Source organism: Desmodus rotundus, chromosome 3, assembly GCF_022682495.2.
Source record: "Desmodus rotundus isolate HL8 chromosome 3, HLdesRot8A.1, whole genome shotgun sequence".
Taxonomy (NCBI): domain Eukaryota; kingdom Metazoa; phylum Chordata; class Mammalia; order Chiroptera; family Phyllostomidae; genus Desmodus; species Desmodus rotundus.
In genome coordinates this window covers 34,992,573-35,280,930 of record NC_071389.1, presented here as the reverse complement: position 1 = coordinate 35,280,930, position 288,358 = coordinate 34,992,573, and the positions used below count along the sequence as shown (strand labels likewise).

General features: G+C 40.3%; 8 protein-coding genes across 24 annotated transcripts in view; 5 read left to right on the top strand and 3 right to left on the bottom strand.

The window, feature by feature from the left end:
- Positions 1–5,182, top strand: part of COA7 (cytochrome c oxidase assembly factor 7) — a 10,977-nt gene extending 5,795 nt beyond the window's left edge. Inside the window, exon 3 of the mRNA XM_024571218.4 lies at positions 1,852–5,182. Coding sequence (XP_024426986.2) covers positions 1,852–2,300 — 449 coding nt within the window. The 3' untranslated portion in view covers positions 2,301–5,182. The remainder of the gene's footprint in view (positions 1–1,851) is intronic.
- A 26,307-nt stretch (positions 5,183–31,489) lies between these two features.
- SHISAL2A (shisa like 2A) lies at positions 31,490–51,422 on the bottom strand. 2 transcript variants are annotated; one of them, XM_045204363.2, is made up of 4 exons: positions 51,358–51,422; positions 50,816–51,078; positions 43,032–43,171; positions 31,490–31,771 (listed from the first exon to the last, which is right to left on the bottom strand). In XM_045204363.2, exons 2-4 carry the CDS (start codon positions 50,995–50,997, stop codon positions 31,506–31,508), a joined length of 588 nt encoding a protein of 195 aa, XP_045060298.2. In that variant the 5' UTR covers positions 50,998–51,078; positions 51,358–51,422; the 3' UTR covers positions 31,490–31,505. The 2 variants fall into 2 exon arrangements, with proteins under 2 accessions (XP_045060298.2, XP_024427028.2); XM_024571260.4 differs by having other exon boundaries at positions 31,490–31,756.
- On the top strand, positions 38,992–39,321 carry TCEAL7 (transcription elongation factor A like 7). The gene is given in 3 exon segments (XM_024571061.1): positions 38,992–39,062; positions 39,064–39,185; positions 39,188–39,321. Coding segments are annotated over 3 exon segments (327 nt in total).
- A 12,183-nt stretch (positions 51,423–63,605) lies between the features above and the next one.
- GPX7 (glutathione peroxidase 7) lies at positions 63,606–88,199 on the bottom strand. 2 transcript variants are annotated; one of them, XM_045204364.3, is made up of 3 exons: positions 87,808–88,199; positions 70,265–70,526; positions 63,606–68,804 (listed from the first exon to the last, which is right to left on the bottom strand). In XM_045204364.3, exons 1-3 carry the CDS (start codon positions 87,925–87,927, stop codon positions 68,641–68,643), a joined length of 546 nt encoding a protein of 181 aa, XP_045060299.2. In that variant the 5' UTR covers positions 87,928–88,199; the 3' UTR covers positions 63,606–68,640. The 2 variants fall into 2 exon arrangements, with proteins under 2 accessions (XP_045060299.2, XP_024427027.1); XM_024571259.3 differs by lacking the exon at positions 87,808–88,199 and adding an exon at positions 76,606–76,780.
- Positions 88,200–112,879: 24,680 nt separating this feature from the next.
- On the top strand, positions 112,880–215,110 carry TUT4 (terminal uridylyl transferase 4). Of its 10 annotated transcripts, none has more exons than XM_053920096.1 (31): positions 112,880–112,948; positions 113,733–113,901; positions 138,674–139,554; positions 146,643–146,806; positions 151,798–151,914; positions 162,855–163,032; positions 164,593–164,681; positions 167,168–167,219; positions 170,135–170,204; positions 172,345–172,471; positions 175,266–175,385; positions 175,537–175,749; positions 177,983–178,157; positions 180,028–180,716; positions 182,984–183,134; positions 184,409–184,495; positions 187,186–187,289; positions 190,402–190,459; positions 190,549–190,652; positions 190,943–191,032; positions 193,161–193,274; positions 197,602–197,679; positions 197,833–198,010; positions 198,278–198,325; positions 198,420–198,502; positions 202,669–202,784; positions 203,723–203,928; positions 204,923–205,023; positions 207,531–207,978; positions 212,375–212,533; positions 214,380–215,110. In XM_053920096.1, the coding sequence occupies exons 3-31, from the start codon at positions 138,765–138,767 to the stop codon at positions 214,445–214,447; spliced, it is 4,977 nt and encodes a 1,658-aa protein (XP_053776071.1). In that variant the 5' UTR covers positions 112,880–112,948; positions 113,733–113,901; positions 138,674–138,764; the 3' UTR covers positions 214,448–215,110. The 10 variants fall into 10 exon arrangements, with proteins under 10 accessions (XP_053776071.1, XP_053776069.1, XP_053776066.1 ...); XM_053920094.2 differs by having other exon boundaries at positions 203,711–203,928; XM_053920091.2 differs by having other exon boundaries at positions 203,708–203,928; positions 204,926–205,023; positions 214,469–215,110.
- Positions 215,111–220,397: 5,287 nt separating this feature from the next.
- Positions 220,398–238,995, bottom strand: PRPF38A (pre-mRNA processing factor 38A). The gene is made up of 10 exons (XM_024571120.4): positions 238,862–238,995; positions 236,221–236,380; positions 234,452–234,573; positions 232,720–232,805; positions 226,471–226,581; positions 224,132–224,244; positions 223,182–223,208; positions 222,998–223,095; positions 222,474–222,522; positions 220,398–221,928 (listed from the first exon to the last, which is right to left on the bottom strand). The coding sequence occupies exons 1-10, from the start codon at positions 238,989–238,991 to the stop codon at positions 221,886–221,888; spliced, it is 939 nt and encodes a 312-aa protein (XP_024426888.2). The 5' UTR covers positions 238,992–238,995; the 3' UTR covers positions 220,398–221,885.
- A 143-nt stretch (positions 238,996–239,138) lies between these two features.
- Positions 239,139–270,447, top strand: ORC1 (origin recognition complex subunit 1). Of its 5 annotated transcripts, none has more exons than XM_045204315.2 (19): positions 239,139–239,227; positions 243,231–243,323; positions 244,424–244,499; positions 245,435–245,534; positions 246,159–246,286; positions 247,895–248,073; positions 249,230–249,548; positions 253,073–253,439; positions 254,351–254,455; positions 255,025–255,208; positions 256,887–256,984; positions 258,081–258,182; positions 258,615–258,786; positions 260,150–260,257; positions 260,526–260,675; positions 261,869–261,988; positions 266,489–266,658; positions 267,179–267,266; positions 268,707–270,447. In XM_045204315.2, exons 4-19 carry the CDS (start codon positions 245,440–245,442, stop codon positions 268,899–268,901), a joined length of 2,580 nt encoding a protein of 859 aa, XP_045060250.1. In that variant the 5' UTR covers positions 239,139–239,227; positions 243,231–243,323; positions 244,424–244,499; positions 245,435–245,439; the 3' UTR covers positions 268,902–270,447. The 5 variants fall into 5 exon arrangements, with proteins under 5 accessions (XP_045060250.1, XP_045060248.1, XP_045060249.1 ...); XM_045204313.3 differs by lacking the exon at positions 239,139–239,227 and adding an exon at positions 239,259–239,402 and having other exon boundaries at positions 243,228–243,323; XM_024571220.4 differs by lacking the exon at positions 239,139–239,227 and adding an exon at positions 239,275–239,402.
- A 1,801-nt stretch (positions 270,448–272,248) lies between these two features.
- Positions 272,249–287,682, top strand: CC2D1B (coiled-coil and C2 domain containing 1B). Of its 2 annotated transcripts, none has more exons than XM_045204158.3 (25): positions 272,249–272,388; positions 273,910–273,996; positions 275,418–275,568; positions 276,469–276,578; positions 276,959–277,114; positions 277,523–277,648; positions 277,842–278,001; positions 278,180–278,358; positions 278,522–278,597; positions 278,683–278,784; positions 278,867–278,997; positions 279,217–279,289; positions 279,469–279,605; positions 280,030–280,138; positions 280,221–280,393; positions 280,834–280,959; positions 281,531–281,589; positions 281,672–281,788; positions 282,155–282,228; positions 282,374–282,432; positions 282,654–282,705; positions 283,135–283,234; positions 283,404–283,494; positions 284,885–285,014; positions 285,325–287,682. In XM_045204158.3, exons 2-24 carry the CDS (start codon positions 273,931–273,933, stop codon positions 285,011–285,013), a joined length of 2,556 nt encoding a protein of 851 aa, XP_045060093.2. In that variant the 5' UTR covers positions 272,249–272,388; positions 273,910–273,930; the 3' UTR covers position 285,014; positions 285,325–287,682. The 2 variants fall into 2 exon arrangements, with proteins under 2 accessions (XP_045060093.2, XP_024426928.2); XM_024571160.4 differs by having other exon boundaries at positions 285,322–287,682.
- The last annotated feature ends 676 nt before the right edge of the window (positions 287,683–288,358 follow it).

Sequence of the window (288,358 nt, the reverse complement as noted above, 5' to 3'; positions counted from 1 at the left end):
AATGAAGAAGATGTCTTTTTAGCCCTGGCTGGTGTTGGTTGGAACATCATCATGTAACCAAAAGTTGTGGGTTTGATTCCCAGTCAGGGCACATACCTCAGTTGTGGGTTTGATCCCTGGTTGGGCATATGTGACCCTTGGTCCAGACACAGATGATCCCCAGTCCAGGCACGGATCCCTGCTTAAGGGAGGCAACCAATCAATGCTTCTCTCTTGCATTGATGTTTTTCTCTCTCCCTTCCTCTCTCTCTAAAACCAATGGAAAAAAATATATAACCTCCGGTGAGGATAAGAAAAAAAAAGATGTCTTTTTAAGTGTCTGGATTACTTCTGCTTTCACATGGGACTCGGGTCTGTGGTAGTCTCTGTTTTGATGAAAGTTTAGCATCAACAGGAGTATCAGTTTCCCTTCTGGTGCGGAGGGGCATTTCTTTAACCTAGCACGTCTCCTATCTAAAACCTAAGGAAATAACAAAATGCAAATAAAGTTCATGTGCAAAGATAACTCACCCCAGCATTGTTTATCTGGCAAATTTATCATTAATGTATAGTTTATAAGCAGTATATAACTGTATTATGTTAATTATTTTTATTTTTTAAGATTTTATTTATTTATTTGGGAGAGAAGGGAAGGGAGGGAGAAAGAGAGGGAGAGAAACACCGATGTGCAAGAGAAATATCAACCAGTTGCCTTTCACATGCTCCCACCTGGGGACCTGGCCCCCAACCCAGGCATGTCCCCTGACTGGAAATTGAACTGGTGACATTTCAGTTTGCAGGCTGGTGCCCAGCCCACTGAGCTGCACCATCCAGGGCACATTAATTACATTTTTAAAAACCTATGTGCCAAGAGTAGCAGCAAGAGTAGTTAAATAAATATTACTTCCATTGGATGGAATGTTATTTAGCCCATTAAAAAAGTGTTTCTAGCCTTGACTGGGTGGCTCAGTTCATTGAACATTGTCCTGTACTCCAAAAGATTTCAGGTTCGATTCCTGTTCAGAGCACATAACCTAGGCTGCATGTTCAGTCCCTGGTCAGGGCACATACAAGAGGCAACCAATTGATTTCTCTCTCTCTCTCCCCCTTTCCCTCTAAAATCAATAAAAGCATATCCTCAGGTGAGGATTAAAAACAAAAACAAAAAAAACAGACAATGATATTGAGGGGAACCATGGTGAGAAAACAACCACTGACTCCTTATCGGGAGCCGCTGAAGCCAGAAGACTTATGAGAACATAATCCAAAAGAACAATAATGTTAAAATGCTGAAAGAAAAAACTGTCAAATTTGAATTTTACTTTAGCAAATATGTCTTTTAAAATGAAGATGAGCCCTGGCTGGTGTGGCTCAGTGGATTGAGTGCCAGCCTGCGAACCAAAGGGTCACCAGTTCAATTCTCAGTCAGGGCACATGCCTGGGCCAGGTCCCCAGTTGGGGCATGCAAAAGGCAACCACACACTGATGTTTCTCTCCCTCTCTTTCCTCCTCCCTTTCCCTCTCTAGAAATAAATAAATCTTTTAAAAATCTTTTTAAAAATCATATAATAAAGTGCGTATAAGATACCATGTTCTCGCTGTAACTCTATAAGATAGCTATTATCATTTCTATTTTTTGCCTTCTTTACCTGTGTTGTCAGCCTCATAAGGTCTCATTTGAAAAACAGTTTCCATGGCTAAAAAAGCTGGAAGGTCTGTGAACTATATTAGTCCACCTTCCCTTCATGCTGCCTTTAAATCAAGGTATGTGAACTGTATTCAGGAATTGTTCCCTATCTTTGGCCTGAGACATTCCAGGTTCTGCCCTGGCTTTGATTCTTTTTTTTTTGCTTTTCCTTTCCTTCCTCCCAGGCGGACTGATCCAGGACTTGAAAGCTGCTTCCAGATGCTTTCTGATGGCATGTGAGAAGCCTGGAAAGAAGTCTGCGGAGGCATGTCACAATGTTGGTCTCCTGGCACAAGATGGACAGGTCAACGATGGTGGCAAGCCCGATCTGGAGAAGGCCAGAGACTATTATACAAGGGCCTGTGATGGCAGCTACAGCCCTAGCTGCTTCAACCTCAGCACCCTGTTTCTGAAGGGCGCTCCTGGCATTCCCAAGGACATGGGCCTAGCATGCCAATACTCATTGAAAGCCTGTGACCTAGGTCATATCTGGGCCTGTGCCAATGCCAGCCGCATGTACAAGCTAGGGGACGGTGTGAAGAAGGATGAAGCCAAGGCCGAGATGCTTAAAAAGCGGGCCCTGCAGCTGCATAAAGAACAGCAGAAATACGTCCAGCCTTTAACGTTTGGGTAGTGTGGCCCACCCTGCTGTGCAACAGAGGCTGGCACCTCCTATTCCTGATGCAGCCCTGGGGGGTCAACCTGCTGGAGCAGAAAGACTTGGGACTTGGTATTAGTAGCCCAGGTATATGTAACCAGGTATATGTAACCAATGTCACCTACTGGGATATAGCCTGAAGTGTTTATTTCTTTAACTGGTGTGTTCTGGGAAGAGACCAATATTAATGGGGTCTTAGATCTCAAACTCTTAAAGTTCTGTGAAAAACAGCAAACTAGAGAGCTATAGAGATTAGGGGTGGGGGTGAGAAGGAGCGACAGAGAGCAGGATATTGGATAAATTAGCAGCTACAGAGCCTGAAGGAATCAGACATCATCATCATGATTATTATTTTAGTTGGGGTGGGGTGGGGGGACTTGAAAATCGGAAAGTATGTTGATTTACATAATAGAGGGCTTAAGGAACTAAGAATAGTCAGGACTGCCTCCCTCTGGTTTATGTAATCTTGGCGTAGGCTTTTGCCTTCAGAGTCACATTTTTCAATAAATTCAGAGATCTCAAAGGTTAAAGGTTGATGTACTTCAGGGTTGCTAAGGAGGATGAGACAGGCTCTCCTTCAGGGGAGACGTTCACAGCGGGCCAGCATCCCCAGCCCACTTAATGGGTGCTGCTCCTCACGTCAGGTAGGGATTTGTAAGTAAGGGCTTTGTGGCACATTTTGTCCCTCAGAACTGAACCTTTTTAACTGTCCCTGTGAATAAACTATTTTGATTGATTAGTATTTTTGTTATTAGTGTGTTCTCTCCAGATTCTGGATAGGGTAGAGATTATGTTCTTCAGTGGTTGTGCCTTTTCTTTAGAACATTTGCCTTTTCTGTTCTCCTCCTAATTTATCACTAGGGGGCGAGCTTGTCATTTTCTTGGTGATAACAGGACTTCGTTCTGGCACCACCTACAGATTTTTGGGCTTCCAGTTTTGCAGCTGTGTTAGGAGGAAGGCTTGCTATGTGGATGGTTTGTAAGCATAGTCCACCAGTTTCTCCAGTTGATAGAGGAGAGGGACTTTCCCAAGAGCAGACAAGTTCTAAAAATGTGAGTTCATTTAATAAATTCGGCATTTATTGTGTTTCAAAGAAACAGCAGGCCAACAAGCATATGAAAAGATGTTCAACATCACTAGTCATCAGGGAAATGCAAATCAAAACCACAATGAGATAATTATCTTACCCTTTTCAGGATGGCTATTTAAAAAAAAAAGATAATGTGTTTGCAAGGATATATAGAGATCCGAAACCTTATACATGGTTGGTGGGAGTATGCAATGGTGCATTTATTATGGAAAACAATATGATGGTTCCTAAAAAATGAAGTAACTAACATATGATCTGGAAATTCCACATCTGGAATTGAAAAATGTTTGAAAAAATTGGCAGCAGAGTCTCTGAGATATTTATACACCTGTGCTCATGGAGGCCATCAAAATAGCCAAAACATATAACAATGTTATTGGCCTTAAAAGGAAGGAAGTTCTGATATATGCTGTGATGTGGATGAACCTTGAAGACATTACGCTAAGTGAAAGAAGCCAGTCACAAAAAGATAAATGTTGTATGATTCCACTTAGATGAGGTATCTAAACTCATAGAAACAGAGTGGTAGTTGCCATGGTCTCGGGGGAGGGAGAAATGGGGAGTTGTTTAGTGGGAATAGCATGTCAGTTTTGCAAGGCGAAAAACTTCTATAGATTACTTGCACAAAAAGGATGAATATTCTTAACACTACTGAACTGTACACTACAGATGGGTAAGATGGTAAATTTTCTTTGTACTTAACCACAATGTTTTTAAAAACTGACATTTACATTTTTTAAAATGCAAGATCTGAAACTTTCGGCTATAAAAATGCCCTGGCTGGTGTGGCTCAGTGGATTGAGCACCGGCCTGCGAACCTAAGGGTCACCAGTTCAATTCCCAGTCTAGGTCACATGCCTGGGTTGTGGGCCAGGTCCCCAGTGGGAGGCCCGCAAGAGGCAACCACATATTGATGTTTCTCTTCCTCCTTCCCCCTCTCTAAGAATAAATAAATAAAACCTTTAAAAAACTACTACATTCTCTTGAAATGCAGTTTGGAACATAGCAAAAGAAATAACCTCTCACTACCCTTTACCACCTACCCTCATTCTTTGGCTCAATAATGTTGTTTAACCACCTTTTAAGAATCACATCTTTTCAAAGATTGACTTTATCAGATTTATTTTTGGTCTGCCTTGTTAGACATGTAGCAGTAGGCTGAAAACAACAGCAACAAACAATGAATGAAGGAATAGGTTTCTACCCCTAATAAATTACTTGATATTTGACAAATGGAAGCACAACATTTAGTTTAGGCAGTCTGTCAAACAGGACATGTACAAGGTCAGGGAGTGATGATTGACTTGTATAGAGTGAAAAGCCAATAGAAATCTACACCTGTTGGGGAATGAAAAATACAGTAACTCATTTCTTCCAGCATTTCCTGTTAAGAGCAGGGTTAACTTTGCAAATCCACCAAAGATAGAGCATCTGATTTGCTGAATGTTCTCATTTACCAAATTTAACAGCACACTTGAAATTATTATTGGCCTTCCATCTGTTGAGTAGAGAGAGAGGAGTGTAAATTTAAAGATTTCAATGGGAATTTTCCTTTTAATCACCAGGTAAATATTGAATTAAAGTATTTTGTTGCAACCACCATATATACTGGATATAATATCTTTAGAGCCACACTGAGATCCTGTCCTTCCTAAGTGCTTTAAAGGCTATTTATGTTGGACATGTCAAGTCATTTGGCTGAGGAATCCATGCTACAAAAATCTCTCTTGCATTATTGTAACTTTTCACATAATAACTTTTTTTGGTAAAGATTTTTATTTACTCATTTTTAGAGAGGAGAAGGGAGGAAGAAATAGAGGGAGAGAAACATCAATGTGTGGTTGCCTATTTCGTGCCCCACACTGGGGACCTGGCCCACAACCCAGGCATGTTCCCTGACTGGGAATCGAACCAGCGACCCTTTGGTTCACAGGCCAGCACTCAGTCCACTGAGCCACATCTGCCAGGGCCATGATAAATATTCTTACTCATTGGTTTATTTTAGCCTTAGGAACAAAGTTTATTAACATAAAGCCAAGTACTATAGGTTTAGAGTGTGGATTGCATGTGTAGACTAAATGTAAGATGGAAGGGGAAAGCATGGTGTAGCTGTTTTTCAGATGACTTTTAGATCTTTTGAAAGATCTGTTAAAAGGTAATTAATTATTCCATGATGGTTTTATTTGCTGTATCACTAAAAATGAAATAGTACAGTTTGATTTTTTTAAAAATTCACATCTTTTCAATTAAATAATGGGTTTTATAATTTTGAAAAACTAGGTTAACTTGATTTTTTGGGCTATGTTTTTATAGACCTGTGGTGCCTGCCTGCCTGCCTGCCTTGGATCACATACTGAGATAGGGCTGGGAACAATAGAATAAGTATTAACAGTGTCAAAATGTTATATTTTACAAAAGTTATTAAAATGAAAAGAGTAATAACTTACTGCCAGAAAGGTCTAAGGCCATTTCATATCCAGGTTGCTGTGGGTTGATAATGGCCAGCACGGCTGAGTTTCTCACTTCTGTTCAACCTTCGAGGCAAGGTTTAAGAGTGGGTTATCAGATTCTTGTCACAGCAAGCAGTATTACTGCTGTGTCTTCTGACCAGTGAGCCTTGGAATCATCATTACCAGCTATTTCCAATGTGTTCCCTCCCTGCCAGGCTTGGGGTGGGTGGTCTAATGAAAGAAGTTTGGTAATTGACTAGTGGTTTGTGCTCTCATTAGTGTTCTCACTAAAGTCCCACAGTGCAATGCTGTGTGCTGTGAGAAAAGAAAGGAAGGGTCCCAGAGAGGGATGGGAAGGATGGGGGCCTAGAGACTTGGGTTTTATCTTCTGAGTCCTGCAGCAACACTGAAGGGTTTTGAGCAGGAGAATGAAATAATCACATTTGGAAAGAGAGATCCTCCTAGTGGGAGAGCTGTGTCGGGGGAGGGGGAGGGTGGAGTCAAGCATGGGGTTAAAAAATAGGCAGATTCCAAGTGTTGTATTAGAGATCTTGCTCCCCAGCGTATGTTGTCAGTTTGGCGTAAACTCTTATAAAAATTTAATTTTGTTTTTTTTAAAAGAACATTTCTAGCCTGGACACCTGGGTGGACAGGGGGAGCCATTCATATTGATTTGGAGCCTATGAGTTCAAGATGGGGACAAAACAACTTTTGTGAGGTGTTTGGTAATTTTTTTTAAATTTAGAAGTACATTACATTTTAATTTGTTAATGTTTTATGTAATTGCTTGAAAAATTTTGTGAGAGGGCAGAAGGAAAATGCCTAGACTTTAGGTCCTACAGTGCCTGCAACTCTGGATGAGTCAGAGGCATATTAAGCCATATCAAGCGTGAGTGCTTAGGTCACCTAACAAAGAATGAGAGAAATTTTACATTTTTAAAGAGCCCAAGTAATCACTTTGGGGGGAAAAATGCAAACATTTTTGGCTTCCTAATGTTGTTTTGCAGTTTTGGTCTCTTTAATCTGAATTCTACATTAGACTTGGGGGACATTGGATTCTTGGCGGTTCTTAGGTCTAAAGGTCTTAACCGTGTTCTGACCTGGGGTTCGCCCCTTATTGGCTGTGTGACCTTAGGCAAGTTATGCAACCTTCTGGGTCTTGGTTTTGTCACCTTTTAGATGGGGATAACATCTAATTCCTTCCAGGGTTGTTAAGAGAATTAAATAGTAGCTCTTATAGAATGATAAATGTTTGTTTTAAAAGATTTTTATGGGTCCAGATTTTACAATTAGATAATTATTTTCTTCTAAGTGGCAATGTTGGCCTGTGAAGGAGCCTAGCTTTTAAAACAGGCTGCCTATGCTGGCATTCTTTTAAACCCAGGGAGCTGGTTGTGAGGCTCTCTAGGGGTATCCAGGGCATAAAACAGCTGCAGGAGGCAGGCCTGGTGAGGGGGTGGGGATGGGGCCTGCCCTCCTACCTCCTCCCTTCTCTGCTGCCCTAGGAGAGAGAGAGTCACTGAGAAGACTTGCACCTGCTGGGGGCCCAGAGTGGAAACTATTCTCAGCTGATGCCCCTCTCCAGGCTTGAGGAGTGGTGATTGTGTTACAGTTTATAGATCAGCCCTCCCCACTGTCTAAAGGGGAAAGGCCAAAATTTTTTGCCCAACATATAAGTCTCCCCACCCCCATGATGCAGTCCCTGCCTCCATTTTTAGCTCCATCTTGTTCCTAACTTGGGCTTCTACAACAGGGAACATACTACTTATAGTCTTTGTACCACTGCCACAAAAATAACAAAAACAACCAGGCTATTTCTTACTGCCATGTTTTTGTGATGTTGGTTTCTCTGTCTGGAATGTCCTTCTATCTTTTATGTACAATGACTTTCATCTTTTAAGACTCTGGAAGCATTCCCTTCACCCCCAGGCTGTTAGAGGCTGTGCCCACTAGTGCCCAGAGTTTCCATCCATCACAGCACTGATCACACTGTGTGATCACTGTGTGTTGATGGGCTCCACTTCCCACAAGACTGAGTTCCTGGAAAAGAAGGACGTGGTTGGCTTCATGTCCGTTCTCAGTGCCCAGGATGAGGCTGGGCCCAGGCTAGGCCACGAGGGGCTGCTTGCTGAGACGAACAGTACAGAGTGGCGCTTCAGTAGCCTCCCGACCACCCCAAGACAAATCAAGTCCAGGCTCCTCTTCACGTCCAAGAACCAGTGTAAGCCACCAGGCGGAATGGTTTTTGAAACTGCCTGTGAAGAAAACCTCCTGTCTAAGCCAGAGCTGGCACGTGATGAATCAGTACTATTTGGGGGGAGGGGGAGGCGGGGGCAGGGAGGGAGTTGTTTAGGAAGGTGTCTTAAAAAAACATTTTTGAAATAATGAAGGGGAATGACCCAACAGCGACACCTGGCACCCTAAAGTACGTGCTCAATAACTCAATGCCAAGAATCCAATTTTAATATCCTCATGGCTAAGGAATCACAAGTCCAAGTATGGTGCCTTTTTTTTTTCTTGGAATACTAAGAATATCTTTCTTGAAATACTAAGAAGTAATGGTCTTTACATATCATTATAATCACTTGTTTTCATTTTTGTCTCCCTGGTTAGTCTATGAGAGTCCAAAGACAGGAACCAAGAATTCAGTCCTCTTTGAAGTCTTTCAAAGATTTCTTGTCCCCTGCAGCAGTGATAGCCCACTAATACCCACTCTCTTGGGGGCACCTGCTTAAAAATATTTTTGGGTTCACCTAAAGGTACTATATAAATAAGCCAATCCCTGGGGATTTTAAATAAACAAATCCCAGGAGATTCTTAGGCATATCACAGTGTGTGGTGCACTCAAGTGGTACATAGCCCTAGCTCCTGAGCGTGGTACCGCTACCCCTCTGCAATCTGGGCCCCACAGCTTCAGCTTTCTGCATGTCAGTTTCACCAAAACATCTTGCTTTCTTCCCATTGCCTTCCCACCCATGCACAAGCCAGACAAGCTCCTAGTAAATTCTTCAAAACTCAACCTAGATCTCACCTCGTCAAGGAAGCCCTCCTAGACCCCCGAGGTCTATGATGCTTCGACATCATAGTGAGTCTCACTAAATCATCCTCGTGAGTCTCACTTTCAGTTCTTTTCACATGGTTTGGGAGAGGCTGTGGGTGCTTCAGGGGTATAAATTATGTCTGACTCATCTCTATTTCCAGTACCTACCTTAAGACCTGGTATAGATAGGATAAATAAATCTTTATCAAAGAGAAGAGAGTCTGGGAATAAATCCTATCTTCCTGTGGATCCATTGAGCATTGGAAAGGTAGTATTTTGGGGAAAGAGCTGGAATTAAATCATTTCTCTGCCATATAAAAAGTGTTATATTACCTCTGTGAGCCTCACTTTCCCCATCCATGAAGTAGAGGTAATGTTTACTTCTCAGGGCTAATGTGAGGGTTAAAGGGTTAAAGGAGATAGACTAAGAGGTACTTAGCTCAATGCCTGGCACATTTTAATTGTGTGAAAAATCACTGAAGGACTGTCTTCTGGAAGTGGAACTAGTTTTATTCTATGCAGCTCCAGAGAGCAGAACTAGGCCCAATGGATGGAAACTGCAAGGAGACAGACCTCAGTTCATAGAGGTCTGAGTAGAAGGAAGAACTTTCTACCTGACAGAATGGAAAGCCTTGGTAGGAGGGGAACTTCCTATTACAGGAGTGTGCAAGCTGAGGGTAGATGTTCACTGCCCAGGGATGGTGCAGAGGAGACTGAGGTTTGGAGGGTGAGGGTGAGTGTGGTGAAAGATGGGAGCCCTCTGAGGCATTTCTGTCCGGTGCATTCCATAATTCATTATTTATTTAACCAACACTGAGCGTTTCCCCTTAGCTGGGCCCTAGGTTGGTCACTGAAGACACAGAGCTGAATCTGACAGGTTTCCTGTCATTTAAGAGCTCACAGTCTAAATAGTGACCATGTACTGAGCATTTACCATGTGCTAGATGCACTAATCCTCTTAGTAACCTTCTAAGGAAGCTTTCGTTGTCACTATTTCTCAAAGAAACTGAAGCCCCGATAGACAAAGTGACTGCAAAGAGACACAGACCCAGTGAGTAGTGCCACTGGGATTAAAACTTAGTTCTGCCTGCCTCAGAGCCCCTCTTTCCACTACCCAAGGCTGCCTGTCATCCAAATGTTGAAACCTCTTTGCAGTCACAGGGAGATGCCGGTACAGCACTCAGGGCCCTTCAGGCACCATGGAGATGCTGATGAACATAATAAAAGGCTGAGGTCAGCTTCAGGAGGATGTGTCTCTGTAGCACACTCTGTGCCCCAGGGTTCCTTCCAGCCCGGACCATGTGGAGGGTCCAGGAGAACATCCTGAGTTCAGACCTCACTGTTCACATGACCAGCTGAACATGACCAGCCAGGGCTCCCTCAGGGAACCTGAAACTCGGCTGAGTTCCAGGATCTCCAAGAATAGCAACTAACCCTACCCTCCTCCAGCCAGTGACCTCCGATCAGGTTCCAGGAGGCCCCGGAAGACTCCAGACGTCGGTGGCAGCAAGCTTTGATCCTGAAGCTGCTCTGGTGTGAGGTAGTAACAGCTACATTTATTAAGGGCCCACTGTGTGCGGAACACCTAGAGGAAGGGACGTCCTTCAAGGGAGATCTAGGAAGTATGGAACCAAACATTTTACAGATGAGAAAAAAAATTGGGATTTAGAGATATTGAGAACTTGTCCAAGGTCAGTATGTAGCAAAACAGGATTCCAGCTTGGGCTGCCTTTGCCAGTGAGCCTGCTTCTGTGAAGAGAGAAGAGCGCTCTGGAGACAGAAGAGTCCTAGACAGAGGAGACAATTGTATCAGCTTTCAAAGTGATGTTGTTACTCCAGCAGAGTGAAACTGATGTGCTTAGAAATGCGGGCCGGGAGAGCCAGTAGAGACCCCGGAGTGCATCCCGTTTCCTCATCTGTAGAATGGGGATCACACCCACATGGCAGGTGACTAAGCATAAGCACAGACTTTGGAGCCAGTCCAGTCTGCATTTGAATCCTGGCTCTGGGGTTTTCTAACTGTATGATCTTGAACAAATCACATTGCTGCCTCCCTGAGCCTGTTTCTCCAATCATTTATTCCACAAATAGTGTTTGAGCACCTACTATGTGCCAGACAGTGTTCCAGCAGTTGGGGATACATCAGTGAAAAGAGCGAACAAAAATCACTACACCTACCGAATTTAAATTTTAGAGTTCTGGAAAATAGCTCATTGGACTGTCATGAGAATTAAACAGAGAAATATACAGTGGTGTCATATGTTTGGCAAATGATAAGTACTCAGTTGAATGATATGATTATTGTGACGTGGGCATGCCGGTTAGTACTCAATAAAAGAACACTTCATTTGATACTGAATTCAACCGTTTCATGTAGTAGACACGGAAATGGAGACCAAAGAGGCCATGATATGCCTCTGGTTGTCCAGCAAGGCAATGGTAGTTTCCAATTCCTAGTCTGATGTTTGTACCACATTCACTAAACCCAGTGGGCTGTCTCTGGCACAGGGAGCCAAGGAGGGAGGAGGATGGACCTAATCTTATAGCCAGTGAGGCTCGAGGTAGGCTTATAGCTAAGTGATGGACTCCAAGCCCAAACTGGCTTTTACTCTCTAGGTATCAAATGCTTTCTGTGTTTCTCAGGTGTGCCAGGAATTTTCCAGGCTCAGTTTCCATAGAGGCACATGGTAGGATGGGCTATGGGTGGGGTGGGTTGATGGAGAGACAAGGATACGGGTGCTAACTCAGGGCCAGCTTCATGGGTGAGCCGCCTGTGCCTTTGCAGAGTGCCCCATGCTTGGTTTAGTGCTCTGCTGTCACAGGCTTGAAATTCTTGATTTTTTTTTTTTTGCCACATCTGAATTCTTTTCTTTTCTTTTCTTTTCTTTTCTTTTCTTTTCTTTTCTTTTCTTTTCTTTTCTTTCTTTTCTTTTCTTTCTTTCTTTTGATGCTCCAATTGGGGTCTACAACATTATTTTATTTTAGTATTATTTTTGTTTCAAATCTCTTTTTAAATAGTTTAAACATTTCTTGCTCTGTGTGTGTGTGTGTTTGGTATTGTATTTATGTCACTCCCAGAGTTGCTCATATCTTTTTAAGATTTTATTTATTTACTTTTAGAGAGAGTGGAAGGGAGGGAGAAAGAGAGGGAGAGAAACATAAGTGTATGAGAGAGTATAGTGATTGGTTGCCTCTCACACACCCCCACTGGGGACCTGGCCTGCAACCCAGACATGTGCCCTGACTGGGAATCAAACCAGTGACCTTTCCATTCGCAGGCCAGTGGTCAATCCACTGAGCCCCACCAACCAGGGCAAAATTCTTAATTTTGAACAAGGGGCCCTCCATTTTAGTTCACTGAACTCCACACATTATGTAGTTTATTATTATTTTTTGTTTATGTTTTTATTCTTTTTCGGTGTAGTTTATTTCTGTAGGTGCTGTGGTCTGGGGTGGGAGGTGGTGTCCCCTGACTTGCAGTGGTCCTGGGAGTTGTCGGAGGCTTGTCAATCCTGTGGGTCAATGGCTGAGTCACCAACACACAGGAAGGAAGCCAGGTCAAAGCCCACAATATAGGTCTGGCCTGTGACTGCACATCTCTAAGAGACCTTAACCGAGCAAGGGAGAGGAAGGGTTCTATGGAGATTCTGGGGGTAAAATAGGAACCCACAGAGGAGGGACATGATCTGAGGGGCATTTCAGCTCGGTGAGAGAAAGAATTTCCTTAGTCAAAATGTAATTTAATTCAATAAAGCTGTTAAAAATGTAATCATAATGCTGGTAACTAACATCAGTTGGGTGCTTACTATGTATAAGGAGTTCCGCTAAGCACTTCACTGAAACTATGGAGAAGAGCAAAGTGGAGTGGTCAAGAACATGGACTCTGGAGCCATACTGCCCGGGTTCAACCCTGGTTCTACTACTTGTTAGCTGTGTGACCTGGGGCAAGTTACCTGACTTCTCTATGCCTTCTCTGTGTCTTTTTAGCTGGAAAATAGGAATAAGAATAGTATCCATCTCCCAGGCTTATTGTTATTAAATGAGGTTACATATAGAAAACTCTTAGAATTTGATGTATACTATGTTCTGTATATAAGGTTTGTTAGCTATTTTATTTAGTCCTCAGGACAATCCTATGGTGTGGGTATTATTCAGTACTACTCCCATTTAACAGATATGTAAACTGAGCCTTACAAGGCTGACCACAGAGTTGGTAAGTGGTGGAGCTGGGATATGGCTTACACTCAAGGAACTTTCGAGGAGATTCCACCTTAGGAGCTAGGTCAGACTTCAAGACCATTATGCCCAGTCCGTGCTTAGACCAGAGTAGGAATCTGGTGAGTTTTTGTTAAATTAATCAATTAGTTATTGTTTCGTTCATCTCTGAGATTCTAAGCCTCTAGGAAATGTGTGCTCTGGCTGGAGGAGGATCAAGGTACCCAGCTGTCTCGGTATTTCTTACCAATTATTGGCCTCAGTATAATTAAGTATCTAGTATGTCCACTCTAGGCCTTCTGAGTTAATTGCCTCTGTGCTCCCTCCTCTCATCCCTACAGGCACTGCCCAAGCTCCAGTCTCTTCTCTCTGGACTCTGAACTCAGCACCACTGTATACTAATCCTGGTCTCTCACATCTGCGCAGTACTTTACAGTGATTTCACATTCAGTGGTTCACTGGTCTGTGTAGTAGACAGCTCAGTACTCGAGCCAGGCCTCTGAACACATCCCAGCCAGCTAGGGCTACCTGCACCAGACCCAGGGCAGACTGCATGGGAGGGGTGTGCAGTCTGGACATGTTGGGGAGCTCAGTGAGTTTTTGCTCTCCAGGTTGTGTTTGGGGATTTTCTAAGCCAAGGAGTAAATGGAAAGGGGCAAGGCCCTCTCCAGGAAGTGTTCATGGCCACGCATGCTTAAGATCTCAGATTCAAAACCAGTGCCTGGGGAGAATTATCTGAAGGCAGGCAGTCTCTCAGTTCCTGTGAAATTACAGAAAGCATGAGACTACAACCACAGAGCACTGGGGTCCTAGACCTCGTCCCTCCACGGAGTATCTTCTTCCAAATTGCCATAAACTTATATCCAGGATTGCTGTAGGACGTACGGTGACATGTCAATATTTAACAACAATGAGAGCAGCCACCCTGTGTCAGGAATTGTTTTAAGTACTTTGTAAATATTAACTCTTTTAATTCTCACTCAGCCCTATGAGATAGGTATTATATTTATTCAATTTACAGAAAATCAATGTTATTGCTGTGACTAAAAAGAGAGAGACCAATAATAACACATTAAATATTTCCCTCACTCAGCATATGCCCCGGATGGTGTGTCATGGGAGAGGCAAATCTGTCCCTTCCATTTGTGTAAGTTCCTACATGCCTCATAAAAGCCTCAGTGCGTGTGCATTTCGCCACACCGAGTGCGATTCCAGTGCTTGAGGATATGTCTTGCTCCCAGGCAAGCCAATCCCTTCATCAGATTTCCCACCAAAGAAACAGCAATCTATTCCATTGCGAGAGGAAAAATTGGCTGTGCTCTTGAGAGATGGTTCTATACTTTATGGGTGATTAAAAGGATTTCCAAGGATTATTTTGATTTTACACGATTTTTTTAGAATGTTACCCTAGGTCAGCTTTGACTGAACTACGACAACAAATGAGGTGACCAACCATCTCAGTTTGTCTGGGTCTGAAGTGGCTCCTGTGAGGCACAGCTTCCAGTGCTAAGAATGAGAAAGTCCCAGGCAAGACGGAGAAGTGGGTTACATATCATGTAACGCATCTCTGGGTCTATTGTGAGAGCCCTGTGGAGGCCGTGGTCCATTATATCATTCTTCTTATTATTTTGTTTTTAATTGTTCAGTTACAGTTATCCCCAGTTTTCCCCGATTACTCTCCCCTGCCTTACCCACCCCCAGCTCCCACAATTCAATCCTCCCCCTTACCCCTTTGTCCATAGGCCTCTTATACGTGTTCCTGATATCATTCTTCATGAGGATCTCAGGGGAAAGTCTCCTCTGGCCTTCATACCAAGAATAGTTGTATGTGTCCTAAGGAGAAACTAGTTTGTTTTTATCTCATGAACACCGTCAGTTGTGCACGTAAACAAGGTTCTCTTTTTGCTGGAAGTCTTATTGCTAAATATGTGGAACGCAAATTTAGCTTTGTAGATCCCGATATTCTGCATTTTTTGCATCATTCCAGGCTCCGCTTTGTCTCTACCTTGTTTTTTTTCCTCAGTCTTATCTTGCTTATCCTATCTTTAAACTTACTGATCTCGTTTTACTGTAAATGCCTTTCTGGTTTAAGGCAGGGTAAAATTAAACCGTTCTTAATTTAGAATGCATGGACCTGCTGAGAGTCATTGACAGTCCGAAAGGATAGGCAAAGTTGATGTGTATTTATATTTTCCCCTGGCAAAGGAAAAAAAGATTTTAATAACTTCTTAAAGGAGTTATTATTACAAGGATATAGATTTTAGTAACTTCTTAAAGGAGTCTATGTTTTCCAACACATTAAGAGCCATTGGTATATGTGAACCAAGAAACAAATAATGCTTTCAGTAGAAGGAAGTTGGAAGGTTGAAAGTCTGAACTATAGTGCTGATGTTTTAAAAGGTTGGAGGGACACTATGGAGGAATGTTGGTGGGGCAGAACACTGGAGCGGCAGAGAGAGGAATGTTGGTGGGGTGGAGTACCCCCATGACAGAATGGCAAGGTGGCATAATGTGGCATGCTGAAACATTAGTGTGCTAGAATGTTAGCGTGTTTGGAACATTGGTGTCACTGGGTCCCTAGAACACCTCCTGCCAGATGTCCTGGCTTCCTTCTTGCTTAGTTTTACCTCAAGGTTGGACCTGTGTCTGATTCAGCCTCTAAATCTCCCATATTCCTAGCTCAGTGCCCTGTAAGGCCCAGTAAAGACCCAATTGGTTGCAAAAGCTCTTGCTAAGGGGCACTTGGCTCGCTCGTGGGCTTCTGTTGACTTCACATGGAGATGCCCATTCCTTTCTGACTTTGCCCACTCTCCTTTGAGATAGGTCTCAAATATCTTGCAGACTCAGGACCCCAGTAGATTACCTTGTCCACTTCCGATGTTCTTGGTGCCTGCCTCAGGACCTGCCCAGAGAGCATGCCAACATTTTTGCTACTCTAGGATAGCCTGGCTAATCTGCTAGTCAGAGGGCTTCTGCAGAGGGGTTCTGAGGGTTGGAGTTCAGCTTCTCTCTAGAAGACCAAAGGCAACTCAGGATCCTTGGTATTAGTGTGGAGCAGGGGAAGCCAGGTCAGAGTTAACTGGGGGAGAGTTGAAGCTTCATTATCAGAGGAACCTGATCCAAAGACCAAATCCAGAAGTTAGGATGGGATAGAGACTGCTGTTTTTCAGCCTGGAGTTTAGAATGGGGATAAAGGAGGAATCTGGATTCTTGGATGTTCTCTCCTCCTTCCCCTATTCATTTATTCATTTAATTAGCTCACATTTGCTGAGGCCTCTCTGTGGCAGACTGGTCCACATTCCGAAGTTAACCATCTAGAATAGAGGAGGCACATGGACAACAACCCAGTATAGTCAGGGCTGTGGCATAGGGAAGCTGTAGGAGCTGTGGGGGACCGGAGTAAGTCTCAAAACAGTGTAGGAGTAAAAACTATTTTTAGAGGAATACTCTTTGAGCTGACTCCTGAAGGAATTGTGTGTGTGTGTGGGGGGGGTGCATCTATGTGGTGGGAAGTCTCCCTCAAGGGCCAAGGCACATGGCAGTTCCCCAGTGTTCAGGTGTGGGCCTTAGATGAAGGTGCTAATGATTGCAGGGTCCATTTCTTTGGGGTGCACAAACTTGATCTTTCTAGATCTAATCTAATTGCCTGCAGGCCCCTCTCCCCAACTATTCCAGTAACACAGATTTAAGACTGTTGCCATTCTGGTCAGGATGGTGGCATAGGTAAGTATGGTACTTGCATCCTTCCACCACCATATCAAAGTTACAACTAAATTACAGAACAACCATCATTCAGAACCACCTGAAGTCTAGCTAAATGAAGTCCTACAACTAAGAATTTAAAGAAGAAGCCACATCGAGACTAGTAGGAGGCGCAGAGATTTGGAATGGGCTGGCCCCACACCCACCTGTGACAGGTAAAAATCTGAAGGATACCTTGGCTATGGAGGTCCTTCCTGAGGAACAAGGAGTCCCAGTCCTCCACCAGGCCCCCAGCCATGGTTCCAGTGCAAGGAAGAGAAGTCCCCATAACTGTTGGTTGTAAAAACCAGTGGGGAATGTGGCTAAGTGGGACCGAGGGCTTCTGGAGTCCCAGGCATTTCCTCTTAAGGGGCCTGTGAAGGGACTTACTGGGACTCACTCCCTCTGAGCTCCAGTACTTGAAAGATACCTGGGACATATTGGGAGGAATTAAATTGTCTGGTATCAGGGCAAGAGCTGGAGGGGCAGCTTTCCACCAGACAAGAGTGCTGGCATAGGCCATTGTTCCTTTTCTGAGACAACCCCCCCCCCCAACAGATCCAGCAAGTAAGTGCTGTATCTGAGTCTTCATCAACCTGGCTACCACTGTTCACCCACTCTGGTGATTCCCTGAGATCCCCACCCCACCCAATTTGCAGCCCTACCCAAGCTGTTTCCTTGCCTTTTCCATAAGAATGGCCTGTTTTGGTTCATGCTTCAGAGCTTCCTAAAATCTCTCAGACAAGCAGCATCTGCCCTCAGCATGCCCTGTACCTCTTGCTAATTGGCCCCAGACACAGCACTATCGGCAGCCATCATTGGTTCACAAATTGGCCTTACCTGAGCACCTCCAAGCCCAGCACACATGGCAGCCATCTGCAGATCACTTTGTAGCTCATGCCCTGGGCAGAAAATAGGTGGCAACTGACTTTGACCTGCACCTCCCAGGAGTCCCTAGAGCCAGCACACCTCATGGACAGCTTCAAACCACAGTGAAGCACCACCCAATTACCTCAATGAGCGACACACTCAAGGAGTGGACTCAGTGGGTACCTGGGCCCTACTAAAGTAAGTCCTGCCTTATGGGGCGGGCTCCTGCACAACTGATTCCAAGTGGTTCATGGTCAGAGGTCACAGTCACTCCTTGCAGCCAAAATGCCTGGGGATAAATCCCTCCCATTGACATTCCAACAACAATCAAGGCTCAACTACAACAGGAGAGTGTACAGCTCACACGAGGGTGGGGGGCACCATGAGTGCCCATCCTGGGTGATCAGTGAGGCTGTGCCACTGGACCCTACAGGACACTCTACCAAGCCCAGAAGATTTAGCAGTTCTACCTAATACACAGAAACAAACACAGGGGGCCTGCCAAAATGAGGAGACAAAGAAACATGTCCTAAATGAAAGAACAGAATAAAACTCCAGAAAAAGAGCTAAACAAAATGGAGACAAGCAAACTACTATAAGGATGTTTAATGAACTTAGTGAAAACTTCAACAGCATAAAAAAAGTACCTGAAAACCACAACAAAGACCCAGTCAGAAATAAAGGATTCACTAACTGAAATGAAGAATAATTTACATGGAATCAATAGTAGATTAAATGAAGCTGAGACTTAAATCAGCAATTTGGAATATAAGGAAGCAAAAAGCACCCAATCAGAACAAGAAAAATAAAAAAGAATTTAAAAAAATGAGGATAGTGTAAGGAGCCTCTGGGGCAACTTCAAGTGTATCAATATTGGCATCACGGGGGCACTGGAAGGAGATGACAAAGAGCAAGAAATTGAAAACCTATTTGAAAAAATAATGAAAGAAAACTTCCCTAACTTGGTGAAGGAAATAGACATGCAAGTCCAGGAAGCACAAAGAGTCCCAAACAAGATGAACCCAAAGAGGCCCACAGCAAGACACATCATAATTAAAATGCAAAAGATTAAAGACAGAGAGAGAATCTTAAAAGCAGCAAGAGAAAAATAGTTACCGACAAGAGAGCTCTCATAAGACTGTCAACTGATTTCTCAACAGAAATTTTGCAGGTCAGAAGGAATGGGCAAGAAATATTTACAGGGGTGAAAAGCAAGGACCTAGAATCAAGATTACTCTACCCAGCAAAGCTATCATTTAAAATTGAAGGACATACAAAGAGCCTCCCAGAAAGGAAAAAGCTAAAGGAACTCATCACCACCAAACCAGTATTACATGAAATGTAAAAGGGTCTTCTTTAAGAAGAAGAAAAAAAGATAAAAAATATAAACAATAAAATGGCAAAATACATATCTATCAACAACTAAATCTAAAAACTAAATAAACAAACAAGCAGAACAGAAACAGACTCATAGATACAGAGAACATTTTGATGGTTGCCAGATGGATGAAGGAATTAAGAAGTACACATTTGTTGCTACAGAATAGTCATAGGGATATAAAGTACAGCATAGGAAATATAGGCAATAATATTCTAATTACTCTGTATGTTGTCAGATGGGTATGAGATTTATTGGGATGACCACTTAGGAAGTTTATAATGTCTAATCACTGGGGTGTACACCTGAAGCTAATATAATAGTGTATGTCAAATGTAATTAAAAATAAAAAATTATTTAAACAAAAACAAAAAATGGGGTAGGGGGAAGACTGTGGCAATCAGTGCCAACCAGGGGAAGATAATTGGCTCTTAATGTGTGTCAACATTTTGTGGTTATGAGAGAACAGGATCTTCTGGAGGTATACAGTCTCCTACCTCCCAGCCATCCTGCTACTGAAGCAGGGTAGTAAAAAGCTAGGAAAATTCCTGGGCAAGTGGAATGGGGAAACTGAGACATGAAAATCAAACAAGGCCAAACAGTTTGAGCAACTTACAAACCAGCTGGTGAATCCCAAGACCTTATCTCCCCTGACCAAGGACACCTGAGAGTGAATGGCTTGTACTGCTCCTCCCTAACCAAAGAATACATAGCTTAAATCTCCTTGGCCTGGGAAATAAAGAACAAAGGCCCAATTAATGTCATTTGTGCCAGCTAAACTCAAGGACAAATAAAATCAGGGAAACAAATAACAAAAACACCATTAAAAGCTGGACAGATCCAAGATAAAAGTAAAACAGTATAACAGACCAAAGAATATTCCTCAAACTCCCTGTGTGCTCATTTTATTAAAATACAACTGGAAGACTGATGAATGTTCTGCCAAAACCCTCCCTTAAGATTCTCACCCACAGAAAGAAGATAAGCCCTCAGAACAAAGATGCAGTGTGGGCTCACGCTAGAGCGCACCCATGCCCCTTCTTAGGCAAAAACTTTTTATTTCCTCCTAAATTCTAAGGGTCCCAAAGAGACTTGCAGCCAGGGGAGCAGTGGGTAGTGGCTCTACCTGGGCTTACCGCTTGATCCTGTCTCCAGGGCCCCCCCTTTTTTTACTTCCCAGGTGAGCTAACAGCAGATTACCTCCCTGCCATTAACTCCTTTCCTATAACTTTTCTAAGGAGTCAGCAGAATACTGCCCAGGCTCTCTCCTGTTACTTCTTCTACCCTAAGTCCTCTCTGTCTCTGTAACCTTCACTTCCCAGGGGAGCTAACAGCAACCCTGCCTTGGCTTACTCCTTTCCCATAACTTTTCTAGGGAGCCAAAGCAGCCCCGCCTAGTGTCTCTCTTTCTACTTCTTCTACAAGAAGTCTTTCCTTTGTTTCACTGTACCCAGCCTTAATAAACATATTCTCAAAAGTCACCAGGACTCGTGCTGTGAAATAATCTAGAACTCACACTCTATAGGCTGGCCTGAGGCAGACCTGCTCCGGGCTGGCGCCTGTTTGGTAACACACTACCATGTCCTTTCTTTTTGGCACATGTGTTAGCCTGGCCCTCATTCCAATAGTCAGGTGGGCCATGTGGTTTCCTGCTGTCCATCTCAATGATAACAACTTTAAAATGAGCTCCATAAATGGTGTGGGGAATGCTTACTAAATTGGGAGGCAAGAGAACTGTATTCAAACCCTGCCTGTTAGACAGAGTATTTGCAGGTGGCACTGGGTGGGGTTGGGCAGAGCACTCACTTCCTCTTTTTTTTTTTTTTAAGATTTCATTATTTATTTATTTTTAGAGAGAAGGGAAGGGAGGGAGAAAGAGAGGCAGAGACATCAATATGGAGTTGTCTCTCATGTGCCCCCTACCAGAGACCTGGCCCACAACCCAGGCATGTGCCCTGACTAGGAATCGAACCAGTGACCCTTTGGTTTGCAGGCCGGTACTCAATCCACTGAGCCACAGCAGCCAGGGCTCACTTCCTCTTTTTGTACCTCATATTTCCCATCAGTGAAAAGAGAAAGAACATGCAAAGGTTGGTAAGGCCTCTTCCTGCCTTGAAATTCTGTATTAATGTGGAATCCTGGATGTCCTGTTTTTAGCTTGCTCCTTTAAAATAGAGGACATGTCCTGGCTGGTGTGGCTCAGTGGACTGAGCACCAGACTGTGAACCAAGGGTCACCGGTCAGATTCCTGGTCAGGGCACATGACTGGGCTGCAGGCCAGGTCTGCAGTAGGGGGTGCTCTAGAGGCAACCACACATCGATGTTTCTCTCCTTCTCTTTCTCCCTTTCCCTCTCTAAAAATAAATAAATAAAAGCCTTAAAAAATAAAATAAAATAGAGGATGTGTGGCTTGGGAGTCAGGGGCTCTAGATATGATTTGGGGTCTAACTTGCTTTGTGAACTTGAGACTGTCACTAAACCTTTCTGAGCCCTAATTTTCTCATTTGGTAAACTGAGGTAATACTTCACAGGACTTTGTGAAGCTCCAGTGAGCTAAAAGCAATATGATGATGATGGTGATGGTGAAAATGATGATTTATCTGCATATTAGTCAATCTCTTGGACTAAATTAAAGTTGTGGGTGTTACCAGGTAATTAGGGGTCAGCTCCAGAGTCACAGGGAATGTGAACAAGTCTTTGAAAGCCTTCCCCATGGCTAAGCAAACATTCCCAGCAAGAGCTATTACAGAGGGGGAGGGGGATTAATCTTTGCTGATTACCTACATCCATTTGTTTCTTCTATTTCTGCCAGGTGGCTGTTAGTATACCTACCTACTAGCTGGATGATCAGTAAATAAACCTTTTAGAGACTCCGTTTCTTCATCTTAAAATGTGATATTACCTGACTCAGTATTGCAGAAGTCTTTAGTGGACATTAAATGCTTTTGGCTGCTGAGCATCCAAACACTGCCTATCAGGAGGAGTTCTAAGCTATGTGGAAATTGAAGAGGGCAACAACTCTTTCCCGGACCCCTGTGGGCCTAGGCTTGATCAAGTTGGTCCCCCAGCTCAGCTGTGAGCATGGTGGGAGTTAGGCAGAGAGGTGAGGACCGTCGGAGATTACTTCAGGTGGCTGCAGCGGGGACGAGAGCCCAGCAGTGCAGTGGGGAGCAGCAAGTGGCTATGTGGCCTGAGGTGGAGTCTGTCCTAAACAGAGTTCCTGTAGCAGGACTTTGCGCCCAGCTGCCCCAGCTCCTGTCTAGCTCTCCAATCTCCCTGTCATTTCAGTGAGCCATCCAATAGCCTTCCAACAAAGCCCCTTCTGCTTGGTTTTGCCAGACATGGTTTCAATTGTTTGCAACTGAGAATCCTGACTGGTACAGAGTAAACCACGTAACATGCCAGACACAGTGCCCAGTATATAGTAAGCACCCAAAAAACAACACACACACACATACATGGAAAATAAGGTTCAGAGAAGTAAAATCACCTGCCCGAGGACACACAGCTAGGCAGTGGTGCTGGTCTGGACTGATCATCAACATCCTAGTGGTACATTGTTTTTAGACACCACTGTATACCACAACCCGTCATTGTTGAACAATTGTTGATTCACTGGTTCAAAAGCCTCAAAACAGCCCTGGCTGGTGTGGCTCAGTGGATTGGGTGCTAGCCTGTGAAACAAAAGGTTGCTCGATTCCCTTCCAGTCAGGGCACAGCCCTATGTTTCCGGCCAGGTCCCCAGTTTGGGGTGTACAAGAGACAGCCCATAGATGTTTCTCACGCACCCATGTTCTCTCCCTCTCTTTCTCTCTTCCTTCCCCTCGCTCTAAAAAATAAATAATGTTTAAAAAAAAAAGAAAAAAAACCCTGTGAGGCCCACCAAGCCAGAATACTCTCTTTGAAAAACGGAGAAGGCACTAGCTCGGGTAACCTGTAATGATTTGGAACCCAGGTCTCCAGTCTTCAGCCCAGGGCTGGTGCTCTAGCAGTGTCCACGCAGGTGAGCTCATGTGTGTGTGCTGCTGCTTTAGAGAAGCAGCCCCAACTGATTACTGGACACGTGGTGCATTAGCGACCTGCGGTGAGTCAGCAGCTGCCGTCAGGGAGAGAACACCTTGTACCAGAACCTTCAGAAAGAAATGCTCCTGCATCCACTGAGCTGATCTGGGGTGTGGAGGAATAGGGGGACTGTAATGGGGTACAAGGTGGGGGTGGGCATGGGGAGGGGACAAATGGAGTCACCCTAAGTAAGACCTCCTCTGCTGGACCTACTGATCAAGGGAGGTTTTGATTCCTTCATTGTTGACAAAGTAGCTTAATTGGACCTAATACGAGGAAAACGTGTGATGAATAAGAATAGAGGTGAGGAGGCCCCAAGGAAAGCTGGCTAGAGGAAGAGTGATGAGCTGAAGACAGGTCTGATGGAAATTAGTTTCTGCCTCTATGGGTGAGCCCAGATGGGGAGCTGGGACAGCTGCTCCTCCCTGGGGCCTAGGATCATCCTGCCGACCTGGGTCTCTATCCTGCCCCGGCCTTCAGACCTTGCCTTCACACTTGCATAGAATGAGCGAATGTCAGATTCACAGGGTTCTGAGATTAGAATCAGACCCAGGATTCTAGAATCAAAGACCTGTAGCATTACATAGGTTAATCATAGAAAATATCAGAATCGAACAATCTGACAATTGGAGGCCCTGGGGGGAAAATTTAGGCAATCTTCTCCAACTTTCATTTAATACCAATAAATAACATCTGCTGGGGATCTCACAACTTCCAAAAATCCTCTCACATCTGTACAGCCACCACATGGGAGTGGGTGTCACAGTGCCTTCAGGTTAAGTAATGTGCAGAAAATCAAAATGAGCTGGCTGAGACTAGAACCCAGGTTTGCAGGATAAATTCTGTTTTCCATATGCCAAGGTTTTGATACCCCCCTTGTCTTCTAGAGTTACAGAAACACTTTTAACTACTCGGCATAGTAGGTCCAAATTCTCAGATGTTCGTTGTGTAAATTCTGCATGGTCACGACCTGTTTTCTTGACGCGTTCTGGCATATTGCAACGCACCAAAACGTGGTTATCTTCGTTACATCAGCATAATCAGGGCTGGCGCGTTCTGCGGTTGCTTTTTGTCAGGTTTTAACACCCAGCACTATTTTCAGTTCACAAAGGACTTAAACATATCCAAGAATAGATTTAAAATCGCTAATGTAAAGAGCGAACTCCCAGTCACTCCAGGTTTAGTCAGACATGTTCTGATTTTCTTAGAATAAAAAGCTAAACTACGATAGGGAAATACTCCTGCGGGAAGACAAAAGAACAAAGAAAAAATAAGCATCCCTGAGTAAGAGCTGGAAACGCCGCAGGGGGGTGGTTGCGGTGAAGGCCGGAGGAGCCAAGTGCAGGAAATCTGTGTTCAGGATTCTGCCAGCGACAGGCTGCGGGTAGACTATTGCAAATCCGCGCCCTGCTCTGGGTCTCAGTTTGCCCAGTTTGAAATGGGGATAATAATTCTTGTAGATTCAAGAGTTAATCAGGCCTAGAAATCTACAGCCACAGGATAAACGGCTGAGAGATGGCGGAGGGGGAGGGGTGCGGAACAGCGGGGAGCTGAGAGGGGCTTGCGGTCTCCATGGTAACTCACAGCAGCCTGGAGAGGAGGCGGGGTTTGGGGACCCGAATCTGGAGGTTTTGAAAATGAAGGATTCACAAAGACAGCGAAAGCTCCCTCCTCCCTGGATAAAGGCCTTCTCGCAGATAGATTCCTGCGCCGGGACAGCCCTCGGTGCCCGGGGGAGGCGGGGGGGGGGGGGGGGGGGGGGCGGGGAGGCGAAGTGACTCTTGCTCCGTGTGGCAGACAGGGAGAACGAGGCCGAGAGACGGAGTTTGAGAGTTGCCTGCAAGTTACTGGCAGGGCCGGCGTTTGAAACTAGCTGTCCTGCCTTCTAGTCAGTTCTCTTCTCTGTACCAGAATGTTGTTCCTCTGAACCTTGGCTTCTCCATTTGTATAAGTGAGACAGTGAGGGCCCTTCAGCTCTGACAGCGTTCAGTGAAACTGTTAGCAGACTCACTCAGGATGGTGAATACTGGGATGAGGATTCTGTGGTCTGTGAGGCATGGGCATTGTCTGATTGTTCCCGGGTCCTCACCCCAACAAATGGGGAGGCACCGAGTAGACATTGGTATTTGTGGAATGAATGTTTATGCAAACAGACACATTCATTCTTTTGTTCCCCAAGCTTGAAAGAGCACCTACTATGTGCCAGGTACTGTGATAACTTAGAGAAGGGCTCGTCAGTGAGGGCTGCAGTGATCCAGAAGACTTGCTGGAGGAGGAGGCCTGGGACAAAGGGAAGGAGTGCCCAGGAGGGCACAGGTGAGGGAGAGAACTCTAAATGCCTTGAGCTGCCTTGCTAAATGCACTGTGTTCATTTCCCAGGGCTTGCTAGCCAAGCATGATTTCTCCCATCCCTCGTCTCCAGGAGGGTGATTTCATTCTCAAGGGTCCTGCTGGGCAGCAAGGCATGCAGGCAGGCCAAGACCTATTCTTAGAAAAATTCAAAAAGTTCTGTCGAAGAAGAGGGTGGGGCAGGCGGTCCCTGCCAGCTTCTCCTTTTTTTCTTTCCAGTTAGCTAATCAGAGAGAAGGTGTGTTTAGGTCATGCCTCTTCCTTGCCTGGCATGGCAAAAAGAACACTGAACCAGGAATCAGAAACCAGGATTCAGTTCTGACTACCTCCACTCAATGTGTGGCCTTGGGCAGGTTGTTTTCCTTCCCTGGTCTTAGGTTGCTAAAAGTGAAAATAAAAAATAACGGGGATAGTGATCTTCATAGTGAGAATCAAGTGGGAAAATGGTTATGAAACCCTCCCTACCTCCTCACCAGAGTCATAGTTATTTACTGTGAGCCAAACATTTTACAAACATCTATAATCTGAGCAAAAAATCCTGCAGGGTTGGTATTTGTTGTCCAAACTTAACATATGAGAAAACTCAGGCCATGTTGATGGGAAGCCACAAAGCCAGGATCCAGACAGACCCAAGTCTGTCTGACCAAAGTGCAGCTCTAACAGCAGATCCTCTGTGTCTTCATTTCTTCACCAAACCATATTCATTGAGCATGTACTATGAGCTAGCTGGCAGCTGGGATAGATTAAGGAATAAAACACTATCCATCAGGGTGTCCAAAGGAAATAGACGGCACTCTGAAATTGGGTAATTTTAAGAAAAGTTTAATAAAGGGCTTATTTAATACAGGGACTAGGGATAGGGTAATACTCCTGTACAAGTAATGTCAGGGCACTACCCTTATGCCTAAGGGAGCCGGGAGGGCACAATTATTAGACTCTGGAGACGAAGAGAGCTATGGTAAGGGCAGCCTGACATGAGTTGTATCCCTTGGTCGAGAGATCTAGCTAGCACATGGTGCAACTACAGGGAGGAAGCTAGGGGAATATATACCCTGCTGGGGCTCCACGTGGCCAAACCATACCAGAATCCAGAGGGCAAGGTAGCCCTCCATGTAACCCATACAAACATCCATAAGGTAGAAAGTAAAGTGGAGAAGAGAAGAGAGCAGATCTGGGGAGGCAAACGGAAAATGTTCAGCACAAAGCCTGTTTCTTTCCCCTAAGGGAGGAGCTCACAAAACAAATGGAGAAGGCAGGTACATTCACAATTGTAATAATAGCTATCAGTACTCTATTGCTGTGTAACAAACTACTCCAAAACATATGGTTTAAAATAGTAACCATGGATTTGCTTATGAGTCTATAAATTGGCACTTTGGGCTGGGCGTAGCTGGTAGTTCTTCTGTTGATCTCACCTGGGGTCACTCAAACGTCGCAGTCATCTGGTGGCTTACCCCGGAGCTGGTTGGTCTAGAGGGCCCCAGTGGAAGGTTCATGTGTGTTCTACATGGTCTCATCTTCCAGCTGGCCAGGCCAGGCTTCCTTACATTGTGACACCACATTCCAAGAGAGTGAGACAGGAAGCTGCAAGGTCTTTTAAAGCCTAGACTCAAAGGTAGCGCAATGTCACTTCTGCCACTTGTTATTTGTCAAAGCAAGTCACAAAGTCAGCACGGAAACAAAGGATAGCAAAGTACATTCTACTGCTTGACGAAAGGGGCGGCAACGTCACACTGCACTAATGTACTGCCACGTGTGAGATTAGTATAGACTATCTTAGTGGTGAGCCATCTTTCAGCTGATGAATAAAAAAAATATATAGTACTTCCCACACTATTGTAATTGTCTATTTAATCTTCCCCCAATAGCCTGAGAGCTCCCCAAGGGCAGGATTTATGAATGATTCATTTATTTGTTCCTATAGCTCAGAGCAAGGCCTGGCTTGCAAAAGATGTTAAGTGTGTATTTGTTGAATGACTATAGCTGGGAGTGGTGCTGTTGAATGGTCCGCTTGTCCAAAGTCCTTGAGCCACAAATGGAACTCTCTTTAAATATAAAATGGACATCATAGAACACTCCCTCTACCTCACTGAGACCCTTCAAACATTGCCATGGTCCATCAAGTTCAAATTCAACCCCCACTTCCTCCACAAAGGTTTCTAGACTATTTCTTTTCTCCTGTTTTAGAATTTCTGGAATCTAATGGCCTTTGCTTAACACCTTTGATGTGCTTTCAAACTTTTTCTAACTGCTCTCCAGGTTTCATGGGTCAAACCTACTCTTCATCCCTAGTGAGTAAGTCCCTGAGGGCAGGAGCGCATCTCTGCCCTAAAGTGCTGTTCACAGTGCGGGGCCCACAGTATGTTCTCAGTCAAAACTTCTTGAATGGACAACCCACTCTGGGTGGCCTTGAGCCTGTGAGGAATGGAAAATGAGCCATTCACACCCTCTTCACACATGACAACCCCCCAGGTCTGTGGGACAGGGCAAGGCACATCGTTCTCCTGGGCTCTGGCTGTGGCCTGGGCCTCGGTTGCCCCATGCTCTGGCCCCTGAGCTAACTGGACATAGGCCAGGAAGAACAATGTCATGAATGTCAGGGGAGAGCCTCCTCCTCCTCACAAGAGGAGACATGTCCAGGGCTTGAGCCATTTCTTGTGGGCACACAAGCCATCACTGTCTTTCAGGTTTCTGAGCTTTTGGGAAAGAAAGGGGCAGGTGTTCAATAGGCCCCCAAAACAGAGCTCCTGGGTGGTAAATGTCACTTCAGTGTCATAAAGAACATGAAAGCAAGCCATCAGATAGGGTGCTGAGTTCCTCTCCATGCTTAAAAAACCCTGCAGGATAAAGCCTAAGCCCCTTAATATGGCAAAGGGTTCAAGACTTGATCCCTATAACCTGCCTTGATTATAGTGTCCGCCAAACCGAACCACTTACTATGCTGTTCCCTCTGCCTTGAAAGCTATTCTCTGTCTGGTACCACAACCCCCTTTCAGCTGTCTGTGGATATTTCAAGACTTAATTTAGGCACCACTTACTCCAAGAAGCCTTTCCCGAAGCCCCTAGCTGGGTTAGGGATCTCCGGTAGACACCACAGGCATGAGCTCCTTGAGGACAGGGACTGGAACCTCATTTAGCTCGGATCCTGGCAGAGCATTATTGTCAGGAGTGCTAGAACAGCAAATGGAAAGTTCTAATATTTCCAAGTTTTAAGAGTCAGCAGTTCCCCAATTCTTGGTGAAGATTGAGACTTGGGCTCCCTCCATCTGGGGCCCAGTCCTGAGCTCTCCGCCTTCACCCAGTCCCCTCTGAGTGTTCGTTCTCAGGCAGGCACACACGCATGTTCTGAACATAACCGGGAAAGCAATTTACAAGAAATAATTGCCGGTCGATGTGTGCTTGGGAGCAGCAGTGAGCTCAGACTATTTCTGTCTGTGCGTCAGCCCACCCAGCTTCCTTCCTCCTTGGCTGCCCTGGGAGTGGGGGTGGGGTGGGGGGTGGGAGGGGGTTCCTGCTGCACAGGGTGGGCAGTTTGTTTTCCAAACCAAGCCTCAGACAAGCCAACCCCAGTGAGAGCCAGCTCTGAGGATTGATTGAATTCAAATGAGAGAAGCTGAATCTGGGGATGTATGGGGAGGAGCTGTCTGGGCCAGGGATGCGTAGGTCAGCAAAGACAGCACACACAGCCTATTTTCCACCTATCCTCACGCCATCCACACAGGTTTCTGCTGCGGAAATTCTACCAGGTCCTCAGGGCCCTGTTCAGTGTGAGGTCTCCTCCTAACTCCCCACCCCCACCCTGCTCTGAGTCCCCTTTGTTCTTTCTGGCCAGTCTTGCTGTAAGGATGGTCGCAGAGCAGCAGCAGCAGCCGCATCACCTGGAACTACTTAGAAATGCAAATTCTGGAGACTTACTCCAGACCTACTGAATCAGACACTCTCAGAGGGAAAGAGCAATCCAAGTTTTAACAAGCCCTCCAGCTGATTCCGATGCAGGCTCAAGTTCAGAAACCATTGCCTTAGGCCACTGACAACCACTGGAGTTTTTAGAATTTACCTTCCCCCATCAGACCTAAAGGCAAGGGCAGCTTTGGATCCTTCCTTGTAACCTCCCCCAAGGCCAAACACAGAAATTGTTCAGAGCAAAATTGGATTTCCCTGACGGGGATGCTAAGGAGAGAGACAGGCTCAGTCCTGCGAAAGGTCACACGGAACAACAGAGACTAAACTGCCCTGCAACGTGCTGTTTCTGAACAGGTTGTACTCTGCCCATAACGTCTTCTGACCTGTCTCACGTGGAACCTTTGACTCATCTTTGATGATTCAGCTCAAATATCACTTGGTCCTTCCTCGAGCTGCACGAAGGGCTGCCATTGGGCCAACTGCCCTTTGGTGTGCCTACCTTGCCCTCCATGTGAGTGCCAGAGGCCAGCAGCTGTGGCTGATTCCCTGTTGTCTCTGGTAACCTGCACAGGTCCTGGCACAGAAGATGCCACCGAACATACAAGAAGTAGAGAAAGGTGCTGGGTTTAGAGTGCTGAAAATAAGACACGCACACACACAGGCCCACAGACAACAAATAAAGCAAGACCAGAACCGAGGTCTCCTGGCTTTCAGCCTAGGGCACTTCTGTGTGTGACTCACTCCATCATGTGGCCTTGCCTGGCTCAGTTCCCATGAACTATCTAAGAGTGACCAATTCAGTGTCGTCAAATCCAGCAGCAGGTTATGTCACTGTCAGAAATGTGAAGAGCTGCTTTCAGTGGCTACTAAGTCTCTCCAATCCTTGCCTTGCACTCCCAAGGCAAAGCCTAGAGCCACTGCCAAAGATGATAACAGCTGTGCAGGTGGGGAGGGGGCATAAGATAGGGTGGGGGTGGGGGAGAGAGGGCTCCTTTGTACTTGCTATAGGGAATGCTGCTCTTTTCATGAATCACTTAATAAAGCCAATTAGATTTTCAAAATAAAAAAAAATGAGAGAGAGGGGTGGCAGACAGCACCCTGCTCTCAGATTTCTTTGCTATCAGTTTAATTAAAACACACACACACACACACATAAAACTTTCCATTGGCCAACTCTGTTCTGAGCACTTTGCATGGACTAAGTAACTTCATCCTCCAAAACCCTTTAAGGTAGGAACAACTATTATACTTGCTTGCATGGATGAGAGAACCAAGGCACAGATGTTACTTAGCAAGTAAGGGCAAGGACAAGATTTGAACCAATGATTTGACTCCAGAGTACCTGCTGTTACTGTTATATTGAATAACATCCATTTGTAATTTTCAAGTATTTGTAGTACTTTTATGTTTATCAAGGGGGCTCACATCCATTATCTCTGAACACTCACCATAACCCAGCAAAGGAACTGAGGCTCAGGGAGACTAAGGACTTTATCAAGGCTATGCAGGGTCAGGAAGTGGCTGAGTCCACATTACGGAGCCTGTGTTTGACCTGCTAACCATTCATTTCCTCACTCATTGATTCATTCTTTTATCTACCTAAGGAACTGAATGATATTAAACATGGTCGGGCCCTGTGTACTCTGCATCCCCCTTCATTCTGTCCCCTGGCAGATGGCTCACTCTAGGAGTGGAGCAGAGATTCATTTGCCTCTGGGTACCAGTCATCTTCCATGGTATCCTAAGTACACCTGCTCTGTATCAGGAAGAACAAGTCAGGGTTCTCTGACTCTCTAGGTTAGGTGAGTGGCTCCTCAGAGCCTCCACTAACCCTGGGCTTCTCCTTGATTTCATGGAGTTATTACTGATTATTTTACTTGGGATCCATGTCTGAACTCCCTTTGGCTCACAGTGGGCTAGGCAGAGCAAAATAGCTGGGCCCACAGCAGGCTCTGGGTGGGCTTGCTGGGAAAAGCCCTCATTTATCCCACTAAGCACTAAAGTGCCTTTGATCATGCCCACCCCCACATTTCCATTGAATAGACTCCAGAAGAGGATGGTGTAGAGACATTTATTGTATGTCTATGGGGCTGGTCCATATGAGATTAGATTGGGGACAGGGGCCTCTTCAGGGATGCCTGGAATGTCACTGGTGGTCACTGTGGCCATGAAGCAGTGCTGGAGGAGGCATCTGGGGTCCACAGCCTGCTCCTCCTTCCAGTCCAGCTGTGGTTTCAGGAAGGGGTAACTTTGCTGTAGAGGATTCACTCCTGGCACCTCCACCGACTTGCCTGAATTCCCATCTTGTTGGTCAGGGGGCACCTCCTCAGGATCTGGAAAACAGCAAGCTGAAGGCATGGGGTTTCCTCCTGCATCCCATTCCTCCCACTGGGCTCAACACCTCGGCTAACTTCTCTGAGTTCTTACCTTGGGCAGGCAGGACTGTGTTCAGAGTCTTGAATGCACTATTCATTTAACAAATATTCATTAGCAATATACCACGCCATGCACTAGGAGCTGTCAATGTTTCTAATAAACTTAAGTTTAATGGGGGAGACAGACAATAAACAATTGTTAAGAGATAAGAAGGCCCTGGCTGGTGTAGATCAGCGGATTGAGTGCGGGCTGTGAACCAAAGGGTTGCCGGTTCAATTCCCAGTGAGGGCACATGCCTGGGTTGCGGGCCAGGTCTCCAGTGGGAGCCACGTGAGAGGCAACCACACACTGATGTTTCTCTCCCTCTCTTTCTCCTTCTCCTTCCCTTCCCCTCTCTCTAAAAATAAATAAAATCTTAAAAAAGAGAGAGAGATGTGAAGACTTAACCTTTACCACAAACCCATGAGGTAGGTACTATTAAAAAATGAATTTTATAGATGGTACAGGCTACTACACAACCAGTATGCAGAGAGGTGCTGGGAATTTTAAAAATATACATTATTTTAAGAATAGATTTCATGACTTTCTCCACTGCTTTATCCTCTCCTCTTATACCTGAATTTCAAAGGAGGCTCATTTGGCTCTTTATTCTCCCAGTTCCCATTCCTGACTTACTCTGATGCAATTTTCTTGGTTTCTGCTCCCACCATAGTTTAAAATATTTTGCCACTAAACCCCATGATCACTTATAAATCCTTGACTCACCAGCATTTGACACAATTAGGCATTCCCACCTAAAAAATGTACCAAGCGTTCAAGCCAGAAATGTGAGTCATCTCTCACCATCCTTCACACTTTTCTCCTCTAACCCCTTCACAAAGTCAAGCAGTTCACCAGGTCCTGCCGATTCCACCAAATCACTACCTGCCATGTTCATCCATTTCTCTCCATCCTCAAGGCCACTGCCCTTGGTGAGGCTTTCATCTCCTTCTGTCCTGAGCACTGGAACAGCCTCCAGTCGTGCCCCTCCAGTCTACTCTTCAGGCTGTGGCCAGAGAGATCTGTCTAAGGTCAAGTGAGTCCATATACCATTCTTTCTCAAAAGCCTTCGATATCTTCCCATTGCCTGGGACACTTGACATGGCATTCAAGGCTTTTTACCACTGGTCCATCTCTCCTATTCAGCTTCATTACTAAGCATTCTTCCCTGATAAACTCTATACTATGCCACACCAAAACTTTCATTATTCCCTAAATGGGTCCATCCCTTCCCATCTCTGCGTCTTGGCTTGTGCTGTTTCTTCTAGAATGACACTTTATACCTTCTCTGTCTAGAAAACTCATGCTTGAAGACCCATTGATGGATGATATCTAGGAAAAAATGGTGCCCCTGAAACCAAGGGAAGAGTAAATTTCAAGACAGAAGTTTTACTGGATATTGGAGTTGCCTACCCAACATCCATTCTTCCCCTTTCCCACCTGGTAATAGTAATCATATTTGGGTGGGATATTTAATCCCATATAAATAGTAATTATATTTGGCCCCACCCTATCTACAGGAGTGGGTCCTGGTTTATCTGAGTCAGTCAAGTGATCCCATTCCTTTGTCATATGGATGGGCAATCAGTGCCTAACATTTCCCTGGGCACAGTGATTGGTTTAGGGGTGGGCACATGACCTAAGGTGGTCAATTCAGAGTAGAGCTCAGGCCTTTATTACTTTCCCCCTGGTTGAAGGAAGAGATAGCTCGCTTTCTCCTCCTGGCATGCAGAAGGGAACAAAAAACACATAGTCCCAGGGACTGCTGGTAGCCAACTTTGGACAACAAGCAGTCAGTCTGAGGACAAAGCCAACACAGATAGAGGGCAGAGTTGAGCGACTCTTGGAGGATGTGGTCATAAGCCTGAGAATACTGTAAACTTCTATTCAAACTGCGCCTGAAGCCCACCCCTACTTTTGGACTTCTCACCTATAGAGTCAATAATTTCCTTTATTGTTTGTTTTGTTTTTAAATTTTTATTTCTAAGCAATTTCAGACTCACCAGAAGTTACAGAAATAATACAGAGTTCCAGTATGTCCTCCACCTAGCTGTCCCCATTGATAACATATTATATAAGCATAAAACAATTTCAAAACCAGGAGACTGACATTGATACTAAGCTACTATTGATCCTATTCAATTTTATCAGTTTTTATATGTACTTTTTTGATGTTTAGTACCATTCAAGCTTATCCCATATGTAGCTTTTTATAACCTCTGCCACACTCAGGATACAGAACTGTTCTATCACCACGGAGATAGAACAGTTCTTTAGCCCAAGTGTGAAGTCCTCATGCTAGCCCTTTAGAGTCAGGCCTTCCTCTGAAACCTAATTCCCGGTAACCACCATCCACTCTCTGTTACTATAATTTTGTCATTTCAGAAGTGTTATATAAATGGACTTATATAGTATATAGCTTTTTGAGATTGGCTTTTTTCACTCTGCATAATATCTTTGAGCTCCATTCAAGCTGTTGTGTGTATGGATAGTTCATTCCTTTTTATAGCTGCATATATTCCATCGTATGGCTGTACTGTTTGCCCACTGAAGGACATTCGGGTTGTTTCCGGTTTTTACCTATTACAAATAAAGCTGCTATGAACACTCATGCACAGGTTTTGTACAGACATACATTTTCATTTCTACAGGATAATTACCTAGGAGTGTGATTGCTGATTTGCACAGTATAGTGAGCTGAAGGGTGGCCCCCAAAGACATCAGGTCCTAATGTCTAGGTTCTGTAAGTGTTATCTCATATGGTAAAATTTTTGCAGATGTAATTAAATGGGAAATTCTGAGATGAGGAGATTATCCTGAAGTATTTAGGTGGGTCATAGGTGCCTTCGCAAGTGCCCTTATAAGGGAAAGGCAGGGGGAGACAGACACACACAGTGATGTGAAGACGGAGGTAGAGATGGGAGTGATACGGCCACAAGCAGAGGAATGCTGGCAGTCACCAGAAAAAGGGCCGGGGAACAGATTTCCCCCTAGAGACTTCAATTTAGACTCAGAAAACTGACTTTGAATTTCTTGCTCCTGGAACTGTGAGAGAATAAAGTTCTATGATGTTTAGCCACCACATTTGTGGTCATTTGTTTCAGTGGCCATAGGAAATTAATAAATATGGTAAGTGTGTGTTTAACTTTATGAAAACACCAAACCATCTTCCAAAGTGGCTCTACCATTTTACATTCCCACCAGCAATACAGGGGAGGGCAAAAGTAGGTTTAGATTTATTCATACAGAAAATAATACAATAATTAATAAATAATAACACAAGAATAAACTCTGTTTCGTGTACTCACAACTATAAACCTACTTTTCCCTCACCTTGTGTATAAGAAATCCAGTTGCTCCATTCCTCAATTGGTATTATCAGTTTTTACCTCAGTATTCTGATAGGTGTGAAGTGGTATCTCACTGTAGTTTTAATACTCATTTTTTTAATGGCTAATGAAGGTGAAACATTTTTTCATGTGCTAACTTGCTATCTGTGAAGTATCTGTTTAAGCCTTTTGCTCATTCCCTAATGGGATTGTTTGGTTTGTTAATGTTAAGTTTTGGGAATTCTTTATGTATTCTGGATAAAAGTCCTGTGTCAGAATATTATTCACCAGTAAGGGGACTGTCTTTTCATTATCTTCATTAATATCTTAATTATCTTAATTTTTGTCTTTTCACAAAAATTTTGGACTTTGGTCATTGGTCACAATGACCAATATTTTAAAAAGTGGGTTGTCTTTCATTGCCTGACTTATTTCACTTAGCATAACAGTCTCCAGTTCCACCCATGCTGTTGCAAAAGAATGCATCCTTTTTTACTGCCGCATAGTATTCCATTGTGTAAATGTACCACAGCTTTTGTATCCACTCTTCTACTGATGGGCACTTAGGCTGTTTCCAAATCTTGGCTATTGTAAATAATGCTGCAATGAACATAGGGGTGCATATATTCTTTCGAATTGGCGTTTCAGGATTCTTTGGATATAGTCCCGGTGGTGGAATAACTGGATCAAAAGGCAGTTCCATTTTTAATTTTGTGAGGAAACTCCATACTGTTTCATACAGTGGCTGCACCAGTCTGCATTCCCACCAACAGTGCACTAGGGTTCCCTTTTCTCCACATCCTCACTAGCACTTGTTTGTTGATTTATTAATGGTAGCCATTTTGGCAGGTGTGAGGTGCTATCTCACTGAGGTTTTAATTTGCATCTCTCTGATGGCTAGTGATGCTGAGCATTGCTTCATATGTCTATGTGCCATCTGTATGTCCTCCTTGGAGAACTGTCTACTCAGGTCCTTTGCTCATTTTTTAATTGGATTGTTTGTCTTCCGGGTGTTGAGTCATGTGAGTTATGAGTTTTTAATATATTTTGGAGATTAAACCCTTGTCCAATGTATCATTGGCAAATATGTCTTCCCATACAGTGGGTTCCCTTTTCATTTTGCAATGAAAGAGAAATACTATATGATCTCACTTATATCTGGAATCTAAGGAACAAAATAAACTAACGAACAAAATAGAATCAGAGGCACAGATACAAGAAACAGACTGAACAGACAGCTGTAAGGGGAGAGTGGAGGGTGGGACTGCCTGAAAGAAGGTGAAGGGATTAGACAAAGAACATATATGCATCACCCATGGACATGAACATTGGTGTGGGGACTGACTGTGGGAAGGGGTGTCTGGGGGTTAGGGGAAAAAGGGGGGAAATTGGGACAACTGTAATAGCATGAACAGTAAATAAATACAAAAATAAAAAATAAACAACCCCCCCAAAAAAGAGTTGTACCTTTTATGCCTTGTCTAAGAAATCTTGGCCAAACCCCAGCTAATGAACATTTTCTCCTGTTTTCTTTTAAAAGTTTTATAGTAAAAGTTTTATAAATTATATGATTACATATAGATCTATGATTTATTTTGAGTTAATTTTTATATAAGGTGTGAGGTTTAGGTGAAAGGTTTACTTTTTTTACCTATGGAAGTCTAGTTCTTCCAACACCATTTATTGAAAAAACTATTCTTCCTCCATTGAATTGCTTTTGTATGTTTGTCAAAAGTCTTTTGGACATACTTATCATATGGGGTCCATTTCTGGACTCTTCACTCGAACTATGTGTCTGTCCTTCCTCTAATACCACACTGTCCTAATTACTGTTGATTATTATCGCTAAATAGTCTTAAGATCTTACTAAATAGTGTGATTTCCTCCAACTTTCATACTCCTTTTCAATATTATTTTAGCTGTTCTAGTTCCTTTGTCTTTCCATGTAAATCTTCGAGTCAATTTGTCTATATGTACAAATAAACTGCTGCAATGTTTATCTTTACTATGTTGAGCCTTCCAATTCTTGAACATGGTATATCTCTCCATTTACTTGTCTTCTTTGATTTCCTTCATCAGTATTTTGTGTTTATTCTATAGATCCTGTTTTATTAGTTTTACACCTAAGTATTTCATTTCAGGGGAGTGACTATAAATGGTATTATTGTGTTTTTAATCGTAGTCCCTAATTCTTTGTTGTTAATTTATCTCATATATAAATATAATTAATGTTTGGTTCTCACCTTACATACAATGATCTTGCTAAATGCACTTATTAGTTCTAGGACGTTGTTTTGGGTGTGTGTCTGTGTGTGTGTGTGTTTTGTAGATTCCTTAGGATCCTTTGCTATTTAAGCTTGCATTTTAAGGCATTCCATTTGGTATAGGGGTTTAGCAACCTTCTATTCAATGCAAAAATCCCCTTAACTCTTAATAAGTCCCTATTATTATTATTAACTATTATTCCCTATTATTAACTACTATTAAACAATAATAAATTTATTATTACTAATTAATAAATCAGGTGTGAGTACCTGATTACCTTCCAGTTTTGGGGGTGTTTTTTCTCTAAAACTAAGAGTTACAAATTGATGAACCAAATAGCCCAGAGCAGTAAGGGTGTTCTTTACAAGAGTATTTCAGTTCTCTTAGAAAGGTCTGTCTTTCCTGAGTCAGTATCTGCTTCCCTATGGCTCCCTACACTGATCCCAGTTCTGTTCTCTGGCTTCTCACTGAATGTCTCCTCCTTGTGCCCCAGGACAGCCTTGCAGAGATCTGAGGCCCTACCCTGCGAGCTCCGAGCCTCCTTTGTTCAAGGCCCAAAGTCCCCAGCTCCTCAGCTGATACTGACAGGACTTGGGTCCTAGACTGAGATGCCTCTGATCACCTTTTGATTGGCCAAAGTCCCTCTTAAATTGTGTGGCTCTGAGCAGCAGAGCAGTTACAGTAAGATTCATGTTTGGCTGAAATGCACTGGTGCAACAATCTTATCTGCTTCTCCTAACACTCTGAGATGGGTATTGTTATTCCATGTTATAGAAAAATAACCAAGGCCCAGGTAAAAAAAAAGTCAATATTGAAACAGCCCTTAAATATTGCATCCAGGATTCACTTCCCATTCTGCCTGATTCCAAAGCTTGGACTGTTTCCACAGAGCAAGCATACCCTTACTATAGATTAGGAACTACCCTAGGTTCTGGGGATACAAAGGCATTTAAGATACAGTTCGTATCTCTGAGATATCAGCAGGCTGTTTAAGGAGACTAATGTAAAATCTAAGTACTTAGTAATAATAAAAAACATGACAGCTAATTGTTAAAAGTCTACCATGTGCAAGAGACTAATTTAGCTCCTATGTAAGCATCGCCTTTAGTTTTCATAACTTTCTTAGTAGGTATTACTGTATACATTTTGCAGAGTAAACTGAAGCCCAGAGAGAAGTGACTTGCCTAAGGCCACACAATGAGAACCACAAAGCCAGGATTAGAGTCAGGCTCTTGGATGTCCCAGACCAGGGCTGTGCCTTCCCACCATTCTCCAAGGACCTCTGTGGCCTGTCCTTCCATTGTCTGGGGCCCTCAGCATTGCACTTGGGACTATCCTGTGATGACCTGCTAGGAGAGGAGTTCTTAGATTCTCTCCCTTAAGACTGACAGCCCTACAAGTGGTTGTGATTGTGACCAAGAGAAGGAGGACTTAAATTCCTTAAATCCCAGCAGAGAACAGTCCCTTCCCCTCCCTTTTCAGTTCTGTCTGCAGGTGCTCCAAGGGTCTAGGCTCACAGATATCTCAAGGCAAGAAAAAGAGAAGGAAACTATCCGGAAATGTCACAGGAGACAATTACATTATGCAAAAAACCCTGCGAAGAAAATGAAGGGAAGCCCAAGTGCAGTGTGACAAAGAGAGGAAGAACCCCCCTATGGAAAATTTGAATGTCAGCAAACTGATGGGAATTTTAGGCAAAGGCTGCTTAAGTCCCTTGAGGAATTTAAAGAAGACATAGATTATGGGCATTTTAATATGAAGAAATGACAAGAGAGGGAGATGAGATGGAACGGTCTTTGGAAGAGATAAGGGGTCTCTGAAAGAAGTTTAGGGCTCTGCATTCTAACAATAGGCATTCCGTCCTTATCCCATTCATACCTGGCAACTGAATAATCCAGCTGGTGGCTGAGCAGTAAAAATGAGGAGGGTGGTTTTCACTCACAGGGCCAAGGGATGAACTGTATTCTTTGACAGGAAGGCTCAGGGTGAGGGAGGAGAAAGGGTGGGGAGAGATGAGAGGACCAGGACACATGCAGGGGCACCCCATGGACCCAGCCTGGTGAGGTAGAAAGAGTAGGAATTGGAAGGCAGAAAAGCACACGTATTTGAATTCCAGATCCACAATTTACAAACTCTGATCCCTTGGGTAAGTGGTCTCACCTCTTTGAGACCTGTTTTTCACACCTGTAAAATGGATGATAATAATTCATACCTCACTCAGATAGTTGGGAAATTAGACGAGATAATGCATGTAAAGTTTAAGAGTGTCTGGCATATAGTTGGGACTTCTGTTTCGCAGAAATAAGGAGAGCAAGGAGAGTGGAGGTAGAGTTGGCTCTGTCATGCACTCACTAGGTAACTTGGGCTTCAGTTTCTTCATCTGTAAAATGGATAGTAATAAGATCTATACTCTGCCCAGTTATTGTGAAGAATGAATGAGACGATCTGTTTAGAGCCAGTTCATTCCTTCTAACTGTGGTATCATATCTCATTATTCCTCTACTGGTACATAGACACTCTTTGTTTCCAATATGACAAAATATCGTGTTATCCATCTTTACAAACCCTCTTCTAGTTTTAACTATTTCTTCTAAGATAATTAGAAGTGGAATTGCTGAGTTATAGGGTATATTCATTTTTGTTAAAGATTTTATTTATTTTTAGACAGAGGGGAATGGAGGAAGAAAGAGAGGGAGAGAAACATCAATGTGTGGTTGCCTCTTGTGCGCCCCCTACTGGGGACCTTGCCCACAACCCAGGCATGTGCCCTGACTGGGAATTGAACCAGCGATCCCCTGGTTCACAGGCTGGCACTCAATCCACTGAGCCACACCAGCCAGGGCTATATTCATTTTTAATATAAATAGATATTGACAACGTACTCTACCAAGTGGTGGTACCATTTTATACTCTTATTGGCCATATATGACAGTATCCATTCCCCCTACCCAAACTTCTCAATATTAATGTGACCCGTTTTTTTACTTTTGCCAATGTAGTTAATAAAAGTTAGGTCCCTGTGAGCCCCTGGTCAAAACATTTTTGTCAACCAATCAATACATATCTTTGTTTTGTGTATTTCTGTTTAAACACACCTTATTTAATACATACTATTAATTGATTAACATTTAACCAATGGCCAAGAGCACTATAACTCCTGCCTGAACAAAGTTTACCTAATATATGTATTTTCTCCGCAAAGCACATGACAGTCCTATTTGTGCTTAGGAACACTAGACAGCACTTCAGCACTACATTTGGGGGCCGTTTTCAACAGTTAAACCATCAAAAGTCATAAAAATGCAAAAACATGGCACTCAATATGGCATGAAAAGAACACTTGTTTACAGCATGAGACCTGAAACGAGAAGGCAGAACACGGCCTGGTTTGACCTCAGCTGGGAACGTGTGATGGGGCAACTCAAATTTTTTGCTGCTCGCCGCATGTCCACTTTCACAAAATGACCTTGAAAATGCTGTAAGTATTGATTTTGAGGTTACAAATAAGTTTTAGCAAATAGGAAAATTCACAGTATTGATTCTGCAAATAATGATTGCCTGTGTGTGGAGAGCTCCATTTATAACATCTTTGTAGTCTATCACTTGCTTCTTAACTTTATGTATGATGTCTTTTGTATTATTTGTACTTGATGTCTATTTGCATTTTACGCAGGCAAATTTGCCAATTTTTCCCTATTTTAATTAGTCTGTTTCTGGACTTTCTGTCCTAGGGTTTCTCAACATCAGCACTATTGACATGTAGGGTTGGATAATTCTTTGTTGTGGGGCCTGTTCTGTGTTGTAGGCTGTGGAATAGCATCCCTGGCCTCTACTCAAAGATACCAGGAGCACCCTTCACCCAGTTGTGACAACCAAAAATGTTTCCACACATTGCCAAATGTCCTTGAGCAGCAAATTTACAACTAGTTCAGGACATTGCATTGCCCAATTCTGTCAGTCAGTTTCTGTGCCAATATCAAATTGACAAATTTTTTTCTTTAAAAAATATCTTATTATCTGATAGGGCAAGTCCCTTCTTTCTCTTCTGAAATTGTTTTGTTCATTCTTACACCTTTACTCTTCTAGATTAATTTTAGAATTTTGACAAATTCCATGAAACCTTTTGTTGGGATTTTAAATTATAGATGAACTTGGAGAGAACTAAATTGTCTGTGACAATGAGCTTTCCCATATCTCACTGGATAGTCAGGTTCTTCTATGCCTTTCATTAACTTTTATGCTTTTTCTCTATAAAAGTTGAAGCCTGGGCTATCCCTGGTCTCCCCAAGGCTGGGTCTGTGCTCAGGCTTTCTTTCTATTCTGCCACTGCCTCCCAGGTCTTCCCGACTCCAAGGGAAGCCGGCCAAACCCTCCCATCCTCGAAGGCCATCTGTCCTGCTTTTCACTGCTCAGCCACAGTGGGATCATTCATAATCGTCAGGATCTGAGAAGGGTTCATGTGCTGTTGTTTGTTGCACAAAGTTGCTGTTAAATTGGAAAAATAATCTTGTATGAAGGAAAAAGCTCTGTCTGTCTTTCTCTGAAACTTAGCTTTTACACACCCTGCCCCCTGTCCCTCCCTGATGTTTGCCATCCTTACTTCTGAGATTAAATTTCTCCCCTGTCCAGCCTGGCCTTACTCCCTATGGTGCCCCAGGGTGAATGACCTTGCCACTGCACAGGTCTCCTTCAGTCCTGCCCACAGCTTTACCCATTATTTGTCCTCTCCTGGAAGGCCTTTCCCTCTCTATTTTGCCTAACCAACTCCTTCACTAACTCACACTAATTCAAGGCTCCTTTCCTTTTTGAAACCCTCCTTAACATTTGGTATCAAACAATTTTGTGCTTAATTATATGCTGCACAGACCCAGTGTGGTGGGCTGAAGAAAGAGCATGACTGAGGCAGAAAGACATGGGCTAGATTTCAGCCTTTCCACTTATTAGCTGTGATACTTCGAGCAAGTCACCTAATCTCTCTCGGCCTTGATTTTCTCATTTGTAAATTGGAGAAAATAACAACCATTTTGAGCGGTGTCTATAACCAAACTATACTGAAAGATCTTTTGCCAACAGCTACTGGTTTCTTTCACAGGACCTTGCAGAGGTGGTAACAACATGTGATGTAAAGACTTGTGAAAAAGCAACATTCTCCTGGGGGGCCCAGTAGGGAGGCTCTAGGGGGCTTGTGCTAATAAAGAAGTGGGTAGTTCAGCACATCAGATTATCAAAAGTAACTGTATTTAGTTTCTGAGGAAATTGAGTTTGGGGAACAGCAAATTTTTCGTATTGTCTTTTGTTTGGGGTAGTATTAAAATCAGTTTGTATTTCATAAGGCTAGAATTAAAACATTGTTTTAGAAGATCCATGAGATGAATTCATATTTGTGTAACCAATAGAATGCTGACTATATCAAATTATTTTGACAAACACAGAGCACATGAAAAGTTTAGATGGGAATTGTTCACATCATAAGCTGCTGCTTCTGAATATTCCAGGAACACTCATGAGGCAAATGTTCCAAACATCATTTCTAAATCTGTCCCCTCTGTAAAACTGCTCGCCTGCTGAGTACAAGGAAATCACGTGGCCTCTTTCTTACCTGTAGTCTGTAAGCTTAAACCTAGGTCCGACTTTGCGTGAGGCTTTGAGCTGAGGAACAGGTAACAAAGCACACAGGCGGTGACAATGAAGGCCAGGAGGACCGCCGCCGCTATGGACAGGCCCACAAGAGCACCAATACTGGGGAGAGAAGACCATAGAGGAACTGATTGTCAGGAAGGGGCTTGGGAGGCAGCATGTTATAGGAGAAGTGTCCCACCACGTAGGTGGGACTCAGTACATGTTCCCTTTCTTCTTCTCTCCTTCCCTTCCAACTTTCTTCAATTTACTCCCACCCCAGGGAACTGGAGATGACCTTAAAGAGCTGTCCCCACACTGCTGTTTCTTTAAAAAAAATCAAGACACATGGTAGCCCTTAGTTAAAAACCAGTTGTCCTTCCAGCCTCAAGGAAATTTCTGACCCACCCTCCAGTAGGTCACACGAGTGTGGATTCCACATCTAAAACCCTCCCTGCACTGGTCCCTCACTCACTGTGTCTGCCCTGAAGAGACTAAGTCACTTAGTCTTTAGACAGCTCCCTCCAAGCTCATTTGGGGACCACTGTCTTTTCTTTTTCACATGATTCCCCCCCCCCATTATCTCCCTATGTTGGAATTTTACCTGTCTTCGAAGGCCCATCTCAAATGTCTCCTCAATAATGCTTTCCTTGGTGATCTGTCTCTCCCCTTTTTCTTCCCTACTCCCTTTCCCTGCATGCCAGGCTGATTTACCCAGGATGCTTTACTGAGGACCTTTAGCACTTCCCACTGGGTCAGGCAGTCCAATGTGGTGGGAAAAGAGCAAAGAGCTTCAGAACCAGACCTACCTGGGTTAGGAACCAGTTCTGTAACTAACTATGAGGTCCTTATGAAGTCATTTAACCTTTGAGCCTAAGCTTCTTTGTCTGAAAAGTGAGAATAATCAAAACACGGCATCCCACGGGTGGCCATGAGGATGAATGATATATGTCATATTCTTGGCACATAGTAGGTGTTCTACATATTTCTCATGTGTTCCTTGAAGGCAGACTCAGACCATATTTAATCGGCTTTGTCCTCCCCTTATACAAGCCCTGGCGCAGAGTAGGCAGTTAGTAAACATTACTGAATACCAACTATGTGTCAGGCACTGTGAGATGTTCTTCTAATGCTAGGACGTCGGTAGGCACTGGGCTTTGTTTTTGTGCCCTTCTTGCCTATGACTGAAAAGGGTTGCCAGACCCAATGTCAACAATGTGTTTGGAGACTTCTGCACACCAACAAATGTTTCTCTGACCCCGGCAGGGTGTCTGAGAATTCAACTCAATTGTGATAGGACCTACCCAAGATAGAATCAGATTCCACAGGTTAAGGGTTCAGCTGTACAAGACTGCCCCCTCCCCAGCACATACACACACTTCAGACACCAGCTGCAAGTCCAGGCTCTTACCTGTGCTGCTGACCAACCAGGTAAGATTGGAGGTCCCATAACCCCCTCCTTGGGTTCCATTATGTTGCTCGCATGGCTCACACAACTCAAGAAAAATCGTTCGCTCCCTAGGTTTATTATAAAGGATATTGGACTTCTGGCCAAGATGGAGGTGTAGATAGATACACTTTGCCTCCTCACACAACCAAAAGAAGGACAACAACAAATTTAAAAACAAAAAATAACCAGAACTGCCAGAAAATCTAACTGTATGGGAGTCTGACAACCAAGGAGGTAAAGGAGAAACATTCATTCAGACTGGTAGGAGGGGCAGAGACTGGCAGCGGGGCAGAAAGGACACGTGGTAAGGCGGCAGCTGGTGGACTGGGTGGTCCCACATTTGCCTGCAGATAAACTGGGAGGAACAACTGGGGAGTGAGACCACCCCCACAACCCAGGGTCCCAGCACTGGGAAATAAAACCTCAAAAGCTCTGGCTCTAAAAACCTGTCGGAGTTGTGGCAGAGGGAGAAACTCCCAGACTCACAGGAGAGTCCACTGGAGAGACCTACAGGGTCCTAGAACATACACAAACCCACCCACCCAGGAATCAGCACCAGAAGGCCCAATTGCCTTGTGGGTAGTGGGGGAAATGACTGAAAGCCGGCAGAGACCCAAGCAAGAAGCATTGTTCCCTCTCTGGTCCCTCCCCCACATACAGCACCAAAACGCAGCAACATGGGTGGCCCAGCCCTGGTGAATACCTAACACTCTGCCCCTTACAACATAACAGCTGTGCGAAGACAAAAAAAAATATGGCCCTAATGAAAGAACAGATCAAAGCTCCAAAAATAGAACTAAGCAATGAAAAGATAGCCAACCTATCAGATGCAGAGTTCAAAACAGTGATAGTCAGGATGCTCACAGAAATGGTTGAGTATGATCACAAAATAGAGGAAAAAGTGAAGACTATGCAAAATGAAATGAAGAAAAATATACAGGGAACCAACAGGAAAGGGAAGGAAACCAGGACTCAAATAAATGATTTGGAGCAGAAGGAAGAAATAAACATTTAACCAGAACAGAATGAAGAAACAAGAATTTCATAACAATAAGGAGAGGCTTAAGAACCTCAGGGACAACTTTAAATGTTCCAACATCCAAATCATAGGGATGACAGAAGGAGAAGAGGAAGAGCAATAAATTAAAAACTTATTTGGAAAAATAATGAAGGAGAAGTTCCCCAGTCTGGCAAAGGAAGTAGACTTGCAGGAAGTCCAGAAAGCTCAGAGATTCCCATAGAAGTTAGACCCAAGGAAGCACACACCGAGGTACATCATAATTATATTACCCACGATTAAGGAGAAGGAGAGAATCTTAAAAGCAGCAAGAGAAAAGGAGACAGTTACCCACAAAGGAGTTCCCCTAAGACTAGCAGCTGATTTCTCAAAGGAAACCTTGCAGGCAAGAAGGGGCTGGGAAGAAGTATTCAAAGTCATGAAAGGCAAGGACCTACATCCAAGATTACTCTGTCCAGTAAAGCTATCATTTAGAATGGAAGGGCAGATAAAGTGCTTCCCAGATAAGGTCAAGTTAAAGGAGTTCATCATCACCAAGCCCTTATTATATGAAATGTTAAAGGGACTTATCTAAGAAAAAGAAGATGATTCAAAATATGAACTGTAAACTGACAACAAACTCACAACTATCAATAAATGAGCCTTAAAAAAAACCCCAAAACACAAGCAAACCAAGCAAACAACTAGAACAGGATCAGAATCACAGAAATGGAGATCACATGGAGGGTTATCAGCAGGGAGGGAGAGGGAGGAGAATGGAGGAGAAGGTACAGGGAATAAGAAGCATACTTGGTAGGTACAAAATAGGGGGAAGTTAAGAATAGTACAGGAAATGAAGAAGCCAAAGGACTTATATGTATGACCCATGGGCATGAACTAAGCAGTGGGAATGCTAGTGGGAAGGGTGGTGCTGGGCGGAGGGGAATAAAGGGATGAAAAAATGGAACAACTGTAATAGCATAATCAATAAAATATATTTTAAAAATAAAGGATACTAAAGGATTTGAATCAACAGCCAGATGCAGAGATACATAGGGCAAGGTCATGGACAAACGAGCTTACTAGCTTTTGTGGCGCTTAGCGCCTGGTGGCACAGGAAAGCATCCTGGTTCCCCAACATGGAAGCTCTCCAAAAAAAATAATAATAAAAGGACCAACTGCTGTCCTTTTAGGTTTTTATGAAGGCTTCATTATCTAGTCACGATTGAGTAAGTCATTGGCCATTGACAATTGAACTCAATCTCCAGCCCCTCTCCCTGAGGTCAGGAAGGGATGGGGCGACTGTAAGTTCCAAGCCTCTAATCATGAGGTTGGTTTTCCTGGCAACCAGATCCCACCTTTGATTGGGGCCCAAAAGACACCTTTATTATTCTTAACACTTAAGAAATTCCAAGGGTTTGGGGAGTTGTGAGCCAGGAACTGTGGATGAAGACCAAATATCTTATAAATCACTATATTGCATACTACTTCTTCAGCTTTTCTGCCCACCCCTCTCCCTGACCCCCGCCCCAGACTCCTGCCCTTGCCATTTCTGCCACATTTCACGCCCAGCTAGCTCATGGCTAATTTCCACTAAACAGAAACACCTTGGAGCTTTGGAGAGTCTGTATTACCATGGCTAAATAAATTACTGGACATCCCTGCAATGGATGCAATTGAATAGCATAGAGCCCTTAAAAACATTTTTTTTCAAATAATATTTAAGACCAAGGCTAAATTTAGATGAGAGAATGTTAAGTGAAAAGAGCAGGACATACTACTAAATATATTGCATAACTGCAACTCAAATAAACACAAATAGATGCATAACCATATAAGGTTTGAATGGAAATGTCCAAAAATGCTAACAGGCTGTTGCTGGGTATAGCCCAGGATGTGAATGTCCTGTCCGTGTCCAATTAGGATTATAATTGTAAAATATTCTGGCCAGAGTTTCAAATGCCAGCACTTGCATCTTTTTGCCTGAGGTTTTTCTTGGGCCCAGAACAGACTCAAACGGTACAGTGAGCAGGTCAGAAGGGCAAGAAAATGCCTGCCTTCTCACACCAGCACACAACCAATGACTAACAGAAACTGGTATGTAAATACCCAGCTTCCTGGCCCTTAGGTGGAATGACTTTGAGGTGTAGGTTCTACACTGGCTGGCAGAAGTCAGCAGGTTTAAGCTCTGGTCACCCTTGGTGGTGACTTGCTTGGTAACGCCATCGTTAGTTCCTTCCCTTCCCCACCCTCCACCAGTGTTTTCTTTTTTTAATATTTTATTTGTTTATTTTTAGAGAGAGGGGAAGGGAAGGAGAAAGAGAGGGAGAGAAACGTCAATGTGTGGTTGCCTCTCACGTGGCCCCCACTGGGGACCTGGCCCGAAATCCAGGCATGTGCCCTGACTGGGAATTGAACTGGCAACCCTTTGGTTCACAGCCCATGCTCAATCCACTGAGCTATACCAGCCAGGGCCCCACCAGTGTTTTCTAGGATTGATTTCCATATAAACTATCTTTCCTCAAATCCTTGTCTCCAAGTTTTTTGGGGAACCCAAGCTCAGACACTGGGTCTCTCGTGGTTTCTTTCCTTTTTAATTTCTCCTGTCCTTTGTACATTTTCCACATAAAGCATGTAGTACCTGGTAGTTCTTGAAATGTTATTTCCTCTTTTGAGATACACTCACTGTTTATAAGGCTCTTAGCTGGGAGACTCCTGCTCAAGTTAGGACTCCACCCTTACAAGGGACATCTATGGCCACCTGGATAGAAAGGACCCTTTAAAAGTAGGGTCCTTTGAAGAGTGGGTGAGAGAGCTGTGGGGATATATCTCAGATGAGTGGTCGTAAGGAAGTGGGAGCTGTTTCAGATGATCTGTCTGGGAACAGAGGAACTAGCCTGCCTTGGGGCCATAGGATGGGACCACACTGACATGTGATGCGACCTCAGAGCTCACCCTATCCAATCACTACCTCACTGTCTAAGCCACTAAAGTACTCCATGCATCAAGAAGGTCCCAGGCAACTGGAGAGACAACAGGGGTGTATAGGGAAGAGGGTGGCAGTAGAGGGTTGGGGTTCTGGCTGGGTGCTGAGGGGGTTACTCATCTCTGTGTTTCCAAGGGCTAGAGCAGTATCCAGAAGGTCATTAAGTATTTCTTTTTTCAAATGATCTGAATAGAGCAGGGTATAAGAAAGCCAGGCTTAGATTTAGACAGTTGTGCAGCAGGACAAGCCTGGCTTGGGGCACTCCCTGATAGCAACTTAATGGCTTTCAAGTTTTCTAATCTGTAAAATGGAGAGAAAACGTGCCAGGGCTGCAATGTATGAATGCATCTGGCCCTTGGATGGTCCTAAATCTCAGTCTGCTGTGACATTCCTAGAAAATCTTGGACAACTCACTTTCCCCACCTATGAACTGGGGAAGGGGAACTCCCTTTTAGCGAACATCAACAATATGTACAAGTCACTTTCACATGCATACTTCACCGAATCCTGCAACAATTCCATAACACAGGTATTACGATTGCCATTTTAAAGATGAAAAGAGAGAGTTGGACATAATTTGCCTGAATCCACATAGCTATTAAGTGACAGAGCCAAGGTCTGGATGGGGCTCTAATCAGTCCCAAAGCTCCACACTATCTCTATACCTCAAAGGGAAGTAAGTGCTATCATACTCAGCATCCATCTCAGTGCTAAGTACAGAGTGGGTCTTAAAGAAAAGCTCCATTGTTGTCCTTTAGGTGCATGTCATCTCTTTTTGAGTGGACTGTGAGCTCCCGAGGGGCAGGGAATAATTGATTTCTGTGTCCCCCAGTGCCTAGTATAGCACCTGGCACAAGGCAAAGGCTATATAATAAATGAATGAAAATATGGATGAACAGAGAATAAATTAATGTATTTCTCTGGATTACAGATAGCAGCTGAATGTGCAGGCTCTGAAAACCTGGCCATCCAAAAATCCTTTAGAATTATGGGTTGAGCTGTTTAGAAAAAGAAATATCTATAATTGTCAGTGGCATATGCCAAGCTGATTTCACCTCTGTATCTCATGTGGTCCTTGCCCTAGTCGGAAATCAAGGCCATGACTTACCATCCTCCCCATTCGATAGATAAAAAGATAAAGACTCAGAGAAGTTTTAGTGGCAGGCTGTTTTCTCCCACTCAGAGGGCATGCAGCCTCTGGTCGAGTACCTCCAGGGACAGGCAAATTACTGTCTACTGAGATGGCCCACTCCATTTTTGCCAATTCCTTTTTCTCAGAGCAGGTTCAGGGATGAAGTCCTACTTACTGGGGGAGGCCTTTGGAGATGAAGAGAGACTGCAATCAATTTCCCTCTCATCCCCACACTGAGGTTCCAGGAATGTCAGCAATGGCCTATCCACCCTCTTCCCTGAACAAGTGAGGAAAGTGAGGACTTGTGGGTAGATATTCACCCAAATCACTCGATTAATACAGTCTGAGCTGGCTTCTGCTGTGGCATTATGCCATAGTCTCATGATGAACTTGGAGGTAGCTCTGATCTCTTGGTCTTCTGTCTGAGCTCAGGAGTGTAGTACCTCCCTAGCACTCACCATAGGGCCTAGAAAAGCTAAGTGCTCAGTAAGAGGTGGCTGAGAGAATGACTGAATATCAGGGGGAAGGAGTTGAGGCTGGGCTGAGGATGGGGTTGAGTTGGAGTGTAGTATCAGGTGAGAATTAAAGCTCGAAGCAGAGGTTTGGATGCAGGTCTATATAATGTTTGCAGTCAGAGTGGGGAAGGAGAGCAGAGGTGGAATTGCAGGGATTACTGAGGGGGAGGTTGGGCTGGTGATGGAGTAAGGGCTGGGATCCTACTGGGGAGTGATTAAGTCAGGAGTGAGGTTGATGTTGATATTAGGAAGGGGATCTTGGTGGGCACTTGGAAGAGGTGGAGTTTGGGTTTCCTGTGAACACAGGGAGATGGGAGTTTGCTGTTAGGCAGAGTGTTGGTGTGTATTTGGGGGTTGGGTTGAGGGTGCTGGAGGATGACGCTTGGACTGGGGATGGATTGAAGGTTTTTCAGGATGGAGTTGGGGTGAGAGGTTCAAGACTGGATCTGAACAGTGGTTGGAACCAGATTCAGGATGTGGGAATGGAGCTGAGAAGGGCTTGCAGAGGGAGTTGGGTTGGTGATGGGGTGAGAGCAAATGTCTGTGTTGGGCCCCGAGAGGTTAAAAACTGGGTAGGGTGGGCACTTGGATGAGAACTGAGGGTTTAGCACGCGGCCTGGCCGAGGTGGGGCAAGAGGGCTAAGACTGGATTGGGGTTCTAGGTGGGATTAGGGCCAGGGCCGGTACCTGAGCCACCACATGTAGCTGTGCTCGTAGGGGAAGAAGCTGTGCGGGTCGTCGCAGCAGTACTTGTGGTCTCGGAAGCCGCAGCAGAAGACCTCGGCCGCCTCGCCCCCTGGGCGCGGGCAGCTGAAGCCGCCCACCACCTCCAGCTCAGCGCTCACGTAGCTCGTGCAGGCGCCGCTCATCGCGCCCGGAGCTGGCCCGCCGCCACCTCCGGCACTGGCCAGGCGGCGATGGGAGGACACGGGCGGAGACAGAACTGAGTTCTGGAAACACAGAGACAGAAATAGGCAGAGATGGGCAGAGAGACATACAGGGACCAAAGAGAGAGACAGACGAGACGAGAGGCGTGGAGACGCAGCGGTTAGAAACCTAGAGTCCCCAAGGGCCAAGAGAGGTGAACAGATAGGGGACAGGGGCGGCCGGAGAAAGGTGGAGGAGGGAGAGGAGAAGGAGGAGGATCGCGGAGTGATGGGAGTGGAGAGCTGCGGGAAGGAGGAGGGAGCGGCCGTCCAAGCACGGGCGCGGGGTGGGGGGCGACTCACAGAGCTGTGAGGAGGAAGCTGCCCCCGGAGAGCTGTAGGGGGCGGGGGCGGTCCTTGTAGGCGCTTCCCCCACCGGCCGTACTGCGTTCCCAGGGTGTGCACGACGGTGCTGGACGCTCAGAGGGACAACACATGTCCATGGTGGCAGGACGGGAATCAAAGCGTGGATTCCACGTCTTGCCTGAGCACTGCCTGGTGCGAGTAACTGTGCTGGACACTGGGAATCTCGGGTCAGTGTCAGGCTAGTGCAGGACTCCGGCAGGCGACCACACAGCAGGGCCAGTATGGGATGATTAACCTTACCAACAACCCAGGGGAGGAGGGGTTTTCAAAACCATTTTATAAATGAGTGAGGGTCAGAAAGAAGTCGTTTTCCCCTGGCCCTCAGGCCCATGGGATTTTAACCAGGGTTTGCCTCGTTTTCAAGGCCTTGCTCTCACAGTGAACTTTTCATCAGTGAACTTTTATTTTTAATTATATTTTATTGATTATGCTATTACAGTTGTCCTGATTTTTTCCCCCTTTGCCCCACCTCCACCCAGCATCCCCCACTCCCTCAGGCAATCCCCACACCATTGTTCATGTCCATGGGTCATGTGTATAAGTTCTTTGGCTACTCCTTTACTATACTGTACTTTACATCCCCACGGTTACTCTGTACCTATCTATTTGTACTTCTTAATCCCCTCACCTCCGCACCCATCCCCCCACACTCCCTTCCCATCTCGTTACCATCAAAACGCTCTCTGTATCCATGATTCTGTCTCTGTTCTTGTTTGCTTAGTTTGTTTTTTAGATTCAATTGTTGATAGATTTGTGAATTTTGCCATTTTATTGTTCATAGTTTTGATCTTCTTCTTTTTCTTAAATAAGTCCCTTTAACATTTCATATAATAATGGTTTAGTGAAGATGAACTCCTTTAGTTTTTTCTTGTCTGGGAAGCTCTTTATCTGCCCTTTGATTCTAAATGATAGCTTTGCTGGGTAGAGCAATCTTGGCTGTAGGTCCCTACTTTTCATCACTTTCAATAGTTCTTCTAGCCTGCAAAGTTTCTTTTGAGTAATCAGCTGACAGTCTTATGGGAACTCCCCACTAGGTAAGTATCTTCTTTTCTCTTGCTGCTTTTAAGACTCTCTCTTTAACCTTTGGCATTTTAATTATGATGTGTCCTGGAGTGGACCTCTTTGCATCCTCTCGTTTGGGACACTCTGTGCTTCCTGGACTTGCATGTCTATTTCCTTCACCAAATTAGGGAAGTTTTCTTTAATTTTTTCAAGTAAATTTCCAATTCCTTGCTCTTTCTCTTCTCCTTCTGGCATCCCTATGGTGCAAATGTTGGACATCTTGAAGCTGTCCCAGAGGCTGCTTATACTATCCTCATTTTTTTTGGACTCTTTTTTCTTCTTCTTGTTCTGATTGGTTGTTTTTTTCTTCCTTATGTTCCAAATCATTGACTTGATTCTGGACTTCATCTACTGTACTGTTGTTTCCCTGTAAATTGTTCTTTATTTCAATTAATGTATTCTTTGTTTCTGACTGGATCTTTTTTATACTGCTGAGGTCCTCACTACGTTCCTTGAGCATCTTTATAACCAGTGTTTTGAACTCTGCCTCTGATAGATTGCTTATCTCCATTTCACTCAGTTCTTTTTCTGGAGTTTTGATCTGTTCTTTCATTTGGGCCGTGATTCTTTGTCTCCTCATTTTGGCAGCCTCCCTGTGTTTGTTTCTATGTATTAGGTAGAGCTGCTTTGACTCCCTGCCTTGGTAGTGTGGCTTAATGTAGTAGGTGTCCTGTAGGGCCAGTGACACAGCCTTCCCTATCTCCCAAGCTGAATAGTTGAAGTGTGCCCTTTGTGTGGTCCGAGTACACCCTCCTCTTGTAGTTGAGCCTTGGTTGCTATTGGCAGGTCAATGGGAGGGATTTACCCAGGCCAGCCAGCTGCAAGGATTGGCTATGACCACTGACCACCAACCTCCACCCTCTGTGAAGGATCAGCTGTGCAGGGGCAGGGTGGTGATGCTCCTATGTGGTCTGTAGCTGTCCGCTGGGTGTGCTGGCCCTGGAGTTTCCCAGATGGTGCAGGCCAAGGTCATCCCCCATCTGTGTTTTGCCATGGGCCACCCTGCTTGAGCTATAAAGCAATCTGAGAAGGCTGCTACTTTTGCTGACCCAGGTGAAGCCAAGCTGTAAAATTAGTTTGGCTGCTGCTAGTTTTGGGCTTGGTACTCACTGAAACCAGCTGTTGCTTGTTTAATAGGATTTAGGAAGTTGTGAAGCATGAACCAAGACCAGCCATCCATATGGAAAAGCAGTTTGGGTGTCCCCGTAAGTTGGAGAGTGGTGGAGATTCTGGGGATCTCCTAGGCAGGTCAAACAGTGTTAGCCAGGTTGATGGAGTCTCAGATATGGCGCCAGCTTGCTGGCTCTGTGGGGGGAGGTTTAGAAAAGGGACAATGGCCTCTGCTCACATTGATGCCAGACATTTCCATTTCTCCCTGTATACCACTGGTGGAGCTGCTACCCCGGTGCTGGAGCTCAGAGGGAGTGAGTCTGAGTAGGTGAGTCTGTGTATGGGTTCTTCAAGAGAAACTTCTTGGGGCTCCAGAAGTTTGTTCCATCAACTCAATCCCCACTGGTTTTTGTTGCCAGAAGTTTTTGGGACTTATCTACCTGGCACTGGAGCCCTGGGCTGGGGGGTCTGGTGTGGGGTCTGGGATTCCTTGCTCCCAAGATATCCCTCCTGAATTTTTATCCACCACATGTGGGTGTGGGACCAACCCATTCTGGGTCTGCACCACTCCTATCAGTCTGGATGGATGTGGTTTCTTTAATTCTGTAGTTGTCTGACTTCTATTCATCTCAGTTTCTAATGGTTCTGAGTGATGGTTGTTCTATATTTTAGTTGTAATCGTGATGTGGTTGTGTGAAGAGGTGAACCATGCCTACCTACATCGCCATCTTGACTGGAAGTCCACCAGTGGACTTTTAATTACCTCATCCTCTGGCTTCTGCTATCTTTTCCTTCCCTGAGCAGCTAGCTCATCAGTTATTGAGTCACAGCTAGCATTACAAATAACAATAATTAAATGAAATAGAAAAAGTACATGACAGATAGTAAAGCTGTGTAAAATGCATTTCTTCCTCTGAGTCAGGTCAAAAGGTTTAAAAGCCACTGAATCTGACACTGCTCATTGTACAGATGGGCTTACCTCATTTTTAGCTCTCCCCATTTTTCACAGTAGTGGGTAGGGTAGGAAATCATGTGAGGCCTTGGGACTCCTTAGAGTGGTGGATAAATCATGGGCATCCGGGGATCTGGGCTCAGGCCCTATCTCAATCCCTTCTTCGCCTTTAGTCTTTGTGCTTCAGGTTCCCTTTCTTCATCCAGACCAGCTCCTCAGATGCTAGTGTGTGCCATGACTTTCAACTAGGCGCTGGAGCCCCTGCGAGGGGTCAGGTCTGGTCTGCCCTTGAGAAACATATAGTGTGTATGGAGGGGTCAGACAGACATCACGGGACAGGACAGTGAAAGAGGAAATGGAGGGATTGTGGCCACAGAGGGGTCACCATGTGAAGGACCAGAGAAGAGTTTTGATGGGGTAGTGTCCTCAAGAGTCACTCTAAGGTCAAATATGAAAACTGGAGAGAATTGTTATTATTCCTCAGAAAATCTTTCCCCAGCTAGGGATCTCTACAGACTGGGAACTGGGTAGTGCATTCTAATGGAGGTGCATTTTGGCCTCTGTATTTATCAGACAGAGAGTAAAGAGGAGTGGTAGAATCTGTGGAAAGGAGAGAGCGCTCCTGGAGACATGGGGTTCAACTGGGAAGTAGGAAGCTCTGTACTCTGGCTTTTTAGTAAAATCGAGAAGCTGCCAACAGTTTCCGAAGTCCTTTACCAGCCAAGAATTAATTTGTTCCTCCCAACAACCCTGCGGGTGAGCCAAGCTAGGATGATTATGACCCTGAGAGACCTACCAAGCTCAATGTCAGACAATAATCTATGGTCCAGGCAAGACTAGTACCCACATCTGTCTAGCCAAGGATCCCCTTTGGCAGTCTGATGAAGACTACGGACCACTATTCAGAAGAATATTTTTTAACTACAAAGAGTAAATTACTTTGGAATACAAAGGAAATCAATTATATAGAATCATTATCAAAATGTTTATTTTGTGATTTGGTCCTTTTTTAAAAACCTTAAATAACAAGATCTAGAATAGGGTAACTGGTCTGTTAATCTATTATAATTTCGAGGTGGTAAACAAGCATTTAAAGACATCACTATGTAATGCAATGTGGAAATATCTATGATTTCTATTGGTCCAAAGTCACTGCTGTGATTTGTTGCTTATATGCACGATAGAAGGAAATGCTAAATTTCAGTCAGAGGTTAGTGAAAATCCCAGTTCATGCTTCCCCTCCTCTCACCGTGATCTCTCTCCAAGGACCCCTTTGGGCTCTGTGGAATCTATGCTAAAATCTTCTACCTCTTCTGGTCTAGCTACTATTCCAATGCTTGTTCTTTCATCACATGCATCACATTTCTCCCTGCAGATGCTTGTTGCAGACCTGTTATGTGCCACACAGTTTCCCCTCTTGTATGTCATATAGTCCTTGAACACTTTCTTTGAGGTAGGTGTTATTCTTCCCATTTTGCAGACAATGTAACTGAGACTGGTGAAGGTTAAATGATTTACCCAAAGCCACATAGCCAGTAACTGAAATCAGAGTCCTGTACCACCTCCTCCTCCCTCCCCAGCTGAGGTTGGGGGCCAGAGTCTCTAACACCAGAAGGAAAGAAAAGTATAAGAGAAGGGTAAGCAGGGAGAATTCATGTTCATGCAGGATACACTGCGAAGCAGAAATTGTGCTGTGCTTTTCATTATCTCTTTTAGTCCTCACCACCCTATGCAGTATAACTCTCTCTATTAAACAAAATAAGTAAATAATACGCATTCATTAGAAAACAACAAATCAGAGAATACAGATAAATCAAAAGAAAAAATTAAAAAATCATTCATAATCTCTCCACACAGAAATATCTTACCACTTTGATATGGAGTCTTTGAGATGCACACACACACACACACACACACACTTTTACACCCACTTTACTGGTAGGAAAGCTGGACCCAGAGGTTAAGTAACTTGCCCAAGGATGTGCCAGTAATAAGTGCTAGTCACCTGTGGTTTGACCTTAGGCAGGTCCTTTTCCCTCTCTGAATCAGGGCAGTAGGAAGAGCCAAAGCCTGGCACTGGGAAAGCCAAAACTGAAATTCCACTGAGCAGCTCTCAAAACACTGCCCTCTAGACCAAGGCAGCCTGTCCTCTCAGAGAGGTCAGGAAAGAAACATCCGCTCCCTCTGGCTTTTGCTTATCTGCATCCTTTCCACCCTTCAAGACCCATCTTAAAGGAACCCTTCCAGCAGGAAGCCTTTCTGTGACCAATTCTCAGGGCATTATTCTTTCTTGAAGCATCTGCTGCCTTGGCTGTACCTGTACCATTCACTGAGCACCTCCGTGTGCCATCATCTCACAGATGTCACACAAATCACATTGCAGGTCAGAGGCTGTATGTGCTTCAGCCCTGGTTTTATGGCACCGAGCCAAGGGCCTGGTTCTCAGGGCAGGGCTGCTGCTTTGTGACGCTTTGTTCCTTTGTACAAATTAGAAAAAAAGTGCGCTTTCCTCTGACCTGGTGTGGCTTTATGCTGAAGACAAGGCTTGGTAATCAGAATTCAAGCCAGATTTCAACTCTCACCTGTCCTTTCTGCTGGAGACCTTCAAAACCTACATGACCACATAGATCAACCCTGCCTCAAGGAAGGAATTAATGAATAAATAATTCTGAAAATTGGATATTTTAATATATGATATTGAGACTCAGAAAAGTTAACTTATTGACCCAAGGACTCATCCAGGAATGGCAGCCGGTCTCCAAAGCTCTAGGAAACACTTCCTTTGCCTGTCTCCTGCTCTGGTCTCAACATGAGTCCATCACTTACATGTTATTAAAGCATTTTTCATGTTCACATTTCTTTTTCAGCATGAGATCATCCACTGGAGGAATTTATTCCAAGGCTTCTGCACCCTGGAGTGAATGGCCCTCTCCTAGGATTAGTGTCTCCAACCCTACACCTTCCCTTTCCCTGCGGAGTGTTACAGGAGCGCAGGAAGCAGAGAATAGAGGGAAGGGCAAGGACTTGGCACCAGATTAGCCTAGACTCTATCTAATCTCTGCTTGGCAACTGATTGCTGGGACACTGTACTTCTCACTTAGCCTCATCTGTAAAATAGAGGTTGTAGTACCTATCTCATAGGGGTGAGATATAGGGATGTGAGCACTCAGTAAAGGTTACTCCTCTTCTCCCTTTCACTTTGCTGAGAGCAAGGATTGTGTCTCATGCTAGGTTTACACATAAGAAAAGTGCAGCCTTTGTCTACAGAAGACTTTTTTTAAAATTGAATTTATTGGGGTGACATTGGTTAATAAAATTATTTAGGCTTCAAATGCCGAGTTCTATAATACAAAGTCTATATGTTGTATTGCGTGTTCACCACCCCAAGCCAAGCCTCCTTCCATCACCATTTATTCCCTCTTTACTCTCTTCTACCTCCCTCCACCCCCCTTTCCCTCTGCTAATCACCACACTGTTGTCTGTGTCTATCAGGGGGTTTTTTTTTTTGCTTAATCCCTTCACCTTTTTCACCCAGCCCCCCAACCTCTACCCTCTTTAGTCCAAGGTATCTATGAATTTGTTTCTGTTTTGTTTATTTTGTTAATTAGATTTCACATATAAGTGAAATCATAATCATATGGTATTTGTCTTTCTCTGACTGGCTTATTTCACTTAGCCCTCCAGGTTCCTCCATGCTGTCACAAAAGGTAAGATTTCCTTCTTTTTTATAGCTGCGTAGTATTTCATTGTGCAAATGTACCACAGCTTTTTTGTCCACTCATCTACTGATAGGCACTTGGGCTGCTTCCAAATCTTGGCTATTGTAAATAATGCTGTAATGAACATAGGGGTGCATATATTCTTTTGAATCAGTGTTTTGGGTTTCTTTAGATATAGTCCCAGAAGTGGAATTGCTTGGTCATAAGGCAGTTCCATTTTTAATTTTTTGAAGTATTAACTCCAAACCACTTTCCACAGTGGCTGCACCAATCTGCATTCCCACCAACAGTGCACAAGGATTCCCTTTTCATCACATGCTTGCCAACACTTGTTGTTGGTTGATTTATTGATAGCCTTTCTGACAGGTGTGAAGTGGTATCTCATTGTGTTCTTTTTTAATCCTTGCATGAGGATACATTTATTGATTTTAGAGAGAGTAGGGAGGGAGAGAGACATCAATGTGAGAGAGAAACATCTATTGGTTGCCTCCTATACTTGCCCTGACCAGGGATTGAATCTGTAACTCAGGTATGTGTTCTGACTGGGAATTGAACCCGTGACTTTCTGGTGCATGGGATGACACTCCAACCAACTGAGCCACGCTAGCCAGGGTTCATTGTAGTTTTAATTTGCATTTCTCTGATGACTAGTGACGTGAGCATCTTTTCGTATGTGTATTGGCCATCTGTGTGTCCTCTTTGAAGCAGTGTCTATTTGGGTCCTTTGCCCGTTTTTAAATTGGATTGTTTGTTTTTTGGTGTTGAATTTTATGAGCTCTTTATTAACCTCTTAGGAGATGTATCATTGGTGAATATGTTCTTCCATTGTGAATTGGCTTTTCATTTTGTTGATGGCTTCCTTTGCTGTGCAAAAGCTTTTCAGTTTTGGTGTAGTCTCGTTTGTTTTTTCTTTTGTTTCCCTTGCCCTAGAAGATACATCTGAAAAAATATTGCTATAAGAAATGTCTGAGATTTTACTGCCTATGTTTTATGGTTTCAAGTCTGACATAAGTTTTTAATCCATTTTGACTTATTCTTGTGTATGGTGTGAGAAGATGATATAGTTTCTTCTTCTTTTTTTTTTTGCACATATCTGTCCAATTTTCCTAACACCACTTATTGAATAGACTATCTTTATCCCATTGTACAGTATGTTTTTTGCCTCCTTTGTCAAATAGTAATTGACCATAAGGCATGGGATTTATTTCTGGACTCTATGTTCTGTTCCGTTGATCTATATGTCTGTTTTTATGCGAGTACCATGCTGTTTTGATTACTATGATGTGGTATAGTTTGATACCAGGTAGTGTGGGTCTGTAACTGAACGCCGATCTGGCTGCCTGCAGCTATGAAAGCCAGTACTCAAGAGGCAGGTGCTGATTTAAGGAAACTGGTTTCTTCAGACGCCAGCCATCCGGAAGATGGGGTACTCCTGTCTCAAAGCCTATCCTGAGAAGTGGGGGAACTCTTGTCTCATCTCAAAGCCCTTCTGCCTGGGAAGATGGGGGAATCATATCTCGAAGCCCATCTCCGCCTCTCAGTGGAAACAGAGGTTTTCATGAGGAGGGAGAGGGGGACAGAGCACAGAGATCAAGGCAGAGGGTTGTAAAGGTTTCCACATGCAAACTAGCACACTCAATTCTGATAAGGCAAGTGAGGGTCTGGTGTGCACTATCTTGGTTTAGTCAACCTGGCTTTAAGAAAAAGAGGAAGACCAAAACTATGAACAATAAAATGGCAAAAAAGTACAAATCTATCAACAATTGAATCTAAAAAAACAAACTAAGCAAACAAGAACAGGGACAGAATCATGGATACAGAGAGCGTTCTGATGGTTGCCAGATGGGAAGGGGATGTGGGGAATAAGTGAAGAGGTAAGGGGATTAAGAAGTACAAATAGATAGGTACAGGATAACCATAGGGATGTAAAGTACGGTATAGGAAATGGTGTAGCCAAAGAATAAATATGCATGACCCATGGACATGAACAATGGTGTGGGGATTGCCTGAGGGAGTGGGGGATGCTGGGTGGAGGTGGGGCAAAGGGAGAAAATCAGGACAACTGTAATAGAATCATCAATAAAATATAATTAAAATAAATAAAAATGATTGCTGTGGCTATTTGAGGTCTTTTTGGTTCCATATAAAATTTTGGAATATTTGTTCTAGTTCTGTGAAACACACCATTGGTATCTTGACAGGAATTGCATTGAATCTATAGGTTGCTCTGCATAGTATGGACCTTTTAATGATGTTAATTCTTCCTGTCCATGTTATGGCACATGCTTCCACTTATTTATGTCTTCTTCAGTTTCTTTCTTCAGTGTCTTATAATTTTCTGAATACAGGTCCTTACATCCTTGGTTAAATTTTTTCCTAGGTATTTTATTTTTTATTTTTTGACGCAATTGTAAATGGGATTATTTCCTTAGTTCCCCTTTCTGATAGTTCATTATTGGTGTATAAAAATGCAACTGACTTCTGGGTATTTATTTTGTATCCTCTACTCTACTGAACTTATTTATCATTTCTAGTAGGCTTCTTTTGGTGGAATCTTTAGGATTCTCTATATACAGTACCATGTCATCTAGTACAGAAGACTCTTAATGAACTTTGTCAACCCGTGACTAGAACTGCTTTTTCTCTAGATCTTAGGCAAGCCTGTTCCCCTTTGGGCCTCAATTTTCTGTCTTTTAAATGGTGACAGTAATACCTACATGACCACAAGAACTAGTATTATTTACTGATATTTACTGTTATTAGGCCCTGCAGTGCTTCATGGGTGTACTGTCATGCAGTCATCACAATAGGACTATGGGGTAAGTACTATTGATATTTTAGATGCCCCAGCGGAAGGTGAGGAGCCCCAGAGAGGTAAAGTACTTTGCTCATGAGTCACTCAGCTGCTAAGTGGCAGCGCTGGGAGGTGAATCCTGTTGCAATACTCTAGACCAGGATTTCTCAACCTTTGATGTTTTGAGGCAGTCATTCTTTGCTTTAGGAGACAGTCCTGTGCACTGCAGGATGTTTATCAGCCTCCCTGGCCTTGACCCATTCAATGCCATCTCTCACTGTGACAGCCAAAAATGTTTTAAGACATTGCCAAATGTCCCCTCATGAACCAAATCTCTCTTAGTTAAGAACCACTGCTCTACTGTCTAGAGTCCTACACGGTGTTTTTCCTCTACAATATGAACAAGCTAGGGAAGCTTCTGTCCCCTTAAGGGTCAGGAAATTAACTGCAGACAGCATTACTCTAATACTAATAATATTTCATATTTGTTACAGCCCATTTGCACTTACAAAGTGCCTTCTTATACATTAGTTTGTCTGAATATTCCAGGTGAGAGAACACATAGGTGGATGTGGCTAGCACAGTGCCCAGCACATATTAAGTAAAATCTTGATTTCTTTTTATTGGTTAGATGAAGGGGTGAAGGTTCAGGGAGGTTAGTGTCTGAAGGGGTGAAGGTTCAGGGAGGTTAGTGTCTCAGCTAGGTTACACAGCTAGTAAAGTAGCCTTGTTATTTGTTATGTTGATTAGGCTGTTAACTGTTAGCTGTTAAAGCTCTTCCACTTGAATTCTTAGAAGAGTTTCTGCTTTCATTGAGAGGAACAAGGCAAATCAGACAAGTTAAAACCTGTTTCTTAGAGTTGGAAAGATCCTAGACTCAGGCTATCTAGTTCAACTCCTTATGGAACGGCGGTAGGCTTGACAGATAAAATACAGGATGGCTAGTTAAATTTGAATTTCAGATAAGCAATGAATAATTTTTTAATATGTTCCAAAATGTCACAAATACCAGGGACAATTGTGGCCCTGGGACTCCCTCTGGCAAATGATGAATGGGCCCAACTGCTCATGTGATCGGAAGGGAGCATGCCTATTCCAAGGGATTAGAGGAAGGAGCCTTTTGACGGGGCTCTCCCATCTTACTTGGAGTGGTCACCCCTTCCTTGGGAGGATTTGAGCCTTTCTGGAGGAACCTAACTGATGCAGGGGGCTCCAACAGTCCCTGGAACATTCAGACACAGACAGAGATAAATGCCTTTTGAACACCTATTATGGGTCAGGCATTTATTGTGCTCAAAGAATATAACAGAGGTAAGGTGCACAGCACTGCAGTGTTATGGAAAGGAGGAGAATTTCTACCTGTGCAACAGAAGGAAGGAGTGAAAGAGAATATGGCAAGCAAAAGGAGGATGAGACACAAGGACTTCGAATGACATTAAGGAACCAAGCCTTTATTCCAAAGACAAGGTTGGGGAGCACATTGGAGCAGAGAGATAATATGCTCGGATTGCTGTTTTGAACATCTTTCAACTTGTTATGTTGAGGATGGATTAGAGGAGGAGGTGGGGGCCAAAGAGATGAGCTAGAAGGATGATAAGTCCTGATTTAGAATAATGGTAGCAGGAAGAAGGAAAAGGGAGAGCTTTGAAAGATGTTAAAATGTGGGTTGGAGATGGCTATTTGTCCCTGCTCCCCCAACATCTTTCTCCTCTTCTTCTATGTTAACGGAATCCCCAGTTTTCACCTGGGCTCATGGCCGTACAGAATTAAAGATTTTATTTCTCAGTGATCCTTGTGTCTGGGTATGGATGGCTATATGACTAAGTCTTCTTACCGGTATAAGGTGATGTAGTGCCCTTAAAGGAATAGGAACGAGGTAGTCAGCTATCTTGGATCATGCAGATGTTGGCAATATTCTAGGGATGGCAGAGCTGTAAGCCTGGACCCCTGACTGATTCATGGGGCAGATAAAAGGTCCAACTTTTATATAGGATATAAAGAAATTTCTACTTTATTTGAGACTGTGTTTACTTTGGGTCTTCGTTGTTGCTGCCCAGTCTCTATCCTGACACAAAGTGGTAAAAATCAGGTGAGGGATAAGATGTAGGGATACATGGACATGTAGGGAGGAGAGGAAGCTGCAGAGGTTTTGTTATGCCCAAGGCAGCATTTCTTGAATGCCTTTGACCACCTGCAATATAATCATTCTGGGTGGGGACCAGGAATTAAGTCAGCAGCTCCTTTGGCAATCCCCTCTAGCAATCCCTAGGCTAGCCCTGCTGGAGCCAGGGCGCTGTCTGCTTTCCACAGGTGTCTCCACTGTGACTAGCCCTCCAGGTAGACTCTACAGCAGCATACTTCTCTTATCAGTAGGTCAGGGCTGCTTCTGCCCTAGGGTTTCTTTTGCCCTTAAGATTTGGGACTGAAAACAAGCTCTGTCATTCGAGGTCAGGTCACTGTCCTTTCTTTTTTTAAATATAAATTTTATTAAATTTATTGCTGCAATATTGGCTAATAAAGTTATATAGGTTTCAAGTGTACAGTTCTATAATACATCATCTGTACTGTTGTGCTGTTTGTTCACCAGCATTTCTTCTGTGCATTTCACAAGGTCCTGAATGATCTTGTCCTTGCATATCTCTCTCACCAGGCAGCACTGGCTCCATGCAGTCCAGCGTCTTCTTGCCTTAGGGCCTTTGCAGGAGGCACTACAAGTGCTTAGGACCTCCCCACTTCTTTCCCCCACTCACTCTTATTAAAATTTCAGCTCTCAGCTTAAATGTCATTCCCCAGGGAAGACTTCTCTGAACTCCAGAATAGGTCCACCGCCACTTTTATACATGCCCATAGCTCCTTGTGTTTCTTCCTGGTGCTTATCATAATTGTAATTATATAATATTACAACTTATTGTATAATTATTTGGTTAATGTTTGCCTTCCCACGATTCTCTAAGCACCATGACAGCTGAGAACATGTGTTGTTTACTGATGTGTCCCTAGAACCTAGTACAGAACCTGACACATAATCAGTGCTCAAGAAACACTTGTTGATGAATGAATGCCTCTTCCAACAACAATAATTTTCCAGGAAGTCCCCTCATAGTCACACTCTCCTCCCTCCACTCTCCAGACCAACTCAGAGAAGTAAATAAGCAGTTTGGAGGGGACCTCCCTTTTTCTGAGGTCCAGTTGATGTTGAAGGAGAATGCATCATGGGGCAGGGAGTGCGGAAGGAGAGCTCAGCAAAAGACAAAGGCCTTTATCATATCTCCATAGCCAGAAGTGACCCCCTCCCCAAACTCCTAACTGGTGGTCTCTGACTTGCTAATTTACCCTAAACTAATGTAACTGAATGCAGGTCCAGCTGCTGATAAGGAAAGAGGTTTATTCAGATGCCAGCAATCTGGGAAGATGGGAACTCTTATCTCAAAGCCCATCTTAACATGTCAGTGCAGGCAGAGGTTTTTATGGGAAGGGAGAAGGAAAGCAGAACAAAGAGATAAAGGGGAGGGGATTGAAAAGTTCTCCACATGCAGACCAGCACAGTCTACTCCCCTAAGGCCCTCAAAACTGGTCAAGTGATGGTCAGGCGTATGTCATCATGGTTTTTGTCATCCTGGTTTTACTGTTGAAGGTCAGCAAATCTCCCAGAGTTGGGATGACTAAAGGTCAGAGTCCTTATCTTTTGTAGTTCCTAGGATTCTTACTCAAACATGCTACTGTGAAGTCAGAGTCAGCATTTACAGAAACAAGGTTAAAAGAATGGTGGGGTGGGTTACAACTCCCCCCTGTTAGACTAATAGCAGATAGCTAAGGAATCAGTAATAAGACTTAAGGAGACAATTAAAATATAGATTAGTAATTAAAATGGTTTGGAAAATAGCTCAACGACTGTTGATGTAAGAAAAGTCCAAACCTGTAGAGAATTTTTATGAGTTTATTTGAACCAAACTGACAACATATGTGGGGGACCAAGATCTCAGATGCTCTAGAGAGGAACAGTTTGCATTTGTTTTCCCATTTGGAATAATGAGGTATTTAAGGAAGATTACATGAAGGTGGGAGAAGCAAGGCAGGACTGGGTCACTAGATTGTGTGCTTTCTGAAGGGTGATTACACCTTTGAGGAGTACTACTCCCAAGTTTCAAAGGTGTGTTAACCTCCTGCACAAGAACGATGGGCAGAGCTTGCTTAGAAACCTTTCACTAAAGAAGTTACAGGCCTGGGGCATGACTACCCAGAATGACCTGCCCTTTTTCTTCCACATTACTGAGTGCTAATATATAGCCCAATAAATAAAGTATTTAGCTTACAAGAAAAGTGTTAGGAGATAACTAAAATGTTGGTAGAAAATGAAATGTTAACTACTCGAGTGCTGTCTGGTAACTGAGGGATTAATTTAAAACTGAGTTGTTAGCATTTACTGGTTAACCAATGACTAAGATAATCGTTGATAAGGATTTAAAGTGAGATTTTTCCCAGGGCACTCTTGCACGTTAGAAGGGACAGCAGAACACTGATAATGCCAAAAGGAATGAAGGTCTAATTGAGACGGTAAAATTCTCAGCTGGACTCTAAACTTCTGGGGGAAACTGTTTGCTTGTCTTTGGTTTTCAGATAGAATTTAGCCAGGGACAGCATGGAGCTATTGCTCCAAATGTTTGCCCTCTAATTACCTGTACTCTGATAAGGGTCAGGCACTGTGCTGAAGAGAGAGGAGAGAGGGTAGTTGCTTAAACACTGAGAACAGAGTGTGGTGAGTGAGCGAGTGGTGTGTGACAGGTAAGGCCTAGGGGGTTTGCAAAGGCTGGGTGGGAGCGAGAGCACGTGAGTTCTGGGTATGTTGAACTGAGATGTCCTTAGACATGTCAGTAGGCAGGTTGATATGAGTCCAAGGTAGAGATCTGAGTCCAAGGCACAGATGGTGGTCAAAACCATGAGAAAAAAAATGAGACAGTGGCAGAAGAGTGTATGGAGTGACAAGAGGGACCAGCCTAAAACCTCAAGGAAGAACAATAGGGAAGGTGTGGGCAGAGGAAGAAACATCAACCAGCAGTGAGAAGGAAAGAGCACTCAGAGAAAGGGAGAAAACCAAGAGAAGAAAGTGACCTGAAAGCTAAGGGAAGAGAATGTGTCAGGGAGAAGGGTGTAGTCAGCAATGGCAGATGTGGCTGAGAGGTTGAGAAGGATAAAGTCAGAGATGCGTCCGCTGAGAATGTGGTTCAGGATTAGCATCCCAGGACCATTAAGGGAGACTTTGGGAACTGTATGCAGAGTTCAACCCTTTTGTGGTCCAGTGGGAAAACTGAGGACAGAAGACAGGAAATACCCATATTTTGCCATGTATAATGTGCACTTTTTTGCCTGGATTTTTGAGGGAAAAATAAGGATGCGCATTATATGTGGGTATAATGATTACATATCACGGGTATTATAATCCTGTGTATAATGCACACAGAAACGTAAGTGTGCATGATACACAGCAAAATACGGTAGTTTTGCTCAGTCTGTGAGTCAGGGGCACAGTCAGGACTTGAATCTGAGTCTGCTTCTTCTAGAAGAGTGACCTTGGGAGAAGCAGACAAGAAATTCTTATTGGCCAAGGAATTATCAATCGGTGACTTTGCCCATTACCTCAGTTTTTAGCTTCCTTTAAAAAAATACTTATATAAAAGTGAAATATACATTTTACATACAAAATTCAAACATCATAGTAATACTTAACAAAGAAAGTGGGTGACTCCTGTTATCCCACCTCACCTACAACCACCATTAACATTTTGGTCTATATTCCTTCCCCCTTCTCTCCTTCTCACTTACCATTGTAAATTTCTTTTTTATCCTCAACCAAGGACATGCTTATTGATTTTAGAGAGACAGGGGAAGGGAGGGAGAGAGAGAGGGAGAGAAACATTGATATCAGACAGAAATATCGATCAGCTGCCTTGTACGCACTTCAACTGGGGGCTGAACCTGCAAGCCAGGCATGTGCTCTGACCAGGATTTGAGGCCTTTCGGTTCATGTGACAATGTCCAACCACCTGAGCCACAACAACCAGGGCACATTGTAAATTTTTAATAAAAATATTATTCTTCATACTGGATTTTTTTTGTACGCGCATGGGTTCATTCTGTTGTACAGCTTGCCCTTTTTTCACTTTCAGACAACTTTCTATGATAGCGTATAGAAATCTAATTCATTAATTTAAATAACTATAATAGTGTATCATTTGGATTTGTACCATAATTTATTACCAGACCACGAGCTGGTAATAAATTATGTTTATGGACACAGGAACTACATCCAGTTTTCACTATTATGAACAGTATATACATACATTATTGTAAATATATATTTGCACAGTTTGGGAGTCTTCTAATAGAAATAATGGATCAAAGGGTATGAACACTTTGTTTTAAAAGATATTGCCAAATCACCCTCCAAAAACGTGTGCCTGTTTATTGTCCCAACAATAGTTTATGCAAATGAGTATCTCCCCACATCCTTACCAACAATAGATATTATCATTTAAAAAACCTTTCCAACTTGATGCTCTGGCCAGTGTGGCTCAGTTGGTTGGAGCACTGTCCCATAACTGAAGGGTTGAAGGTTCAATTCCAGGTCAAGGCATGTACCTGGGTTGCAGGTTCAGTCCCCAGTCCCCGCACATCAGAGCCCCAGTCCAGTGCCTCCCAGAGGCAATCTATTAGTGCTTCTCTCTTCTGTTGATGTTTCTCTCTCTAGCTTCCTCTCTCTAAAAGCAATGAAACAATGTCCTCAGGTGAAGATAAAAAAAATTAAAAATCTTTCCAACTTGAATGAAGCTAACTATATTTTCATGTCCTTATTATTCATCTATATTCTGTGAATTATCTATTCGTATCTTTTTCCTCTTTGTTATTGTAGTGTACTTTTGGTCAATCAATTTTCATTGAGTCATAATGATTGGCCTGATACAAAAAGGCTTGAGGGGTACATTTTCATTTTATCATGTCATCCTGCATTATCTTACAATGAATTTACATTCCTTTGGTGATTAAAAAAAACAATACAGAGGAAAACAACAACAAATAAATGTTTGACCTGGATTCTCATTGGCTGAGAATTCATGTTGGGTGCAAGTTTTCATTGATCACATTATTTTTTTGGTTTATACGCAGAAAACATTTATTGAATGTCTCCTATTGAGCTGGCACCGTCCTAGGCACGTTCATAGGTCTTTCATTAATCCTCACAACAGCCCTGTGAGGTAGGAATTGGCCCTGTTTCATAGAGTTCTTAATAGGTAGGAGATTATTGCTTGATATACTTCTATTTGCCACATGTTTTCATGGGCTAGAAGTTCTTATTGGCTGGTGATTTATTGGCCAAGAGCTCTCATTGGCCAGGAGTTCCTATAGGTTGCTCTAAGATTCAAATCATCAAAATGCTAGAATTTCCCTTTTACAGGAGTGATGGCATAGATGACATAAGTATGGATGAAGAGCCATTGTCTCTTCCTTTGAAGCACCATTTGAGTTTGCTTTGGTCACCAAAAAGCAAGGTAGCGGGGAAGGGGACAGTGGGAGAGGAGGGAGAGTGGTTATAAGTCTTCTCGCTTCTTCAGGATGAGCTTCCTCACAAGTGCTGTGATCTGGGGTCTGACCTCCTCCACTGACACGGTTGGGTCCCAAGCCCCCACCACCTTTCCATCTGGGGCCACGAGGTACTTCCAGAAATTCCAAGTGGGCTCCTTTCCTGAAGTTTCTAGACAAAAAGGAAGGAGAGCAAAGTGTACTTCCCTGAGTACCCTCCCCTGAAATTCCATTGTTAGTGTCCATTCTTCCCTTGAGGCGAACCATTTAAATCAGAGTCTCTGGGGGTAGGACTCAGGCATCAGCATTTTTCAAAAGCTCTCGGGGAGATTCTAATGTGGTGCCACGGTTAAGAACTACTGCTCTCGGATTTTGTGGAGTGCTTGCTAAAGCAGTATCAGATCGTCCTTTACTGATGACCGCAAACGACTGAATAGTCCACGCTCTATTCTCTAATGTAATCTACATGGTTTTCAAATGTTAGTTCATGGACTGGTTGCGTCTAAATCATGGTGGCGGTGGTGAGAGGTGCTGAAAATAAACAGATTCTTGGGCTCTGCTTCAGTAGGTTTCAGGCTAATGCATTTTTAAAAAAAGATTGTATTTATTTATTTTTAGAGAGCGGGGAAGGGAAGGGAGAAAGAGAGGGAGAGAAACATCAACGTGTGGTTGCCTCTTGTGTGCCCCACACTGGGGAGCTGGCCTGCAACCCAGGCATGTGCCCTAAAGGGGAATCAAGCCTAGGACCCTTTGCCTCATAGGCGGGCACTCAATCCACTGAACTACACCAGCCAGGGCAAGCTACTACATTAAGAGCTCCCCAGGTACTTCCAAAGCAGGGTCAGCTTTGATCTATAACTATGGTAACTAGGAAGAAACCAATAAAAATATTAAGATTGACCCACAGAGCAAAATTCCAATCTGCCTTTGTAAGGGACATCTTGTTTGCTACACTGTTGTGTCTCATTTACTTCTCTGGGTAAATGCGTGGATGGGGGTGGCAAGGGATTTGAAAGCAACCAGAAGCAGGGAGTAGGAGAAGGCAAAGAAGGAGTCCCCAAAGGAGGAGAGAGGCCGCAGAGAAGAAACAGGGCCATAATGACAAGTGTGGCCCATGACCCCATTTTGTGGCTCTGAGGCTTCTGGGGCTGGAGAAGGGATCTACTTCTAAATATTGAGGTTATTGAGATCTGCTTTTTAGCCCAGGTTTCTCTCCTGTGGCCTATAGACTTCAACTCTGACTCAGGATAGGAGATGACTATGAGCTTCTCTGGGCACGTGGCATCCCTTCCCTGTCTGCACCACAGTTTCTCCATCCTGAGTCCAACTCTTCACAATTGACTAAAATCTGAGGGCCCCATCTCCTTCCAGGGGTCCCTACCTATGCAAAGGATCTTAGAGATGTCTGCAAGAGTAACTCTGGGGAAGAACTTAAAGGCAGCAGGGTGAAGATATTCTTAGGCAGGGATCTCATCCTCAAAGATGAGTGCTGGAATAGACCATCAACACATCTTGGCAGGGGGCTGATTGGGAAAGGGCCCCAGGTTACCCAGGCAGCCAGTGGCTTCTCCTGTCCGGGAAGCCATGGCCTCAGCCAGCTGAGGGAAGGTAAGGGGAAAGATCTGGACTCACCGGTCAGGTACTTGAAAGCAGGGTGGGCACCAGTGCCAGTCACTGCGACCTTGCTAAACATGGGGAAAGAGACACTGTAGGTGCGGCGGGCAAAATTCTCGATCTCCTTGTTGCTGTCGGGCTCCTGTTGGCCAAACTGGTTGCAGGGGAAGGCGAGCACATTGAAGTGGTGAGGCCCCAGGTCCCGCTGCAGCTGCTGCAGGGCCCGGTAGTGCTGGTCTGTGAAGCCACACTCGCTGGCCACGTTCACCACCAGGGACACCTGTGTGACAAAAAAAAGAACCCAGAGCTGCACCACCCAGTCAACAGGCATGTACTTGTACATGCCTTGATATATGTGCCCACACTTGTGACTGCCCCCAGCAATTAATACTCTCTCCTACATACAAGAACACAATGTACACATGTAAATGTGAGTACAATGTTCTCAAATATACACAAACACATGCACACAGGCACAAATGAAATCAAGCATGCAGGGCTTACAGATATGTATGCATACACATACATGAACATTCATGAGAATAAGCATACAACAATCACAAATGGGTATGCATATGCCCCATGATACAAAGATACATTAGCACACATCACACATACCCACAAACACACAGGACAATCATTGAGAGGCATACACAGGGCGGAGTCACATCAAAAAGTGATGTGGGGGAGTAGAAAGGTAGACCTGGCTCAATTTCTGGCTCATCACTGTAGTTGCCTCTGTATGTGTCAGTCTTCCTTCTAGAATTGAGCTATTCTAGCATTGAGGACAGGAGCTATGGCCACTTCACTCCAGGGCCTGACGTATGGAAAAGTCTCAGAAAGTGCCTGGTGAACGAAAAAGTAAGTGTGCACACATACACAGCCACCTGCGTGGGTGCACAGACATGGGCTTTCCTGATAAAAGGACCCCAAGGTCCGCAGGGCAATCCTGTTTTGCCCTGCTCCCTCCTGCAAACAATACTACTTTCTTCTATCACTAGACCCGCCCTTAAATTTATTATTGCCTTATAATAACTTTATTTATTTAGGCAAGTTTATTTATAAATTTATTTAGTACCTTTAGGTGATAAATATGAAGATGGGTGATGGAACTTTGATTATAATAATGCAATTAGAATTCTGGCACCAATGCTACGTTTTTGGCTTCTAGTTATATATTATTAAGAATTTTAAATCCTACCTTATGTCTGGGCTGCTCAGCCCTATCTCTCTGGTCACCTTTTTAGAAGAGCCAGGATTATACTGTGACTGGCTCCAGAAACAGGGCCATTGCCCAGGGGCAGCCTGGGACTCTGGACATGCACAGGCACAAACCGCTCAGCTTAGACACTTTGGGCTGGCTGTTCTTTGTTGTGAGGGGGCTATTCTGTTCATTGTAGGATGTTTAGCAGCATCCCTGGCCTTTACCCACTAGATGCCTAGTCTTGACAATCAAAAATGTCTCCACACATTGCTAAATGTCCCCTGAGGAACAAAATTACCCCCAGCTGAGAACCACTGGGCTACATCATGAGAACCACTGAGCTGTAGCTCCTTCGCCCTGCCTCCATCAGATGAGAAACAGCCCACACTCCCTGGGGCCACAGGCTGTTAGAACAACCTCCCGCATTTTCATCAGCAAATCATATGCCATGTTTGCCTGTGGTAGTAAGAAACTGGGGTCCTTTTTAAAAAATATATTTTATTGATTATGCTATTACAGTTGTCCCAATTTTTCCCCCTTTAGCTCCCTCCACCTGGTACCCTCATTCCCTCCAGCAATCCTCCCCCTTAGTTCATGTCCATGGGTCGTGCATATAAGTTCTTTGGCTACTCCTTTTCCTATATTGTTCTTAACATCCCCTGTCTATTTTGTACCTACCAATTTGTACTTCTTAATCCCTGCACATTTTCCCCCACTCTACCTCTTCCCCCTCCCAGCTGATAACCCTCCAAATGATCTTCATATCTATGATGCTGTTCCTGTTCTGGTTGTTTGTTTAGTTTGTTTATTAGACTCAATTGTTGATAGTTGTGAATTTGTTGTTAATGTTCATAGATTCAATCTTCTTTTCCTTGTACAGTTCCCTTTCACATTTCAAATAATAATGGCTTGGTGATAATGAACTCCTTTAGTTTTGCCTTGTCTGGGAAGCACTTTATCTGCCCTTCAATTTAAACACTTCTTGTTAGTCCCTTCTAGACTGCCAAGTTTCTTTTGAGAAATCAGCTGACAGTCTTATGGGAACTCCTTTGTAGGTAACTATCTGCTTTTTTCTTCTTCTTTTTAAGATTCTCTCTTTAGGTCTGGCTGGTGTGGCTCAGTGGATTGAATATGAGCCTGTGAACCAAAAGGTTGCTGGTTTGATTCCCGGTCAGAGCACATGCCTGGGTCATGGGCTACATGTGAGAGGCAACCAGTTGATGTATCTCGCACATTGATGTTTCTCTTCCTCTCTTTCTCTCTCCTTGATACTCTCTAAAAATAAATAAATAAAATTTATTGACCTACTCTCTAACAATAAATAAGTAAATAAATAAATAATAAATAAAAGGTTCTCTCTTTATCTTTAAACTTTGGCATTTTAATTATGATATGTCTTGGTGTGATCCTCTTTGGTTCCAACCTGTCTGGGACTCCCTGTGCTTCCTGGACTTATATGTCTATTTCCTTCACCAAATTAGGGAAGCTTTCCGTCATTATTTTTTTCAATTAAGTTTTCAATTTCTTTCTCTTCCTCTTCTCCTGGCACCCCTATGATTTGGATGTTGGTACGTTTGAAGATGTCCCAGAGGTTCCTTAGCCTATCCTTGTTTGTTTGGGTTTTTTAAATTATTTTTTCTTCTTGTTGTTCTGATTGGATGCTTTCTTCCTTATGTTCCAAATCGTTGATTTATTCTCAGCCTCATCCCCTCCATTGTTGGTTCCCCATAGATTTTTTTTTAATTTCACTTACTGTAACCTTCATTTTTGCCTGGATCTTTTTTATGCTGTTGAAGTACCCAGTGAGTTCCTGGAGCATCCTGATAACTAGTGTTTTGAACTGTGCACTTGATAGGTTGCTTGTCTCCATTTCATTTAGTTCTTGTTTTGGAGTTTTGTTCTGTTCTTTCATTTAGGCCATATTTCTTTGTCTCCTCAGTTTGGCAGCTTCCCTGTGTTTGTTTCTGTGTATTAGGCGCAGCTGCTTTGACTGTTAGCAGCGTGGCCTGTCTGGATGAATGTGGCTTCTTGAAACCCTTGGTTGTTAGACTTCCATAAAGCTTGACTTTCTGTCGAATCTGGCTGATATTTGTTTTGTAGTCTAGTTGTAACTTTTGCTGTAATTGTGTGAGGAGATGAAGCATATTTACCTATGCTTCCCTCTTAACTGAAAGTCCTGAAACTGGTATCCTTACCTTCCTTCCCTAGTCAGGGGTCTTCCTCTTTCTTTTCTGCTGGATCCCTGGGCATTGACTGCATTGAAAATTATTTATTTTTATCCTGCATCTTGTGCATCTGCCCACTCTTTTGGAAGGAAGGAAATCCTACTTCTAGTTCCATGCCTGAAACAAAAAGCTTATCCTTCAAGTGACCCAAATAGACAGACACATACAAATACACTACTTAATTTGTATAGCAAGAAAACAAACATATCATTCACACATACACACACATGCACACACGCTATACTCAGGGCTACATGTACATGATCTCATGCTGCAGGCAAGCACTTTCCCAAATGGTCACCGATTCACTCAAACTAATAGTCTAAATGACTGTCTTCCCAGTTAGCCTGAGGGCGTAAATCATAGTCTTTTTCACGACTATATCTCTAGGACTGGACCCAGTGCCAAGTATGCAGTGGGAACTAGAACCAGTAAATATTTTTTCAAAAAAATAATTGCCATGAAATATACATAATGAATCAGTAACTATTTGCAGGCGAATAAATGACCATATTGCCCAAGGGGCAGACCTAGATTGGGGTTAACTCAGCATCATTTACACGCAGGGGTGTCCAACCTTTTGGCATCTTTGGGCCACACTGGAAGAAGAGTTGTCTTGGGCCACACATTAAATACATTATGACACATAATCACACAAAAAAAATCTCATAATGTTTTAAGTAAATTTATGACTTTGTGCTGAGCCACATACGTAGCCATCCTGGGACACATGCAGCCCGCAGGCTGCAGGTTGGACACCCCAGTTTTGCACCTTTCCTGGACTGACTATTGCTGGTTTCCCTCTAAACGTGGTGTTCAAGGGAATGGGCTCTGGAGCTGGACTTGGACTGCCTGGATTCAAATTCTAACTCTAACACTTCGCAGCTGTGGGACATTTTTTCTTCCAATTTCTTTCTGACTGATTTCTTGGCCTCTTGCTCCTATGCATTTACCAATGATCTAGAGTTTTAAAACACTCAGAATTCTGGAATTATTCTCTGGGTCATTTTTCTCCAGGATCTCTATTCCTCACATCCTGGATGCCTTATCACTTCTGAAAACAAACAGACTTTGTTCTATTCTTGTCATAGCACTTATTACTACTAGGAAATACCTTATTTATTTTTCTGTTCCTTTTTATTTTCTCTGTCCTCTTCATTTTATATAAGCTCTATTAAAGTGGAAACTTATCTACCGTCATACCTTGGTACTCGTTGGCTTCAGAACTCGTCAAAACCAGTACTCATTGTGTTTTGAATGAGAAGAAAATGTTTCAGCACTCGATGCTTGCTCAGGACTTGTCGCACTTGCTAGAACACGTATGAGTCACAATGCCACCCTCAAGAGAAAATGCTTCATCACTCCTCACTTGTTCCGCACTCGTTGGTTTTGGCACGTGTTGGCACTCATCACAAAGAGGACTGAAGTACCACTGTATTTTGTTCACCACTGAATCCCCAGGACTGGCCTAGTACTTGGTATACACAAGGTGCTCCATACGAAATAATGAATTAATAAGCAGCAGAACTGGTCAAGTGGTAAACCTGGGGCTCTGTGGCCCACTGTACTAAAAGGAAGGAGAGGCCTGATGGGAATGGGACCTGCTCTTATTGGCTCTTTGCTCTGAGTTCTGGATGCAGCTCCTGCTGGGCCCCTCCAAACACAGGTACAGAGCACTCTATCAAGTGCTGCCACACCATCATCTCATTTGAAACTCACAATACCTTGGGGGGAAATGAGGACAAGGATTACTTTCCCCAGAATGTGGAGGTTTAGAGAGCACTTTCTTCACTAAAATGGCCTTGCTCCCTGGAGAAGAATGCTGACATCCATTTTTATGGGGTCCATCCAAATCTGAACAGCGGGCCCACCTGTCCAGTAGAGACCAATTCCTCACCCTTCCCACACCACAGCCTCACTTGAGAAGAGAACTTGGAGGGCTCTTCATTCCACACAGTGCAACATCTAGGTGCCTCTGGATGTAGTGTTCAAGGCCCCTCTTAGTGTCTCTCTATCCTCTTCAGCCTCAACTTCCACCACTCTCAGACTCATGCTTTATACTCCTTCAAGCACAACTGCTTGAAGTCACGGCCGCCGCCACCACCATGGTTTCTCCATCACGTTTCTTGCTGTTTGCTATGGAGCCTTGACATGGATAGTTTTCTGCCCCAAATGTTCTTGGTCTTCCTAAAACTCACTCTTGTTTCAGAGATTTGCCACACACTTCCCCTCTGAACACCTCTAGGAGCTGAGCTGCCCTCTTTGTAAGGAGGCAGCAGTTAGCCTGGATGACTCATACCTCCTTCTGAGCTGTCATCTTAGGAGTTTGCCTAGAGCAGATCCAGGGTGGATGATGGTTTTCCTCCCCGCTCTGTGCTTTCTAGCGTTGTGTGACCTTGCACAAATATCTCCCCTCTCTGGGCCTCAGTGTCCTCCCTGGAGGATGATCTGTGTAAGGAACCCACGCACTCCCTCTGCACTGCACATTTATTTCCACAATGTTCTCATTGAACTTACTATCATCAGCTCCCCGAGTTGCAGACAGGGAAAGTGGGGATAGGAGAGACAAAGGCCGCAGGAGGCTAGGGTTACTTTTTCCACCTTTGTGTGACACAGGCTCAGTAGGGGCATCCAGCCTCTGAGAGAGGCCCAGACCCACTGCCCAAAGTCTCCCGCAGGGAAATCAGAGCTGGCTGCGAGAGTTTCAGGTTTCACTGTGCCCCAGGGCCGCGCCACGTACTCCCGGGGCAAACTGGAGCAGGATCTGGGGGAGCGGCGCTCTCCAGGGAATGCCCACGTGGCGGTGGGGGGGCCATCGCTATGCTGTTTGGCGGCAGGAGACCCCTCGGAACACCCTGCAGTTCCCGGCAGCGGGGCGCCCCCATCAGGCCCCGCCCAGGCGGCACCGAGGCCGCGGGGTGTACACTCACCGAGCCACGGTACTTCTCTAGCGACACCAACTTGCCCCGGATGTTAACAGCCTTGAAGTCGTAGAAGTCCTGCTCTCTGTGTGAGCAGGCCACAGCCGCTAGAAGCAGCCACGGTGCCACCAGTGCAGCCACCATGACTCGCTTCCGAGGTGGCTGTGTTGGGAGGGCAAAGACAAGGGTGGGAGAGGGGGGGTAACCCGGCGTGGGGGGCGGGAAGAGGCGGCTCAGGCGCCACCCGGCTGGCTAGGCAGGACGCGCCCCCTTCTTCTCCTCCGAGAGCTAGCCGTGGAGAGTCAGACTCTGGACCTCAGTTTCTTCATCATTACTATGCGAGTGCTGGGCCCAGCGCTGCGCCTTCCTGGACTGCAAAGCCGTGATTCCAGGATTCTGACCATTAAGACCACGGAGAGTTTAGTTCAACGAAGCTCTCTCACTGTCTTGTTCTGGGATGCAGCGACTTGGTAAGGAAAGGAGGCAAAAATCTGGATCTGAGATCTAGCTTGTAAATTAGAGCATTGGCCTTAGGCTTGTCATGCCACCTTTCTCGGCCTCAGTTTCTCCATCTGTTCAGTGGGGCTTGCCTGCCTTTTTGCCGCAGGTAGGTAATACAGAATGGGACCAATAGAAATACGGATGTGAAACACTTTGTCAGCTGAATGGTGCCTGCAGACTTGAGGTGATTGAATGAATGGTTCCTGAAAGGTATGGCATGGAGAAGGGGAAGAAACGGTGGAGGGCCTGTTGCACATTGGGTTCCTAGGAAGCAGAATCTGCGATGGGATTGCAGTGCAGGATGTTCATGAGGAAACACCCTGGGGATCAACATCCATGGAAGGGGGTGGCAGGAACAGGACTGGGAAGAAATCCAGAGAACCATGCAGACCCAAGGACAGTGTGGCAGCTCCACCGGTACTCGAGCTAGAATGGCTCATCAGAGTTGTCCGTAGATAAACTATATTGGCCAGTCTCTTACATCCCTGACTTCATCAGTCATTGGATGAGGGTCCATCTGGGAAGAGGTGTCACAGAAGCTAAGGTGGCCCTGTCCTTGGGTGGGCTGACAATTAAAGGCTCTCCACAGACAGCACTGGTGTCCTAAATTTTCACTGATGGAGGATCTGGGCAGCACATCATATGACTCCCACACTCAGAAAATCCTTACTGAGCACCACTAAATGCCAAGCCTGACGCTGGGCGCTGACACCATGCTAGCTGACACAGTACTAGATCTCCAGGACTGGAGCTCACAGGCTGCCATGAGAAAAGCCAGAGAGACTACAGTCATTCCACAAATATTCCTCGAGCACCTGTTCTAGGCCAGGTTCTGCTGTACGTGCCTCTTATGCAGTAATGAACAAGACAGTGTGGTTCCTACCCAGGGGACAATGGTATTTAAATAATTCATAAATAGCTCTAAAATTACTGTTGTGGTAAGTACCACCTAAACTAGCCTTGGGGATGGGGGGGGTAGGGCAGGGCACAAGGAGGCTGCTCAGAAGAAGGAAGGTTTAAGCGGAGCTCTGAAGTGTAGAAATTAGCCAGGTTGAAACAAGGAAGCACGTGCAAAGGTCCTGAGAAAGGGAAGCATGGTGCGTTGAGAAACAAGGTTGGAATTTGGTTCAAGCAGAGACAGTAGAGGCTGAGAAGAGAAGGTGTAGAGCAGGCAGGGGGCGAGGTCACACAGAATCTGGTAGGCCACATTAAAGATTATGGTCTTTAAGCGAAGAAATGAAGATTCTTTTTTTTTTTTTAAGTGGGGAGTGGCAGTGAGCTCTGTGTTATAGAAAGATCCCTCTGGCTGTTCTGTAGCAAGTAGATAGGAAGGGGCAAGAGCAGATGTGCTCCAGATGCGGGATAGAGGAAGATCTGGGGAATCTGAAGCCCAGAGGCAGTTGCTAAGCTAACAGTCAGGAAAAGCCGCCTGGAGGTGAAAACCCAGAGTTATGTCTTAAAAGAGGAATGAGAATTTTCCAGTTTGGGACTGGGAGTGGGGTGGGGCAAAGCTGTCAGCCTGAGGGAGCAGTGTCTGTGAAGCACAGAGTTCCAGAGAAGTGCTTGGCTGTTTGGGGTGAGACGGTATATGGGACAGATGTGGTTGGCGGGCTCATCAGGAGCCAGATGGAGAAGGGTCTTGAGTGACAAGCCAAGGAGCTTGAATTTTACTCTCTAGTCTGTGGTGAGCAAAGGTTTTGAAACTGAGCCTAAGATCATACAGTTAATAAGACTCAAACCCAGGCCTTTAGAGTAAGAACATGGTAACGTTTTGCACTATCAAGGTGGGCTCTTTCCTCAGGAGCAGACATCATCAAGAGAGATGGAAAACAGGAGAGAGCGTGCTCCAGGCAACAGCCAAGGCAGGAATAAAGTGTTTTTGCCCTTTCTACCCCTTCTCACTTCTCTGTTGGAGTCTTGAGCCTTTGATGGGTCCTATGGTATTAAATGGTTCCATCTTCTCTGCTTTGCCCCCTGTGAAGCTATGGGTCTCCCTTCCTGCCATCTGTCCCCTTCATTCAGCCTTGCCTTTCATGTCCCAATAACAAGGAGTTCTCAAATTCTGCTCCACACAACTCTGAGTTTTGCAGGCTTGGCTGAGCTATTCTCTGTTAAAATCCAGATAGGCAGGCATTTCTACTAAGCCGAGGGGGAAAAGTTAGTGGTGAAATGTTTCTCACTTGTAAATTTCCCTCTTGGGCCCTTCCCCCCTCCTCCTCCATTCATGCTTCAGGAACCATCTCAGATATCACCCACCTCTGCTGCTGTGTTTAATCACTCCCTCCTCTCTGTTGTCTTTGTACCTAGTACATTTTCCTGTTAGTGGGCTAATAACAATATGTTGTAGTATGGCCACCAGACTGCAAGCTCCTTGGAGCCAGGCAGAGCTGTATCTGAATCATCTTTGTGTCCCCCTGGTGCACACTAACTCAGTCAATAGTCATTTTTCTTAAACTTTCTGGTGACTTTTATTACTTGTCTATGCTAGAGTCTAATATAAGATGCTGTTGATTTTGGCCAACAGTAGTATATTTTGTCATTTTATTTTCAGTCCATTATGAAATTTTGGTGTTTCTGAAGGAGCACAGCTGTTCCCAGGAGGTCCAGCTACACAACTGGGAGACCCACAGGCACAGACAAATGCACACACAGTTGTCAGCTGAGCACCCAGAGGGTAGAGGACTCGCTTCTGGATGCCCCATAATTCCCTTTCTCGTAATAAGCTCAAAGCAACTTTTTATGAGCATTTAGAATAGTCATTAATGTTTTGTTCATTCAACAAATTGTTGAGAACCTGCTATGTACAAGACATTATTTTAAGGTCTTGGAATACATAGTTAATAACACAGACAAAAAAGACAGAAAAAAAATCTTGAACTTACATTCTAGTGGGGGGATAATAACTAAAATTTATTGTATGAAACATATACATATAGTCCAGTAGGTGATAAGTAAGGGTAGAGAATGTGTTGGTGGGGTGAGGAGGGATTACAACTTTAATTCAAGTGATCAGGAAGCCTCACTGAGAAAGTGTCATTTGAGTAAAGACCAGAAGAAAGAGAGCCAGCAATGGGGAAAACTGGAAGACGGGCAACATTCCAGGTAGAGGAAATAGCAAGTACACAGGCTCTGCAGCAAGAGCATGCACGATGTGTTTGGAGAACAGCAAAGAGGTCAGTGTAGATGGAGTGGAGTCAGTGAGGGGAAGACTAGCAAGAAATGACCTCAGAGAGGTTAACAGATGGGGAGCAGATACTGTGGGATCTTATAAGCCATTGTAAAGACATTTGCTTGGACTCTGAGTGAGATGGGGAACCACTGAAGAGTTTTAAGCAGGGGAATGATATTTCTAATTTTATTTTAACTGCAGTATTGACATGTGGAAACAGTCGGGAGGCTATTATAGTAATCCACACGAGAGAACATGTAGGCTTAGACCAGAGTGATAGCAGTAGAGGTGGTGGGAAGTGTCAGACAGAGCCTGAATATATTTTGAAAGTAGAGGCAAAAGGATTTCTTCATCGGCTGAATGAGGATAGGAGAGAAAGGGAAGAGTCACAGATGATTTTAAGATATTTGGCCAGAGTAACTGGAAGAATGAAGGCACCATTAATTGAGTTGAAGACATGTACAGGGGCAACTGGTTTGGGATGGGATGGGAAATCAAAAGCACAGTTTTGGACATGATAAGTTTGAGTGTGAAATAGCACTGGTATGCTGATAAACGTTTAACAACTGGCTCTCCAGGGAAAAGGTGTGTGCGTGTGTGCAGGTGTACCCATATATGTTTATTATAAAGGGTACTGATATAAATGATGTATAACACACAATTCACAAATAATAATAAAATATGCAATATTCCTTATTGTAAATTCCACATGGCTAATTTATTCTCACACAAAGCTTTAATTGATTTTTGCGAAACTTGTGTCTGTAGCCAACTAATGGTTGCAAGTGCTGAATGAACGAGTATAGTTCCAAGATGAATGTTGGTTGATGTTTTTTTATTTACATTAATAGTCAGATGAAAGCAAAACAATAAAGACATATTTTGGAACTTCACTAGTCAAGTGACTTTTCTGAATTGGATACTAGTATTCCAATACTAGAAGAATATTTCCTCAAATTTTTTACTTTATTTACAATGCAATAGCTACAGACCCAATACAGTCCAGATTTAATCTGCATTTCTAGTACTTTTTTCACCGCTTTCTTAAGTGTAGGCAATTAACAAAATAATAAATCAAATTCTGATTGGTAGTGTTTACCAATTTCCGTGGTATAATACTCTCGCCACAGTTGGTCTCAGAGTTACCAACATGATGGCATTGAACATGGACTTAGGAAGAGATGTGCAAGTAGCACACCATTATGTAGTAATTCCAAAGTACAGCTAGAATAGATATAAATGACCCCAAGAGCAAAGAAAATAAAATATAATAAAATAATCAGGAAGTGACAAGTTTTGAATATTACCTTTATTTTCATTTTAAAAATACTTGATTTATTTATTTTTTAGAGAGAGGGGAAGGCAGGGAGAAAGAGAGAAATAACAATGTGTGAGAGAATCATCGATTGGTTGCTTCTCTCATGCACTCCAGGGCACCTTTGATTTTAATATAATTTGTTGAATTTTAAGTTTCCATAATTTAATATTTAGCAATGGCTGCTTTTAGCAAGAGACTCAAAAATTCCTGAATATGTTACAGTTTTCTCTGCAGCTGGCTCTAGACACGGCTCCTGTCTCTAGTTAGGTTGGGTATTTGAGTCTGGACTTGGAGAAGTCTAGGTCAGAGAGAGAACTCTGGGAATGGACAGCATACCTAGTATTTCAAGCCGTGATGATGGAGAGTTGATGTAGATAGACAGGAGGACAAACGACAACTCTTGGGACTCCAACATTCAGCAATGGGGAAATGAGGAGGAGCGAGAAGAGGAGCCTGAAAAAGAGTAGCCGAGGAAGAACAAGAACCAGAAGAGTATCTTGTTATGGAGGCCAAGTGACAAATTTGTCCCAAGAAGGTCAAATGCTGCTGATAAATCTAGTAAGATTAGGACTTAGAACTGAACATTAGGTTCAGCAATTTGTCCTTCACCAATAAAAGGAATAAAACTCTTTGCTATTGGTCATGCTGTTGCCTCTGCCTGGGACTTTTTTTTTTTTTTTTTTTTTTGCTGTTATCCTGATAGCTCCCATCCTGCTTCCAGGCTTTATGGAATCTCAATAGAAAACTGAAGACACACTCAGATTAGGATAATTAGACAAAGGTTTATTTACAAAGGGATGAATTTCAACTGTGGGCAGGGTATAGAGGAAGACAAGGTATAGTTTAGGAACTAAACTCCCTTTACCTGAAGGGTTTGGGAAGAGGGAGTAGAGATAACAGGAATTGTGAAAAAGAGTTGTACTCATCAATCCATCTTGAAAGGGGAAGTTACCTTCAAAGGAGGTGTGTAGCCATACTTGCAGGGAAATACCTAGGGAATTAATTACCCAGCCCTTGCTCTCCTCCCTCTCACTGACCTCCTGCTAGGGTGTTGCCCATACCTAAGTGGAAGTAAGGAAGCCAAAGAGCCCGTGGTCTGTACAGCTTCAGTGTACAGGGCAGACAGTGGATGGGTGGACAGTGGATCTAAATTGTAAAATAGAAAGTGTCCAGCACAAAAACCCAGCTCAAAACCAACTTCTCTTTGAGGCTTTTCTGAACAGCTTCAGGTAGTTAGGGTGGAGGTTGGTGGTCAGTGGTCATAGCCAATCCTTGCAGCTGGCTGGCCTGGGTAAATCCCTCCCATTGACCTGCCAATAGCAACCAAGGCTCAACTACAAGAGGAGGGTGTACTCGGACCACACAAAGGGCACACCTCAAGTACCTAGCTTGGGTGATAGTGGAGGCTGTGCCACCAGACCCTACAGGACACCTACTGTATTAGGCCACATTACCAAGACAGGGAGTCATAGCAGCTCTACCTAATACATAGAAACAAACACAGGGAGGCTACCAAATGAGAAGACAAAGAAACATGGCCCAAATGAAAGAACAGATCAAAACTCCGGAAAAAGAACTAAATGAAATGGAGATAAACAATCTATCAGAGGCAGAGTTCAAAACACTGGTTATAAGGATGCTCAAGGAACATAGTGAGAACCTCAGCAGCATGAAAAAGATCCAGTCAGAAATAAAAGATTCACTAATTGAAATAAAGAACAATTTACAGGGAAATAACAGTAGAGTGGATGAAGCCAAGAATCAAATCAATGATTGGAACATAAGGAAGAAAAAAACAACCAGTCAGAACAACAAGAAAAAAAAAAAGAACCCAAAAACCAAGGATGGTGTAAACAGCCTCTGGGACAACTTTAAACACTCCAACATTCACATCATAGGGGTGCCAGGATGAGAACAGGAAGGGCAAGAAATAGGAAATCTATTTGAAAAAATAATGAAAGAAACCTTTCCTAATTTGATGAAGGAAATAGACATGCAGGTCCAGGAAGCACAGAGTCCCAAACAAAATTATGAAAAGAGGCCCACTCCAAGACACATTATAATTAAAATGCCCAAGGTTAAAGATAGAGTCTTAAAAGCAGCAAGAGAAAAGAAGTTAGTTACCTAGTGGGCAGTTCCCATAAGACTGTCAGCTGATTACTCAAAAGAAACTTTGCAGGCTGGAAGGGATTGGCAAGAAATATTGAAAGTGATGGAAAGCAGGGACCTACAGCCAAGATTGTTCTACCCAGCAAAGCTATCATTTAGAATCAAAGGGCAGATAAAGAGCTTCCCAGACAAGAAAAAACTAAAGGAGTTCATCTTCACCAAACCATTATTACATGAAATGTTAAAGGGACTTATTTAAGAAAAAGAAGAAGATCAAAACTATGAACAATAAAATGGCAAAAGTTACAAATCTATCAACAATTGAATCTAAAAACCAAACTAAGCAAGTAAGAAAAACAGAATCATGGATACAGAGAGCATTTCGATGGTAACGAGATGGGAAGGGAGTGTGGGGGAATGGATGAGGAGGTGAGGGGATTGAGAACTACAAATAGGTAGTTACAGAACAGCCATGGGGCTGTAAAGTACTGTATAGGAAATGGAGTAGCCAAAGAACTTATACACATGACCCATATACATGAACAATGGTGTGGGAGTCACCTGAGGGAGTGGGCAATGCTGAGTGGAGGGGGGTAGAGGGGGAAATATTGGGACAACTGTAATAGCATAATCAATAGAATATAATTTAAAAAAGAAAGAAAAAAGAAAATATCAGAGTGAGTCCCAGAGGGATAGTAAGCGTATACTTCAATCAGAGCATAGTAAGGAGATAGTATTGTGCAACAGGTGTGTGTGATCTACATGTCAAAATAAACTATTTTCTGCTGTGGATTGCATCTAACATGCTTGAAATCCACTGACCTAGAATAAGTAATAAATGTGTCTGCTTCGGTTTACTTACCTTTAAAATGGGAATACTATAATAGTACCTCCTACTTAGTGGGATTGTAATGAAGATGAAATGAAATAACATATAAAGTGGTATCTAGCACAAAGTAAATAGTCAACAGTAGCTATAAACAAAAGTTTCTTTAAAAATATATAAAATATTATCTTGTAAAATTTTATAAGATATAAAATTTATATCTTATAAATTACTACTGGATAATATTAACATTACAGATAGATAAGGACTTTTTGTCTTATTATATCTGAAGTTATTATTGTGAATGCTATGGCCTCTTTCTTTCTTTCTTTCTTTCTTTCTTTCTTTCTTTCTTTCTTTCTTTCTTTTTAAAGGTTTCATTTATTTATTTTTAGAGAAAAGGGAAGGAGAAAGGCAGGGAAACAGGATTGGTGCTGCCTGACTAGGGATCAAACCAGTGAACTTTTTGTTCACAGGCCAGTGCTCAAAACACTCAGCCACAGCAGCCAGGGCTCTACGGCCTCTTTCTTTTTCATGAGGTGCTGCTTAACACAACTCTCTGTTTAAAGGTCTGGGAGGAGGGACTCTGCAGCGCTTACTTATTTAAGTGTTCAAAGCACTTAGCCTGCACTCAATAAATATGGGCTAAAAACTTTCAATAACTGTTGTGTGACCTTGATCAAGTTGCTCCCGCTCCCACTGCTCTCTGGACTGGAGTTTCCTGTGTGTAAAGTGAAGGAGATTCTATGGAAGGCACCTCTGATTTTACAAAAATGGAGAAGTTAAGGAACTAGGGGAATGGACTTGCCCAAGTTCACATCACAAGTTAGTAGAGGCAGAGGTTACAGCTGAAGTCTCCACCCCATGGTAGAGCACTTGTTAAAAAATATATTTTGCTGATTATGCTATTACAGTTGTCCCACTTGTTCCCTCTTTGCCCCCCTCCACCTGGTTCCTTCCAGCAATCACCCCTTTAGTTCATGTCCATGGGTCATGCATATAAGTTCTTTGGCTACCCCATTTCCTATATTGTTCTTAACATCCCCCTGTCTATTTTGTACCTACCAATTTGTACCTTTTAATCCCTGCACTTTTTCCCCCATTCTTCCCCTTCTTCCTCCCAACTGATAATCCTCCAAAATGATCTCCATTATCTATGATTCTGTTCCTGTCCTGCTGGTTTGCTTAGTTTGTTTCTTATATTCAATTGTTGATAGTTGTGAATTTATTGCCATTTTAATGTTTATAGTTTTGACTTTATTTTTCTTATATAATTGCCTTTAACATTTTGTATAATAATGGCTCAGTGATGATGAACTCCTTTAGTTTTACTTTGTCTGGGGAGCACTTTATCTGCCCTCTCATTCTAAATGATAGCTTTGCTGGATAGAGTAATATAGGTTGTAAATCCTTGCTTTTCATGACTTTGAATATTTCTTGCCAATCCCTTCTAGCCTGCAAGGTTTCTTTTGAGAAATCAGCTGACAGTCTTTTGGGAACTCCTTTGTAGGTAAGTATCTTCTTTTCTCTTGCTGCTTTTAAGACTCTCTCTTTATCTTTAACCTTGGGCATTTTAATTATGATGTGTCTTGGTGTGGTCCTCTTTGGGTCCAACTTGTTTGGGACTCTCTGTGCTTCCTGGACTTATATGTCTGTTTCCTTTGCCAAATTAGGGAAGTTTTCTTTTATTATTTTTTTTTCAAATAAGTTTTCAATTTCTTGCTCTTCCTCTTCTCCTGGCACCCCTATGATTTGGATGTTGGTACGTTTGAAGATGAACCAGAGGCTCCTTAGCCTATTCTTGTTTTTTTTTATTTTTTAATTATTTTTTCTTCTTGTTGTTCTGATTGAGTGCTTTTTTCTTCCTTATGTTCCAAATCATCAATTTGATTCTCAGCCTCATCCCCTCCATTGTTGGTTCCCTGTAGATTTTTCTTTTTTTCACTTAATGTTACGTTCATTTCTGCCTGGGTCTTTTTTATGCTGTTGAAGTACCCAATGAGTTTCTGGAACATCCTTACAACTAGTGTTTTGAACTGTGCATTTGACAGGTTGATTATCTCCATTTTGTTTAGTTCTTTTTCAGGAGTTTTGATCTGTTCTTTCATTTGGGACATGTTTCTTTGTCTCCTCAATTTGGCAGCCTCTCTGTGTTTGTTTCTGTGTATAAGGTGGACCTGCTTTGATCCCTGTTTTAGTAACATGGCCTATTGTAGAAAAGGACCCTTGTAAAATGTGTAGGGTGGAGCCTTGGGTAATTGCCAGGGTGGGGCAACCCATGTCATCGTTCTGTGGCTGTATGTGGGGGACGGCTTGGAGAGTGGACAATGTTACTGCATACCCATTGGAGTTTTCCCTGGGAGGAAGCTGTGTTCCAGCACTCACCCTGTTGCCAGTCACTTCAAGTTCTCCCCTTATGCCACTGGTGTCCTTCCAGCTGTCGCCCTGGTGCACATTCCCAAAGGATGTGAGTCTGGGTGAGTGCTAAGTCCATTGCAGGCCCTTTAAGATGAGTCTCCTGAGAATCCTGCAGTTTCTTCCACCTCCCCAGCCCCCATAGAGTCTTTACAGCAAGAAGTTATGGGTACTTATCTTCCTGGCACTGGAACCCTGGGCTGGGTAGTCTCGTCTGGGGTGGAGATCGCTCCCTCCCAAGGTATCCCTCCCAATATTTACCTACCACACGTGGGTATGGGACCACCTGTTCCACATCTCCACACCTCTCTGTGCCTCTCCACCCTCTGTGCCTCTTCATGTCTGCCCCTTGGCACTTTCTATGGCCTTGTATTGTCAACTCAATTCTATAACCCTAGGGAGCAGTTAAAACAGCAAATTAGAGTGACACAGAGCAGCAGGGATAGATCTTGAAAAATATAGTGTGTTGTACAAAAGTAAATACAGGATGAGATATGTAAAATCCGGCACCATTTACATAAATGTATATAATACATACATACAATATGAAAATGCATGTTTCCCAAGAACAATATAAACAGTTACACAGTAAAGAGTTGTTCATAGGGGTAGGGAGAGTAAAGCTGAAAGGGTATAAATAAGTAAATAAAACAAGAGATGGGACTTCAAGGCTGAAGAAGACAACTGAATACTAGGTTTAACTCAACTCTCTGCACATGAGGTGAAAAAATAAAATGAAATACTATAACCTCTGCTTTCTCATGGATTTAACAGTACATATAAAATACAAAGCAAATAGGTTCTGCCATTGATTTCTAAAACTCTGCTTATCTCCTTACCTTCTCTCCTTATTTAGGTCTCAGCTTCTCTCACCTGGACTCCTGGAGTGCCTTTCTCCTCCAGTCTCCCTGCCTCCACTTTTGCTGCATCCAGTTCAGTGCCATTTTCCACAGAGCAACCAAAATAACCTTTGTCACACAAAAATCTGATCATGGCTCTCCTTTGTTTAAATGCCCTTCAGTGACTTAGTTTGTGACCAGATGATCTAGGCAGCATGGGGCAGTGGTCAAGCACACTGGATTTGGCTGCATGGGTGTGTTTCCTAGTTCTGCCACTTTCACTTTCTGTGAGATTTTAAGGAAGTTCATTAACCCGAAGTGCCTCCATTTGCTTATCTGTAGAATAGGAATAATAGCACCTACTCATTATACAGTTGGCCAATTAAATAAATGTAAACATCTGAAGTATTTCAAACAATGCATGTCACACCACAGACATTTAGCTATTATTATTTTTTTATTCCCAGGATCTCGACAGTTTAGGTCTTATGTAACCTTTCAGCCTCATTTCCTGCCTCTTCCTTCTTGTTTCCGGTGCCTGAAAGGCCCTGCCTCCTATCTCCTGTGTGGTTGATTCCCACTTGATTCAAAATCCCTTCCTCCAGGAAGCCAGGCTTCAGTCCCCTTGCCACAGATGGGGTGCAGTCTATGCAGAGTCCTTTCTCAGTACTCCTCAGACCCGTGTTGTAAATTTCTCTTCAGTTTCTGTTCTCTGTTTGCCTAACACACAGTGCCTTGTATATGATAGGTATTCAGTAAATATTTTTGTCAAAAAACTTTCTATTGGTGAATAATACACACACAGAAAAATGAACATATCATAAGCATACAGTCTTGATAAATTTTGGCACTGTGAACACACCAGGTTACTTGCACCCAGATCTATAAACAGAACATTTCCAGGACTGGAAACCGTCCTCATGACTACCTTCCAAACCTCCAGTCCTGACTTCTGACAGCATAGATTACTTTTGCCTGTTTTTGTGCTTTATCTAAATGGAATCAAATAGAATATACTCTTTTATATCTGGCTTTTTTCATTCATCATATGTTTTACTCATCAGTATTCCAAATTTTTGTGTATAGTTGTGGATTGTTCGTGCTCATGCTGTGTGTATGCTATTCAAGTGTGTGAATATGCTGTAACTCATCTATCCATTCTATTGTTAATGGGCACTCAATAAATATTTCTTGAATGAATGAAGAAGTCTGTCCATTCTGCTATATCATGAGTTTCTTGATGAAAGAGGCAGGATTTTATTCATCTCTAAATCCCCAGTATCTAGCACAGGGCCTGGCACTTGGTGGGAGCTCAGTGAGTATTTGAGGAATGACTTGATGCATGATTCCCCTGAGATTTTTGTAATTAAACTGGTCATTTCCCCTCTGTGGGGCCCCAGCTTCAGATCCCTGGGTGATGCAGGTGAGTTGCTAGGCAACAGCATGAGGTTGGCTCTGGGGTCACAGTGGAGAGTGTGCTGCGGGGGCGGAGGTAATTGGAAACACTTCTATTCAGCAGCCTCTGAACTGCCTCTGGTTTCTTCCCTCCGGCCCATCCCCCACACAGCTGCAGGAGGGATATTTCTAAAACAGGCACCAGACCACCACACTCCCCTATTTTCCAAAACCTTTGGGCTCTCAGTTGAAGAAACAAAGGTTTAGAGATTTTAAATAACTTGCCCAATGTCAGTGTAACAAGTAAAGTGCAGAGCTAAACGCAAGTTTGTCTGATTCCAAAAACCAAGCCATCTTTAGTATTTTTATTTCGGACAAGTTGAATTTGGGGTGCCCACAGGTCATCAGGTGGAGAGGTCCAGGCGCCCACGGGTTGGTTACATTGCTGCCCTCCCGATCAGAGCCTTCCATGGAGTAGGTGCTTCAGCAACAAACAAGAACCGAAGGCTAGGAGACTAATTCACTGTGCGAGAAGGGGTGACTGAAGGTTCCCTCCAGTTCGATATGTGGGGTTCCGATTGGTGGACTTTGACCCAGAGGGCAGCTTCTCTGCCTGACCTCCCTGGACCCACCAGTGTACACCAGACCTAACCCAGACTGGAAAAACTAAGGATGGCTATCAGGAAAGGGTTTCAAGGCAAAGGAACGTTTGTGAACAATGAGCAGATCGGGGGGAGGCGAGGAATGTGATGGAGGCAGTTAAAATGCCTGGAAGTGTAAGTTTAGGAGAGATTTAATAATCTGGCTGAGGCCTGCTTTCCTGGGTGAAATTACAGTTCTTTCAAGCATTCATTCATTTATTTATTCCACAAATATTTCTTGGTCGAGCTGTGTCCTCTATGTTTCAACCACAGTGCACTTCTCACTGCTCTCTCCCTCCAACCTTTAAATATAGGCACAGGGCTCTGGGAGACCATGGTAGTAAGTCTTAGTCTAGATGTGGGATGGAGAAAGGGCCTGTGAGGGAATGCTCCCAGGAGAGAGTGTCATCCAAACTGATACCAGAAGGCTGTGTGGTGTTAGGCCAGGGAGGGGCAGTAGGAACTGGTCTTTGTGGAGGAACCACATGTATAAAGGCTCAGAGGCAAGACAGCATAGTGCATTTGGATAACTGGAAGGAGCTTCTCATGGCAAATTTGTACACACACTTCAAGTTTCCATTCAAACACGTCCCCTGTCCTTATCCCAGGGAGACTCCCATCCTCCCCTGTTCCTTGAAGGCTCACAATGTCTTAGAGGATTCATCGCATTATATGGCCATTTACCTGGTTTGTAGTAGTATGTGTGCATTTGTCTGTTCTTCTAAAGACAGAAGTTCCATGAGGGCAGGAAACTATGTCTGATTTTGCTTTGTGACAGCAACTATTAATTAGTGGCTCTTGATAAATATTGTGAATGACTGAATTAATTATTTGCCTGTCTTTCTACTCCACTGAATTATGAGTTGCTCAAAGGCAGGGATCCTATCTAATTCATTTCTAAGAAATCTCTTAGCTTTTGAGTATAGTGGGGAGTGCGTAGGCTCTGAGAGCCGGATGGTCAAATGTCAGCTGAACCATGTACTAGCTGTGTGACTTTAATTTTCCTTGCCTTCAGTTTCCCAGTCCTCAGTGCAGCAATAGTTCCATCCTCGCAGGGTTTCTATGAGGGTTGAATGCAAAAACGTATATAAAGTACTTGGCACACAGTAAATGCTTGTTGAATGAATGGGCAGATAGGTGGTATAGCAGTGGCTAAAGAGAAGATACAGGAGAAGAAAAACAAGGAAAAAACAATACCCTTAGTCCCGATGAAGAAGGAGATGTAGAAGGATTCTCCTCCCCCTCCCCTCATTGGAAAATAGCATAGAGCTGTCCCTTCCACTCAGGGACCCCAAATTCCAATCTAGAACCCACTAATTCAGTGTTGGATGCTCAGCCTCCCTTAGCCCTTCCTACTTTCCCCCCATCCTTTTGTTCCCTTCCTTGTATCATTTGTGAGTACCTGTCCATCTCCTCCACAGGCTAGAAGTCCTTGGGGAGTGAGGATCAGGATGGATTAATACCCTTGGCTTCTCAGTGCTTCCTACAATGGGCACATGGGGAGTGGTTCTCATTAATCACATGTGAAGTAGAAATACAAAGAATAATGAGTCTGAATAATACATTCAGAATAATTACAGACTCTAATTTAACTCAAAGACAACCCATTAAATTTTTTTTTCTTTCCTGGTAGCAATTTTCTATTTGGGGCCAGTGACTTGATTTATTGAAAGACCTTAAAGTGCTGTCAATCTGAGCCAAAGGAGGTTCAAAAAGCCTTTTCTTGGCAGGAACTCAATCCTTTCTATTATGTCACTTTCTTTAAACAAAAAAGGATTTTTAAAAAATCTTTTTTAATTGATTCTCTGTAAACACTCAAGGAAAGAATGTCCGTCCTGTGGCTGGGCTGTGATTGATTCTAAGAATAAAGTGGAGGTCTCTTAATTGTAAAGACATGAAATGCCTGAACCTTTCTTCCTATGTATTTAGTGTAATTGGCAATAATTTTCCCCTCCCCCACTCCCTGATTGAGAGACAGCTCACTTCCGATTAGAAGAAAACCAGATCGCTAACCTGGGAACCTGAGTCTTGGAAAGAGTTTATTTCACCAGTGTGTGCTTCCAGAGGGAGCGGAAGGCAGGAAGCCTGTGTTTTCTCTCTGCTTCAGTCCACCTGTACCTGGACTTATCACCCTGTTTGTGATTGGCTTCAGCTCTCTGCCCTCTCTACTGGGACACTTTGCAGTCTTTGAAATATTGGGACAGATGTTTCCTGTGGAAAATATCCCCCAGGGCTGCCCTTTTGTTATATTGGTTTCTGGAAGCAGTACCAAAGGTTTGAAGCTGGGCCCCAGATCGAGATACTAGGAGGTATATTGAGGTTGAGGGATCTGTTGTGACATTAGAAAATTTCTTCTTTGATGTTTCTTTGCATTGCCAACAATTAAAAACTCTTCTTTTCTTCAGCAAGTAAGCTTTTAAATTTGTCAAACTCTTGGCTGTACCATTTATTAACTGTATAGGTTTGGGCAAGTTGCCTACTATCTCTGAAACTCAATTCCCTTTTCTAAAAAAGAAATTAATTTTTTTTGGAAATAACAGTTCCCATCTCCAAGGGCTATTATGTAACAGAGAGAAAAGGTATGTGAGAATCCTGGCACATAGTAACCATGAATAAATTTTAACTCCTGTAGAGCCAAAGGCTCAGTTCTGCCCAGTTTCTGAGCTAATCCTGACCAATGTAGGGTCAGGCTGTCTCACCTCTAGTGGCAAGTGGGCCCGAGAATTAGACCTGGTTTGGCCAAATGTGAACCCTGGTTCAGTTTGTATGACTGATATTCAGCTGCAATTCTCTCACTTAATATACCTGTCCCATGGTTGGCAGCCCACATAAATCCTACTAATCCTAATCCAGGAAGTGAGTAGGGGAGGGATCCTGCTCCTTATTTTAGATACTGGCTGGTGCACAGATGTGTATAGAATGACAACCCAGAACCACAATGTTCCTCCCATCAGACTCTTATCAGTGTCACTTGCTGCCTAGACTCTGGCTGCCATGTCTACCTGCTAAACGGGAGCTTCTTGCCACCATACCACCTATCCACAGCATAGCTGAGCTCTCACGCTCTGAACATTGTGCATTGGCCCAAGAAGATCTTCAGCCTTCTCCTCACTAGATGTCTACTTCTCTCTTCCCCTAGTCCCCCATCCCCTCCAAAAGAAGAAAGGGATTAACATTTATTGGATGCTAGGCAGCTTTATATATGCATTCTTAATTTAATCCTAAATATATGAGATAGGTATTGTTTTTCATTTTTATTCCAAAGATGAGAAAACTGAGGCTCAGAATGGTTGTATAATTTGCTCAGAAACATATGTCAAGAAAGGGATGGGGTAAGGCTTTGAACCTAGATCTCTGCACCAAAGTCCATCTTCTCTCATTAGAAACTTAGAGTCCCTTCTGAGACCTTCAGTCTTGGGGCCCATGTAAACACTTTCACTGGAGCTAGGGAATTCCTCTAGCTTCCCTTCCTACCAGCTGCTTCTCACCTCCTAGTTCATTCTTTTCTAGGGTCCTGCTTGGCTTTACATCTCAACTCTTCCTTCTTGTCTTACTCATTTGCATATAGCAATCCCGTTCCAATGCCTGCTTTGTGACTGACTAGGAAGTGTTTGATCAATCACTTAATGCACAGGATTTATATTAATTTGCTAGGGGTGCCACAACAAAATACTACAGACTGGGTAGCTTAAACAACAGTAATTAATTTTCTCACAGTTCTGGAGGCTAGAATTCAAGATCAAGGTGTCCAGGTTTGCTTTCTCCTGAGGCCTTTCTCCTTGGCTTACAGTGGCTGCCTTCTCTCTGTGTCCTCACCTGGTTGTTCCTCTATGCATAGGTGTCTCTGATGTGTCGGTGTGCCTAAATTTCCTCTCATAAGTTATGCCAGTTAGATTAGATTAGGCTCATCTTAACGGCCTCATTTTAATTTACCTCTTCAAAGGCCCTGTTTCCAAATACAGTCATTCTGAGGTACTGGGGGTCAGGGTTTCAACATATGAATTTTGTTGGGGGTTGGGAAGAGGGAGACATGATTCAGCCCGTACCAGGAAGTTCTAAGGAGTAAACAACAGAAACGGACTCTTAATGATTTCAGCAGAAGAAAATTATTAAAAGGGCACTGAGGATTTTACAAAATCATAAGGCAGCCTTGGAACCAGTAAGGCATGTGAGAGGTGAGTGAGGCAGTGAGTAATTAGCCCTCAACTCAAATCATACCACCAAACAGTCTGGTGAGGACATTGCTGCCATGACCAGTGACTCTACCCTCCCTGCATCCTGCAGGCTGCCACTGCCCCTGGTGAACTTGGCGTGCCCGCTGCTGCTACCTCTCTGCCACTAGAATGGATTCTCTAAGGCCCCTGTTCATCTGAGTCAACAGCTGTGTGGAGGAGAGAATGTTCCATGAAATGACTGCTGCCAGACCCTTGAGCTAGATCCAGCTACATCCAAGCCAGAACAGGTTGCTTCTCCTAAATTATCCCCTCAGAGTCTGTTTGACGAACCCCTCCCCTAAGCCCCAGGCATGCTGGTTCCTGGAATCTGTCCTTGCCTGCCCCAGGCAAGCACTGTCCCCTTATCTGGAGCAGGTCTCGTCCCATACACCCTGCCCTGTTCTGTGCAATTCTTTAGTGACTGTGATGTGACATGGAGGATATCCAAGGTGCTCCTTGCATATAAGTTCCCTTAATAAGCTTTTTTCCTTCCTGAATAAGCTCCTGACATAAAGCTGGAGCTGTTAGCCTCTTTCTTTGGTCTCGTGGCCCTGGGAAGTTTTCCTAGCAAAATCCTGATTCTAAGTTTAAGGTGGGTATATCTGGTTGGAGGACACATGTTCTTGCTTACCTGCAAGGGAGGCTGGAAAAACAAGCATCATATGTTTTCTGCTTCTGTATTAGCCTCTGCTTTACACCAGAACTCAAATAAGGAGGAGGTTTAGATGTGGGACACTGAGAATGACAAGTGTTCACTACACTCAGCAAATAGTTATTGAACTTTTAATATCATGCCTCGGAAATACAAAGATGACCAGCATCTGCCTTCAAGAATTCCAAGTCTGGTGTGGTGGGAGACAGACAATTTGAACAAACTGTAATGATGATCACTATAGAGGAAAGCAGAGGGGGCTATGGGATTCCAGAGAAGAGAAACTATTGTCAGAAAAGATCAGGGAAGATATTCTGGGAAAGATGACATCTGAGACCTGAAGGACAAAAGGCATTAGCTAACTAAGAATTACACCCTCCCCACTAAGTCCCAGGTGCCTGTTTTCAAAGCCTCAGATATGAAGCACTTTGCTTGGCACCTGGCATTCAGTTTAGAGTTGTAGATACCATTGGCCAGGGACCACAGCCTCCTGATTTGAGGGCAGAAAAAACATATCCCCATATACACAGAGTACATTCATTCCTTCATTAATATTACCAGTCTCTTTTGGAAGTTTCTAGAACTGCCCAGCTCTGTGCTAGGTAGAGATAGGAGATGAAAAGAGAGAAGCCGTGGTCTGTGCCCTTCAGGAATTTACAATCTGGGGATGAGGGAAAAAGGCCTGCAGTAGGGCTAAGGATGTGGCCTGAGCAAGGTCCACTGGCCACTCAGACTCATTCCCATGGACTGGCATTTCCATGGTCCAGCATCCTGACAGGCTCAGAGCCCTGATTTTGTGCCACATGAGGAGTGGATGCATTTCTCAGATTAGAGACATATCCAGATTAGAGATATAACCTCAGACTCACATTAACAAGGCTCACTGTGAATAATGCATAAACCAGTTCATTTATTAATTTGCAAAAAGAAAGTATTACTTGTAAAGCCAATTTAATTTGAGGAGCAGACCAGAACACTCACATCAGAAGATCAGCGCATTTGCTCTCTCCCTCTGAGCACATCACATGGGAACCAAGTATTGAAGGTGGGAGGGTAGGCTTGGAATCAGAGCAAGGGATGTGAGTCAATCTCAGAAGAGACCTCTCTGTCAGTGAGTTTCGACATCCCGTTCACTTCAGCTGTGTTTCTTAACACTGACTGCAGGTTAGATTCATTTGGAGGAGACTTCTTCTTTTTTAAAAATATTTTATTTATTTATTTTTAGAGAGAGGGGAGGGAGAGAGAAAGAGAGGGAGAGAAACATCCATGTGTAAGAGAATCATTGACTGGTTGCCTCTTGCATGCCCCCAGCTAGGGACCTGGCCCTCAACCCAAGCATGTGCCCTGATTGGGAATCAAATCAGCAACCTCGGTTCATAGGCTGATGCTCCATCCACTGAATCACTCCAGCAAGGGCAGGGGAGACTTCTTAAGTACTCATGGCCCATTCTCTGAGATTCTGATCCAGTCGATCTGTGGTAAAGCTGAAATAGGAATCTTCTGTTTACAGAGGCTGTGGCAAGTCTAACATGGCGCAAAGGGCTGTCCTCTGGGTGTTGTCAAGAAAACTATGATGTTTATGTCTCTTAGCTTCTCCCCGCAGGACAGCTCCTGGAGAGACACTTGGCACTTTCCCTTTTTAAGGTCCCATGGTTGACCATCCTCTCCTATTCTCTAAACAGGATGTATTTTAATTGATATGGTTTCCACTTATTAAATTACTGTTATTAAAGCAGAGAGGGAGGGGAGAGAGAGAGATTTGTGGTTCTGCTTATGTATGCATTCATGGGTGGATTCTTGTGTGCGCCCTGATCGGGGACCACACACACAACTTTGGTGTGTCAGGACAACACTCTAACTAACTGAGCCACCTGAGCAGGGCCTACGTGATGTTTCTGTTTGAATAAAGAATTCTTTCTTCATCTTTGAAATTTAGTAATTTGACCAGGATTAATCTCTTTTATTATTATTTATTATTTGCTATAATTTGATGAACAACCTCAGGTTAAGGCCCTGTCACTTTCAGGGTGTAATTTTTCTCACAATGAGGGAGATAAAGAGTCCTTTTAGCTTTGTCAGTTTATGTTTCTCTGACTGGATTCATGAATGAACAAGCACCAGTAGATTCCATTTTATATGGGCTGTTAAGCAAGAAGATGTATAAAAACTGAGTTTGAAGAATTGCTTATAGAGATTGTAGCAGGACTTCAAGTTCTTGCGGGAAGATGGACTAGAGCAACCATGTTCAAGGTCCTTTTAAGTCCTATAAGTAAATTTAGGATAATGATGCCTTGTTATGTTTCTGTAACCGTGGGCCCAGCTGGCTAAAGTTTGATGTTTCGAAGAAGTTTAGAGTAAGGATGTATCTGTAAGCCCTTCTAACCCAGTGCTATCATTGTGCACATTGGCAACTGGGTGCTCAGAGAGGGGGCATGACTTCTACAAGGTCATACAGTGAGTTAGTGGTGCAGCAACGACTGGAATCAGACTTTCGAATTTGTAATTTACACTTTCTTCTCCACAGTATATTAGAATAGGTCTACTACCAGGGTGTCCAACCCACGGCCCATGGGCTGCAGGCAGCCCAGGGTGGCCATGAATGCGGCCCATCACAAAAGTGTAAATTTATTTAAAACAATGAGTTTTTTTTTTGTGTGTGTGATTACATGTTGTACTGTATTTACTGTGTGGCCCAGAGATGCCAAAAGGTTGGACCCTGTAACTAGACCTGCGGTAGGCCCACTAGATTGATACTGCCTTTCCATGATGAACTGACAACAATAGGTCATCTGTCTTTTTAGTGGGAGTCTCTGGATACTTCAAGTGGGGGCAAGGAGAAAGAATGAAAGTGCTCAGATGCCCTCCTCTTGCATCAACAAAACATCTTGCATAAGATGCAAAACATCTTGCATAAGTAAGATGTTTTCAAATCTTACTTATCCTTAAAATGACAGTCCAAGTTCCTTGTCCTCTATGAAGCACTTTGATGCCGGAGTTTGAGAAGAGGTTGCCCTCTACTCTATCCATCCGTACATCCATTTATTTAACAACTACTCAGTGAACATCTTCTTTGAGCAAGGCTGTCAGCTGGTGATTCATCAATGAAACAGTCATGTCTACATTTTCATGGAGCTACCAGGGCAGGAATAAAGGCAATTATGATGCAGTGTGATAAACAGCCCCCCAAGGCCCTCACAGAAACCTTGTCAGACTTCTATTTGGAAGTTTCTCCTAGCTATACTCATCAACTCTGTTGGTGATGGATTTCAGTTAGAGTCAAATGGTAAGTTTTTCAGTAAATAATAAAGTGACACGTTATAAAACTTATACTATTAATAGAAAAATCATAAAACTGTAAGAACTTAAATTTCAACTGTGTATACTAGACTTACTGTTTTCCCTAAGTTATTTCCTGAATAAGGTCTAAACTTAGAAAATGCAAAGTGAATTTGAAAACTAGCACATTGCAAATAAAACTGTAGGAATATGAAGAGATTACAAAATGATCCCAGAGGTAAGTTACTAACTACAAGCACAGCTATTATGAAGCAGATTAGAAATAAAATATAAAACTAGAACAAAGAAAGAAACTAAAAGAAGACAACTTACCACGCTGATGCACCTACACAATGTGCAAGTGTCATTCACAAAGAACAGTTGATAGAGAAAGAGAGTGGCTGGCCATTCATTAAAACTCTGCCCCTGTGTTTGTCAAAAGAGAGCACCGTATGAACGTGACAGTTATAATGTCCCTAAGGTGTGCACTGGGCAAACAACTTTGCTTTTTCCTTAGGCAACTGCCTACCACCTATTAAGAACTATGAATGGCTAACAATAATCTTTATAGTTCTATGGCTCTTAGAAAAAAAATACAAAGAATTTGTCACACAAAAAGCTACTATTAAGACAATTGTTAAAATGAACAAACCATAACTCTATATATCAACATGATTACAACTCAAAAATAAATGTCAAAATAACCTCAAGTTACAGAAATACATTTACAGTATGAATTATTTCTATAATGTTAAAAAAGCATGCAAAGTATTAGGAACAACTCTTGTTTTTTAAAAAATATGTATGCAAATAGATAAATAAATATGGATATGTATGTATGTGTGGGTTAATATACATACAAATATTTCCTTGCTTTAGAAGGGTCTAGAAGCAGTGATACTCCAATAGCATTGATTGCATCGAGTATCCAAATCTTGGATTCTAAATACCAATCTTCAATACAAAGAATCCTCATCCTTGGAGAAATGATTGATTCTAAGGCTGTGGCAAGGAAAATGCAAGATGAGCCTGGAACATCTTGTGGTGCCAGGGTAGAGACATACGAAAAAATATTCCCTGGCTGGTGTGGCTCAGTGGATTGAGTGCTGGCCTGCGAAGCAAAGTGTTGATGGTTCAATTCCCAGTCAGGTTACATGCCTGGGTTGCAGGCCAGGTCCCCAGTTGGGGACACGCAAGAGGCAACCATTGATGTCTCTTTCCCTCTCTTTCTCCCTCCCTTCCCCTCTCTTGGGGGAAAAAAAGAGAAAAAAGACACAGAAGCCAATCAAAGATCTCCCAATGGCCAAAGCTGCAACAATTTGAGTAACAAAATAACCACAGTACTGGATTATAAGCCAAAGAATGAAATACATATCAGTAAGTCCTTACTGATATAAATAAATGATTGTATAAACAAACAAATGAGGGAGAAGAAACAAACTTTACTTACGGAAGAATTTCAATTAATAAAAATGGAAGGAATTAGGGAAATGAAAAATCGCCATTAGAGCATCATAGTATTAATTGCAACAGTCAAGATCCAATAATGAATACTATAATTAGTGAATGAAAGTTCAAGGTAAAACAAGATATTTTCATAGCTTCAACTTGTATCCCCCCAAATATTATTTTCACAAAAGGAAAAATAGAAGGTTTACCATGGAGAAACCTGTCAGCCTGTCCTTGATCAAGTGACCCAGGTCACTATCACAAGTAATAAGATGTACTGATAATGTGTACCCACCGACTCGATGCACTGACTAGGGCACGTAGCTTTTGTGATATTCTTCCCCCAAAGTTACAGCCTTAATCTAATCATGAGACAAACCCAAACTGAGGAACATTCTACCAAATACCTGACCAGCACTCTTCAAAAGTGTCAAGGTCATTGTAGAAGAGGAAAAACTAAGGAGTTGCCTCAGGTTGAAGGGGACTAAGGAGACATGACAACTAATTGCAATGTAGAGTCCCAGCTCGGATTCTAGAATAGAAAAAGAATATTAGTGAAAAAACTGGTGAATTCTGAATAAAGATTTTAGTTTAATGAATAGTACTGCATACAAGTTACAATACTTCCTTAGTTGTGATATCTGTACCATGATTGTCCAATATGTTAACCTTCAGAAGAGTTGGGTACGTGGAATGATCTGTGCTATTTTTAAAACTCTGCCATTAATTGTAAGTTATTTCAAATTAAAGAGTTAAAAATAAGAACTGATACTATATATTACTCAGATGTACAAATATTCATTGAAAGTCTAGAAGCTTACTTAGGAGTGAAAAACACCAAATTCATGATAGTGAATATGTCTGGTTGCTGAGGGAGGGGAAGAAAGGGTCAGACAACTGTGGAGGAGTATAGAATGGCTTCAATTTTATTGGACATGTTTTATTTCTTCACTGTACCATGGGAGTACAAGACTTCATTTTATTATTTTCTATTTTTTATATGAACTGTTACATTAAAATGGAATGTATAATTTAATGTCAAAATGATCATTTGTGATAAAGTCTTACCTTATTCCTTTGCACAGATTTACCCCTGAACAATAGCCAAAACTTAAGTCACCCTCCGCTTACTCCTGCCCTTGACTTCAGGCCAGGAAGGTGAGTTAGGGAAGATTGTAAAGGACATTGGATGCTTGCACTTCATACTGAGAGTAATGAGAAGCTGTTAAAAGGTTTTAAGCAGGGGAGGGATGTGGTCATATTTGTGTTTTAAGAATATGATTCTGTCTACAATACAGGAGAAATTGAATGGGGGTTGAGGGTAGAAGGAAAGAGATAAAATGGGAAGCTGTTGCAGTAGCCCAAAGATGAGTGTACAGGGTCTAAACCAAGGCTGTGTTGGTGGGAATAGTGAGAAGAAAAAGATTTAGAAAACAAAAAGAAGAACTGAGAGGGAAACAGAAGCAACAAGACTAGGAGAGTGATTGGATGTGCGATGAGAAGGAAGACCCCAAGGATGCCTCCTCTGAACCTCCTCAGAAATGCTCTGTGTACATTTAATTATTTGGCATTTAGCTATGGTTGTTTTGCTTTTTGTGTTTATCATTTGTCTCCTCAATATACTGGGAGTTCATTGAGGATAGGAACTGTCTTTTTTTTTGGCTCTTCCACACCACCCAGCCGCTTACCTTGTGCCAGAGCTTACTGGAGAGGTAAGCTGGTAGGAGCTGGAGAGGTGCTGAGGAGATGATCTGGGCCAGGAGCAATAACACTCTCATGTTCTGGGCAGCGCTGTTGAAGAAAGGCAAATCCTGGGGCTGGCAGTTTAAGGTGAGCCTTTGGCCAACCAGGAAGGGGGGCCTGGAAGAAGAGTTGAGTTGAAAGCTGGTATAGGAATAAGTTCATGAGGAGATTTTGATAACAAAAAGAGGGTCACTAGAAATAGTTCAAGAACAGAGGGAAAAAAGTATTGTGCGCAGAGGTCCATGTACATTTTCTTGGATAAGATATTGTTCTTCAACTGTTGGCTCTGCTGAGCAACAACCCTGATTTTTAACGGTGCATAGGAAATGTTTCTAATACTAAATGGTGATTCACTGGTTTGATTTAATTAGTCCCAATCTTACATAGCACCACACAGAGACTTCTGAAAGCTGGGATGCTAAAATTATACCAAAACCAAATATTAACACTTTATTAATTTATTTAGTAACTCATTCAAAATAATTTTTACCAAGCATCTGTTATCTTGCAGGCTCTATTCCAAGAGTTGAATTATGTAACTTATGATCCACTGAAGAGACAATGATAAAGTATTGCAAGTGTGATAAATGACCCAAATGAGAAATATGGAGTACTATAGGACCATGTAATAGGGAGGTGTGAACTTGTCTTCTGGTTGAGGAAGGCTTCCTTCAGCAGTAATGTTGAAGTGAAATCTGCAGGATGAGCAGGAGCTAATTAGATGAAGAGCTGGGGAAACGAGTGGGAAGAGATAGAGTGGTGCTGGCATGTGGGAAGGTCCAGTGGATTTAAGGAGCCAAATTTTGTTCAGGGAACTGAAAGGTATGTATTGGCCGGAGTACAGAGTATAGGACATGAGACAAAGCTGAGAGGCTGCTGGAGGTCAGCTCATTTAAAACTTTATGGTCATGTTGGAGTATTCATATATCTTCGCTCTGGGACTGGCTTTGTTCTAGGTACTAGGGAGACATAGACTTGAATCAGGCTTTAAAGTACTTTAATCCCAGGATTGATCAGGTGGGGTAGAGACACTTGGACAATGGCAGTGCAGCATGATAAACATGATGGTGGAGGTGAGAAGAGATTTTCATGGAAATTCACAGGAGAGGTACTTAAGGAATGAAAGTATTTCATCATATTGCCTTTTATGTTATTTCATACTGATTCCAAACTCAGATCAGTCAATTGCAGGACTAAGTTTAGATTAACGTTATTTTTAGGCACACATAAAAATGGTTTAGCCACTTAGGCAATCAAGCAATTCTAGTATAGTTTTTGCTCATGACCTATGTACTACATCTTCCTTTCCTTTTCATAAACTCTCATTCATCCTTTAAGATGTGATTGAATTGCCCCCCTCCCAATTTACTCCAGATAGAGTTAGAAATCTTTCCCTCTGTGCCCCTGGAGGACCCTGGGCTTTCTGGGATAAAAGTGCATAAACTCTACAGCATGTGTAGCCTGCACAAGACTGAGCATAAAATGCTTAAAAATAACTCTTTCCCTTCTCTGACCTTGCAGTTGCTGTAGCCAGCAAATGTAGGAGTGGGGGTCGGGGGATATTTATTAGATTACACAGAATGTCTCAGGCCACTCATGTTTCTCTGGATATTCATTTTAACCTTGGATCTTCCCACCAGCTTATTGCTTTCTCTGAAAACAACAACAGAAAGTTCAAAATACTCCCTTCACTGTAGCGAAGGATACAAGTGAGTAGAAAATGCAACACAGACAAGACACGTGACAAAAAGAGTGAGGATTTTCTAGAGTCAGACAGAGTCATATTCATAAGAGAAACATCATTTCAGGGGTCAATAAGGAATAAGAGGACAGAGTTTTGCAGGCTCATTGAAGGAAGCAAACATCCTCAGAAATATGAGTAAGTCTGTACTTAAAGTAAACCATGGGGATTTAGATTAAGGGCCCCAGACAGAAGAGAATCAACAGATCTTGGATAGTGCAAGAAGGAAAGCTGAAATTGAACTTGAGGCATTCACATTGGTTAAGAGCTTTCACTATTTTGTTTTCTCTTTTTAGGAGGGAGGAACTGAAAGTTTAAACCAGAACCTGCTATACTGTCTTTGAATATTTTCATATAGATTGATGTGTAAGTCAACAGGCAGTAAACTGTATATTCCCATTTCAGTCTCTCTCAGTGAACCCTTTTGTGACCTTCATAAAATCTTGAATTAAAGACTCCCTCTGTGTATGATCTATAGATAGCAATCTGGGTGGCTAGACCCTACCTAATGTGCAGTCAAAATTCTGACTCCCAGAGTGGGCAAAAAAGGGAGAAAACCTTTTTTATTCTGAGTGTAATATGTAGAACACAAACTTTCTGACAATTCTGAGGATGTTCAGAGTTCTTGTTTGTGAAACTGATTAAGAGCTGGATTCTGGATAGGAGGAATTTATAGCAACATTATGTCCCAGATTTATGAGTACAGCCCAGATTTCAAAAACCCTATCTTGTCATGACTATAAGTATGCTTATATACTTGTGCTTTCATCTATCTTAATTTGAATAGAAAGGAAACTATGAGCACAATATAACTGATCCTTTCTTGGACTTTATGATAAGGGTAAATACCAGGAGAAAGTCATACTTGGATTTAGAGGGATATCAGTGCTCTATTAAGAGTATTCCTTGGTAAAAGCTATCTTCAGTATGAAAGAGGCTGGGAGGAACTCCTGCAAAATTGAGGATGTTTGTTTGTGCCATTTGGAGTGAGTAAAAAAGCCCAGGGGAGAGAAGTTCGGGGACAAAATAGAGAGAGGCTGCTCCCAGTGAAGGTCAGCTATGTCCCCTTTGAAGAAGAGGAAAGGGCTGAAAGTTCGAGAGAACCAGAAGATAAATAGAGATAGGTAGAGGTAGAGGTAGAGAGGTAGGGGTAGAGAGTTTGGGGTAGAGAGGTAGGGGTAGAGAGTTTGGGGTAGAGAGGTAGGGGTAGAGAGAGAGGGGTAGAGAGAGGGGTAGAGAGAAAGAGAGAACGAGAATGGGAGAAATAGAGAATAGCATTAAAAGAAGCTTAGAAAAAAACTTACAGGACAGACTCAGGAGGGTGAGAGGAACAGGTGGGTGAGAATAAGAGCAGAAAAGAAAGTGAGACTGAGAATGGGGTGAGGAAAGCTAGAGCAAGCAAGCAAGTATGTTTGAATGAAAGAGACAAAGGAAAAACTGGAAGTTTCTTTTAAGGTTGTGGAAGTCTGGAGAACCTCAGAGGAGTGTTGGGGGAGATCTAAGGCCAGGAAAGGAAAGGATTCTGGAACTGAACCAAGGGCAGTCCAAACACGAAAAGGTCAGAGCTGCATATACCATCTGCTAGAATTGGTAATCCCTCTGGGAATCCCTTAGACAGCCTCCCCTCCAAACCTGTAAGTAATCCTGAGTTACATTATCTGGGGAACTTTGGAGACCCAGCAAGATGTTTTACTGATGTTGCCTAACATTAAGGAAATAGCTCCCTAAAATATTGTTGGCTTGCAAGGTGGGGGTAGTTAGCTGCTGAAAAGGTTCTTAGGGGACATAAAAGTAAATAAAGTGTGGTAAGTTCCCCCTTCCAAAATCTGGGACTTCTGTGCTACCAGCCAGTATTTTTTTTTTTTTTTTGAAGGAAACTACATTTGTAGATATCGTGGCCTTTGCTCCGAGATTCTGAGAAGCCTATCATTTTTGAAGCTTGAAAATGTTTAGCTGGTTTTCTTTCCCACAAAATAGTGGAAATGGAATTTAGGAAAAACCTTTTAAAAATCAATTTGGCAGTACATTTTAGGAACCTTTTAAATTTTCACAGTGTTTGATGTAGAAATCCCACATCTCAGAGACAATTTTCTCTAAGGAAGTAACCTTATAGTGCTTCATACAGTTAAGCATAAAGGCATTATTTATAATAGTAAAAAATTAAATGCCTAACAATAAGGGACTGGTTAAGCAAACTCTGGCACCTTCTCTTATGTAATATTTTGCAGCTGTTAAAACTACATTTACAAATAATTCTCGATGATATGAAGAAATACCTATAAAACATGAGTAAAAAATTATACATGAAGTGTGATCACAACTATGTTAAAGTGCATTAAAAAAATACTAGAAGGAAATATGCCAAAAAGTTGTTTCAATTGATAGATCTTAAGATAGTGAGGTTGTGGTCTATTGCTATTGTTATTTTCTTCTTTATGTTTTCTTATATTTTCCAGATTTTCTACAAACTGCATGTAGTAGTATTATAATCAGGAAAAAAGTTTACTTTTAAATGTCTGAAACATCAGGGAACTAAGTGTTTATAAACATAAAAGTAATTTAGTCAAAAATAACTTTACAAAAGACTTATAAGTTGTAAAAAAACATGCTAAAGGAAATAAAATTGTTAAGGGAATAAAATAAAACTTATTTTAAAAAGTATTTATTTTTAGCCCTGGCTGTGTGACTCAGTTGATTGAGCACTGGCCTGCAAACCAAAGGGTTGCTGATTCGATTCCCAGTCAGGGCACATGCCTGGGTTATGGGCCAGGCCCCTGGTTGGGGGTGTGTGAGAGGCAACCAGTTGATGTATCTCTCACACATCGATGTTTCTCTCCCTCTCATTTTCCCTTCCTTCCCAACTCCCTAAAAATAAATAACTAAAATCTTTTTGAAAATGTTTATTTTTATTTTATTAAAATAAAACTCAACTTCTGAATACACAAGTGGTTATGAAAACTATCTAACAATATGAGCAATGCTTATGATTTAAGGTTAAATGAAAACAGACCAAAATTAATCTAAATTCTTGCTGAATTAAGATTACAACTATTCAACTCAGTACTTTAAGCAACCACACTCAGCCTCACAATATACAGTAGGTACCTAAGAAAGAAACTTCCCTACCTGTGCTGTCCTTCTGCAGGGCTGGCTCTTGAACCTCCCCACCGTCTGTACTCTTGCCCTTTGCCTGCTCATTTTACACATGTATTTGTGACTTGGCTTTCTTTTAGATTCTGCCTTGCTGCTGCCAGAATATGCCCAGAGACTACTTTTGGTTTTGCCTCTCTGTATCTGACTCCAGTTACTCTCCTATTAGGCAGTTGCCTTATCTTGAATAGCTAACTTTAAAAAGAAAAAGAAAAAGATTGGTAGGAAATCCAGAATACCAAAATGCTAATAGTCCTGTGGTAGTATTACAGATATTTTTTGCCACTTTTCCTCAGGCTTGAAATTTTGCAATGTGGTTGTATTTGGTTTATAACAAGAAATATTTAAAGTTTGTATTATAGTCATTTGCCAAGTACTTTCATAGGTAACTATTGAATTTTCCTTCCTTTCATGATTTCTAAGGAGGGATATAAAATTGATATCCCTTTAGCCAAGAAGATACTAGGTCTGTAAGCCTATCTGGGTCAGAGAAACTCTTTTCCATCTTTCTCTCTCCAAGAAGACTCTGTACAGGGAAAACAGAGAAATGAGCATGTACTTCTCCTACTTTAAAACTTGAGATGCTTTCCAGTGTCTGCAGGATCAAGTCCCAGCTTTTTAATATGGCTCCCAAGACTGTTCGTAATCTGTCGCCATTCTGCCTCTCTGACTTTATCTCCCCACAATCTGCTAACCTTTTTCTTCCTTACTCCGTGTTACATCAGACTACTTGCCATTCTTTAACATGTTAATGTTTTTCACTTTTTAAAATTGGTGTATAACATTTATACAGTAAGGAACACAAAACTTATGTGTTCAACTCAGTGGTTGTTCACATACGTATTAACCCAGATCAAGATCTAGAACATTTCTAGAACTCTAGAAGGTTTTCCTTACTAGAGTCCGTGTCTACATTCCCACCTAGAAATAATCACTATTTCTATCAACAAAGATTAGTTCTGCCTGTTTTTAAATTTTTTAAATGGAAATACATTGTATGTATTCTTTAACACATACAGTACATTTTTGTGTTTCCTCTGCCTGAGAATAGGAATGTTAATTATCTGTCGTGTTCTAGTGCTCTCCCATTCCACATCCATGGCAGACGTTACTAATTCATCATTCTTTCTTATGGTGTCTAGCTTTAGCTTTAGGCTCTTTTTCTAAACTGCACACCAGCCATTACTAGTTGTTCAGAGTTGGCCCTAGTGAAAGCTTCCTGGACAAGAAAGACCTACGTGAGAGCCTTCATTCTACCATGTACGATACATTTGATAAGTCATTTAAGTCTTGCTGAATTGTCATTGTAACGTCTCTCCAATCTGTCCCACTGTGTCTACCTATTTCAAGCTATCATAATCTCTCACCTGATTTTCTACAACAATCCCTTACTGTGTTCCTTGCCTTTAGTTTTGGCTCCTCTATTCTTTTCTACATACTGCTGATTAATCTTTTTAAATATCTAAATATACTACATCAGTCTTTAAAACCCTTTCAGATTAAGCCCCAAGCACTCAGCACTGTACAGAGGCCTCATCTCTCCACTATCATCTCCTATACCCTCCCTCCAGGATGCCAGCTACTTGCAGCTTCCTGAGACACGCCTTGCCCCTTTTCTCCTCTACATTGTAAGTGCTCTTCCTCTCCTCTGGTTACCCTTCAAGGATATCTCAAGGATATTTATAACACAAACTTTTGTTGATCATTCTTTGCCTAATAAATGATTATTCTCTCCCAGGCAAAAGTAATTAACCCTTATTTGTGTCCACATCATACTTTATACATACCCTTATTTTGGCAATTGTCATGTGTTATTATCATCTATTTACCTTTCTGAGAGCTCTTTGAGGGAAGAGAGCTTTGTAGCTCCAGAACTCACCAGAGTGTATGACATTTTTTCTCATTTAAAAAAGTTGTGGTAAAATACACATAACAAATTTATTAACTTCATCATTTTAAGTGTATAGTTTATTAGTATTAAGGACATTCATATTGTGCAGTCATCCATCTCCGGAACTCTTTTTATTTGGCAAAACTAAAACTCTATACTTACTAAGCTAACACCTCACTTTTTCCTCCCCTCAGCCCCTGGCAACCACCATTCTACTTTCTGTCCTTGAATCTGACTACCCAAAGTACCTTGTATAACTGGAATGATAAAGTCTTGTATTTTGGTGACTAGTTTATTTCATTTACGACAATGTTTTCAAGGTTCATCCATGTTGTAGCCTGTGTCAGAATTTTCTTTCTTTTTAAAGCTGAATAATATTCTATTGTATGTACATATCACATTTTGCTTATCCGTCTGTCAATGGACACTTGAACTGCTTTTGCTTTTTAGTTATTGTGAATAATACTGTTATGAATATGGATGAACAAATATCTCTTGAAACCTGCTTTCTTCTTTTGAGTAAATGCCCAGAAGTGTAATTGCTGGATCACATGGTAATTCTATGTTTAATTTTTTGAGGAACCACTACACTGTTTTCCATAGTAGCTGAATCATTTTATATTCACATCAACAGTGCACAAAGGTTCCAATTTCTGCACATCCTTACCAATGCTTGTTATTTTCTAGGTTAAATTTTTTTTTTTGATAATAGTCATCTTAACAGGTGTAAGGTGGTATCTCATTGTAGTTTTGATTTGCATATTCCTGCTGATTGGTGATGTTGAACATCTCTTGATACGCTTATTGGCCATTTGCATATCTTCTTTGGAGAAATGTATATTCAAGCCCTTTGCCCAATTTTGTCAGGTTTTTTGTTATTGACTTTTAGTTCTCTATGTATTCTGGATATTAATCCCTTTTCAGCTGTATGATTTGCAAATATTTTCTGCCATTCTGTGGGTTGCCTTTTTACTCTGTTGATACTGTTGTTTGATGCACAAAAATATAATTTTCATAAAGTCCAGTTTGTCTATATATTCTTTTGTTGCCTGTGCCTTTGACATCATATCCAAGAAATCATTGCAGAATCCAATGTTGTGAAGTTTTTGCCCTACATTTTCTTCTATGTTTTTTATTATTTTAGGTTTTACATTTTAGGTCAAAGAATCCATTTTGAATTAATTTTTGTATTTGGTGTTTCGTAAGGGTCCAGCTTCATTTTTTGCATGTGATTATTCAGTTTTCCCAGTATCACTTGTTGAAAGGACTGTCTTTTCCCCATTGAATGGCCTTTGCATCTTTGTCAAAAATCACTTAACCTTATATACAAGAGTGTATCTGGAAGAGTACATGGCATTTTATAGGATACAAAGATGAATAAGACCGTGCTAACCCACTAGAGTTGGTCATAGGGAGGCTGTTAGAATGGAATTGGATCTCATTTTTGTTTTAGAGAAAAAGAGGAGAGGAAATTTAATTTAAAGGAAAGTAGAATAGGTGACTTAAAAGGAGTTCATGTCAGAATTATAGACCTTTAGAACTGTTTCCTTTCCTAATTCACCTAGTTCACATCTTATTTTTATATGTGAAGAAAAAGAGGCCTGATATTACTTTTGAGGTCAGAATTACAAAAAACTATAGACATAGAGAAGGAAGATTTCACCTCAGAGAAGAAAGAATTTCTAGCATCTAGGACAAAGCTGGGGAGGAATGAGCTATCTATCACTACAAATATTCAAACAGAAATTGGATGACCACTTCTAAGTTTTGCTGTAGAAGGCAGGTTTGATAATCTATCTCTCTGTCTTGCTTGCAAATGTTTTGTGACTGCCCATTAACTTTTGAATAAAGGCCAGCTTTTAAGAATGGCATATGTGGCTCTGATGATGTGGTCCTTGGCTACCTTTATAGTATCAGACCCTGCCATGTATCTATGATCTTGACCTGTATGTCTGTGTGAACTCTAATGTCCTTTCTACTCTCAGATTTTATTCACATTTACACAAACCACCTTAAAAAAAGACTCTAATGTTTCAAGGAACCAAGCTAAAGGGTATGGCTATAATTTAAAATTACACACATAGAATCCTCAGGACAAATTAAATAGAATCAACGGGTAGCAAGTACACATGTGCTAAGGTGAGTCTAAGGGCACACAAAATCCAAACTGGGGCAGATGAGAAAAAACTCACTTTCCAGGAGAAAAGGAATTAATTTTTGTTGAATGTTTATTATGTAATAGGCATTAACATATTTTAGCTTATTTAAGAATGCAAAATTTCAGAAAGAAAGAGATCCTTTACATTATCCTTGAGGTGAGCACATACCTTAGGTGCTTTGGTATTGTGTACTATTTGTAAGAATCACAAAAATTTTAAACTTTGAACATGTCTGCTTATAGACAACATAGAGTATCAACAAGCATTTTCTAGGTGCTTTCTATGTGTCAGGATTATGCTGGGAATACAAAGGTGAAGAAAACATGGTAAGGACCATATCATGGGGGTAGATGCACTCTTTTTGACTTGAGTTTATCATCAGCTAGTGTCTATGGGTTACCAACCATTGAAGTCTCTCCTCTTGAATAAATCAGGTATTTGGGGGGGGAAAGAAGGCTAAGAAAAAAAATCTTTAGCAGATCTGTTCATAGCTCTCTCTTATTTACAAATGTTCAGTGACTCCCCATTAACTACAGGATAAAGCCTGCTTTTTTTTTTGACTGGCATACATGGCCCTTTATGATTTGTTCTCTTTATAATCTACCAGTATATCTACTTGGTTTGAATACACCATAAGATAAGGGTATTTTATCTCAGATACCTTTCTTGTTCTGATTTAATTTATGCATCACATCATCTTTTTATCCAATATGATTATTTTTTGACTAGGTTTTCCTATCATCTAGGAAAATAATAGAATAGGGATATTGATCCACTGTGAAATTTTATTTCCCATTATATATGATGAGATAAGATTTTTGCTGCAAGTAATTTTCACCTGAGTTTGGGTGAAATTGAGTTCTCAGAACTTCGGACTGAAAGGCTAAGTTTGGAGACTCAAACACAATCATGAGGTCTTTCTTGCAAGTATCAGATATAAGTCCTCAGTGTATTTTTACAAAGCAGTCAGACACTTACCATTTTCTCAGTAAGCTGTTTGGGATTCAATGGAAAGAACTGAGTCACACAGTACTGGTATTCTAATCCTGACTGTGACTTACTGTGTGATTCTGGCCACTACTTAAGCTTCGCATGCCCCAAGTTTCCTCATTCTTTGTGTAGAAATAATTCTTTATCTATGTATACTTTGTTGTGATGATAACATTGTAGTTGCTAAAATTTTCAGCTCAACATGTAGGTGGTATAAGAAATACAAATATAAGTATTTGCGCTCAAGTTTATAATCTAATTGGGTCAGACTTATAAAAGTAACATGTAGAGATTCAGAAAATGGAGTTTTCACATTCAATGGAGGGGGTGATCAGGAAGATTTAATACAGGCAAGTGTTGAGCTGGGTCTTGAGGAATAGGAAGGTTGGTAGAAGAAAGTTAGCTGGAAGGGATAACAGCAGAGAGGCACTGGGATCCTCAGTCTGGTCCCGGCTTTTGCTTCCAGATGCATGATCTTCTGCGCACTCCAGACTAAATTATGTTTCTGAAGCACATACATGTGTCTGGCATATAGCAGGCATGCCTCCAAGGCCCAGCTTCTACCACTTTCATTAAAGCCTCACCCAAGTGGAATTTATCACACTCCTCTGTATTAGCCCAGCCTTTGTTCATATGACCTATTGCTTTTATTGTAGCTCAAAAGAACCATTTTCCTTGCTCAATGGTGAATTTTTTAGACAAGACTCTGGTTTGCCTTTGTATCCCTACACACCTAACTCAATGGTTTGCTCTGAGTGATTAGGAAATTTTATTCAATTGAACTTGCGCCAAGACATTGATATCACAGGTTGGTATCATCTTAATGTCTCCAGGCTTTAACTTTTGTGCACTGTTGGTTTCCTTCATCCTTGTAGATTTTTTTTACTTTAAAAACTTATAGATGAGGAAACTCAGCGGGTGAATTTGCCCAAAGGCATGCAGCTAAATGTAGAAACCAGGCAAGGCTCTTTTCACTTGAAATCCACTACTCCATGCGCTATACTGGGTCCCTATGGCATCAGACAGGTAGGAGTAAAATGCACTTATGCTTGAGCTCTAGTTTTCTCATTTGTAAATGGGAAAAGTTCTGATTTTATGGGGTTGTGAGGATCTTTAAATGATGAAATATGTGAAGTCCCTGTGAAAATGCTTAGCACTAAGCCGGCAATGCTTGGTTCCTTCTTATCAAGCTTCTGATTCACATGGACATAAACAAGTGAGGTATCCAGTTCTGGGGTGTAGTGGGAAGTATAGGGACTATGCAGACAGGAATGCCCTTCTCTAACCTCTTATAGGTTGGCTCTGAGTCATATTATAAGAAAGTGTATAAGGCAGTACCTTGTAAATACTTAAGATTTAGCATGCCTCCTCCCCACCCTGCATCCTTGTCATATCTTTTTCCTGCCTAGAACTGGTCAAATGCAAAGACCCCTAGTTGTGTGAATTGTCCAGCTTTGAGGCCAGAGATTGGCTGAATAAAATCTCCGAGGCTGGGGTCTTAAAAAAAACTAACCAAACCACAAATTCTCTCGGATTGTGACTTAAAATAACCATGTGGAGGGACCTGACACATTAAAATCAAGGGGTGTGGGGAATGGGGGCCCGTGGATGGTAGTTGATCCAATCACGGGTAATTTAGTGATTTCTAAAACCTTTTTTCCAGGGAAATACTCTTGGGATTTCTCTGCTCAACTCCTTAACTCCTAAGTTAGCTGCCTTTTAAAATGTAAACGATTTCAGCTTCGGTCTGCTTGTGGAAAAGGTGAATAGGGGGAGGGATCAAATTCGAGTCTTCCCTGCCTAGGTGCGCCGTGCTCAGCAGCCCACGCTAGCTAGCCGTGGAGGATACGCGAAGGCCCGGGATGGGCCAGTGGGTGAGCCACGGGGGACGGTGCATGTCCAAGGCCGGGGGTTTCCTTCCCCAGGAGGGAACACTCTCTGAGAGAGACGCAGAGTTGGCTTTTGGGCCTTTCTTCCCCCTCGGGGCCTCGGTGGGGCGGCGCGCAGCCCAGAAGCTAGACCCGCGCGGAGATGCGCGCCAGTGCCGGAGACCCCCGCCTCTTTGCGTGCTGGCTTCCCCGCGCCCCTCCCCAGCGGGGCCCCGGCGGGGCGCCAGACCTACAGACCCTCGCTCATCGGCTCCGCCCCCACCCTCCCCCTCCCCTCGACGCCTGGGTGACTGCGCCTCTCCCCCCACTTTAGAGTGCCCTGCCCCCTCCTCGCTAAAGACTGCTCTCCCGTGCCCACCCTTTCCCTCAGCGTTGAGAGTGAGTGCACAGCCTTCTCTCTTCGCCCCCTGCCCCATTGTTTCCGGACGCTCTACGAGCCCCGCACGTAGCCCCTCCCCCCACTGGCGTTTACTACCGCCGTCCGGATTTAACTGGTGCACAGGGGCCCCCAGAACTATGGGAGGGGGCTCCCCTGAACCCTTTCCCCAAAGTCTCTTTCCCAGGGTGTCCCCAGCTTCGTTCTCCTATCCCACCCCGGGGTAGGACTCCATTCGGGGTTCGTTGTCTCCCTGTCTCTCTTCGTCTTCCCTCCCCCATTCCCTCAGCTCTCCATCTATAGCCCCCTCCCTACAGCGGGTCCACCTCTTTCTGTCCCTTTCCCTCCTCCCCCTCCCCTCCCCCCTTACTCCCCTCCCCCCCCACAATGCAGTTCGCGGCGCGGCGGACATGGCGGTGGAGTCCTGAGCTCGTCGTGTCCTGGCCTCCAGTGGTGGTGGCGGCGGCGGCGACAGCGGCAGCGACGGCAGCCGCAGCGGGAGGTGGAGGCGGAGCGGGAGCCATTGAGATGAGGAGGCGCCGCGCGCGCCTGTAGCTCGCAGGTATGGAGGTTCCGGCTGCGGCGAAGCACCAGCGCCAAGGGGGTGTGCTCGGCGAAGGCCGGGCCGCCCCCTGTTCGCCCTCAGGTGCCGCGCCTCGCAGGTGTCCGCGGACCAGCCGGAGTGCGTCTCAGTGGCTCCCATTGGGCCTGACACTTCTTTTCTTTGCGGGAATGGGCTTTGGGTATCCAGCGGAAGGTAGGGATAAGGGAGGTAGGGGCGGCGGCCTGGGCGGCCTGAGCAGGACATTGGGGCGCTTTGGGGCCAAACCCCGTTGAGAGGCTGGGGCTCTCCGAAACCCGTAGACCTGGAAGGCGGATTTTGAATTAATGGAATTGGCGTGAGCTTTCTCTTGGATCCAGTACGATTCCCTGTCTTGTGTGCCTTTTCTTTCACTCCCTGCTTAGTTATAGATGTACATATATAACAAATACACACGCGCATATAATACATCACAAATATTTTCTCTGGGCTCGTCCCTGTTGGAGGAGGCAGAAGTGTATGTGGATTTCATTTCTTGCTCGCCCGCCTTCTCTCTTCCCGCCCCCCTGTGGAATGGTGGTAATGAACGCTTTTGACGTGGGAAACTCCGAGATTCTTATTTGTAAACAGTCCTCACCGAGTGTGTTGCACGCCTACACGAGAGGTTTCAGGTCCTTTGGGTATCCGGATTGCAAAAGAATGAGATATTTAGACCTGAAAGAAGCACATTAACGGGACTTCAGGTCGTGCCTGAATGGGATGAATTACTGTTATTTTAACAACGTTGATTAAACATTTTCTTTTCAGATTTTTATCGAATCTTTAATCAGATGAATTTTGTACCTTGCACAAGATCATAGTTTCGGTATATCATGTTTCTTCATTGTCATTCATATATTTTGATGTTCCACTCCTTTTGTAATCTTCTTAGTGTCCAGAAATGGAATTCGAATTGTGTATTGTTGGCATCCAGTAATTAATTAGCTGAAATGGATCAGATTACCTTTTGTTTCCGAAGATTACCCTCCCCCCCCACCGCTCAAGTCTTGTGATAGTGAAATGTGTAATACTTGGTGTGGAACAGAACATATCCTGCTTGTTTTTAAAGTAATGAGAGGTATTAGGTAATAAAATTGGATAATACCGATTGGATGTGATAATTTAGAGAGAATGCCATACCAATGTGGCGAATTGTGGGATGGTTTTTTTAAAAAGTTGACTTTTTTTTTTGGTTGGTATCAGTGTGTTCTGCATTAAAGTCAGTTGTATGCCGAAATTTTCTTCAGGCTCAGAGAACCCTTGTATGTCTCCTTAGATATTGCTGCACTACACTCATCCCAGTGCTGATTAGTCACAACTTGTAAAATTGTGAAATATTGATTCATTTAGGAAGCTGTGCTTAAGATAATGATTTCACTAGTGTGTAGTGTGCTATAATGCTTGATAAATGAAATTTAACAATGCTTCTTAAAAACCATATAACTTGAGGAAAATAAGAATTTCAAATCATTTACGCTTTAAAAATATTTAATATAAACAAAAGTTGTTTTTTAAAAAAGCCCATTTAGATAAATTTCCCTGCTGCTAGAGATTTTTCATTTGACTAGTGTGGCAAAGGAAAAAAGCTTCCTTGAAATAATACAATAGCGGAAGTGAAAGTTATTGACATTTAATATTTTAAGTCTAGCAAATACCTAAATACAAAAAAAGTGAAAATCTTCATTGTCCTAGGTCAAGTTGTTAGTATACAGATAAATTAAGATGTTCAATTTTGTAAATCCTACATCACACCTAGAATTGCACTTATCTTTAGATAATTTAGCTAGAAGAGTACAGTGTTCACATTTAAATTTTTAAAATAAAAATTTGTAATTGTAACTAAATATTTCTGATTAATAATATGTTGTTTAAAGAGAATTTTTATTCTCAGAACAGATCTATTTTAGTAAGAAAATCAGAGAATTTTTTTTGACCTCAAAGTCAACCTTGACATGCATAATAAACACCATTAATTATGTTGTGTTCTTTATAGAATGTCAAATCGGGATCTGTGGGTAGAGAAAGGTGTTTGAATTTATTTTCTACAGTGTTTCTGGTTTCGGAGGAACATTAAGCAAGACTTACCATTAAGTTTTGTTTATTCTTGAAAAAAACCAGATCAGTTCGATATAACAATTCAGTGAGTTGTATTACTTTCTAAAGTGCTTGAATTCACAATATAATGTTATGAAATTCAAATAAAGTCATCACTGTAGATAGAATTATGTTCTAAAAAAAGAACAGTTCTAGAAGGACCTAAAACGGGCAAAGGAAAAGGACACCGTAATGTAAAGCTGGAATGTAGACATTTTCTTAATTTTAGACAAATTAGCATTGTTTACACTAAACTAAGTTTTAATTTTAGAATCGTAGATAATTGCATAATTTGGGGAAATGTTTAAAAATCAGCATGTCTTCAAGTCTTTCTAAAAGACCTAAAAAGAAGAAAATGTATATAAATGCAAAAATGAACAGCTTAGATTTTTTCCCTCTTGAGCGAGAGATTTAATTTGTGTGATGTTACAGTTTCCAAATTATTTTCATATCAAATTATCTCATTGGGTGTCCATAATTATCCTGTGAGTTAAAGAGGGAGAGAAAAGGGAACTGAGAAAAGGGAATTTCTTGGAATGTCTGTTTTGTTCTAGGTATTGTGTATTTTTTTTCACTTGTTCAACCGTAACAGTCCTTTGAAACCTGTTTTGTAAATGATGTATGTCTGACTCAGAAGTTAAGTAATTTGCTGAAGATCCTAGAGTTAGAAAGATTCAAAGCAGCTCTGTGTGTTCCTGCTATTATATAGGCCATGTTGCTTCTCTGATGTATTAAGTATTCTCTTAATTTTGTAGGAGAAACTGCTTAAGGTGGCTCATTTATTCATCATTTAGTCATTCATTTCATCAAACATTTGCATTTCCTTTGTACTCCATGTTAGGTGCAGCTAGGTTTTAGAGATAAAGAATTGAAGACAATCTCTCAGGGAACTCAATCTCTATATAATAAATGTAAATTACAACACTCTAGATCAGCGATAATCAACATTTTTCATCTTATGGCACACATAAACTAATTACTAAAATTCTGTGGCACACCAAGAAATATATTTTTTGCCAGTCTGACCAAAAAAAAAATAGGTATAATTTTGATTTCATACCAGATGGCTATTGTGTTGTCATTTTTTTTATTTGATAATCTAAGGGAAAAGAGGTCAGTGCCCCTGACTAAATTGTGAGGTAGTGCATATTTTTTGTTTTTGAAGATTTTATTTATTTATTTTAGAGAGAAGGGAAGGGAGGGGAAATGGGAGGGAGAGAAACATTGATGTGAGAGAAGCATCCATGGATTGCCTCTCACATGCACCCCAACCCCCAACCAGGCCTGCAACCCAGGCATGTGCCCTGACCAGGAATCAAACTGGTGACCTTTCCCTTTGTGGGAGATGCCCAACAAACTAAGCCACACTGGCCAGGGAAGTATTGCATGTTTTAAAAATTCTTGAGGCACACAAATGTGCCTGCCGTCCCTCACGGGTTGATGTTCTAGATTATGGGAATTCAGGACTTTTGAAGGATGGATAGGAGTTTGCTAGGTAGAGAAGGGGAATAGATAGACTGTAGGTTGTTCCAGAAGTAAGGAATAAAACGCAGAGATAAGTTGTTTTGGGGCTTGGTGTGTAGGAAAGAGGGAGAACATTCATTGTGTCAAGAATTGAAGATTTATGGATAGAGCGGTGAGAGAAATGGTTGGCAGTAACAGATTGTGAAAGTTACTGTGTAAAATTAAGGCATTTGGATTATTATCTTGTAAATTGAAATCACTAAGTGAGATAGATAGTGGTTGAGCTGTGATCAGAGGTCTGTATTCTGACTCGTACTTTAGTATTTCTTTGTCCTTGTTTTCCTTACCAACGTGGAGGGTCAGGCCATTTTTTCCATGCCACTGTCCTCTCTTCTCTGTATTCCAGACTAGTTTTCTTTGAGAATTCTGCCATCCAAATCTCTTTGTGTAAGAATTTTTAGTATGTTAGAAGGTTCTTTTCAGATGAAAACACCTTTGGGAGAAATCACCTTGTTGTCGTTACTCAGGAAGTTTTTTCACTCCTTGACCTGGGTTAGTTGACTACTTTATAGTATAGCACTAGAAAGCAATAGAATAAGGCACTGGGGAGTGTGGGCTGGAAAGGAGAAACATTCATGCAAGCTCAATGTTCTTCAGGAAACTTGAGGGAAGTCCTGATCTTTACACAAAGTAACCTGTACTTTCAGAAAGAAATAGGTATGTTTGTAAGCACACAGTAATCTGGTAATTTTAAATGGGTATTTGATTTACAATGCCAATAGAGAATTTTCTGCATAGTTACTCTGTGATCATTTCTTCCTGAAGATCTTGGAAGCATTAGGTCAGTCCTCACAACAACTCTCTTTATGTTATCATTTATAGGTGAGGAAAGTAGGTGCAGAAGAGTTAATTAAGTACCTTGGACAAGATCTCACAGCTGGTTTGCTGCAGAGTTAGGATTTGAACTCCGGGTGTCTGAGTCTACAATCAGAGCTCTTAACCACTATACTGTGTTGCATCGCAATTTGAGGTTGTCAAACCTTAGTGTACAGAGGGTGTTAAATTCAGTATAATCACATAGATTGTCAAAAAATATTTTGTAAGAACCTAAAGGATGACTTGTGAATAATAATTAAATCTGATTGCACTTTGTGGGTCTGAGCTATACACTGCACTTTAAATAATTGTCATTAAAATTGATCAGTCATTAAGTATTTAAGCTCCAGTCTTGTGCTGCATATTAGTTTAGGCCAGTAGTATTCAAACTATGTTTGGAGATTTTTTGAGGGGGTCTCTGAGTCACAAATGTTTTCATAGTAATAATAAGACAGTATGTGACTTTTCCCCTCTCTTCTCATTTGTAATGTAGAATAATGCCTACACAATATACAAAAATACTGCTTTGGTGGCTCATGGAAAGTGTAATAGTATATTCTTTCTGTCTCTTTTTCTTTGAGATATAATTTACAATACCATAAAACTCTTCAAAGTATGCAGTTCAATATATATTTGTAAGTCTGTGTAATCATCACTATCTAATTCCAGAACATTTTCTTTTTTATCCTTGAATTTATTGGGTGACATTGGTTAATAAAATTATATAGACTGCCAATATATGATTCTATGATACATTACCCGTATGTTGTATTGTGTGTTTGTCTCCCCATACCACCCCAAGTCAAGTCTCCTTCCATCACCATTTATTACTCCCATACCCTTTTCTACCTCCCCCCCCTTTTCCCTCTGGTAATTACCATACTGTTTTCTGTATCTTTGAATTTTTTTCTTAACCCCTTCACTCTTTTCACCATCCCCTGAACTCCTCTTCCCACTGACAGCTGCCAGTCTGATAATTCTAGGATGTTTTCATCTCCCCGCCCCCCCCCCCCCCCCCCCCCCCCCCCGCCAAAAAAACCTGTGTCCATTAGCAGTCACTCCCCCATCCCCCCTACAGCCTTTGGCAGTCACTAAACTACTTTATGGATTTGCCTATTTTGGACATTTCATATAAATGGAATTATACAGCATGTGACTTTTTTGTTCTTGGCTTCTTTCACTAAACATAATGTTTTGAAGGTTTGTCCATATTGTATCACGTATTAGCACTTCATTTCTTTTGAATAGTACTATATCCTATGGGATGTATTTGAACGAGATACCACATTTTATTTATCCATTTGATAGGCATTTGGGTTGTTTCCACTCTGGCTATTATGAATAATGTTGCTATGAATATTCATGTAAAAGATTTTATGTAGATGTATGCTTTCATTTCTCTTGAATATATACCCTGGAGTAGAATTGATATATTTATGTTTTCCCTTGTGAGGACCTGCCAAACTATTTTTCAGGAGGCTGCACCAATTTCTATTCCCACTAGTAAGGTATGAAGGTCTTAATTTTTCTACATCCTTACCAACACTTGTTATTATCCATCTTTTAAATTATAGCCTTCCTAGCAGGTGAAGTGGTATGTCATTGTGGTTTTGATTTACATTTCCCTAATGACTAATGATATTGAAGACCTCTTCATATGCCTGTTGGCTATTTGTGTATCTTATTTGGAGACATGTTAATTCACTATCCTTTGCCCACTTAAAAATTTGGGTTTTCTTGTAAGAGTTCTTTATATATTTTGGATACTAGATCCTTATTATGTATATGATTTGCAAAATTGTCTTGTTATGGGGGCTATTTTAACTTTTTAATTAAGAATGTAAAATATTACCATTTTAACCAATTTAAGTGTACATTCAGTGACATTAGGTGGATTCATATTGTGCAACCATCACCACATCCATCTTCAGAACTTTTATCGTTTTCCCAACCAGAACTCTGTACCCATCAAGTAGTATCTCCCCATTTCCTTTTCGCTGCAACTCCTAGAAACCAATGTCTATTTTCTATCTTCATGAATTTGACTATATATAATTAGAGTCATACGATACTTGTCCTTTTCTGGCTTATTCCATTTCAGTGTCTTCAAGGTTCTTCTATATTGTAGCATGTGCCAGAATCTAATTTCTCTTTAAGGCTAATAATATTCTTGTTATAGTTATACATCACACTTTTTTATCCATTCATCTGTTGATAAACACTTGGGTTGTTTCCACTTGCTGGCTGTTGTGAGTAAGACTGCTATAGATACGGGCATATAAATACCTGTTTAAGTCCCTGCTTTCAGTTCTTTGGGTATATCCCCAGAAGTGGAATTGCTGGATCACATGGGTAGATCTACATTTAATTTTTTTAGGAACTGCTATATTGTTCTTTTCATTTTCGTTAGTATGTTTTTGAAGTGCCTAAGTTTTCAATTTTGATAAAGTCCAATTTAGCTATTTTATGTTTGGTTGCCAGTGTTTCGGAGTCATAACTAAGAAATCATTGCCTAATCCAAGATTACAAAGACTTACACCTATGTTTCCTTGTAACAATTTTATAGTTGTAGCTTTTAATTTAGTTCTTTGATCCATTTTGAGTTTATTTTTGTATGTGGTATGAGGGAGAAGTCCACCTTCATTCTGTTGCATGAGGCTGTCCATTTGTCCCAGCACCATTTCTTGACAAGACTATTCTTTCCCTTGTTGAATGGTTTTGGCATCCTTGTTGAAAATCAATTGACCGTAAATGCCTGTGTTTATTTCTGGATTCTCAATTGATTTCTGGATTTTCCATTGATCTCTTTGTCTAGCCTTAGGTAAGTACCACCCACTCATGTTTACGGAGCTTTGTAGTAAGTTTTGAATCCTGAATCTTCAATTTTGAATCTTCAATTTTGTTTTTTCAAGATTGTTTTGGCTACAGTCCCTTCCAATTTGATAAAAGTTTTAGGATGAGTTTGTCAGTTTCTGTACAAAAAAAAAAAGGGGATGGGGGAGCTGGAGCTTTTGAAAGAAATTGTGATCAGTTTGGGGAGTATCATCATCTTAATATCAAGTTTCTCAGTTCATGAATATGAAATATTTTTCTATTTACTTTCATTTTCTTTAAATTGTGAGGGAAACCCCATCCCGCGGAGTCCTCCCGGCCACAGATGAAATGAGTTGGCCTGGACACAATCTGTCTGGGGGAAAAGGGACTGGCAATTCCCTCTAGTGGAGAATGCCCCAGCCCTTCCTTGAAATGGTATGTGCAGGGCTATACAGCATTCATGCATAGCTTATCAATCAATGTCAAAAGGCTATAGTTACAGAAAACAGATATTATCTATAGATAACAATTGAGGAACACAGAGATCTGCCTCAGGTCAGAGTCTGTTAGACATACTGACGCCAGATGGTCATTAAGGCATGGATCATGAGTTCAGGAATTTACTCCCCTATGTTTTGAACTTAAACATCTAGTTTATACCAACAGAGCTATACAAAGAAAAGCAAACTTCAAAGGGTACAATGAATTCTTCAGGCCTGATTTCCCCTTGGGACCCTCGGTGCTAGCATTGGGTCATGCCTGCCTCCTGTGTTCCTGGTTTTCTGGTCAAGTCTTACAAGCCTCTTTCAAGGCCTTGTTTGTGTGGGGCTGCAGTCTCTGATACCATACAAAGTGATCCCCAACAAAATTGGCCTTCACCTATTTATTACAAAAATGTTTTGTAATTTTCAGTGTATAAGTCTTATACTTTTGTTAAATTCATTGCTAAGTATTTTATCTTTAGATGCTATTATAAATGGAATTGTTTTATTTTTTGGTATTTCTAGTGTATAGAAATACAACTATTTTTATTTACTGATCTAGGATAGTAACTTTGTTGGACTCATTTATTAGCTCTGCTATTTTTTTGTGGATTCCTTAGGATTTTCTATGTAAGATAACATTATCTGCAAAAGTTTTATTTCTTCCTTCCCAGTCTGGATGCCTTGTATTTCTTTTTCTTGTCTAATTTCCCTGGTTAGTACTACGTTGATTAGAAGTGAAAACAGCAGACATCTTTGTCTTGTTTCTGCTCTTAGAGGAGAAAACATTTAGTCTTTCACCATTAAGTATGAGGTCACCTGTAGATTTTTCTTAGATGTCTTTTGTCAGATTGAGAAAGTTTTTTTCTATTTCTAGTTTGTTGAGTTTTTTTTTTTTTTAATCATAAAGGGGTATTAGATTTTATCAAATGCTTTTTTTTGCCTATTGGGGTGGTTATATGATTTTTGTCCTTTTTCCTATTGATATGGTGTGTTACATCAACTGATTTTCACGTATTGAACCAACTTTGCATTCCTGGAATACATACCCCTTGTTCCTGGTTTATAATCCTTTTGTTGCTGGATTTGATTTGTTTGTATTATTTTGTTGAGGATTTTTTACATCTGTTTTCACAAGAGATGTTGGTCTATAGTTGTTTGTGATGTCTTTGTCTGGTTTTGGTGGCAAGGTAATACCTCATAGAATGAGTTAATATATTCTGGTGTCTGAAAAATTTCTGTTTTAAAAATCTAATGATATAAATATCAATATTTATAAACCACAAAAAAACCTTTTTTTTCAATTTTTGGTAATTTTTTAATGGAATAAATAGATCCTGAGATCAGAAAGTTTGAGAACCATTGGTTTAGACTAACAGAGCAAAAATTGGGAGTCTTGTTTCTTGTTAGGCATAAACCACTCTCATTTGTGTCATTTTAGGCAAGTCATAAACTCAGTGCCTCATTAATGTGTAAAATGGAACATGACAAGACTATTAACTTTGCAGATGCATGAAGATAATGAATGCACACACCAGACATATATTAGCTGATGCTATATCATCAAAATTTTTATTTAATATACCTGTAGTTGTATTGAAAATACCTTTCGTGTACAACTTTTAATTTTTATCATTTCTACACATTTTTTTCATTGCAAAAAATTTTTTAAACAACATTTGTAAAAGCTTTGGGACTTTTTGCAGGAGCTTGTGGTATTGTTACGTGACTGTCTTGAATTGTGTCATACAGATAAAAATTTATTAGTTTGTTTTTAGAACTTGTACTTAAGCTTTCTGTGATAGTACCAGTTTTAAACCAGTGATTTTTTCATTATATGAGAGTTTTATATTTCCTTAGGAAGGCATTTCATAATCACTTTGGAAAGCTTTATAAACCACTCACAGTTATCATGCGTCCCCCCCCCCCCCCGCCCCTTTCTTGTGGTCCTATTTTTGTTCGGAATGTATTCTATTTTTCAGATTCGTTAAAACAGAAAAAAGATTGAGAACCATTATTCTAAATCCTTTCAGGGATGTAGCTTATTTTTCTTTCCTCCTCTAAAATTCTTCCTTTGAGACTGATACATGCTGGCTATGTTTCTTTTATCATATTTTGTCATTTCAATCTAGGAATCTCCAGGTCACTCCCCTGTATTCACGGATACCTTGGTGTAATTCTTGACAGCATATTGGGTGATTAAAAGCATAACATTTGAAGGTCATCTAGCACCTTAACTTAATTTTTCCTTACTTCCTTGTGTTCCAGTGGTATTCACCTTTACTTTTCTTGATACACCTACTCATATGGTTCTCAACCAGTTTTACTTCTGACCAATATCTCCCAAATATCTATATGTGCATTTTTCTTATTTCTTTAGTTTTCTGATCTATTCCTAATTTCTCTGTGTGTAGTCTCTTTTTGGCTTTATCCTTCCCCCAACTGGTACCATTACTGTTGTGCTTCCTTACCCTATTGGAATATTCATTGTCATTCCCCTACCCAGTATGAACTTAAATATTTGCAAATAGTATAAACTAGTAGACTGGAATTTTATATGTTTAGTTAGTTCCTTATCACAGCTTGACAGTGTTACAGATTTCTTTCCTGTTCTTCACATGTGCTATTTTACCTCTGTCTTAAGCCCTCTGCTGCCCTCTGCTTTTCTCAATGTGTGCTGGCCTTCTGTTTCATAGAACACTATTACAAAATTTCTGTTTCTTGCAGTTTTTTGAGATACGTACTGATAGGTGGCCCTGGCAAAAGAGGCTTCTTTAGTCAGATAGACTATAGTTGTAAATTATATCTCTTAGGTTTACCATGCTTACTAGCATATTGAAGACTATGAAAGGTCCTTCTGGAAAGAAACCCGTTTAACTTTAAAACAGCCTCACCACCTCCCCAGCCTCACTAAATGTCTTGTGATAAGGCCCCAAATAACCTTCTAATGCTTTTTACTATTATTGATAATTACTATTATTTACTTTACTGACTCATGTCCTTTTCCTCACCACTCTGTCTTCCTGCTCTGCTGAAGTTAACCTAAAACAGAAATTGTGCCACAGTTCTGCTTATAAATAAGTGTATGGCGTTTCTTTCCTAAAGTCATAAATTCTACTTAGTATACAAATGTGAACACCATTTCACATTCCCATTTCATCTGCTGTATTCATCATTATGCATGCTATTTTATGGTCCTGAAAACTTGTCAGTTTTATAAATACATTTTGTTTAATATGTACAAGTCTTATCTACTAGAACTATTCCTTCTCTTCCAAGTGGGACATTCTTTCTTAGCTCAACTATTATTTTCATGATGAGCTTTTCTTAGTTTCTTTCTTCAGGGTTTCCTTAGAACGTGTCACATAATACTGTCATTATTTGTTTAAATGATTATCTCCCCTTTTAAACATGAGCCCATATTTATTTTCATATCCCCAGTTTTTAACCCAGCACCTTATATGTGAATGTTGACAAATAATTTTTGTTAAAATTTTAAAATAGCAGGAAAAGTGCCACTATTATTATTAAAATAGAAAGCTGCCAAAATATATAAAGTTATAAGTTAACTAAAATCTGTCATACTTATTTATTTTTTAATATCATCCTAAACAATTAAAATTTTAAAATTATATTAAGCATGAATTTGACTGCTCATCTTTATATTGTGTAATGCCAGTTTTAAATGTAAATGTAAGAGTATATAAATAACTTATGTGGAATTGCTGGTATTTTATACTTGTACATAGATATTTCATTCTTATCAGAATAGGGGTGACACTGCACAATTTGCAACTGTTTCTATTTCACGTCTTTTTTTTAAAAGAATTAATTAATTAATTGATTAATTTAGAGAAAGAGGGAAAGGGAGGGAGAAAGGGAGAGTTACAGCAATGGGTGTGGTTGCCCCTCCCGTGGTCCCTACTGGGGACCTGGCGTGTGCTCTGACTGGTAATCAAGCTGTGACCCTTTGGTTCACAGGCCAGCACTCAATCCACTGAGCAGCACCTTCCAGGGCTATCTCACCTCTTTTATTTGCACATTTTATCAACACTTTCTATCTTTGACTTTGGCAGGACTGAAAGGAAAAGGAACTGTGGCTTGCTCTATCTTTCCCTTTCCTTCTCTCTCATCACTTTGAGCATAAGGGGTTGGTTAAAACCAAGGAATTAACATGAGAAAGGAAAGATATGATACTTTTTTTCATTATTCATGTTTCTTAGGATAGCATTGCCTTTCTTCTATGTTTGAAACAAGTTCTGATTCAAACAGAAAATATGGCTTCTTGAACTTTCTGTTTCCCTGCTTACTTAGTTGTAGGCAACATGCTTACCTTATACTCATTTTGAGTCTGGCTTAATTCCCACACAGCATGGATCCACTAGAAATCTGTACTTAATGTGTCATCACCAAAGCTACGTGAGAATGAAGCGGAAAGGAATGGCCAACATGCAGTTTAAATGTATCCTCTCTGTTCATGTGCATGTTGCATTGCCCCATGAGACTTCACTCCAAAACACAGATTTAAAGGTAAAATTAAGAATTTCAAGATGGTGACAGCAGAGCTTTAAATCAGGCACAGGGTCTTTCTGAATATGGAGCCCTATGTGACTGCACAGATCATGTGTCTATGAAATCAGTCCTGAACAAAAGGATTAGAGGGAGATAGTAATATGCATTGAGACAGGCTACCATAGTTCATCTTGTAGTAATGTGATAAGCATTGATAGGACTACCTTATTTTGAAGCATTCTGAGGGTTGTATTTCCTACTGCCTTGAAGTTAGGTGCAGCGAAGTGACTTGTTTTGGTAAAAAACGGGAGCACAGGTGAACAGCGCTGTTCCCTCTTCCTGTTTTGTTACTAGTGGGTGGTAACACAAGATTAAAGCAGTTTGGAATGCTGAGCCAGTGCAGGAAAGACAGCCTTGGACAGTCACAGAGGATTTTGCAGGAGTTGATAAATCAATTTATGTTGTGATCAGCATTTGTTATTATAGCATAATGTGGCCCACAATGAGTAATAGAGTTTGTGAAATTTCAAAATGAGTGTGGTATAGAAGTACAAGCCTTATAGGACCAGCACAGTTCTATATCACCTATGAGGCCTAGTAGCTATCCTCAACAAACAAGTAAATCCACCAGAAACCCATTCGGTATATTATTATAAGTAAATACCCAGGAGCTGCTTGATAATGAATGAATTAAGAGCTTTCTAGTATATCTTGCATTACAGAAATCTTTATGTAGAGAGCTATTTCTTGATCATTTGTTTACAAGGAAGAGGAGGAAAATGTGGCTTCAGTACTTTGGGAATCCAGATTAATTTCTGTATCTCATTAGGAAAAAAACCCCCAAACAACTGGCAATCTCAGGCTGTTTAACAAATTGCTTGTGAGTAAAGCTAATTTATACTTCTTTGACCATTGGTGTTCAGGATTCTAATGTATATTGGAATGGCCAAAGCGGCGATTCTTTATAAAGAGGTTTACCAAATGAACAAAGAATGAAAAGGCTTCAATAACCAAAGACACCTAGATAACCAGGTTGTTTGTTAGCATCTAGGTAATTCAGTTTAGAAACCCAATTTATTCACAAAACTGGCTTTAAGTGGGGGCCATTCCACTTGCCTTTGATCATAGAAAATTCTGTCAGTTGATTTACCCATATAAAAATTTAGGTTTTTTTAAACCTTTAGCTGTTTTAGAGAGTGATTAACATTTACAATATGAGCTCCATGATACTTTATATAAGCTTAATGCACATTATTTTGATTAAAATGTTTTTGAGTTAAAAATTTTTTGAGTTAAAATATACCTATCAAAATTTACTTTTTAAATCATTTTTCTGTACAACTCAGTGGCATTAGTACATTCACGATGTTGTGTAATCATCATCACTGTCTTATCTACAGAATGTTTTTTATCATCCCAAACAGAAACTTTGTACCTATTAAGCAATACTCCCCATTTCCCTCCCCCTACAGCCCCTTATAATTTTTGTTCTATTTTCTGTTTCCATGAATTTGCTTATTCCAAATATCTTATATAATTGAATCATAAAATATTTGCCCTTTTGTGACTGCTTATTTCATTTAGCACAGTGTCTTCACAGTTCATTCATGTTGTAGTATATATCAGAATTTCCTTTTAATGGCTGAGTATATGTATTTGTATGCCACATTTTATTTATCTGTTGATAGATAGTTGGCTTGCTTCTACCTTCTGGCTATTATGAATAATACTGCAGTGAACATGGGAATACAGATATCTGAAGTCCCTGCTTTTAATTCTTTTGGATATATGCCTAAGAGTAGAATTGGTGGATCATGTGGTAATGCTATGTTTAACTTTTTTAGGAACTGCAGAACTGCTTTTTACATTGGCTGCATCATTTTATTTCCACCAACAAGTTCATGAGGATTTCAGTCTTGCCACATCTTTACCAATATTTGTTATATTCTTCTTTTTTTCTGCTAATCCTAGTGGGTATGAAATAATATCATATTGTAGTTTTGATTTACATTTTCCTAATGACTAATATTGGTGAGTATCTTTTCATGTATTTATTGACCATTTCTTTATCTTTGGAGAAATGTCTATTTAAGTCTTTTGCCTATTTGTAAAGTGGGTTTTCTGGCTTTTTGTTATTGAGTTGTAGGGGTTCTTTATATATTCCGGATACTAGACCCTCATCAGATATATGATTTTCAAATATTTTCTTCCATTCTGTTGATCATCTATATTTGCTATTTTGGTAGTGTCCTTGATAAACAGAATTTTTAGTTTTAAAAAATTGAGACATGATTGAATATACTATTAGTTTCAGGTATATAGCATAACGATTTAATATTTGTATATATTGCAAAATGATCACAATAAGTCATGCTAAGATCCATTACCACACATAGTCGCAAACTCTTGTAATGAGAAATTTTACTATTTACTCTTAGCAACTTTTAAATACATAGTACAGTATTTAGTCATCACCCTGTACATTACATCCTTAGGACTTATTTATTTAATGACTGAAAGTTTATACCTTTTGACCATTCCCCCCCAACCATGTCTAGCAACCACCAGTTTGTTCTCTGTGAGTTCAGTTTTTGTTTTAGATTCCACATATAAGGGAGATCGTGTGGTATTTGTCTTTCTCTGTCTGACATATTTCACTTAGCATAATGCCCTCAGAGCCTATCCATATTGTTGCACATGGCAAGGATTTATTTATTTATTTATGGGTTTATTTATTTTTTATTTTATTTTACTTTTTTAAGATTCTATTTTACTTTTTAAAGGTTCTGTTTTATTTTTAAAGTATATTTTATTGATTATGCTATTACATTTGTCCCATTGTTTTCTCCCCTTTATCCCCCTCTGCCTTGTACTCTCCCTTTCTCAAGTATTCCCTCCTACCTCCTTAGTTCATATCCATGGGTTGTAATACATATAACTTCTTTGGCTTCTCCATTTCCTATACCATTCTTAACTTCCTCCTGTCTATTTTGTGCCTGCCAATTATGCTTCTTATTCCCTGTACCTTTTCCCCCATTCTCCCCTCTCCACTGATAACCTTTCATGTGATCTCCATTTCTGCCATTCTATTCCTGTTCTAGTTGTTTGCTTTTATATATATATATATATTTTAGGTTCAGTTGTTGATAATTGTGAGTTTGAGTTTGTTGTCATTTTACCATCAATATTTTTGATCATCTTCTTTTTCTTAGATAAGTCCCTTTAACATTTCATATAAGGGCTTGGTGATGATGAACTCCTTTAACTTTAACTTATCTGGGAAGCACTTTATCTGCCCTTCCATTCTGAATTATAGCTTTGCCAGATAGAGTATTCTTGGATGTAGGTTCTTGCCTTTCATGACTTTGATTATTTCTTTCCAGCCCCTTCTTGCCTGTAAGATTTCCTTTGAGAAATCAGCTGCTAGTCTTAAGGGAATTCCTTTGTGGGTAACTGTCTCCTTTTCTCTTGCTGCTTTTAAGATTCTATATCTTTAATCTTGGGTAACTTAATGATGATGTGCCTTGGTGTGTTCCTCTTTGGGATTCTCTGGGCTTCCTAGACTTCCTGGAAATCTATTTCCTTCCCCATATTGGGGAAGTTTTCCTTCATTATTTGTTCAAATAAGTTTTCAACTTCTTGTTCCTTTCTGTTCTTCTGCCTCTGGTGCATCTATGATTCAGATATTGGAAAGTTTATACTTGCCCCAGAGGTTCCTAAGCCTCTCCTCATTTTTTTTGAATTGTTTCTTCATTTTGTTCCAGTTGGATGTTTATTTCTTCCTTTTGTTCCAGATTGTTGATTTGAGTCCTGGTTTCCTTCCCTTCACTGTTGGTTCCCTGTATATTTTGCTTTATTTCATTTGTTCTTTCATTTTTCCACCAAGCTCAATCAGTTCTGTGAGCATCCTGATTACCAACCAGTGTTTTGAACTCTGCATCAGATAGGTTGGCTATCTCCCCTTCACTTTAGCTCTTTTTCTGGAGTTTTGATCTCCTCTTTGATTTGCGCCATAGTTCTTTGTCTCGGTGCACCTAACGTGTTGTAGGGGGGCGGGGCCTTAGGTAATCACACAGGTGAGGCAACCCTCTTTGCCGGGGGTGGCGCTGTCTTTGGGGGAGGGGTCAGAGAGGGAAGAATGCAACTGGTTTGCTTGGCTGTAGCCGCACCTTCCATCAAACTCTGTCCTGTGAGACTGGGAGTTTCTCCGGCCTTGGCAACACCCCTTGGTAGTTTATAGCTAGCTTGAAGCTTTAGTTTCCCTTTCAGCCAGCTCCACTCGCTGAGCGCGGTCTGCTGCTGTTGCCTCCGCAATCCTCTCCTTGCCTGCGCGATCCTCGCCTTGCTGGGCTGCTGGTCTCCGTCCCTCTTACCAGTCTGGTGAATGTTTCTTTAATTCCTTGGTTGTCGGGATTCCATGCAGTTTGATTTTCTAGCACTTCTGGTTGCTTATTGCTTTTAGATTGCTTATTATCTGCCTTTTGGTTGTGCGAGGAAGTGAAGGATTTCTACCTAGCCTCCATCTTGGCGGGACCCGTGTTTTTATAGTGTCCATACCAACGTATGAATATAGCTCACAACAGCGCACAAAAGTTCCACTTTCTCCACATCCTTGATGGCACTTACTGTCTTTTTTTAAATAACAGCCATTCTAACAGATGTGAGGTGGTATTTCATTGTGGTTTTGATTTACATTTCCCTGATTATTAGTGATATGGAGCACCTTTCCACGCACTTGTTGGCCATCTGTATGTTGTCTTTGGAGAACTGTCTCTTCAGATTCTCTGCCCATATTTTAATCTGATTTTTTTTTTTTTTTTTTTTGCTGTTGAGTTCTTCATATATTTTGGATACATCCGCTTAGCTGATACATGATTTGCAAATATTTCCTGTTATTCTGTAGGTTGCCTTTTCATTTTGTTAATGGTTTCCTTTTCTCTGAGCAAACTTTTTAGTTTGATGTAGTCCCACTTGTCTATTTTTGCATTCGTTGCAATCTTAATGAAGTTGATGAAATCCAATTTATTTTTTTTTTATTGTCTGCTTTTGATGTCATACTTAAGTAACTTGCCAAACCCAAGGTCACAAAAATTTATAGTTTTCATATTTTGAGTGTTTGTGTGTAGAGTATAAGGTGTAGTTTTTCTTATTTTATGGTTGTTCAGTTACAGTTGTCTGCATTTTCTCCCCATTCCTAAGGTATAGTTTTTTTTTTAAAAATTTTATTTATTTTTAGGGAGAGGGGAAGGGAAGGAGAAAGAGAGGGAAACATCAATGTGTGGTTGCCTCTCCCATGCCCCCTAGTGGGGGCCGACCTGGCCTGCAACCCAGGCATGTGCCCTGACTGGGAAATCGAACCAGCAACCCTTTGGTTTGCAGGCTGGCACTCAATCCACTGAGCCACACCAGCCAGGGCAGGTATAGTTTTTGTATAGTCCTTAAATTTAGGTCTTTGATCCTTGTGTTTTTATCTTTCCATTTTTGAAAATATAAGTATACATACTCTCTTCTTTCTTATTCAAAATTAACATACAATATCCTGCTATGTACCATATTTTGTTGTGTATAATGTGTACACTTTTACCCAAATTTTTGAGGGAAAACTAAGTACATTATACATGGGTATAACGATCACATACGATGGGTATAATAATCCTGTGTATAATGCGCACAAAAACATGGGTGTGCACTACACACAGGAGTGCATTATACGTGACAAAATATGGTATATTACTATTTTTCACTTAACACTATATCTTTACCTTCACTCTATAGCAAAATAGAGGTTTTCTCTATTTTACAGCTGCATAGTAATATATTTCATGGTTTTGTGATAGTTTTTGCTACCAGTTCCCTATTGGTGGTCATTTGAGTTTTTCCAGTTGTTTGCTTTTACAATAAGTGCTTTACTAAGTGTAAACCTTGTCTTATTTGATCCATTTTGAGTTAATTTTTGTAGTTCTTGTAAGGTCATTTCAACGTCATTTTTTGAAGTGGATATCCCATTTCCCAAGCACTATTTGATGAAAAATACTGTTTTTTCCATTGAATACTTTTAGCACTTTTGTCAAATCAATTGACTGAGTATATGAGAGTTCATTTCTGGGCTCTCTATTCTATTGATCTACGGTCCTGTTTTTATGCTAGTACCATACTGTTTTGATTACTGTAGCTTTGTAGTAAATTTTGAAGTCAAGAAGTATGAAACTTCCAACTTTTGTTTTCTTTTTCTGGATTGTGTTGGCTATTCAGACTGCCTTGAAATTCCTTATTAATTTTAGTGTGGGCTTTTCTATTTCTGGAAAAGATGCCATTGTTATTTTGATAGTGGATCTGTAGATCACTGGTACTATTGGCATCTTAACAATATTATAAACAATATAAGTTATTGTTTACAATAATAATTATAATTTACATGGAGGGAATAAGTGGGAGAGTACACAGTGGGCTGCAGTTCCAGCTTTCCACAGCTTTGGGAAAGCAGCCTGAACAGTTTTTGGGACTCTTGAGCTCAATAACAATAGTCAGTGGGTTGAGTGATTATTAATGCTTTTAAGTGAATGATAAATACTATAAAAGACATGTCTCCCAGCCTCCATTCCCTTGTGACTATAGGATACATGAGCTTAAAATACTTCCTCCTTCCCAGCATCTCATTGGCAGTGATCAGAATTTGAAAGGGGAACAGCAAGGAAGAGATAGGCAGGGAAAGTAGGCTGGAAGGAATCCATAAATATGGAATGTTCCATTTACTTAAGTTTTTTTTAAGATTTCATTTATTTTTAGAGAGGGGAAGGGAGGGAGAGAAACATCAATGTGTAGTTTCCCCTTGAGTGCCCCCTACTGGGGACCTAGTGGCAACCCAGTCATGTGCCCTGATTGGGAATTGAACCAACTCTTTGATTCATAGGCTGGCACTCAGTCCACTGAGCCACACCAGCCAGGGCCCGTTCATTTAAATCTTTTAATTTCTTTCAGTAAGTCTTGTAGTTTTCAGTGTACAAATTATTGTCTCCTTGGTTAAATTTATTCTTCAGCATTTAATTCCTTATTTCTTCCTTTCCAATTTTGGATGCCTGTTACTTCTTTTATTTTCCTAATTGCTTTGGCTAGAAGTTCCAGTACTATATTAAATAGAACTAGCAGAAGCAAATATCTTTTTCTTATTCCTGATTTGAAGGGAAAACTTTTCAATCTTTTAATAGTGAGTCTAGTTTTATTGATAGCTGTGGTGCCACCCTCCCTTTTTTCTCCCCCCTCTCCTCCTCTCTATTACTAGTACTAGTTTATTGAATTTTTCTATTACTAGTTAATTGAAATTTTTTTTAATCATGAAAACGTGCTGGATTTTGTCAAATGCCTTTTTCTGCATCAGTTGAGATGACCATGTGTTTTTCTGTTCAATTTATTGATGTGGTATATATGACATTGATTTATTTCATATACTGAACCATCCTTATATTCTGAAGATAAATCTCTTGGTGATGGTGTATAATCCTTTCATATGCTGTTGAATTTGGTTTGTGTGTATTTTGATGATTTTTGTTTTGCGTGAATATTTATAGTATCTAGGTAATTCTGGTCTCATAGAATGGATTAGGGTGTTCCCTCCTTTTCAGTTTTTTTTTGGGAAGAATTTGAGAAGGATGGATGTTAATTCTTTAGATATTGAGTAGACTTCACTTCACCATTATAGACTTCTGGTTTTTGGCTTTGGGGGGGGGGGTTGATTAATTCAGTATTTACTGGTTATAAGTGTGTTTGTAGTTCGTGTATTTGTAGGGATTTACCCATTGTATCAAGGTTATTCAATTAGTGTACAGTTGTTCTCAGTGTTCATTTATTATTCTTATTTTAAAAATCATGTGAAGCTTGCTTTTATAATTAAAAAAAAGTGGGTAAAATGTAAGTTGTTTTCATTTGTCTCAAAGTATTTTCTAATTTCTCCAGTGATTTCTTGGACCCATTGGTTGGTTGTGCATTGTTTAATTTTCACGTATTTGTGAATTCTCCAGGTTTTTTTTTGTTACTGGTTTGATTTTTAATTTTCTATTGTAATGTGAAAAGAGACTTTGTATGTCTTCAGTCTTTTTAAATTTATGAAGAGTTTTTTTGTGCCCCAACATAACAGTTCTGGAGAATGTTCCATGTGCGTTTGAGAAGAATATGTATTGTGCTTATGATGGCTATACTCTTCCTGAATATATGTCAGTTTTATAGTGTTATTCAAACCTGTATTTCCTTAATGATTTTCTATCTGATTCCTCTGTCAATTGTTACTTTTTTTTTTTTTTTTGGAAGATGTTATTTATTTATTTTTAGAGAGGGGAAGGGAGGAAGAAAGAGGGAGAGAAACATCAATGTGTGGTTGCCTCTTGTGTGCCCCCTACTGGGGACGTGGCCTGCGACCCAGGCATGTGCCCTGACTGAGCATCGAACTGGTGACCCTTTGGTTCGCAGGATGGCACTCAATCCACTGAGCCACACCAGCCAGGGCTTATGATTATTTTTAATCCTCACTTGTGGATATGTTTTTTTTGATTTTTAGAGAGAGAGGAAGGGCTGGGGGGTATGGAGAGAAGGAACATCAGTGTGAGAAATACATCAGTTGGTTGCCTCCTGTGTGCATCCCCGTGGAGATTGAATCTACAACCTAGGTATGTGCCCTGACCAGGAATTGAACCTACAACCTTTTGGCGTATGGGACAATGCTCCAAGTAGCTGAGCCATGTGGCAGGAGTACTTTTTTTTAAAAAAAAAGAATTTATTTTACTTTATTGCATTCTGATTCTTTTGAAATAGATATCCTGAACATGATGTACATAGTACTTCCCAGTTACTCCTAAACAGTGTAAATTGCCTGAAAGTGAGGGACATTTGTTCACTTTTATAAACATTATTATGTGAAGGGAGCACATGGGAGGGAAAATCAGACATTAGATAATGACAAGTTAATCAGTTTATATCTTTGCATGTTATCCATTGTGTAAAATCCTAAGATATGATGATTCTTTCATCATAGTACCTCACAAGCAAGTGTGTGGGCGGGCCTTGTGCCCTGTACCAAAGCACATTTTCATCATGGAAAAATTCCCTAGCTGAATCTTCCTCTTCCAGTTTATTCACATCACTTAATCACATCACAGAAAGGATCATGAGGTTTATCCTTGGTTAATAAATTATTTTCTGCTCTCGCTAGTGTGGCTCAGTGGATTGAACTCTAGCCTACAAACCAAAGGGTCACTGGTTCGATTCCCAGTAAGGGCACATGACTGGGTTGCAGGCCAGGTCCCCAGAAGGGGGCGTGCGAGAGGCAACCACACATTGATGTTTCTCTCCCTCTCTTTCTTCCCCTTTCTAAAAATAAATAAAGTCTAAAAATTATTTTCTTAGTGGTTGCCTTGGAGACAGTGTAACTAATAAATTTTATAACAGCTAAATTTGAGCAATACCAACTTAGTTTCAATAGTATACAAACACTCTGATCCTATATATCTCTGTTTATATTGTTATTGTCACAGATTACATCTTTATACACTTGTGCTCATTAACATTGTCTTTTTGTACATTAGCCTTTTAAATCATGTAGGAAAAGTTACAAACCAAAAGTACAGTAATACTGGCTCTTTTATATACCTATGTAGTTACCTTTACCAGTGTCCTTTATTTCTTCTTACGACTTTGAGTTACTGTCTGGTGTCCTTTCATTTCAGCCTTAATAACTTCCTTTAGCATTTCTTGTAGATCATGTCTGCTGGTAATGAACTTTTTGAGCTTCTGTTTAGAAGTGCCATAATTTCTCCTTTATAAAGGATAGTTTTGCCGCAAGGCTATTGAGTACTTGGTTGACAATTTTGTTTACTCAGGACTTCAACTATATCATCCACTGTCTTCTGGTCTCCATGACTTCTGGGGAAATCAGCTGTTAATCTTATGGTGGATCCTTTGTGCATGAGAAGTTGCTTCTCTTTTGCTGCTTTCAGAATTTTCTCTGTGTCTTTGGTTTTCAACGATTTAACAATAATGTACTTAGTGTGGATTTCTTTGAGTTTATTTTGCTTGGAGTTTTTGAGCTTCTTGGATATGTATAATTGTGTCTTGCATCACATTCGGGAAGTTTTCAGCTGTTATTTTTAAAGTATTTTTTTGTTTTCTTCCTTCTGAAACCTCTCTTATGCATATTAGTGTGCTTGATAGAGAAGAAAACAAATAAATAGGAATTCAAGAAGCAATACAGTGAGCAGGAAAAAATTTCAGGAAAATGTTTAGTATTTTCAGAAGCCAGATGATTTCTTATGATTTCTTGTCTCATCAACTTACGAGACAAGATCAGAATGCTATGCAAAGGAATAATCAGAGATTTAGATAATTCTCAGAAATGAAAACATGATAGTTCAGTTTTTTTTCATAACATATTCCTACTAAAAATTTAAATGTGCCTTTATTTATATGAAACAAATATCGCCTTAAAGTGAAACCTGGCAATTTTTTGAGTCTTGAACTCTTCATTAGCATTTATTTATGTTAACTATTGATTTTTAGAAATCTTTGTAGCTTATATACAAATTTGATACACAGAATTTTTTATTTATGGCCTTTGTCACTAAGATGACATCTACAAAGTTATTCAGGAGTCCTTATCATAGAATAGTATTAGAAAATTTAAAATACTTCAATTACTGGATTAGGTAAAACTAAACTTTTAGAAATAGAACCCATTTTATTTTTAACATTAGGAACTTGGTAGCAGTTTCTACAAGAATTTAGGCATAGTCAAATATTTGACAACTGTTTACAGTAAAATACCTTATCAAAAGCAATGAAAACAAAATGTATTAATTAAATAAATTCAAATGTCCAAAACCAGGATATTTACTGGATGAAAGTGCTGTAGCTTTTTACTGGAAAATAATGTTAGTTCAAAAAGAAATTAACGGTGAAAATCTAGTATGGGTTTGGCTTAAATATTAATTATCATAATTTCTTAAAATACTGCTTTATAAAATAATTTAGGAAGACTGGTAAGTTTTTTTTTTTTTTTAAATAAAAGACAACCTGGGCAGAGATCAAGACACAGAATATAGAGGACTCTATTACCAATAAGAATTATAAAAGCTGAGTTCAAGTTGAATAAGATGTTTCAGTGAAGATATAACTAGGTGAGTTCAGATTTCTTTGCATATGTTTTGGCATAAATACAGGTAGTTGGCAGTAAATGATTTGTGTCCTGATCTTTTTATTTTTGGTAATATTTTTGTGTTTGTATAATGTTGTTATATTAGAAGTGTTCTACTGCCTAAATATGTAGTTTAATAAATTAACCAAGTAAAATTAAAGGTGCTACACATGCAGCTTGCTTTTGCTGACTCTAATTTTTACTAATTTTGTTAAACTTTGTTTAGAGGCATAGGTCTGAATTTAAGGCCTGCAGGGTAATGTGAACAACAACAACAACAACACAACAACAACAAAAATTCCCTGCTTTCCATAAGTATTATATACAAGGTATTTCTAATATTGGACTGATTAAAATGCAGTACTTTAATTTGCTTATAGTTTATATTGTCTGGTAAATGCAAAATTGTTCCTATTACATTTAGAACAAAATGAGTTCCGATTTTAATGTGTTGTTACTATCATCTTTCTAAAAATATTTTTTAGAGCAGTTTTAGTTTCACAGTAAAATTGAACAGAAGTTCAGAAAGACCAGAGTGCCCATATACTACCTTCCCCACCAGAGTATAGCCTCCCCCACTATCAACATCCCTGCAGCACCGAAGTACATTTATCACAGCTGGAACTTACATTGACACATCATTATTGCCCAAAGTCTATAATTTACATTGGTTTCATTCTTAGTGGAATACATTCTATGTAGTATGACAAAGGTATATTGACACATATCCATCATTATAATATCATACAAAATTTTAGTATCATTTTTTAACTCTGGGTTTGTCTTGTTTAAAATTTTTTTTAACCTCAGAAAAATTTGTTAAAGTGCTTTATACTTCAGAGGTGAAAAAAATATATTGAATTATGTCCCTATATTTAGAGAACCAAGTTTGAAAGTTAGTGACATAAATATGTAGTGTTTTAATAGGAAAGTCATGTGAGCAAGATCCTACCAGTTAGACTTTATGAACTGATTTCTTATGTTGCAAATAGATTGAAATTCTTGTGTTTTCTTTGTTCTATTTCCTTTTATGTTATTTGTGGCACATCATAATTATTTTCTTTTTAGTTGAAATTTTTGTTGAGTAATATAAAACATTTTAGTTACAATATTCCCTTGTTTTGGTGACATATTGCCATAATTGCATTAGAGCCGCCTTTATGAGCATTTGTCTATTATTTAAGTGGGCTTTAATTCTTTCTCATATAGTTTTCAGAGTTTAAACTCTTTTTCCATTTTTTTTAGTTTTGAGAACAAATTTTAAGTTTTTTTGTCTCACGAATTTTTGAAAAATGACTTTTGCATTTTAAATAACTTTTTTTTTTTAATTCCATAGCTCTTGCACAAACTGGATTTGAAGCAATTCAAACTACTGGAGATCTGCTATATTACAATATCACAATTGGGAAGAAGCAGGTTTTCAAATAATGGAAGAGTCTAAGACCTCTAAAAATGAAAATCATGAACCAAAGAAGAATGCTTGGGCTCTTTCTGAAGAAAGCAGAACAGTTAGAATTGTAACTAATCAAACTTTGAAAGCCAGAAATGACAAATCCATAAAAGAAATTGGGACCAGCTCTCCAAATAGGAATAGTAGCAAAAAAAATAAGCAAAATGATATTTGTATAGAAAAAACAGAAGTTAAATCATGTAAAGTAAATGCTGCCAGTGTTCCAGGCCCTAAAGATTTGGGGTCAGTCCTTCGAGATCAAAGTCATTGCAAAGCAAAAAAGTTACCTAATTCACCTGTCAGAGCAGAAAAGGTGCCTGTTTCACTGGCCAAAGTAGAAAAGGCATCCAATTTACAGGCAAAAGCAGAAAAATCACCAAAGTCACATAATTCACCAGTGAAAGCAGAAAAGGCACCCAGTTCACAGTCAGTGATAGCAGAAAAGGCACTTAGTTCACAGAAGAAAGCAGAAAAAGCACCCAGTTCTCAGATGAAATCAGAAAAGGTTCCTAGTTCACCAGCAGAAGCAGAGAAGGTGCCCAGTTTACTGTTGAAAGAAAACACGAGACAGACAGAATTACAACAGACTGGGAAAAGAATTCCAAGCTCCTTGACTTCTCTGGACAAAGTGAATATTGATGTTGTAGAGGGAGAAAGATCTGCTCTGGAAAACTCACCACAATCTCAGAAGCAACAAACATCTACAGATAATACTGGTGAATCTGATGATAGTGCCTCAGGAATTGAAGACATATCAGATGATTTGAGTAAGTACAAATTAGATTATCCTGTAAGTCACCTTTTTGGAGGGATTTGCCTACGTTAATACTAAATCCCTAGTTTTATTTTAACCACTTTGTAATTCAGAAGGCATAAATAACGTGATTCTTTAAGCTAAAAAAGAACTTTTACGTTTATTATGGTATGTAAAAAGACTGTGCAAATATGAATTTAGTGACTCCTATAGTCAGTATAGTCAGGATGTTTCCTTCTCTCACCTCCCCTTCCACCTTCCTTCTCCCTTCTCCCTTTTCTTTTCCCTCTTCTCATACTCTTTCTGAATGGTCCTGGTAGTATATTGCTCATTCATTCACCAAACGTGTGTATTGAGTTTTTATTATATGTCAAGCATGTGTTTACAATGGAAAACCCTACCATACCAAACGAAAACCAAACCCCAAAGCCCCGGACCTCAAGAAAGCTTAGTTAGATGGGAGTGATACAGATAAGGTGGTGATTTAGTTATCAAAAACTTGAGTTGAGAATGCACATGGTTTAATTGAGAAATTTAGACTTTGGGTTGGAAAAAAATGCATGATATAAATGTGAGACTGCAGGTATGACTGAGATTCAGTATGACTAGAAGAGGGAATTGAGGAGGAAAGTGGCAAAAAATGCTACTGAAAAGTACCCAAGAATTGGATAATAAAGGCTCTTTCAAGACATTATAAACAGTTCAGACTTTTTTGTGTTTTGAGAAGCCATTGAAGAGTTTTAGGTAGTGCTATGTATAGTGCTATATATATTTGTACACACACACATTATATATCTATATACACACACACACACACTATATATATAGTGCTACATACAGTGCTGTATGTATACACACACAATGAGAAGTGATTGAAGAGTTAGGTAGTGCTATATATAGTGCTATATATATATATATCGCTATAAATATATACCATATATTATTTGGATTGGCTACAGTGCAGCAGATTCTTCGATGGAAACAAGACTGGAACCACAGATTGGTTAGGACACTGTTGAAGTTTACTTGAAAGTTATTGGTATAAAATTCATTTTCTTCTGGGATTTTTCTCTGAGGTTAATTAATTGTTTATAAATATTATCCTTGTCTTTTAAGTACTTTAATTCTGATTTTAATGATTTTTTTTTGTGGTCTTTTTTCTTAATGTTTCTGTGGTTCAAAGAATAAAACCTTTTCTTGATGTATAGACAAAAAACATAAAAGCTACTTTTAAATCCTTATTTACCATGCTTTGAGAAACACTGGTAAAGAGTTCAGAAATAGCTTTTTATTTATGGTGGTACAGAGATATATTAACAGGCCATTAAAAAAAAAACTTTAGTAGTATCTTTAGGTATATAAGATAAAATAACTTCATAATTTTATAGGTAAGGCTTAGGACAAGGCCAACAAAAGTAATTTGAAGACAGTATCAAGTAAATAATAGTACTTATAGAGTTTAAATATGACAAATTTAAACATGATAATAAGTGAATGATTGAAGTTGGCAAGAAAACTGGTGCATAACGTCACTTATGAGGTTCTCATTACTTAAATTAGTGAAAAATCTGGTTTAAAGATTATATTTTTAACATAAATGAGGCGATAGTGTGATAGCTAAGAGTGTGGGCCCTGGAGTAAAATCCCATAGGTTTTGAAGCCCATTTTCCCCACATAATAACTTTGCAATGTTGTGTAAGTTGTTTTCTCTTAAAATGTTTCTCAATTTCCTCATTTTATAAAAAGTAGAGATGCTGCTGCCTATGTTAGGCAGGTTAAGTGAAATAATCTGGTAGAGTGTACTTTTGTTATTAACATGGAGAACAGCTGAGCTGGCTTAAGGAAACTAGTAGACCAAGTAGAAGTCTTTTTTGGAGACTTGGTTTGGCATGTTAATAAAAATGATTTACAGTTCTGCATAGCAATCATTTTTATTAAATAAGTGCTTCTTCTGTTTTAAAGGGTTCTCTTTAATGTATATAATAATCTGCCTTGAAGTCACTTTAGCACTTTATCATATGAAAAATCTAAATTAATAATATTTGAAGTATTTCTTATTAGATTACCATTTTATAAATAAAATAAAACCTTTATATCTGGATCATTGTCTATTGGGACTTACTAGGCTTTATGGAAATTTGATTGCTCCTATGCCCACCTGAGATTAGTGGGCTAATCTCCATTAGGCCTAACTTTAGCTCCCACCTAGCACTTCCACCATTTTTTCTTTAGTCATTTATTCACTCAGCGAATATTTTTGGGAGAGTCTGCTGTGTGTCAGGCTCTGATCTAGTAGCTCGGAATATGGCAGTGAACAAAACACACCACACTGCTCTTGTGGAATTAATATTCTAAGTGGGAGGAGACAAACAGCAAATGCAGTAAATAACAAAAGTACATAATAAGTTAGATGATGATAAAGGTTATAGGGAATGATGCTACCCTGTCTGGTGATGGTGTTTCAAATTTAAATTGTCATTGAGAAGGTAACATTAGAGCAAATACTTGAAAGAAGCAAGAGAGAGAGCCTAGTAAATATTTGAGGGAGAGTATTTTAGATCTGGGCTTCTCGAACATTAATAAGCATATGAATCATCTGGGAGTCATATTAAAATGCAGATTCTCAGGCTTCATTCCCAGAGATTTTTTGACTTAGAATGTTTACAGAGTGGGGCCTGGGATACTAGATTTCTATCTAACAAGCTCTCTAGTGAAGTTGATGCTGTCGGTCAGGATCTTGCTTTTGAGCAGCAGAACCAAACTCATCTCCTACTTTCATTTTCACATAATGAGGATAAACCATCCTTCACTGTGTTTTCAATATAGCAGCCAGAATGATCCTGTTAAATTACTCAGATCATGTAACTACTGTTCATGTATGTTACAGTGGTTTCTCATACATGAGAATAAGCCAGTGTCCTTGCAGTGACTCAAGGCCCTACATGGTCTGAGGCCCTCCCACATTTTCTGCCCTCATTCATCTATTTTTTACCTTTTCTCTCTCTCTGCCCCAATTGCATAGTTTCCTTTTCAGTTCCTTAAATGTGAAGGCAATTGTCCACCTAATGCCTTCACATTTTCCCTTTTCATTTGCCTGGAACACTCTTCCCACAGGTACCATATAGCTAGCTCTCTTACCTCCTTCATTTTTTCAGTAAGACTTTTGCTGGATCACTTATCTAAAATTTACAGCCTTCACCTCCACCTCTTCATACTCTTACTCCTTTTACCCGTTTAATTTTTCTCCATGGTCCTTGTCACCATCTGTCTAATTTTTGAATGTATCTTCTTACAGAATAGTTTTGTTGAGACATAATTCATATGCTATAAAACTTGCCATTTAAAAATATACAATTTAGTGCTTTTTGGTATATTCAGATGTTGTGTAGACATCACCATTGTCTAATTCCTGACATTTTCATTACCCTGAAAAGAAACTCTATATTTATTAGAAGCTACTCATTACCCCCTTCTCTTAACTATTGCCAACCACTAATCTGCCTTCTCTATTTGCCTATTTTATGTAAATGGAATCATACAGCATGTACCTTTTGTGCCTGGCTTTTTTATTTAGCATAATGTTTTCAAGATTCAACCATGTTGCCCTGGCTTGGTGGCTCAATTAATTGGAGCATTCATTGTCTTGTATACCAAAAGGTTGCGGGTTTGATTCCTGGTCAGGGCACATACTTAGGTTGTGGGTTTGGTCCCTGGTTGGGCTGCATATGGGAGACAGATCAGTGTTTCTCCCTCTCTTTCTCTATCTCCTTCCCTCCTTCCTTCCCTCCCTCCCTCTCCCTCTGAAATCAATCAGCATATCCTTGGGTGAGGATTAAAAAAAAAGATTCATGTCTGTGATAATATACATATGTCAATACATCATTCCTTTTTATTGCTGAATAATATTTCATTTTGCTGAATAATATTTCATTATATGGCTGTATCACATTTTGTTTATCCTTTCATCAGTTGATAGATATTTGAATTGTTTCCATCATTTGGCTATTATCAGTAATGCTGCTATGAACATTGGTTTAAAAGTTTTTGTGCGGATGTATTTGTATGTTTTCATTTGTCCTTGATATGTATGTTGGAATTGAATTACTGAATCATATGATAACTCCATATTTAACAATTTTTTTGTGGTATAATACATATAAGATTTACCATTTTAACCATTTTAAAGGTACAGTTCAGTGCCATTAAGAACACTTACGGTGTTATACAACCATCATTACTGTCTTAATTGCAGAACTTTTTCATCACCCCTAAAGGAAACCCATTTCTCACTTACCCCAGCCTCAGACAACCAGTAATTGGCTCTCTGCTTCTTTGTATTTTCCTATTCTAGATACTTTATAGAAATGGAATCTCAAAATAGGTGTTTTTTGTGTCTGGCTTCCTTCATTAACCATCTTCTTTTTAAGGTTCAGTTATGTAGTATATACCAGTACTTCTTTTCCTTTTTAATGCTGATGCTATAGACTGAATTGTGTCTCCTCAAAATTCCTGTGTGAATCCCTAACACCCAATGTGATTGTATTTGGAGATAAGAGCTTTTAGGAGATAGTTAAGATTAAATGAGGTCATAAGGGTGGGGTCTTAAACCCAAAGGATTGGAGGCCTTATAAGAAGAGGAAGAGGAAGATCTTTCTCAGTGCAGACACCAAGGAAAGGCCATGTCAGGTGGTTGTCTACAATCCAAGCAGAGAGAACTCTCATCCGACACCAACCCTGCTGGCACCTTATTCTTGACTGTCCTGTCTCCAGAACTGTGAGAAAACAAATTTCTGTTGTTTAAGCCACCCACTCTGTCGTATTTTGTTATGGCAGCCTGACCTAAGGCGGCTGAATGATAATATCCCATTGTGTAGATATGTCACATTTTGTTTCTTCATTTATTTAGGGATGGACACTTGGGTTGTTTCCACCTTTGACTTGTGAATGGTGTTGCTGTAATCATTCATGTACAGGTTTTTGTATGAATACCTGTTTTCAACTCTTGTTTTGTGAGAGTATTAACATTTTAGGGAACTAGTGTTCTGTGAAACAAAGTTTGGGAAATTCTGCTTGACATTATTTCATTTTAATGTTGATTTCAGGAAATTTAATAATCTGACTTTAATAATCTGATTTTAATCTGATTAATATTTAAAATTCTACTTTTAAAGAAAGGTAATTTTCTCTAATTCTTTATATTGGTAGAAATTATAATATTGCAGGATTTGCTAATGTGCCTCTGGAGGTGATGTCTCTCCTGCCGCAAAAGCAGAGAATAGGAAGGCAAACTCTTTCATAAAGATGCTGCAAAAAGGATTCAAACATTAGAAGTGTGACTAGGTTAGTTAAGTGGTTCTTAAATTATTGTCATACAGGGCAAGTTGTATATATAGAAAAGGATAGAAAATTATATTATTGTCTTGCTGCTGTCCTTTTTCATGAACTGTTGAAATAAGAGGAGGATTTCACCTTTTCTTTTTCATTTCTGTCAAAAAATTATTACTAAAAAACTAAATTATTTTTCCAAATATTAGAACACAGTTGCAAATTGCTCATGGTGCATCATTGTCCTCCTGACAATAATTTAAAATCCTTTGTATAACATCTTTATATAAGAGTTCGCCTTCCTATTCTTTGCTTTTGTGGTATGAGAGACATCATGCCCATAGACATACTATTTCTGTTTTGTTCAGAAAAATAGTGCTATCAAAAGGTAGAATTGACCATCAGAGTTCTTGTAGATGGCATGTAGCTGACTTTTAAGAGAAGAGTAGAGAGATTTGTTGATTATCTATGAGCATTTACTTTTAGATGTGCTTTTGGATATATCCAAATTAATTTCTTCAACACACTTTTATTGTCATCTCTAGTCTAGGCATTGTATTAAAATCTGAAGGTACAAAGTTAAGTAAGACCTAGTCATTGACATCATGGAATTTATCTCATCTACTGTAGGAGATAGATAAATGAATATAAATTATGTTAACTGTATAAATGTGAGATAATAGAGATAATAGAGAGATAATAGATATGCAGAACAGGTAAACATTACTAATTTCAGTGGAGAGGGCTTTGATGGTGGAGTGAACAGTTCATGTAAAGGCATTGAGACTTGAAGTAGCAGTGATCCATTCTAGCACATTTGGTGTGAATAAAGTAACCGGTGCTAGAACAGGATGTGCATTTAGAAATATAGACAGCATAGCTCTCTTTCTTGAGGTCTTAGCTTAAACTTTTAAATACACCTTTCCTGACTCCCATATCTAAAGTTGGTTTCCCTCTCAGTTACTTGCTTTTTTCCTTTATAGAACTTACTGTAACTTGGAATTACTGTATTCTGTTTACTGCCTTTATGAAGGTAAGGATTTGTGTAATATGCTAGAGAGTTTAAACTCTATTCTGAATCTTTGAGAAGGACTGTTAACTATTTTAAGCAAGAGAATAACATTCGATTTGTATTTAAAAAATCATACTGATGGTAGAACCTACTGTATGCCAGGTATGTATTGCTGGGTGCTGCAAATGCGAAGATGAAAGCACATAGTCTATGTTTTAAAGAGATTACAATCTAGGTAGGAGGCTAAGAAAAAATATTGATGTGGTGGAGATACCCATGAGTTCAGTGAAAGTGAAGAAGCAGGAGCCAGGTGTGGGTTTGTGGTCTGGAGTATATATGTTCTTTTAGCTGCTAGTGTGTAGTGATAAAGTTACTCAAGTGACTTTAGTTCAATGACTAATCTTCAGGACTTAAAAGAGCTTTTTATCATACTTACTTCAGAGATTCCACAAGGTGGTTATGTTGTATTAGCCTTACTATATAGTAAGTCTCAGTCATATTTGTCTCTTTTGTTAGGTATGTTGTAAAAACAAGATAGTCATTTGACCTGTGCAGTAGATTTTTCTTTGTGAATTTTGATACCATGTATATCTCTTACTTACATTTTATGTAGGTGTGCCAACTTATACAACCAAGGAAAGAATATTTTCTCGTGTGTGTGTGTGTGTGTGTGTGTGTATAAATTGAATGTCTGTTTTTAGTAACATTTTAAAAAAATGTACCAGTTCTGATGATGGTAACTAAGTGATTGCTTCCTTTTCTAGGTAAAATGAAGAATGATCAATCTAATAAAGAAAATTCTTCAGAGATGGACTATTTAGAAAATGCCACTGTGATAGATGAATCTACATTGACACCTGAGCAGAGGCTAGGCTTAAAACAAGCAGAAGAACGCTTAGAAAGAGATCACATCTTTCGACTTGAAAAAGTATACTGTGTTGCTTTAGTTATTTGGGAGAAAATGCATGTTCCATAACCTTTCTTTCCCAAGTACAGCTTTTTAAATTTTTCTTCTATTCCTAAGGCAGAGATAGCATTCATCTATTTGTACTTCCCGCTTCCCTTCTTTCTCTCTTTTCTCCCTTCCCTCCCTTTTTTTTAGCAAAGCCTTACATCTGTGACTCTGACTTAATTTATTTATCCCAGAGTTTGATGAACTATGGCCTATCCTCTTATTTTTGTTTTTTTGGGTTTTCTGTGTTTTAAAGTGTGTTAAATACACCTAGCCTCTTGTTTTTGTAAACAAATTTTTGTTGGAACATAGCCATCCCCATTTATTTACATATTGTCTGTCTATGGCTGTTTTTGTGCTGCCATGGCAAAATTGAGTTGAGTAGTTTCTATAAGGAATATATGGCCCACAAAGCATAAAGTATCTTTTTACCAGAGCATAAAATATTTACCAAAACATTACTTTGTTCTTAATGGAAGAAGTTTGCTGACCCTTGATTTATTTAATCATCAAATAGATACTGAGTTCTTGTTATGTTCTAGGTAAATGAGCTAGGCATGGGGAATTTATTCATGAATATGGCACAGTTTCTGCCCATTAGAAGTTAACAGTTCATTTGGACTGACAGAAATGAATTAGGAAATACTACATGATGTTCTAGACTTCCTCCCTTCTGCTGCCTTTATCTCTTCCCTTTACCTCTTTTTTTTTTTAACACCTCCTTTTTTTCACATATTTGCTGAACATCTACGTATTAGGAACTATTCTAGCCATTGGTATCTGGTTTCTGAGTACTAATTAATTTCTTAACTTAGAAGTATACATTCCTAGCCTTAATAAAAATACTGCTAGATATTGAAGGAATGAATAATAAATTAATCTGTTCACAAATAGATACTTGAGATATTTGTGAGTATGCAATCAAGGAAGTAGGTCATCATTTTTGGTAAATAATAAAGGAAAGAAATGGTCTGATTTTGTATAGTTTAGAAAAAGGAGGTCATAGCTAAATTGAAGAAGGCAATCCTGGGTTATTAATAGAACTTATGACAGAGTAGTCACCCTATGGAAATAGAAAGGAATATCAAAGAGTAGAGGCCCATAATGTAGGAGAGAGTTTGGGTTGTGTGGCGAGTCTAACAAGGTCCTAGTTAGAATCCTTTTGTTTGCAGTTTGCTGTTATACTTAGTTCTATCTTTCCTCTCACTTTCCCTTTCCTGAGCTTGGAATTAGTAGCTATTCTGGGTCTTCATTGTCAAGATAAACATCGAATCCCTTTGTGTGCCATGATATGGTGATAAAAAGTTGAAATGGGGTATGCATGGCATTTTCAAAAACATGATATTGCTCTTCTAGGAGTTGACTAATTAGAGAAAGACATGTAAGCAAACCATAATGGTAGTAAAAAAAGAAATAGTATTGTTTGAAAATGGAATTTTGGACAAAGGAATGACCAACTTGATTGGGGTGGAGAAGCATCAGTTGGGGAATGCTTTATGTGGAGGTGATGCTGTAGTCAAAAGGAGTGACTAGGAGTGGACCAGGTGGGTGGGGAAGGGAGGTGTAGATAAATTATGTGGGATATGTAAAGGAAATGTGAAAAATGTGTTTCAAGAAAAATAAGTGGGGGACTGGAGGGGAAGATAGGATATGAAGTGGGAAAGATCAGATCTTGAAGAAGAAAGAAGTTAGGGTGGAATGGATATTTGATGGTAGTAAGAAAGAATTGTGTAGGCTGAGGGAAAAGCTTAGAAGCATGGTAACATTTTATTTGTTGTCTAATTTAAACAGTTATGATATAAAATCAGTGTGCCAATACCAGCAGAGATGTCTGTAGTCCCATTTCTTTCTGACATCTTTTTGTTTCTCAAGCCCTCCAAAAACCTTTTGTTTTCAATACAGTATACTCTTTATTTTTCAATTGATTTTTAGAGAGAGAGCAAAACATCAATTTTGTTGTTCTACTTACATTAGTTGCTGCTTGTATGTGCCCTGACCAGGGATTGAACCTGCAATGTTGATGTATCAGGATGATGTTCTAACCAACTGAGCTTCAGTGTATAGCCATGGGGATGTGTAGTACAGTAGACGAAGTGGAGAAGCCAAAGAACTTATATGCATGACCCATGGGTGTGAACAGAGGTGTAGGGATTGCCTGAGGTGGTGGGGGTTGCCGGATGTAGGGGGCAAAGTGGGAAAAACCGGGACAACAGTAACAGCATAATTAATAAAATTTTTTAAAAAGGGTGAAATTACCAGTAGTGATTGTTAAATATTGACTTGGAAATACTGAGTCTCTCCATGCCCAGAAATTATTATTTTAGCTGTTCTGCAGAAACTTTAAGGTTTATTAGTGTGTTTGTTTACTGGTTAAATAAACTAGGTAGTAATTATTTTGTAATATGTAAGTGTACCAAACCAACATGTTTTATACCTTAAACTTAAAAAATGTTATGTCAATTATATCTAAATAGGTAAAGAAAAATAAAAAAATGAAACTATAATAAAGGAGTTTTTAAAAATTTTCATGGTCTCTGTGAAACAGAAGCTTCATGATACGAGAACATTTTTCTGTTAATTTCTATTGTGCCTAACACAGTACATTGCATAGTCAGTAATAGAGGTAGTTTTTCTAGTGTTTAAGTGGTTTTGGAATCACTGGGTCTAGCTCCTTTACTTACTGATCAAATACTTTTGGGTAAGTTATTTAAACCACTTTAAACCTCAGTTTCATCATTAAAATGGAGTTTCATCATCATTAAAATGATGAAAATAATGGGCTCTTATGATGATTAAATAAGATAATACAAGTGAAGTTCTTGGTGCAGTACCTGGTATTAGTAAGCACTAAATAAAGATTGGCTACTGTGGAATTGAATTATTTTACCTGGTTGGGCAATTTTTATTACTACATTTTAAGGACCTATAAAGAAGTAGGCTCCAGTGTTAGAATTTTACCCAAGGTCAATTGAGATGTCATCCTAGGCCTGCTGACTCACCATTCAGTTTCTACTAAACTTTTCTTACTAAAGGAATCTAGTTATGTTCTTGTTTGAACATTTTATAATTGAAAGATTCATATGGTGAGTGACACATGACTCACTTAGTGACCTTGTCAGTATTCATGGGTTTAGGTATTCTGTGTTGATGGTTTCAACTCTTGAATTCAACCCTTCCATTCAACCCTTCCTGCCACTTCTACCTTCTTAATCCTTGAATCGAGCTGATATCATCTGCCTTCTGGATTATTGCTGTATGCTCATATGGTAAATTAGCTCTTTCTGCTTATATTCTTAATATAGAAGACAAGTGATTCTTTTAAAGTATTATTTAGATTTTACAATTCTCTATTCAAAAACCTTCAGTGCCTTCCCCTTACTCTTACTTAAAAGCAAGGCTCCTTACAAGGGGCCTGTGGTCTGGCCTCCCGTTATATCTTGTCATGCTAGCCTTTTTGCAATTCCTCAAACATATTAGGCAGATTCTTTCTTCAGGGCCTTATCATAGTTTCTGCTTAACGCAAAATTTGTTGCAGATTCATTGCCCTACTCAGTCATTTTGAATGCGACAGCCACTCAGTACACATGCTCACTCAATGACATCTATAGCCCCCACCGACTAGTACAGTGAGGTTGTCATTGTTCACACATGCACATTCCAGTCCACTCTCCTTGGCTGCCAGGTTACATTGATATTGCACAAACCGTTCTCATTATATTAACAGTGGTTGAAGTTTTTGTGGATGGACCTTGTATGTAATACTCTGAAGTGAGAGAATCTTTTTGTCAAGAGTTGAAGCCTTTTGAAGATAAATCTGAGATAAAAATTAAGCATTGTTGCAATTCCAGTATAAGATACTAGAAACAATGTTTTAAAATTCAACTATTTAATATGTTTTGTATCTTTATAGTGTAATCTTATGGGTAAAGAGTTGGCTTTGGATTCAGTCATACATGAATTTAAATTGAACATCTCCCACTTAATGTTATATCCTTGTGAAAGTGCAAGCTCTTTGAATTTTTGTTTTTACAACTATAAAATGAAGATAATGCCCATCTAATTATATTATTAGGGGAATTAGAATGTCACATAGTAGCCCTGACTGGGTGGCTCAATTGGTTGGAGTGTCATCTGGTACAGCAAAAGTTTGTGGGTTTGATCCCCAGTCAGGGTACATACCAAGGTTGTGGATTCAATCCCTTGTCAGGGCGTGTGGAGGAGGCAACTCATAGATATTTCTCTCTCACGTCGATATTTCTCCCTCTTTCTAAAGTCAATAAACGCATACTCAGTTAAGAGTTAAAAAAAAAAAGTCTCATTGTATGTGAAGCACCCAGGAAGGTACCTGGCACATAAGAGGCACTTTGGAATTACTAAGATTTTTATTATTTAAAGAATACACTCATATGTGAAGTATGACTAAAGTATTATGACTGATACTTTTCATGTGTCAAAATTGTTTCTTTCAGAGTAATATCATCCAGAGGTTATCCATTCCCATGAGATTGTGATTAGAGTGTTTTTGGAACTCAGCTTTTGGAATCATCTCCCATATTTGCAATTCATTCTTTTGTATCCCCTAGTTGAGTTGAGGGTAGATTCTGTTTTTTATATACGAAATCCAAAACCAGTTTTTGGGGCAGCATTGGAATAAGACTTAGTAATAAGACTGCCTTTCTTATTTTACATTGGGTTCTAAAGAGTATATTAGATAAGTATCAAACATTTAGCATTTTCATGGTATTTGAAATTAGTATATGATATTCTATGATGACTGTTTTGAAAAGGAAAACTGACTTTCTCTTGGGTATATAAGTACTGGTTTGTTTATTAAAAACTTGTTCCTTAAATGCTTATTTTTTTCTCTTGTATTTACATAATATAGTAGACAATACATAGTAAAAAATATACAGTAAAAAGTTTTACTTCTCTGTTTTCTGAAAAAATTGCATTTTTTAACTTTTCAGCGCTCACCAGAATATACCAATTGTCGGTATCTATGCAAACTTTGCTTAATTCACATTGAAAATATCCAGGGAGCTCATAAACATATAAAGGAAAAACGACATAAGAAAAACATTTTGGTAAGTTTTTATTATAAAATGTTTTATTTTTGAATGGTAAAACTGTACTAAATATATTTTTATTTATGATAGTAAAAATGTAATGTTTACCCAGCTGTATATTATTAAATGAAGTGACAGAGTTGAAGGTTGTCATTACCCTCCTTATTTTAGGTAGTCAGGAGGGGAGCTTTCTCAGACAACAGTTTTCTCATCCTAAAGTATCTTGATGTCTGTATGTAAAACTGTCACATGTAGTTAGTCCAACTGATAAGATTTCTTGAGTTTTTACGTGCTTAGGTCTAGGCAGTCGTGAAGAAGATAGTCATGATTCCTGCCCTCAGGGTTTGTAAAGTATTGGTGAAGGCATCCATTCTCTAAGGATTTAAGTATCATAAGTTTTGTTAAAGGGGGAAATGTGGTGCTAAAGAAGTGTACGAGAATATTTTTCTTAGTCTAGAACAGGGACAGTTGCTCTGAGAATGTGAACATTTGAGATGAACTTTGAACTAAGAGTTTAAAAGGCAAGAAAGAGAGTGAGTGATGTAAAGGGGTAAGCTGAGAGCATTTTACAAAAAAGCAGCATGAATAAAGATCTCTTAAGTCAGGAAAGGACATGGTGTAAGAGGAACTGAAAGAGTCTAGTTCTAGTATGAGTGGAACAAAGAAAGCTAGGAGGAAAATGGTGTGAGATGAAGTTGAGAAGTCTAGACCATGCGGGGCCTTATAAAATTTAGACTTTAAGAATTCTTAATTCTTCAGTTATTTTTATTATAGCATTTCATTGACATAGGTATGAGCAGGGTATTTTTTCTTTTTAAAATTTATTAGTGTTCTAGCTATTTAATTTTTTCTTTTTAAAGTTGTAGTATATAGCCTCTTATCTTTAAGTCTGCATTTGTATATTGTCTCTGAGAAACACTTTTTTACCTGACCTTCCCAACAAGTCTGGGTTAGGTATCCCTTCTCTGCTCCCATAGCACTTGACCAGAGAACCTTACACAGAGTACTATAGATATAAATGTCTTCTGTCCTCTTTTAGACTTCAGGGCAAATTTAGTTTCTTATATATTTTTGTTTCTGCATTGCATAGGACAGTATTTGACACTATAGTAGATGCTCACTATATTTTTCTTAAAAAGATGTGAATTCGTTGAAGAAAATCAGGAACTTAGAAGGAAAATAAATCATTCAAATTTTACTAGCCTACAATTTTGATTTAATTTGAATTTCAGAAAACTTAATAGAAGAGAGACAAAATGGTGGTTAAGGAGAGTTAGTATCTCTGAGAAATTTGAAGAAATGTTGAAAGATGCTGATTATTTCAGGAAGCTCAGGAAATTCTAAAGAAGAAACTTAAAGTCAATGCACATTACATATATGAAATCTGTCCAGAATGTGTCTAGCCATGTAACATGAAAAATAGAGACGTTTATTGAAGCAGATACAAGAAACATTGTACATAGGACAATGACACCTCAGTCCCCTTCCAAGCGGGCACCTTGGACCCTCACACGGTTCTCCCAATGGCCAGGGCTACCCTATTGTATTTTCTTGAATCTCATAGATGGTTTGAAATCTCTTCCGTTTCAAAGGTGATTTTAGTTTTGGGAAAAGCCAGAAGTTGCAGGTTGCCAAATCTGGGCTGTTAGCGGGGCTGTCACCTGGGTGATTTGATATTTCGCCAAAAAATTCTGCCCAAGACTGATGCATGAGCAGGCATGTTGTCATGATGAAGCTACCAATCACCAGTTGCCCATTGCTGTGGCCTTCTGAACCATCTGAATAGTTTCCACGAAGGAATGATCCAGCTTAATGCAAAGTTTGATGCAAATTTGTTACTCTCCCTGCTCAGCCATTTTAAATTGGATGGCCACATGGTACACACACACACTCAGTGGTGTCTACTACCTCCAACAACTAGTAGAGTGAAGTCATTGTTCACACATGCACATTCCAGTCCACTCTCCTTGGCTTCCAGATTACATAGATGTTGCACAAACTGTTCTCATTATATTAACAATAGTTGGACTTTTCTGGACAGACCTCGTAATATAAAATAGTTTAGAACGTTACAAAAAACAAATAGAAAAGCCTTAAAAGCAGCCATACTGGACTACTTTTGATGAAGTTATGTAACAGAGACTGGTTTACCTCCTTGAAATAGTAACAACAACAAAATAAGGCAGAAATAGCTAACAATGTTTTTTAAGCAATGAAGGACAGGCAATGAATGGAAAACAAATGAGATGGGCCCAGTGATAATCCAGTTTGAAAGAGTTCCCAGAATGCACTACAGGGAGGAAAACCCCATGGACTTCCAGAGTTGACAAGAGGGCTAGAGTTTGCAGGATAGAGTAACAAAAACAAGGAAGCTATACAGAGAAATCCAGAGATCTGTGAAAGTCCTCTCGAGGACTTTCTCGAGAACTATTCAGCATAAGACTGATTGGTGCATGCATTTAGAAAGCTTCCTAAAGCCACGGAAAGAACCATCTGAGGGAATTAGAATAGTGCTTTGTGCTCACACAGGACTGGGAGTAGTATTTTCCCACTATTAAGACTGGAAAACCTCATATTTTATGGGGCATTGGGTAGAATACTTAGAAGGTTCTTGTTTCAGAAGTCCTCACTTCTGAATGTTTAACCCTAAACTAAATACGGTCTGGCCCCAACTAAACTACTTAGAAGGCAGCACCCAAAAGGATAAACTGTTTAGAAGTATTTAATGTCATTACAGAACAAAGCTTGAGAATATTCATAGAAATACAAAATATTTGTCATCCCCCCAAAAAAGTTTACATTGTTTGGCATTCAGTCAAAGATTCTCAGGCATACAAGGGAGCAGGAAAGTACAAAGCATGATGAGAAGAAAAATTAGCTAATTAATTCTGACTTTGAACTTATACCATAAAATTAGCAGAGAAGAACATTAAGGCAGCTAACTATATTTCCGATGTTCAAAAAATCAAATAGAAACATGGGAGATATAAAAAGGATTCAGTTGAACTTACAGAAATGAAAACAGTGTCTAGGATGAAAAACATACTGGGTAGGACTAATGGCAGGTTAAACATTGTAAAAGTAAAGGTTAGTAAACTTGAAGGTATAGCAACGGAAACTATCTAAAATGAAACAAAGAGGAAAAAAAACCTTGCAAAGAAAGAAAATAGCATCATTGAGCTCTGGGATAATTGATATATACGCCCCAGTTCTATACAAACTCTTTCAGAATATTGAACTTAGTTTATAAGGTTCGCATTATTCTGATGCCAAAATCAGAAAAAGATATTACAATAAAAGAAAAGTTTAGACTAATATTCCTCATAAACCTAAAGGCAAAACTTCTAACCATTTTAGCACACTGAATCCAACAGAATATTTAAGGAAGAAATGTATCATGGTCAAGCAGGACTTTATTCCAGGAATATAATGTTGGATTAACATAGATAACTAGGCAGTGTAATTCATGATATTAACAAATAAAAAAAGAACACAATATGATCATCTCAGAAGATGTTGAAAAAGTATTTGTAAAAATCCTGATAAAAAAATCTCTGCAAACTAGGAATAGAAGGGAACTTCCTCAACATGATAAAGAACATCTAAGAACTTAAAACTGATATCAGACTTAATGGTGAAAGACTGGATTTTCAGCTCTCCCTAAGATGAGGAAAAAAGGTACAGAAATGGGATAGCTGCTCTGGCAAACAGTGTTGAGGTTCCTCAAAAAATTAAAAATGGAATTACCATATGATCCAGTGATTTTACTTCTGAATATATCTGCAAATGAATTGAAAGTAGGGTTTTGAATAGATAATTTGTACATTGAACTTCATTGTAGCATTATTCACAATAGCTAAAACGTGGAAGTTATTCAACTCTTCCTCAACAGATGAATGGATAAACAAAATTTCATGTATACATACAAGAATATTAGCTTTAAAAAGGAAGGTAATTCTGATATGCTACAACATGGATGAGCCTTGAGGACATTATATTAAGCAAAATAAGCCAGTCATAAAAAAAGCAAATGCAATGTGATTCTACTTATATGAATTACTTAGAGTAGTGAAAATTACGGAGCAAGAAAGTGGGATGGTGGTTGCCACAGCCTGTGGGAATGGGAGAATGGAAGTTACCGTTAATGGGTATAGTGTCAGTTTTGCAAGATGAATTCTGTGGATGGATGATGGTGATGGTCGCAGAACAATATGAATATACTTAATGCCACTGAATAGTACACTTAAAAATGGTTAGGATGGTAAATTTTAGGTTATGTATATTTTTTCACCATAAAAACATTGGGGGAAAAAAAGATATGTCTATTCATAGCACTTTTACTCAAAGTTGTATTAACTGTTCTAGCCAGTGCAGTCAGGCAAGGAAAAGAAATAAAAGCCATCCAGATTGTAAAAGAGAAATAAATCGATATTGGTAGACAATGTGATTGTTGATGTAGAATATTCAGTGAAATCTAGAACTTATTAGAACTAATGAATGAGTTTAGCAAGGTTGCAGAATACCAGATCAATATGTAAAAATTAATTGTATTCTGTTATAATTTATAACTTTCATTTATAGATATTGCTTATAGTAACATCAAAAATGTGTAAAACTTGTGTACAGAAAACACAAAGTTAAGGAGAAATTAAGTGGAGAAATAAACCTTAGTCATATATTGGAAGAATTGATATTGTTGAATGTCAGTTGTTTCCAAACTGATCTGTAGATTCAACACAATCCCAACCAAAATCCTGACTTAAAAAAACTGGTTCTAAAACTAATATGGAAATGCAAAGGCCCCAAAAGATCCAGAACAACTTTGAAAAAGAGCAAAGTTGGAGGACTAATACCACCTGATTTCCAGTCTCACAAAGCTACAGGAATCAAGACAGTGTGGTAATTGGCATCAAGTAGACAAGTAGATCAGTGGAGCAGAATAATGAGTCTAGAAGTAGGTTCATGTGTGAACAACTGATTCAAAAGCAATTCAGTGATGAAAGAATAGTCTTTTAAACTTATGGTTCTAGACTAATTAGATATTTATTAGATATACAAAGATACTGACTAGATATGCAAAGAACTTTGTTCCATACCTTGTACTATATAAAAAAGAAGAAAACTAAAAATGAATCACAGACCTAAATGTAAAACCAAAAGGTACAAAATTTCCGGAAGAAGACAGGAGAAAATCTCTTATGACCTGAATTAGGCAAAATTTCTCAGATATGACATTGATGTGAGAGAGAATCATTGATGTTTTTCTCCCTTTCTCTCTCTCAAAATCAATTATGTCCCCCAATAAGGGTGAGGATTAAAAAAATATGGGCAAAGATTTGAGGTGATACTTTATTAAAGAAGACATACATGTGTCAAACACATAAAAAGATGCTTAACATTATTTGTTAATAGGAAAATCACTAAACTTAGAACAGCTAAAATTAAAAAGACTGGCTATAACAATGATGTGAAGGAATGCCAAGCCTCAAACAGTACTGGTGGAGATGTAAAATTCTATATCCACTTTTTAAAGGTTTTTTAAAATGTTATTTTTAAATTGAAGTATAATAGACATAAACATTATATTAGTTCCAGGTGTACAACATAATGATTCAATACATGTATATCTTGTGAAATAATCACCGCAATAAGTCTAGTTAACATCTAGCACCATACATAGTTACAAGTGTTTTTTCTTTAGAAGAGAACCTTTAAGATTTACTCTCTTAGCAACTTTCAAATTTATTTGTATAATACAATATTATTAAGTATAATCACCATGCTGTACATTATATGCCCAGGACTTATTTTGTAACTGAAAGTTTCTTTGTATCTTTTGATTAATTTTACCTATTTCACCCTGCCCCTTCACTCAGTCCCTTACTTCTGGCAGCCAACAGTTTGTTTTCTGTATCTGTGAGTTCAGTCTTGTTTATTTTAGATTCCACATATAAATGGGATCATACGGTATTTGTCTCTGTCTGACCTATTTCACTTAGCATAAAACCCTCAGTCTGCATTGTTGCACACGGCAGGATTTCCTTTCTTTATGACTGAATAATCCACTGTACCGTCATGGGCTGCATAACAACGTGATAAAACACATTACTTCGTACGTTTGTGGTGATGCTGGTATAAAGAAACCCGTACTGCAAGTTATATAAAAATATAGCACATATAATCATGTACAGTACATGATACTTGGTAATGATGATAAAAGACTGTTACTTTTTTATGTATTAAGCTATTGATTTTTATTTTAGAATGGGCTCTTTCTATTTATTAAAAAAGCCTGCTGTAAAACAGTATGCCGTGTCATACCAGCAACAGCCTCATACGTTTTGTGTTTACTGTGCTTTTTTTAATCCTCACGTGAAAACATGCTTATTGATTTTAGAGAGAGGGGAAGGGAAAGAACATTGATGAGAGAGAGAAACACCAATTGGTTGCCTCTTGCACATGCCCCGACTGGGCCTGAACCTACAACCTAGGTATGTGCCCTGACTGCATATCGAATCAGCCACCTTTGAAGGTTTATGGACAGTGCTCCAACCAACTGAACCCCATTGGCCAGGACTACTGTGTCTCTTGATTATATCATTTTCTCTTGTGCCTAATTTAATCTCATTTTGTTTTTTACAATAACATTCTATACTGACTTGTAGTCTAGGAACAGTAGGCTATACCATATAGCCTAAGTGTATAGTGGGCTAGGTTTATGTAAATACTTTTATAATGTTCACACAACAATGAAATCACCTACCAAGGCACCTCTCAGAACATATCTCTGTCGTAAGTGGCTCATGATTGTGTATAAATATCACATTTTCTTTACCCATTCATCCATTGATGGACACGTAGGCTGTTGTAAATAATGCTGCAGTGAATAAGGGGGTAAAGATATCTTTTTGAGTTAGTGTTTTCTTTTTTTTTAAAAAGATTTTATTTATTTATTTTTAGAGAGGGGAAGGGAGAGAGAAAGAGAAGGAAAGAAACATAAATGTGTTTGCCTCTCATGTACCCTACACTGGGGATCGGGCCCGCAACCCATGCATGTACCCTACGCTGGGAATCGAACCGACAAGTGACCCTTTGTTTTGCTGGCAGCGCTCAATCCACTGAACTACCCCAGCTAGGTTTTTTCATTTTCTTATATGGGATTTGCAAATATTTTCTCCTAGCTTTGGCTAATATTGTCATTCTTAAACAGTGTGTTTCAGTGATCAGAAGTTTATAATTTTGAGGAGGTTCCAGTAATCATTGTCTTCAGATAAATATCCAGAAGTGGAATTACTGGATTACATGGTAGTACATCCACTTTTGAAAACATTTTGGTAGTTTTTAAAAAGTTAAACTATTTCCAGTCAAGATGGCAGCGTAGGTAAATGGGGTACTGGCTTCCTTCCACAACCACATCAGAATTACAACTAAACTACAGAACAATCATCATTCAGACTTGCCTGAATGAAGTCCTAAAGCTGGGGAAAAAAGAAATCACATCAAGACTGGTAGGAGGGGTGGAGACTTGGAATGGGCTGGTTCTACACCCACAAGTGGCAGATGAAGTCGGGAGGGATTGAAGAGCCAGGGGTCTCAGCCCACACCAGGCCCCCAGGCTCAGGGTTCCCGTGCTAGGAAGAGAAGTCCCCATAATCTCTGGCTGTAAAAAACAGTGGAGATTGTAGCTGAGTGAGACTGAAGGCTTCTGGAGCCCAGGCAGTCTCTTAAAGGGCCTGCACTTAGACTTATTCAGACTGACTTTCTATGAGCTCCAGTGCTGGGGCAGCAGCTCCAAAGGCGCCAGGGACATACTGGGAAAAACTGAATTATCTGGTATCAGGGCAAGAGCTGGAGGGGCAGCTTTCTGCCAGACAAAAGTGCTGGCCGAGGCCATTATTCCTTTTCTGAGCCTCCTGTCCTCCCTGCCCCCCCCCCCCAAAGGTGGCAGGCAGATGGGTGCCATATCTGAGTCTCCATCAACATGGTTTGCACTCCTTTTCACATCCCCCATGAGTCCCTGAGACCCTGCCTGACTCAACTGAGTCCACATAAGCTGTTTCCAGTGGCTTTTGCATAAGAATGGCCTGTCTTGGTTCATGTTTCAGAGTTTCCTAAAATCTCTCCAACAAGAAGCATCTGGCCTCAGATGATCATGCCATTTTTTCCCTTTTTCTTTGTAATAAGGTGGTGTGTTACATTGATTGGGCATTGTATGTTGAATCATTCTTGGGATTCAGAAATAAATTATACTTGTTCATGGTGTATAATCCTTTTAATATTCTTTTGAATTTGGTTTGCTAGTATCTTGTTGATGATTTATTGAAAGTTTTTAATTAGGAGAGTAACCGGTAAAGATACGGGGAATGGGATGAAGGTCCAAAGACCAGAAATGGAAGACTAATTAGCCGGCTCTTGCCTCTTGGGCAAGTATTCCTAGACTAAACCAATTCTTTGTGGAATTTACCTCATTTCAGTAGAAGGTACCACCATTTACCCAGCTTAGGATAAGTTCTTTTGAGTTATCTTTGATTCATTGCTTTCTTTTATACCCCGCATTCAAACCATTAACAAATTTTATGGAATTTACCTTCAAAAGATTACGTATTCCAAATTTTATCATTTTCCACATACCTCTACAGTTTCTGCTTTAGTCTAAATTACCACCATCTCTCACCTGGACTATTTCCAATTTACACCTCTTCCTGTCCCCACAATCTATTCTTTATTCAGAAACTAGGGTTGTTCTTTTAAAGTGTCACCTCATGTTACTTCCTGCTCATAGCCCTTCAGTGACTTCCCAGCTTAGAATAAAATTACAAGCCCTTACCAAGTTTCATCAGGGATACAATATTTGGCTTCTGGTTTACTGTTCAACCTCATCATCTTGCTTAGTTACCCCTTTGTTACTCAGCTCCAGACACGATCTCTTCAAATAACATTAGGCATCCTCTTGGCTCCATGTCTTTGCGTTTACTGTTCTCTGAAATGCTCTTCCCCCAGAAATTGTCTTTTTCATTTCTTTCAGGTCTCTACTTAAACTTATCTGTTTGGAGTGGCCTTCTTTGTCCACTCTGTTCTAAAAAAAAAAAAACAACCACCCTTTCCCACTGGTGTGTAGCCTCTTACCCTGTTTTATTTTTCTTCATAGTACTACCTGACATCATAGTATTTATGCATTTATTTATCTGTTGTCTGTTTCCTCTAACTAGAATATAAGTTACATAAGGGCAGGGACTTCATTGATTGTATTTATGACAGAGGATATATGAGGATATCAGGAGGATATGAGATTAATCAATGTTAAGAGTATACCAGTGAGAATGATGGAAGTGTCCTAAACAAAGTAGGGTAGGCTTATTAATAGCATAGGTAGAGGAGTTTGTTCATTGATTATCTTTTATCTTATTACTATGACAAATCTAGCACTATAACTCAAAGTAATTTCTCTCTATATGAAGATGATTTTGTTACATGTTAATTTTGTATCTTTTTTTATTACACTGCTATTAACACCTCGATGAATCCTAAAAAAAAAACCAGTCCTGCCAATTTAGATGCTTATCTAAAACTTAGATTATAATTAAGGTTGCAGAAACTGTCACAGAAACTTATAAAATGAAATTGTCTTACCTCCTATGTTTGATTAGTTTGTGCCTTTGGTAAACTTATGTTAAGACTGAATATGGTAACAATGAATAAAATTAGGAATAGATCAAAGTATTTGTTTCATATATTGGGGGGAGTAGGGAGAGAACAAACTACTTTTCGTTATTAGATCTTTTGGGAGTTCATATATCAAAATATAAATTGTTTCTTCAGTGAAATGGGGTAATAGAAAATGCCTTTGTTATAATAATAAATAAAAGAAATGGTATGGTCTCAGTCATGTTAAAAAAATAAGGGAAATAGAAGATGAGCTTGTGGGACAATTTTCTTCTTATGTTGTTTTTGCAGTTAGCATGTATTTTTTAAACTATAGTAGTAAATTAATTTTAAAAAGTCATTGTATATATGTAAATGTAGTTCTTTAGCTCCTTGGTTTAAAATGTCTTACAGACTTTCAGCAGAATACAGGTTTTTTTTCTTTTTTTTAACATTTTGCCTAGTGTTGGATAAAATAGAGAGAAATCAATTGTAATAGTGTATTAAAGTAATAACAGTGTTTAGGACAAAGGTGTCTGACCTTTTGGTGTCTGGGCCACACTGGAAGAGGAAGAGTTGTCCTGGGCCACACATTAAATACACAAACACTAATGAAAGCGGATGAGCATAAAAAAGGTCCGTGCATAATTTTTGTGATATCCGCCACCACAGATAAGCAAAAAAATCCTCACATAATAACCCTAATTATGCAGCAGCCCTTTTGATAATCTTAAAATTATTGAACAGGTCCCAAGTTTGTGATCACTAGTATATAAAATATACATATCTAAGTAATAAAACTTAGTATAAAACTTAGTAATAAAACTAAGTGATGTTTTAAGTAAATTTACGATTTTGTGTTGGGCTGCATTCATAAGCCATCCTGGGCGACAGTTTGGATACCCCTGGTGTAGGATGTTTTTCTGACCATTTAATCTGATACTGTATATGCTGATGAGAGACAATTCAAGACCTTCTCCTGCATCTCAGATAGTCTCTCTTTGCTGCAACAAAATTATCAGCTAAGTGTTATGGTATCTTGGCTTTGCAGCATTTCAAAATTTATGCAGACAGTAAAGTAGAACCAGTTTTATTTTTTATTGTTTAATAGCAACCTCCTTCACGGTACCTCTCATTCTTCCAAATCAGCTTCACAAAGGCAGGGATCCTTGCGTCTTTTGTTCACTTCTGTATTCTACGGTCCTTAAGTCTGGCACATAGAAGTTGAATATATTTGTGTTTTTCCCCTAACTATAAGGACATTAAAACAGAAATCTTTTTTCTTTTCACGTTGTTGTTAAATGTTACATTAACAGGAAAAACAGGAAGAAAGTGAACTTCGTTCTCTGCCACCTCCTTCCCCTGCCCACTTGGCAGCTTTAAGTGTTGCAGTTACTGAATTAGCAAAAGAACAAGGAATAACAGATGATGACCTCAGAGTCCGTCAGGGAATTGTGGAGGAAATGTCAAAGGTTATAACAACATTTTTACCAGGTACAAATACATTGTATATTTAATTTTAAAAGTCACACAACTCATCCTCTTGCTTCCTCTTGAACTTAGGGTAAATTTTTTAATGTTTTCCTTTCCCCTTACCTCTATCTTAAAAGTAGATGAATTTAATTGTTTATAAATGACTTTTTGAGTCATTGCACAAAAGCAAAATGGAGAATTTTGGCCCAGCATACTTTCTGTACTTAAAAAAGAGTTTTTAAGTGCCAGAAGCAGGATAATTTCTTAGTAGTTGACCATTATATTTTACATTATTTTTTCAGTATCATTGACTTATAAATGGGTATTTCATTTATATTATTTTCAGTATATACATTACAAGTAGTCAGTAAATAAAATTTCTCTTGCCTGATGGTGGGGGAAAAATTAGGAAGGGGCATTAGAGATAAAATTAGCACTTTCATTTTTTTTGACTCTGCTGTTCTCTTTACAAAAACCTTAGATGTTTGGTGCGAGGGGAAGTTGGGCCAGGTTGATTATAGACATTTATGTATAGATCATTTGCTTTGCCCTTACTATTTTTTTGCATTGGTATTGAATTTAAGTAAATGTAATTTAAATAAAATTTATTGCTTACCACCAAAAGAATTTTGGTGAATTATATTTCATAAAGAGCTGTTGGGAGATGTATAAGAATATAAAATTGAAATTTAAAAATGGAAAACATTTTTATTTATCTTTATGATTTCTGTAATGTCTTTCTAAAATACACTGGATGCTAATTTAAGTTAGATATATAGAATAATTCACTATTACAAGAGTAGAAATGAAATTTTTATGATTTTCATGACTTGGATAATTCTCAGACATTTTGTAAAGTTGAAAAGTGTGCTTCTATATATATAACTTGAGTATGAACTTACACTTTCTAAGAAACAAAACCTGCCTGATGATCAATTCCAACCATGTTATTTTTTTCAATTTGCCCTCTGATGAGATCCTTTTAAAAGTTGCCTTATTATAATTTTTAGAAATGATATGTTTGACAGCCTAAGAAAGTATGTTGTAGGTAGTATGTCATTGTTTTTATTAATTTACTGTATGAACTCTGGAAAGCCACAGAGCTTTTTGGTTTTAGGTTTGTAATATTAATTGACTTGGCTTCATTTTGTATTTTTAAGGAGCATTGTCATTGAGTGTCTGTAATTCCTTTCCTAGTTGAAGTGCTATCTCTTACATAAATGTAAATATCTAAAAATAAATAAATGCAGTTAGTGACAGTAGCTATAGCTAGGTTGTACATTCTTTTCTGTTAATGTGTTAAATGTTCAACATACTTGTAGTCATTCCTAAATGAACTACTACTAAAATTTTGTTTAAACACTGAACAAATACTTTTATGAGTAATTTCTCTCTTTCTTCTTTGTTTTTGAACACCATAACTGAGACCCATTTTTATTTTGTAGACCAGTTAGAAAGGATATCAGTCCTCTATAATTAGAAGACATAGAATTGAGATTATTCAGTTTTTTTACCCCTGTTTTTTAAAGTTTCCATATTTGAATGGTGTTTCATGCTTTGATATTTTTCCTTATTTTCCAGAGTGTTCACTTAGGTTGTATGGCTCATCTCTGACTAAGTTTGCTCTGAAAAGTAGTGATGTTAATATAGATATAAAATTTCCTCCCAAGGTAAGTAATTAGAAAAGAACTTTAATTGTGTGGTTCTTAACTAGGACTTAATATTTTTTATTATCTTTTTAGAGGAGGTGAAAGGAACTATAAAATTCTGCCGCATAGAAGTTACATCATGATTAAACAGTGCTTTTGGGAACTACTCTAAGTGTCAGACATAGGTGGAATAAGGGACAGAAAAAAAAAAGGAAGCATAGGAAGGCAGTTTTTCAAAAAGAAAAACCAGGAAGATTAAAGATGGCAGCAGAGTAGGTAGAAGTTATACCCACCTCCTCTCAAAATCAAACTGGAATTACAACTAAAATATGGAACAGTCAGCCTGAATAACCAACTGAAGGCTAGCTGAAGAGAAATCTTAAAACCAAGGATTTACAGGAGAAGCCACATTGAAGCTAGACTTGATAGCCATGAAGGTCCTCATCTTTGCCTGTCTGGTGGCCCTTGCCCTTGCAAGGGAGCAGGAATATCTCAGCATATCCAGTGAGACTGTAGAAAGCCTTTTATGCAGTGAGGAATCTGTTATACACATCAGCAAGAAACCTGAGAAGTTTAAACATGAGAAACAGTGGTGAAGAAAGGATGAATGCTAGGACAAAATCCACCCCTTTTTCCAGCCACAGCCTCTAACCTGTCCTTACACTGAGCTCCGCCCTTACTCTGTCCTAACACAAAATGCCCTGCTTCTTCCTCAGCTTGCTCTGGTGCTGCCTGTCCTTCAGCCTGGAGTAATAGAATTCCCCAATATGAAGGAGACCATCTTTCCTAAGTGCATGATGCCGTTTCTAAACTCTCCAGTAGTGCCATTTTTTGAGCACCAAATCCCAAATCTCTCTGATTGCAGAAATCCACACCTTCTGCCTTTGCTCCAGCCCTTGATGCATCAAGTCCCCAAGCCTCTTCTTCAGACTTTCATGCTTCCTATGCAGCCCCTTGTCTCCCTCCTTAACTCAGAGCCCTGCCTCTTCCCCAGCAAGTGATGACCTACCCTCCGCTTGACCCTATCCAGCAGTTCTACACTGTGATTCAACCTATTGCCCCAGTTTACAACTTACAAGTCTAAAGGGATTTCATAGTTAATGTGTTCCCCGCCCCCAACTTCTGACTCAACTGAGACTGGACATGTGACATTTTTTCTATCTTTGTGTTATCAAAAATGAAAATGCATTTATTTCTTTTATGTATTATATAGTATGCATTTTAATTTGAATGTGACTCATAACCTTATTTTCTAAATTTTAATTGAAAAAGTATTACAAAATTTCAGTTAAATTTTTTTAATCCTCACTTGAAGATATGTTTATTGATTTTAGGGTGGTGGGGGGAGAGAGAGAAAAACACTGATGTGAGAGAGAAACATTGATTGGTTGCTTCCTGTATGTGCCCCAACTGGGGATTGATCCCGCAACCTTTTGGTGTATTGGATGGTGCTCCAACTAGATGAGCAAACCAGCCAGGGTGCCACATAATTTCAGTTTTGGGTTGGAAGTACCATAACCATGTCAAAATATGTATAAAAGTAGTTTCTGGACTTGTGCTTATTATTATTTTCTAACCAGTCATTTCAGTAAATTGATCCTTTATGCATAAAAAAAGGAAAAGTGATTGAATTTGAGCATGTTGAACAGTTATTGCTTATGGAGGTAGTATAGAAAGTGGGAAAAAATCTTTGAAGTTATACATCAGTGTTCAAATCTTGGCTGTACTGATCAAGTTACTTACTTAATCTTTCTGAACTTCAGTTTCCAAAACAGGGATAATTTCCAAGACAGGGATAATGACTTTTATATTAAATAAGATTATATATACCAGATATTTTTATATAATGCCTGGTACATTATGGGTACTTTTAATATGTAGCATCTAGTACCATTAGCAAAAGTATGAATATTATTTAGTACCTCCAACATTGCTTATCTATTGACATATCAAACATAAAATAATCAATTGATGTTTTACATGTTTTTAATTTTTTGAATAAATTTATGCTAAAGGAGGTTTGATTTTGGTGAAAATTTGATGTTTAATTTCTAGTCTGATATAATTATTTACGTTAATGTATGATTACTAAATACTTTTAAATAGCAAACTACACATTAAACATTTGACAAACTTATTATTTAAAATAGTATTTTAATCTAAGCCTTTTGGCCATACTGCCAATTATCAGTATAACAACTTCTCTTTAACAGTTTTTGGGTAAACTAATTTTTTTCTATTTGTTTTGCTATGAAATGCCACAATCTTTCCTCACCTAAGAATTCATTATTTCAAAGGGTGTTGCTGGAATCATAGCACTACATGATTTATTAAATTCTACTTCCATGAACAAGATGTATTACCATAAAAATAAAACATTGTTCTGTTTCTATTATTTTAAAAAGAGAGTATGATTTTATTTGTGTTTAATGAAATTGAATTCCCTCTAATGTTCTGCAACTTGAACTTTGAAATGACTATATTGATTTAACTTGAAACTTTTTTAGATGAATCATCCAGATCTTCTGATACAAGTACTTGGTATTTTAAAAAAAAGTGGTGAGTTTCTTTTTTTAATTTATCTTTCTAAAGAAAATCCTCTTTAAAGGTACATGCATAGTGTTGTTTAGAAATGACATGTTTGATAGCCTCAATATGGCTAACCAATTTAAACTAAAACTCCCAGCTTATTTGAGTCATTGTATTATATGTGGACATATACATATATGTATTTGTATTGTTATGTATTTGATTAATGCGTGTACTAGAAAATTCACATGTCAGTAAGATCAAAAGTATATTTAAAATTAATATGTAAAATGTAAAATCTACTGCCTTTGGGGTAGTTTTAAAAATGTTAGCTTTGAATATTATGAGCATTTCTTGTGTAAAAGAAGACAGAAAACCTATAGTCATTGGAAAGTCATTGATGAAGGAAGACTTAGGGAGAGACTTGGGGGGAAAATGTGTGACTTCATTGAGTCAATACGGTTTTTTCCCCACCTAAAGCAGCATCAATCTAATTTAATCATTTATATCATACCAACCAAATACATAGTAAGTTTTCCTATGTCCCTCATATGTCTGGATTTTTTTTAATGTAAAAAGGACATTTACATAGGTCAAAATACTTTTAAAATAAAACTTTTTGAAATTACAAGTGTCCCAAACCAGGCCTCAGGTTATGTAATACAATCTATAATATTATTTTCTTGGTTTTTTTTTACTGCTTTTCTTGTTAGGAAGTAAATGCTTAAGAGATAAAGATCTGGAGACAGGTTTTTGTTTTGTTTTTTAAAATTTTTCTTGTTAATTGCAGTCATCTGCCTTTTCTCCCCATCCCTCTACCCGACCCCAGCAGAACCTGCCTCCTGCCTCCCTCCCCCGCCTCCTGCCTCCCCATTGATTTTGTCCATGTGTCCTTTATAGTAGTTTCTGTAATCCCCTCTCCCCACTGTCCCCTCCCCACTCCCCTCTGGTTATTGTTAGATTGTTCTTAACTTCAGTGTTGGAGACAGATTTTCTAAGCACAATTTTTAGTTCTGCCACTTGCTGATTGTATGTTTTTGATGAGTTATTTATTAATGTTCATAGTTCAGTTTTCTCAACTGTAAAATGGCAATAACATGCTGTCTTTTTTATGAGGAAGTCGTAAGGGTGAAATGGGTTAGAAAATAGTTTAGAAAAGTGCCTAGTATACAGTAACTTCTTAGTAAATTTCTGCTGCTTTGATCTTTATTATTACTATTGTCATTTTAGATTTTAATTTAAAGTAACTGGCAAAAATGTTTGCAGTTTGACTTAGAAGGGATAGCTTATTGACCTTAGCCTTACACTCCCATTGGCTCTAATATCAATTCTAAACTTCCTTTCTCTTTCTGTCTGCCCTCTTAGATCTCCATTATCAGTTTCTTGTTGGTCACTTTTCTGGGAAGTCATTTTTAGGGGCCCATTTATCTTGTAAAGCAGCGTTTTTCAACCAGTGTGCCACAAGAGTTTTTAAAACATACAGTACCTGACTATTAGGAGCGCTGACCTCTTTTCTTTTAGATTGTCATAACAAAAGATGAAAACAGCCAACACAACAACAACACCCTGGTGTGAGTGCCCTGTTTTGAACCATAAATATAGGTCATATAATAGAGTTGCATCTTATCAGTCATGTTGCATAATAAGTTTGCATGTGATTGGTTAATTCTTGATACTAAAAACCCTTGTATAGAGGCGTAGGCACCTGATGTTTTAAAAAGTCACTTGGGAGCAAAAAGGGTAGATAATTACTATTACTTCTTTTTCTTTGGTAAATCAATCAAAATTATACTTTTTTTTTGTCAGATTGGCAAAAACTTAATATATTTTTTGGTGTGCCACAGAATTTTAGTAATTCGTTTATGTGTGCCATGAGATAAAATATATTGAAAGTCACTGTTGTAAAGGGATTTTAATATTGTTTTATTTCTTAATAAATATTTGTCTCTAAAGCGTATTAGTGATAAGAGGTAAATACAGAGCTTTTACCTCCTCAGACTCACTGGAAAGTATCAACCTAGCAAAAATATTTTAAATATGTCTTTTCCATTAAAATACATGAATAGGTTACCTTAAGTCACATACTAACATAGGTATACAAAATGCAGTCTGATTATAAAATTGTTTCCTCTTTATGCCCTCATTGTACTCTTTTAAGACCTTTATCTTGTCACCTATAGGATTTGTTTACATATTTGTTTATATTGTTTTTCAAACCCTTGATCTGAGTTCTTTGTGTCTTATTCACAATATATTAAGCATAATTCAACTCCTGACACATAGGTCTTCAGCGCATTTTTAAAAAATAAATTAGTAATTCCAACAAGTACTACTAAGATACTTTCTTTAAACTTCAAAAAGAAATAATGTTAATGCATCTATTTGTATTCAGATTAGACATTTATGGCATGGGGCCCACCTTGGAGATGAGAGATGGACTTAAGAGTGGAAGTGTGTTTTACCTTATTAGTCCTTCCTTAGGAGCTCTAATTGGGCAGACTCTTCATATGTTTATGGGGAATGGAGCCAGCAGAGTTAGCCTTTTACTTGCATGGATATTTGAAAGAACTAAGTTTTCACAGCATTGTAGGTTCTTATTTTATGTCTCATGGAAATAGCCATTGAAGTATGTGGTGCCTTCTGTTTGCTATATCTATGAAAAACCTATTTAACAACTTTGACTAGATTATATACTTACTTGGATATATTCAAACTTTTAGGGATGTTAAAACCTTTCCTCTTAAGATGATTATAATTTTCAAACAGTATTTGGGACTGTGCGAGTAAGAGATTCTGTTGGGTTGATGCTCGTAACAGGAAGAGTGGATGGCCCCACAGAAGCAATGAGAGTGATACTTAGAAGGAAACTATTCCTTAATTTTTACTATAGAGTAAACATTTTAGAGATGTTGACATTAGCTTACTTGTTTTATTTTATTTCTTAGTGTCATATTTAGATGTGGAATCTGATTTTCACGCTAAAGTTCCTGTTGTGGTGTGCAAAGATCGGAAAAGGTTGGTAACAATGAAGAAGAAATAAAAGTATTTTTAAAAATAATGACAGCATCCAAATATGCAGTGAGCATCTCTAAGAGAGAAAATTTTTGTTTTAGGTTTCTCCTTGGATTAATATGACCAAGCGAGTGTCTACTTATTAAAAGTAGCGGCCTTACTAAAAGCATGTGAACAACAAACAGAACAAGACAGTTAAAAAAATAGAACACTGTGAGGGAAAACTTCATTCATCCAACTGTGTTGAACATTTATTATATGTTAGGTAATGCTTTTCTGTAGGGATACAACCATAAATGAGAAATAGCCTCTCTTCTCAAGGAGCTCACAGTCTATCAAACTCTAGGTTTTTTTCACTGAAATTGAATGAGTCACTGAAGACTAATGTTGTTTTTCTAGTCGGATATCTATAGTATTAAGAGAGGAAAGTACCTTGGAAAAAGGAAACTAAAATAATTTTATTTTAGATGAATGTGGGAGACCTGGAAACATTACAGAAATAATAAAGTGTTCTTTAATCAATTATTAACCTCTATATCTTATATTTTAAGGTTACCATATTTTCTCATTCAAAAATAGAAGCATCTATGGGAGGTCTAGTTCAACTTCCCTTTTTTCTAAATTAGAAAATTGAGACCTGGAGGACAATAAGTGATTTGTCCAAATTTACATCATTTAGGGGAAAATCAGAATTGAAATGGAGGTATTCTGACTGCTAATGTTTTTTTCATCACATTGTATCTAATTGCCTCTGTATGGCAACCTTAGATACGGTATTTTGCCATGTATAATGTGCACCCATGTTTTTGGCCAAAACTTTCAGGAAAAAAAATCTTTCATTTTACCTTTCTAATTCAATTTTTTATTCATTTATATTTAGATACTTGTTTTTATATTATAAAGGAATTTTAGCATTTATTTTTAAATATACTATGGTACAAGAAATTTTTAATAGTTTTTTAAGAAGATCTTTATTTATTTTCAGAGAAAGGGAAAGGAAGGGAAAAAGAGAGGAAGGGAGAAAAACATTGATGTGCAAGAGATACATTAATTGGTTGTCTCTCCCATGCTCCCAATTGTGACCTGGCCCGCAACCCAGACATGTGCCCTAACTGGCAATTGAACAAGCAACCTTTTGGTTCACAGGCCAGCACTCAATCCATTGAGCCACACCAGCCAGGGAGATAGAAGAAATTTTATGTAACAAATAAGTATAAAACACAAGGACAGATATGAGGTATTTCAGGTACTACCCATGTATAATGCATATCCTTATTTTTCCCTCAAAAATTTGGGCAACCCTGGCTGGTGTGACTCAGTGGATTGAATGCCAGCCTGCAAACCAGAATGTCACTGGTTTGATTCCCAGTCGGGGCACATTCCTGGGTTGTGGGCCAGGTCCTCAATAGGGGGCATGCAAGAGGCAACCACACACATGTTGATGTTTTACTCCCTCTCCTTTTCCTTCCATTCCCTTCTCTCTAAAAATAAATAAATACAATCTAAAAAAAAATTGGGTGAAAAAGTGTATGTTATACATGGCAAAATATAGCACATTCTTCTCCATTACTAAAATATCTCTACTGTAATTCTATTACCTCAATTAAGGTAGCTCCTATTTTCACTTGCATATAAACATTACTTGTGGGCCAATAGGATAAATCCTTTCTACTCTCTTAGCTAAAAATAGCGTATCAGTAATCATGGAAACTTAGGAAAAAGAGTCAAGAAGTACAGCCAGTCCCGAATTTCATTTTTTGCTTTATCATGTACAAAGCAAAAAGAATGTGCTAGGAAGCTATGTTGTACTACTTGACATCGACAACATCAGTGTCTTTTCTCATAAATCAAATTTTGGTGAATTATAATGCTTTTGAAAATAATTTCTTAAGAACTGAAATACTAAACTAAGTAGAAATTTATTTGTGAAGTACAAATGAACGTTTAAAACATCTTTATATGGAATGCTAGATGGAACTGATACATAGTTTTCAGTTGGCTCTAAGTTTATTAAAACATTTGTTTTTATTTTGGCTTCTTAGGTGTTAAAATATGGTAACTGGAAAGGATAGCTATAGGATTTGAAGTAGTCTCGTTTTTTAAAGTACTAATACAGTGAAATTTGTTTTTTTCTCATTCACAGTGATTTACTTTGTAGAGTGAGTGCAGGAAATGATATGGCATGCCTCACTACTGATTTGCTTGCTGCTCTTGGCAAGACAGAACCTGTCTTTATTCCCTTGGTGTTAGCCTTTCGCTATTGGGCTAAGGTGAGTGAAACAGAAGAAAAAAGTACCTAGGCAATAACATAAATCACAGTATGTGGGTACAAAATATTTATGAATAACTGTAGTAAGGTTAGAGTGGATTAAAGCAAAGTAGACAGATTTGGGATAAATTTTGGAGGCAGGACTGGCAGAGGTGTTAGATATGAGAGTTGAGGGGAAGTGAGTAATTGATGACAACTCCTGAATTTTTGGAAAATGCAAAGATGCCAAATTCTTGGAGAGGGAGATGGTATCCTTAAAATGTAAAATCACCTTAAATTAATTTTCAAATGTACAGTAGTTTTAACTGGAATTACCAACAGTTTTTAAAAAGTTGATGAAATTATCTTAAAATTAGTATGGAAGAATAAATGTTTGAGAATAGTCAAAAGAACTCAGAAAGAGAAGACTAGTAACGGGGGTCCTACTTTACCACTATAAAACTGATTTATTTGAGTGTATACCATTGGTATAGGAATAGACAAATAGATCTGTGAAATAGAATAGGAAGCTGCAAAATTGACCCTAGTGTAAATGAGATTTTAATTTATTTTTATTTTTTCAATTTTTAAATTATTTTATTGTTGTTCAGTTACAGTTGTCTGCATTTTCTCCCCACCCCTCTACCCCACCCCAGCCAAACCCACCTCCCTCCCCTGCTTCCACCCTCCCCCTTGGTTTTGTCCATGTGTCCTTTATTGTAGTTCCTGAAAACCCTTCTCCCCACTATCCCTTCCCCCCTCCCCTCTGGCTATTATTAGATTGTTCTTAACTTCAATGTCTCTGGTTATATTTTGTTTGCTTTTTTTCTTCTGTTGATTGTGTTCCAGTTAAAGGTGAGATAATATGGTATTTGTCCCTCACTGCCTGGCTTATTTCACTTAGCATAATGCTCTCCAGTTCCATCCATGTTGTTGCAAAGGGTATAAGCTCCTCCTTTCTCTCAGCTGTGTAGAATTCCATTGTGTAAATGTACCATAGTTTTTTGATCCACTCATTTGCTGATAGGTTGCTTCCAGTACTTGGCTATTGTAAATTGTGCTGCTATGAACATTGGGGTGCATAGGTTCTTTTGGATTGGTGTTTCAGGGCTCTTAGGGTATAAATGAGATTTTAATATATGGAAAAATAAAAGAGCCCTGGCTGGTGTGTTTCAGTGAGGGGTAGCCGGTTTGATTCCCAGTCAGGGCACATGCCTGGGTTGTAGGCCAGGTCCCTGGTAGGGATATGTGAGATGCAACCTATTGATGTTTCTCTCACACATCAATGTTTCTTTGCCTCTCTTCCTCCCTCCCCTCCCTTCTAAAAAGTAAAATTTAAAGAAAAAAGGTTTTATTTCAGTGATAAAACAGTGGTATGATTAATAAATGCTGCCATCACAACTGTATCTTTCTTGAAGAAAACGTTGGATCCCTAGCACACTAAATGCAAAACTAAGTTCCATTTTAATGAAAAAATCAAAATTTTAGAGGAAAATTTAAGAAAAAAGAATATATATATGAACTGTGGGTTGGGGAAACCTTTTTTACCATGACAGGAAACCTAGAAGCTGTGTAAGGTAAGCATATTTAACTACATTTTATGTGGTAAAGGGTATCATAAATAATGTTAAAAGAAAAACACATTGGGAAAAATAATGTTTTTTCAAATGTATGTATCAGATCTAAAGGGTATGATGAAAAAGAACACATATGAATTGATATGTAAGGTATAAAAATAGAAAAACTGCCACCAAGCTGTTCAGAAAAGAGCAAATTCAAATCGCTGGTAAACATGAGACATGTCACTCATCTCATTGACAGTTTTTGCAATCTTAGAATGTTGGAATTGAAATATATCACATATTTTTTAATCCAGTAAGTACTTTCCTGGGAATACAGCTCATAAGTACTAGTACTTAGAAAATATGTATAAGGATAAGTATTACAGCACTGTTTAAAGTAGAAAAAACTGAGAACAAACTATGAATGTCCTTGGATGGGGGAACTATTGAGTAACCAGGCAGATTGTAGACTATAACCATTTAAAAGAATGTGTTAGAGTTGTACTAATTGACTTAGAGGGACTTTTTTCAATGGTTGATTAATGGAGAAGAGTAATATACAGATATGTATAAAAATTTTGGTAAAACAACAAAATCATTCTTGCATTTATATAAAAAATAAAAATGTATATATGTTTATATATAATTATTTGAGTATAGAGGAAGGCATGGAGTACATAGAGGATTATTAACATGAAGAAGTAGAAGCAAGATAAGAAAGTAATATTTTTAAAAGGTGTCCACAGTAAAAGCACATTGTATGATACTCCATTTAACTAAAATGTATATGTATCTTTATATGCACTAAAAAATGAATGGAAAAATGGTCACCAACATGTCAACAATTATTTTAGGTTTGTGAGATTTCAGGACATCCCTTGTATTTTATATATATTTATATAATTATATATTTATACCTTTTACAATGATTATGGTAGGAAAAAGCTACTTCTGTCATGAGGGGAACAGAGAAAATTAAAGAAAGCTAAAGTAAATGGTGAGCCCTGACCAGTATGGCTCAGTTGGTTGAGCATCATCCTGCAAAGTGAAAGGTTGCCAGTTCCATTCCTGGTCAGGATGCATGCCTGGGTTGTGGGGCCAGTCCCTGGTTGGGGGATGTGCGAGAAGGCAGCCAATCGATGTTTCACACATTGATGTTTCTCTCCCACTCTTTCTCCCTCCTTTCCCCTCTTCATAAAAATAAATTAAAATCTTTAAAATAAATGGTGATACTTTTTCCTTGTCATTTTGCAGCTGTGCTATATTGACTCCCAAACTGATGGTGGAATTCCTTCTTACTGTTTTGCATTAATGGTGATGTTTTTTCTACAACAAAGAAAACCCCCTCTGCTTCCTTGTTTACTTGGAAGTTGGGTAAGCATGAGTTTGTGACATGTGTACATACATAGTTTGCTCTTACAGAGTGCTCTGTTTAAACAATGTAAGTGGGAATTCTGGTTTGTCTGTTTGTCCATCTTTTTAAATAATTTTTTTCACTACCAATTTGGAATGCCTTTTTATATAGATTGAAGGCTTTGACCCAAAAAGAATGGATGACTTTCAGCTGAAGGGCATAGTAGAAGACAAGTTTGTGAAGTGGGAATATAATCCAAGTAGTGCGACTGAGAAAACCTCAGTTGCTGAGGAAAACAAAGCTAAGGCAGACCAACTAAAAGATGATACCAAGACGAGAGAAACGGACAACCAAAGTAATGCCACGAAGGAAAAACATGGCAGAGTAAGCTCTGTTTTGTTTGCTTTCCTACCTATAGAATTTGTGGTATCTTTGATTGAGACTATTTTAATAGTAGGTTGACTGACTTTGAGTAAATCTTTTGGCCTCATTTCCTCATCTATAAAGTGAAGAGTTGATCTGGTACAGTTTTTCAGTGTCAAGATTCCGTAATGAATTTATAGCTCATTTTAGGAGGCTTCTGTTGTTTGAATCATGTCAAAGTAATTCTTTGGATATTTTTCATCTAGACAAGGAAAATTTCCTTCAGGAGTTGGTCTGTAACCAAAACTTTAGCATATGAGAGTTAGGTTGTCAGATTGATGGAGAAATAAAGGCCCTGTGGTCCTTTAGCAGGTGGCTTGCTTATTTAATCATTCAGCATTGATTTATTAAGGACCTTCTACATTGCAGGCATTGTTTTGAGTGCTAGAGAACCAAAGTTGAATATCCGTGGATTGTGTCCTCCAGAAGCATCTCAATTGATGGCAATATATCCTTAGAGGTGCTTATAGTAAAAAACATAGGAGTTATCCATTACTTCTCTCTGTTACACCCCATATGAAATATGTCAGGCAATTCTGTCATCTTTATTTCAAAATATCCAGAATTTGACCACCTCTCACCACCTCCACTGTTAACCACCCTGGCCCTAGCTACCATCATCTCTGGTTTGGATTGTTACCATAATGTCTTAAGTTTCCCTGCATCTACTCTTGCCCCTTATGTCTGTTCTCAAGTCAGCAATCAGACTGGCTCTTCCAAAACTTACGTAAAATCCTGCCTTCCCCCCTTCCCACACTCAAAAGGCTTCAGTTGCTCCTCATTTAATTTAGAATAGAAGCCAAGGAGATCTTAGTGGTTAGCTTTTTGTTTTCCTCTTCTTTTCTTCCCCTCTCTTTACCATACTAGGTTTGTTGGTTTTCTTTTTAAAGCTGGTCACACTCCTCCTCTAGTGTGTATGCTGTGTTTTCTATTACTAGAACACACTTTTTTTTCTTCAAATATACCTTCTCAACAAGTCTTACCCTAACCACTCTATTTAACATTGAAACCTCCTACTCCCATATACTCATGCCCTTTACTAAACTTTAAAAACAAATATCCACAGCACTTTTCTTCTGTTACTGTGGAATTTACTTACTAAGTTTGTTGTTTATTGTGTTCTTCCCCTGGAAAGTGAGCTCCACTGAGGCAAGGATCTTTGGGTTTTCTTCCACGGATCTGTGGAAGTCAGTAAACTGGGACTAACGTGCCTGGCATATTAGTAGGTACTCAGTGAATAGTTGCAGAATTGAATGATTGAATAAATGCTTCGTGCCTTTATGCTCCTTAGTGGTCACTTTTAGTCAGTCTTTAGCTAATTCCTTTAGAATTCAGGTATTATCTCTTCTGTTACAACCCTCCAGTTAGAGGCCCATTTTAGCATGTAGCCTTTACTGTAATTGCTAAATTGTCTTTTCTCTTACTGTAATTGCTAAATTATCTCTTAATAGTCCATGAAGTAGTCCACTCACCTTGTTTGAGTGGCAGTATATTATAGTGATTAGCAGCATGGACCCGGTAGCCAGGTGCTCCTGGGTCAAATTTTTGTCTAACTTTATAAAGTTGTTAGAATTAGTAAATTATATGCACAGCATTTAAGAGAGTGATGCATGGTGAGCATTACGTATAAGTGTGAGCTCTCATTTTTTTTATATCCTCAACACAATGCCAGGGACAAAGTAGGTTCTAAATAAATACTTGGCAAATGAAGAAATTAGCTTTGGCAAGCCTTGGGCATTTACTTAGATTTTAAAAGTAATTACTGCAGTGAAAAGCTGTAGTGATTGTTATGCCTTGGTTTGCAACATTGGCTGCACATGGGGATCACTTAGGGAGCTTTAAAAACCCCAATTCTAGTTCATAGCCTGGTCAATTAAATCAAAATCTTGGGATGGGTATCGGATGTGTGAGTGGTGTATAACTCAGGTATTAGTGTATGTTAGTACTTCCACTGTGATTCTAATGTGCAGTGAAGGTTGAGAATCACCATTCTAGTGGAAAGAACACAAAGTTCTAGGAGTCAGTAAATTGGGGCTCTGTTTACAGCAATGCCTCAAACTGCTTTTGGCAAGTGGCTTCTTTATGCCCAGTTTTTGAAGAAGTGATCTCTAAGTTTTCTTAAAACTTAAAAGTAAATAGTTCTTTAGTTTTGGGAAGCCTAAATGAAAAGTTTTTTTTTTTTTTTTCTTTCCAGTCTCCTTTAACATTGGAAGCACCAAATCAGGTATCCCTGGGACAGTTATGGTTAGAGCTGCTAAAATTTTACACACTGGATTTTGCTTTGGAGGAATATGTCATCTGTGTACGGATAAAAGATATTTTAACAAGAGAAAACAAAAACTGGCCTAAAAGGCGAATTGCCATTGAAGGTAAGATATATTTCATTTGGAGAATAATTTTTGTTTGCAACTCATCCTCTGTTTCTAATGCATTGTTACAAATTTTATCCCTTGGCTTTGTATCACTGTATATGCCTCTAGGTTGTCATTGTATATTAGGTAAGTTCTTTATCAAGTCCCTCATAGTTTATAGGATTAATATTTAAGTGTTGCCAATCTGTAAATATTATATTGGTTAGGGTTATTAGCTTGTTTACATGTCTTTATTTTAATTTTTAATTATGAAAATTTTCAAATGTATAGAAAAATAGAACAATTGCTTGACTACTAAAAGATATTTTTGGAGAAATTTGTGTCATAAAATTTCCAAGTGTAATTTTAAAGTCCAGTTTTTGTTGTCTTCTAATGACCTCATCTATTAAAATGTGACTAAGCTAAAGAAAAAAAGAACAGGTGATGTTGACAGATCAGGTTTCATATCAAATCCCAAGAACATTAAGATCTTTAAGGGTACAGAAATTAGTAGAATGACTTCTAAATTCTTAACCAAAAATATAAATTCCACAATATTTTACCTATATTTTAGAGGTAGGAAATTGAATTTGTCCATCATTTTAATTTGTTTAGATTTCATATTCCCTCAATTCTCTTCTGGCCTTCTATAGTGTGACTTGAACCCACAAATATTCTTGTATACTCAAGCATGTCCTCACATCTTATACTCTCTAACATATAGTAAATAAATGTGCTCTGAAACCTTCAGCCATCATAATTTCTCTTCTTTCTTTTTCTTTTTCTTCTGGAAGGGGGAAAGAGGCCAGGAAAAGCTTTTTAAAGCCTGTATTTAGATAAAAGCAAAAAGTAACAGATGCTTCAACTGTAACAATCCTGGCCTGTTAATTTTTTTACTTAATGATCTTCAGCAGTGGAAAAAATGTGTATTGTTTGTTGGATGGTACTGTTCTTTTTTCCTTGGCATATTTGTATTTAAGGTTTAGAAAATCCAAAAACCACCCTGGCCAGTGTGGTTTGGTTGGAGCGTTGTCCTGTACCCGAAAGGTTGCAGGTTCCATTCCAAGTCAGGGCATGTATCTAGGTTGCAGGTTTGATCCCTGGTCTGGGCATGTATTGGAGGCAACCGATTGATGGTTCTCTCTCACATTGATGTATCCCTCCCTCTTTCCCTTCCTTCCTGTCTAGAAGCAATGAAAAAAATGTCCTTGGATGAGGATAAAAAATGTTTTCAGAAGTATGAGTTGATGTGAGCCTTTTCAGCATAGCCACCATTTTAGATTGGATCAAAATTAAATTTTTGGTTTAATTTTTACTTTCTTAGGTCTGTTCCTACTTTTCTGTTTCTCTTTTCTCGCTTTAATTTTCTGATTTCACTTAAGTTAAATCTTAAAATCAGTATTTTTTTTTTAACTTGAAGGTTTGAGAGCTTAGGCAATATTTTGGCTGTTTTAATTGCAAGGAGTGTGTAACTAAAGAATACTATAACAATGGAAATTAGTAATGGATCCCAAGAGCTTGAATAATTTAATTCAGTGACATTGTAGGGAGGCATATTGGCATAACTGTTTCCAGCAGTTTCATCATTGAAACTTTGTAATTACTGAGTTGGGTTTCTCAACAATTCTCTCATTAATTACCTTATTACTATTATTATTTTATTTCTTCTCTAAAAGGTTTTTTATTTTATGACAGAAACAAAGGAAAAGATGTTGCTATTGTATTTCCCCTACTCAGTTTGCAGGAACTCTCATTGGAACTTCAGTTTAGGAAAACTTTGGGAAAATGTACTCTGCTCACGGTCTAGCAGTTTAGATTTATTTGTATAAGCTTAGAAATACAATTTGTTAGTAGATACTTAGCTACTGACCATTTTCTTTTTTATTAGATCCATTTTCTGTCAAGAGGAATGTTGCACGGAGTTTAAACAGCCAGCTTGTTTATGAATATGTTGTGGAGAGGTTCAGGGCAGCTTATCGATACTTTGCCTGTCCTCAGAGGAAGGGTGCAGAGAAATCGACAGTGGATTCTGTGAAAAAAGAGAAGGGGAAAATAAGCAATAAGAAACCAATGAAGTCTGACAATATGACATCTAATTGTTGCATTCAACTTGGGGAAAGCACAGAAGAAGTAAATGCAGAGAGAGGTCAACCTGAAAAACATAATGAAATGAAATGTACATCACAAAGATGTATTACTGAAGATGACAGTTTGTTGGTAAATGAACTAGTTTTGACTGAATGTGGACAGCAATCTTCATCTCTTTCTGCCAGTGAAGGCAGTGAATTAGAGCCAAAATCAATTAAGAAACAAGATGATTTAGCGCCTTCTGAAACTTGTTTAAACACGGAGCTCAGCCAGTGTAATTGCATTGGTTATAAATTCTCTGACCTAAATGAATCTGTTGGTACACATTTAGAAACAGAGAATTCACATCAGATTGTATGTGCCGACACATCTGCTACCTCTTGCAACTGCAAAGCCAGAGAAGATGCTTCTGACCTTAATGATGATGATAACCACCCCACCCAGGAATTACATTATGTGTTTGATAAGTTTATTTTAACCTCTGGCAAGGTAGGATACAGTTTGCAAACAATCTGTAAGATGTTATGGTTGTTGTATGGCTCTGTTTTTATAGTTTTTAGATTCAGGAATGTAAAAATAGCTTCTATGATGGTGCAGACAATTGTTTTAGAATGGTATTTTGGTGTATATTTTAATTTTGCTGCATTATTGCTAATAGGGGCCTTTAAAGAATATATGTAAAAACACCAGAAAATTTCAGCATTCTATTACTAGTTGATTTGCTTCACTTTCTTATATATGAAAGAATTCATTAGATATTTTATGAAAATCAATTTGGCAAAAGTATCATATATTTTAAATTTTGCCTTTTAAAAAAAATACCCAATGATTATTTTCCCCCCACAAATGAGAATACAAGATCTGTAAACTGTAATAGTATTCTATTTTAAAGAGATTTTTTTAGAGGGGGTGGGGAGTAGGATGATTGTGGGGTAGGGGAAATATAAACTTACTAAAGATAGTTTAATGATCCCAAAATAAGAAGAATCCAGATTCTTTTTCTCTACCATTGAGCTCTTTGAATTTCGATATGTCCCTTATAAATTACAGGAGTCTTAACTTACCTGCTTTTAAAGTGGCAGACTCTGAACTTTAACTTGATAAATTATAGAAAATAAAATACCCTGATGAACAGAAAATAAGAACTACTTTGTTAATAAAAAAAGTTTTAGCTAAGTCACATTGCTTCAAGTGTGGTATACATAATTGAAATATCAGCACCCAGGATGCTGATTATATAGATCATGTGTAAACCCAAGTGGTGGTATAGGTTTTGAGGTTAAGTTTGTGGATATTGCATAAGAATTATTCCTTGTATAAAGCTAATTTATTTTTAGAATTCAGCTTTACAGTTTGGTTTCTTGAGTACCATGCTAATGTAATAAATAGAACCAAGTAGGCAAGCGTGGGTTTTTTGATTGATTGGTTCTGAAGGTAGAAAATTTTTAGCATGAAATGAAAGTAGCCTCTTGGAACTTTTTATACAGTCATGTACCATATAATGATTTTTAGTCAACAATGGACTACATTGATGATCCCGCAAGATTATAATAGATGATACAGTGATGGTCTTGTAAGATTATAATAGATGATAAACAAAAAGGTTATTTTCAATGTGGAAAGAAAACGTTGGACTTGACCACAGTGTTGAATTTACTGCTAGCGCTGGGTGGCTTAGAGGAGGCTCTCAGATTGCTGTCCACCAGGCTACTGCCGGAGCTGGAGTTGGAGAGGGAGCTAGAGCTGGGGAGTTGGGAGCTCAGAGCTGCCTGCTCCAGCCCCTGCACAAACAGGTGGTGTGCTCATATAAGCACTTGTGCATGTGCACACACACACACTTTCCTGCACACACTCACATTCCTTCTCTTTGTTTCTTTTTATCTTTCCTTCCAGTCTGATTCTTCTCTCTGTCTCTTCCCTCTCCCTCCCACTTTTATCATTTCTCATCTCAAGCTTTCTCAGTCTCCTTCGATCTCTGCTGTCTTCTCCTGCTCTCCTTCCTTCCCCCTGTCCCTGAATGTCCCTTTCTGAGGTCCATTCTCCCTCCAGTGGTGCCTCAATCCACAGCCCTCCTCTTGCCCTCCAAATGCACACTCACACACAGACACACATTTTTATACCATATTTTTACTGTTTTACTGTACTTTTTCTATGATTAGATATACAAATAACAATAAGTTACCATTACCTACATTATTCAGTACAGTAACATACTGTACAGGCTTGTAGCCTGGGCACAATAGGTTATACCTTATAGCCTTTGTGTATAGTAGGCTCTGTCATTTAGGTTTGTGTAAGTGTGCTCTGTGATGCTTACAAAATTACAGAATCACCTGATGATACGTTTCTCAGAAAATACCCCCATTGTTAAGTGACGTATGACTGTAATCTAGTTTGTTAAGGATCTTAGTAGGTTAACTTGTAGTCCATGTATTTGATTTAGAGTCTGATCAAACTATTAGAATTAACCCATACCTTTTTCATCTCTTGTTATTTTATTTTACATCTTCAGGTAAAGCTAATGCTTGATAATATCATTTTAGTGGGGAAGAAAGTTAAAGCGTTTGGCTCAAAATATATTTCTTACATTTAACAATGCGTTTTGTTAGCATGCTTCCCCCATTCTCCCCAACCTCCTGAAAGCACAGGTTATCAGACCTGAGCTACATAAAATAATTTTTTTAGATCTGCTTTTTAAGTAATGATCAAGTCCTTCAATAGTTTATTAGATTAGATTATTTTTTGCCTTTGTATAGCCACCAACAATAGTATGCAGCATCTGCAAAAAGGATGGCCATTCAAAAAATGATTGCCCGGAGGATTTCAGGAAAATTGATCTAAAACCTCTGCCACCAATGACAAGTAGATTTCGGGAAATACTTGATTTAGTATGTAAAAGATGTTTTGGTAAGTCTTTTATTACTAGAACTACTGAGACTACTTTCTTTCTTAGATTTTGAATATTTCTTTTCTTATTTAAAAATAGTTTGCTTATATTTGTCTTAGTGGAAGTTTTTTAATAATTTAGAGATCCAACTGTAGATATTCACTAAATGCCTACTGAGTGCAGGGCACTGTGGTAAATGGCAAGGGGAATACAGAGTCAGTATGTGTTACTTTTAAGGAGCTTAGACTTTGAATTTGTACTGTCTAGTATGGTAGCCACTGGCTATATGTGGCTATTTAAATTTAAATTAACTAAAATTAACAGAAATGAACTATTAAGTTCCTCAGTTATACTAGCCACATCTCAAGTACTGAATAGCTGCATGTGTTCTAGTAGCTATTCTATTGGACAGTCTAGATAAAGAACATTTTTATCATTGCAGTGTTTTTACACAGTGCTGCTCTAGATGGATGTATAAGACATGAATGAGCATGCCGTAATTGGAAGCAGAATGTGTTACATGGTATAATAATAGTAAACAAAATGCAGTGCAAATATAATTTTAACTGGGATATATCAGAGGAATTCTAATTAATGATGTGGCATTTGAGTTGGACCTTGAACGCATTTTCAGGTATAGGAGATTATACATAAAAGCAAGGGGTGTTTAATTTGGGAGAATAATTGCCTTAGATTTGGTAAGGTATAAGAAAGGCAACAGAGGGAGATCTTTTGGGGAAAGTCTTGCATATGTATATGGTCTTATTTAGAAAAATAAGATAAATATAAATGAAACCACTAGAAAACTGAAAGGACAGTGTATATAAACTGGTGAGCAGTTTGGAGAACTAAGGAAATTTAGTTAGGGAAAGGTCTTTGAAGAATGATTGGGGCAGCTTATAGGGAAGATGTGCTTTTTGACCAGCCATTTGTGGCAACTGTTAGAATTGAATGGATCAGGTACCTAGTGTAACAATATGAGTATGAGTCTACCAGGAGGGTAAAACAAGCATGTATATGGGAGAGAGTGGAATGTCTGAAGAAAACAATATTAAATAATATGTAGAAGTAAATATATTTTGTAGATATTTCATAAAGAAAATTATGTGAAGTGTATATAGATTTATAAAAATTAAATTTTTGCTGGTCTTCTGCCCCTTCCTTCCCTAGTAACATTTATGATTTTAATATTCTTAGAAGTTAATGAATAATAAAGAAATTCAAGTAAAGTTTTTAGGGTAAAAATTTGAAGATATTTTCAGATTTTATTTTCCTTTTTCTTTTTAAAATTTAGATGAGTTATCACCACCTTTCTCTGAACAACACAACAGGGAGCAAATTTTAATCAGCTTGGAAAAGTTTATTCAAAAAGAATATGATGGTATGTCATATATTAAAAAATTAATGATTTTGTTATTACAGTTACCTGGTTTAAGTTTCATTCATTTATTTAAAGTGTTTATTGAATAGTTATATGTTAGATACTATTCTAGGTGCTGGGGTTACAGTGCTGATAAAAGAGGTGACACCTCTCATGAAGCTTAAATTAACGGGGGGAAACAGATAGTCACATAAAAAATATGTATATCATATATGTATGTCAATATCAGGAAATAATAAATGCTATTAAAGGTAGTAGTTAAAAGGATAGTGATGGGTTGTTATGGTTGTTTTCTGATAAGGTGACATTTGAGCAGAGCCATGAATAATATGAAGGAACAAGTTATATGAATATCTACGGAGAGAACGTTGTAGAAAGAAAGAATAGAAAGTACAAATACCCCAAGACTGGATTATGTTTGGTATGTTTGAAGGCCAGCCAGGAAACCAGTGTGGCTGGAGTAGGGTGTGTGAGGTAAATTGTACTAGACAGATGAGGTCAGAGAGGTAGCCTAGAGACTGGATCATTAGGGTCTTCTAGAAGTTGGTTGAAAGACTTTGAATTTTGAGTGTCTAGTGAGCTTCTGGAGGATTTTACCACTTACAGGGGACATGATCTGAGAAAGCAGAGTATAGATTCATAAGTAAAGAAGCAAGCAAAACATTTAGAAGGCTGTTGCATACGTTCAGATGAGATACAACAGTGATTTAAAAGAGTAGATGAGAAGTGGTCAAATTTAGGATTTATGTTGAATGTAGAACCAACAGGATTTGCTGGTGCATTACATGTGAGTTTTAAGGACAGGAAGGGAGTCAAGGATGGTTTCAAGGTATTTACCTCTGTAATTAAATTGTGCTATTTAACTGAGATGGCAAAAATAGTGGAAGGAGCAGATTTTTAAGTATAGGGTTGAAGAATTAAGAGTTTTTTTGCGAAACACTTTAGGAAAAACTAAAGTTGATTTATAATCAGAATGAACTTATACTTTTAAAAGATAATCTGTTACATGCTATGATTCCATTTTTTAATAGTTGCTAGCATATAAAGTATTGACCAAATCTGAGTTTCTGTTATATTAAACTGACGCACATTTTTATTTGCTCATGAACATAGCCTCTTTTATATCTCTCAGTTATCATTGAAATTTCAAGTAGAGTATCAGAACTGAATTGGATAATTAAGTTTTGAAAATATAAAATTTGTTATCTAAAAGTATAGTGTACAAGAATTAATAGGAAGAAAAACCCAATCCCATTAAGTCATAGCTTGTTTGAAGTGTCATCTGTAGTGAATGATACTAAGGATGAGAAGATAACCATATCCTAATTTATATCAAATGGGTTAATGATTAATTTTTGGAGGAGAATTAATTCCATGTATAATATTGGGTTGGCCAGAAAGTTTTTTTTGCATAAGATGGCTGTAGTCGTGTGTAGTTGTCTTTAATTTCACTCGAAACATTTTTGTTAGATTGTATTGTGACATATCAAAGTGCATTAAAAAAATAAAAATCAGTGAATTTTTGTGTAGCTATTTTTTTTTTTAAAGATTTTATTTATTTTTAGTGAGAGGGGAAGGGAGGGAGAAAGAGAGGGAGAGAAAACTCAGTGTGTGGTTGCCTCTTGCACACCCCCTACTGGGGGCCCTGCCCACAAGCCAGGCATACGCTCTGACTAGAATCAAACCAGCGACGCTTTGGTTCACAGTCTGGCGCTCAATCCACTGAGCTATGCCAGTGCTTGTGTAGCTATTTTAATGTTGAAGATGAAAGAAAGTAAGTTAACATTTTTGTCATATTATGTTTTATTATTTTGAGAAAAGTAAAAACACAACTGAAACTAAAAGATTTGTGTGGAGAAGGTGCTGTGATTGAATGTGTCAAAACTGGTTTGTGAAGTTTTGAGCTGGAGATTTCTCGCTGGATAATGCTCCACGGTTGGGTAGAGCAGCTGAAGTTGATTGTGATCAAATTGAGACACTACTTGAGACAGTCAACGTTCTACCACAGAGAGATTGCTGGCATACTCAAAATATCCAAATCAATAAAGTTATTGGTGAAAGTGAAAAATGTGTCTTATTTTATGGAAAAAAACCATATGTACTTTTTGGCCAACCCAATACTAATTGATATTTATTTGTAAAACTGCTTGACTGTGCCTTGAAAAAACTAGTTTATTCCCAAGACATAAATCTCTAAATACTGATCTTAACTATTGGTAGTGATATTGAGAATGAATAAAAGTTGATGAACTTAATGAGATAGTTAAGTTGGAAGAACCTGAAAGACTGACTTGGTGGTTTTTTGGATGTGGAAGTTGAGAGAGAGGTGTTGATCATACATACGAGTATATTTCTGACTTGGGCAGTTGAGTTAATGATACTATTTGCTGAGCATAAGGACTATAGGAATAATAGGTTTGAGGAAAAGTTCATAGTTTAGCTTAGACTTGTTGAATTTATTATGTCTGGAAAATGGAAGAAGCAGTTAGATAATATGGGTGTGGGATCTTGGGTCAAAGATCTAAATGAGTATTGTGGAATTTCTCAGTATATCTGTCAGTGGTAGGTAATTTTAAGTTGTAGAGTGGACAAGATCGTTTGTGTTAAGCCGTAAGTAGGTAATAGAAGACTCCTTTTTCTTGCTATAAAACTTTATTTATAAAACTTTTGATTTATTTTCATTTGCTTAGAAAAGGCAAGATTGTGCTTATTTGGCTCTTCTAAGAATGGATTTGGATTTCGTGATAGTGATCTGGATATTTGTATGACCCTGGAAGGCCACGAAAATGCAGAGGTAAGAGTTAGTGTTTGGAAAGGGATGTGGAAGTTTATTTTCTTCCAGTGATGAATCTATTTTTAAGTTTGTTTGTAGTATTGATAAAAGTGTATGGTGTCCTCTTTGTGTAAATATATTAGCAATAGTAATGTTGAAAATGTAAAGGGATTAACATTATTATCTTAAGACATTAAAATATTTAAATATTTAAATAAGTAAATTTGCTGTTTAAGTAATTTTATAATGCAAAAAGCATGTCATTGAGAGTTACAAGTGCTTGTAATAAATTTTTGGAAAAGTTAATATACCGTAGAGTTGGATTTTTTTTTTTTTACTAGAACCAATGAGAAGCTGATGCTTCAGTTCAGTAGTGAATGTTGATCTTACTTACTCTGTCTTTTCATATTTCTTCCATTAGGTGATGTCTTTATATCACTAAAGATAGAAAATAAAGGTGGACATCTAATTTATAAAATGGCTTGTGTTCTGTAAGCTCATTGCAGTTTTGGGGTACACAGAACACACTTTTTTTCTGTAGAAACCATGTTATAAATGATTTGTTCTAGTATAGTTCTACAGAGAAAGAGGCTAATAGGAAAAAATATTGTTTATTTGAAATATGGTATTGAGGGAGAGCTCTGTGAATACCCTGGACTGCCAGAAAGACAAAAAGGGAGTCCTATAGTAAATTAAGCCTGAAACATTGCTGGAAGCAAAAATGACAAAACTGAAACTTTCCTACTTTGGGCACATAGTGCAAAGTTAGGGTTTTTTGGTGAAGTCAATAATGCTACAAGAAATAGAAGGCAGCAGGAAAAGAGGAGGACCAAATATGAGATGGATTGACTTCAAAGAAGAAGCCCATAGGCATTAGTCAACAGGAGCTGAGCAGGACTATTGAGGACAGGACATTGTGGGCATAACTTATTCATAGGGTTTCCAGGAGGCAGAGCTGACTCAATAGCATGTAACACATAGGGTAGCTTTGAGAAACTCACTTAGGGCGAGGATGGGAATTAACATTTGTTGACTCCCCAGTATACATTTTACATACGTTATCTCATTTCACTCTTAAAACCACCTTCGAGGTAGATAATTTCCCCCATTTTACAGATGAGGAAACTGAGGCTTTGAGAGATAAACTGACTTGCCCAAGTTCACAGCTAGTAAAATGTTGGAGCCGGGATTCATACCCAGGTCTGTCTGACTCCAGAGTTCATGCTCTTTCCATTGTATCTCACTGTTTCTCTGTAATTTATTTAACCCACAATGTAGCTGAAATATAGTACTAATAGAACTGTAGAACCTAACCACTACTTTCTGAAATTGAAAGCTTTCTGAGTTCCACAGTGAGATGCCAGGAGCAGACCTTCCCCCAGAGCAGTCTCATCAGTAAGAGTGGGTACTTGGGCTTTTCTTCTTGTGTACAGGCCTCAGCAGTGAGAAAAAGATTGCCCAAACTCCAGTAAAGAAAGGGGCTGATTGGATGGGGAAGAAGTGTCCTAGGTTTTCCTAGCAGCAACTTGAAAAGGAGGGGGTCTCTATAGTTGCTTCTTTTTACCAGCATAGCTATTGCTATTTATGTTTCAAAACCAGGGACTGCTTGCAAGATTGGGGAGAGGCCACGCTTCTGGCATCTGTAGTGGTGTCAGTATAGCCTCTGCTGTATTATAAAAGAAATCAGCAGAATAGTGTACCTGTGTGTTTCTCAAATAGTTTTTTCAAAAGATAGTTGTTAGAACCAACCAGAGTAGAGGTGGCAGCGGTGTCTGGTAGATCCTTATTTCTGGCTCTAAGTAAATGCTTTGGGTGTTAACATCTTCTTGTTCTATAAAGAAACTTGTTGTAAATATTTTAGTTCTTAAATTAACTTCTACCCAGTGCTATATACCTGGAAAGATGCCCCTCTGCATTTTGAAGAGCAAGAATTGAGGGAATAGAAAACAATTTTTATTTAGGGAAGAGGTTAGGGTTTTAGGTATCTTCTATGTAAAATTTAATAATCATACTTCTAATTACTAAGGGTTTATGTATTATATATAAGCAGTGCTATTCACACTTGAAGGTTGAAACAGTGAAGAAGAATAAATGTTTTTTTTCCAGATGAGCCATAATTGAAAACTTAAAATTTAGCACAAATTTATATTATTGCATAGTAAAGAGGAAAATAACCTCATTTTATTATGTGTTAATTAGTAACTAAAGTTTCCCTTGAAATCTCCAAGTGAAGCTGCAATGACTACCACTTTCTTGTAGTGCAAAGGAGCATGTTGGGGATATACAAAAGTGATTTTAGTAGGAAGTGTGGGCGTGGTGTAAATACCCATTAGCTTAATGCAGTCAATTTATAATGCTGTTCTCTTCCCTGTTTCTTATGTTATGGATATCGTTACCATATCAACTCTGCTGTCTAGTTTTTAAAAAAATCAGCACATTTAAATTTTAAGATGGTAAGAATTTTCTGGAAGAAGTAGATTCTAGTCATAAAAGGATCATTTGTATTTTATTTACCAACATAGTAATAATAAATAGCTCACAAACTTAAGTGCTTATTTTGTGCCAAGCATGCTGGTGAATGCTTTACATACATGTCTCATGTAATCCCTCTAATTATTCTATAGGGCAGGAGTATATGATTATCTCAATTTTACAGAATAGTAGTATGAAGACCAGAGAAATTAAGAATCTGGTCAAAGTCCCATAAGTATTCAGTACTTAGGTTAAGATTTAAATTCAAGTTCGCCTAAGTTCAGAGTGTTGGTTCTTAATCACCACACTCTTACCTTCATCAAACCCATCTGTAGTTGTTTATTCATATATTTGAAAACATTATCCTCTTGTCTTCACGCTTCTCAAACTTTAATGTGGATGTGAATTACTTGGGGATTTTGTTAAAATGTAGATTATGATTCATTAGACTGAGGCGGGGCCTGAGAATCTGCATTTCTTTTGTTTCCAAATGATGCTGATACTGCAGGTTTATGCACCATATACTTGAGTAGAAGGTTATTATAGGGCTTATGGCTAGAGATTTTAAATGCTAGTATTAAGTGCCTAGATTAAAGTAGAATTTGTACAAGGCCCAGTTGAGTCAGACCGATTTTATTCTTTCTTTCTTTCTTTCTTTTAGAAATTAAATTGTAAGGAAATAATTGAAAATTTGGCAAAAATTCTTAAGAGACATCCAGGTATGGATTTTAAATTATAACTTCAAAACAAAAATAATTTTAAGCTTTGTGAAAATTATTTAACCTAGTGAAGTTTTATTTTTAATCAGGTTTAAGAAACATTTTGCCTATAACTACTGCCAAAGTGCCTATAGTAAAATTTGAACACAGACGAAGTGGTTTAGAAGGCGATATCAGTTTGTATAATACATTGGTAAGTTTCTCTTTCTTATAGACCCAGATATATTTACACTTACTGAAAAAGTTTACAGATCATTGACCATACCTTTTATTTAAAGCTTTTAAATGTGAGCAGTATAAGGGGAAAAAAATCATCTTAATACTTCTTTCTGATTGAAAATTAGTTTTTGTTTGGCTAATTTGTAGGTATTTTGAGTTTTATATTTATATATTCTATTTGGAGTGTATTATATCTTTCCATTTGATTTTTAGAGTTAATTTTAATACATTTGAAATGCTTTCAAATATATAATTATTTTTCAGGCTCAACATAACACAAGAATGCTGGCTACTTACGCAGCTATTGATCCTAGAGTACAGTACTTGGGATATACTATGAAAGTGTTTGCGAAGGTATTTATTAATAGTAATGGCCTTCTTTGTTGTGAAGACTAATGATAGTTAAAGTGAAGCATACTGATGTCAGAATTGTGAAAAATATTTTCTGAGTTTTGTTTACCTGAGTTTTTAAAAAGAAACACTCAATATTAAATGGTTTGAATTTATATCTATTGGAGAGGGTGATTCTTAGTTTTTCTCCTGTGTGTGCACTCCAGTCCCATGTGAACACTCAAAAATTTCTAATTGGTAAAATTTCTCAATGTGATAATGATTTTCAGTTCTAGGCATGGTAGTTGCCATACCATCCTAGTTAAGAATCTCTGGATTAGGAAATCTGATATTTGGGTTTAGTGATACATTTTTCCAGCCAAGAAAGAAACAGTGCCAACAAAACCCTATTTACTTTTATAATACTTATAACACTGAATTTTTGGTTTTCTTCTCTCTCTCTCTTTTTTTTTTTTGTTCAGTGTGTAAACTCCATGAAGGTAGAGACCTCTGTTCAGACCTACTTCAGTATAGCACCTGATTTATGGTAGATGATCAGTTAATAGTTAATTTTACAAATATGTTGATGGAAAGGTTTAGTAGGTGAGCGACTTGGTCATATTTTTTGTTCATTAAGCCCTCTCTTTGATTGGAGAGACATATTTGTTTAGGTAACCCTGTACATGTCTTTGTGGACAGAGGTCATCTTAGAAAAGAAAGATATTTAGCCATATACTACATGCAGATCATATTTGATAGAGCTAATTTTTTTGGATTCGTGTCATAAAATTTCTCCAACATGATAGTTCTGTACTCCCATGGAGTTGTAGTAATGAAACCAAGTGGTTCATGTGGAGGAAATGACTCCTCTGCCTTACTATAATATCAGCTCAAGTTTTACTCAAGGGAAGTCTCTGAGGATTCATTTAGGGTTTTTTTTTTTTAATCCTCACACAAGGATATATTTATTGATTTTAGAGAGGGAGAAGCATCCACCAGTTGCCTCCTATATGAGCCCTGGCTTGGGATCGAACCTAGGCATGTGCCCTGACTAGAGATAGAACCTGCACCTTTTTGGTGTACAGGACAATACTCCAACCAGCTAAGCCACCTGGCCAGGGCTATTTAGTTTTTCATTAAAAAACATTTTTAAAAAATATCTAACATTTGTGTTGTTCAGAACTCAAAAAGTCTGAAGGGGTTTATAGTGGAAAATCTCCCTTCTACACCTATCACCTAGCCAATCAGGGCCTCTTGCGGGAGGCACCTGTTGTCAAAAGTTCTCCTCTGAGAGTTCTTCCAGAAATATACCAGTACATACATTTTCTACCTTACCCTGGCTGGTGTGGCTCAGCTGGTGGCATGTCATCCTGTAACTGAAAGATCATGAGTTTGATTCCTGGTCAGGGCACATGTCTAGGTTGCAGGTTTGGTCCCTGGTCAGGACGCGTATGAGAGGCAACCAGTCAATGTTTTTCTCTCTCCCACTGATGTTTCTCTCCCTCTTTCTCTCCCTTACCGTCTCTCTAAAATCAATAAGTGTGTTCTTGGGTGAGGATTAAAAAGAAAAAATCTCCTACCTCTTTTTCAGTATAGGTATAAACACACTGAAAACAGTGTTTTGTACTTTCTTTTTTTTTTACTGAGCAATAGATACTGGAGATTACTTTTTATATGTACATAAAAACTTCTTTGTTTTTTAGAAACTGCCTAATATTACATGTGTGGATACTCATCCAGTTTTAAAATCTGTGGTTTACTGACGAGCCCTAAGTTGTTTCTGATTTTTTTGCTATTAAAACAGTTCTACAATTAAAAAAAAAAACACTTCTTATTTAGTCATTTTACATGTTTTTTTTTTTTTTTGCATATTTGCTGGATGAATTCTTAGAACTGCCAGATTAAAGGAAACATGTTTTGGTAACTTTAATTTTGCCAAATTATTTTTCATAGAGTTTATGCTCATTTATACTGTCATTTATAACATATAGGTGCCTCATTTACTTATACCCTCTATGACAGTTTGTTATTGAACTTTTGGATATTTGCCAGTTTGCTGGGCTAAAAAAAATTGTGTCTCAGAATAGTCAATATTTCTGCATGGAGCAAGATTCTGAAGTTTTATTTTCAATCATTGTTAATGTTTCTTTAGCGATGTGATATTGGCGACGCTTCCAGGGGAAGTTTATCTTCATATGCTTATATCCTTATGGTGCTGTACTTTCTACAGCAGAGAAAACCACCTGTTATCCCAGTTCTACAAGAGGTAGGTGTTTTAAGAAAATGATGGAGGAGTTTATTGTGAAAACAATTGATCTAAACATATGGGTCTTGCTTATTTAGTTCATGAGGTTGTGAAGGGTTCTCCCATTATGACATTCAAAGTTTTCTTCTTTCATTAATGGTATAATCAAACACTGAACCTTTTTGAAAGTTTATTTTAGGAGAGTACAGATTACCAAAAGAATATCAGATGAACAGTACTATTGAATATCTTTTGCAATGTTTTTGTATTTTATAGTCAGAATTTTGCAGATCATTATGAAATTTATATAGTGATCCATGACCTCATATATTAGTCTCTCAGATGCAAATACATAAGTTTTTTCCTCTCCATAGTATTCGCTCTCCTTTTCCTTGGCAAGGAAGCTTGATTTATTTCTGTTTATATTTTGGTCAACTTTATGAAATTTGGTTGAGAGAAAACCCAAGGAAATTCTTCCTCATCTCTCTAAGGTCATATTAATTGCATTAAGCCTAAGAATATACATCAAAAGAAAGAGATTATACTCATTCACTCAGACTAGGTGACTCATGGAGTCCCTTTTTGTGACAGTTTATGTTCTCTGAAAAAGGTACAAAGAAGTTCTTAATTATCCATCGGTTCCTCCTCATTCTTGGCACAAAGTGGATTTGCACACATTAGGGAGGATCCAGTTCTAATTTCTTAGAAAGAGAGAGAAGCATCAGAGGTGTTTGGTAAATCACATATTTGGTTTCACGTAAAGTTTGATAGACGTGTCAAAGAAGAAAATCACAAAATAACAAGTCATATCGTGGGAATCAGATGGCCTTAGTAAAGGAATGCCATGTGGTTTTTGCAGCATTTTCTTCCCTCTTTTAAACAAACAGTGGAAGAGAAATAAAAACATTAAATATCATTTTTTAGCAGAAAATTTTAAGTTGCTGAATCTGTGTTCAGTGATTGGTTTTTTAAACAAGATTGTTCTCTGTTATTTAAAATTTAGCATGAATTTATTACGCCTGCCAGTGTCAAGATCATTCTCTATATTAGTCTGGTTGTTATCGAGGCTTTAAATTTGGGAATATTTGCATTATTGCCCTAGTGATATCATAGCAGCCATTTGCTATGACTTTGACAGAATACTATGCTTAACCAAAATGGAACACAAATTATAGTGCTTTGTGTTCTTTGATTATATTACTATACATGGGTGAGGAGCCATTGAGTCAGCACGATATAATGGGAAGAGCAGGGCATGATTCTGGAGCCAGAAATAACTGGTGTGAACCCTAATTCTGATATCATGGCCTTCAAAAAGGTGCTTTACCACCACTACTATGAGTTTCATCATCAGTAAAAATGTAATAATAATGGTATTATTTCAGTGTTGATATAAGAGATAAAGACATCAAATACCTTTGAATGTAGTAGGTGCTAAAGTAGGTGTCATAAATGGTGGTTGCTTTCATTATTATTAATTGTTATTGTCATTAGCAGCTTTACTAATATTATTGGAAAAATATAGGGAGGATTGCCATAGCCTACTTCAAGAACTCTCCCATTATCTGCTTAACAGACAATGATTGATGAAATGAGAGACAGTCCATGGAATGTTTTCCATCATAATGAACTGTGATTGTGGGGGGCTTTGTGATACATATGAACTGATGATATATGGATTTTTGCTTCTGGCCCTTTTTGCTTGTCATATGGGACCCCATTGTCCATTGCTCTGGCATCATTTAAATATTGGTCATTGGCATCGATCAACTTTTAAGGGTAAGGATATGTTTAATGAAGCTGATGATCTTTGACTACATTTTTGATTGAACCTAGACTTTAAATGACTGGGTATAAATAAGGTTCTGCTAAGAATGTTTTCGTGGTCAACAACACAAAATTCTTTAGGTCAAAAGGAGCTTTTCTAAACAATGATTTTGCTGTATTTTAGCAGATCATCTTAAGTAAAATAAATTTTTACTTAAAAATTAATAAGTATTAGGGAATGTTATTCGCATTCGGTATTATGAACTATGTTTTCTTAAAAATTGCAATTGAATGGTTGAGCCAATGCTAAGTGAAACAAACCAGTCATATATGGACAAATACTGTATCATTTCACTTATATGAGGTGCTTAGGGTTGTCAGATTCATAGACAGAAAGTAGAATGCTGGTTGCCAAGGGCTGCAGGAAGGAGAGAGAAATGGGTAATTATTGCTTAATAGGTTCAGAATTTTATTTTCGGGAGATGAATTTAGTTGGTAGATGGTAGCACAACAATGGGAATGTGCTTAATGCCACTGAATAGTACACTCAAAATAATAAGATGGTTAATTTTGTTATGTGTATTTTACCATGACTAAGAAATTGCAATTTAAATGTAGTAGTAGATATTAAAATATCACAAAAAGAAAGTAGATACAGAAATGTACAGGATTATTCCTTGTACAAATATGATTAACCTGTTTGGTGAGGTTTTAGAGGGAGGAATTAGTGCTTGAGTGGAGAATGATTGGTGTTGAGAGAAAGAAAAGAGAGAGAAGAGAGAAACAAAGAATGCGTGTGTGTGTACAAGAGAAAGAGAAGATATGGTTAGTGCTTGTAAGGGCTGAGACAGGGTGGAAAAGGTAGGCATTGCTCAACAAGAGTTTATAAAAATAGGTAAATCAGTAATTAAACACCCTCTAATGCCTACAAGTCCCCTTTACTGTGTTATCAGCCCATACATATATTTGGGTTTGGATCATAGCTGTTACTCAAAAGTAAGAATTCTCTTTAAAAGCATCAAGTTCTAAAAGAGATACTGTGTGTCATTTCCCTGTAATACATATAATAACATCAAATATTATGGCCTCTTTAAAATCTACATTTCTTTTTTGATGGCAGAATCCCATGTGTTTTGTTTTAGATATTAATATCTGTAATTTCTGCCTTTTTTGTTTTATGAAATGTCAGAATTTTTGCTAGATGATCTTTGGTAACTGTTTAAGTTATATGCAAATATAAAAAAGAACTTACTAGATTAGGTCCCTGGAAACTTTTATGTAAATATGCTTACAGAGTTGATACAGTCATTCAACACACATATATTAAGTATTCTCTATATGACAGGCTTTGATGTAATAGTAGGAATTTTGGTTCCAGAGATAAGTTATAGTCCTTGCCTGCAAGGAACTTAAACTTGAGAGTGAAATTAGAGAGACCAGACATGTAGTTGATGGGTTTTTTTTTTTAAGTGTTTAAAAAAAAATTTGTTAATTGTTTGGTGGGGGAGCGACAGAGAGAGAGAGACCAGGGATCAAATGCACAGCCTGAGCATATTGGGACTATGCTCTAACCAGCCGAGCTACCTGGCCAGGGCTAATTTTATTAATCATTTTCCTATCTAAAATGTTAGGGGCCATGGGGATCACCTAATCTAGTGGTTTTAAAGTATATATTCTAGTAAGCTCTTACAAGCTCATTTACATATGAGGAGTAGGGTAAAGAAAGAGGAGGTATGTTTTCTTCTGTCAGAGTACCTTTGCTTTTATTTATCTGTTTTACACGTCTGAACCTTGAGGAAAGTTTCATTTTAAGAAAGAGTATTACAGCTGAACAGAAAGAAAATTTGAAAACAACTAGTCTAATTAATCTCTTATTTTCATGGGGAAAACTGAGGATTTAGGAGCATAATTGTTTTGCCCAGAATCACTACTTGGCAGGACTATGACTACGAATGAGGTCTGCTGACTCTGAACCTAATCTCTTTATTGAAGTGCCTATAGAAAATAAGTCTCAGAACTGCTTGTAGAGGTTAGTTGTGCCTATACAATCATCGTACCCCAATCATCATGGGGTACTTTTCTTCCTTAGGACAGTGAATTATTATTCATAATTCATCATGAAGATTTTATAATCTTTATAAGGTATCAGGGAAAACTACCTAACTTTCTGTTTTTAAAATAATCAAGTGTCCAGGGGGCTTTACAGATTAAAGATACTAGAGCCCTTTACCAAAACAAACAATTCCATTGATTGCCTTCGGGTGTACAATAGGTATTACTTATTATATATTTCTGCATCCATGATCCTTGGATGAAAATGCCATTTTCATTTGTTTTTACTTTATTAATCTTGGGCTAGATGTGTTTTGACAGGCCAAATAAGTAACATCAAATGGGTCCTTGGTCTTTCAGACACATTTTATTCATTAATAATGATGTCAAATTGTACCTTCCTGGCATATTCATTTTGGAAGAAGTATTTCAATGTGTCTATTATAGCTGAATTCTAAAATGAGATGAGGGCATTTAGGCTTTGGGGTTGGATGACTTAAAATCTAATAAAAATTAATTTTTTATGCAGATCTTTGATGGAAAACAGATTCCACAGAGAATGGTTGATGGATGGAATGCTTTTTTCTTTGATAAAACAGAAGAACTGGTAATTTTTAAATAGTTTTTATGTTATGGAATGCTTACTGATAAATGTTAGGATTTGCATAATTTAATAATTTTTCTTGGATTTGGAGTCCATATTTTTGATAGGTATAGATATTTCTCTCCTTTTCTTTCTCTCTCTTCTTCTCACTTGTAGAAAAAGCGTTTACCTTCACTTGGAAAGAACACAGAAACATTAGGAGAGCTTTGGTTGGGACTGCTTCGCTTCTACACTGAAGAGTTTGATTTTAAGGAATATGTAATTAGCATTCGGCAGAAAAAGCTGTTAACAACTTTTGAGAAGCAGTGGACATCCAAATGCATTGCAATTGAAGGTAATCATTTAGCTGTTACTCAGAAACAGCAAAATGAGAAGGTAGTTTCATTTGGCCAGGGAAATTGAGGGGAAAACTGAAACATACTAGACTTTGGAAGATTCTTTCTTTTGATTTATTGTTTCCATCCTTTAATCTATAATTAAAAAAATAACTTGGTGTTTGGATGGTCTGAGTTATATAGTATTAGACTGTAGTCATGGCTACCAAGTATATTTAATGTTACAATGAACATAATTCTCAAAAAATAAAAATTTTATTTTCTAGACCCTTTTGACTTGAATCATAATCTTGGTGCTGGAGTTTCTAGAAAAAGTAAGTTTTAAATACAGAAATTCTGTGCTCTCAAAGCTCTTACACATTAAGGTCTGCATCTTTATTGTTTTTTTTTTTTTCCTTTCTTCAATAGTGACCAATTTCATCATGAAGGCATTTATCAATGGAAGGAAACTTTTTGGTACTCCCTTTTATCCACTCCTTGGCAGAGAAGCTGTAAGTTTACATAATTTGAAGTCTTAATATTTTCATTTTTCTTGAAGAACTTTGCTTTTTTTATACTATAAGAAGCCTACTCCTGTTTCTAAGTTGGTATTAGAAATAGGGAAAGAGATGTTTATAGCGTGCTGCATTTTTTTTATTGCATTTGTCATAGTCCATAATGAGGTATCCGCTAAATTTTGTGTATTTGTTAAATCTATTAAATTCTATCTCCTCCACTAGGCTATATTTCCATAAGGATGGTCCTCATCTGTAAGGTTTACCAGTATATCTCCATTGCCTATCATAGTGTCTGACAAGCAAGAAATACCAAATAGCATTTTTAAGTATATTTTATTGAGTATGCTATTACAGTTTTCCCAGTTTTTTTCTCCCCTTTATCACCCTTCTGCCCTGTACCTCCCAACCCTCCAGCATTCTGCCCCCCTTAGTTCATGTCCATGGGTTGTACATACAAGTTCTTTGACTTCTGTGTCTTCTATACTGTTCTTAACCTCTCCCCATTTATTTTATGCCTACCAATTATACTTCTTATTCCCTGTCCTTCTCCCCTACCCCCCACCCCCCCACTGAAAACCCTCCATGGGATGTCCATTTCTCTGGTTCTGTTCCTATTCTAGTTGTTTATTTAGTTCTTGTTTTTGTTTTTTAGGTTCAGTTGTTGATAGTTGTGAGTTTGTTGTCATTTTACTGTCCATAGTTTTGATTATCTTCAATTTCTTAGATAAGTCCCTTTGACATTTCATATAATAAGGGTTTGGTGATGATGAACTCCTTTGACTTGACCTTATCTGGGAAGCACTTTATCTGCCCTTCTATTCTAAATGATAGCTTTGCTAGATAGAGTAATCTTGGATGTAGATCCTTGCCTTTCATGACTGCGAATACTTCTTCCCAGCCCCTTCTTGCCTGTAAGGTTTCTTTTGAGAAATCAGCTGATATAGTCTTACGGGAACTCCTTTGTAGGTAACTGTCCCCTTTCCTTTTGCTGCTTTTAAGATTTTGTCTTTATCTTTCATCTTTGGTAACTTAATGATGTGCCTTGGTGTGTTGTGTTCTTCTTTGGGTCCAATTTCTTTGGGACTCTGGGCTTCCTGGGGCTTGTGTGTGTATTTCCTTTGCCAGATTGGGGAAGTTTTCTTTCATTATTTTTTTTTCAAGTAAGTTTTCGATGTCTTGCTCTTCCTCTTCTCTGTCTGGCACCCATATGATTTGGATGTTGGGAATTTTGCAGGTGTGTTCCAGAGGTTCCTAAGCCTCTCCTCATTTTTTTGAATTGTTGTTTCTTCATGCTGTTACAGTTGAATGTTTTATTTCTTCTGTTCCAAATTGTTGATTTGAGTCCTGGTTTCCTTCCCTTCCCTTCCCTGTTGGTTCCTTGTATATTTTCTTTTATTCCACTTCGTATACCCTTCACTTCTTCCTTTATTTTGCATCCGTGCTCAATCATTTCCGTGAGCATTCTGGTTATCAGTGTTTTGAACTCTGCATCTGATGGTTAGCTATCTCTTCGTTGCTTAGTTCTTTTTCTGGAGTTTTGATCTGTTCTTTCATTTGGGCCATATTTCTTTGGCGCACCTGTTACGTTGTAAGGGGCGCAGCCTTATGTATTCACCAGGTTAGGGAAACCCACTTTGCTGTGTTGTGGTGCTGTATGTCAGGGAGGGGTCAGGGAGGGAACAATGCCGCTTGCTTGACTCACCTGCCTTTAAGATACTGGCAGTTTCTCCTGCTGCCACAACCCCCAGGGGATTTTACATCCAGAGTTTCTCAGGCTTTATTTTCACGGCACTTGAACCCTGGGTTGCATGGTTTGTCTCCCTCCCCAGTTGTTCTTCCTGGTTTATCTGCAGGGGAATGTGGGTCTGCCCGGTCCACCAGTCACTACCTTGCCTCAAGTCCTCTCTGCCCTCGCTGCCTGTGTCTGCCCATCTTACTGGAGATAGGTTGGCTGTCTCCGTTTTGTTTAGTTCTTTTTCTGGGGTTTTGTTCTGTTCTTTCATTTGGGCCATATTTCTTTGTCTCCTCAAATTGGCGGTGTCCCTGTGTTTGTTTCTGAGTATTAGAACTGCTTTGACTTTGCCTTAGTAGTGTGGCCTGTTGTCAGAAAGGCACCGGTCTGGATGCATATGGCTTCTTTAAGTTCTTGGTTGTTGCACTTCCATGCAGTTTGATTTTCTAATAGTTCTGGGAGTATTCGTTTTGAGATTTAGTTGTAATTCTTCTTGTGGTTGTGTGAGGAGGAGAAGCGTGTCTACCTACTAATCCATTTTGACCAGAAGTTACTATCTGGTACTGTACAGAAAAGTTTCTGACCCCATGTCTAGGTCTCCTTAACTGGGTGGATAAAGAGATTCAGAAATAGAATGGATACAATTTGGTGATTAATTACAGGTTATGGGAGAAGGTAAAGTAGTTCAGGATGTTTCCTAGGTTTCTGCCTTAATCAGCTGGGTGAATTTAAAAAGGCCTTCATTTTGTCATGGCAGAAAATATAATGATGATTTTATTTAGCTACATTGATTTTATCAGTAGTAAGTGTGAAGAATTTTTTAAAATACGGCTTTATTGAAATACAATTCACATACTGTATGATTCACCCATACAAAGTGAGCAATAAAGTGGTTTTTAGTATATATGCAGGATTGTGCAGTCACCACCAAAATCTAATTTTAGAGCATTTTGTTCTTTCTCAAGGAAGCCCCTGTCCCCATTAGCAGTCAAACCCCATTCCTCTTCTCTCCCACTCCCCAAACCACTAATCTAGTTTTTGTCTCTGTAGGTTTATCTGTTCTGGATATTTCATATAAATGGAATCATAGAATGTGTAGCCTTTTTCTACTAGCTTTCTTTTAATATAATGTCTTTAGGGTTCATTCATGTTGTAGCATGTACTAGAACTCCTTTTCGTGGTTGAACGGATATATCACATTTTATGTATCCATTCACTTTTTGGACATTTGTGTGTTTTTAGTTTTGGTTATTACGAGTAATGCTGCTGTGAATATTTATGTACACATTTTTGTCTGGATGTATGTTTTCATTTTGGGGCTATATATGCCTAACAGTGGAATTGCTGGGTCATTTTGAAAAATTCATGTTAACTTTTCATAGGAGCTGCTAAACTGTTTTCTAACGCAGCTGTGCTATTCTACGTTTCCACTGGCAATATTTGTGGGTTCTAGTTTTTCTATATCCTCACCAATACTTACTATAGGCATCCTAGTGAATATGTCTTCTTCTGCTTTTATCCCTGACTTTAGATAGATTTGAAGAGCACTAAGTAGGTATGTTTTCTTGTCTTTAAGAGAGATAGGTACTGTCAGGACAAACTAGTCTTTGTAATAGTACAAAACAAAGCTAAAGGAAAGCAAGGAACTTGCATAAAGCAAAAGTGAACGTGGTTCTTCTAAGACTTTGGAAAACGATTTACTTATTGTTTCCCTACCTCCTCTTTAGATATACCCTGCTTCATATAATAAAATGTTGTATTTTCTTGAAGTTTTTATATGCAAATCCAGTTATATTTTAAATAATCCAGATGATTTTCTTATTTACATAAAACTCTTTTTTTATACAGAGAATAATTTCTTTCCAGAAGTAGCCTGGTATAACAATAAGCATGATCTTTGTAGTCAGGCACACTTGGCTTTAAGTTCTCTCTTTATCTGCCGTACTAGCTTTTCTACTATGAGCAAATTACTTGACCTTTCTGAGGCTAAGTGTCCTCAAGTAGAAAATAAAGATGAAAAGAGTATCTACTATATTGAGATACTATGCAGAGAAGCTACAGATGAATGAGAAAATATCGTGGATATAAAGTGATGTTGATGCTGATAATTCTGAATCTCATTCTCTTTTTTTTTGGCTTTTGTTCATTTTGTTTCTCATGAATATCATTTTCATATTGTTTTAGTTGAGTGAATTATTTGTTGATAAGGACCTGTTCTTTTTTTTTATTGTTATTCAATTACAGTTATCTGCATTTCCTCCCCATCCCTCCACCCCACCCTTCCTTCCCCCACCTCCACCCTCCCCCTTGATTTTGTAGGACCTATTTTTTTTTTTTTAAAACCATTTCAGCATGTTGGTCTCCTTAGCATTTATATTTAAAAGTTTGTAGTGATTTTTTTTCTAATAAAGTTGTGTTTTCTCTCTAGGAGTACTTCTTTGATTCTAGAGTATTAACAGATGGAGAACTGGCTCCCAATGATCGATGTTGCCGTGTTTGTGGAAAAATAGGCCACTACATGAAAGACTGCCCTAAAAGGAGAAGGTCGGCAAATAATTTTGTGTCAACATTACAGGGAAATTAAAGTTGAGGTCAATTGTAGCTATAATTGTGTTCAAAAAGGTTTAAGTGAGAAAGTTCAGGGCTTTAAATTGGATCTTAGTAAATGTATATTTTAGTAAAATTTTATATTAGAATGAGATTTATTTGTGGTACCATGATGTCTCATAATGTTCATTTGTTTACTTACTAAATGTCAATTTATTTTTTATTGACACCTGCTGTATGTTAGGAACTGTGTTAGGAGCCAAGAAAAGAATGACCAAGACCCAAGACATGGGGTTTTTGCTGAGGATTTCAGTCATACAAACCAATAATTAAAATACAGTTAACTGAATATTTGAGATATATACTGTGAGATATATAACATTTATCTTAGGAATGAATATGTGTTCTGTACACGGCTGAAATATATATCTATGAAAAATACTTCCTTGTGGTCTCTATATATACACTCTGTTTAACAGACCCGGAAAATTCCTTCTTTAGGCATCCAGTCTTGCCTGATGTAAAGAGCTACAACTTTTCAGGCAAAACAAGCTCCCTAGTTTCTATCACTGTTATTTACTGACTATTAAATTTACTGTCATTTAGGTAAGATACTAATCTTCCTTAAGCCCCAGTTTCTTCCCCTATAAAATGAAGATAATAAATGCCAACCTCTAAGGATTGTTAAAAGATTAAACAGATCTTTAAAAATTTTTTAATTTGATATTTTATTATAAAAGTACTAGAATACCCAGTTTTTGCCATATGAGTAGGTGTGCCATAAATGTGAATTCTTTTGCCTTTAAAAAGATGTATGAAACATGGCATATTAGCCACTTTAATTGTGAGACTCTTGTATATTAGTTTGTTCTGTGACTCCCTCAGTTTACAAGTCCCTAGCCCCACATTATTGGTATCAGCAGTTTACTGTTTAGAGTAAAGAAGAAAGACAGTGAAGAAGAGAAGGAAGGGAACGAAGAGGAGAAAGATTCCCGAGACCTTGATCCCCGAGACCTGCATGATACTAGAGACTTCAGAGACCCCCGAGACCTCAGATGTTTTATATGTGGAGATGCAGGACATGTACGAAGAGAGTGTCCAGAGGTCAAGCTGGCCCGTCAGAGGAATAGCGGTGTGGCAGGTAAATAGAAAAAAGGTTAAAGTAGTTTCTGGTAGAAATGAAGTAATTTATGTTGATGCCATTCTAAAGACCCTAAATCCTTTCTGTTCCAAACCTAGCTGTGTGGTTTTGGACCTTATAATATCTAAAAGAGATAAAATTTAGACATGCTTTTATTTTGAACTGTATTTGGGTATGTGAGCTTTCTAGGTCTTAGTCATCTGTTGTATTCAATCAATTCCCTTTATTCTTCAGATTTGAGTCACACTCTCTTTCTCTCAATATAAAAATCCATCAGTTTACTTTTTCCCCCCAAAAGTTAATGAGAAGTTTTTTTGGGGGGGAACACAGGGGAATTTCTCTCTCTTCTTACTGCTTTTATGAGAGAGGGAAATTTGTTCCTTTTATTTTATTTTTAAAAAGATTTTGTTTTTAGAGAGAGGGGAAGGGAGGGAGAAAGAGAACAAGAAAAATATCAATGTGAGAGAGATAAACATTGATCATTTTCCTCTCATACACACCTGGAACAGGGACCAAACCCGCTACCCAGGTATGTGCCCTGACCAGAAACTGAACCAGCAGCCTTTCCCTTTGTGGGCTGACGTTCAAACAACTAAGCCACGTCAGTCAGGGCGAGATCTGCTCCTTTTATATTTCATAAGGAATTTTAAGAATTAAAAATCCAAGTGAGCTCAGTTTATTGAAAGAAAAAAAATAGAATAAGTTAAAAGTAATGATTTTTAGTTATTCAGATACTTACTGCAGAAGGTATTTTCTTAATTGTAGAAAAGTAATTTTACATTTGTTCTGCTTGCTAGGACCAGTGTATATTTTTAATGATCAGGATTTAAAAATGGCATTTTCTTTTAAGTTAATTGTTTTAAGTCCTTTGTTAACATCATCAGAGTTTAAAAGTCCAAGTTTTGAAATCTCAGAGAGGCTTTGAGACTCTTTTATAGACTGTAATTTTTCTGCTATTATATCTTTTGATTTCCTTTCTAATGTTTTCTCTTAGCAGCCCAGCTGGTCCGCAGCCTTGTAAATGCCCAACAAGTGGCTGGTTCATCCCAGCAACAGGGTGATCAGTCCCTAAGGACTAGACAGTCCTCGGAATGTGTAAGTACTGTGCCTGCAAATTGGTTAGTCTTGGCAGGAAGATAGCACTGTTTTGGGTATGTGATAGGGTTGATCTTTCAGACTCGTAAATTCAGTCTTCTAGATTACACAGTGCTTTGTGGAGGTGTCCTTGCTAAGGGTATGCGGTAGAAAGGAGCATTACTTTTTTTGTAATATAGATCTGTGTTTACATATATGAGCAAGCTCCTTAACTTCATTGATCCTGCTTCATTACTTGTAAAATAAGATAACTAACAAGTTTGTTTGTTAGATTAAAATAAGGTAATGACTTTGAGGTTTTAGGCTTTGCCTAGTGGAAAAATATCGGTACCATTAATAAAAAAAGACAAAAATTGAGCTGTATTGGGGGTTAGTAGTGTTAGGACAATACACATATGGCATTTCACTTGCTTTAAACTTTGGTCTTACAGCTGATATGGATACCTCGTGAAATATACCCTGTAAAAGACAGAGTAGTGAATTAGAATTCAGATTCTCAGGCTTTGTATTAAAACTTTGTTGAGTTATTCTTTTGTCTGAATCTGTATTCACCTTCTTAAGTTAATTAATTTAATACTAATTGAGTGCTTACTGCTTTAAGTACTTGACACTTACCAAATTTAATTCTTTGAATGGCCCTGTGAAGTAGTAGGTATTAGTATGAACTAATTTTACAAATTAGGAAGCTGAGAATAAGAAATTAAAAAGATTCAAATCCAGGTCTATGTAGCTTCAAAGTTGTTAACTCTTAGGCATACTAAAAATCTGATGTGATCTTTGCTTTAGAAAACTTACTTAGAGCATTTGAAAACCAGTGATAGGGAGAGTATTGGAAAAATATTTAGGAGCCCACTAAAATGTATCTGCTATCCTGAATTTGGTGTTGTATTTTCACATGTATTGTTTAATATTCACAAAAACCTATGAGGTAGATTTCGTTGTTATTTATATTTTACAAGTGAAGAAACAGATTGGAGTTTCTTTCTTGAGGTCAACAGATACTCGGAAGTAAACCTTGAACCCTCAAGCTGTCTCTAAAACCTGTGCTCTAAACCATGTTCCCTATGCTGCCTCTAACATTCTCTGCTTCTAGCAGTCTGTTTCATTTGACATTTGGGAAGAGCCTATCTAATGGACGTTACTATTCTGATGTCTCACAGAGCACTTGAAACTCAGCCTGTCTAGAATGTAGCTCTTACTCTCCAACTCCCTAGATTGGCCTCTTTCTCTTACGTTCTCCATCTCATGGAATGATCCCACTGTCTAGTTTTCTGAACTTCTCCCTCATACTCAACCCCCATATCCAGTCAGTCACCAGGTTCCGCTGTTTGTGCATATAAAAAATAACTAGATCATAGCCATCTTCTTCTCTCTGTCTCTATATTGTGTTTCCCTGGCATAGGCTGCCATCATCTCTGGACAACTGTATTATATATTAGCAGCCTTTTAAACAGTCGCAACAGTCTTGTACTTATTTATCTTTTAAAATATTCTCTTATTTCATTCCTATTAAGCCAGAATATTTTTTTCTAAAATGCAGATTGATGATGTTTCTGAAGAGTTTAAACCCTTCAGTGGTTTGTTTCCCAGTGCCCTCAAGATAGAGTCTAAACCACAGGTCCTGTAGGAACCTTCCATTATCTAGGCCGTACTGAGTTCTTCAGCCTCAGATCTTCCATTCCTCTTCCCTTACAATGACAAACTTCTTTTAGATTCCAATTACTTTAAAAGACATGTGTTTTTGTGCCTCTGGATTTTTCAGACATGTTTCCTCTGCCTGAGACACTCTTTCCTTCTCCTTATCTCTCTACCCCTTTTTAAATCAGACTGGTTTCTGTTTGCCCTTGAGTCTCAACTTAAGCATCATTTTCTCCAGGAAGCTCTCCTTGGTTTCCTCTTTCTTTCATCTTATCTCCCTGCCCCTCCCCTTCTCCCAAAGTCAGTTTAGGTGTTCACACTGTGATTTCATTATACACTATACATTATTACATTCTTTATCATAGTAATCATTGTCCTTTATTGTGATTGCCTGTGTAACCTTTATCTGCTCCACCTCTCCACCTCTTTTCCCTCATAAACTGTAAGTTCCATGAGAATATACATGTTAGTATTGTATTTTTAATTCCTAGAACAAAGCCCTGTACATAACTGACACTTAGTAAATACTCATTGAGGGACTGAATGAAAGTGACTGAGATAGTTAGATGTAAGTTTCTAGTTACAATTGGAAGTATGGATTCTACATGATGGGAATGATGTCTGGGCCATCTCTTCTTTGGGCAGTAAAAAGGTTTATGAGGTAATACTTATGTGAGGATAGGTTTTAGGACCTTGTGAAAAATTCTACCTTCATGTACAATGGGGTTCTACTATTTGTTATGTATATCATAAGCTCTGTTTATAATGGTTTAACGCAGTAACTCTATAATTTGTATTTTGATAATCACTGCTTTTATAAAATTAAGATGTTTATAAATTAATTTAAAAATCTCTTTTTTCCTCTGCAGTCTGATTCACCATCTTATTCTCCCCAGCCCCAGCCATTTCCACAGAACTCTTCCCAATCAGCTGCCATTACCCAGCCTACATCCCAACCAGGATCCCAAACCAAGCTTGGCCCACCTCAGCAGGGAGCCCAGCCCCCACATCAGGTCCAGATGCCGATGTATAACTTTCCCCAGTCACCACCAGCTCAGTATTCTCCCATGCACAGTATGGGATTGTTGCCAATGCATCCCCTCCAGATCGCTGCCCCATCCTGGCCTATCCATGGCCCAGTGATCCACTCTGCACCAGGCAGTGCCCCCAGCAATATTGGCCTGAACGATCCCAGCATCATCTTTGCACAACCTGCTGCCAGACCTGTGGCGATCCCTAGCTCCTCTCATGATGGACACTGGCCTCGTACTGTGGCTCCAAATTCCCTGGTGAACAATGGTGCAGTGGGGAATTCGGGTAACCCTTTCTTTTCTTCTTTTGTGTCTGTCTGTAGAAAGGTTGGGTGATTCATGTTACTGGTTGAACCTGGGGAAATAAATGTGAAGTAAAGAATGCAAGTGATATTTGGGCGGAGGGGGGGGGCAGTATAGGGTTAGAAAAAGAGTGTGAGCTTTGGATTCAGACTGCTTGGATTTGAATCCTGGCTCTGCCATTTATTACGTGGCATTGGGCAGTTGCTTAATCTCTTTGTGCATTGGTTTCATCTGTAAAATAGGAATGTTAATAGTGTCTAACTCACAGGGATATTGTGGATATTAAGTGAGGTAATATACATATTATTATTTTAAATTTTGACCGGAGTACTACTTTGTAAAAGTATTGTTAATACTCATTTTACAGTTGAGGAAATTGAAGGGTTAAGTAATTTAATTATCATGCTGTCATAATTAGAGTAGATCCAAGATTTAATCCAGTATTTTTTTCTTTTACACCTGTGTTCTCTGCCCTGGACTCTACTATCGCCCACTAAAGATCAGTTCTTTTAAAAGTAAAAGATATTGGTAGACTTAGTAGCATTGAAAAATAGTCATTTTTTATTATTATATATAAGTAATAGATTTTCATTATAGAATATTTGAAAAAAATCATTCACAGTCTTAATTCCTATACATAATTACTAAGTCATATTTGGTGTATTGCCCTCCATTTTCTAATATTTGCATGCCTGAAAATAGTTCATATATAACATTAATCTAGTTTTATATACTGCTTTTTAGTAATAATTATTTTATTTAAAAACTCTTTATCATGGAAAATTTGAAATGTACACAAAAAGAGAGAGTAAAGTATAATGTACCTCCCTCCCTCCCCCTGTTAGCCAGCTTTAAATAGTTACCAACATTTGCTGTTCTTTTATCTGACCCCTTCATCCTGTTAAAAAAAAATTCTGGCTTGAGTATTTTAACAAAGTATGAGACACTGTATGAAATGTGCTTATAAACTTTAGTTTTCTTTAAAAAAATCAAGACTTATTAAAGTAACTAGGCTCATCTAATACATAGCCCTTGTTCCTTTTTCCTTGTTTTTATAAAATTATTGTTACTGTTGAATCAGGATTCAAGCAAAGCTCATTCATTATATGTGGTTGTTATATCTCTTAAGTATCCTTTAATTTATAACAGTTTCCCTTCACTATTTTCTTCCCCACATAAACTATTTTTTGGAGAAATGGTAGCATTTCCACATTCTGGTGTTGATTGTATGTTTGTGGCATTGTTTAATATGTACTGTTACTCCTATATTTCCTGTAAAGTGGTGGTTCTGTTCAGAGGCTGGATTAGAATCTGGTTTCTCATGTTGTTTTTGGGGAGAATCTTACTTCCTGGTTGGTCCTGTATGTTTCCTATTTCTGCACTGACTGGTTCTTCTTTTAGTGACTTAAGATTATGAGTTAGGTGATATCAGCCTGTTCTGTCCATTATCAAATTCTTCATTAATTTTTACATAAATCTTAGCCACCATCGATAGTTATTGCTGGTATCCATTATTTCACTAAGAGTTGTAAAATGGTGATTTTTCTATTTACTATTTATTCTTATATAAAGAAGAACTTTTCCTTATTAATTCTTTGTTATACTGAAATTTAGTTTATATAGGAAATGCACATTCAAAGCTTGGTTCCTTCCATTTATCAGTCTTCATATGAATTTTAGTGATAATTTTAAACAAAGAACACTCTTCTTTAGAGAACTGGTGTAGGAGGTATCACTGACCTTTTTCGGAACAATGTAGATAATGTATCTTGCTGAGCAGAAGCGCCAGAATGTGGGAACTCATTGAGATTTCCAAGATCAAAAGGTAACGGCATACATGGCCATTCTAATGTGGCCTCTGCTTCTGTCATTCAACAAATGTTTATTGCGTATGAGCCATGACATACACCAGGGTAGTCATTGAGTTTTATAACCATAAAGACAAGACTCAGTGTCCTGCCCTTTGATACATTGGCTCAAGTTTTTACAGTATTTTTTTTTTAATGTTGTTATTTTCATAGAGAGGGGAAGGGAAGGCGGAAGAGAGGGAGGGAAACATTGATAAGTGAGAGAAACATCAGTTGGTTGCCTCTCGCACACCCCAAAACCAGGGACCTGGCCTGCAACCCAGCATGTGCCCTGACTGGGAATCAAAGCGGCATCCTTTTTTTGGTTCACAGCAGGCATTCAGTCTACTGAGCCACACCAGCCAGGGTTCAGTTTTTACAGTTCTGTGTCCTCCTCCTCTCCACCTATAACTGATCTCTGTTTCAGCCTTAATGAACTAATATCTGATGAACAAACATCATACTGTCTCTTACCCCTGATTGCTTAACTTGTTCCCTGTACCTGAAATATCTTCTCCGTTACTTCTGCTTACTCTCACCTCCTCCTGCTTTGCTTCAAAGCTTGGCTAACTCATTCATTCTCCATTTTTAAACTTAAATTACTTTCTTCAGGAAGCCTTTAGCTCTTACTGATCCTGTTCTCCAATTGTACTAGGTATTTTTTCTCTCCATGTTTCCTTAATATCCATATCATACCCCTTGTCTTACTGTGATGAAATTGCCTCTTCCTTTGTCTGCAGAACCCATTAGACTGAAGTTCTAGAGACTATGACTTACTTGTTACCTGTCATTGTCTGCCTAGTGTCCAGTATAGTACTTGATGTATGGTAGATATATTATTCATATATTATTCTTATATAGTAAACTATTAGTAAATATTTATTATTTGTTGCATGGATGTATAACTCTTTTCTTCTTATTTTTTTATTGTTGTTCAAATATACTTGTCTACATTTTTCCCCCAGCACCCCCCCCAACCCCAGCCATCCTCACTTACCACTGGATGTATAATTCTTAGTTAATATTACAGCTGAAATTACTATTTCGTTAAAAATGGGAGGACTAGGTGAAAATATGGTGATTATAGGGGTTGCATTAGAGTAAGAGATTGTGTGAGTTTTCCCCTCATTTTTGAAATTATTTTATCTACGGCCATACCAACCTGAACACCTCTGATTTCGTCTGAAATTATCTTTAATGAGGTTGTATCACTTGTATTATGAAGCTATTTCACTGTGAAAAATGGTCAGGGGAGATTGGAATATATTCCTAAAAATACCCTTTAATGTTAAAACATTATTTCTCAGTTGGTCAGGACCTTGATATGTATACCTACTCTCATTTATTGTTAACTTTGAGCCCTGCAGCTTCAGCTTTTAGTTGAAACCTGGCTGTATAAATTTGTGGTGTACCAGCGGCTTTATTTTTCTGGTTGCCTCCTGAAAAGACTGAACTTAAAAAGAATGCAGCTAATAGGGGTTTTCATTTTCTTGCTCTCTCTACTCCTCCCTATCCCTTATCTCCTAATTTCAGTTCTTGGTAGGAAGTTTAATGAATAAGGGTAGTGTCTTTCAGGTTATTTTCCTGCCTCACTGTGACCTTGAATGAAAAAAAAAACACCAAAAACGATCCAGAAGATTCAGGGGGTACAGCACTTAAAGATCATCTTAAAGAGAAGTAGGGTGGTGGGGGTCAGAGAAAGGATAGGAGTCATGTTTTTTGAGTTCCTACTTATATGCCAGAACTTGTACAAGCCACTTTAAAAAAAAAAAATCTAATTTAATCCTTACAACAACTTGAGGTTCATATTGAACCTGAGTAATTTTTGGAACTTGGGATTTGAACTTAAACCTGTTTGGCTCCAAAGCCTTAGTTCTCAACTGTTATACCACAGTGCCTCAGCTTCCAATAAATTGAATTTATTTTAAGGCCAAGATATAATTAATTCTAGGATAGTTGGCATTCCTTGTCTCTAGGGTAAAATACAAGCTCCTTAATGATGCACTAAGGTTTTTTGAAATACAGATCTGTTCAGCTTTTTCTGTTACCACTGCCTTCCTTTACAACCCTGTTTCTATTTTGTCAGTTGTTTTGAAGATTCCCAAAATTGCTGCACTTTTCTGTTTTCTGGTTTTTATACATGCTATTCCTTTGTCCAAAAATGCTCTCCTTGCCCCATTTTCCCTAACTTGTTCCTTGTACTTTAAAACTCAGTTTAGTCAGTTATCTTAGGAAAACCATTATCCTTGAACAACTTGTTTAGTCTCCTCTTTGTAACACCTTCTATCGATCTGTTAACAACAATTGCCACATAGTATCATATATGTCTTTTTTTATGTCTTCTGTTTGAATAATTTGGGCACAATTACAGTGTTTGAGTCTTTAAAAAAATTTTTTTCTTGTATCTTCTTTATTTAGCATAGCTCTTGGCCAGTTATAGGTACTTAGTAAATCTTTGTGGAATGAAGGAATATATGAATGAACAGAAGCTGATGTTTTAAAATATGTCTTTTCTTTCTTATTGAAATGCAGAGCCAGGCTTTCCAGGACTAAATCCTCCAATTCCTTGGGAACATGCACCACGTCCCCATTTCCCACTTGTCCCAGCTTCGTGGCCTTATGGTTTGCATCAAAACTTCATGCATCAGGGAAATGCCAGATTTCAGCCCAACAAACCTTTCTACACTCAAGGTACCACTGCTTACAAATTTCTTAACAGGCTGGGTGGGTTTTGTTTTGGGGCAGAGAAGCCTTTGTGAGGGCCAGGATCCAAGAGTGAAAATTCAGGTACTCAGTAAACAGTTATGGAGAGAGCATGCTGCGTGTTAGACTATGCTAGGTTTTTGTTGCTCAAGCAAGAGTTAAATAAAACTCCAACACTTAATGCATATTTTATTAAGAGAGCCAGAAATGTAAAATAAATGAGAATAGGAGCTTAAAGGAATCAGTTAATGTTGGTCTGGCAGAAAGCCCAGAATATGGACAGTAGGAATCAAATCACCCAAGATTTTTATGTTTGAATTAGATCTTTTTTTTAATGGAAAAAATTTTTAAATTTGTATTTCTTTTTAGAGAGCGGGGAAGGGTGGGAGAAAGAAAGGGAAAGAAGCATTAGTGTGAGAGAGGAACATCAATTGGTTGCCTCCTGTAAACACCTAAACCAAGGACCAAACCCACAACCCTGGCATGTGCCCTGATTAAACTGGTGACCTTTTGCTTTGTGGGACAACGCCCAACCAGCTGAGCCACACGCCTGAGGGCTGAACTAGATCTTGAAAGAGATTCAGGGTTTTTTTTTCCTAGAGATTTTCTAGCGGTTAGAGGGGAAGAGGTGAGGGAGTCATACATTCAGAGTCTCTTAGTTCTTCCTGGCATGAGGGAAAGAGAGAAGAGAAAATAATAGGACTAGAGTATGAGGTAAATGGGAAAGATGTATAGGTGATGAGACTAGAGAAGGTAGGCTGAGGCCATATCATAAAAGAGTTTGGACTCAGTTTAATATGAAGTCAGACCTTAATAGACATTTTTGAGTCGAGTAGTAACATGGTCATATTTGTTTAGTAAAACTAAGATTTGAATGACATTAGAATTGACTATATTCTGGTGGTACTGATGTACCAATAATGGCTTTAATCTAAGTTATGATTATTACAAACTGAAGAGAATGCCAAGGAACTTGGAGCATTTCATCTAGCCTACTTGCCTCAAAGGTATCTCAGTGCCAACAGGGAATGTCTGAGTCTGGCCTCCAGCTCTTGGTTAACCTAAAGAGTTAAGAAAACTAGAGTCATAGTTATTATATGTAAACTTAGAAGTTCAAGCCCTGGCTGGTGTGGCTCAGTGGATTGAGTGCCAGCCTGTGAACCAGTGGGTTTTAGGTTCGATTCCCAGTCAGGGCACATGCCTGGGTTGTGGTACAGGTCCCCAGGGGGAACATATGAGAGGCAACCACACATTGATGTTTCTCTCCCTCTCTTTCTCCCCTTCCCCTCTCTCTAAAAATAAATAAAATCTTTTAAAAAGCACAAACTTAGGAGTTCAAGAAATTAAAGAAATATACTCAAGAAATACTGACTGAATGAAATGATAATTTTAAGGGGAAGCCACTAGTATAGTATGACTGTCAGGCTTGATACACTCAGTCTTCCTCAACTATTCATGCACTGACGAGGCATCCCCTATATTACAGATTAGCAGAACCTTGAGTATGACTGCTTTCATCTTCTAGCAAAGAACTAGGGCTGAGGGAAGTTACTGTTGGTCATACAAGCTGTTTTAGTGGGGAGAGTCTGAAGTTCTTCCCTGGTGGGTTTGTTCTCCTTGATTCCTCCCCTCCATCTCTTTCTTCTCTTTGTTTCCATGGATACCCGCATTTCCCTTCCCTCCTTCTCCCCCCAGCCAAATGTTGTGACAGGTGTCATCACCTATTTACTACCTAAATAGGAAAAAAGAGAGAATAGCTACAAGTTAATTCTAAGGGATTATCAGATAAACAGGCGTAAGCCTTTCAGTTTCCCATCTGTGTTGTGTCCAACAGACAGATGTGCTGCCCGTCGGTGTAGAGAGCGTTGTCCCCACCCACCAAGAGGAAACGCATCGGAGTAATGCCAGTCCGTTTTCTTTCAGCTGGTCTACCGATGCACAGCAACCAGCCAATCCTGCTGTCTCAAGGGTATCCGTACCTCAATGTCAGTTCCATTCAGCAGAAAAAGTGACATTTAATGGAAAGCAAAACAAATCAGGTCCTGATTTAAACTTTTAACACGTTTAGATGGCTTATTTAAATTCTAAGACTGTTTTTAAGAACTGTATTATTTGTATATAAATATGAACTATAGTTTTTACTAGTATCACCAAATTGAGTGATACAAATTTCATCTATTTTATTACCCTATTTTTAAGGGAATTTTATGTTTTGTTTAACCTTGATGAATTGTATAAAGAGAGAATTTTAAAAATTACATTCTTTATTTTCTATTAGCTGTATTCATACTTTGGTTGCTTCAGACTTTATATATTGTTCTTAAGAATTAGGAAAGACTTTCATGTGTTTTAAATTTGTCACTTCTATTCTTTACAGAACCTTGTAGTGCCAAAAACTTTTTAAAAGGTAAAAAAAAAAATAAAATAAAACTACAACCTGAATATTCAGAATTTTTTTCTTTTACACTCTTGTATATTGAAAATATTCAAACTTGAACAGAAGGTTGCTTTTATCTATATTTGAAGTAATTCTATTTTAAGTTAATAAATCTTTTTGACAAGAGTCAGATTTGGTTAATTCATCTGGTTGTCTAGATGATGGAAATACAGTGTAACAGTTCAGACTTGTTTTACTCTGAGTATTCTCACAGATGTAATTTTAGAAATCCAGGGATTTTTGTGTGTGTGTGTCCCTTATTTTATTGGACTCAACATCCATATGCTATTTTTTTGGTGTGGGGTTTTTTTTAAAGAGAGATCAATTTGTTATCCCATTTATTTATGCATTCATTGGTTGATTCTTGTATGTGCCCTGACTGGGGATTGAGTCTGCAGCCTTGGTATGTTGGGAAGACACTAACCAACTGAGAGGTACCTAGCCGGGGCCCGTGTGCTGTTGATAGAAGCAAATGCTGTCTCCATTTTATCATTGAGAAAACTAAGGTGCAAAACAAAGTGATTTTCAAAGGTAGTGTAATTAAACATGTCAGAAATAAAATTGAAGCATCTTCTTCTAAAGGAGAGTTTTTAAACACTGAAACTGATACTAGCAATTAAAGTTAAAGGAAGGTCATTCTTTTTTACTGAGGAACACTGGTCAGACCATTCAGAGTCCTAAACTGCTACCTGGAAAGTACACTTGTCGTGATGGTGTTTACCAGTAATGTTTGTAATTAATAGTTGGAAATCAAACTTTTGTGTGATTGGTGGTAGATTTTTTTTAGCTGTTTTTGGTACTAGTACATGAAGGTAAAATCATTTTTAAAAATCCCTAAAGGAGATTTGCCAGGGATTTTAGGCAAAATGATGCTAAAGATTTCTTTGGAAATGTGCAGGAATAAGTAAAAAGAAATGTATTTTATGGACAGTGAGTGTACTATCTTTGTTCTGCTTCCTCAGATATGCATTACTTAAAATAGGAGACTTCCTGGGCTTTTGCCATATTTTCCAACATGGAAGATGCTTGAAATCTATTGCAGGAGGTTGAGGGGTTTCCTGCTATATTTACAGCCCTGAAAAGGTATTTATTAAATGTTAAATTAAGATCAGGTGTATTTACTGTTACTTTTTCATATTAAAATTTCAGCGTCCCTTAAGAATCCTAAGTGGTGGAGTTAACTTATTTGTTAATGAGATACCTGGTCCAATGTATGTATGCTTTTGTGTTAAAATATGACTTGGAGCATTGAAGATTTTCTTTAAAAGTTCATATTCAAGTATTTCATCTCCTTTTCATGTTTTAGAGTTATGAGGTGTACAGGGTGTTCAGCTTGTTCTACTTTTGAATATATTTGAAATTTTCATTAAAAAGAAAACAATCTGCAACTAGAGACCGCCCCTAACTCAGCTTTCCTTCCTAAAGGAAAGCACCATATGACTTGGTAAGATATTTAATAGGCAATAAACTTCAGTGAATGTAGGTTTTACTTATATGAGAGTGTTGTATACTGTATAGTAGTTTTTAGCATCTCACTTGTCTCTCCTTCAGGATTGCCAATGTTGAATAATTGGCAAAACTGTTCCCAGTTGAAAAATAGAAGGCTCTTAGTTTGTAATTTATGTGTTAGTAGCTCAGGTTGTAAGTGTGCAAACTTTTTTTTTTTTTCGAGAGAGAGGGCAAGGGAGGGAAACATTAACTGGGTGTCTCTCACATGCCCAAAACCTAGAATGTGCCCTGCCCAGGAATCGAACCAGTGGCCTTTTGGTTTGCGGGATGACACTCAACCCACTGAGCCACACCAGTCAGGGCAAGTTTGCAAACCTTTCATAGAAATTGTAAACTTGAAAAGTTTTTTATTGAAATTCATTGCAGAGCAGTTGAAAGGGCAGAAAATTATTCAGTTATATTTGAAATGTTCTGTATAATGTTTAATGACAGGAAGATAATATTTCCCCTTGCCATTTAATATTATCCAAAGATATGAATATTAAGTGTGTACTGTGTAATTTATTTGTTCAGTACCCTGAGATGAACATTTTTACTATTTCTTTTTTTTAATATATAAAAGTACATGTAAAATGTTGATGGGTTAAAGCTATTTATGAAAATTTATTTTTCAATTATAGTTAACGTACAAACATTATATTAGTTTCAGGTGTAAAACAGTGATTAGACATTTATATCTTATGAAGTGTTCCCCAAGATGAGTCTAGTACCCATCTGACAACAGTTATTACAATATAACTGTATTCCCTATACTGTACGTCTCCATGACTGTTTTTATAATTGGCAATTTGTACTACTTAATCCCTTTCACTTTTCTCACTCATTCCACTCTGATGCCCCTTCCCATCTGGCAACTGTTTGTTCTCTGTATCTGAGTTTGTTTTTGTTGAGTTTATTTTTTTAGATTTCACGTATTAGTGAAATTATATGGTATTTGTCTTTCTCTTCTGACTTATTTCACTTTGCTTATCTTTGAGGTCCATTTATGTTGTCCCAAATGGCAAGATTTCATTCTTTATTATGGCTAAGTAAAAAGTTCCATTGTACCATCGTATATATGCACTACATCATCTTTATCCATTCATCTGTCAACGGATGCCTAGGTTGCTTCCATATCTGCCTCCTGTAAATAATGCTGCAATGAGCATGGGGTGTACATACCTTTTTAAAATTAATCCTTTGGGTTTCTTCAGGTACATATCCAAAAGTGAAGTGAAATTGTTGGGTCATGTTAGCTATTTTTAATTTTTTGAAGGACCTTCGTAATGTTTCATAATGGGTGTACCAATTTATAATCCCACCAAGAGTGCACAGAGGTTCTTTTTTCTCCACATCCTTGCCAACACTTGACTTATTGATAATACCCATTCTGACAGATGGAGATGATATCATTGTGGTTTTGATTTGCTTTTCCCTGATGATCAGTGAGGTTGAGCATCTTTTCATGCCTGTTGACCACTTGTATGTCCTCTTTGTAGGGACACCTATTCGTGTCCTCCATTTTTGTTTCTTTGACGCTAAGCTGTGAGTTCTTGATATGTTTTAGGTATTAACCCCTTAATTGGATATATCATTTGCAAGTAATTTTTCCTATTTAGTGTATTGCCTTTTTATTGTAGGTGGTTTCTGTTGCGGTGCAAAAGCTTTGATGTAGTACCATCTGTTCATTTTTGCTTTTGTCTTTGCCTTATGAGATATTTTAAAAAATAAGGACCACATCCGAAAGTTTATTGCCTGTTTTCTTCTAGGAGTATTATGGCCTTAGGTCTTATATTTCAATTGTAGTCTTTAACTCATTTTTTATTTTTGTATATGGTAGAAGTGGTCTAGTTTTATTTCTGGGGTAAAGCTATTTTTGTGTTTGCTCTTATATTATGGTGAATTCTTACACATGGGATTACTAGGTAAGAAGGATAAAAATTCCAAGGTTCCTGTGACATAGTGCCAAATCACCATCCAGAAAAGTGTTTACCAATTTGCATTTCCAACAAGCAATATATAAAATGTATTGGTAAGCTCATGAAAAAGCTTTAAACCACAAACTCACTTTTCCCTATAAAAATAACGTGAGCTAAAACACTTAATAGCCTATCAGCCAGAAATAAATACTATTATCTGGTGAATTTTATTCATTACAGCCATATCTCTTTTTATCATAGACATATGTATACCGTTTTACAAAATATGGGCTCATATGCTGTACTTAGTAAATATAGCAAATTAATTTCTAAAGTTTCCTCTGAAAATTGAGGGCAATTATTTTAATTATGAGCAATGAAACTAGCACACTTAGAGAGTCTCTCCTTCCTGGCTGTATTATTCCTATATAGGCAATATTAAAATATTTAAGTCTTAAAACCATTTATTGAACGTTTCTAAGATGTTCACCACCACGCCTTTTACTGTTTTTTCCCTAGGTCCTTAATTAGATTCATTTCTTGCTCAGCTAATTTCATGGTCATACAGTTCTTTACCAAGAAACTTTTAAGTTCTTGCATCCTTGAGAATGTCTACTCCCTTTATGTTTTAAAGACAACTTGGGTTGGGTATAAAATTCCTGGCACAGTCATTGCCTCATGAAATATGCTGTAAGGTCTGAGACCTTGGTTTTTCCCTCACCGTGCAGGATTTGATAGTCTTCTCTTAAACTCATCAAGATATTTCTTGATGGGTTGTTTTTATTGTCTCAGGAAATTTTTGTTTGAATTCTTAAAAGTTTGATTTGCTCAGTTCTCATCAGGAATGTCAATTATGCACATGCAGGATTTTTTCTTTAGCTTTTATTATTCTCCATTTTTTATTTTCTCCAGCCTATTTCCTCAATGTCTTGTTTACATTTTGTTTTCTAAGGTTTCATTTTTCCATTTTCACATCTTCATTTTACACTCAGCCAAGCTAATTTTCCATCTCTTACCTTCTAATCTCTGGATTTTTATATTTGCATTTTTTGAAACATCTTTTTGTTACATGGTTTTTGAGTCTGTGGAGAACTTGTTACTTTAACCTTTTAAGGGGAGTGGTCAGCATTGTGATCTTTATTTTCTGATTAATGTTTATTTAAATTTAGGTCAGTCTGCTGAAAATAATAGAAAGGGGCTAGGAGGAATGAGACTTAACTTGGATTGTTAATATCATAAGCCTCTCAGAACAATTTCCTCCCCTCATTTTTTAGTATTTAGAAGACACTGTGCCCAATGGCAAAGCTTTTAAGGCAGTAGAATTCAAATTGTGGGAAGTAAAATCGATTTAGTGCTCTGCACCCAACATTAAAAACTGATACTATATAGGAAACACCATAATGTATTTTGCCTAAGGTATAAGAATTTTTTCCTGATAAGATGCAAAAAATGTTTTATAGGACAAAGTTGAAGCCATAAAGCTATAGTTCCAAGGCCTCGTTTACTAGGCTGACTAGTAGATAAGATGACAGAAATGGCCCTTCAGCAAGCTCCATCGCATTTGCAAATCTGTAATTTACCAAAACGATCTCCAGATAGATGTTCATCATGTCCCACCTACTATTGTCTTTGCACTAACAAGAGGGTAGGGACAATCTGCTCTCTGCTACAGGCTGGCTATGCTGCCCCAATTTGGTCCAGATTTCACCATATGCCTAATAAGTATGCTTTCACTTTATGTTTGGGGAGGTTTCTTTTCTGTTATTAAAAATTGTTGGGTTTTTTTTAAGACAAATGAGAAATTTTCATTTTAAAGTGAACTTTAAATGTTTTTAACAATATACTAGATGACTTGGTTGGTCCATAGGTCATGTAGCCAAAAGACATTTCTTTACCTAAATCACTAGTAAGAAATAGCTGCTGGGACTCTATAACAGATACAAATAAAGGTGCTTATATTTAATTTTTAAAGACAGTCACATACAGTTGTACGATAAACCATAGTAGCTCTGGTGGACAACTTTTATTAGCCAAAGTATCATTGGGAATAGAATCACTGGAAAATCTGAAATCACAGCATGTTGCCTAAATACGTTAATATTGCTGCAAAATCCCTCAGTTCAAGCAAGCAATAGAATGTGAATCTTGTGACCAGATATGGCTTCCTGGGAACCTGGATCCATCCTGTGTGATAGTTGGTATTCACAATTTTTGCTGGGACCAGAGCTGTAGGAAGCCATTCAATCACTTTTCCATTTTTAGAGGAAAGATAACTACAGGTAAACGTAACTTTTCTAGCAAAGATCCTGATACCCTTTTAATTATCAATGCTAATGAACATTCTTCAGTCCTTACTTTGCTTCTGCGTCCTTATACCTCTCCTAATTCTGAGTGGTTCATTTCTGTTTTCAGCCGTGATTGCACTTCTTCCTCTCACCAGTGTTGCTCTTGCCTATGATTGTTACTGGCTTTTCCTACATATACACACAATCCCTGGGCAATCTGTTCAATTCTACACATCCACAATTATCTAAACATTGTCAATTCATGGCTACATTACTGCGCTCAAGTTCATTCCCTATTTCCAACTGTCTGAGGTTTAGATATACCACAGCTGTCTCAAATTAATTTTAAGTTGAACTGAATGCATATTCTCACTACCACAACTCCAACTGCCCCTTTAAAACCTGGTATATTTCAGCTGTATTTTCTGGCTTTGTGAATAGCACTGTTTTCCAACAATTCAGGTCAGAACCCTAAGTGGTATTAATTACTCTTCTCTCCATCAAACCTTTTCAATTTTGTTGTCCTACTGGTACTGGCTAGACTAGAATAATGTTAATTCTTGTAGAATAAAGGCTAAGCATCTTAACCTGGAATTCAAGGCTTACGTGGAAGAAACACTAAAAGAATACTGTTAAAAGGTGTTAAAATTTGTTGAACTGTTCGATGCATCTGGGTTAAACAATCCATAAGAAAACTTACATTTGCATTGGTTCTGTACTAAGCTGCTTGCTGATCAGTCAGTTTTCATGTTTATTGTCACTTGCTACTTCTGGGGAAAAAATCTGGCACTAGTATGTTTTACTAACTTGATCTTTGAATGCAATAGCTGCACAAATCTTAGGATTCTCAGAACAGTCCCAATAACGGAGCAAACGAAAAACTAAACTACAGAATGATGGAAAATGGGTGTTTTAAATTTAATAACAGAAGGATCACCAGGTGGTCACATCTTCAAATCCTCAATGTAGGTTGTACAAAGGGGTCAAAAGCAGCCCTTGGATAGCATTATCCCTCAAACATGGAATAGTATTAAAAAAGAGATACAAAACTCAGCACCTCTTTCATTAAAAAAAAAAAGGTGGAGAAATTTTTAGGTAAAAAAAAAAAAAAATTCTCATAGCTGCCTCGGGAGTAGATCTTAATCATTCTACATACAGAGATGCTTTCATATCTGCAGTAGGCCATTTGAACTAAACCCAAACTGAGTCCATTACTCATTTCCTCTCCGGCTCTTCTTGTGGCTTTTCTTAGATCTGAAATGGCAACACACACACATTATTAAATTTAACATCTGTTGAAGGAGCTAGGCAAGGACTTTTGGGGAAAATCAGGGTATGGCGACACTGATGGGGACAGAGACAATACCCAATGTGCCTAGTGTTTTTATGTCTCAGAGTAACACAATGAGCTAGCTACGTAATGTACTATGCAAAGTTTACATAGAGGAAATGACCTCTGAGAGATTGAGTGAACCTAACAGTGTATAGCATATAAACATTTCTAATGAAAACTGTTAAGTGTTAAAAGTTGGGTTGTAAGCCTAGGTCTCCTGTGACCAAAGCTCATATACCCTTACCACTATCCAAAGCTACAATCCTACAAGGAAAAGCAAAACAATAGAAACTTACATGATTTTAGGATTTTCCTGGAAAATAAGCCAATTTTATCCTAATGAAGGAGAATTCCTAACTATCCCCATCAAAACAAGAAAATTTCAGGTGGAATTTAGTTGTGATTGGGGTATTAATTTTTGAATAAAGAGTGGAAGTCTTAAGTCAAAATAGAGGTCAATCCATACCTTTCAGGAGATTTTGAGTGGCTCCTGTGTCTGTGACTGCGGTGATGACCTGGGGAAGAAAAGGCCAGTAGCTGAAAGAGATTCTACTCTCCTACTCCTCCACTGTCATTTTCACCTCCTATAATCCCTTCCATTGGCTTAATACTTTTTTGGCCTTATGCTAGGGACTAGCTCTATTTGGTAGCACCTCTCTGAACTGGTGCCTGTATGGTAGGAAGAGGAGAACTAAACCCACTTCATATGCATTCAGGGCTTTATGGCTAATTACACAAACACCACATTGGTTATTTACCACTACTCTGTGAGGTCTTATTCCTAAAATTTCAGATGAAGAAACAGGCTCATCATCATATGAGCAAAGCTTACAAGTGAGAGTCAAGTTGTGAACTCTGATTTTCAAATTCTAAGTCCATTTCCTTTTCTTCTAAGAAGTAACATAGGCACTCCAGTATTGCAGGAGATTAATTGCTCCTATTATATTTCTTTGTTAAGACAACCAATAGCAAAAGGCCCAAATACTATACCTGGGGACTTGGAGCGAGATCTGTGCCGTCTGTCTCGGGACCTGCTCCGGTGACGTCGTGGACTTTTGCTCCGATGCCTTTCTCGGCGAGGGGAGGGGCTGTGGAAATCACTGGTCAGACTCCCACATCTGACAGCCTCCCTCCCTAAATCCCCAGCTTTCATTACAAATCCCTAAAGGCCTACCTCCTCCTTTTGGGAGACCGACTCCGCCTATGGAAAGAAAACAGGGAAAAGCCTTAGTAGGTAGGTGCCTTGGATGTTGTAGATTGCAAAAACTGCCCCATTCTTAACCCATCTGTTATCCAGCTGCTTAGTCATAGCACCCTCCCACTCCAAGTGACGTGCTATGGCCAATGGGATATTTACAAATGTGATACCACCATATAGTGGAAAGAAACTTGCATGACTGGTGTGTTTGCTCTTGAATTCTACCACTGCCATGAGAATGTACCTAACCTAGCCTAGCATCATGAGACATACATAGAGAAGAGGTGAACTGCCCCAGTCATTCTAGCTAAGGCTATCTCCCATGCTTGCCAACAGACTGCAAAACAGGTGAGTGAACATAACATACTGTTGGGGGCTGGGCTAAGCCTGAAACAGGCTGATACAATCAGACCTGAAGGTTGCACCCGAATAACAGGATGCTGCGGTCAGGAGCCATAGAAACCCCCCCCTGGACATGCAGCTGGCACACCAATCAGTGCCTTGATCACGCGCCCGCCACGCACTCCCCGGCCAATCGCAGGCTAGAGCACGCTTTGAAGCCACCTATCCACTGCACTTCCTCTACTGCCCTCCTTTATATAACTCCCTCCATTTTGAAATAAATTTGCAGCTTGATCAGAATCCTTTGTCTTGCTGCCGTTCTTTCGCACCTCCTGTCCCATCCCTTTTCATCCGTTGCAGGTATATCGGCGGACCCCACTGACTGCCTCGCAGGCCGAGGCAACATACTAAAAAACTGCCTATCCAACCAAGACCAGTTTATATCACTGACTATGGACCTGTGCACTTAAATAAATGGTGGTGGTGTGACACTAAAGTTTTGTGGGTAGTTATTTTCCAGTAACTAATATTGAGCACTGCAGGGCTTAAAGTCTCTCTGGAAGAGGCAATGACTAGGGCCTTACCTTCTGGGAGACCGGCTCCTACTTCTCCTGTAGCGCAGTGTGGGAGAACGACGGGGCTTGTCCAGGTCTCGGTAGCTTCTCCGGCGGTGATCTGGTGATGGTACTCTCTCCAACTGGAAATGAGATGGACGGATCAGTGATGAGCACAGGCTTACAGAGCCATCTAGAAACACCGCTACACTACCCTGGCCATCCTGTCTCAAATCCTACCTTCAAGTGATTTTAAAACCAATAATTTGAATACAGAGGAATAACCCCGAGGAGAAAAAATTTCCAAACCCCCCCCCCCCCCCCAAACACACACACACACACACACACACACAAAACTTTCCAATAATCCCATTACTGTTCTAGTGTTGGTACAACTATTCTGGGACTTTTTCAGAGCAGTGAGAGGTAAGTAATTACAATTAATTCCTTAAGAAGTTGGCTTTCCACTGCAAAAAAAAGATACAAAATCATTAAGATTAAGTTAAACTCCTAGTGTACTTTAATCTCACACACACAAACTTTTCCCCCAAGCTCAGCCAACTAATAAAGGCCTAGTAACACTGACCAAACAAATAGCAACAAACACTTAACGTGCCCAAGTTGTGGTATCTAAATATCCTATCTTGTTAGTAAATGGAACCAAGGGCTCCTTGGGAAAGGGATAATTCCAGGTTGGGGGCAGAAGCTATTAAGATATGACTAGAACAGACTGTCTTTATGATGTCACTAGTATGTAGAATCTAATGAACAAACTGAACTAACAAGCAAAATAGAGACATTTGGAGCAGGCTGACAGCTCTTGGAGGGAGGTGTTAAGGGGTCCAAGGATTGGGGAAAAAAGGACTCATGGACATGGACAAAACTGGTGATCGTGGCAGGGAGGTGGGTATAAGGGGAATAAATGCTAATGGAAAAAATACAATAAAAATTTCTAAAAAGATATAACAGAAAGCGAGAAGGCTGAGAGTATGATTGTTACCAACATTTCATGAGGCAAGTTGAGGGGCCCTCCTGGCCAAAGACAGGATAATTTGAGCATCGAGGACCAATAATGATTCAAAATAATCAAATATGCATAAATCCATTAACTGACAAAGTTACCAGGGACAAAAAGGCATTCATCATCTTGGGAGGACATTTGAGAGTCACCTTATTTTAAAAACCAATTAACAGCCCTGGCTGGTATGGTTCAGTGGACTGAGTGCCAGTCTGTGAACCAAAAGGTTGCTGGTTTGATTCCCAGTCAGGGCACATGCCTGGGTTGGGGGTATGCGAGAGGCAACCATCGATGTATCTCTCACACTGATGTTTCTCCTCTCTCCTCCCTCCCCCACCCCCATGTCTGAAAGTAAATTAAGTAAATAAAATCTTAAAAAAAAAAACGTTAAACTGGCTGAGCTGATCGCTATGAGTTGATCACTGTTGAAGCTAGGCTGATAGGTAAATTGAGGCACAGTCTCTCCACTTTGGTATGTGATTAAAATTTTCCATTACAAAAGCTACTTTTGGTTCACTCACCACAGAAAAACACCTCAGCTTTGTATGGCTTTGTATGGCTTTGAATTCATGAATGATTGTGCTTCCTTTTGCACTAAAATTTTTAAGGGAGACTGATGGCTCAGAGTGACACTTCCACTTGTAATGTCTCAGTATTGATAAGGCAGCATTTCTTATATTACCTCCTAGCCTTTTTGTGTACATATATTGTTGCTTTAATTTTAATCACAGAGGTTTTCAAGCCTTCTTTTTTAACTTATCATAGGCATTTCCACATTATTGTGTACTTTTCCTAACAGTTTAAATGGCTGCCTAATACTCTGGTGAGTTAATGTGTTAGTTTATTTGACTGTGCTCCCTTACACTGTTTCCAACTTTTCAGTGTTGTAATTAATATGAAAGAATGTTACCATGAAGTAGGCACTTTTTTCTAAACCAGGCTTAGTTCTTAGGACAGTTCAATTATAAACAGTATTATTTTTGTCCCAAGTATTTATTTTAATAGCTTTAATAATAAGTACTATCATAATCGTTAGGCAATTACAATGTCCCAATACTATGCTAAGGACTTTATGTATATTACCTCATTTAATACTCATTAACAGTCCTGAGAGAAAGGTATCAGTATCCTTTACAGAGGAGAAAACTGAGATGATATAATTTGCACAAGATTATACCACTATATATAGCAGAGCTAGGATGTGAACCAAGGACTGCTTAACTCTAAAGCCCATACTGTTACTAAATATTGTACTTTTTTTTGTTAAAGTTGAAAATCAAAAAACAAAAAGGCACCATTCCCATCTCCTATAACTATCCCTCCTCCACCCTTAAGCTCCCAGGTACCTGACCTTCTCATCTTCCTCTTCCTCCTCTTCACTGGACTCCACATCATCCATGTCCTCTTCTAGAGCGCTAACCCGAGGCTCCAGCTGCTCAGCTTCCTCTAGCACGTAGCGTTTCTAAAGAGAACACAAGAGTGTTAGGGGGCCTTGTTACCTCTGCTGTGTCCTGAAGACCCAACACTGGGCTTCTGAAATTGACGGAAAAACTATGGAGCAACAGCTGAAGTACTGGGTTGGCCAAAAATCCATTTAGATTTTTCTGTAAAATAAAAGCCACATTTTTCATTTTACCTAAAACTTTACTGATTTGAATCTTTTGAGGATGTCAGTTATCTCCTATGTGGTACACATTGATTGTTCTCAATTAATGTCTTGATTTAATCTCTATCAACTTCAACTGGTCTACCTGACTCTGGATCATCGTCCAAAGAGAAATCTCCAGCATGAAGCTTTGTAAACCACTTTTGACAAGTTCAATCAATCACAGGACCTTCACACACTGAACAATTCTGTTTTTGCGTTTTAGTTGGTTCTTTACCTCTCTTGGAATAATAAAGCATAATATGCCAAAAATGTGGATTTTCTTCCATCTTCAGTATTAAATAGCTACACAAAAATTCACGAGTTTTGGTGAGTTTTTAAAAAAATGCACGCTGATATGACAGCTTTCACAACACAATCAACAAAATTGTTTCAAATGAAGTTAAAGACAACTATGCTCCACCAGAGCCATGTTACATAAAAACAAACTTTTTGGCCAGCCCAGTAATTTCATTTTAAAGACATCCTGGAAAGTTTATGATTGTCCTAAGGAGTTTAACATACCTGAAGTTTACACAGTCTTTTTAAGTTGCCCTATAAACAGATACAAAGCTGGAGGGGACATCTCCATTTTCTGTTGGCTCTATTACCTGTGGTCTTACACTCTAAGGTCACTGGGATAACAATCAGGATAGGTATAGCCTTGAATACAAAACCCCCAATATGTGGACTTCATATACAAGGCCACTAGGTCATAGCTGAGACCGTATTGGATGATAGTTCTGCAGGAGAGGCTCAGATCAGAATGTACCCCAAGAGATCCACTGAGGCTCAGCCTAGTTTGAGGGCCGAAGAGTACCTTAGGCCCTGGTTTTAGAGGCCCTCAATTCTCTATTACACCCAAGGTTCAGAGAGCTGTCTGTCTAGAGTTGTGCATTTTTATTTGTTTTTATTGTTCAAGTACACTTGTCTCCATTTTCCCACCACCACTTTCCCCTGCTCCACCCACCCCGAGTTGTGCATTTTTAACACGGCACATAAACAATTCATCTGGTTCCATTTTCTTCTGAGATGTGGCTTTGCAGTACTTATTGAATGACTCAAAACCTGAAAGGCAAAGACAAGTTCAAAACTGCCAAATGGACTAGCTGGATAATAAGATCCCTTATCATTTCCTTGCGCAAAGCACATAAAGAATGTTGGATAGCCCTAGAACAAATAGATTTGTATTCTATTCAGCTCTCTCATTCCTAATAAAATTCTATAAAAGTTGGGAGAAATGTGACAAAGATGCCACTCAGTGAAGCCAATCCTTTAGAAAAGTGCTTTTCAGTCACAGAATCACCACAGTTGGGGATCTAGAATTGCATCAGAAAGGGTACCCAGAAACCCTAATGCTCAGAGTTGGAAGTGACTAAGTTTATATATTAATTCACAACATTTGTGTTTGATGAAATTAAAATTCATTCCACAGCAGCTCCTTGCCAATGTCAGGGCACATCAGAAGCTAAACTGATCACCTACGGGTTGCTTAGTAATAACAGAATCAGAGAAAGAGGTAGTCTTTCAGGGCCACTTCATGCAGGACATGCAAGAGGCCCATACTAGAACACATCTGCTGGTGATATTCATCAGTCATTTCAATTTCTCCTCAGTGAGGCTTGTTTTGTAGTAGAAGACTCCATGCACATAACCTCATTTTATCAGCAGGCTTGCTGCTTATAGCTATCTGGGCTTTAGAACCCTTAGCTGCTATAACCTGATTACAATTCCAAGTATTACATTTCTTAGAGTATTTTCAAAATTAAGAGCAGGTAATAGTAATAACTAATGTAACCCACAGTAATGTGTGAACTGGCCCCAAAAGCAAGTTTTCTCTTTTTTAAATTATGCTATTAAGTTGTCCCATTTTCCCACTTTATTCTCATCATGCATCCCCCCAATCATTCCCCTCCTTAGTTCATACCCATGGGTCGTATATATAAGTTCTTTGGCTTCTCCATTTCCTATACTATTCTTAACCTCCCCCTGTCTATTTTGTACCTACCAATTATGGTTCTTATTCCATGTACCTTTTCTTCCATCTTCCCCCTTCCCCTCCCCACTGGTAACACTCCATGTGATCTCCATTTCTGTGATTCTGTTCCTGTTCTATTTTTTTTTTTTTTAGGTTGTGAGGTTGTTGTCATTTTACTGTACATAGTTTTGATCTTTTTCTTAGGTAAGTCCCTTTAACATTTTATATAATAAGGGCTCAGTGATGATGAACTTCTTTAACTTGACCTTATCTGGAAAGCACTTCATCTGCCCTTCCGTATTAAATGACAGCTTTGCTCGGTAGAGTAATCTTGGATGTAGGTCCTTGCCTTTCATGACTTGGAATACTTCTTTCCAGCCCCTTCTTGCCTGCAAGGTTTCTTTTGAGAAATTAGCTGACAGTCTTATGGGAACTCCTTTGTAGGTTAACTGTCTCCTTTTCTCTTGCTGCTTTTAAAGATTCTTTCCTTTAATCTTGGATAATGTAATTATGATGTGCCTTGGTGTGTGCTTCCTTGGATCCAACTTGTTTGGGACTCTCTGGGCTTCCTAGGAGTCTGTTTCCTTTGCCAGATTGGTGAAATTCTCCTTCGTTATGTTTTCAAAGTAGTTTTCAATTACTTGTTCATCCTCTTCTCCTTCTGGCACCCCTGACTTGGATGTTGGGATGCTTGAAGCTGTCCCACAGGTTCCTAAGCCTCTCCTCATTGTTTTGAATTATTGTTTCTTCATTCTGTTCTGGTTGAATGTTTATTTCTTCCCTCTGTTCCAAATCATTGATTTGAGTCCTGGTTTCCTTCCCTTCGCTGTCGGTTTCCTGTATACTTTTCCTTATTACACTTTGCATGGCCTTTACTTTTTCCTCTATTTTTCGACCATACTCAACCATTTCTGTGAGCATCCTGATTCCCAGTATTTTGAACTGTGCATCTGACAGGTTGGCTATCTCTTCATTGCTTACTTCTAGTTTTGGAGCTTTTATCTGTTCTTTCATTTGGTCCATATTTCTTTGTCTTGGTGTACCTGTTAGGTTGTAAGAGGTGGAGACTTATGTATTTGCGAGGGTAGGGCAACCCATGTTGCTGCATTGTGGCACTGTCTGTGGGGAAGGGGGTGAGAGGGAACAATGCCACTTGCTTCCCTCTCTGCCAGCTTTCAGTCACTTCCCCTGCTGCTCACAAGCAAATTGGGCCCTTCTGGTGCTGATTCCCGGGTGGGTGGGTTTGTGTATGTTCTAGGACTCTGTGTGTCTCTCCAATGACTCTCCTATGAGGCTGGGAGATTCTCCCACTGCCGCAATCCACACAGGTTTTTACAGCCAGAGGTTTTGAGGCTTTCTTTTCCATGTTGGAAGCCTGTGTTGCGCAGTCTGCCTCATTCTCCAGTTGTTCCCCCTGGTTTATCTGCACACAAATGTGGGACCGTCAGCCACCATCTTGCTGCGCATCCTCTCCACCCTGACTGTCCATCTCCACCCCTTCTACCAGTCTGGTGAATGTTTCTTCTTCAAAGCATTGATTGTTATACTTCCATACAGTCTGATTTTCCGGCAGTTCTGGTTGTTCTTGGTTTTTAAATTTTTTGTTGTCTTTCTTTTGGCTGTGTGAGGAGGCAAAGTGTCTCTTCCTACGCCTCCATCTTGGCTGGAAGTCAAGTTTTCTAATTTGATATCTCATTTTTTTCACTATATAGCTTAGAGTAACCAGTATGGAACAGGAGAGAGATGGCACTCATTCAGCAATTAAAAAAACCCAAAACTTATTGACACATGCAACAACAAAGATGAACTGCAAAATTATGCTGAATGAGAAAACAGAAAAATGAGAATGTACTGTATTAATTACAAAATGCAAACTATTGTGACAAGTAGCATACATATCAGTGCTTACTAAGAGGTGAGAGGAGGGATTACACAGAAGAAGGAAACGTTGGGGTGAAGGATTGTTCACTAATCTTGACTGTGGTGACAGTTTAAAGGGCATACACACATAGGTAAAAAGTTACCAGACTGTAGTACTTTAAATATATGTAGTTTATTCCATGTCAATTACACCTTAATAAAGCTACTTAAAGGAAACCCTTTGCTCAAACAAAATCTCAGTCTCAAGCCCCATATGTAACTTAAGAGAAAAAGGAGCCACCCTGGCTGGGATATGTAGGGTTGTCGCCTCTTATTCCTTTTAGTAGCCTTGAAACAGTCCCATAGGGCAATTTAGAGACCATCGAGGTATGACTTTTCCACATTACAAATGGGAAAGAAAGACCAGGTCCCAAAGCTGTAATAACCCAGAAATTCAGGTCTCCTAATTTGCTATTCAGTCATCTCTCCATTCTCTCTTCAGAAATCCCCATATTCCCTTTCTCTTCAAGCTACCTACTGTATCTGTTTTCCCTTTGTATTTTCAAGTTTTAAAATCATACTCTGTAAAAGCCATTCCTGAAAGGTGCTTCATGGACAATCCTTCATCTCTGGGAAAGGGAAGCAGGATGATTACAATGCTATTTTAGGGGTTAAGGTTTTAGTGTCCCACTCCTGACCCTCCTTTTATCTGCTTTATTTCCTGAGTTTTTATATGAAGCTCAGTTTGAAAAATGTTGCTTAAAAAGTTAAAAAAATCGAGCTCACCAAACTCTAGCCGAAGGATAAGGGCGTTAAGTAAAGAGGTCTCTATACCATGGCTTGTATAAAGCAGACTGCCTGCAAATTGGTGGTAAAGCACCAAGGAAGCAACTGGCTACCAAGGCTGCTCGGAAGAGTGCGCCCTCTACTGGAGGGCTGAAGAAACCTCTTCGTTATAGGCCTGGTACTATGGCATCTGTTATCAGAAGTCCACTGAACTTCTGATTAGCAAACTTCCCTTCCAGCATCTGATGCAAAAAGTTGTTTAGGACTTCGAAACAGATCTGAGCTTCCACAGTGCAGCTATTGGTGCTTTGTAGGAGGCGAATGAGGCCTATCTGGCTGGCCTTTTTGAAGACACCAACTTGTGTGCTATCCATGCCAAATGTGTAACAATTATGCCAGAAGTCATCCAGCTAGCACGTCGCATGTGTGGAGAACATGCTTAAGAATCCACTATGATGGGAAACATTTCATTCTTAAAAAAAAAAAAAAAAAATTCTCTTCTTCTTGTTATTGGTAGTTCTGAACGTTAGATCTCTTTTTTCCTTGGGATCAAAAGGTACCTAAGTATATGATTATAAGTAGAAAATAGGGGACAGAAATCAGGTATTGGAAGCTTTTCCATTTTCATTTGTGTGTGAATTTTTAATATAAATGTGAGGACATAAAGCATTAATGCAAGTCAAGGTGTTTCAGCGAACAAGTTTCAGCAGCTCAACATTGTAACAATGTAAATAAACTTGTTAAATTTTTCTGTACAATGCCAGCACTTGGATTTTTTTAAAACAAGTAAATTTCTTATTGATGGCTACTAAATGGTGTTTGTAGCATTTCTATCAGAGTAGATTCTATTCCACTCACTCTTTTCTGAGTTGTCATGAACCCTGTTCATTTAAAACCCTAGATACTGTCTCGATATAATATTTTAAAGAAAAAAGTTTTCTTGTGTTCATTGTTCACTTTTAAAGCCCTACCCTTCAAATGATCTGCTCTCCTCTCACCCCTATGTGAGAGGAAATGCTTTTCACAGACATGGTGTGGTGTGGTGGGGCATAATCCGGCAAAGCAAAAGGTTGCCAGTTCTATTTTCCGCCCAGGTTGCAGGTTTGGTCCCAAGGCAGGTACAAGAGGCAACCAACCGATGTTTCTCTTTCAAATCAATGTTTCTCTCCCTCTCTTCCTCCCTCCCCCCATACAATAAATAAATAAACAAACAAATATTTTTTAAAGAGACTACTTATTAAGAAGACTCCTGAAATCTATTGGTTCCAATCTATTGGTTTAGTGTATGTGTGTGTCTGCCTATTTTAGCGGGATAGAAGGGTGTATCTTACCTGTAGCCGGGGCAAAATGATATCACAGACTCTCTCACTGTGCAGTAGTTCATCAATGAACTCATCTACGTGCATCAGTTCAAACTCTGAAAGAAAAATCACAAGCTCAACCCCTGACTGGAGTGGCTCAGTTTGTTGAGTGTTGGCCTGCAAAGCAAAAGGTCACCAGTTGAATTCCTGGTCAGGGCACAAGCCTGGGTTGTAGGCCCAGTCCCCAGCTGGGGGTGTGCAAGAGGCAACCGATTGATGTTTCTCTTACACACTGATGTTTCTCTCATCTTTCTCCCTCCCTTCCCCTCTCCCCCCACCCAAAATATAATAAAATCTTTTAAAAATCATAAGCTCAAGCAACTTGGAAATAAATTTAGAGGGCCAAAAAGTAAAAGTGTGAATTCTCTGTAGCCTCCCTTTCATTAGTAAAGCTATTGGAGTGTGGTAATTACACAGAGGGGACTACTGTGAAACCTGGGCTTAAACTACAGCCCTTTGGAGACCTGTCAACACCACTTATCTTCATTCATTCAACTCACCTTACTGAGACCATCTATGTGCCAGACCTCATTTAGGAGCTGGGGATGATGGGATAAATGAAGCTGTCCCAATAAGCAGAAGGGACAAACACAAAAGCAAGCACAAATAGCTGTGAGTTGTATAGGGGTAATGTTCTTGAATAAATCATATAACTAAAGTGTAATTTCTCATGTGAACCACTATGTTTCTAAATGTATAAAATATATCTTATATGGTTAATGGAGCAATTTCAGAATTTCTGTAGTAAAACGTTACTTTAGTTCATTAGTTCACAACCAGAGGTGATTTTGCCCCCATCACTAGGGTGGGGAGCGCTACTGACTTCTAGTGAGTAGAGGTCAGAGATGCTGTTAAATATCCTACAATGGCCAGGACAGCTCCCTCCAAAGAATTATCTGGCCCAAACTGCCAAAGATTAAGAAATCCTATCTTAGTTTAGTTGACATAACAGAATCGTAAGTAATTGTATGGTGGCCATGACCACGTCCGTCTTGTTCGCCATGTTGTTTCCAGTACATAGCACAGTGCCGGGCATGACTTGGCACTTAATATTTATTCAATGAATGAATGAATAAGTTAACAAAAGTTTAAAGTTTAATTCCAAATTCTTAACCTTCTACTGCTAAATGATACACGTAGCAGTAGAAAGGGGAAAAGAAAAAAAAAAGTTACCAATCTTTTACAATACTAAGCGAGAAAAGGTTTTGACTGCATTATGCCACTTTACCACTAATAGTGTCTCTCTGTAATAGGCATGGAGCTGCATTTCTTGGATACACTTATTATTTTTCAGTGGGACTACTACATAAGTATGAGTAAGTACACTTAAGTCTGTATACTGCAGTGTGAAGTTTAGTGCTAGAGGAGAGGCCAGTAGAAAGAACTGTGAAGATCTAACACACGGAAAACTCACTCTGGGAAGTTTGGGGAAGGCTTCTATGGAGCTCATTCTAGAACCAGATCTTATGGGAGGGAGCACATGATATAAGGCTGGGATTAATATAAGATGCAGTTGGAAAGGTGGGCAGACAGGGCTGGCTGGTTAAGGCCAACAGGAAGCCAACAGTCTAATGGAGTCCTCCCCATTACAGAGATAAAGGGGAGCACTCACACAATGTGAGTGACAATGTGAGGGCAGAGATATGTGTGAAATAAAAACTAGCTCAAGGATAAAGGTTCAATCACATGGCACCATACTCACCCCCATTTCGATTCTGGCTCTTAATTTTCCTATAGTCGTTGTACAGAGGCTCCAAATACTTGTAGCAATCAATTGCAGTGCCTGTCAGTCTCATGTAAAGTGCTCCCAACATGCGAACATACCTGACAGATAAATGACAGTGAAACAACAGTTCCTAAAGAGTTCTAAAACATAGTAGAAGTTCATCCTAGAAAGTTCCTGAATTTTACAACTGGTGTTTCTCATGACAGTATTGGATACAAAAGTTCTTTTTCTTTCCTTTGGCAGATGAGAAAGCTGCAATTTTGGAGGCAGCATGAGGCACCAGGAAGAGCTAAAATATGGAGACCTGGGTTCAAGTTCCCATTCTATCACTTACTGTGGGAATTCGGGATGTGGTGTTTAACTTTCAGAGTCTATTATAGCAACTGCAAAACTAAGATAGAACCTACGTACCTCACAGGGTTGTTTTAAGAATCAAATGAGATACTGAATTTAACAACAGAAAATGTGAGATATTTACTAACAATAAAAGAATACATACAGGCATGAATATATAAATTGTTGCTAGGCAACAGAATATTTGTTCTGGAAAAAATTCCAAGTCATCTTGTTTCAAATTCTGATTCCATTACTTACTAACTTTGTAACACTGGGCAAATTATTTGCTTTATCAATTTCATAAAATGCAGATGATAGCACGCAATTTGCTGGCATGGTGTATTACGTAAGAAATACGTGGCCCTGACCAGGTAGCTCAGTTGGTTAAAGCACTGTCCTGGTATGCCAAGATTGTGGGTTTGATCCCTGGTCAGAGCACATACAAGAATCAACCAGTGAATGCATAATCAGTGGAACAACAAATCAATATTTCTTTCTCTCCTTCTAAAATAAAAATAAAAATGTGTAAGGTACTAAGGATAGCATATTGCACAAAGTAAGTACCTAATAAAAGTAAGATATTTTCTGGCTGTTAATGTTTAAGATTCCTTCCTTTTCCCTTTCTTTTATATCCAACTAACCATTCAAATCTCCACTTACATAATACAGTAGCAAAGAATACAATATCTGAAGCCAGCTTTGCCACTTTCTAGCTGTCTGACCTTGGGGAAATTACTCAACCTCTCTGTGCCCAAGTTTTCTCCCCTATTATAACGGGGATAATATTTTCACAGGGTTGTTGTGAAGGTTAAATAATTATTTAAATCTGTTCTAAGAGGTAAATCTCTTAGAACAGAGGGTGGCCCATAATAAACTATTATTATAATGTCTGTAATACTTGTCAATGGATAATAAAATAAAAGCAGCTTACCTATTTGCGATGTTTATGACACGCAAACACTGCGCTGCGAGATTTATAGCACTCTTTCGTAATGCTCACATCGATACTGAGTTGATATTGCTGCCTCCATTTTATAGTTAAGAAAGTAAAGCTGAGAAAACTGAGTTACTACTCTAAGGTCACAGTTAATAAGTAAGAGTCTGGATATGACCTATATCTAACACCAAAGTTGTCCCTCTTAATTTCCCCAAGTATGTTGTTTTCTTCACCCCTGAGCATCCAGTGACTTTGTGAAATACTTTTCTTGGGGAAAAGTTACCAAGACTGGAAAAGTAAAGGAGATGAATTCAATCAAAACAGACAAAACACAAACTCAAGAATTCAAAAACAAAAATCCTAGAGTAGAACTTTGTGGAAAAGAGAGAGCTTATCATTCCTCTTAACCAAAGCCAAATTCTGGACTGCTGAAATGGAAGGTTTTCTATTAGATAGTCAACACTTCACTCACTTGAAGTCTTCATTTTTTATAAACTCAACAATGATATCCTTCTCTGGTTGAATCTGAAGCATCTTTAATGTCAAACACAGAAAGGGAGTTGGCTTTATGTTGCCGCCATAGACGCCACCCACAAACCTTAACTCCATGGCTTTGTCGACTACAAGTTCAGCTAAAAAGAAAAACAGAAACAATAGACATTTTAGGGCTAAGCTTTTCCAGGTTTGATAAAGGAGAGAAATTAGTTCAAGGTTTCATGCTCTTGAATACTCGTCACCGGTTTTATATTAGAACAAGTACGTGTTAATAGTAATAATAATGATGATAGCAGCTAACAGATACTATTTACTATATGGCTAGGTGCTGAGCTAAACATTTCATATCATTTTATTTAATCTTCACAGCAAACCATGAGGTAAGTTCTAGCACTGCCCCTGCTTTCAGCTAAGGAAAATGAGGGCTAAGAAAGGTTAAGTGACTTGCTCAAGGTCCACGGCCAGAAAGTAGCAAGGCCTGGATGTAAATCTAAGTAGTCTAACTTTAGGGTCCACAGTTGTCACCACCATGCTAGAGGGAAAATAGCCACATTTAGAGTTAAAAGTGAGACAGAAGAATGTCCAACCCAGAGAGTTTTTATGAGTTTATTTGAGCCAAATGATGATATGCCAGGAAGCAAGATCTCACATGCTCCGGAGAATGACAGTCTTGCCTTTTTTTTTTTTTTTTTAATACATTTAGATTTAAGAATGAAACTAAGGAAGATTACATGACATTGGGAAATCTCAGATTGTATTAAGGGATAGTTAAGATTATGTGTTCTGAAAAAGAGGCACACTGACATTTCAAAGGTGCGTTAAACTAGATGTGTAAGAACAACATGCAGGGGTTGGCTGAAGGCGAAGTTAAAACTTTTACTAAATTACAGACCTGGGGCATAACTACCCACAATGACTTGCCCAATTCTGAATTTATGATTAGATCACACTGTGCAATTACTTTCTGTTTTTCACTGAATATGTCAGATTTATTAAAGAGCCCCTTTTGTGTTCACAAAAGGAAAAAAGCATCCCTGGCCGGTGTGGCTCAGTGGACTGAGTGCCAACCTGTGTACCAAGGGTGGCAGGTTCGATTCCCAGTCAGGGCACATGCCTGGGTTGTGGAGCAGGTCCCCATTTGGGGATGTGGGAGAGGCAACCATACACTGATGTTTCTCTCTTTTTCTCCCTCCCTTGTCCTCTCTGTCTAAAAAAAAAAAGTAAACAAAACCATTAAAAAAATAAAAAGAAAAAAATCACAATTAACAACTCTTCAATAGCTACATACAGTGTGTAAACCTCTTCCAATGTTGTCAAAATCAAACACTAGCTGTGTGAACTGGGGCAAGTCACTTCACCTCTCTTTGAGCTAGTCAGTTAAAATTTAAATAATGAAGATAAAAAGTTTAAGGGCTATCGTGAGAATCAAATGCGACAATACAAATAAATGCTAATACTTACCTCACACATAGCAAATAATAAATGGGAAACCATTATTATTACCATTAATGGGAAATCATTTTATATATCAGACTGCAAGTTCCTTTAGGATAAATTCTGTATTAATTCATTCAACATTACAGTTGACAACCTACTAGAGATACACATAGAGGGATAAAGAAGACGGACACAATTATTTTTATGGAGTTCACAGCCTGGCAAAGCAGAATGTATTGATGAGTAGTTAAATGAAGATGCAGAATATGATGAAAATATACAAGAAAACGTAACCTAATGGAGGGAAAAAAAGGTCCTGAGTTTACTTTTGAACTATTGAGTTAACATATCTTGGAATTAGAGATTTAGATCTCAGGAGAGACCTGAGCTGGAGCGATAAATCTACAGGCGTCTACGTATATAGGATGTAACTGTTACGGAGCTCATTCAAGAACAGAACTATGTAATGAGAAAAGGGCCCACAAGTAAACCATACAAGACTATAAAATTTCATGGCGACTCAGAGCAACAATATGACTGGTTCGTGGGCACACACAGCTAGCGGTGGTGGCACCATTATAATAGAACGGTATTTTATAGTGGCAAAAACTAGCACCACCACTACCAGCGGTTACTGAGTATACGTTATTGCATTTAATGATTAGAACTCTTTGAGGTGGGTATTACACCCGTTTCACAACAGAGGAAGCCACGGCTCAATGAAGGAACAGAGATACTAAAAGAGGAGCCAGAATTCGAACAAAGATTAAGACTACCTAGAAGACTTCTCTAAAGAACTCATATGTATATCAAGACCCGAACGTGGAAATACTGCAAATGATTCACATTTGGGGATAGTAAGATCATGAATATGGTTCGGGGAATGCTGCCTTTCCTTTAAGACTTTCGGGGTCCCCGAGTTCAACACTGCTTGGGACCCCGCAAGTTATCATTAAACATGGAACGACTCGAAGAACCCAAGTGAGACCCCCTAACGTACTAAGATCCTACCACCTGTGTGCCCACAGTCCAACACAAGTTTAGGCATATAGGAGGGGTGCAGATTTTTCTGAAAGACAAGTCTCCTTCCAGTCTCACCCCAGGGTCCAGTCCTCACCGGCGCCCAGTCAAGAACTGGGCCACAACGCGGCCAATGTGGGGGTCGGTGCGCTGCCACTCACCCGTCAGCCCAAAGCACTCTTCTTTCCAATACTTGGATTCATAGATTCGAGTCCGAATGATCTTCTCCACCAGATACTGAGGGTTGGTGCCGTGTATGCTGTGCGCATCCTTCACTGTGCGGTTCGCCATTTTAGAACTCCTTTAGTTCTATTTCCGTCGGGTCCTTTAGTGCGTCATATCCAGGCTTTAAAAAAACACACACAAACGGAGAAAGGTGGAGGAGGTCACACTTCAATAGCTCAGGCGACCATCTTGAAGTCGGAAGTGCTGCAGCGGAAGGAACTTCCTTCCGCAAACGGCGGCGCCGACAGAATCGATGATGGCCGCGGCACGTTGGCGTCAGTACGTCATACGCCCATTTTTAGGTGTGTGGGAAGGTAGGGCGGGCTGGCTGGTGACGCGACGTGGTGACAGCATGGGGGCGGGGCCGCGGCGTTTGGCGCGAAATTTTCTCTCCACCTTCTTTCCATTCCTCGTTAGCATCCCGTTTCCGTTCCAGCGTGCGGCCCCTTGGCAGCAAGAAGAGTCCAGCTGGTTCAGGTGAGAGTTGCTCGGCTCCACAAGCTCCTGAAGAGGAGACTGTGCGAAGTGGAGGACTTACTCCTAACTTTGGGAAGCTTCGGCCCCCCGCGAGTGTGGCGTCCCACGGGCTGGAGGGGGACCTGAGAGCCGCGGGGACCGGGGAGGTTCTTCGTAGACTCACTCAGCCTTTGATTAATTCAGCAGATATTTACTAAACGACTCAAGTGCAAGGCGTCATTCTAAGTCCATTGGGAGCGTCTCTTTCCCACATCCCTATAGCAAAAAGGCTTCCCGCTCCGTCAGGGGCTGTGAGTTTGCAGTGGGGCAGCCGGGAGCCAACAGCAGAGAAGCGTGAGCATTCCTGCCCACAGCGCCCTGAGACTCAGTGGTGATACTAATCACCCCTTCTCTCTAGATTGCGCTTGTGAAGAGGCGCATCTTTCCCGCCGTGGAGCCATAGTGTAGCAAGCACTACAGGGAAGTAGGAGCTACAGAAGTTATTACACCATTTTACGGATGTAACAATTGCGCCCAGAAACTTATCTAGGTCGCTGTTTTCCCCCCCTAGTTGAGCTGCTCGTTAAAGCTTACCTGCTGGGCTCTCATCCATTCACCTTTCCAGGAGAGAAGTCTAATCCTAGAATAGAGGGGCCTTCTGTCTTGACAGTTAGAAAACACTGACAAAGGCATGAGATGGCGAGATTCATTTCCTGGTTTGCTATCTGTGAAAATGCAACGGTTAAATGCCAGTTTTCGATTTTAGTTGTCTGTAAAAAACGGTACCCTCTTCCCTGCTGTAATGGAGGCTTGGGATGCCTTTGGAGGTTTCTGATGGGAGAACATGGTGTAGCAAGTTCCTCTGCCATAGCTCATAACCGGAACAGAGGACAAATATGTGGACTCCAAAGGTTTATGAATCCCCTAAAATTGAATGCAAAATTTTATGTGACTTATATGTGAGTTCCATAACATTAATCAAATTAGTAAACAAAAAGATAAAGAACACAAACAAGAATCACTGTGCCTTCCAAATAGATTAAGGAAGTAATGGAGTGAATTTACCATTTTGCATTTTTTCACCTAATCCTCAGTAATTCTAGAACAGTGATTGGCACACAATGGGTGACTAATACATATTGGTTGAATAAAGGAAGGTTCTATTATTCCATCTTAAGGATAAGGGAACCTGGGCCCATTTGACCTCTCAGCCAGTGTCTGGGAAGCCTGACTTATTGTAGTAAGCAACCAGAAGTAAGCTCTCGGGTATATATTTAACATTATCTACTTTCACATACAGTGAAGTGGTTAAGAGCACAGTCATTGGAATCTGGCTGCTCATGGTTTGAATTAAGGCCGTGCCATTGTGTATAACATTGGGATAAGAAACCGTCTTGAAGTGATAATATTCACTCAGCATTGATAGGCTTCTGTGCACTTGGTACTATGTACTAATATTGTTCTGGGGATTATTGGGAAGATTAGATGAAATCAATACATCAAGAGTTTTGGCTCCACTTTCTGTCATGTTGGCCCAATAAATATATACCATCGTTATTTTTACTGCAACTCCCTTATCTGTTTTCCTGGGGTGTGACGCCTGGACTGGGTGGTGTGTATGTTCCAGATTTCTGCTATCTGCAACACCGAGGGCCTGCGGTGGGTATCTTCTAGAGGCCAGGGTCTTTGCCTCCCATTTTACTCTATTCATCACCCCCTCTTGGGGAATCTTTGTTGATGGTGGGTAAGATGAAATGCTGGGTCAAGGATAAGAAAGTTGGGAAACGGTAGAGAAGCCTGACATCTATGATTTTATCACACTGCCTCTTCAGAAGGACTCCTGCTAAATTTTTTTAACTCTTCATTGAAAAATAGCGTACATATAGAAAAGTGCACAAATCATACATATGCAACTCAATGAGTTTTTATTGTTTGAATGTTTATTTTATAATCTCAGCTAATCTGCCAGTTTTAGAAATAGCGTGTCAGTGAGTTTTCTTAGGGAACATGCCTGTGTAACTTGCATCTGGATCAAGAAACAACATGACCAGCATCCCAGAAACACCCTTTTATGCTCCCTTTCGCTTACTTGAGTTGCCCTCTGTTCAGACTTCTAACACCACAGGTTACTTTTATCTATTTCTGAACGTTATATAAATGGAATCAATATAGTATGTATTCTTTTGATGTCCGGTTTCTTCATTGTTATTTTGAGAGATTTCCCCACTTTGTGTGCAGTTGTTCTTGGCTTAATTTCATTGCTTTATAATGCTGCTGTGAACATTCTGACTCATGTCTTTTGATGATAGGTGTGTTTTTTCTGTTGGGTATACTGTGTTGGAATTGTTGGTCATAGGCTATGCATACATTCAGACTGAGTAGATAATGCCAATTTTTCAAAGTGGTTTTGCCAATTCACATGCCTTTCAGGAGTGTATGAGAGTTCTGGCTGCTCTGCATCCTTACCACCTTTGGTATTGCCCTCATCATTTTTGCTCATTCATTTGTTCATTCATCTATGTGCCAAGTCCTAACCAAGGCCCTGGGGAAGCAGTTATGAACAAGATAGACAAGGTCCCAATCTGCCCTCTTGGAAGTCAACATTTGAATGTGGGAAACACTAAATAAGAAAGTAGCGCATTGGTTATTGCTTTGGTAATAAGGTGGTGTGATGGAACGTGACTGAGGGGCAATATGAAGGACGGGGTAGGTACATTTCCATTGTGTACTGGTGAAGGCCTCTGAGGAAGTTTCGTTGCAGCGAGACCTGAGCCATCCCTACGGAGATTTGCAAGAAGAGAGAATAGCATATCTCAGCTTGTGGGCAGTAACAGCAGGCCTGGAGCACAGTGATAGACCCAGGCGAGGGAGGTTTTGTAGTCCAGGCTCAGATAGTCGTCTTTCCTGTTCCCTCTGCTTACTGAGGGTGAATCACCAACATTTGCACACACATATGCCTATCAGTAGGCCCCGCCTCATCCGCCATTTCACTTTCCAAGGTTTTAGTTACCTGCTTTAACTGCAGTCTGAAAATATTAAATGGAAAATTCTAGGAATACAAATTTATGTTCTGAATTGCACGTGGCACTGAGTAGCACAGTGCAATCTTGTACTTTCATGCCGTGTTCCACACAAGCATGAATCATCCTTTGTCCAGGATATCCAGGCTGTATGCACTCTGCACACGTTAGCTGGCTCAGTTCTCAGGTATTTTGAAAGAGAGAGGGAAAGACCACATTCATATAACTTATTACAGTATATTGTTCTGTTGTATTGTTAATTTTTTACTGTGCCTAGTTTATAAATTAAACTTTATCATACATATGTATATATAGGAAAAAACAGTATATATGTATGGGGTTGAGTATCCGCAGTTTCCAGCATCTAGTGGGGGCCTTTGAATATATTCCCTGAGGATAAGGGGAACTGCTGTACTAGTCTCATTGAACACAGCTCATGATCTCCTAGAAAAGGAATGTTGAATTTTATCTTGACGTGGTTTTGAAGGATGCCTGCTTTAGTAAGCTAAAATGTAGTCTGGATTTAAAAGAGTTGAGAGTATAGATTTGATGCCTTTAGTATTCACGGGCACCTTATTGGTGTGGAGATTGTCCTTCTGTATGCTAATTTTTGGTTTGAAAAATGAGATCATTGTGCCAGTGTAATCAAATATCACAGTCAAAGTGACAAATCAGGCCATTTATCCTATAATTTGATTATTTAAGAGTTGTAGAAAATTTGCTGAGAGATACTGGTTTGCTTCAAAGTACTCTTGGTGATATTCCAATATTTTTTAATGACAGAGCTTAGGAATAATCTAATTTATGTGCATCTTTTGTATCTCAGTAGCCTGTTTGCCTGATTCATTGTGGAAAGGTGAAAAGTTCCAACTTTGCTTCTGACAGTTGTGTTATATCATCCATTAAAAGAAACATATTGAAGGTAAGCTAGTGTTATATATTTCCTTGAACATTTATTAAGAGTCAAACACTTTCACTAATTTTTACCAAAAGATTATATGAGTCCATATTCATTTTTTACTTGAGCATAATCTTCTCCTTGTTTTTACTCATCAGTCGTGTTTGCTGTTTGTTCATTTCTAGAATGCTCTTGATTGAAATCAGATTGATTTTAATAGTACTGTGTTGTGAATTATACTGTTGATGTTCTTAGTGGCAGTCATTCAGGCATCATTTGTAAGTTGTGTATTTACTAATGACTCAACATCTTCTCTCCTTTTTGCTAACTGGTTTCCACAAGGTAAACTAAAAAATACTTTTCTAGCCCTGACCGGTGTGGATTGGTTGGTTGGGTGTCATCCTGCAAAGAGAAAGGTGGCCGACATGCCTGGGTTGTGGCTTGATCCCTGGTCGAGCATGTAGGAGAGGCAACTAATTAATGTTTCTCTCCCTTTCTTTCTCCCTCCCTTCTTTTAAAATAATTTTTTTAAAAGTAGAAAACCTTATTGATCAAAATGTTCCCAAGAATTATGTAGGACATAATGCTACTTTTATTTCAACTTTAGGAAACCAACTTGTTTAATCAGGATGTTAAAATACTATTCTAATTCTGTTGTTTTTAACATAAACTACAATTATTGGTCCCACTATCAGTATTTCAGAGTAATTTTGTCAGACTGGATTAAAACAATTTTTTTTTTACCCTCATTTTGTCAAATTTTAGCTCCATAGGAAAAGCATTCAATTTAGAGGAAAGTCTTATTTCCTTCCTTCCTTCCTTCCTTCCTTCCTTCCTTCCTTCCTTCCTTCCTTCCTCCCTTCCTCCCTCCCTCCCTCCCTCTTTCCCTCCCTCCCTCCCTCCCTCCCTTTCCTTGTTTTCTTTCTTTTTATTTTTGTTTGTCAATTTTATATTTGTTTTAGAGGATAGCATTTATGTAAGGTTTATTTTTTTTAATTATTTAAACTTAAGATAATAGGTTGGCATTATTATTAGGACTAATAGATCTCAGTTTCCAAATTTTAAAGAGGATTGGCATATGTGTTTGGGTTTTTCATTCAAAAATGTCTTTTTTTTTTTTTCAGCTATTCAAAATACGTACTTACATCTAAGACCTGTTTGCTGCATAGAATAATACCCCTAACTGTCAAAGCAATACAGGTTAGTGATACTTTAATTTTTTTTTTTTTTTTTAAGAGAGAGAGAGAGGGAGGGGCTGGAAGGGAGAAAGACAGGGAAAGAAACACTGACGTGAGAGAGAAACATCAATCATTTGCCTCTTGTATGCGCCCTGGCCAGGGATGAACCCACAGCCTAGGTGTGTGCCCTGACCAGGAATTGAACTGGTGACTTTTCACTTTGCAGGACGACACCCAACTAACTGAGCCACACCAGTCAGGGAAATAACACTTTTTTTTTTTCTTTAATGTAATTGGAATAATACACTTAATAAAACCCATTGCTATTCCCCCAAATAACTCTTTCATGTTTTTTCTTCCATGTCTTGGAATCCCTCATTTCATTCCATCTTACCAGTATCTGATTATTATTCAATATTCATTTCAGGAAACCCATGTAGGAAGCCCTTCCCTGAATAACCACAAGACCTGGTCCTCTGATTGCAGTAGTCTCTCTGGCTCTTTCTCTTGGCTTTTCACACTAGTAGTTGTGTTTTAGTGCTTTTATAGTTTATCCCTTTCTAGATTGTGTTACAGAGGCACTTAAAACCAATCACTGTATGACTGTGTTTTAGTTTCCAGTTGTTAGATGTTTCATACCTGTTACTGTACCTTGTGCCTAGGAAGGACTTCTGAACAGTTATATTGTAGTTTCATTTCTCACATATTGACCCTCCTGTTCTCCTGGATAGGAAGAGACAGACATGGTACAAGACGAACACGGATGATTCTAAACTGCTTTTGCTTAATCTCCATAGAGCTTGACTTTTTCCTCAGAAGATAAGTTTTCTAAGTCTAAAAGGTATAGAAGTGTAGCTGGGGCAGAAAAGAAGGTTGAACTCATCGATGGCAGGGATTGTGTCCTGTAATCCATCAAAGCGTTGTTGCGTTAACTCTGAGTCAGTGACTTTTACACAGGAGCCATGGCAAACTGTCCTACAAGGCTGAAGACCAGACAGACTTATTCGTGGGTTGGCGACCCATTGTTGGATCGAAAACTACAGTACCAAACCTACCGGTGCGTGATTTGTTTTATCCGGGAAATACAACTTCTCCAAGCTAAACTGTTAATAACTTGTATCTAGCCTGTTCTAGTTACTACAGGTTGAGGACTGAGGGACAGTAATTATGAATTGATTGTAAGGAGAGGCTTTATTTGATGCAAGAAAATGGCAGCATAAATATAACAGTGATAAAGGAAGACATGTCAGGTTTATAAATTTGATATGTATGATAATGTCATATCTATTTAAAGTGGATTCTCTCTAGTTCTGCATAGCAGGGTAGGATTAGATGTTGTCTCTGTGTCCTACCAGCCCTAGAGATCCCTGATTAATCTGGTATGTTATTGGGCAGCTTTCATTCCTTCGGAAGCCTTTGTTGTTCTTTGTTAATAACTGAGAGAAGTAGGGTTCATATTAAGGCTTCTAGATGAATCATTCATGCTGAAACAATTTATTCAACCCATTTTGTCTCCTCTTACATAGAACTGGGTGATTTGGTTTCCTATTAGAATTAGTCAGCAGAGAGAAACTGTTTATGGGATTTTCTAGTTGGACAGCACTTTCCTTTGTGCCCTGAGGGTCTGAAGAGGTTGGTCCACACTGAGTGATTTTCAGCATGTTTTCCTTTTATTTCCTAGAGGAATGAACATGGCATCAGAAGGTTGTTCGATTGAGAGTCACATCCAAGTCGGACAGTTTGTATTGGTTAAAGGAAATGATGATGAAAATCCATATGTTGCTAAATTGATTGAGCTGTTTGAAGATGGTGAGTTTTGGGTTGTAAAACCATTCCTTGTCATGAATAATTGGGAAGTTCTAGGTGGGAAGAGAGACAGATACTCAATCCTTTGCTCACAGTGGCGTATAGGGTGTGAACCCTGGATTCTGAGGTGGGATCACTAGCACTAACTATGCCCTCTTCCATGTAGTGAACTTCTTTACTCACTAGAGCAGTACTGGATGAAAGGGGACTGGGGAGGGGCTCAAGAATTTAGCTTTTCTATTATTTTTAGGACTGGGTAAGAATGGATTTTGAAATCTACCTGTTTAAGGCAGGATTTTTGGAATGGAGCGAAAGGATGAATTCAGGAAGAAGGAGGAAGGAAAAAAATAGGTGATTTGTTCTAAGTCAGAGGCTTGTCCTTTAATTTTGGCATGAGGAAGTTAGTAATGAATTTTGCAAATTCAAATTCTTAATGAGAAAGGAGGTAAGTTGGATTGGTCTGAGGTGATGTACAGTCAGTAACACAAACGCTTTAGTAGGTGTTTTACCAAGAGGGACTTGTGTATAAGTGTTGAAAGGGCTGGAGGAACAAAAATATTGTTGCCCAGAGATCAGTAAGTGCAGAAAGCCACTACTGCCCCTAAAACTGGAAGAGCAAAAGGGAGAGTAGTGTTAACCAGAGCCTACACGTCCACGATCATTGCTTCAGCTGATTCTCTGAGACTTTAACTATCTGCAAAGCAGAGAAGAGCCCAAAAAGGTGAGAATGGGGGAGAGCTCCAAAAGGAGGATTAAGATGAATTTGAAACTACACAGAACTGCGTCTTCCAAGAGCTAGAAGAGGAATGAGAGGTATTTAGTTGTGGTAGTTTGTATGCCTAAAATAAGGAACTGATAGAGTAGGTGGATAAAGATGTTTTTACATTACCTAGATAGGAATGATATTTGGCAAGTTGGAGGAAGACCTCATTAAACTGATGTCTACTGGGGGGAGTGCTTCAGCAGTACGGACTTCTGTATTTGAAGTATGGGCCCTTGTGGGTGGATTTTAGAATCCTTGTGTGATGCTTCGGTCTTTCTCGGAAAAGAGCTGAGAAGGAAAAGAGGCGATGATGGTGGTGGCACTAGAGTGCGTGTCCTTTCACTTGGAGCTCATGCTGGTATGGAGTGATACTAATGGTATAGCACAACGATACAACTGAAGATTGTAAGCACAGTTTGCCAGAAGTCATCTCAGTGGCTGACGCTCTGATTCTTGCTAGGGTTTTTGTTTTCCTGCTGTTCGATGGCTTCTTTATAATCACTTATTTGTAAGATTTGTTCGGGGCCCTTGATTGGAATTGCTCCTTTCAAATGCCTTTTGTAATTTTTTGATGACTGATAGCCACCATTAGGAAGTGAGTAGTGTCAGATTCCTGCTGGTTGGTCTTGTGACCATTGACAGATTACTTAAGGTCCCCGTAACTTGATTACTTCGCCTGTATAAGGGAGCTAGTCATAGCCCCTACTTTGTAGGGCTATTGTGAGGATTAAAATAATATGTTAATCAAGCATCATCAAGTGCTTAGCACAGTGTCTGATACATATGAAGTGCCTAATAAAACATTCTTGCATTTTCTTAACCTTACCTTTTCTACCTATCCCTCCTAGATTCTGAACCTCATTTCAAGAAACGTGCTCGAGTACAGTGGTTTATCCGATTCTGTGAAATCCCCATCAGTAGACGGCACTTGCTGGGTCGGAAACCCGACTGGCAGGAGATATTCTGGTATGATTACCCTGCCTGTGACAGCAGCATTGATGCCGAGACCATCATTGGCTCTGTGCAGGTGGGTGGGGCCTTGGTCCTCGGTGCCATGTTGAACTTATTTCTGTCTGCCTCCTAAACTGCACGACTTAAAGATGATTGCTGCCTCCGATTTACCCTATGGGAATGAAATTTTTGCTGTTCGTCATCTTCTCTGCTTGTTTGCCTACTTTATCTCAACAGATATTTGCTGGGAGCACGTATCATGTGTTAGGAGACTCCCGCAGGGGGTGACACTGAGGTTGTGACCTGAGGGATGAGAAGGAATTAGCAAATGTATCTCAGTGGGAAATTACTTAGCTATGATTGTGGTAGGCACGAAGCATTGCGAGAGGTTGAGCACACTTGCTTAAATGAGGACTTCACCTTCAGTACGTCAGTACAGGGCACTAGTTACTAGAGGCACATTTGTGTTATGGACTTTATGGTAAATCAGGTTCCAGTGACCTGTAGGCTGAATTGAGACACTGGTTTGGAGACTAAGATATGGGCTATTCCTTGAGTTACTTCAGGCCCAAAATGAGATTAGATCATGGTGTGAAGTGTGATCTCATGGCAATTGGGTGGTTGGTTTCATGGTAGTGCAGAAAGACTTGTGGTCTGGCATGGCTGTAGTCGGATTTTCCAATCTGGGGGCCCAGAGTGAAGGAGTAAAAGCCAGGTGTAGGTGTTGGAGCAGCAAGATGGGTAGATTTGGAAAGGCAGAGAGGGAAGCAGGTGTTTAGGCAGGAGCACGATGATGAGAAGGAGCAGGATGTGACAAGCCAGGCTCAATGGTTTGGTGGAAAACCATTTTGAAGAGTATTGTGCACTTGGGAGGCAAAATGTGGCCTGGTTTTAGAAGGCATTGAAAATCAGTTTCTGTAATCTGATCTTGCTGTAGTGGGGGCCGTTATAGACTGTTGAGCAGTGAAGCATGCTTAGAGAAGTTTTTGTGGGGAAATCTGGCATAGCTTAATAAAATGGTCTGGAAAAGAAAGCAGCATGGGGTATGGATATCAGCGAGGAGGAGTCTGTAGAAATACCCTATGCCATGGCTGTGCCTCTTCAGTTTGGAAAAGTAACGTTCCAGGTAAGGATGCAGACTTAAGTGCTTTGTAACCATAGCTCTCAAGGGGGCATTCCTTAGCTATTTTGGTCCTCATTGCTCTCTATTTACCTATTCTTCCCAAATTCAGGTAGTGGCTTTAGCCCCAGATGAAGTGTTACCTATGAATCTGAAAAATGAGAAGACGTTCTTTGTGAAACTGTCTTGGAATGAGAAGAACTTCAGACCACTATCCCCAGAACTACTTGCAGACTTGGATAAGCTACAGGAAGGCAGTCCTAGATGCCGGAAACCCATGGAAGCCAAGACAAACAGCATAGAAAGGCCTTCTTGGACTGCAGCGGAGCGTGTGCTCAAAAGTATTGAATTGAGGCACTCCACCTCCAAATCTCACCAAACTTGTACCCATCCTGTTACCCCAAAGGCAAGGAAGAAGCTAGAGCTTGGCAGTAAGTGTGGAGTGGGCCACAGTGGGCAACACTGAGGCTAACGGAAATGATAAAATACTAATTCATACTACAGTATTAAGTTAGTGCAGCAGTGAGCCAGGTACTGATTGGACACATTTTGAAATGTATATAACAAAAAAATTACCATTTTAAGTTATTTTAAGTGCACAGTTTACTGACATTAAATATATCCACACTGTGGTATAGCCATAACCATCATCCTCCAGCCATTGAACAATAACTTCTCATTCCCCCACCCTTCGGCAGCCATCATTCTACTTTCTCTCTCTAAATTTGACCTCAAGATACTCAAGATACTTCATATAAGGGGAATCCTATCGTATTTGTCCTTTCCTGACTGGTCTATTTAAGTTTGCATAATGTCCTCAGGGTTTATCCGTGTCGTGTTATGTGTCAAAATTTCCTGTCTTTTTATGGCTGAAATAAATACCCCATTGTATATATGTACATACCACATTTTATTTATCCATTCGTCTGTGAGTGGACATTTGGGTTGCTTCTACCTTTTGGCTATTGTGAGTAATGCTGCTGTGAATACAGGTACACAAATATCTGCTTGAATCCCTGCTTTCACTTTGGGTATATTCACAGAAGTAGAATTGCTGGATCAAATGGTAATTTTGTTTTTAATATTTTGAGGAACCATCATACTGTTTTGCATAGCAGCTGTACCATTTTATATTCTCACCACCTGTGCACAAGGATTCCGATTCCTCCACCTCCTCCCCATCACGTGTCACTTCTTGTTTTTGAAAATAACCATCCTCATAAGTGTGAGATGGTGCAGCATTGTTGTGTTTCTCTGTGATTAATGATACTGAGTCCTGTAATGAGCTGTTTCTTCAAGATCTCTGCCACTACGATGACATTGCTTTCAGAACCCTAGTGGAAGAGCTAAGAAACATATATTTTAAAACTCTTGAAATCATACCAACTAGTGTGTAGACTGTAGGGCTCTTCCCTTCTTCCTATAATCCATGATGGTATCACCCTTCTTCAGGTGCAAGCGCCCTGGCTCCCAGGAGCAAGCTTGGTGCATATGAAGGAGTTTCACAGTAGCTTTACTAATCCTACTGCCAACAGTAGACTTCCTGAGTAAAAGTTAAAAATTTATTTGCAGTGCTTTATGCTTTTAGAATATATTCCACTGAGGAAGTGAAGTTGATTAAATTTTTTCTTCTGATGTTTATATGGTTGGTGATATACAGTAAGGTTCTTTTATTTCTGTTTATTTTTAGGGCTTTTTCCATATTTGATTAATTTCTTTAGACATGTAAAATGTTAACATGGTTAAAGAGACAAAACTATTTAAAACAAGTGTAGTCAGAGAAACCCCATTCCTTTCTTTACACTCACATCCTCTTTCTACCATGTTTTGTATGTGATCAATTTTATTAGTTTCTGGTTTATCTTATCATTTTTTAATTTTATTTTTTGCAAAAATCATATATATAAACACATACATACACACACACATACAAATATGCATATAATTTTACTTTCCATTCTTTTTTATTCAATATTCCGTAGGGTAGCATACTGGATATATTCTTTTCCATCTTTCTTTTTTCACTTATAATGTATCTGAAAGCCACTCTATGACTGTTCTGAGAGCTTTTCCTGTTATATGTTATTACTCCTTTTGAATTTTTTACTTAGATGCCAAGTCTGTTGGGTATAAGTTGTTTATATTCTTGATAGCTGCTTATTACAGTGTGTGTTTAGGAACTGAATATAAATATATAAAACATTTGGGAAATGCAAAAAAATTATAAAGAAATAATCTGCAATATCACCATTCAGAAATAATTGCAGTATTTTTTGACTTGATTTTGCAGGACAGTGAAAGTTAAGAGTAAGAAATTGATTCAGTAACATAATTAGAGGAGGGAGGATATGATAAAAATATTTTAGATGATTTGTTTTTGACAGAAAGATGGAAAATGAAGTATGAAGGAGACCAGGAGATTGGGATATTTTTATATTAATTGATACCTGAGTTGCCCTCATATTTACAAAAAATTTTATAATTTTAGCTTCATGTTTAAAGATGTGTAAGATCTGGCCCTAGATAGCATTTCAAAGTCAGAGTTATTGAGGTATAATTTATATACAGCAAAATTTTCCTCTACTGTGTACAAGTGTAAAAACAGTTCTACAGGTTTTTACAAATGCATAGAAATGTGTAACTACCACCCTAATCAAGATATACCGGTAGAAGTTTTATCATCCCCAAATTCCCTTGTGTTCCTTTGTAGTCAGCCAGCCCTTCCCTCACTTCCTGGTAACCACCAATCTGTTTGTGGTTTCTATAGTTTTGTCTTTTCCAGAATGGCACATAAATAGACTCATACTGTACATAGCCTTTGGAGTCTGATTCCTTTAACTTAGCATAATGCATTTGAGATTCATCCATGTTATTGAATGTGTCAGGAATTTGTTCCTTTTTTATTGCTACATAGTATTCCATTGTGATTTATCATAGTTTATCTACTCCCAGTTTAAGGACATTTGCATTGTTCCTAGGTTTTTGGTGAGTGTAAGACAGCCACTGTAAACCTTCATGCGCAGGCCCTATATGACTGTTCTCGTCCTATCTGTAGCTACTCCCCATAGGCCGTATGCTGTGACTAAAGTGAACTCTTCTATGCCCAGTGCTTTCCTGCCTCACTGTCTTAGCTCACATCGATCTCATTTACTCTCCTCACATAGCCCTGTCCTTTCCTTTTCAACACTGTTGAAATTTTGCCTTTCTTTCATGTTCTATCTGAAAAGCCATCGTTATTAGCACTTAGGTGCGTTGGGACAATTATTTTACCTCATTGTAGGCATCCATGTACATCATCTCCCATGTTAGACTGGAGTGTCTTGCAGTTGAGGACCAGGACTGTCTTATTGAACTTGGCTTATCTCTGAGCGCCTGGCACATACCTTGTCATTTTAAGAGCTCAGTTGATGTCTAAATGAATGGAGGGTTCTTGATGCCTGTGGTCATGGTGAGAGAGGAGCAGGCCCTGAGGCGGTTCCCACGTGGTTCTGTGTATTCCCTGATCCAGCTGATTAGTCCTGGGCCCCTTGTCTTCTATATTGGTAGGTGTAATCTGAGCTAAGAGAAAGCTAGGCCTTGGTGTTGTTACCTAACAGCCTCTGGTATAATTTTTCAAGTGCTGTTGAGTGGGGGCTGAGGATGTGCCATATTACCCCTTTTTGAAAACCACTTTTCTAGTAAAGTACTTCACAGAAATCTAATTAAACATTATTTACAAATGCTGAATCAATAGTCAACTTATGGTTCTAACTGGGAAAATCACCCATGGAATAGGAAAGGGATTAAAAATGACAAAAATTGCCTCGTGGGGGAAATCATGGAATAATTCAAAATATGAATAACTCATGTCTTTGTATAACTTCAGTGGCTGAATTTAGCTATAACAGATTGGGAGTGTGTATAGGGCTGGTTATAAAACTTACACATTGTCTGTGGTGCTTTCTCTTGGGCCTAGGTTTCCCTATGACCCCTAACACTGGAATTTCCCAGCAGAAGTCCCGGGCCTCTTTGGATTCTCCCAGTAGAACTAAGCGGAAAGTGGCCTCAGAGATCACCTCACCTTCTAAGAGGTCTCAGCTTGATGGACTTCAGGCCTCATCTCCAGCTCTGAAAGCCCCAGAGAAAACTGGGGAGATTCGACGCTCTTGTGCTGAGGAGGACAAGAAGGCTTCACGTGAATGTCACAGGACCCTGAGAACCCGAGTCCCAGCTTTGAAAACGACAGAAATCAGTGAGAAAATAACACTTGAGCCTTCCAGCGGGGGAAGGAGGTCCTCAGTGGTGCCTTCTATGGTTCTGAAACCAGAAAAGATCAAAAAGAGGTAACGGGGATGTTATTCTCCCTCCACGGAGCAAATATAGATGGTTCACGTGATGGGAAATGTGTGGTCACAGTCAATAAAATCAGAGCAGCAGTTGCAACTCTGAATATGTCGTACAATCACCAGGAGCTTTTCCAAAATACAGATTTCTGAGCCTCTTTTCAGGAACAGTGAATCAATCTCCAAGTATTGGGCCCAGGAATCTGCATTTTTGAAATGCTCTTTGGATGATTCTGGTATACCTACCTGTCCTTTGGGGGCCACTGCTTCAGAAGACGGTTTCCCAAACCTGAATTGCTTCAGAGTCCTGCATTTCATTATTTGCTGGGGCTCTTTGCCACATTTTAACAGCCATTTTCTTGGTATGTTTTAAAAACTAGAAACCATTCTCAAATACACGTAGTACAAGAAGATAATGCATCTAGAATAAAGTTTAGAGTGTGCCACTCGACAGTATTTGTAAATAATGGATTGCACAAATCATATGACAAGCCAGAAATTACACATTTCAGTGCTTCCTGCTCAGAAACTCCAGCACCCAGAACCCTAAAACGTTAAGGTTTGCTTTATAAATGCTTTATATTTAATATGTAGCTACATTTCTGCTAACCTTGAGCCGGGTGGACCATGAGTTCATAAATACGTCAGAAAGAAAAAGAGACAAGAAACTCTGCCTGGGACTGGTATATTCTGGTCTCTAGGTGGGGAGATGGTGAGTCTGATTTAAATAATAAGCTTTAGGCAAATTTGATCTCTGGGTTTTAGTGAAACTTAAATTATAAACATTTTAGCAAAGTGATTAGCTCCTGTAAAAAGAATAGTAGCGAGTCAGGCCATCTATCTTCTAGTGTCTGCTGCTGACTCCTAGTGCCCAAAACTGCTTTTCATAACCTTGTTGTGGTATCTTGCAGGGAGGCAAAACAACCAGAAGCTCAGGATGAAGCTACTTCTACTCCCCGTCGCATGCGCAGAAAGAGTTCTCGCTTGACTTTGAGTCGGATTAGGCAGCAACTTCGGTAAGAGTCCTCCTTGGCCTGCAGAAAAATGTTTATCACTGCCATCTATGGTATCTATCATCTTCTTAAAGCCTCTTATAGTTCTTGGTTATTTGCTATTCCACTGAAATTCATCTTTTTACCTAGTAGGTCTGGAATTACGTTAATTTCACATTACACATTATAGTTTGAAAGGGGCAAGAAACACTGCCCCTGGCATAGGTGGCTCTTAGGGCCCCATAATCACACCTTGAAAGACTGTTAAGGTGTGATTGAATTTCGATCCTGAGAGCTTTGGGTTTGAAACTGAGCTTTGTCATTGATTGTCTGTGTAGCCTTGGAAAGGTTATGTAACCTTTCTAAGCATCAGCTTCCTTATCTATAAAATGGCAATAATAATATACAAGTCACAAAAATACTATAAATAATGCCTTTAGCAGAGCACCTCAGTAGCAAGGAAGTGGGGCACATCCTATATTGCTCAGCCTCAGGAGAGACTCTGCAGCACCTCTCATTTATACTGACCTATTAGGGCACTTGCTATTTAGACTTCAAACACTGAATATCAGAAAATGTGCCCCACCATTCAGGTTTTTAGGTAATAGTAAAAATGACAAAGAAGAGGAAGAGTTTCTGCCAGCAGCAGAGATTTCAGACTCTGATAGTGAGAAGGAAGAGGCTTCGACACCACCCCTTCCAAGGAGAACACCCAGGAACCTACACTCTTCCATGAAGTCGTCCTTAAAGACCCCCTCCAAGACACCAAAGAAAACCGTAAGATTCTTTTAGCTTTATTTTCCAGTGAAGCATCTCTTTCTTAATTCAAAAATTGTGATGGCTAGGGTCACACTGTTATTAGTAGCAGCTGGATTCTGAGCACAGGTCTGTTGCATTCAAAGCTATTACGCTTGGAATATTCATCAACCCTAGCGCTGAAAATGAATCCAGTAGGTAGTGATTTTTGAATCCAGGTTCCTTTTAAGATTCAGAATCCAATGGCTAAGAGCTGAACTTCCAGAGGGAAGGACAAGAACTGGCTCCTCTTTGCATTTCCCACTAAACCCATCAGAGTGCTTTGTGCATAATCAGTGCCCAGTAGGTATTGAATCCAGGGCTGCTGAGCTGCGTTGGTTTTGTGCCATTTGGTACACCTGAGAGACAAGGAGTGCTACTCAGCTATTGGTAACGACTTGCATAATGGGTAAGATTAAAGAAATAAATGGATGTCTTGTGCTTCCTATGGAGCTTTGGTAGAATGTTGAAAGCTATTAAGGGAAGAGTCTTCTCATGTTCAAATGTGTGTGAGAAATGTTTGGATTACACAAAGTTAAATTGCTTTCATTATCACATGACTTGTCAAGGCCATTAATGTATTAATGTTATTATGACCTTCAAAGAGAGGTTTAGAGTATGTCTTTGACCAGTTAACATTTTTTCTGGAGCATAATGTTCTTTGGAACCCCTCTGGGAAAGGAAATCCCATAGGTCACTTTTGGATGTGAGGCAGTCTTACCTGGAATTCTTTATTAATAAGCAAATAGCTTACCTACCTTCTAGGGTGATTTCATCTCTTGGGTCCCACCCAGAAGAAGAGATACAGAGTATGAGGGCATCTTACATAATAAAAAGTCAGAAGTCCACCAAATTTTTTATACCTTCTCAGCAAATTTTTTCTTTTATTCCTTTCCTGTTTTCTCCGAAGTTAATAGATATTAAACCAGTGAACAGGGTCGAAGCGCACTTTCTGCATGAGAAAGAGGTGGAGAGATTGTTACTGCTCTGTAGCCTGGCTGGAAGCAGAGGGTGGGTAGGTGAAATGCCCATAGAAGGGAGTGCTTTGTGGAAACACTGTGAGAAGGGGTAGCAGGCTTGCTCTAGTCAGCCAGCAGCAAGGAAAATGAGAGATAGGGCTTTAACCCAGAGTGAGCAGTGACCCTGGGGTTTGGAGTGGAAAAACCTGGTGCGGTTTCTCTAAATGCTGTATTGTGGAAGTCCTGAGCTAAAGTTGGACCATATTTTCAAACAAATCTAGAGGAGAGCCCTATAAATGAAATTTTCACCTCTTACTCTACATTACAGTTGGGTAGAGCTGTTAGGATTTCTTCGTAATTTCTTGTCTTTCTTTCAAAGTATTATTTTACTTTTAAATAGTATTTAACCCATACTTTCATCCATTCTTTTCCCAGATTGACATTGTTTTCAAATCCTAATTACTGGGTATAAATTAGAAAAAAGAAATCACGTTTGGACTGTGAGCAAAGCGAATGTGATGTGAGGAGAGAGGTGGACAATTATAGGTACTCTATACGTACAAGAACTAAGAGGAATTCACTACCTCTTTTCTTTTTAGCAGGTCATCTGGAAGCAGATTTGCTGATATGTCCTGAATGATATTTTTCTTTACTGAAATATATTCTCTCTCTCTCTTTCTCTTTCTCTCTTTTGAATAAAGCCCAAGCCTAGAATGCCACATTCTGCCACTCCCCAGATCCGCAGTCGAAGCCTGGCTGCCCAGGAGCCAGCCAGCATGCTAGAGGAAGCCCGCCTAAGGTAACACTGCTTGTGGGCCCCTTTCAGATAGGAAGAAATGGGCCTTCGCTTTCATTCACATGAAATAGGAGTAATAGAGTGATGTGGATCCCAGCCTGCAGGATCTGCTGTTGTGGCTGCAATATAGACATACACACGGCCTACAGAAATCCTGTGGAGGAAAAGGGCCGGCCAGACCCTTGCCTTGACAGGCTTTTATTGTTTTTCTAGGCCCCTTACATCAAAGATGGTCCTCCTTTACTATGCAAAGGTTTGCTTTGGGTGGTTATCTTTTACAGACAAGGAGAGGATGTTGCTGAATACATCAAAGAAGGATATTTGCAATGTAAAAGGAGAAATGGTGAAACCGGTTATGCTCCATACCTGGAAGGTCTAGCCTAGATTTTAGGAAGATAAAGATACTTAGTAAACATTTGCTGCCTCAGGGTGAGGGAGTTTTAGCAAGAGCAAGTCTCATAGCAGTCTAGGTACAATGCAGGCCTGATTTCCCACTGGAGAACTTATCCATGGACGTGGGTCCTGCCCACCAACCTCGCTCCCCACTGGCTTTTCCGAGTCGGGGCTGAACCACATTTCCCACGCTTGGAACGGTTCCCCACATCAGAGGAAAATGAACTTCTATGTTGAGAAAAAAGAAACCTCTCAAGTAGTGTCTGGGTCAGCTATACGGACAGGTTTTAAAAGGAGTAACCTTCCAGTCTACTGCCATCATTTTCTCAGGGATGGAAGGTGATTAGTCAGGACACTGCTTCTCAGTTAATGGTGCCCTTTAGAACTATGTTGGGACTTTTTCAAAATACACAAGCCTACATCCTGCCAGAAATCAACTGAATCAGAATCTCTTGTGGGATGAGGTCTACCCATGTGATTTGGAGAAAGCTTCCCAGGTGATACATACCTTTGGTTAGAACCACTGAGTTGGTGACTTGAGTGGAGAAAGGGATTAATTATGAGGCTAAATGAAGTGAATTGAGGGTGAAGATAGTCCCTTGGACTTGTGATCAAGGTTTTATATAGAAACTGTAGATAAGTCTTTTCCATTTATTATTGAGTAGATGGTGAAATGCTTCTACAGTCGTCCTTTTCCTTTATTTAGTCTGCATGTTTCTGCTGTTCCTGACTCGCTTCCCTGTCGGGAAAAGGAATTCCAGGATATCTACAACTTTGTGGAAAGCAAACTCCTTGACCATACTGGAGGGTGAGTCCCGCTGAGCCAGGCAGGATGATCGAGGGAGAACGCTCCTAGTAGTATATCCCCTCAGGTGTCACAGTTCAACCAAAAGGCCTTTCCCCAGTGTCAGGAGAACAGGTAAAGTTGTTGCTGAAGCCTACGCTTGTGAAGCAGCTTTTGTTGTCAAAGTCATTCTGTGGGAATAGAAATTATGTTTTTTCAGAGAAAAATGAAACTGGCCTTTGGGTAGGCAGTTTGCATGCAGCATTGCTTATGGAATGAATGATGCTACAGAAACAGGTCCTACTCTGACTAGCCTCCAAGAATGGCCCTCACTGCCCCCGCCTCCGCGTTTCAGGGGTCCTGGCCCTTCCTTCAGCATAACAATTGCACACTACTAACTGGTGGTAATGTGAGGCAGCTGGCACAGACCTAACCCTCACGTCTTCCCTCACCTAGGTGCATGTATATCTCCGGGGTGCCTGGGACGGGGAAGACTGCCACTGTGCACGAGGTGATACACTGCCTGCAGCAGGCAGCCCAAGCAAAAGATGTTCCTCCCTTTCAATACATTGAAGTCAATGGCATGAAGCTGACAGAGCCCCACCAAGTCTACGTGCAGATCTTGCAGGTAAGCAAAGCAGTTTAGGCTTTTTGGAAAATACAGTTTCTTGGTGGCCCATGAAAAGAGAAATATTTACTTAATTTTGTGCGTTTGACATATTGGGTTGGCCAAAATGTCCCTTTAGTTTTTTCCATAAAATAAAAGACACATTTTTTCACTTTCACCAATAACTTTACTGACTTGGATATTTCGAGTATGTTGGTTATCTCCCGCTTGGTATAACATTGATTGTTCTCAGTTAATGCCTCAATTTGATCGCTGTCAACTTCAACTGGTCTACCCGACCATGGAGCATCATCCAGCAGGAAATCTCCAGCATGAAACTTTGCAAACCACTTTTGACACATTTGATTGGTCACAGCACCTTCTCCATATACTGCACAAATCTTTTCTTGTGTTTCAGTTGCGTTTTTACCTTTCTTGAAACAGTAAAGCATAATATGCTGAAAATGTTGCTTATTTTCTTCCATCTTCAGTATTAAAATGGCTACACAGAAATTCACCAATTTTGATTTTTTTTTAAGTGCACACTGATATGGCAGCTGTCATAATACAATCTAACAAAATTGTTTCAAATGAAGTTAAAGACAACTAAGTGCTACTAGAGCCCATCTCAAAATATTTTTTTAAGATTGTATTTATTTATTTTTAGAGAGAGGGGAAGGAAGGGAGAAAGAGAGGGAGAGAAACATTGATGTGTGAGAAAAACATGGACCAGACACCTCTTGCATGCCCCAGCTGGGGACCTGGCCCACAACCCATGCGTGAACTCTGACCTGGAATTGAACCAGGGACCTTTTGGTTCGCAGGTGGATGCTCTATCCACTGAGTCACACTAGCTAATGCCAAAAATATTTTCAACACACCAGGCATTGCCCTTGTGTAGAGATAGCAAGGGCAAAGAAGGCAGAATTCTTACCCTCAAGGATCTTAAAGTCCAGGAGCTCCATATGAATGTCTAGAAGCCAGTACTTACTAACATGGTGGAAACCATTCGCACACAGGAGGCAGTGTGGCAAAAAATAGAAAAGGGGTTAGAGGTAGGCCAGAGTTTGAACCTCGCTCTTTTGTTCATAAGTTGTTATAACAAATTATATCCAGTTTTAAATAGAGTCATGCAGTAATGATTTTGGAGTGTCTTCTGGGACCAGCCTGTGGCTCATTTGCATTTCAATCACATAGACTTTATCTTCTGTTTTACTGCCTTCTCTTCTCCTTCCCTGTTTAGGTTAGACTAGAGTAGAAGGCAGAGTCAGAGTGTAGGATCCTGAAGTCCTTAGACTAAATAGCTTCCTCTATTTGCAGATTTAGATTTAAGCACAGGGGAAGAAAGTCCTTACACTTTACCACTTGTTTTCCCCCAATGCAGAAGATGACAGGCCAAAAGGCAACAGCTAACCATGCAGTAGAACTGCTGGCAAAGCGATTTTGCACCCAAGGATCCTCTCAGGAAACCACTGTGCTGCTTGTGGACGAGGTAAGGAGGACTGGTAAAGAAGGGGCGTGGTTCTCGGCTGATGTTCTGGGAGCAAATAATTGGGCGGGAGGGAAGTTCTGGCTCCCCTCTTCATTCATTGTAGCCTGTTCTCTGGTTGCAAAAGGCACATGTCCATCGACTTCCTTGCTGGTCTGGTGACGTGACCTGAGAAGCACATGCCATTAAAGCGATGTAACAGGTCTTTATTCTGGGGCGCTGGCTTAGTCTCTGTGGTTGACCCTGCATCTCGTTCTTAATTCCCTGGAAGCTCGACCTTCTGTGGACTCAGAAACAAGATGTAATGTACAATCTCTTTGACTGGCCCACTCACAAGGAGGCCCGGCTTGTGGTCCTGACCATTGCCAACACCATGGACCTGCCAGAGCGCATCATGATGAACCGGGTGTCCAGCCGACTGGTAGGTCCTAGGGCCATTCTCAAGCTGTTCTTACAGATCTACAAGGTGGACCAAGGAGTTCTGCAAAAATGAATACGTAGGAAATTAAAATAAATGGGAAAAGTAAGAAATATGGTTCTTGCCTGGCTGGTGTGGCTCAGTGAATTGAGCGCTGGCCTGCAAACTGAAAGGTTGGTTGTTTGATTCCCAGGCATGGCCCAGCATGCCTGGGTTGTGGGCCAGGTCCCCAATTGTAGACGTGTGAAAGGCAGCTAATTGATGGCTCTCTCACACTTGGTTGTTTCCCTCCCTCTCTTTCTCTCTCCTTTCCCCTGTCTCTAAAAATAAATAAAATCTTAAAAAAAAAAGAAAAGAAAGAAAGAAATTATGGTTCCTGAAATTCTTACCATTTTAAGTCGGAATTAAATATGTCATCATTACATGATTTGCTCCAAATGTGTCTTGATGTTTTGCTAACCTGTTCACTCTGGAACTGCAGAGCCCTGGAGGTTTAATTATTTTTAAAGTATATGTAAGTACTTACCCTTTCCACGCAGTGTTAGATGCCCAGACCATAGCGGTGAACAAGGCAGACGTGGTCTCTGCCCTCACGGACCCATGCGTGGTTCAGCGGGCAGCACGGCATCTGGTGCTTACAAGCGTGATGAGTGAAGCCAGGGGCTGTGCCTGCACAGATCTTAGAGCCGAAGGTCCTCCGGCCCACTTTAACTGGAGCACCTCTACTTCTATTTACTTCTCAATGATTTGGTAGAATAAAAGGATCTTATAAACTAAATGAAAAATAACCATATTTTTCAGACTATAAGATGCACCCACCCCCAAAATTTGGAAGGAAATGGGAGTGCATCTTATAGTCTGACTATAGCTTACCTGGCTCGCTGGGGGCGGGGGGCGGGTGGCGGTGGAGCAGGGTTTTTTTCCCTATTTTCCTCCTCTAAAACCTAAGTGTGTCTTATGGTCCAGTGTATCTTATAGTCTGAAAAATACAGTAGTTGAGAACTACCACCCTACAGGATACCACTGGCCATTGTCAGTAAGAAGAGCTGGAAGCAGTGGTAGTCCCAGCATGCAATCTGTGAAGTGTTACATGGGACCTAGAAATAGGGTCTGGGGACTAGTGGGTGACTTTTCCACCAGGGTTATCAGAGAGGGCAATCAGTGAACTTGTTCCTTTGTTCATCTTGGCTCCCCAGGGTCTTACCAGGATGTGCTTCCAGCCTTACACTTACAGGCAACTGCAGCAGATCCTAGTGTCCCGACTCAGACATTTAAAGGCCTTTGAGGATGATGCCATCCAGTTGGTAGCCAGGAAGGTAAGTCACCCTCCAGAGATCCTAGTTGTACCTACAAACCAGTTGGCAGTTCTCTGTTAAGCACCTGTCGGTGTGAGGCCCAGTGCTGGGTGCTCTGGGGATGAAGAGAAATTTAGGAAGTCCTGTAAAAACAAATACAAAATATAGAAACAAAGTTCTGAAAAATTCCTGAAATCTTACTGTATAATTGATTAGAAGGCTATAACTATGGTGGGCTTATACACAGATGAAGATTAATTGATTCAGGAAGCAGGAAGCTTTACAGAATGAAAAGGGAGGAATAGTTAAATCCCAGGTTTGAATTCTGGCTCTAACACTTAATAGGCATGTGGAAGGTTATAGGAAACTTATTAATACTTTCAAACTTCCTGTGCCTCTATTTACTTTTCTGAAAAATGAGACTAATACTAGCCACCTCATAGGGCCATTGTAAGAATTAAAGTCAATCATGTCTATAACTGCCTAGCATAGGTATGAGATTTGGATTACCTGTGTCCTCCAGGCTCACTGGGAGAAGAGAATGCCAAAAGAGATTCCACTAAGACTGGTCTGTGAGGCTGCTGAGGCATAAAGTGGGTTAAATATCTCCTTCAAGTTGAATGCAAGAAATCACCCATCCACAGTATTTCAGCATCTACAAGAATTATAAACGTATTTCCATTTCTAGTGTCCTGCCTGAGAAGATGTGAACTCTGTCTGTAGCAGCAGCACGTGTATGTGACACCTGCTCAGAGCTGGCCACTTACTGTGTCAGGTTCTGGGGTCAGGAGAGCCAGATAGGTGCTTGTCTCCAAGCTTTGTGTTCTCAGATCCCTAAAGTTAACATCAACTCCTTCTATTGAGTAGAGTTTTTTAGTTCTGCAGTCATGCAATTTCTAAAAGTTTTTTTTTTTCCTCCAAATGGTCATTTTTTTTAGTGCCACCCTATTTAATTGAGGCTGTCTTCTTCCTTCTCCTCCAAGATACTTTTCTCTGTTGGTTTATCTTGCATTGTTACTTTCCTCAGATGTCTTGTTTGTCCACTCAGGTGTGAGAATGGCGATTACAAAGCGAATTGGGGGCTCTGAGCGCATGAGTGGAACTGCTTCACTAGGAGCCTCACTGGGATAATCCGATTGGCCAATTTCCATATCTTGAATTGTTTGATCATTGGGATGGTCAGATTTCCCATAGCAGGCTTCCTGTGGGCTGCCTGGAGAGCAGTGTTCTGGGGGTGGGTGAGGTAGGCTGGAGTCGGGGGTCAGCATGTAAATGTTGAGGGACATCCCCTTCCCTGCAATAATTCCTAGTGTCCCTGGTCTAGGGACTGTTCATTCTTGCTTGAGAATAAATCTTGGGTCTCTTGCCATAGTATGAGGGACCATCTCCAGGGCAAAGAGTTTTATGCAAACAGTACAAATTAACATGGCACAAAGTTTTCTTACAGAGCCCTAAACTGTCCCTCCCTTCAGTGGTCCTAATGCTCATCCAAGAACATGAAATGGGAGAGGATCTAGGAAGAAGGGTCAGCAAACTTTTTCTGTGAAGGGCCAGCTAGCAAATGTTTTAGGTGTTGCAGGCCATAATGGTCTGTCACCACTATTCAACTCTGTCCTTGCATCACCAAAAGCAGCCATGAACAAGAGGTAAAGGAATACGCATGGCTGTGTTCCAATAAAACCTTATTTACAAGAAATGTATGGCGGGCCATAGTTTGCTAACTCCTGGTATAGGGCATCAGTTTCTTAAATACTCCTTATTTTAGTCAGACTTCCCCCTTTACCTCTAATTCCAATACCACTAAACCGGAGCATTTTGTAGGTTTTCAGTATAGTTTAGATTTGCTCTTAGATTCCTCAGTACTGGCTTACTTATTACTGGGTTTCTTCAGTCTGCTAAATCAACCACTACTCTGCCACCTCTTTCCACCTGCAGAATTATATTGTTTACTCCTATTGCTTCCTTTATTTATGGTTCTTGGTCTTTTAATAAGGTTTCAGAAGGCATCAGATTTGAATGTTGTTTTTACCCAAAATTCTTGCCTGCAATTTCAAACCTCTCTTTTATTTCTGTACACATAAAGAAACATACCTATTTTGTATTCTATATCCTATAATTAGAAAGTCTTTGTGAGTCCACTTCTATTGATCGCTGGTTCCCATGCCTATATGGCCTGGTTTCTTTGTTGTTCTGTCTAGTTTTTTTTGTTTTGTTTTGTTTTTTCCTGTGTGCTCATTTTCCTTAGAGCTTTATCTGAGAATTGATTGAGGCCTGGGTTGAAGTTGAGTTCATTTAGAATGTGTTATTGCTTCTGTCAGTTACCAGGGGGCACTATCAACTGGCACCATTTTGAAACAAAAATTTTCCACTTAAGGGTTTTAGGAGATGCACGTAAGTTTGGGCTACAAATCCATGTAAAGTCTGTGACTGAAAAGACTCAGTTTTTTTTACTCTTCATCACCTCGACCAAGGTCAAAACAGGTCATTTTTCTTGCCATTCCTTCTGCATGATGGGTCTCTCATTCACCCTTATACTGAGGTCAACTCCCAAGAACGGGGTCTTATTTTGGATTGCATGTTGGGTGGGCCCAAGCCTTTTCTTTTGTCTCCATCGTCATGACAGCAGTCAAAAAGGATGCTTACTGTCCCCAAGGTTCACAGTCCCGGGTGAGGACTGTTTGGGGTGTTCTTTTGCCTCCCGGGGTCCCCCGTGCATTTTGTTTTTAAGCCTCTGCAGCAGCTCGAGTCCACGCTATTAGCACAGTACTGCTTCCCAAGGCTGTGGGCGTGCAGATGGGAGGAAAGATGTGGCAGGGTGGAGACACCCTTACCACCTGGGTCTGGGAGATTACAGGAAGGGAAGAACATAAGCTGATACTCATGTTTCTGTCTTGGGTTACTGGAAAAGTGGTATTTTTGTTTTGAATTCTTAAATTTAAATTCTAAAAATAGTATACACAAAAGATTAAAAAATTTCTGTAATCCTACTTCCCAGAAATAATTTTTTAAAAGATTTTTATTATTTTTAGAGAGGCAAAGAGAAGGAGAAAGAGACAGAGAGAAACGTCAATGTGTGGTTGCCTCTCGCATGTCCCCTACTGGGGACCTGGCCTGCAACCCAGGCATGTGCCCTGACTGGTAATTGAACCAGTGACCCTTTAGTTTGCAGGCCAGCATTCAATCCACTGAGCCACACCAACCAGGGCAATTTTTTTGTCTTTGTTGTATGTATATATATGCCTATACAATTGGCTTTTTTCAAACAATGTAGCATGGATTTTGGAAAGAAAGAATCATTTTGGCATGTTGTTAGGCAGGATGCCGCCTGAGGCAGTTGTCAGGTGAATGGTCAGGACTGTTGGCAAGTACTGGGAATGCAGGCCACAGTGAGTCCAGGAATTCCGTCAGTGGAATTTAAATTGCAAGTGGCCTAAAAAAGCTTGGGAGGGAAGATAAGCTTCCTTGTGAAGGGAGCCCAGGAACCCCTCAGCCTCTGTGCACATGGAAAAGAAGGAGCAACAGCTGAGCCACTGGCAGTGTGGGTTGAGCAGAGTCACCTAACTGCAGATTCCTCTGGGCTCCCTAGGTTTGTGGCCTCCTCCCCTCTTGATGCTGGTTGTTGAGCCTGACCAAGTGGCCTCCAAGTCACCACATGCTGTGAGGGAAGCTTGGCTGTGGCTTTACCTCCAAAGTAGGCCCCACCTATTTTGTCTCTTGGCCTTCGCTGGCTGCTTCTGAGGGCACATTTTTCTCTTCCTGCAAGGAATGAGGACCCTTGTGTTTCCAGATGTTTCAATGTGATCATGGGCCATGGGTCCTTAATATAAATAAAGCCAAGAATTTCTGCATTTTCCACTGTGGAGTTATTTGTAAAACCAAGACAAAGGTTTGGACTTAGAAAAGAGTCCCAGGCACAGTACAAAGTTATGTGCTGCATAATAACATTTTGATCAAGGAAGGACTTGCATTTATGACAATGGACCCATGACGTTATAATGAAGCTGAAAAATCCTTATTGCCTAATGATGTCATAGCCATTGTGATATCGTAGCCATCGTGATGTCATAGCACAATGCAATACTCATGTGTTTGTGGTGATACTGCTATAAACAAACCCATTTGCTGCCAGTTGTGTAAAGGCATATAATTTATAATACACACTATTTGATGATAAAACTGTCGCTAGCTTATGTATTTACTATTCATCATTATTTTAGGTGTATTTTTTTTCTACTAAAAAGTCTATACCATGTAGGCATGTAAGTGTACTGCGATGTTTGCACAGCAACGAAATCACCTAATGGCATTTCTCAGCGCGTATCCCATTGTTAAGCAGCACGTGCCTGTGATGATTTATATCTGCTTCCTCTGGGTTCCCAACCAGGACTGAGTGCTTACCTTCAGGCTTCAGTCCATTCCCAGCATTGCCTTTCTTTTTTTAGTTAAACACAGAATATGTTGGTTTTTCTCCTGGGCTGATATGGCAAGGGGACCTCAAGGAATAAAATATTCCCTCTGTAGGTAGCAGCCCTCTCTGGAGATGCACGACGCTGCCTGGACATCTGTAGGCGTGCCACAGAGATCTGTGAATTCTCCTGCCAGAAGCCCGACTCCCCTGGCCTGGTCACTGTAGCCCACTTACTGGAAGCAGTGGATGAGATGTTTTCATCGTCATACATTGCTGCCATCAAGTAAGATGCTTCTGCTTCCTGACCCTGAACCTTCTTTGGAAGACCACTGGAGAGGGCCACAGTCTGGGAAGGCTGTGGAAGCATGTTTCTCTTTCAGAAGCTTTTATTCATTCAGCCTGCGTATACTGAAGACGCTGTCCTTTTTCTTAAGGGGCATAGTCAGGAATGTAAACCTAGTATAGTAGGAGAAGGTCCATGAATTGAGTTACACTGTAGGTGTTCAGTGAAGTGCTGTGGGAACAAGGAGGAGGCTACCTGTCACACACTGATTGATATGTGCAGCTCATGAGAGGGGGTGTTGGTGCCTTTCCAGATGCAGTTGCTGTGTCCCTCGCTTCCAAAGTGGCATTTATTATATCATTTTAAGACTTTAGGAGGTTAGGGGGACCCTTACTGCATAATATAGGAGCAAGTAGTCCCCAGTTTTCTTCTGTCTCTAAAGACGCAGAAAAGTTTTATGTGGCTTTCCGTGTTGGTGTAGCCACTTACTGAGAATTCACATCTCTTCATTTCCTTTCAGAAGTTCCTCTGTTATGGAACAGAGTTTCCTGAGAGCCGTCCTTGCAGAATTCCATCGAACAGGACTGGAGGAAGCAACATTTCAACAGGTGATTGATCTATTTTCAGATCCTTCTAGATTTTGATCTGGTGCCTAATTAAAAATACGTGGGCATTTCAGTCACTGTGTAACCATCTTTGACAACCTGATAATAATGCTAAAGAACTTCAAACCAGCACCTATTTTTATGTGATGTTTTATTGAGTTGCATGAGAACAGACCTTTAGCACCTGGTTTCTACATATTAGATTGAAGGTTTACTATGTGCCAGATACTGTTTTAGGAGTAGGAGGTTCGAAGATGAACACGTCAGAAGTTACTGCCATATTACAGCCTATGTGGTGTACTAGGGGCAAGACTTCAGAATGAGCCATGTTTAAAATCACAAAGGTCAACCTGAACATTCTTTGAGCGTAGTTTCAATTGTGGAGAATAAAAGGAAGTGTGTGGGCTCATGCCTTAGAGTGGTTTATTGAAAACTGGGGTCCGCAGGCAATGGCTCCCTTAGAGGATGAATTGTTAAGGGTGTTCGAGTGTGTGCCTGGGAGTGTGCGCGTCTGTGTATGTGCACGTTTCAGACATACAGGAGAGCATTTTCCTTCCAGGTACTTCTTCCTTTCAGCTGTACTTTAAATTCTTTCTTAGACATTCAGTTGCTGATCGTGTTTTGCCCATTATTCTCCTTCTTAGAGCCTGAAACAGCTCTTCTGCAGAGAGTAACTTTCATTTTAGTTTGTAAGCATTTCCCAAACATCTACAATGTCTCATTAGCTGTTATGTGAATTAGGGGCCCCAAGCTAAATTGGTTAATATCTTTGCTCCTGAAAAGCTTCTGGAAGGGTTGAGGTGAGTGTTGGGGGTGGAGGATAGATTTATAAATAGTTGGAAGAGAAAGTAACCAGAAGGTACTACAGACTTGCCTGACCTACTTGGGGTTTTAGAGTAGGAATCTATGCTTCCAGCTACCCTCCTGCTTCTGTTTATTCATTATTGTCTTTGTGCCTTTGTGCTTTTGCAAGGGCCATATGTTGGCACCTCTACACTGTGTCTACTAAGAAAAATGCCTTATAGCAAAATTTGACTTGAATTATGACAATCTCAATTGTGGAACTCTCAGCCCTGGATACTAGAACAGTCTGTATAACAACCTCAGTACTAGACATTTATATCCATTAACACAAGAGATATAATACATTTAATAGATAAAACTGAAGCTCAGAAACTGAGATAACTCACCCAGGTGTCATACTTAGGTCATTGGCAGAATGAGGATTCAGACCTGCTACTCCCGATTCCAAAGCCCGTATTGCATTCTGCCCTCATTCGTGCCCCATTGGGGCACCCACAGATGCCTTCTCGGGTATTAAGTATCCTGGCCAAGAAGTGTCTGATTTCCCCAAAAGAAGAAATAAATGATCCGACATAGACCTAGAACTATCTCTCTTTAAATTTTCCAGCAGCTGACCTTGGATTTGCTTTTTGTTTCTAGGTGTACAGGCAACACGTGGAACTGTGCAGGATGGAGGGGTTGCCGTACCCCACCATGTCAGAGGCCATGGCAGTGTGCTCTCGCCTGGGCTCCTGCCGCCTCCTCCTCGTGGAGCCCAGCAGGAATGACCTGCTCCTTCGAGTGCGACTCAACATTAGCCAGGGCGATGTGCTGTATGCCCTGAAAGAAGAGTGAAGGGCTTCAGAGGAAGGACTGTGAGCTGCTGTTCTAAAGAGCCTGATTTTCTTTTCCTAAGCACATGGAATCGTGGCAAAGTTACTGGAGGAAAATGGCTACTGTGTAGTTTGGAGTTTTCTATTAACAAATGTTCTTTTTCCACAGTGTTTGGGAAATGTATGGTCATTCCAAACATCGGATTATAAAACCAAACCATCCTTCCTACAATAGGTCCTCCTTCTGGCTTTTATTTCTGTTAGTAGCCCTGCCACTTATTTAATGGTAACGTATCATATACGAGGGGGACCCTAAAAAAACCTGGAATTATCTTCTGAAGGGCAGGCCCCTTGTAACAGGCCTCGTCCACTAAGTGAGTGTTCTAGGAACCCTTCTTTACCAGTGCACCAGCTGGCGTTGTGAGAAGCTGCGTTCAGCTTCAGTGAAGTTTTTTGAAGACTCAGTGCACGTGCCCATTTCATGCTGGGCGATTTAAAGTGCACCTGCCCACACTGGTCTGAGTGTTCAGGAGTTTTGACCAAAAACTGCATGATCCCTGTGCCCACCTCCCTATTCACTGGACCTTGTCCTGAGCAACTTTATTTTGGTTCCCCAGATGAAAAAAGGGTCCTCAAAGGGAAACATTTTGCCCACGTGGAAGAAGTGAAACAAAAAAATGGCAGAAGCACCAAAAGGCATCAAAATTGACAAGTTCAAAAGCTGTTTTGAGCAGTGGAAAAACCATTTCCACAGGTGTATTGCATCAGATGGAGAGTACTTTGAAGGGACCCGAAGTTTAAACACGTAAAAATAAATACACAATTTTTTATAAGTAAATTCCAAGTTTTTGGGTTTTGTTTTTGTTTTTTTTGGTCCCCCCTCATATATAAATATCTGCATACAGTTACCTGTTTTGGTACAAGAGAGAATATATAAGAAATTGGCTTATAGGTTGCCTCTGGGGAAGAAATGGGTGGCTACGATCTGGGGTTAGAGGAAGACTTTCACTGTATGTCCTTACGTACCTTTCAACTTTTGAACGACATGAGTGAAACAAACTTAGTATATAACAAAGAAATGCTGGAAATAATATTAGTGATAAGGAATCCCCAGCAACAAATAGCTAGAAAATATAAATTTTAAAAAGTGCCATTTATCCTGAAAACAAATCTTTAAACGAAAAAGACTTAGATGGCACAGGAAATACAAGGTACCTAGGAATAAAGCTAATAAAAAGAGGTAATTAATCTCTAAATACAAATCAATTCTAATCAAAATCTTGGCAGGGTTTTTTTGTATAATTTTGCAAGTTAATTCTAGTATTTACCTGGAAACCAACAATGAGACAAACTGACATCTCAGCATCCTCATGAGAAGAACATATCAGCCATATAGTAATGTAATAGTCCTGCCAGGAATTTTTGACCTGAATCTGTTGGTGAGAAAATTATCAGCTAAATCAAAATTGTGGGGAAAATATTCTACAAAGTAACTGTCCCTCTTCAAAAATGTCAAAATCAAAATGGAGGAACTATTCTAAACTAAAGGAAAATAAAGAAATGAGAGATAAATGCACTGTGAATCTTGATTGGGTTTGTGTATTTAAGAGACATAATTATAAACATTTATAATAGGTGTACTAGTATGTAAATGTTAAATTTTGTGAGTGATAAATTGTGTAGGAGATTGTATTTTTTAGAATCATGATGAAATATTTGAGTGAAATGTCTAAACTCATGGTTCAAGGAAAATACACATTGATGTATATACAAATATTTATAACTGCACATAATGGACTTAGGATCCGTATCAGAATATTGTAAAGAATTACATGATTTTTAAAAAGGAAAATGGGTAACTAAGTCATCAACAGAATAAGAAAAATGAATGACCAACAAAATGGAAACATACTAAAAGAGGCCTGCAATTCAAAACCCTTTTACATCTATTAGAAAACCTTTCAATGGTGATAAGAAACGTTGGAGCCCAACTGCCCCTCTGATGGGAGTGTAAACCAGAACAAATATTTTGTAGATAATTTGGTATATATTCTGCAAAATGCAGTAATCCCGAGTCAGCCATCCCACTCCTAGGTATATGCCCCAGAGAAATACTTATGTACCTAGGAGTTGTACACATGAATGTTCATAGGACTGTAATGGCAAGCCATTGGAAAAGTGAATTATTCTCATACTATGAAATACAGAAATGAAAAATAATTAACTAGATAAATTCTAAATAGTGTGGATAAAGTTTACAAACGGGTGAGTAGATAAATTGAATGTAGCGATACCAATGATACAATGTTAAAGCTTGCAAAAAAAACTGGGTTAGTTAAGGGTATATATATATATATATATATATATATATATATATATATATATATATATATATACATAATGGAAATAGAAATAAATACCAAACAGGAGAGTAGGTCGTTCTTTAGGAAAGGCAACACGAAAGGTATGTAAGTTGCTTCAACTGTATTGTACTGTTTTTTTCCTAAACTTGTAGTTGGTGCGCAGGTTGATTCACACCAGAAATAGGAACTGTTTTTTATTGAGTTCCTACTATGTACCATGCCATTTCTTTAAACACTGGGGATGACTTAGAGGAGAACAGTGGAGCTTGCATTCTAGCAAATGTTAAGTATCATGTATTTTGGGGTATATGTTAAATATTTCATAAGAAAAAAGTGGGAGTGAAAAGCTCCTCGTCCCAGGCAACTGGAAGGTTTTTCAAACCACTAACTATAGAACATAATTTCAAAAGTTGAGATAAAGAGTGAGTTGCAAGGTTTTAGATGGAATATTCTCTGTACCCCCCATCTTACTGCCCTGCAGGGTAGAGGAATAAAAACTTAGCGTTAAACTTTCACGAAGAGGTGCAATGAGCACCCACTGCCTATCACACCTTAAGTCTTTAACCCACCTTCTAATTGGAAAAGGTACGTTCACATGCTAAATGGTTAAAAATATGGCGAGCTACATTTACGTTTCCCTGGAGACAAAAACGACAGGACTGAGAAGGTGACAGGCTGAGAAGCAGGCCCCTAGGATGGGGTCTGTGCTACTCTTGCCCCCACGCCGAGGCCGAGCCCCGGAGCGGGCCTAGGCCAGGGGGAGCCTCGGGCTGGCAGGAACTCGGCGGGGCAGTTGTAATTGGGCAAGAGCAGATGACGCACCTATTGCTCTTGCGCACGCTGGTGGACATCCCGGAACTGCCCGTCCGCCCTCAAAATGAGCTTGGTCCTGCGGGTGCGCTCGGAACTCCACCCTCGGAATCACCTGTTGGGGCGCCACACCCACTTAGCCTTGCGCATGCGTACTGCTCACCACAGAGTCGCGGAGTCACGTGTTAGGGCGCGAGCGGTGTCCGTAGGGGGAGCTTCCTGTCACGGCTGCCGCCACTGCTGCCGCCGCCAGTGCCGCCACCGCCCGGTGGCCCCGGGAGCCCCGGGCGGTGCGGGGCGAGAGAAGGTCTGGGTTGGTTTCGGATTCGCCGAGAGGTATGCTGCGTACCTGCTCCCAACTCCCAGCGAGGGGTGACCTGCGGATGGCGGGGGAGATGGAGTCTGCTAGGGTGGGGCAGGGAGGCGCGTCCTGCCGCGAGGGAGTGGGGTCCCCCGGCTTCGCCTCTGCTGGGCACTCTGCTGCCCTCCTCTCTTCTTGATCCTGAGCCTGGGTCCAGCACCGATGCGCCCATCCTCGTGGCCCCGGACCCGCAGACTTGGCGTGTCGGACTGACCTCGTCTCTCCCTGAACCCGCTCTTAGTGCCTCTGCTCAGTGGGCAGCCCGCCATTCACCCAAGCCACTGAAATCTGACTCCCGAAGTCACCCTGCGCGCCCCCTCCCGTGCACCCACATCCAGATAACCTCCGAGCCCAGTTGATTTCACCCCCGAACTCCAGACTCCGAACACTTCTCGCCACCCCCACGGCACCGCAGCTCGCCCCTTTTGCCTGCACCGTTGCAAGAAGCGACGGCCTCCAGCCTCCCTTCTGCAGCCGATCTGATCCCGCCACAGGCATTGCCCTAGAATAATGCCCAAACTCCTTTAAAGTTTAAAAGTTTACTTTGTCCTTTGCTCACATTTTCAGCTTCACTGGTACCATTTCCTGTCTCACACTTTATGCCCCAATAAGCCCAGGCCTTTAGTTCCCTGTGTAGGTCAGCCTTTTTCACCTTAGATCTATCATCAGGTTGTTCCATCTGTTTGGAATCCTTTTTCCCAGCTTCTACGTGACTCAGCACAGGCATCATCTCCATGAAGTCTTTTCTCTGTGGTGCTGGATGAGGGGCTGCACTTGGGCAGTCGTGACCCCTGGGGCAGTTCTGTGTGGCTTTTGCCCCGGAATCAGGCTCTCCGCGGTGTAAATGATCTTTGAGGGTTGAGAACATGTCAGACTCATTGCTGCTCTGCCAGAGCCCAACACAAGGTCCCCGCACATAGTAGGTCCTATGAATGGTTGTGAGCTCTCTGAGAGAATCAGAATGCTGAGTCAGGGTTCTCTACAGCAGAACTGTCCAATAGAACTATTTCTGGTGATGAAAATGTTCAATATTTGTGCTGGCCAATGGTAGCTAATAACAGGAAGTGGATTTTTAATTTTAGTGAATTCCAGTGTAATTAAATAGCCACACATGGCTACCATATTTGAAAGCACAGCTTTAGAGCCTTCCTGAATCCTACCCACCCAACCCCTTACCTAGAGCAACTTCCCTGAATCTGTCTTCCTAAGCTCCTCCCCATTTGTTCAATCCAGATTTGTCAGGTCAGTTCAGTAAACTTTTATTGTGTGTCCACTCCCCACCTAAGCCCACTGACAGGTGGTCCCCATCCCTTCTAACTCCTGTGTTTCTTGCTTCAGTGCTTCACTTCCAGTGTCAGTATTTCATCCTTTGGTCTATAAGGGTTGACATTTTTTCTCCGCGCTGGGAGTGTACTAACCACACCTTGCTAAGGTAGCACCGTTGGGGGAAGGGCTTATAGGTTGCTCCAGTCTCAGTCTCTTCCATTCCCCACCAGACAGGTATCTAGGCAGCCAAGATGCCGGGGCCGAGACCTCGGAAGGGCCCTCAGGCCAGTGGTCAGGGTGTGGCGGCTGCCAAGCAGGTATGTATATAGCCTCCTCGCCCCTGAGCCAGGGTGGGAGGTCCCTAAATGGCATGGGCAAACTGGGTCACTGGTATGGTATCCCATTAGTCCAGAGACATGGAGCAAGTGCCTCCTGGAGTTGGCAGAGCCCTTAGAGACACTCTGACTAGCTCCTTCCACACTCACGGGGGATATGAGTCTTGAACTCTCCTGTGTCTCAGTGCAGGCATCCCCTGCCATGGCCGCCTCCAGACAAGTGATCTGCAGGGTTCAGAAACCACCGGAGTTCAGGGTGTGCTGATGGGGCCTCGGCACTCTCATGGGTTCCTCATTTAGGCCACGACTCTGCTTGCCAGCCAGGGATGCCAGGGCTTGAGGGCTAAGTCTGCCAGGAGAGCTTTGCATCCTTAAGGGTCTGTCCTCTAATCTCTCTATTTATTTGTTTTCTCTGGGCCCAAGTCCCGAGACTTCTTACTCCATTTTTATTGTCTTAAAATAGGCAGGTAAGGGAGGTGGTAGGAGAGTGGGCATGGACTGAAGTCACATGATCATATTTTAAATTCTTTCTCTGCCACTTAACAAGGCTGTCTCAGTGGCATCTGAACATGGAGATATAAGGAGGACCTACATCTATGTGGAGTGGTCAGATTCATGGAGACAGAAAATAGAATGTAATTATCAGGGGCTGGGGCAAGAGGGGAGTGGGGAGTTACTGTTTAATGGGTACAGAGTGTCAGTTTTGCAAGACGAAGAGAGTTCTGTGGACAGATGGTGAACAACAGTGTGATGTACTTAATGCAACTGAACTTTATACTAAAAATGGGTAAGATGCCCAGGCTGCGTGGCTCCCGTGGTAGGAGTGTCCTTCTGGGGACGAGAGGGTGCCGGTTCCATTCCCGGTTAGGGCACATGCCTCGGTTGCAGGTTCAGGTTCAATCCCTGGTTGGGGTGTATATGGAAGGAAACTAATCGATCTCTCGCTCTCTCTTTCTCTTTCTCTCCCTTCTTCTTTCCTCTCTCTAAAAAAAAAACAAACAAACAAAAAACACATAAAAAAACAATGGAAACATCCTCAGGTGAGGATTTTAAAAAATGGTTAAGATAATTTTCATGTTATATATGTGTTAAAATAAAAAAAGAAAATAGGACCTACCCCTCAGGATTGTGAGAATTAACTAAGATAGTAAGTACTGTAGTGTGCCGAGTACGGTCCCCGGCAGCTAGTGAGGAAGAATAATGTCATTGTAGTCTTATTGGGCTCTTTGCAGAGTCACCAGGGAGTACCCTAAAGGGTAATGTTGCAGGCCTCAGTTTCCCTTTTGCACATTTGGCCTCAGACAGTGAAGGAGCCACTGACCTCTGGGAGACTGGCTCTGGGGCTTGGCTGCACACACCTCTTCCTCATTGTGTGGTTCCTAAGAAAGCTTATCTGCTCTTAGCTGGGACTGTTCGTGGAGTTCAGCCCTGAGGACATGCTGTTGGGGATGGAGGAGGCCGAAGATGATGGGGACCTGGAGGCTGAGCTGCTGGCCCTCACTGGAGAAGCAGAGACCACAGGCAGGAAGCCAGCACCCAAGAGACAGGGCAAGGGTAAGTTTCTGGGGCTGGGCTGGACTTGGTGCTAGGGCCAGATGGGCTCAGGCAGGTGGTGGAGAGGGTCCTCCTCCCAGCTGCAAGGATCCAGCCAAATCACCTGGTCTTCTGGTCTCCATGTCCCTTCTGCAGCACTCCCACCAAGAGGCTGTCTTGCCCTGCTCACACACCTGTGTGACGGGGAGCTCACTGCTTCCCTGGATGCCCCTTCATGACTCAGGTCCCTGTGCTCAGCTCTAGCCAGGGTCTGATACAGAAACGGGGCCTAGTGCATAGAAGTTGTGTCTCATGAATGAATAAGTGTAATCTTCCTCCCCAGCCTGGAAGAGGACACAGACCTGAAGTCGGGGAGGGCCAGAGGACCTAAAGCTTCCTCTCCTCTCACCAGGAACCCTCAGCGGGAATCTCCCCACAGTTGCACGTACCCCTGAGCTACGATAATGGGAGAACCACGGCCCTCCATTTTCTCTCAGTTCAGACCTCCGGGGTTAGACCAGCCTGGGTTTGAGTCACGGCTCTGCCACTTAATAGGATTGCAATATTAGGGAAATGAATATTGGTAGTTTTCCCCCTGTAAAATGGGGATAATATGACCTATCTTGCAGAATTATTGTGAAGTTCAAACAGATGTTAAAAGTCTTTACATATGGGAAAGGTGTGGCTAGGAGGAATGGATGAATACACCTGTGAAGAACTACAACAAAAATGCTGAGAAGAGAGCAGCTTGTTGCCTTTTAGAGGGTCCAGGAAGGTTCCCTGCTGTGAGGGTCTTTTGAGCTGGGACATTGACTTGCCTGGGAAGGGCAAGGTTTCTACCTGGGTGTAGAAACACCCAGTGCGTTGAAGACTCTACTCTTCGTGGACCTGTTCTGAGGCCCTGACGCTCTGTTCCCCCAGTGCCCTTGCCGATGGCCCACATCGAGAAGCTGGCGGAGGACTGTATGCGGGATGTGGAGGAGGAGGAGGACGAGGAGGAAGAAGGGCTGGAGGAGGATACAGACTTGCTGGTGCGTTTACCAGGCCGGTGGCCGAGGGCTCTGCGTTCAAGCCTGTGGAAGAGGCCTGGGGCTTGTCCCTCTGTGTGCTCCGATGTTGAGTGGCTGCCCTGCCCTTCTTGGGCCTGTTTGCCTGCCTGTACAGTGTTAGACTAGTTTCCTTTGATGCCTGGTCTGCATGCTGTGCTTAAGGATTCTCAGATTTGTAGTCTTCACTGTTTCCAAGGCTACCTGTCCTCAGTTAGATTAAAGAAGTGTTTTGGTAGCAGGAACTTTCGGGCACAGTGACTGATGTCGGGAGGGACTGCTGGGGGAGAGGGTCCTTTATGTTCAGATCCTTTCATAGCTATGGCCACGAGGCTCCCAAGCTCCTGGAACTTGTGTCTCCCCAGACTGAGCTGCAGGAGGTCCTGGGTGCAGATGAGGAAGTTGGGTCCCCGGATGACGATGAGACAGCCATGGAGGAGAGCTCTGAGGAGAAGGGGCAGAAAAACACTGAACCTCCGGTGCAGACAGCTCTCCTAACAGCTGCAGTTCCAGCAGCTCAGGTAGGTTCTGGGGGCGTCCCGTGTGCCTTGGATACCCCTGCGTGTCCCCGTTCAGCAGCATGGCTTGCATAGGAAGGCTGCAGTAACCCTCCCCAGGGCCCTCCTTCAGCAGTGCCCCAAGCAGTGACCGAGCCCGAGAAACTCTTTGGTGCCTGGCTGGCCTCAAAGGCCTCTCTGTTCTCCCGGGCCACCCCCTGCAGCCGTCCACAGATTGTCTGGGCCTCAGTGTTTGCCTCTGATATGGCCTCTGGCCTCTCCAGTAAGTCTTTGCCTCCTCTTTGAGGCTTTTAGGCTCATCCTCCTTGAATCCAAGAGCTCTGTCTTCTGGGGCAGCTTCCTTGCAGGGAGGGAGCAGCAAGGGCCTAGCTGGCCCTGGAGTGGCCAGGCCCTGAACTGGAGTATCTACAGGCTGGAGGGCCTCAGGGGCTGCAGGCTCTGCTGGAGGATCGGATCCACAATTACCGGGAAGCCGCAGCCAGCGCCAAAGAGGCAGGTGAAGCAGCCAAAGCCAGGCGTTGTGAACGTGGCCTAAAGGTGGGTTGGGCCCATCCAGGGAGCAGGGCTGGGAGGAGTGGGGTTCAGGGCAGTGGGTGAGGCAGCAGGAGGTTGCGCCAGTACAGGGGAGGCCTCCCTGCCGGCCTTGTAGCGGTAAAGGATCCCTGGCCTGTCTTCAGTCAGGGTCCAGGCCGAGATGGCTGGCTAGGTTTTTGGCTCTTCTCTCCCCCAGACTCTAGAGTCCCAGCTGGCTGCTGTAAGGAAAGGCAGGAAGATCAATGAGGATGAGATACCACCTCCAGTGGCCTTGGGCAAGAAGCCCCCGGTCCCCCAGGAGACAACCAACAGGAGCCCTGAGGCAGACCTCCCTGCTCCCCCTACCCTGCTGCCAGGTATCCAGAGACACTGAAATCCTGTGCTCCTTCCCAAGTCAGAGCCCATGGCCTGCTCCCCCCCACACCCCCCCTCAACTGGCATTAGTCACACCTTTCCTGTGGGCACTGGGAACCCAAGGTGGGCACCTTCTCCTTTACCCTGATGCCCCCTCTTTGGGCTTTTTTTTCTCCAAAGACAGCTCTTCTCAGCCTGAGACAAGCCTCTTGGGCAGCCCTGCCCCTCCCAGTTCAGACCCAGACCCAGGCCCACGGGCCCTGTTGGCGGCACGACAGAGGGAGTACAAAGTAGCTGCCTTGAATGCCAAGCGGGCTGGAGACCTAGACCGTGCCCGGGAGCTCATGAGGATTGGGAAGGTATGACATCTGGCTTGGGGGCCCTGTGTCCAACCCCTTGTTTCACAGCTGGGGACAGTGACCCGCTCAAGGTCATGCAGCTAGACCGGCCTGAGGGGGAGTCTCTTTTTCAGCCCAGGCTCATGGGGTTCCCTGGCCACGCCTGCTTTTCTTACTACTGCAGAGATTTGGTGCCGTGCTGGAGGCCCTGGAGAAGGGGCAGCCTGTGGACCTGAGTGCCATGCCCCCGGCACCTGAAGGTCAGTATGGGGATGGTGGGGGGGGCCTGCTCCAGCTGGGTCTGGCCAGGCACCCACACCTACATTTCTGCTCTGGGTCCCCCAGACCTCCCACAGTCTTCCAAGGCCCTCATAGCACCCTCAGTTGTACCCCCAGCTGTGGAGCGAGTGCACCCAGTGATGGCCCCTGACACCCCAGCAACCCCAGGTAGGATGGGATGGTGGGACTGGGGAGTGGGGACCTGGGGAGAGGCAGGCAAAGCTGATGCTATCTCCTTCCTCCTCTCTAGTGGCCCATACTGAGCCACAGACAGTGCTGGATGCCCTGCAGCAGAGGCTGAACAAGTACCGGGAGGCAGGCACCCAGGCCCGCTGTAGTGGGGATGAGCGAAAGGCCCGGATGCACGAGCGCATTGCCAAGGTGGGCCCGCAGCTGTGAAACCCACTGCCCGTGTCAGCCTCTCTGTCTGCTCTTGCAGCTAGCCCTGGTCCTTTAGTGTCCGTCCGTCTCTCTCGAGCCCTTGCTGCCTTGGGCTCTTTTTCCCCTGGGGGCTGCTTTCACTCTCCTTTCCCTGTCTGTCCCTGTGTGGAGCCTGCAGACTGCTGCCCACCATAGGCCCCTCCCTCCTTTCCCTTGCAGCAATATCAAGATGCCATTCGAGCGCATCGAGCAGGACGCAAGGTTGATTTTGCCGAGTTGCCTGTTCCTCCAGGTACGTGATACTTGGCCTAAGGTCTTTATGATCTTTGGCGGGGAGGCGGGGAATGATTCCTCGTGTCTGCCTCCACTCTGGGATGCAGACATGTCCAGGAAGTCCCAGCCAAAGCCCATAGCAACCTAGTGCTTCCCTGTTGCCACCCTACCCCTTGCCCAGCTCTCTCTCTCCCACAGGATTCCCTCCCATCCCTGGTCTGGAGCCCACTACGGGCACGGAGGAGGATGCAGTAGCAGCCACTTTAGCTGCTGCCCAGAAACTAGCCTCCTCCGAGGATACAGCTCCAGCCGAGGAAGATGGGGATGAGGATGAGGTTTGGCTGAGGGCCCAGGACTCCAGGGGTTGCGGGGGAAATGGCAGATGAGGGGCAAACCCAGATCCTGATGTCCATACTAACGAGTCCAACAAAGTAGCTATGCTTTCTGCTATTTTACAGAAAAAAAAACTTGGCCAAGGCCATTCAGATAGGCGTTAGCAGATCTAGATTCAAATGGAGGTCTTTCTGACCCCAGAGCCCTGGTTTGATCCCGAAAACCCTGGTGTCTGCTGTTGGGAAGGTTAGCTCAGAGATTTTGAGGCTCTTTGTAGCTCTGAGATTTTATAGGGCCCACACGGGGAAGCCATTCATGTCAGTACACCCAGCAAGTTAGTGCAGTGTTAGGAAGAGAGTCCCAGTCTGTGCTGCCACAGCTGGGGTGGGGACAGATTCCCTGTGACCTCCTCCTGCGCTCCTGCAGGATGAGCCTCCAGCCCAGGCCCCAGTGTCCAAGAAGCCTCTGGTCCCTTCATCCCGCTCCCTGCCTGAGCCCAAGGCTTCAAGTTCTAAGGAGTCACTGAGCCCCTCTGGTGAGTTGGGAGAAGAGGGGTGGGGGACTGCAGGCTCTAGTGAGGGGAGGCGTGGCTCTAAACAGCAGTGTTGTCCCTGCAGTACGGGAGCAGCTGGCACTGCTGGAGGCCCGCAAACTGCAGTACCAGCGGGCAGCCCTGCAGGCCAAGCGTGGCCGGGACCTGGAACAAGCCAAAGCTCATCTGCGGCAGGCCAAATGCCTCGAGGCTCAGATTATCCAGGTCCGAGCCGGCCGACCGCTGGACCTGTCCAAGGTGAGTCCACCTGGTTAAGGACTTCTCAGGCAGGAGAGGCGGGTGGCAAGCTTGACAGCAGGGCTGTGAACAAAGCAGCTGCTCAGATGCTGCTGTCCATTGTGGTGGTCGTACCTTCCCTGAGGGGCCCTAGGGCCGGCCTGAGGGGGAGATGTGAGTAGGACATGGTGACTGCTGGGAAAGAGCCTCTGTCTACTCTGTGGCCCCAAGAGAGGCCAGGGGAAGGCCTGGTGGGCTGCCTCTGGTCGGAAGTAACAAGGCAGAGCAAGGCCAGTGGGAGGCAGTGTTGCAGCAGCCTGGGATATAAAGGGAGGCAGTGAGTTCCCATCACTGGTTGTTGAAGTGGGAGGAACATTGGGTTTGGGTTCCTGCCTTTGTTAGGCTCAGTAGAGGGATAATCTGACCCTTGGGGCCCCTGAGGGGCCTTGTGACCTGGGCAGGTACCTTCACCCTTGACGGATGAAGAGGGTGACTTCATCCTCATTCACCATGAAGACCTGCGCCTCTCCCAGAAGGCTGAGGAGGTGTATGCCCAGCTGCAAAAAATGCTCCTGGAGCAACATGAGGTCAGTGGACTGCCTGTCTTTCCTCCCTTCAGTGCCCACAGCCTCCCTTGGGGGAAGGGCATAGGCTCAGACCAGATAGGCCTGGGTTCATTTTCTAGCTCTTCCACTTACTGACTGTGTGACCTTGGGCAGGCACTTCCCCACTCTGAACCACATTGTCGTCCGTAGAGTAAGATTATTACTACCACTGGGTGGTTGTGAAGTTGAAACAACAGACTGGAGGGGAAAGCACTTTGAAGATAAGAGGAGGTGTTAGGGGACACACACACACACACACACGTAGAAGGGCGTGTGCACATATGTATGTATTTGCATGTGTCGATCAGAACTGCCTGCAAGTCTGCTTTCTGAAGTGCTGTTTCTGTTAGCTTTTAAAGGAAGAATAGGAGTTTGCTGAGTGAATTTTGGGGAATGGCTATCAAAAAAAACAGGAAAAACGTGGGTCTTGGAAACAGTGATCTTGGGGAAGAGGTATGTGTTGGGGGAGAAGGGTGAGACTGTAGAAGGTTGGAGCTTTCAGGAATTGGGCCTCTAAAGCCATTCTGGACCCACTCTCGGCCTCTCTTTTCAGAAGTGCCTGCTGTTCTCCAAGCAGTTCATGCACCAGGGCAATGTGGCCGAGACGACTCGGTAAATGCAGGGGCTGGGGCATGTTGGGTGGGGAGCAGACAGTGAGCCCTGTCATGCTGAAGTGTGCACCCAACCCTGTCAGGTTTGAGAAGCTTGCTCAGGACCGCAAGAAGCAACTTGAGATCCTGAAGCTGGCCCAGGCCCAGGGCCTTGACCCTCCTAGCCACCACTTTGAGTTGAAGACATTCCACACTGTGAGGTACCAAAGCCTTAGGGAGCCAATGGCTCCATGCAGGGATGTGCCGAGCAGCTGGGAGCCAAGGCTGGAGACTTAGGCCCCTTTAGTAAGAATTTCCAGGCTTGGCCTTGCCATAGGCACTAGGCCTGGGGGTGTGGGAGGTGGGACATGGTGACTGCCTGTGAGGAGCTCAGAGCTGGGGTGGCTAGGGAAGGAGCTCTGCAGGGAGGTCTTTGTACCAGCTCTGCTGCTCCTAGCCCAGCCGAGCTTCGCCTCCCTGGGCTCTGTATTCCTGACCACCTGGCAGACGGGCAGTCCTGGAAGATGGGACCCTTTCCCACTGCACTCCTTCACTTTGAGCTCTTTCTCCTTGCTCCCTGGCTATAGGATCTTCTCAGAACTCAACAGCACAGAGATGCATCTGATCATTGTCCAGGGAATGAATCTCCCAGCCCCTCCAGGTAGCCCCAGGGCCACTCCTATTCTGTAGGCTCTTGCCCAGACACTCCTCCCCTGGCCTTTAAGGGGACACTGGCTCTCCCTCCACCTCACATGCTGGGCCCCTGGCTACTCCCTCTGACCCCGGCTCCCATTTCTCCTTTGTAGGGGTGACCCCTGATGACTTGGACGCGTTTGTGCGGTTTGAGTTCCACTACCCTAACTCGGTGAGGGTCAGGTAGAGGTAGGATCTTCTGAACTCGTTCCAGGACCCTGTGCTCAATTTCTCCCCACCCCTGGGAGGTCTGGCTCTAGGGAGGGGCTTGAAGACCCATAGGCCCACTCCTTATAGGTGTCACTTCCCTCAGCACTGACTTAGCCCAGACCTCTGGACCTGATAGACCTGTTTTTTCAAGCTGTCCCGACTTCTTCCTTCTTACTGCTTTAGGACCAGGCTCAAAAAAACAAAACAGCTGTGGTGAAGAACACAAACTCTCCAGGTGAGGGCTGCCTTCTGCTCCCTCTCTTCTCTGGTGTCTGTGTGCAGCACTTACTTCCAGATCTGTTGTTCCTTGCTACTCAACTTGGGAGATGTGGGCGGGTGTTATGATCACTCCTCTCATGTAGTTGGGGAAATTGAGGCTCAGAGAGGTAAAGGGACTTGCCTATGGCCTCTGAGCAAAGAGGTGTTAGAAATCCTGAATCTAAATTCCAAGTTCCTCCCACCTGAGTGTACTCGCTATTAAGAGTACAGTATAGTAATCTCTATCAAGAACTGTCCAAGTTGAGTTCCAGGGCCGGGACATAGAGGCTCTACCACCCTCCAGTGGTTGTCTCTCTGAATTGCAAGCAGAATCATCCAGAAGGGAGGCTAGCCCCTCCTCAGGAAATCCCTGGGAGCCAAGCCCCTTTTTCTCCCCCCCTCGCAGAATTTGATCAACTCTTCAAACTAAACATCAACCGAAACCACCGGGGCTTCAGGAGGGTGATCCAAAGCAAAGGAATCAAGTTTGAAATCTTCCACAAAGGGTGAGGCTCCTGTTGGCCATTCCTGCCGTGAAGGGGTGGGCTGGGAGGAAGGAGAGACTTCTGTTGTTGCTCCCACTCCTGCTACTACTATTTTCTTGTGCTGGACTCAGCCAGCTCATTCCTGCATTCCCTGCCTAGTCCAATCCTCTGCTGACCATTGGCTCCCCAGATCCTTCTTCAGAAGTGACAAGCTGGTTGGCACAGCCCACCTGAAACTGGAGCGGCTGGAGAATGAGTGTGAGATCAGAGAGATTTTGGAGGTAGGTCTCAGGTTGTGGAGGTTGGGCGGGCGAACCAGAGGACTTGGCAAGTGAAAAGCCGACATTAATTGAACATCAGTCCCTGTTGTAGGGTTTTTGTGCCCATTAAAAAGTACCTGTAAATAGGTTGTAGACCAGGTTATTCCCATTTCACAATGAAGAGATTCAGAGGGTATGACAAAATTTTATAGCATCACCCATTCAGAAAGTAGCTACTCTGTTTCCACAACACTCTGGGTCGCTCAGGTTCCCAGGGATGGTGGATTACAGGGCCTTTGAGGGGTCTGGTTGTTGCTGTCGGCTTGGCACGGAGAAACTCCTGGTTTGGGCAGTTGTCTGGCAGCTTGATGAAGTGGAACAAGCTGTGAACATGAGGTTGATAAGGTTTTCAAAATCAGGGACCTACCACAATGAAGATGCTCTGTGTTTGGGAACTGGCCCCAGATAGCTCCTTAAGTTCCCATGAACTTGTCAAATTTCACAGGCAGCGACTGACTCTAAAAGCTTGCCTCTGACCAATGAGGAAACGAGGAAACGAAGGTCCAGAGAGAAGGGTGTGTGCCTGACAGAGTGTGGCTCAGACCCTTGCTGCCTTCTTAGGTGGGGCTTTTCCCACTGTTGTGCACTTCCCTCCCTCCGCCACCTTTTTTGGGGAGTTTTTCTTAAGTGGGCCTACTGTGTATTGACCATGTTGATGGTAGGTGGTGGTTAGACTTCTTGAGCCTCAGCATTCACTGCTTTGCACTTCAGCTGCCCCCTCCCTGTGAGCAGGGAGGCAGCATGGTGGATGGTAGGAACCCTTGGCCTGGGTTCTAGTCCTGGCCTTGCCACACTGGCTGTGTAACGTAGTATCTGCTCTCTCTGGGCCACCTGTGAAGGGAGGGTCTGGGCTTAGTGGTTTTCAGGCTGTACCTTTAAGCCAGAGCATTTCTTCCAGGAATTGCCATGGGGAAACTGAGTAAGCAGAACTCTAGGTTTCTCATCTGTACCTCAGAGCATTGATGCTTACTGAGATTTACATACTAATTTTCAGAGAGGAAGGAAGGGAGAGAAATATCGACATGTGAGACACACATCGATCGTTGTCTCTTGCATGCCTGCCACCCAAGCATGTGCTGTGACCAGGAATCAAACTGGCGACCTTTTGGTTTGCAGGCCAGTGCTTCACCCACTCAGCCACACCAGCCAGAGCTACTTTACCTTTCTTTTTTTTTAAAATAAGACTTAGCTAAAACCACTACCACCACCAGGGTTGTCAAGAAATGGAGACTCCTATGTTGATACTGCACGGTATTTTAGCTCCTCATTCCTTACCTGTGAGCATAGGGAGCTGCCTGTTCCCAGCCCCTAATCCCATCAGTTACCATCTCCCTCTCCGTGGTCCTCACAGGTACTGGATGGAAGGAAGCCCACTGGGGGCAAGCTGGAGGTGAAGGTGAGGCTGCGGGAGCCTCTGAGTGGCCAGGACATGCAGACGGTCACCGAGAATTGGCTGGTCCTGGAGCCCAGGGGCCTGTGAGGTGGGCAGCTCTCTGGGCCCTCAGAACCTCTGCCCCCTGCTCTCTGCCCAGGTCCCAGAGGGACACTTGCAGTACTCAGCTCATATCTGGGGAGGAAAGCCTCAGAATTTCTCATCTGTGAAGATGATTAAGAGGCAAAACTCTTGGGTAGGGCTTGGGCTGAGTTTCTTAGGATCCTCAGTAGAACCTGAGAGGGAAGTAAAACCTCCCAGGTCTAACTCTTCAGGAAATCCTTTCTAAACTCTATTTGTATATTCACTGCAGTTTAGACTGACTTCCTACTTTCTGTACTTTGTGCCTTGTGCAGCAGACGGTCAGCGCTGGGAGAGGAGCCAGGCCACCAGCTGTGTGCAGAAGTGTGTTTTTCCCAGCTTTGCTGGCTACAGAAGCCTTTGTACATAAGGGGGATCAATGCTGCTACACAAATACCAAAAACCTGTGAAGTACGTGCGTTACTGACCACAGCCTTGGTCTTTCCTGTTGCTGGCCCCTTCTTAGGCCTCCACACCAAAGCAGGCTGGATTCCTGTAGGCTGCCTCCCCCTCCCTCATGGCAAAAGCAAGGACAGCCTCACCACTCTGTGCTGTGGAGTCTTGGCGGCCCTGTAACCCCTGTGTAGCAGCGGTGTGCAGCTTACCCCAGCTCCTAGTTGCAACGTTTCTGAATGTGCCTTTAAAAGATACAACTGTAGAGGATGGGAGAACTTGAGAGTGATCCTGCTTAGGGTTCCGTGACGTCCGTCAGTGGCACCCTATGCCACACAACTCAGTTTACCCAGCCCTGCCTGTGCCTTGTTTCCTGACAGCTGCTGCACTAGCCTCCCTGCTTCCCAGGCTCCCAGTGGAGGAAGGAAGTGATGTTCTGGACTGCGTGGTGGGAAGCAGGCAAGGTTGTGTCTTAGGCTTGGCCATGCACCTAAAACTAAAAGACTGCTAACTGGAGGGGAAAAAAAGTAAAATTTTATGTAACTGTTTTTATTTTAAGAAACTAGGTCTAATTCACTTATATGGGCTTTATACTCTACACAGAGTAACCATTCAAGACCTAAACAAAAGTCCTGTCACTTTTTAAAAGCCAGAGTAGCAGTAACATTAAATTGACAGAAACTGCTACTATAGCTTGCTCTTTTGAGAGAGGACAGAGGAAGTCTTGCCTCTTCAGCTAATCACTTAGGGAAATCCCCCGTTCTTTCCAAGAAATTCTCCTTTGGCTTTGTTTTTCTGAATGGATGGAGACAGAGGGATTTATAGTTGCAATAGATTTAATATTCCAAACTGCAGTATTCTACATTTCTTAGAAATTAACATCCCATCCACGCCCCCCCCACCCCCCACCGCGGCTTTTTGAAGCATTAGCTTAAGGTCAACAAAGCATTCCTCAAGGTCATTTTTTTAAAGGCTCTAAGTGAAGCAAATACATTCAGCTTACTGACCACTACAGCACTGCGTAAGCACAGCTCAGGGATTTTGTTGTTTCTTGTCTTTCTCTGGGATAGGGCTGGACCGTGCTTCCCCGGCCTTAACAGGTCTTCTAGTGGGTAACAGCATGAAGGACAGACAAAGGACTTTTCCAAGTTTCCTGGCCAGGTTTACCCATCAGAGTAAACTACCTACCAAATTTCCAGATGTGAGGCACAACAATTGCAGTCACATCTGTGTGTCAAGTCAGCAGCAATCTAGAATGAAAAGGAGGGGTGTTAGCCTTCGTAAGGGGCCCAGAGCAAAGACGAGTGGCCAGGAGGGTTTCTGACCCAACCTAACCTTCCCCTCAGGTCTTACCCCAACCAGTGCTTATTTAACTAAGTGGTCTAGGACAGCTGTCATCCTCAAAGGTTCCAATCAGCCCTAGGAATTTCTAAGCGCTGGCCTCTGCTGGAAATGCCCTGTCCCAATTTGATAGGAAGTATTCCGGGGTTCACAGAGTTCCTTTCGCAACCTGTTCAATTTCAGTCGTCTTCACTGCTCTTTGCTTTCTGGAAAACAGAACCTCCAGGCTGAGGGGAGGCAAGCCAAAGCCACCCACTGGACTTGGAGACTGAGGTTCTGAAAGGGCCTTTGTTGTAGCCAAGGCATGCAGGGGTCACTGGTGGTAGGAGGAGCCTGCCCAGCCTCTAAAGATTTGTCCAAATGCAGCATCCAAACATTGGAGGTGAGTGACTGTGCAGCTGAGAGCCAGGCATGATCCAAATCATTTTTACATTTTAATTCTCTCTTCAGTCTGGTGCGAGGCACTTTCTTCTGAATTAGTGAACCAAATAAAACATGGGAGAAATTTTTCTTACATGAAGACTTGCTCACAAAGGGCAAACTTTTGTGACTTTAACATTATTTGCCTGCCTTAAGCACCATTCTGAAACCTGCATTGTTGCTTCCAAATTTTGAGCGCTTGTTTTCCCAAGTTTACAGGCAGTTCCTAAAAGGTCTTGCCCCTTAACTAGACAGCTCCTTTTAGGATGAAATTATGGGGCTGAGACTGGTGGAACCAGGGACCCTGTACTGGTCCCAGCTCCATGGCAGACGGACGTCTCCCCGCTCTGGGCCTCAGCTTCCCAAACCTAGGCATTACCATTCCTGCCTTGCTATACACACAGTTCCTAAAATTCCCCCTTTACCATTGTTAAAATTATTAGCACTATTAAAATAGAATAAACTTATTTGGTTAGAAACAATGTTCAGCAGATTGCTTGATCACTGTCTGAAATGCACAGATTACTCCCCGGATGACTGGTAACGGCAGGTGAATTTACTTGGAAATTTGGGGCCCACCAGCATTCAGGAACCACTGGATGAGGGGAAATATGATTTGGGACCTTACAAAAGGCAAAGCCCCATATTTCTAATTCTAGAGTCCAATAGGTACTTAGAAATTGTTGATTAAAAACAAATGGAGAAACTACATTGTGTAGCATTTAGTTAGAACTCCGTAACTTAAAAATATTTAATGTTATTATAATGGCAATTCCACTCCTCTTCAGTTTATAAGGACCCCTATATGTCATTTAAATTTACATTCTAGAAAACTGTGACTTACTTAGAAATGTGATGTCTACATAACTCTTAACAAGATAAACTAAATATAAGAGACATTTTATGCAATTGAGAATGGACCTAACTGCAGGGCCAGAGTTTGTCTTCAGCTGGAGAATTTAAACCCTTGCACTGACCCAGAAGAAATATGTACAACTGCAAGATGTCTTTAGGTGACCAGGAGGAAAGATACACTTAGGGAAAAAGAACCAGCTCCTGCAGAAGTTCCAAACTTCCAAGAATATTTGGACTAAGTGATGTTATATCCATAATACCCGCTCCTATTAACAAGGGTCCTATCAGGATTTGGGGGGGGTG

Coding starts and splice junctions, on each gene's coding strand:
- ORC1 (XM_045204315.2), top strand. CDS start 245,440: ATGGCAAACTGTCCTACAAGGCTGAAGACCAGACAGACTTATTCGTGG. Junction 253,440..254,350: donor CCAGAAAAGATCAAAAAGAG/GTAACGGGGATG, acceptor GGTATCTTGCAG/GGAGGCAAAACAACCAGAAG. Junction 261,989..266,488: donor TCCAGTTGGTAGCCAGGAAG/GTAAGTCACCCT, acceptor TTCCCTCTGTAG/GTAGCAGCCCTCTCTGGAGA.
- SHISAL2A (XM_045204363.2), bottom strand. CDS start 50,997: ATGAGCGGCGCCTGCACGAGCTACGTGAGCGCTGAGCTGGAGGTGGTG. Junction 43,172..50,815: donor AGCTACATGTGGTGGCTCAG/GTACCGGCCCTG, acceptor TTCTCTCCCCAG/TATTGGTGCTCTTGTGGGCC. Junction 31,772..43,031: donor TTTAAGCTTACAGACTACAG/GTAAGAAAGAGG, acceptor CCATGCCTTCAG/CTTGCTGTTTTCCAGATCCT.
- CC2D1B (XM_045204158.3), top strand. CDS start 273,931: ATGCCGGGGCCGAGACCTCGGAAGGGCCCTCAGGCCAGTGGTCAGGGT. Junction 277,115..277,522: donor CTGCAGTTCCAGCAGCTCAG/GTAGGTTCTGGG, acceptor GAGTATCTACAG/GCTGGAGGGCCTCAGGGGCT. Junction 283,235..283,403: donor TTTGAAATCTTCCACAAAGG/GTGAGGCTCCTG, acceptor TTGGCTCCCCAG/ATCCTTCTTCAGAAGTGACA.
- GPX7 (XM_024571259.3), bottom strand. CDS start 76,740: ATGGTGGCTGCACTGGTGGCACCGTGGCTGCTTCTAGCGGCTGTGGCC. Junction 70,527..76,605: donor TAGAGAAGTACCGTGGCTCG/GTGAGTGTACAC, acceptor TTTGTCACACAG/GTGTCCCTGGTGGTGAACGT. Junction 68,805..70,264: donor TGCTTTCAAGTACCTGACCG/GTGAGTCCAGAT, acceptor CTTTTTGTCTAG/AAACTTCAGGAAAGGAGCCC.
- PRPF38A (XM_024571120.4), bottom strand. CDS start 238,991: ATGGCGAACCGCACAGTGAAGGATGCGCACAGCATACACGGCACCAAC. Junction 224,245..226,470: donor AGGAAGAGGAAGATGAGAAG/GTCAGGTACCTG, acceptor TCTCATTTCCAG/TTGGAGAGAGTACCATCACC. Junction 223,096..223,181: donor CGGTCTCCCAAAAGGAGGAG/GTAGGCCTTTAG, acceptor TGATTTCCACAG/CCCCTCCCCTCGCCGAGAAA.
- TUT4 (XM_024571268.4), top strand. CDS start 138,765: ATGGAAGAGTCTAAGACCTCTAAAAATGAAAATCATGAACCAAAGAAG. Junction 175,386..175,536: donor CTTGTTTACTTGGAAGTTGG/GTAAGCATGAGT, acceptor CTTTTTATATAG/ATTGAAGGCTTTGACCCAAA. Junction 187,290..190,401: donor AAGGCCACGAAAATGCAGAG/GTAAGAGTTAGT, acceptor TCTTTCTTTTAG/AAATTAAATTGTAAGGAAAT.